This window comes from Saccopteryx bilineata, chromosome 10 (genome assembly GCF_036850765.1).
Source record: "Saccopteryx bilineata isolate mSacBil1 chromosome 10, mSacBil1_pri_phased_curated, whole genome shotgun sequence".
Taxonomy (NCBI): domain Eukaryota; kingdom Metazoa; phylum Chordata; class Mammalia; order Chiroptera; family Emballonuridae; genus Saccopteryx; species Saccopteryx bilineata.
The window spans coordinates 55,729,479-56,017,836 of record NC_089499.1 but is presented as its reverse complement, the minus strand read 5'-3'; positions in this window follow the sequence as shown (position 1 = coordinate 56,017,836).

The window sequence follows — 288,358 nt, the reverse complement described above, 5'->3', positions numbered from 1 at the left end:
ATGTACAAAAGTATGTGAACTGTAACACGTGATTGCATTAGGAAATAAATGTGTGGCAGTCTGAGTTCTGAAGGAGACAGGGCAGAATCTGGACACTGAAGCCTAACAATCTAATATAGTAAGATAATGTTATAGTAATTAAATATATAGAAATATAAAAAACATATATGGAAGATATATAAAAGTAATTAAGATATATTAAAATTAATTAAGGAAATTAAATAAACTTATGCCATCTGTACAGGAATTAATATAGTGGGTGCAGATGTGATAAACAGACTCTGACTTTCAAGCAGGGCCAGTTAGTGTGTATGTGAAGTTTTACATAGATAAGAAGTGGCTTGGTGTCATAACTTTGTAAGTTAAAGTAAATAAGAACATCTTTAAAAAGTGGTTTGATGTAAACATTTCAGTAGATTAACATAAAATGGGTTCTCTGTGAGGAACTTTCAAAAAGGTGGATTGAGGTGATAATTCTGTAGATTGACAGCTGTTAGAAGGTGTTGGTTAGAAAAGGTACTGAAGCTATTGGACCCCCCTGCTGCAGTAGTTGCCCAGACTCCAATGTGAATGTGGACTGTCATCGTGCTGCTCTGAGCTCTGACCAAAGACAGCCGAGAGGAGCAGGCCGATGCGGCCCCTTAAGCTGTACTCATGCAGGCCAAAAGGATTTCTGAGTAATAGATTGCCTGTGTGATTTTTGCAACTAATTTGTATGTCGGTTTTGTTTTTCCTCCAGTGGTAGTTATTGTCAGCACTTAACAGTAGCATCCTCATAGCTGCCTCAAGAGTAGTCTTGAAGTGGCTGCTAGCCTGCTGATAAACAGGAGTGCCCCACTGCAAGGGGAGGTAGAATCAGGGATGCCTGATCGACGTAGAGCTTGTGCTCTACTGGGACACAGTCTAACTCTTAAGCACTCATCATATGGATATGTGTCCATATTGCAAATTAATCTAATAGAATGTTACCAACATCTTGTCAAGTAATCCCAGACTAAAAGCAACCCAGAGCTGGGAAGAGTATAGTCTATAAAGATATAGTCATGGCAGTGTGACAGGGATAAAGTACAGAAATATGATGGTGAGTGAAAGAAGGCAGAAGAAAAACATATATTGTCCTCTTCCATTGCCATAAAATTTAAAAAAAGTATAAGTAATCCATGGTCTTAAAAGTTTCAGAAATCATTATTCTTTTATTAGAGTGCAGAGAATTTTGATGCATGTGGTAGAGTATCAGGAAACAAACAATGGGATATGAGTGCTGATGGGTCTCATGAGGGGTGATTATGAACGAGAACTCTTGGGCTTTGAAAACATGTGGATGTGGTAGGTCTTCACGGGGGCATCTCTGTATTTCAAGGTCACTTCTAGAGGATCCTACCACTTTTGTCCTCTTTTCATTATTTAGTTCTTTTGTACCCTCCACATAATGTAACATGCCCTCGTCTGGCTTATGTTAACATATTCTTCCATGTTATTCCGAGAAAACTCTCATCCCCTTGTCCCTTTTACTAATATTTCCTCACATGCAACACTATTGTCCTGTTTTACTTTGGCCTTCATCAGTCCTACAAGCGTTCTTTTTTTTCTTGGAAAAACATTGCTTCTATTGAAGCTCCCTTTTAAAAACATGCAGAAGCCATTGAAATTTCTTTTAATGTACTGGGCAGCCTTTTACCATAAGGAACAGAAGCACTCCGCTCATCTCTGGGCTCTCTCTAAATCCCAACCTTCCTTTGCTTCCTATTCAGTAATTCCCCATTATAGCACCTGAGAGCTCATCTTCCGAGGAAATGTACATGAATTCATCTGAAGTAGAGGAAAACTCCCAATCATCCTGGGTTTGAGTTTGGGCGACTGCATCGTGTATTCGCTGCAAAGCATTATCTCGTAAATTCTGGTTTGCTGAGAAATTAAATAAAAATAATAGCGATATGGTCCATTATTTTAATTTGTATGTATTTTTCTGTCCAAGAAACAAAAATAAAATAATTTGTTTGCTATGGATTATCGAGTGAGCACATACAGCCTCCATCTTCATGATTAGTGTAGCATGGTTACTGTGGAACCTGTAAATGCACAGTGATATTGTGTCAGTGAATACCATGGGTGACTGAGTTTGCACAAATAAGCTGGTTAATAAATGGAGCAGAATGCTGCCTCCTTTCTACCTGGAGATAGAACTAAAGTATAATTTCAGTTTCCCTTGCAGATAATCTGGCCATGTGAATATATTTCGACAATGGAAATGATTGGAAATGACATGAGCCAGTTCTAGGCATCGTCCTACAAATACCTTTGTGCCCCTCCGGGTTCTTGCCTTTCCTAGCTGCCTGGGATAAAGGTATTTTGGGGATTTCGATACAGGACACATTTTGATGTTATTGATGGTTTTCTAGGAAACAAGTCTGTGAACAGAAGACATGCAGAATATATATGAATTCTGTATTGTAAAGATGGCCATGAACGTGTGAGCATGTGGGTGAAAGTTCATGTCTATGTGATATTTCAGTATTCCCTTTATGGTATGCATAATTCGAGTTGTTTACATGGTATCATATTGTGGGAATGAGAATGTAGCATTGAAATTATGTCCTGGTGGTGGTGTGTGTACCTTCTGGATCATATCTGGTGAGTTGTGTTGATGTTGGTTACTGGGATGGAGAATGAGTATGTGCATGTTTGTTTGTGGTGTGACAGCACATGTGAACAGTGCAGGAATGTGACATGTTATCAGAGTGAGAATGTACATATTAGAGTGTTAGAGGACATGAGTGTAGGTCTCACAGTGAGCATCCGTATGGTGATCTAAGGCTTTGTCACTGAAGTGAAATATGGATTACAAAGGCAACAGAGGAGAGTTCAGTTTCATTAAGGGAATCTGTTTTCTAGAGTTTGAGAAATAGATTTCAAACAGGTTATCTGTGTGAGGGGATGTGAATTAGTTATGAAATTAGTTGTAAATGTGTGAATCTAAATGATTGTGTTAAGCAATGAAATTAAGGGCATATCCATGTAATTCTGCTAGAGAAGGAGAAAGATAGAGGTTAAAGAATGCTTGTGTAGTTGAGGGAAAAAGTGAATAAAGGAGAAATAGGCCCTAACTTGTGTTAAGGGGTAGAGATGTGTGTGTGTGAGGATATGAGTTAGTGCTCATCTGAGGGGACAGTTCATGATGGCCGTCTCTCTTACATACGCACTGTTTACTTCAACACCCACAGCTGTCCCAGTGATCCTGTTTTGGAAAGTGTCATGAAACTCTGTGCCCTGTCATTGAAGGTACACTCCCTGTGTGTCCCTGTGCAAAAGCCTCAGTGCTAGTGCGTCTGCCTCGTAGATCATTTTCGTTTTTGTGGGGACAGTGAAATCGGTAGTTACTGGGCTGAGAATCTCAGACCCTCTCTTGTGCAAGTTCAAATCCCACCTGTTTATATCTCTTACCGTCCTCCATGGGATAGGGATGCTGGTTCCCCATGAAATTTCTTGAAGATGAATGATTTTCTCCTGCTGTTTGTCCAGATGGTGGTAACTCCCAAGCTGATGCAAGGTCTGAAAATTGAATTATTTTTTTTTTTTCACTTTTTATTTTTTTTTGTATTTTTTCTGAAGCTGGAAACGGGGAGAGGCAGTCAGACAGACTCCCGCATGCGCCCGACCGGGATCCACCCGGCACGCCCACCAGGGGCGATGCTCTGCCAACCAGGGGGCGATGCTCTGCCCCTCTGGGGCATCGCTCTGCCGCGACCAGAGCCTCTCTAGTGCCTGGGTCAGAGGCCAAGGAGCCATCCCCAGCGCCTGGGCCATCTTTTGTTCCAATGGAGCCTTGGCTGCGGGAGGGGAAGAAAGAGACAGAGAGGAAGGAGGGGGGGGGGGGTGGAGAAGCAAATGGGCGCTTCTCCTATGTGCCCTGGCCGGGAATCGAACCCGGGTCCCCTGCACGCCAGGCCGAAGCTCTACCGCTGAGCCAACCGGCCAGGGCCTGAAAATTGAATTATTAAAAAAAATTAAGATGTGATATTTTCTGAAGTTGTGTCAATTCAAAAAATATATGCTAAGCGGCCATTATATGTCAGGCATCTGTAGCACATATCACATTTGCTTGCATAGAAATTAAGGTGATTTTTTAATTAAAAAATTTTCTTATAGCCCTGGTCAGTTTGGTCTGTGGTAAAGCATTGGCTGGGTGTGTGGATGTCCCAAGTTCGATTTCCTGTAAGGGTACAGAGGCAAGGGAAGCGTCTACTTCTTTACCCTTTCCACTGTCTTTTTTCTCTGTCTTCCTCTCCAGCAGCCATGGTTTGATTGATTTCAGCAATGGGCCTCGAGTTGGTCGCTGGCACTGGGGGTATCTTTGTGGCTTCCACCTCAGGCAACCCCCCCAAAAAAGGCTCACTTGCTTAGCAACAGAGCAGTGGCTTCAGATGGATAGAGCATTGCCCAGTAGTGGGCTGCCAGGTTGATTCAGGTGCGGAGCATGCTGGAGTCTGTCTCTCTGCCTCCTCTCCCCTCACTTATAAAAAATATATATCTTTGCTCAGAAATATAACTAAGCATTTATTAAAATATTGAGCTTGATGGATATCACTGGGATTAGAAATTTTGTATATGATAATTTTGAAGATTTATACAGAGCATCAAAAACATGACTGAAAGACAGCATTTAGAAAGTAGAAGTTGGATGTCAACTTAATTCCCTCAGGAAAAGTTATACAATTTGGGGATATGTGGTGTATATTTTATAAAGAATTCTGCTCACACCCAGACATACATCTATATATATATATAAATATTTATATTAAAATCTGTGTTAATATAGATATATAGAATAATGTATAGATACAATTTAATTTTTTTAATAAATTTTTATTAATGGTAATGGGATGACATTAATAAATCAGGGTACATATATTCAAAGAAAACATGTCTAGGTTATTTTGTCATTAAATTATGTTGCATACCCCTCGCCCAAAGTCAGATTGTCCTCCGCCACCCTCTATCTAGTTCTCTGTGCCCCTCCCCCTCCCCCTAACTCTCTCCCTCCCTCCCATGTCCTCCCTCCCCCCACCCCTGGTAACCACCACACTCTTGTCCATGTCTCTTAGTCTCGTTTTTATATTCCACAAATGTATGGAATCATGTAGTTCTTGTTTTTTTCTGATTTACTTATTTCACTCCGTATAATGTTATCAAGATCCCACCATTTTGCTGTAAATGATCTGATGCCATCATTTTTTTTTTTTAATTTTTTTTAATAAATTTTTATTAATGGTAATGGGATGACATTAATAAATCAGGGTACATATATTCAAAGAAAACATGTCTAGGTTATTTTGTCATCAAATTATGTTGCAAACCCCTCGCCCAAAGTCAGATTGTCCTCCGTCACCCTCTATCTAGTTCTCTGTGCCCCTCCCCCTCCCCCTAACTCTCTCCCTTCCTCCCTCCCATGTCCTCCCTCCTCCCCCACCCTTGGTAACCACCACACTCTTGTCCATGTCTCTTAGTCTCATTTTTATGTTCCACCAATGTATGGAATCATGTAGTTCTTGTTTTTTTCTGATTTACTTATTTCACTCCTTATAATGTTATCAAGATCCCACCATTTTGCTGTAAATGATCTGATGTCATCATTTCTTATGGCTGAGTAGTATTCCATAGTGTATATGTGCCACATCTTCTTTATCCAGTCTTCTATTGAAGGGCTTTTTGGTTGTTTCCATGTCCTGGCCACTGTGAACAGTGCTGCAATGAACATGGGGCTACATGTGTCTTCACGTATCAATGTTTCTGAGGTTTTGGGGTATATACCCAGTAGAGGGATTGCTGGGTCATAAGGTAGTTCTATTTTCAGTTTTTTGAGGAACCACCATACTTTCCTCCATAATGGTTGTACTACTTTACAGTCCCACCAACAGTGGATGAGAGTTCCCTTTTCTCCGCAGCCTCTCCAACATTTGCTATTACCCGTCTTGTTGATAATAGCTAATCTAACAGGGATGAGGTGGTATCTCATTGTAGTTTTGATTTGCATTTCTCTAATAACTAATGAAGCTGAGCATCTTTTCATATATCTGTTGGCCATTTGTATCTCTTCCTGGGAGAAGTGTCTGTTCACGTCCTCTTCCCATTTTTATTGGATTGTTTGTTGTTGATTTTTATGAGTTCTTTGTATATTTTGGATATTAGGCCCTTATCTGAGCTGTTGTTTGAAAATATCATTTCCCATTTAGTTGGCTTTCTGTTTATTTTGATATCAGTTTCTCTTGCTGAGCAAAAACTTTTTATTCTGATGTAGTCCCATTCATTTATCTTTGCCTTCACTTCTCTTGCCATTGAAGTCAAGTTCATAAAATGTTCTTTAAAACCCAGGTCCATGATTTTAGTACCTATGTCTTCTTCTATGTACTTTATTGTTTCAGGTCTTATATTTAGGTCTTTGATCCATTTTGAATTAATTTTAGTACACGGGGATAGGCTGTAGTCGAGTTTCATTCTTTTGCATGTGGCTTTCCAGTTTTCGCAACACCATTTGTTGAAGAGGCTTTCTTTTCTCCATTGTGTGTTGTTGGCCCCTTTATCAAAGATTATTTGACCATATATATGTGGTTTTATTTCTGGGCTTTCTATTCTGTTCCATTGGTCTGAGTGTCTATTTTTCTGCCAATACCATGCTGTTTTGATTATTGTGGCCCTATAATATAGTTTAAAGTCAGATATTGTAATGCCCCCAGCTTTATTCTTTTTCCTTAGGATTGTTTTGGCTATTCGGGGTTTTTTATAGTTCCATATAAATCTGATGATTTTTTGTTCCATTTCTTTAAAAAATCTCATAGGAATTTTGATGGGAATTGCATTAAATTTATATATTGCTTTGGGTAATATGGCCATTTTAATTATATTTATTCTTCCTATCCAAGAACAAGGAATATTTTTCCATCTCATTGTGTCTTTTTCTATTTCTCTTAATAATGCCTTGTAGTTTTCATTATATAGGTCCTTTACATTCTTTGTTATGTTTATTCCTAGGTATTTTATTTTTTTTGTTGCAATCGTGAAGGGGATTATTTTTTTGAGTTTGTTTTCTAATATTTCATTGTTGGCATATAGAAAGGCTATGGACTTTTGTATGTTAATTTTGTATCCTGCGACCTTACTGTATTGGTTTATTGTTTCTAATAATCTTTTTGTGGAGTCCTTCGGGTTTTCGATGTATAGGATCATATCATCAGCAAAAAGTGATAGCTTTACTTCTTCTTTTCCGATATGGATGCCTTTTATTTCTTTGTCTTGTCTGATTGCTCTGGCCAGAACTTCTAGCACCACGTTGCATAAGAGTGGAGAGAGTGGACAACCCTGTCTTGTTCCTGATTTAAGGTAGAAAGTCCTCAGTTTTATGCTGTTTAATAGGATGTTGGCTGATGGTTTATCATATATGGCCTTTATCATGTTAGATATTTTCCTTCTATACCCATTTTGTTGAGAGTCTTAAACATAAAATTGTGTTGTATTTTATCAAAAGCCTTTTCTGCATCTATTGATAAGATCATGTGGTTTTTGTTCTTTGTTTTGTTGATATGGTGTATTACGTTAACCGTTTTGTGTTTGTTGAACCATCCTTGAGATTCTGGGATGAATCCCACTTGATCATGATGTATTATTTTTTAAATATGTTGTTGTATTCGGTTTGCCAGTATTTTGTTTAGTATTTTAGCATCTGTATTCATTAGAGATATTGGTCTGTAGTTTTCTTTCTTTGTGCCATCCTTGCCAGGTTTTGGTATGAGGGTTATGTTGGCCTCATAAAATGTGTTTGGAAGTATTGCTTCTTCTTCAATTTTTTGGAAGACTTTGAGTAGAATAGGAACCAAGTCTTCTTTGAATGTTTGATAGAATTCACTAGTATAACCGTCTGGGCCTAGACTTTTATTTTTGGGGAGGTTTTTAATAGTTTTTTCTATTTCCTCCCTGCTGATTACAATTTAATTTTTGTTGAAATTATCAATTAGTATTATATCACATTTCTTGTGTCAATGTTAAATATGCACACTTGTTATTATTGAAATCTTTAATGTTATCGTCATCTCTCATGAATATGTCTGGTGTATGTATTATTTATATTTATAGCAAAAGTGTATGATAAATGTAATGTGCTTTTTGTTTAAGTTTATGAAGTGTTGATTAACGCTGGGTCATGGTTTATTGGATGAATATTGGTGTTTGCAAATCTGCACATGTGATGAGTTTTGTGTGATTTAGGATAGATGTGTGCTGGGTGTTTGTGTGTTAGTTCTGCACATATTTATGTGTGTGCATTGCATCTCCTGTAACTGTAGATTGTGTGCTTTACATATTAGGTGATTTAGATATAGAATGTCTTACTGAGCATATTCTTTTGAGACTGGTGGGATCAGAATATTTGTAAAATATGAGATAAAATTAAAGAATGAGAGGATGTGAAAATCCAGGAGTATAAGAAAAAATACCTGGGCATTACAAAAGGCGCTAAGTGAGGAGGCAGATTAAATGAGAGTGTAGAGAAGAGTGTTTAAGGCTATGTATGAAGGTAACGTGATTGCATTAGAAAATAAAAGTATGGAGGTTCCAAGTTCTGAAGGGCATAGGACATAATGTGGATACTGAGCCCAAGCAATCTAACTCTTATGCATTCATCAAGTAGAAATGTGTCCATAGTGCAAATCAATGTAACAGAATGTTAAGAATATCTTGTCTACTAGTTCCAGACTGAAAGCAACCCAAAGCTTAGAAGAGTATAATCTGTAAAGATATATAGTCATGCCACATGCAACAGAGATAAATTATATAACAAAAGTATATATTGTCCTCTTCCATTGCCATAAAATTTATAGCAGGTATAACTAATCTACGGTCTTAAAAGTTAAGAAATTATTTATCTTTGTATGGTTAAGACAAAATTTGTGTGCAAAGAATTTCGATGCATGTGGTAGAGTGTAAGGAAACAAACGATGGAGATATGAGTGCTGATGGGTCTGCTGAGGGGTGAGCATGAATGTGTACATGTGGGCTGGAATGTGGATGTGGAAGGGTCTTCAAGTGGGCATCTGTATTTTAATTTCACTTCTGGAGGATCCTACCACTTTGGTCCTGTTTTTAGTTGTTAGTACTTGTACACCCTCCATGTAATATAACATATCCTAGTCTGTCTTATATTAACATATTCTTTCAAGTTATTCTGAGAAAACTCTCATCCCCTTAGTCCCTTTTACTAGTATTTCCTCAAATATACCAGTAGTGTCCTCTATTTATTTTGGCCTTCGTCAGGGCTATCAAGTGTTGTTCTTTTCTTGGAAAAAATATTGTTTCCACTGGGACCCCTATTAAAAAACATGCAGAAGACTTTTGAATTTTTCTTTATGTACTGGGCAGCCTTTTATCTACAAAGAACAGAATCACTCCACTCATCTCTGGGCTTTATCTGGATCCCAACCTCCCTTTGCTTCCTATTCAGTATTTCCCCTTATAGCACAATGGAAATGATTGGATTGTCATGAGCCATATCTAGGCATCACAATACAGACCTTGTTTGTGCCCCTCCGGTCTATTGCTTTTACCAAATGAATGGGATACAGGCATTTTGGAAGTTCTAATTATATATGAAACATTCTGGTATAATCCTAGGATTCTGAGAAAAAAAAATTTCAAAGAGAAGACAAGTAGATTATGTGTGAAGTGTGCAGTGGTAATGATGGCCATGCCCTGTGTGAGCATGTTGAGTGAAAGTTCATCACTGTGATATTTCAGAATTCTCTGTATGTTATGTATATTTTGAGTGATTTACATGATGTAATTCTGTGGAATGAAGATGAAGTATTGGATGTATTTCTAGTGGGGTTGTGTGTGTGTGTATGTTCTGGGACATTTCTGGTGAGTGTTGTTGATGTTGGTAAAAGGGCATGGTGAATGGATGTGCACGTTTGTTCATGGTGTGACAGCACATGTGCACAGTGCAGGAGAGGGCCCTGTTCTCAGAGTGAGATTGTAAGATGCAGTGTTAGGACATGAGTGTAGCTCTCGGAATGAGCATCTTTATGCAGGTTGGAGTCTTGGTGGTGGAGGGACAACGCATAAGACAGACAATATAAAAAAGGTCATGCACAGTGGGGCATCTGCGTTTTCTAGAGCTTGGCCGAGAATGAGGGATTTCTACAGGTTATCTACATGAGGGAGTGTGAAATCTTTTGTGGAATTAGTTGTATATGTGTGAGTCTGAAATGATTATGTGAAGAAATGAAGGTGAAGGTATAACTATGCAATGCTAGTAAAGAAAAAAAAGGATCAATGGGGAATGTGGCTTGTGTATTTGTGAAAAGATGTGGAAAAAAGAAAAGCAGTGCCATACCTTGTGTGAAGGGTAGAGACGTGTGAGTGTGTGTAAGGATACAAGTCAGTGCTCATCTGAGGGGACAGGTTGTGATGACACTGCCACTCACATATCAGCTCAGTCCACTAAGTGACCCACAGCTGTCCCCGTGTTGCTATGCTGATAGTTTGTGCTGAGGCTCCTTGCACTGTCATTGAAGGCACACTCCTTTTTTTTTTTTTTTTTTTTTTTTTTTTTACCTCTGCCAAAGTTTAGAACTAATCTGTCTGCCCTGTTGCTCTTTCCTGTTTTGGGGTAGAGTGAAATCAGTAGATATCGGGCCAAGCAGTTCAGCTTTGTCTCTTGTCTAAGCTCAGATCCCAACTGTATATTCCTTACCATCCTCAGCAGGACGGGGACGCTTGGATGCAGAGGAGACAGAAGAGAAACATTCTGTTGAGGATGAGTTTTCATCTGCTGTCTGTCCAGGTGATGGGACCTCCACAACTAATTCACCTTCTGGAGAATTGAATAAAAAAAGAGAAAGAAAATTGAGATGAGGTATTTGCTATGGTCCGTGTGAATTCAAAAAATATATGTTGAGTGGACATTATTTTTCAGACATCATTACCACTGTGACATTGGTCTCATAGTAATTAAAGTGATTTTCCCATTTAAATTCCATGTACACCAAAATATAAGTAAACAGTTATTCCAATATTGGGAAAGAGGGATGTCTGTGGGATTAGTTACCTTGTATATGAAATTTCCGTAGATCTATAGAGATTATAAAAACTTAAAAACGTGGCTGAAAGATATTAATAGTATGCAGGAACTAAACATTGGATATCAACTCAATTTCCTCATGAAAAATGGTACAATTTGAAGATATTTGGTGGAATTTTTATGCAGAATTCTGCACATATACCTATTTATATGGTATCTATGTTGTAGATATATATACAGAGATGTAAAGATACATTTTTTTTGCAAAAATTAACTGCATTATTATGATGTCATTGTTTCTGTTTCCGTGTTAACCATGCACACTAGTTATTATTGAAATGTGTCTCATGAATATTTCTGGTGTATATATAATTCACATTAGTAGCCAACTGGAATGTTGAATGTAATGTGCTTTGTGTTTAAGTGCATAGCATGTTTGTTTTACTGGGTCAGTTTTTAATGCGTGATTGGTTTGGTGTATGTGAGTTTGAACATTGATGAATTTTGTGTGACTGAGGATGGGTATGTATGTATGTCTATTTGTTAGGACATATTTATGTATGTAAAATGAATTTCCTATAAATAGGGATTTTTTGTGTTTTGTATAAATATATTTTATGTTTTAGGTATGGAATGCTATTACTGAGCATATGCTTTTTGAGATCAGTGGAATTAGTTTACCTGTAAACGTTAGAGAATAATTAAGGAAGATGAGGATGTGATAATCAAGGAGAGTAAGAGAAAGAATACAAGACCTTGAAACAAAACGACACTGTGTGAGAATCCAAGGTAATGAGAGCGCAGAGATGAGTATGTCAATTCAAGTACGCAGGAACATGTGATTAGAATAAAAATATGGAGGTCTGAGTTCTGACCCGTAATGTATACAGTACAGAAACTACGGTCTCGCAATATAACTCTCAAGCATTCATCAAACAAAATATGTCCACATTGCGAATCAATGTAAGAGAATGTTAACGTCTTTCTTCCTAGTAGTTCCAGACTTAAAGCCACCCCAAAATAAGACAGGTGTAACAATATAGCCATTATATTTATGTATCGTTATGCATATACAAAGTATGAACACACTAATTCTACATGCAACTTGGATAAATTAAACAATGATAACGATGAGTGAAAGGAACCAGACACAAAGTATATATTGTGCCCTTCTATTTCCATAAAATTTAAAAACAGGAATAACTAATCTAGGATTTTAGAAATGAGAGAAATTATTTTTTTGTATGGCGGAGAAAAGTATGGCATAGTAAATTTAGATGCATGTAGAGGATTATAAGGAAACATATGATGAGGATAGTGAGCACTGATGGTTCTGCTGAGGGTGACTATGAATGTGAACACTTGGTCTATGAAAACATACGGATATAGTGGGGTTTTCTTTTTTTTTTGGTGGTATTGCTCTTTTTTTATTTTTTTTATTTTTTTTATTTTTTAATGGGGAGACATCAATAAATCAGGATACATATATTCAAAGATAACACGTCCAGGTTATCTTGTCGTTCAATTATGTTGCATACCCACCACCCAAAGTTAGATTGTCCTCTGTCACCTTCTATCTAGTTTTCTTTGTGCCCCTCCCCCTCCCCCTTTCCCTCTCCCTTTCCCCCCTCCCCCTGTAACCACCACACTCTTATCAATGTCTCTTAGTTTCACTATTATGTCCCACCTACGTATGGAATCATGCAGTTCCTGGTTTTTTCTGATCTACTTATTTCACTTCGTATCATGTTATCAAGATCCCACCATTTTGCTGTAAATGTTCCGATGTCATCATTTCTTATGGCTGAGTAGTATTCCATAGTGTATATGTGCCACATCTTCTTTATCCAGTCTATTGACGGGCTTTTTGGTTGTTTCCATGTCCTGGCCACTGTGAACAATGCTGCAATGAACATGTGTCTTTACGTATCAATGTTTCTGAGTTTTTGGGGTATTTACCCAGTAGAGGGATTGCTGGGTCATAAGGTAGTTCTATTTTCAGTTTTTTGAGGAACCAACATACTTTCTTCCATAATGGTTGTACTACTTTACATTCCCACCAACAGTGTATGAGGGTTCCTTTTTCTCCACAGCCTCTCCAACATTTGCTATTACCTGTCTTGTTAATAATAGCTAATCTAACAGGTGTGAGGTGGTATCTCATTGTAGTTTTGATTTGCATTTCTCTAATAACTAAAGAAGATGAGCATCTTTTCATATATCTGTTGGCCATTTGTACTTCCTCCTGGGAGAAGTGTCTGTTCATGTCCTCTTCCCATTTTTTTATTGGATTGCTTGTTTGTTTGTTGTTGAGTTTTATGAGTTCTTTGTATATTTCTTTTCCCATTTAGTTGTCTGTCTGTTTATTTTGTTGTCAGTTTCTCTTGCTGAGCAAAAACTTCTTGGTCTGATGTAGTCCCATTTATTAATTTTTGCCTTCACTTCTCTTGCCTTTGGAGTCAAATTCATAAAATGCTCTTTAAAACCCAGGTCTATGAGTTGAGTACCTATGTCTTCCTCTATGTACTTTATTGTTTCAGGTCTTATGTTTAGATCTTTGATCCATTTTGAGTTAATTTTAGTACAGGGGGACAAACAGTAGTCCAGTTTCATTCTTTTGCATGTGGCTTTCCAGTTTTCCCAGCACCATTTATTGAAGAGGCTTTCTTTTCTCCATTGTGTGTTGTTGGCCCCTTCATCAAAAATTATTTGACTATATATATGTGGTTTTATTTCTGGGTTTTCTATTCTGTTCCATTGGTCTGAGTGTCTATTTTTCTGCCAATGTGGTGGGGTTTTCAGCTGGGCATTTCTAACTCTATCTTGAGTTCTTTTCTTCAGGATCACACCACTTTAGGCCTGTTTCAATTTATTATTGTTTTGTTACCTTCTCAGTAATATAACATACCCTTGTTTGACTCACAGTTATATAATCTGTTTTTTCTCTCAAATAACTCTCATCCCTTAGTCCTTCTCCCATTATTTCCTCAAATATAACACTGTTGTACACTGAATCTTGAGGGTCCTCTTTTTTTAAAAAAACATTTTATATATTGAGTTTAGATAGAGGAGAGAGAGAGAAAGGGAGAGGAAGAGCAGGAAGCATCAACTAATAGTAGTTGCTTCTTGTATGTGCCTTGACCCGGCAAGCCTGGGATTTCATTCTGGAGACCTCAGCATTCCAGATTGACACTTTATCCACTGTGTCACCACAGGTCAGGCAACCTCCAGTTTTTTTTATGTGTTTTTCCCTTGGAATTTATTGCTTCCACTGGTGATCACATTAAAGAACATGCAGAAGCATTTTGAGGTTTTTTGTTTGTTTGTTTTTGTATCGATTGATAGGCAGATTCACTCAGCTCATCTTTGGCCACTTCAAATCCCAACCTCCCTTTACAACCTGTTCTCTAGTTCCTCTTTACCATCACCAGTTAGTGTGTCTTTAGAAGAGATGCAGATTAAGTCATCTAATGACTAAGAAACAGCCTCCCAGGCTTCCTAACCTTGAGTTAGAGCCACGGCTGTATGTATAGACTGTAAATCATCTTCTTATAAAGATGTTGAGAAATTAAATAGAAATAATAGAGGCCCTGGCCAGTTGGCTTAGTGATAGAATGTCAGACTGGTGTGTAGATATCCTGGGTTTGATTTCTGGTCAAGGCACACAGGAGAAGCTACTATGCTTCTCCACCCCTCCTCTTCCTCTTCCTCTTCCTCTTCCTCTTCCTCCTCCCCCTCTTCTTCCCTCACTCCCTTTCCTCTTTCTCTTCTCTCTCTCTCTCTTCCCCTCCTGCAGTTATGTCTTGATTGGCTTCAGTGAGTTCACCCTGGGCGCTGAGGATTGCTCCATGGCCTCAGTCTCAGGCGCTAAGAACAGCTTGGTTGCTGAGCAATGGAGCAATGCCCCAGATGGGCAGAGCATCTGTCTCTCTGCCTCCCCTCCTCTCATTAATACAAAACAAAAGAATAATAATAATTAGAGGTGTGTTCTATGTTTCTTTTTTTTAATATAGAATTTATTGATTTTTGAGAGAGGAGAGGAGAAAGGGTGTGCGGAATGGGAAGCATCAACCTACAGTAGTTGGTTCTCATGTGTGCCTTGACTGGAGAAGCCTTGAGTTTCAAACTGGAGACCCAAGCATCCCAGGTTGATTCCTTATCCACTGTGGCATCACATGTCAGGCAATGTTTCTAATTTTTGTATCTTATCTGTCCATTAAACAATAAGAGATTACTATGTGACATGTTTAGTGAATATAGTTGGCTTCCATCTTCATGGATAGAGAAATGTTTTCTATGAAACATTTAAATGTGTAATAATATATATATATGTATATATATATGCACACATATACACACACACACATATATATATATATACATACATATATATATATCTATAATGGATGACAGAGATTTTACACAGTTCTTTGTAAATAGAACAGAGACTGCTGTCTCCTTTCTTCCTGGACATACAACTATATTTATTATCACCTTTCCTTGAAGTGAATGACCATGTGATTACATTTCCATGTTGAAAAATGAATGGAAATGCCATGTTCCACTTTCACACATGTCCATACAAACTTTATGTGTCCTCAGCTCCTCTCTTTCCTAGATATCTGGGATACTGATACCCAGGGTCTATTTGAAAGATGCATGTTAGTGATAAAGTTTCCATCTACCCAGGCACATGAATTCATCTCCTGGAGGGGACTTGCCCTAGTCGTCTCTACATATCTGCTGATTTTTAATGTAATTAATAGATGGATTTACTTGTGTATTTGTCACCACAGCCTAATCTATTTTAATGAACTAGGGGTATGATGTGTTTTTGAGATACAAGTAATTGGACCTGGTACATAATTTTTGGCCAATTATATTGAATATTAAATGTCTTTCCCTCGCTTATTTAATGTTCTAAATATGTGTATATGTCAATATGTGTGAATATGTTTTTACATGTCTCAATAACTTCTATAAATATCCACAATTTTTTAAAGTGAAATGAAGATAGCCTTTTACAGAGGTCCACTGGAGGATGCAGAAATCCCAAATATGTTGGAAAGAGCGGTCTCTTTAGTAATGTGAGCCACCACTTGGAACCTTGGGGTTGGCTCCATTCTGTCCCCCCTCCCAGCACTGAGAAACTTCCTCATAGCAGTTACTTGTTTACTTTTAATCTCCAGAGTAAGCAAACTGTTCCAGTTTCTCATTTAAGGGGTGTTTTGTGTTTCTATGTGCGTGTGTGTGTGTATCTCATTTTTTCCTTGCATTTCACACAGAAACCCAACGTTTACATCCTCATGATCAACAACAAAACAATTCATTTTTAATCCTGAGTAAAAAAATTCTTTATATCATTTTACCCTCAACCTCAAACAACCAGATTTATTGTTCAAAGTTCTCCCCCCCCTCAGTTTTCTCATTACCTCTTATTAGCCAGACTTTCTTCTCTCTCTCTCTCTCTCTTTTTTTGTCAAAGAGAGACAGAGAGAGGGAGAGATAAAGACAGACGGACAGGAAGGGAGACAGATAAGCAGTATCATTTTTTGTTGCGGCAGCTTAGTTGTTCATTGACTGCTTTCTCATTTGTGCCTTGAGGGGGGGCGGGGGCGGGAGACTACAGTAGAGCGAGTGACCCCTTGCTCAAGCCAGTGACCTTGGGTTCAAGCTGGTGAGCTGGGCTCAAACCAGATGAGCCTGCACTTAAGCCATTGACTTTGGTGTTTCAAACCTGGGTCCTCTGTGTCCCAGTCCAGTGCTCTATCCACTGTGCAATTTCTGGTCAGGTGAGCCCGATATTCTTTTTAACAGAAGAAAGTCCTATTGGAAACTAGTAACAAAATCAGTTATTTAACAAATTCCCTTAAATAGAAATCAAATAAAGGGAAATACCTTTTCTAAAAAATACCATACTAATCAACCACTATGTCTATAACAGTGATCTAGAGTGACACAGTATAGGTAACACAAGTCCTAAGCCACAGTGACAAGGGCCCAGCCATTTGAGTTTTCTCTGTTCTCAGACTATCTGGGCCCTGAAAAACACACACACGCACACACACACACACATACACACACACACACACACACATATATATACACACACACATACACACATATACACACACACACACATATATATATACACACACACATACACACACCCCAACAACTTCTCTCTCTTCCTTCCTCTCTCCCTTTTCCCTCCCTTCTCCTTTTCTCTCCCTCTCTCTCTTTCTCCTGCCCTCTCTCCCTGTCACCCCCTCTCTCCCTTGATCCCCCTCTCTCTTGCTCTGTCATTACTACTAGGAATTTCTTTCTCTCTTTAGAAAACAGTACCTGGTTACCCCATGCTCAGAGATTGTACTTAACACATACCTCTTGACTCTTCTGCAGGTTTGGTGGAATAGCTGCTGTCCAGATGTCTCCTTTTATGTTTATGCTTCATGGTTCAACTCTTTAAAGAGTCAGAGCAGGTGTACTTCTAACCCTAACTCTACTCTCAGAGTGTCCGTAGATGATGACAATGAGCGAAAGTACTACAAGTCAATCAATAGAAACAAATTCAAATCAATAACAGGTCACTAGGGAGACTTATCTTCTCACCAGATCACTGTTCTGACCAGTGCTTAGCACATGAGCAGGACTGTTATCGCTAAGGCGACTGCAGAATTCCATGACCTCGCTATAACTCCACTAAGGCATCAGCAGTATTCTACAACCTGGGTATTACATCATGCACTCCAGGGACCCAGCTAATATTCAGAGGAGTATACAACCACTGTCACACCCACTGACTAGAGCAGGGGTCTCAAACTCGCGGCCCGCCAAACAATTTTGTGCGGCCCGCAGACTAATCCACGGGCTTACTTAATTTTATCCACAATATTTTGAACTTTGTGGATTAGTCTGCGGGCCGTGGCCCGTGAATTTGAGACCCCTGGACTAGAGTGATTCCTTTTATCCAATAGAAAACTCTACCATGACCATGAATTTTTACTTTTATTTTTTTGGAAAGATGTTATTTCTTGCTTTTATGGTGGGATGACATGGGGGTGAGGAGTATAATTGGTTCATTTTAGTTGTTCATTGTTTGTTTGTTGTGTGTGCCTTTACCGAGCAAGCCTAGGGTTTTGAACACATGACCTTAATGTTCCAGGCTGAGGCTCTATCCACTGCCCCACCATAGACCAGGCCATGAACTTGAATTTTTAAAAATCTTTTCCTTGATATTAAAACTAGAGGATAGATTACTTGGACTCAACCAGGGAAATTATTTTATGGATCTAGTGTAACCACACTGCTAAATCTCAGTGATGATGCTAAACATTAGCTGAGAAAACTAGGCTTAGAACCATCCCTATCTGGTGAAAATTGTAAATTTTATATGTATCTTATTGGGAGTACATTTAACTTATGTACAAACATATCTTATATGTGAGGAATATATTTGTCTATTTGAAAACATCTCATAATTCTGTATAATTCTAACATTTATCAAATATCCTCCCACCCTCCCCCTGCTCTACTATTGGGAGTAGTCTCATATAGTTCTTAGCAGAAGCCATTATCTCTCTTGCTAGTCTTATCATTTCCACAGAAGCATGGGAAAATGGAAGCCCCTAACCCTTGTTGTGAATCCTGTTCTCATCAAGCCGGATGGTCTCAATTTCCAGGTTTCTCAGCCCCAGCCTCCGATCTTCTTGAAATATCGGGGCTCTGTACAGGGTTTGGACTCTGTATAGTCAGCTCTATCCTACAACCCCCCACACCCACTGAATACGCCACCTTCCACAGGGGCTTTATGTGTTTACTTCCAAACCTTAGTGGTTACATGACAACCAGGCCGTGACTAAGCCTCTTCAGTCTTCTTTACCGCCAGCAGGCCCTACTCTGGTTGTGGTACCTCCTTACCCAGGGCTCAGCTGCTTTTAGCCACTATGTGGCAGGCACATTTTTTGAGGAATTTTAGCTTGCTAGCTATCAGGAAAAGATAAACAAAAATTAGACAAGTGTTTTCATATAGCAAATTCATAAAAATTAGATCACACTATACAATGATTGTAATGATATAAATAAAAAAAAACTTCTTGACCTAAGAGGAAATTTTAAATTTTGACCTATGTAACTGAACAATTGTTGATGTTGAACAACTACTAACATCTGCAAATTAATTAAGCATATAATCTATGACCTTATCATCTTATTCCTTAAAGGTATCTGTATAAGGATAATTCTTACAGCATTGTTTACACCAGCAGGGAGTTAGAATTTTAGTTTAGTTAGTTTCCACTCAAGGGGAATGGATAAGCAAAATGTAGTGTGTACATATTACAGAATTAACTTCCAAAGATAGAAGTCAAGCCCATTAAAATATATTCGTATAGGGAGGTGTATCAAGAAGGAACTGGTGATCAGAGGTAAAAGAAAACTGTTTTTAATAAAAACATCACAAGTGATTCTTTAACCAGGCAAGTGACTAGGAAGAGTTATTAACTTAATAATAAATAATTTTTAAATATTAAAAAATAGAATATTCCCTCCTCCCAGAATAGCCCCGATTAGATCTAGATATGAAAGAATGTTCTAAAGATCCCTTACTGTATTAGTGTCCTATTGTAGCTATAACAAATCACCACGAATTTTGTGGCTTAAGATAAAAGTGTACTATTGTTCTGTTATGTTACAAGTTCAATGCAGATTTTAAAGCCCCAAACGAAAGTGTCAGCAGGATTGGTTCCATCTGGAACTCTAGGAGAAAATGTGTTCCCTTGCCCTTGTAAGGTTCAAGAGGCTGCCTGCATTCCTTGGCTTTTGTTCTCTTCCTTCATCTTCAAAACACATTACTGCACCATCTCCCATTGTTACATCGCCATTCTATTAGTCCCCTGTCTTCCTGTTAGACCACCCCTTTTTTTAAGTTACAGGAGGGGAGATAGTGAGATAGACTCCCACATACACCCCTACCAGGATCCACCGAGCAACCCTTGTCTGGGACCAATTTTCAAATCAACCGAGGTATCCTCATGCCTGACGCTGATGCTCAAAACAATTGAGCCACTGACTGCGAGAGGTTAAGAGGGAGAGAAGGAAGAGAGAAAAGGCGAGAGAAGAAGATCGTTGCTTTTTCTGTGTGCCTTGACCAGGGAATGAACCCAGGATGTCCATATGCCGGGCCAATGCTCTATCCACTGAGCCAAGTAGCCAGGGCTCATGTAGACTCTTATGTTTAACCTGGCTTCACATAAATAACACAAAATTTTTGTTGCATCCACAAAAACACTTGTTCTTACCTAATTTGAGTGTGCTGATCGCAAAACTGACATTAGTTTTTCTCTGTAAGCTACAGTTGTTTTTGCAATTCAAGATTTTAGGTTTTCATTTTATTGTAAAATTTTCAACATTTAGTTTAACATAATGAAGTATAATGTCTTGTTGGGCATCATTTTTGTGAAAATATAATAATTTATATAATGCAGTAAATATCCTAATACACTAAAAGATATTGCATCAGAATTTGTCTATAATTTCAAAATAGAACATATTAAAACACTTATTTAAATCATAAAATTTGCACAAAACTTATTTAAATTCTATTCAGCAAAAATTTGCTTTTGTAGCTCTTGTGTTTGTGTACTTTGAGGACAATGTCGTTTGATGCTCCAGCAGTAGTCTGCTCATCACTGAACAGCTCCAAGATTTTTAGGAAACTTATCAAGGTGACTGTTCAGGAAGTGAATCTTAACGCTCATGTTACATACAATGTCGCAGAAAGGCAATAGCATCCTTTGAACCAGAAGTTTATAGTTTTCTGCTTTTTTGTTGCCAAGGAAGTTCTTTGTAACTGCCACTAAAGACTGCCATGCTGCTTTCTCCTCCTTATTCATCTTCCTGACAAATTCTTCGTCACGTATGAGGGTTTGAATTTGAGGTCCATCGAATACACCTGCTTTTATCTTCTTGAAAGACAAGGCAGGAAAAGCAGAAATAATACGTTGAAAGCATTCACTTTCTCTATTCGGAGCCTGAACAAACTGCTTCATTAAGCCAAGTTTGATGTGAAGTGGGGGAAAAATCCTGTCTTGATTACCTACCGCAGAGGCCGGGAAGCTTTTTGTCTGAGAGAGCCATGAACGCCACATATTTTTAAATATAATTCCATGAGAGCCATACAACGACCCGTGTACATTATGCATTATCCAATAAGAATTTGATATTGTCTCGGAGAACAGCTGTGATTTGTTCCAGCCACCCGCAACCATGAACATGACCGGTAGGAAATAAATGGATTGTAATATATGAGAATGTTTTATATTTTTAATGTTACTGTTTTTTTTTTTAATTAAAGATTTGTCTGCGAGCCAGATGCAGCCATCAAAAGAGCCACATCTGACTTGTGAGCCATAAGTTCCCAACCCCTGAACTACAGGTTCATTCTCAATATTTTGCATCCCTACTTCCAAGCTTCAAGTTTTGGCCATTCCTTCTGTGTCCAGTGTTTCTCCCAAGCTTGGCTGTCCCACAAACACAGAAAGCAAGGATACTTTGTTAAGGAGAAAATTTATCATTTTAAGATCCACACAAATGATCCAGTTATGCTTCTCATACTTCAGAAAGTCGAGGACAATTTTTATGTCATTCTTACTAAGTCATTCAGTTCAGGTTGGCTAAACTGTCGAGGGGTTAATGACTGCTTGGCATCAGAAGAAGACCCTTCAGATTCTACAACCATTTCCTCATGCATCTTATCAAAATACACTTGATCACCATGTTCACTTTCTTCATCCTTAGAAGAAATAAAACCATTGAAAACTGGAACCAGGAGTGTCTCTGAGTGTGGCATAGGTCGTATTGCTGAAGGAATATTAGGATATGCGATCATATGCCGTTTATTCTTGCCGATGCCCTTTGTATGCATCAGACAGAAATAACAGTTTCTGCTGTGTCCTTAGGTTCACGCCAAACCATGGGAATACCAAAAGGCATTCCTTTGCGTTTTCCTATTGTCTAATCATGAAGCATTTCCTCACACTTATGACACATAATATGAGGAGCCCAATTCTTGTCTTGATTGCCAAGGTGAACTTGAAAATAGGCAATATATGCACGTGTCACAAATGATGAAAAATTGTGCCTTTGACGTTGAAGTGTGTAACCGTCACATGTATAACAGAAGGTGTCAGGACTATTCTTATGTTTAGAAGCCATGATTCAATTTTTTTTCTTCTTTTTTTTTCTTTTTTTTCTAACCTTAACCCTAACCCTAACCCTAACCATTATTCAATCTTAAAACAAAATAAGGGTGTTTTTTATCAGATAATAATTTTTTACATTTTAAAACAACTACAATTATGTAAAAGTGATGTTTGTAAAACATTAATTGCCTTGTGGTTTTATGTTCAACCCAAGAGTCGTTGCCCTTCAACTCCAATTTAAAAACCAATGCATGCAATTAACTGTAACAAAGTGAAATTAAAATTGCATAAAAACTAGAGCATGCACCAAAAAATGGATTTCAGATTTGGAATCAGCTATGCAGAAGTATATAGAAACAGTTCTAAAACCTCATGCAACAAAATATGAAAAAAAAATTGTTCCCCAGTGTAATCTAGGATAATCTTCTCATTTCAAAATCCTTAATCTCATCTGCCAAGGTTCCTTTGCTACTTAAACTAATATATTCACAGGTTCTGGGTAATAAGGCTTTGATATGATTTTGAAGGAGATTGGGGAGGAAGAAATATCTCAGCTATCACGCTGAGACAGAAACAGAGGATGCCAGAGTTAGTTTACCTGCATTAGAGTACAGTAGGCTGAAAAGAGAAAACCCAAATTAAACATGAGCAATAAGAGAAAAGAACACAGCAATTATTATAAATTATTGACAAAATTAAGGCAGAATGAATTACAGAAATAAATACTGCAGTCTGTGATGAAACATGACCCAAGGAACAGAAGAAAACTTGCATGAGAATTCTTCACACTTTAGGTTTAGGCAACTAGTCGATAAAACAGGAGCCAAGACAAAGATGGCAACTCAATGCACAGATATAAATCTGGAAATTTTAGAGCTGAGAAGAAAAGTTTAAAAATGGTGAAAAATACAAATAAATTATTAAAAAAACCAGAATATAGCTAAAATTGAATAACATATAGAATATCTTAGAGTATAAAGAGAAGAGATAAATACATAATTAAATAGAAGATATAGATAAAAAAGTAAGGCCAAATGATGCAACATAATGATAACAATTTTAACAAAGACACTAATTACTCAGATAAAATACAGTAAAATATCCCTAGGATTAAAGAACTGAAACCACAGATGAAAAGAATATATGTATTTTCCAGAAAAAGAAAATTATAAAGTGCAACTTACAGAAATTCAAAATCTGCAGTTAATTATTTTTTGTCCTAATGTATAAAACAAACAAAACAAAATTGTACAGGTGCCATTAGAGAAGCAAGTCCCTTAGAACTACTAAATACAAAGCTGGTTTTACACATCCATAAAGCAATATTTATTGCTTTGAAAATGCTAGGTAGTGTCTGCAGATGTTGACAGAAAGCTGTGATACTGCTATATCATTTGCAGAAACATTATTTTCAAGTGAAAAAACAATAGGCAGACATTGTTAAGTGCGTGTTCAGTTTTTTTCAGGGAATATATTTATGTTTTAAGAACCATTTCTGAAGACATCACTGAACTCTGCAATAGAGGCAACTGAAAAATGAATGAAAATGCCGTGACAAAGGACAAGCACAACACTGCATGCCAGAAGCCATAACATTGCTAGCGGACATCTTAGGGTAGAGGGGGAAGGGGATGGGAACTGATTGGCCCGATTTCATTATCCCATTTCCTGTGAATGCAGTTGCACCTCAGAACCTATGGGTGCCATGCATTCTGCTACAGACTTTGTCATGCTGTTGTTTACTATGTCTTCAGAACTTTTGAAATTTGAGTAGTACCCCTGCACCATGCTTCTCATCTCTGTACTTTCGTTCGGGTGTTCTTTTTGATTTGAAAACACACAAGATTTGGGGCTTAATTAATATTGTATTTAGTACAGTATATGGTTCTTTTGTCAAGTTAAAAGATCTTGTCAAGAATTTTGATTTACAGAAAAAAAAAGAATTTTGATTTACAACACTCTGTAGACTCCATTCAGCATGAGTAAAAAAAGCCATACATGGATACTCATGACATTTTAAGAGCAAATAGAATTCTCTTTAATATGATATCCATGACCCTTACTTGAAAACACATCCAAAAAATTAACTTGACAATGAAATTCAGCCAACCAAATGATAAAAAGAATTTGTCATATGCTATAAATCTTTCATTATAATTTTGAAAATGTACCATATACAATTCTAAATTACCCAGTCAACAAATACCAAAATATATGGTCAACTCTCAAGGGCACAAAAATAATCAACAGATGGAATCCTTAATCTGATAACACAGATGATGGAATTTTCAGAAAAAGTCTGTAATACAGATATTTAACTGGGATCTATGAAGTTAATATGAACACTTTAAATTAGATAAATAAGAGTTTACAGTTACATACAAACAGTAAGAATAACCAAATGGAATGTTATAATTGGCTAATATAATGTCTTAAACTTTTTTTAAAATTTTAACTGAGAAGAGTGGGGATAGTGAGACATTTCTACATGGGCCAAGACAGGGATCCACTGGGCAACTTCTGTCTAGAACAAATGCTCAAAGCAACCGAGCTATTTTTAGTGCCTGAGGCCAACACTCAGACCAATGGAACTATCGTAATCACTCAGGGGCCCACACTTGAACCCCTGGAGCCAAAGGCTGTGGGAGGGGGAGGCGGAGATGGAAAAGGAGAGGGAGGGGGAGAAAAGCAGATGGTCACTTCTTATGTGTGCCCTGACTGGGAATGGAACCTAGGATGTTCATCTGGGCTGAAGCTCCATCCACTGAGCCAAACAACAAGGGATAATAATGTGTTAAATTTTAAAAATCATGTATTGAGCCAAAGAACAGAATGGGTATAACAAAGAAAAGATAGTGAATCAAAGAAAGGTATATATATATAGAAATTTAAACTGATGGAAATTTAAAAAGGATTTAAAAAATTTTTAAAAGAGCCTCTGTGAACTATGCAACAATATCAATAGTCCTAACAAATGCACTACTAGTGTCCCAGAAAAAGTAGAGGTAAGTGCAGAAAGTAGCTGGCTAAAAACAAAATAGCCAAAGATTGTCTAAATTTAATGAAAGATAAATTTGCAGACACAAGAAGCTCCATGAATAAGGCATAGTTAGGACATGTATAATAAGACGTACAAATGCTGATAAAAGCAATCAAATAATACCTAAATTAAAAAAAAATGTGTGGTTCATTTACACCAGGGGTAGCCAAACTTTTTAAAGTTACCACCCACTTTTGTATTTTTGTTAGTAGTAACGTTTTCTAACCACCCACCGGTTCCACAGTAATGGTGATTTATAAAGTAGGGAAGTAATTTTACTTTATAAAATTTATAAAGCAGAGTTACAGCAAGTTAAAGCATATAATAATAATTACTTACCAAGTACTTCATGTTGGATTTTTGCTAAGTTTGGCAGGATAAATCTTTATAAAACAACTTACTATAGTTCAAGCTATCTTTTTATTTATACTTTGGTTGCTTCACTACTGCCCACCATGAAAGCTTGAGCGCTGACTAGTGGGCAGTGGGGACCAAGTAGATTACCAATGATTACACAATGGAATATTATGCAGGTGAAAAAAGAAGGAAATCTTACCTTTTGCAACATCATGGATGGGCCTGGAGATTGTTATGCTAAGTGGAATAAGCCAGGAAAAAGACAAGTATGTTATGATCTCACTTATATATGGAATCTAATGAGCACAGTAAACTGCGGAGCAAAATAGAAAAATATGCAAGGTCACAGGGAACAGGTGGACAGCTGGAACGGGGCAGAGGGGATGGAATCAAAAATGGTGAAGGGATGAGGCAAAATCATATATGCATAACATATATACAGACAGCGGGGTAGCCATAGCCAGAGGGAATGGGGGGCACAAAGCCATGTGCAGAGGGTCTTCTACTGAGTAGGACACCTGAAACCTACTCAGGTGTCAACACAATAAAATTAAGAAAAGACACACAAAAATAAGTTGTTTCATATTTAGAAATAAATTATGTTATGTTAAAACTATTAAAGACAGTACAAAGATAAAGTGACTGCACGATTGAGGTTTGCCATTAAAAGAAATCTTGAGAATTATGGAGACTAAACTGCTCCTTTTACACATTGAAAATCAAATATATAAGCAAACAAAAACAACCATGGCCCTGGCCGGTTGGCTCAGTGGTAGAGCATCGGCCTGGTGTGCAGAAGTCCCGGGTTCGATTCCCGGCAAGGGCACACAGGAGAAGCGCCCATCTGCTTCTCCACCCCTCTCCCTCTCCTTCCTCTCTGTCTCTCTCTTCCCCTCCCGCAGCTGAGGTTCCATTGGAGCAAAGATGGCCCGGGCGCTGGGGATGGCTCCTTGGCCTCTGCCCCAGGCGCTAGAGTGTCTCTGGTCGCAACAGAGCGACACCCGGAGGGGCAGAGCATCAACCCGTGGTGGGCAGAGTGTAGCCCTGGTGGGCGTGCCGGGTGGATCCCGGTGGGGCGCATGCGGGAGTCTGTCTGACTGTCTCTCCCCGTTTCCAGCTTCAGAAAAAAAAAAAAATAAAACCACAAAAAATCCCTAAGATCCATAAAACATCAAGTCTAGTGGATATTAAGATTGGATTTAGAATTACGGATTATAAAAAGAATTATATAGCGTGACCTAGTGAGATCTATCCCACTTCAAAATTAGAAAATTGGATAATATATCATCACATCAGTTGGCTGAAACAGAAAAATCACATGATCATATAGATATAGAAAAAGAATTTGAAAACATCCAACACCTATTCATGCTTAGTAAACTGGATATAGAGGGAAACTCTCTTATACTTAATGGTGAAAACATCAAAGCCTTCTAAGATCCGGTACAAGTCTAGGATATGCCCTATCACTGCTTCTTCTCAATATTATTTTGAAAGTACTTGCTAAAAAGATAAAACTGCCTTTGTTCACTGATGTCATAATCATCTATGCAGAAAAGTCAAAACCAAATCAACAACAACAACCAAAAAAAACACAACTTATTAACAATTATAGGAAGGTTGCAGGATAAAAAAGTAATTTTAAAAATCCGGTCACTTTTCTATATACCAGTAATAAACAAGTGAAATTTAAAAGTAAAAGCACAGTAACATTGAAAATAGTACTCAAAAGATTGAAATAAAATGTGTGTGAGTTATTATGAGGCTGTTTCCAAATCTTGGCTATTGTAAGGACCGCTGCAATGAACATAGGGGTGCATGTTCTCTTTCTTTTTTTTTTTTTTTTAATTATAATTTTATTTTTTTAATGGGGCGACATCAATAAATCAGGTTACATATATTCAAAGATCAACAAGTCCAGGTTATCTTGTCTTTCAATTATGTTGCATACCCATCACCCAAAGTCAGATTGTCCTCTGTCACCTTCTATCTAGTTTTCTTTGTGCCCCTCCCCCTCCCCCTTTCCCTCTCCCTTTCCCCCCTCCCCCTATAACCACCACACTCTTATCAATGTCTCTTAGTTTCACTATTATGTCCCACCTACGTATGGAATCATGCAGTTCCTGGTTTTTTCTGATTTACTTATTTCACTTCGTATCATGTTATCAAGATCCCACCATTTTGCTGTAAATGATCTGATGCCATCATTTCTTATGGCTGAGTAGTATTCCATAGTGTATATGTGCCACATCTTCTTTATCCAGTCTATTGACGGGCTTTTTGGTTGTTTCCATGTCCTGGCCACTGTGAACAATGCTGCAATGAACATGTGTCTTTACGTATCAATGTTTCTGAGTTTTTGGGGTATATACCCAGTAGAGGGATTGCTGGGTCATAAGGTAGTTCTATTTTCAGTTTTTTGAGGAACCAACATACTTTCTTCCATAATGGTTGTACTACTTTACATTCCCACCAACAGTGTATGAGGGTTCCTTTTTCTCCACAGCCTCTCCAACATTTGCTATTACCTGTCTTGTTAATAATAGCTAATCTAACAGGTATGAGGTGGTATCTCATTGTAGTTTTGATTTGCATTTCTCTAATAACTAAAGAAGATGAGCATCTTTTCATATATCTGTTGGCCATTTGTACTTCCTCCTGGGAGAAGTGTCTGTTCATGTCCTCTTCCCATTTTTTTATTGGATTGCTTGTTTGTTTGTTGTTGAGTTTTATGAGTTCTTTGTATATTTTGGATATTAGGCCCTTATCTGAGCTGTTGTTTGAAAATATCATTTCCCATTTAGTTGGCTTTCTGTTTATTTTGTTATCAGTTTCTCTTGCTGAGCAAAAACTTCTTAGTCTGATGTAGTCCCATTCATTAATTTTTGCCTTCACTTCTCTTGCCTGTAGAGTCAAATTCATAAAATGCTCTTTAAAACCCAGGTCCATGAGTTTAGTACCTATGTCTTCTTCTATGTACTTTATTGTTTCAGGTCTTATGTTTAGATCTTTGATCCATTTTGAGTTAATTTTAGTACAGGGGGACAAACTATAGTCCAGTTTCATTCTTTTGCATGTGGCTTTCCAGTTTTCCCAGCACCATTTGTTGAAGAGGCTTTCTTTTCTCCATTGTGTGTTGTTGGCCCCTTTATCAAAAATTATTTGACTATATATATATGGTTTTATTTCTGGACTTTCTATTCTGTTCCATTGGTCTGAGTGTCTATTTTTCTGCCAATACCATGCTGTTTTGATTGTCGTGGCCCTATAATAGAGTTTGAAGTCAGGTATTGTAATGCCCCCAGCTTCATTCTTTTTCTTTAGGATTGCTTTGGCTATTCGGGGTTTTTTATAGTTCCATATAAATCTGATGATTTTTTGCTCTATTTCTTTAAAAAATGTCATTGGAATTTTGATGGGAATTGCATTAAATTTGTATATTGCTTTGGGTAATATAGCCATCTTGATTATATTTATTCTTCCTAACCAAGAACAAGGAATATTCTTCCATCTCATTATATCTTTCTCGATTTCTCTTAACAATGGTTTATAGTTTTCATTATATAAGTCCTTTACATTCTTTGTTATGTTTATTCCTAAGTATTTTATTTTTTTTGTTGCAATTGTGAAGGGGATTATTCTTTTGAGTTTGTTCTCAGTTGTTTCATTGTTGGCATATAGAAAGGCTATGGACTTTTGTATGTTAATTTTGTATCCTGCGACCTTACTGTATTGGCTTATTGTTTCTAGTAGTCTTTTTGTGGATTCTTTGGGGTTTTCGATGTATAGGATCATATCATCTGCAAAAAGAGATACCTTTACTTATTCTTTTCTGATATGGATGCCTTTTATTTCTTTGTCTTGTCTGATTGCTCTGGCTAGAACCTCTAGTACCACATTAAATAAGAGTGGAGAGAGTGGACAACCCTGTCTTGTTCCTGATTTAAGGGGGAAAGCCTTCAGTTTAGTGCCATTTAATATGATGTTAGCTGATGGTTTATCATATATGGCCTTTATCATGTTGAGGTATTTTCCTTCTATACACATTTTGTTGAGAGTTTTAAACATAAAATTGTGTTTATTTTATCGAAAGCCTTTTCTGCATCTATTGATAAGATCATGTGGTTTTTGTTCTTTGTTTTGTTGATATGGTGTGTTACGTTAACCGTTTTACGTATGTTGAACCATCCTTGAGATTCTGGGATGAATCCCACTTGATCATGATGTATTATTTTTTTAATATGTTGTAATATTCGATTTGCTAGTATTTTGTTTAGTATTTTAGCATCTGTATTCATTAGAGATATTGGTCTGTAGTTTTCTTTTTTTGTGCCATCCTTGCCTGATTTGGTATGAGGGTTACGTTGGCCTCATAAAATGTGTTTGCAAGTATTGCTTCTTCTTCAGTTTTTTGGAAGACTTTGAGTAGAATAGGAACCAAGTCTTCTTTGAATGTTTGATAAAATTCGCTGGTATAACCGTCAGGGTCTGGACTTTTATTTTGGGGGAGGTTTTTAATGGTTTTTTCTATTTCTTCTCTACTAATAGGTCTGTTTAGGCTTTCTGCTTCTTCTTGACTCAGTCTAGGAAGGTTGTATTGTTCTAGGAATTTATCCATTTCTTCTAGATTGTTGAATTTAGTGGCATAAAGTTTTTCATAGTATTCTACAATAATTCCTTGTATATCTACGGTGTCCGTGGTGATTTCTCCTCTTTCATTTTGGATTTTGTTTATATGAGTTCTTTCTCTTTTTTCCTTGGTAAGTCTTGCCAAGGGTTTGTCAATTTTATTGATCTTTTCAAAGAACCAGCTCTTTGATCTATTAATTTTTTTATAGTTTTACTGTTCTCTATTTCATTTATTTCTGCTCTGATTTTTATTATCTCCTTCCTTTGCCTGGTTTTGGGTTGTCTTTGTTCTTCTTTTTCTAGTTCCTTAAGGTGTGAAGTTAAGTGGTTCACTTGGGCTCTCTCTTGTTTGTTCATATATACCTGAAGTGATATGAACTTCCCTCTTATCACTGCTTTTGATGCATCCCATAGATTCTGATATGTTCGTATTATCATTTTCATTAGTCTGTATATATCTTTTTATTTCTGCACTTATTTCTTCTTTGACCCATTCATTTTTTAAAAGTATGTTGTTTAGTTTCCACATATTTGTGGGATTTTTTTTCCTCTTTTTTGCAGTTGAATTCTAGTTTCAAGGCTGTATGATCAGAAAATATGCTTGGTACAACTTCAATTTTTCTGAATTTGCTGATGTTGTTTTTGTGGCCCAACATATGATCAATTCTTGAGAATGATCCATGTACACTGGAGAAAAATGTATACTCAGTCACTTTGGGATGAAATGTCCTGTAGATGTCTATCATATGCAGGTGCTCTAGTGTTTTGTTTAAGGCCACTATATCTTTGTTGATTCTCTGTTTGGATGACCTATCTAGAGCCGTCAGCGGTGTATTGAGGTCTCCAAGTATGATTGTATTTTTGTCAGTTTTTGTTTTAAGGTCAATAAGTAGCTGTCTTATATATTTTGGTGCTCCTTGGTTTGGTGCATATATATTAAGAATTGTTATGTCTTCTTGATTCACTGTCCCCTTAGCCATTATGAAATGGCCATTTTTGTCTCTGAGTACTTTTGTTGTCTTGTAGTCAGCATTATCAGATATGAGTATTGCTAAGCCTGCTTTTTTTTGGATGTTATTTGCTTGGAGTATTGTTTTCCAGCCTTTCACTTTGAATTTGTTTTTATCCTTGTTACTTAGATGAGTTTCCTGTAGGCAGCATACAGTTGGATTTTCTTTTTTAATCCATTCTGCTACTCAGTGTCTTTTTATTGGTGAGTTTAATCCGTTTACATTTAGTGTAATTATTGACACTTGTGAGTTCCCTATTGCCATTTTATAGATTGCTTTCTGTTAGTTTTGTGTCTTTTTTGATTCTTCTCTTTCGTTTTTCTATCTTTTGTTTTTATTTGGTTGTATTCCATACATCTTTCTACTGTTGCTATCTTTTTTATCTCATGTGCTTCTGTGGTGTTTTTTTCAATGGTGGTTACCTTTAGGTGATGAAAAGGGTTCCTACCCTGTTCATTGTAGCGCACTATTTTGTGAGTACTTTTGCACTCCATCGTCCTTTGCTACTGTTAATCTCCATCCTCTCCCCCCTTTCTTTTTGTTGTTGTCACAGTTTAAATTTGGTTTTATTGTGTTCTTCTTGGAGCTTTTACTTGTGGCTTTATTTTTTTTTGTTCTTTGTATCTGATTGGAGAACCCCCTTTAGTAATTCCTGGAGTGGGGGTTTTCTGATGATAAATTCCCTCATCTTTTCTTTATCTGTGAATGTTTTTATTTCTCCTTCATATTTGAAGGATAGCTTTGATGGGTATAGTATTCGTGGCTGAAAGTTCCTCTCTTTCAGGACTTTAAATATTGGGGTCCACTCTCTTCTAGCTTGTAGAGTTTCTGCTGAGAAATCTGATGATCTAATGGGCCTTCCTTTATATGTTGTATTCTTCTTTTCCCTGGCTGCCTTGAGAATTTTTTCTTTACCGTTGGTTTGTGCCATTTTTATTATGATGTGCCTTGGAGTAGGTTTGTTGGGGTTAAGAAAACTCGGAGTTCTGTTTGCTTCATGAATTTGAGGCTTTAGTTCTTTCCACAGACTTGGGAAGTTCTCATCTATTATTTGTTTGAGTATTTTCTCCATTCCATTTTCTCTCTCTTCTCCCTCTGATATACCTATTATTCTTTTGTTATTCTTTCTGATGGAGTCAGATAATTCTTGTAGGGCTATCTCATTTTTTTTAATTTTTGAGTCTCTTTCTTCCTCTCTCTGTTGTGCCTCAAGTTGCTTGTCTTCTATTTCACTAATCCTCTCTTCTATCTGGCCTGTTCTATTAGCCAAGCTTGTTACCTCGTTTTTCAGCTTGTGAATTGAGTTTTTCATCTCTGTTTGATTTGTTTTTATAGTTTCAATTTCTTTGGACATATATTCTTTGTGATCATTGAGTTGTTTTCTGAGCTCCCTAAATTGCCTTTCTGAGTTTTCTTGTATATCTCTGAGTATTTTTAGGATTTCTATCTTGAATTCTCTGCCATTTATCTCCAAGGTTTCCAATATATTAAATTTTTTCTCCATAGACTTTTCCTCATCTATCTGTGTTACCTCTCTTTCTTTTGTATCCATGATATTCTACTTTCTCTTCCTTAATGGCATCTGAGGGTGATTTTGTTGATAGTATTAATGAGATTTAATAAAAAATAAAAAGTTAAAAAAATAAAAAATTGAAAAATGTTTTTTTTTAAAAATTAATAATAAAATAAAATTAAAATTAAAAAAAGGAAATTATTCCCCCCTCCTTTTTTTCTCTCCTCTCCTCTCCCCTCTTTCTTGAGAAAATCTTGTGGTGAACTGTGAATTATATTGTATTTAATAGAACAAACAATGCCTGTAATGGAGGGCCTGAATTGGGGAAAAGTAATAAAGGGGCAAGAAAAAAAATTAAAAAAAAAATAAAATAAAAAATAAAAAAAGGGGGGGTATGGACCCACAAAAAGCAAATATTGAAAAAATTTGGATCAAGAATAAAATGATTTGCGTTTAGGTGTTGGTTGACTAAGAGTTATGATGAGAGGAGTAAGAGGGAAACAGGAAAATGCGGGGACAAATTAAAAAATTACTATTGTATTTAGTGGAACAAAAGCTTGATAAAATGGAGAGCCAGGGATAGGAGCACTGCTAGTGAGTTAAAAAGGTGAAGTAAAAACCCCCTTAAATGCCACAAACATAAGTTTGAGTCCCAGATAAAATAATTTGTTTGTTATTGAGGTTTGAATGAGAGGAGATGTAAAGGAGAAAGGAAGAAACTAATATAGAGGGAGAAAAGAAAGAGAGAGAAAAAAATGAGGGAACCACTAAAAGAAGAAAAAAGAAAAAAGAGGAGAGAGAGAGAGAGTTAAGGGTTTTGGAGTGCAACCCTCATAGAGAGAAAGGAAGAGGAAAGAAAAGATGATGGGAGATGTAACACTTATGGGTAGTGTAGTTCAAGGAGAGGAGAGAGTAAGACCAGTAGAGAGTTAAACGCCCAAATTGGAGGAGGAAAAAAAAAAGAAAAAAGAAAATCAAGGATGAAGATAAGAGAAACAAACGAACAAATATAATAAAATGGGATAGGTTATAAAGTCTGCGGATTATTCTGATTTTGAGAGGTTATCTTCTTGCTTTTTCTTTTCTCTCCTTCTTCTTGGTCGGTGACTCTGTACCCCGGGTTCTGCCCCTTTGGCACGCTCAGGTAGAGGTTTGCAGTTGATATGTCTCTATGGCGATGTCATGTATTGTGCTTCAGTTTCGTTGGCAGTCAAGGCTCATTAGCATTTATAGGCTCCGACAGTGAGAGAGTCCGTGTTCCTGGAGCCTCTCTCCTAGTCTTTCCTTCCTCAATTAGTAGCCTAAGAATCCAGCTATGGGGTTGCTGCTGCCTCTGCCTGGATAGTAAGAGGCTCAAAGAGCTGGCAACTCCCCACTCTATTTCCACTCAGCACAGGGCTCTGGGTAAGGCTCAGTCAGTCAGAGCCGCTAGCATAATCAGCCGGGGCTTCCACCTACACAAAGGCCTCTGGCTCTGCCGCTCTGTCCGGTAACACGGGCGGGCACCCACTCCTGGGGCGCTTGGAGGAAGCTCTTGTTCACTATCTGCGCGCGCAGACCAGGATGTTAGACCGGAAGTCTCGCCTTCTGAGTGAAACCCCCCGCCCGCACTGAAAAGTTCCAGTGTTGGAATTGGCTCTCGCTCCGTCCCCGTGTGCGGCTTTTTCAAGGCGCTGGGGCTGCCTGAGACTCCGCCCTCGGCCCACACAAAGGCCCCCGACTCTGCCCCTCCGTCGGACAACACAGGCTCCCACTCCCGAGGTGCTGGGAGGAGCCTTCTGCCCACTCTCCATGCGCGCAGACCAGGATGTGAGGCCGGAGTCTTGCCCTCTGAGTGAAACCTCCCGCCCGCACTGAAAAGTTCTAGTGTTGGAATTAGCTCTCGCTCCCTCCCCGTGTGCGGCTCTCCCAGGGTGCTGGGGCGGCCTGGAGGTTTTCGGCCCACACAAAGGCCTCTGACTCTGCCTCTCTGTGGAGTAACACGGGCTCACCCTCCCAGGGCTTTGGAAGGAATCTCTCGCCCACTATGCGCCGACCAGGGGATCAGGTAAAATGGCTGCCCCGCTTGTCTTTCTTTGTCTGGGTTTGGCGTGAGTGTTAGCTGTATTGCCCGGGTTGTCACAGGAACAGTTTTTCCTTGGCTTGGATCTCCATGCCACAGCCTGGTTTGGCCGTTTGGCTGCGGCCTGGATCTATTCACCCCCTTTGCCCGCCTTAGTTTCTATATGCTCAGTTTCCAGTGAAAATTGCCTTGTTTAGGTTAGTGAGGAAGGCGGAGCATTTCTTACTCCCTATTTCCTTTGGGGTTTGGTTATATATTTAGCCAATTTTTCGCTCAGTCATACCTTTGGGTGTATTGTGAAACATCTGGAGGCTCCAAGGATAGGTTTTTCTGTTTCTGGTTGAAGATCTTGTTGAGGTTTGGGGGAGATTTATTGGTATCGCTTCGTACCCCGCCATTACTCTGACGTCATCCGCATGTTCTCTTTCGAATTAGTGTTTCAGGTTTCCATGGCTATATCCCCAGAAGTGGAATTGCTGGGTAATAAATAAGGCAGTCCCATTTTTAATATTTTCAGGTAAATCCACACTACTTCCCATAGTGGCTGTGCCAATCAGCATTGCCATCAACAGTGCACATGGATTCTCTTTTATCCACATCCTTGCCAACACTTGCTTGTTGATTTATTGATAATAGGCATTTTATGGGTGTGAGGTAGTATCTCACTGTGGTTTTAATTTGATATTTTTCTGATGATTAGTGATGTTGAGCATATTTTCATATGTCTACTGGCCAGTATATATCCTCTTGAAAGAAATGTCTATTCAGGTCTTTTGCCCATTTTTTAATTGGATAGTTTTTTAAATTTTTATTAATTTTGGATTTGTTGTGTTTACATGGATTCAAGTGTCCCACTGAATATTACTCCCTCACCACCCACCCCTGTGTCCCTTTTTATACCTCCCTTACGCCCCTCCCCCTAACTCCCTCCCTTCTTTCCTCTAGGATTTGCTGTACTGTTACCTATATCTCTGTGTTATGTATATATAGTTCCACTAATCCCTTTACCTTCTCTTATCTCATCCCTTCATCCCCCTTCCCTTTGACTGCTGTCCCTCTGGTCCCTGTGACCCCGCCTCTGCGTCTATTTTGTTCCTCAGTTCACTTTGGTCTTTAGATTCCACATACATGTGAGATCATATGAAAATTTTCTTTCTCTGCCTGGCTTATTTCACTCAGCATAATAATCTCCAGGTCCATCCATGCTGTCACAAAATGTAAGCCTTTCTTCTTTTTCACAGCCATTTAATGCTCCATTGTGTATATATATGTACCACAGCTTTTTAATCCACTTGTCCCCTGACAGACACTTGGGTTGTTTCCAGATCTCGGAAATTGTAAACAATGCTGCAGTAAATGTGGGGATGCATTTCTTCTTTTGAATCAGTGATTTGGTAATCTTAGGATATATTCCTAAAAGTGGTATAGCTGGGTCAAAAGACAGTTCCATTTTCAATTTTTTGAGGAAACACCATACAATTCTCCCACAGTGGTTGCACCAGTCTGCATTTCCACCAGCAGTCCAGGAGGATTCCCTTTTCTCCACATCTTCTCCAGCACTTATTGTGTGCTGTTTGTTAATGAGCGCCATTCTTACTGGTGTAAGGTGCTATCTCATTGTAGTTTTAATTTGAATTTTTCTGATGATTAGTAACTTTGAACATTTTTTATATGCCTTTTGGCCATTTGTATGTGTTCTTTGGAGAAGTCTCTTTTTAGTTCTTCTGACAATTTTTTATTTTCATTTTTTTATCTTATTTTTATTAATTTTAATGCAGTGACATTGATAAATCAGGGTACATATGTTCCGAGAAAATATCTCCAGGTTATTTTGACCTTTGATTATGCTGCATTCCCCTGACCCAAAGTCAAATGGTCTGTCACCTTCTATCTGGTTTTCTTTGTGCCCCTACCCTCCCCCACACCCTCCCCACCTCTCCACCCCACTCCCTGTTACCATCACATTCTTGTTCATGTCTCTGAGTCTCATTTTTATGTCCCATCTATGCATGGGTTCATATAGTTCTTAGTTTTTTCTGGTTTACTTATTTCATTCCGTATAATTTTATCAAGGTCCATCCATGTTATTGTAAATAGTTTGATGTCATCATTTCTTATGGCTGAGTAGTATGCCATAGTATATATGTACCAAAGCTTTTTAATCCACTCATCCTCTGAAGGACACTTCGGCTGTTTCCAGATCTTCGCTATTGTGAACAATCCTGATATAAACATGGGGGTGCATTTCTCCTTCTGAAACCATTCCATGGCGTTCTTGGTGTATATTCCTAAAAATGGGATGGCTGAGTCAAAAGGCAGTTTGATTTTCAATTTTTTGAGGAATCTCCATACTGTTTTCACAGTGGCTGCACCAGTCTGCATTCCCACCAGCAGTGTAGGAGTGTTCCCTTTTCTCCACATCCTCACCAGCACTTATTCTGTGTTGTTTTGTTGAAGAGCGCCATTCTGACTGGTGTGAGGTATTATCTCATTGTGGTTTTAATTTGCATTTTTCTAATGATTAGTGATGTTGAGCAATTTTTCATATGCCTATTGGCCATCTATATGTCCTCTTTGGAGAAGTGTCTATTCATTTCTTCTGCCCATTTTTTAATTGGATATTTTATCTTCCTGGTGTTGAGTTTTACAAGTTCTTTATAAATTTTGGTTATTAACCCCTTATCAGGCGTATTGGCAAATATGATCTCCCATTTTGTGGGTTGTCTTTTTATTTCGTTCATGGTATCTTTTGCTGTTCAAGATCTTTTTCGTTTGGTATAGTCCCATTTGTTCATCCTGTGTCCTGTATTAACTTGCCTGTGGAGATAAATCAGCAAAAATATTTCTGTGAGTGATATTGGAGAGTTTACTGCCTATGTTTCCTTCCAAGATGTTTATGGTTTCACGGCTTACATTTAAGTCTTTTATCCACTTTGAATTTATTTTTGTAAATGGTGCAACTTGGTGGTCTAGTTTCATTTTTTTTGCAGATAGCTGTCCAATTTCCCAAACCACTTATTAAAGAGACTGTCTTTTCTCCATTGTATTTCCTTACCTCTTTTGTCAAATATCAATTGACCATAATGGCATGGGTTTATTTCTGAGTATTTTATTCTGTTCCATTGATTGTATTCCTGTTCTTATGCCACTACCAAGATGTTCTGAATACAATGGCCTTGTAGTATAAGTTGATATCAGGAAGTGTGATACCTCCCACTGTATTCTTCATTTTCAAGATTGCTGAGGCTATTTGTGTTCCTTTTTATTCCATATAAAATTTTGAAATATTTGTTATATATCTTTGAAGTATGCCATTGGTATTTTGAATTTATAGATAGGTTTGGCTAATATAGACATTTTATGATGTTTATTCTTTCTATGTATGAGCACCATTTATGCTTCCACTTGTTTGTATCTTCCTTGATTTCTTTTATCAATGTTTTATAATTTTCTGAGTATAAGTCCTTTACCTCCTTGGTTAAGTTTACTTCTAGGTATTCTTTTTGTTGTTGTTGCAATAATGAAGGGGATTGTTTCCTTAATTTATCTTTTAGACAGCTAATTGTTGGTATATAAAACTGCCACTGATTTCTGAATATCAATTTTATATCTTGCCACCTTGCCAAATTCATTTATTAGCTCTAGTAGTTTTTTGACTGAGACTTTAGGATTGTCTATGTACAGTATCATAGACAATGATAACTATCATTGTCTTTTACTTTTTTTTCCCAATTTTTTATGCGTTTTATTTATTCTTCTTGTCTGATTACTGTGGCTAGGACTTCCAGAACTATGTTGAATAAGAAGGATGAAATAGGGCACCTCTACCTTGTCCTGATCTTTAGGGGATTGCTTTTAATTTTTGCCCATTGAGTATGATGTTGGCTGTGGATTTGTCATAGATGGCCTTTATCATGTTGAGGTATGTTTTCTGTATTCCCACTTTGCTGAGAGTTTTGATTATAAATGGTGCTGGATTTTATCAAGTTCTTTATCTGCATCTAGTGACATAATCATGTGATTTTTATCTTTCCTTTTGTTTATGCGATGAATTACATTGATTGATTTGCAAATATTGTACTAGCTTTGCCTCCCTAGAATAAATCCCACTTGATCATGGTGTATGATTTTTTTATGTATTGCTGGATCTGGTTTACTAATATTGTGTTGAGAATTTTAGCATCTAAATTCAATAGGTATGTTGGTCTATAGTTTTCTTTCTTTGTAGTGTGTTTACCTGGTTTTGGAATAAGGATTATGCTCGCCTCATAAAAAGAGCTTGGAAGTCTTCCCTCCTCCTGAATATTTGAAATAGCTTGAGAAGGATACGTGTTAGTTCTTCTTTAAATATTTGTTAAAATTCGCCTGTGAAGCCATCTGGTCCAGGGCTTTTGTTTGCTGGGAGTTTTTTTGTTTTTTTTTTGGGGGGGGGTTGTATTTTCTGAAGCTGGAAACAGGGAGAGACAGTCAGACAGACTCCCGCATGCGCCCGACCGGGATCCACCCGGCTCGCCCACCAGGGGCAACACTCTGCCCACCGGGGGCGATGCTCTGCCCCCCCCCCCGGGGCGTCGCCCTGCGGCGACCAGAGCCACTCTAGCTCCTGGGGCAGAGGCCAAAGAGCCATCCCCAGCGCCCGTGCCATCCTTGCTCCAATGGAGCCTCGGCTGCGGGAGGGGAAAAGAGAAACAGAGAGGAAGGAGGGGGTGGGGGGTGGAGAAGCAGATGGGCGCTTCCCCTATGTGCCCTGGCCGGGAATTGAACCCGGGTCCCCCGCACGCCAGGCCGACGCTCTACTGCTGAGCCAACCGGCCAGGGCCTGCTGGGAGTTTTTTGATAACTGTTTCAAGTTCATTAGTTGTATTTGGTCTGTTTAGGTTTTCTAATTCTTCCAGTGTGAGTTTTGGAAGAGTATATGTTTCTAGGAATTTATCCATTTTGCCTAGGTCCAACTTTTAAGCACATAGATCATTGTAGTAATTTCTTACAATCCTTTGTATTTGTAATGTCAATTGTTAATTCTTCACTCTCTTTTCTAATTTTATTTATTTGTGTTCTCTCTCTCTCTTTCTCTCTCTTTCTGTTTTTTTTTTTTTTTGATGAGTGCGATTCAAGGTTCATCAAATTGTTTACCTTTTCAAAAAAAAAAAGCTCTTGGTTTCATTGATCTTCTGTATTTTTTTTTATCCTCTGCATCATTTATTTCCACTCTGATCTTTATTATTTCCTTCCTTCTACTTTCCCTGGTCTTTGTTTGTCATTCTTTTTCTAGTTCTTGTAGATGCAGAATTAAGTTGTTTATTTGAGCTTTATCTTGCTTCTTAAAGTATGCCTGTAATGCTTTGAACTTCCCTCTCAGGACTGCTTTTGCTCATAAATTTTGAGTTGTATGTTTATTTTCATTTTTTTCAAGGAATGTTTTGATTTCTTCCTTGATCTAGTTTGTAACCCATTCACAATTTAATAACATGCTATTAATTTCCAAGTTTGAATGTTTTCAACAGGTTATCTAATCCTTATTTGTTCTCTTTTCCTTTAGGAACCCCTATGATGTGGATGTTGTTTCTCTTCATGTTGTCACAGAGCTCTCTTAGAGTTTCCTTAGACTTTTTGAGCCTCTTTTCTTTTTGCTGCTATGCTTCTGTGCTTTCATTTATCTTGTCCACTAAATTGCTAATTTGATTCTCTTCTTCACTCAGCCTGCTATTAATTCCTTCTAGTTCAGTCCTCATTTCTGATATTGTATTTGTCATTTCTGACTGGCACTTTTTTTTTATGATTTCAATGATCTTTTTGATGCTTGATATCTCTTTATTTAGGTGCTTATTATGTCCATCCATTTTTGCTCTAAGATTCTTGAGCATCCTAAAAATCATTGTTTTAAACTCTGAATCTGGTAGTTTCGTTACTTTCATCTCATTCAGTTCTGTGTTGCATTTCTCGGTCTGCCCATTTTATCTGTGTATTAGGTAGCATTGTGTGACCTTGAAATTTTTGTGTGGTCTTTATGAAAAAGATGTGGTCAGTGATACAGTCTTCCAGGCCACTTGTTTTTCTTTGTTCTAGGAATGCTTCCTGAGCATACTATTTTCCTTCTTGTTGTATGTATTAGGTGCAGTTGGTCATTTCATGGGTACATTTATCATTTCAGGCTGGCTGGCTCTAAGTGTCAACCTTGATTATGTATTTCACAGTGTGCAATGTGTGTCCTGTTGGGCATAATTATTCTCCACAGTGTCTGGTGCCTGTTAGAGTCTAGCTTTGGGTGTGCTGCTTGTGTAGTTGGTGGATTCTAAGATTGGTGCTGTCTGCCACCCACTACTAGTAGTGTTGGCTCTAATTCTTCTTGGGTTGGTGTCAGCTGTTGTTTGTAACCCACTATGGGCTACCAGTCTGTAGCTATTGCACTTTTCACTATTTGTGTCTGCATTTTCTGTGTCTGGGTACTCTGGGAGGGGACAACCTTTGTATAATGATCAGCTTCCTCCTGCTTAGAGATGACGAGAGCTCTGTAAAAGCCCCAAGCTCTGTAAGATTTGTCTTCTTTTTAGGAGCTCCTCGTCCTCTTGCAGCTGCCTGGTCTTCCCACGATGTCTTCTGTAGTAAGACTGTAGTGTGGGCTCAGATTGGTCTCACTCAACCAACTCTTCTACAGGTTGCATGCTTGGTGAGTGAGGGCAGCTTGGATTCTGAAAACAACGTTTGTGGGACCCCCTACTTCAGATGTCTCTTGGTCAGGAGCTCAGTACAGGGAATGTGGTCCTTACTCCAGAGCTTGATGCCTCAGCCACTCCTGGATACTCAAATTTTATTTCTCCCCAACAACATGAGCAGTAGGTTCAGACTAAGTGTGGCTGAAATCCTCACCAGAGAAGTTCCTTCAGCTGTTGAGACCCTTGTCTCAGGGAGGAAGACTGAGAGAGTCCTGCCTTGAGGTTGACTGTGCCCCTACTGAAGGTGGCTAAGCCCCTCAACCAGATTCAACAATAGACTCACAGGGACCCACACTTTAATTGTCCATGCTCCAAGCCTCTTTCCCTGTCCCCTATGAAATCTAGCCTAGCAGGACAGAATATCCATAGCCCGGGCCATCTGACTGTGAAGCTCCACCCTATCCAATGCACATGAGCGGCTCTGCCAGTGCTGATCAGAGAGAGTGGAACTCGCCTCAGCTGGGCCTGGTGTAAAGTGCTTTCCTTAGGATAGCACTTTAGTAGGGTTGTTAGGTCCTGAACCTATGCTTTTCACAGCTGGGCCCTGGATGTGCCAGCCCTGGGCCTCCCAAACAGGAATCCAGCACAGACAAGTGGGAGACTCCGCCTGTGACTGGCCCTCAGCAACCTTCTTGGAGCTACAAGCAATTCAGAGTTTGTGGCTGCCTCTGCTGGGTCCAGGTGTATATTGAAATAACAAGTTGCACTCCTAGGCTGCCTTTTTTAACCACTCTCGTCCTGGGGGAAAGTCTGCTCAAACACCCAATTTTGCAGGAGTCTCCCCTCTTGCAACCTGTCTGCTGGCTGCTTGTTGGGTTATGCTGCTGAAAAAACCTTGGCTGGAATCTAGAGCAGGGGTCCCCAAACTTTTTACACAGGGGGCCAGTTCACTGTCCCTCAGACTGTTGGAGGGCCGGACTGTAAAAAAGAAACTATGAACAAATCCCTATGCACACTGCACATATCTTATTTTAAAGTAAAAAAAACAAAACGGGAACAAATACAATATTTAAAATAAAAGAACAAGTAAATTTCAATCAACAAACTGACCAGTATTTCAATGGGAACTATGCTCCTCTCACTGACCACCAATGAAACAGGTGCCCCTTCCAGAAGTGCGGCGGGGGCCGGATAAATGGCCTCAGGGGGCCACATGTGGCCCGCGGGTTGTAGTTTGGGGACCCCTGGTCTAGAGCCTGTGGTTATTCAGCGATTAGGAAGGGTGCTGGGTGTGGCTCTACCCCTTAACCCCAGGTGTCAGTCTATCCAGACTTTTCCCACAGACCTCAGTAGGATGTGGCCCCATGAGTCCAGTGGGTGTAGCCTCTGAGACCCAGAGGTGTGGTCTTCCCCTCTTTGGGCAGTTTCAACTGAGTCTCTTGTGAGGTAGATGCACCAATCATAGACTCCGGAGAGTGTTATGGGGGGAGCTCTGGTCTCAACACCTCAAAGCTGAGTCACTGACATGCCCCGTGATTCCTGGCCTCTCAGAATGACCCATCACCATCCCGGGGTAGGAGAGACTCCCGAAGGCAGAGCAGCTGCTTTTCCCTAGGCTGATGCTGCACAAAGGGGATACTCCACTCAAGAAAGATGGCAACTGCGGTACCGGAGAATGATTCAGCACAGGGTTTCTGGTTGCCATTCCCCACAGTGTCTCTTCCTGGGCCTCCAAATTTACACTTTCCTCCTGCAACTCCAGTCCTCTGAGCTCTCTCCTGCCAGAGCGTTGGGTAAGTGGCTGTGAGCAAGGTATTCTGCGTGGGCTATTTAAAATAGAGTCTGTGTCCAAGAGGTTTGTCCCTTTCTCGCAGACAGAAACCCGGCTCTTTTCACAGCTATCGATAAATGCTGTCTGAGTGCCTCTTCTAGGCTCTGGGGCTCTAGGCTGGGACTTGGGCCTGGGTCTAAGGACCCACACCTCTCAGGACAACCCACCCACTGTGAGAGTCCCCCCAGGCTGCAGGCTGCCACTCGAGTGCTCCTGGTAGCGAGGCGGCACTTTCTGCGTCTCTGCCCTTCCTACCAGTCTAGGTGTGCTTCTTCAGTGATCCTTGGTTATAGATTCCTCTTAGTTTAGTCCAAAATTGGATTTTCAAGATTATTATTTTTTTTTATTTTTATTTATTTATTTATTTATTTATTTTTAATGGGGTGACATCAGTAAATCAAGATACATATATTCAAAGGTAATATGTCCAGGTTATCTTAAAGTTCAATTATGTTGCATACCCATCAACCAAAGTCAGATTGTCCTGTCACCCTCTATCTAGTTCTCTTTGTGCCCCTCCCCCTCCCCCTTCCCTCTCCCTCTCCCCCCTCCCCCCGTAACCACCACACTCTTGTCAATGTCTCTTGGTCTCAGTTTTATGTCCCATCTACGTATGGAAAAATGCAGTTCCTGGTTTTTTCTGATTTACTTATTTCACTCCGTATAATGTTGTCAAGATCCCACCATTTTGCTATAAATGATCCGATGTCATCATTTCTTATGGCTGAGTAGTATTCCATAGTGTATATGTGCCACATCTTCTTTATCCAGTCATCTATTGATGGGCTTTTTGGTTGTTTCCATGTCCTGGCCACTGTGAACAATGCTGCAATGAACATGGGGCTGCATGTGTCTTTAGAAGTCAATGTTTCTGAGTTTTTGGGGTATATACCCAGTAGAGGGATTGCTGGGTCATAAGGTAGTTCTATTTTCAGTTTTTTGAGGAACCACCATACTTTCTTCCATAATGGTTGTACTACTTTACATTCCCACCAACAGTGTATGAGGGTTCCTTTTTCTCCACAACCTCTCCAACATTTGCTATTATCTGTCTTGTTAATAATAGCTAGTCTAACAGGTGTGAGGTGATATCTCATTGCAGTTTTGATTTTCATTTCTCTAATAACTAAAGAAGATGAGCATCTTTTCATATATCTGTTGGCCATTTGTATTTCTTCCTGGGAGAAGTGTCTGTTCATATCCTCTTCCCATTTTTTTATTGGATTGTTTGTTTGTTTGTCGTTGAGTTTTATGAGTTCTTTGTATATTTTGGATATTAGGCCCTTATCTGAGCAGGTGTTTAAAAATATCATTTCCCAATTAGTTGGCTGTCTGTTTATCTTGTTATCAATTTCTCTTGCTGAACAAAAACTTCTTAGTCTGATGTAGTCCCATTCATTAATTTTTGCTTTCACTTCTCTTGCCTGTAGTGTCAAATTCATAAAATGCTCTTTAAAGCCCAGGTCCATGAGTTTGGTGCCTATGTCTTCTTCTATGTACTTTATTGTTTCAGGTCTTATGTTTAGATCTTTGATCCCTTTTGAGTTAATTTTAGTACAGGGGGACAAACTGTAGTCCAGCTTCATTCTTTTGCATGTGGCTTTCCAGTTTTCCCAGCACCATTTGTTGAAGAGGCTTTCTTTTCTCCATTGAGTGTTGTTGGCCCCTTTATCAAAAATTATTTGACTATATATATGTGGTTTTATTTCTGGACTTTCTATTCTGTTCCATTGGTCTGAGTGTCTATTTTTCTGCCAATACCATGTTGTTTTGATTGTCGTGGCCCTATAATAGAGTTTGAAGTCAGGTATTGTAATGCCCCCAGCTTCATTCCTTTTCTTTAGGATTGCTTTGGCTATTCGGGGCTTTTTATAGTTCCATATAAATCTGATTATTTTTTGCTCCATTTCTTTAAAAAATGTCATTGGAATTTTGATGGGAATTGCATTAAATTTGTATATAGCTTTGGGTAATATGGCCATCTTGATTATATTTATTCTACCTAACCAAGAACAAGGAATATTCTTCCATCTCATAATGTCTTTTTCGATTTCCCTTAACAATGGTTTATAGTGTTCATTGTATAAGTCCTTTACATTCTTTGTTATGTTTATTCCTAAGTATTTTATTTTTTTTGTTGCAATCGTGAAGGGGATTATTTTTTTGAGTTTGTTTTCTAATATTTCATTGTTGGCATATAGAAAGGCTATTGACTTCTGTATGTTAATTTTGTATCCTGCGACCTTACTGTATTGGCTTATTTTTTCTAGAAGTCTTTTTGTGGATTCTTTGGGGTTTTCGATGTATAGGATCATATCATCTGCAAAAAGTGATACCTTTACTTCTTCTTTTCCGATATGGATGCCTTTTATTTCTTTGTCTTGTCTGATTGCTGTGGCAAGAACCTCTAGTACCACATTAAATAAGAGTGGAGAGAGTGGACAACCCTGTCTTGTTCCTGATTTAAGGGGGAAAGCCTTCAGTTTTGTGCCATTTAGTATGATGTTAGCTGATGGTTTATCATATATGGCCTTTATCATGTTGAGGTATTTTCCTTCTATACCCATTTTGTTGAGAGTCTTAAACATAAAATTGTGTTGTATTTTATCAAAAGCCTTTTCTGCATCTATTGATAATATCATATGGTTCTTGTTCTTTGTTTTGTTGATATGGTGTGTTACGTTAACCGTTTTATGTATGTTGAACCATCCTTGAGATTCTGGGATGAATCCCACTTGATCATGATGTATTATTTTTTTAATATGTTGTTGTATTCGATTTGCTAGTATTTTGTTTAGTATTTTAGCATCTGTATTCATTAGAGATATTGGTCTGTAGTATTCTTTTTTTGTGCCATCCTTGCCTGGTTTTGGTATAAGGGTTATGTTTGCCTCATAAAATGTGTTTGGAAGTATTGCTTCTTCTTCAATTTTTTGGAAGACTCTCTGTAGAATAGGAACCAAGTCTTCTTTGAAGGTTTGATAAAATTCGCTGGTATAGCCATCTGGGCCTGGACTTTTATTTTGGGGGAGGTTTTTAATGGTTTTTTCTATTTCTTCTCTACTAATGGGTCTGTTTAGGCTTTCTGCTTCTTCTTGACTCAGTCTAGGAAGGTTGTATTGTTCTAGGAATTTATCCATTTCTTCTAGGTTGTTGAATTTAGTGGCATAAAGTTTTTCATAGTATTCTACAATAATTCTTTGTATATCTACGATGTCCGTGGTGATTTCTCCTCTTTCATTTTGGATTTTGTTTATATGAGTTCTTTCTCTTTTTTCCTTGGTAAGTCTTGCCAAGGGTTTGTCAATTTTGTTGATTTATTCAAAGAACCAGCTCCTTGTTTTATTAATTTTTTCTATAGTTTTCTGTTCTCTATTTCATTTATTTCTGCTCTGATTTTTATTATCTCCTTTCTTCGCCTGGTTTTGGGTTGTCTTTGTTCTTCATTCTCTAGTTCCTAAGGTGTGAAGTTAAGTGGTTCACTTGGGCTCTCTCTTGTTTGTTCATATATGCCTGAAGTGATATGAACTTCGCTCTTATCACTGCTTTTGCTGCATCCCATAGATTCTGATATGTCGTATTATCATTTTCATTTGTCTGTATATATCTTTTGATCTCTGCACTTATTTCTTCTTTGACCCATTCATTCTTTAAAAGTATGTTGTTTAGTTTCCACATTTTTGTGGGATTTTTTTTCCTCTTTTTTGCAGTTGAATTCTAGTTTCAAGGCTTTATGATCAGAAAATATGCTTGGTACAACTTCAATTTTTCTGAATTTGCTGATGTTGTTTTTGTGGCCCAGCATATGGTCATTTCTTGAGAATGATCCATGTACACTGGAGAAAAATGTATACTCAGTCACTTTGGGATGAAATGTCCTGTAGATGTCTATCATATCCAGGTGCTCTAGTGTTTTGTTTAAGGCCACTATGTCTTTGTTGATTCTCTGTTTGGATGACCGATCTAGAGCCATCAGCGGTGTATTGAGGTCTCCAAGTATGATTGTATTTTTGTCAGTTTTTGTTTTAAGGTCAATAAGTAGCTGTCTTATATATTTTGGTGCTCCTTGGTTTGGTGCATATATATTAAGAATTGTTATGTCTTCTTGATTCATTGTCCCCTTGGCCATTATGAAATGGCCATTTTTGTCTCTGAGTACTTTTCCTGTCTTGTAGTCAGCATTATCCGATATGAGTATTGCTACACCTGCTTTTTTTTGGATGTTATTTGCTTGGAGTATTGTTTTCCAGCCTTTCACTTTGAATTTGTTTTTATCCTTGTTACTTAGATGAGTTTCTTGTAGGCAGCATACAGTTGGATTTTCTTTTTGATCCATTCGGCTACTCTGTGCCTTTTTATTGGTGAGTTTTATCCGTTTACATTTAGTGTAATTATTGACACTTGTGAGTTCCTCATTGCCATTTTATAGATTGCTTTCTGTTAGTTTTGTGCCTTGTTTGATTCTTCTCTTTCGTTTTTCTATCTTTTGTTTTTATTTGGTTGTGTTCCATACATCTTTCCTCTATTGCTATCTTTTTTAAATCATGTGCTTCTGTGGTGGTTTTTTCAATGGTGGTTACCATTAAGTAATGAAAAGGGTTCCTACCCTGTTCATTGTAGTGCACTATTTTGTGAGTACTTTTGCCGTCCATCGCCCTTTGCTACTGTTAATCTTCATCCTCTCCCCCCCTTTCTTATTGTTGTCACAGTTTAAAGTTGGTTTTGTTATGTTCTTCTTGGAGCTTTTACTTGTGGCTTTGTTGTTGTTGTTTTTTTATTCTTTGTATCTGATTGGAGAACCCCCTTTAGTATTTCCTGGAGTGGGGGTTTTCTGGTGATAAATTCTCTCATCTTTTCTGTATCTGTGAATGTTTTTATTTCTCCTTCATATTTGAAGGTTAGCTTTGATGGGTATAGTATTCGTGGCTGAAAGTTCCTCTCTTTCAAGACTTTAAATATTGGGCTCCACTCTCTTCTAGCTTGTAGAGTTTCTGTTGAGAAATCTGATGATAATCTAATGGGCCTTCCTTTATATGTTGTATTCTTCTTTTCCCTGGCTGCCTTGAGAATTTTTTCTTTGCAGTTGGTTTGTGCCAATTTTATTATGATGTGCCTTGAAGTAAGTTTGTTGGGGTTAAGAAAACTCGGAGTTCTGTTTGCTTCTAGAATTTGACGTTTTAGTTCTTTCCAGAGGCTTGGGAAGTTCTCATCTATTATTTGTTTGAGTATGTTCTCCATTCCATTTTCTCTCTCTTCTCCCTCTGATATACCTATTATTCTTATGTTATTCTTTTTGATGGAGTCAGATAATTCCTGTAGGGCTATTTCATTTTTTTTAATTTTTGAATCTCTTTCTTCTTCTCTTTGTTGAGCCTCAAGTTGCTTGTCTTCTATTTCGCTGATCCTCTCTTCTATTTGGCCTGTTCTATTAGCTAAGCTTGTTACCTCATTTTTCAGCTCATGAATTGATTTTTTCATCTCTGTTTGATTTGTTTTTATAGTTTCAATTTCCTTGGAGATATACTCTTTGTGTTCGAGTTGTTTTCTGAGCTCCCTAAATTGCCTTTCTGTGTTTTCTTGTATATCTCTGAGTATTTTTAGAATTTCTATTTTAAATTCTCTGTCGTTTAACTCCAAGGTTTCCAATATCTTAAATTTTTTCTCCATAGATTTTTCCTCATCTCTCTGTGTTACCTCTCTATCTTTTGTATCCATGATATTCAATTTTCTCTTCTTTAATGGCATCTGAGGGTGATTTTCTTGATAGTATTAATGAGATTTTATAAGGAATAAAAGGATAAAAAAATAAAAATAAAAATAAAAAATTGCACGTTTTTCTTAAAAATTAATCATTAAATAAAGAAAAATAAAATAAGATAAAAATTTGAGGGGAAAAAAAGGGAATAATTCCTTCCCCTCCTTTTTTCCTCTCCTCTCCTCTCCCCTCTTTTTTGAGAAAATCTTGTGATGAACTGTGAATTATATTGTACTAAATAGAACAAACAATACCTGTAGTGGAGGGCCTGAATTGGGGAGAAGTAATATAGGGGTAAAGGAAAAAAAAAATACAAGGAAAAAATATTTATATATAAAAAAAGGGGGGAGCAGTATAGACCCACAAAAAGCAAATTAGGAAAAAATTTGGGTCAAGAATAAAATGTTTTGCTTTTAGGTGTTGGCTGACTCAGAGATATGATGAGAGGAATAAGAGGGAAACAGGAAAAAAGGGTAGAAAATTAAAAAATTACTATTGTATTTAGTGGAACAAGAACTAGATAAAATGGAGAGCCAGGGATGGGAGCACTGCTAATGTGTTAAAAAGGTGAAGTAAAAACCCTCCAAAATGCCACAAACTTAAGTTTGAGTCCCAGATAAGATAATTTGTTCGTTATTGAAGTTTGAATGAGAGAAGACATAAAGGAGAGAGGAAGAGACTAATATAGAGGGAGAAAAGAGAGAGAGAGAGAGAAAAGATGGAACCACTTAAAGAAGAAAAAAGAAAAAGGAGGAGAGAGAAAGAGAGAGTTAGGGGTTTTGGATTGCAACCCTCAAAGAGAGAAAGGAGGAGGAAAGAAAAGATAATGTGAGATGTAACACTTATTGGTAGTGTAGTTCATAGAGAGGTGAGAGTAAGACTGAGAGAGAATTAAATGACCAAATTGGAGTAGAAAAAAAAAATCAAGAATGAAGAAAAGAGACACAGACGAACAAATATAATAAGATGGGATAGGTTATAAAATCTGCAGATTATTCTTGATTTTGAGAGGTTGTCGTCTTGCTTTTTCTTTTCTGTCTTTCTGGTCGGTGACTTTGTACCCCGGGTTCTGCCCCTGTGGCACGCTCTGGAAGAGGTTTGCAGTTGATAATTCTCTATGGCAATGTCATGTATTGGGCTTCAGTCTCGTTGGCAGCCAAGGTTCATTAGTGTTTATAGGCTCCAACAGAGAGGATCTCTCACTGTGAGAGTGTTCCTGGAGCCTCTCTCCTAGTCTTTCCTTCCACAATTAGAAGCCTGATAATCCAGTTATGGGGTTGCTGCTGCCTCTGCCTGGATAGTAAGAGTCTCAAAGAGCTGGCAACTCCCCACTCTGTTCCCACTCAGCACAGGGCTCTGAGTAAGGCTCAGTCAGTCAGACCTGCCAGCATAATCAGGCGTGGCTTCCTCTCACTCAAAGACCTCTGGCTCTGCCCCTCTGTGGGATAACTCGAGTGCCCACTCCTGAGGCATTCGGAGGAATCTCTAGCCAGACAGGTCACACTTCGAGTGAAATCCCTACCCACACGGAGAAGATCGAGCTTTGGAATTGGCTTTCGCTCTATCCTAGTTCGGCTTTCCCAAGGGGCTAGGGCTGCCTGAGATTCTGCTCCTGGCCCGCTCACAGACCTGCTCCTCTGTGGGAAAAACACGGGCGCCCACCTCTGAGGAGTTCGGAGGAATCTCCTGTTCACTCTTCCTGCGTGCGCACTGACCAGATTTTGAGGCTCAGGCGTCCGGGACGCCTCTCACTCCAAGAAAGCCCTCTGCCCACACGGAAAAGTTACTGGGTTGGAATTGGCTTTCGCTCTGTCCCCGTGCGGCTTTCCCAGGGCGCTGGGGCTTCCGCTCCTGGCCCGCTCACGGGCCTCTGATTCTGCTCCTCTGAGGGAAAACACGAGCACCCACCCCTGAGGAGTTTGGAGGAATCTCCTGCCCACTTTGCGTGCGTGCGCACTGACCAGATTATGAGGTTCACACGGGACGCCTCTCGCTCCGCGAAAGCCCTCCTCCCGCACAGAAAAGTTCCGCTGTTGGAGTTGGCTCCAGCTCCCTCCCCGTGCCCGGTCCCCTCAGGGCGCTGGGGCTCCTAGGAGATGCTGCTTTTTGCCCACACAGAGGCCTCTGACTTTGCTTCTCTGTGGGTTAGCACGGGCGGCGCCCACCCCTGAAGTGTTCGTAGGAATCTTTTGCCCACTAACCACGCCAACCAGGAGATGCGGAAAATGGCTGCCCCACTTGTCTTTCTTTGTCTGGGTTTGGCGCACGCGTGTTAGCTTGAATTGCCCAGGTTTTTCCACGGCTTGGATCTCCGTGCCACAGCCTGATTTGGCTGTACCGCAGCCTGGAACTATTCACTCCCTACGCCCGCCTTAGTTTCTATATTCTCAGTTCTCAGTGAAAGCCATCCTGTTTGGATTAGAGAGGAAGGCGGAGCATTTCTTACTCCTTATTTCCCCCGAAGTTTGACCATATATTTAGCCAATCTTTCGCTTGATCCTACCTTCGGGTGTGTTGTGAAGCATCTGAAGACTCCAAGGATAGGTTTTTCTGTTTCTGGTTGAAGTACTTGTTGAGTTTATGGGGAGATTTTCGGTATCGCTTCCTACCACGCCATCACTGTGACGTCATTCCTCAAGATTATTATTTTTAAATTAAGTTATAATCCAATTTGGTCCTGGAAGGTGGCAATTGAAATGTCCACCTATTCCGTCACCATCTTTCTTCTAGTATTGATTTTTTAAGTTCTTTGTAAATTTTGAATATTGAGCCCTTATCAGATACGTTGGCAAATATGTTCTTCCATTTAATATGTTATCTTTTCATTTAGTTGATGGTTTGCTTTGCTGTGCAAAACCTTTTTGTTTTGGAAGATGACGTCAGAGTAATGGCGGAGTAGGAAGCGATACCGATAAATCTCCCCCAAAACTCAACAAGATCTTCAACCAGAAACGGAAAAACCTATACTTGGAGCTTCCAGATTCTTCGCAATACACCCAAAGGTATGATTGAGTGAAAAATTGGCTAAATATATAACCAAACCCCGAAGGAAATAGGGAGTAAGAAATGCTCCGCCTTCCTCACTAACCTAAACAGGGCGGCTTTTTCTGGTAACTGTGAATATAGAAACTGAGGCGGGCAAAGGGGGTGAATAGATCCAGGCCGCCGCAGCAAAAACGGCCGAACCAGGCTGTGGCTCAGAGATCCAAGCCGAGGAAAATCTGATCCTGTGGCAACCCGGGCAATACAAGCTAACACTCGCGCCAAACCCAAACAAAGAAAGACAAGCGGAGCGGCCATTTTACCCGGTCTCCTGGTCGGTGCGCAGTTAGTGGAAGAGAGATTTCTTCCTAAGCCGCGGAAGTGGGTGCCCGTGTTGCCCCACGGAGAGGCAGAGTGAGAGGCCTTTCTGTGGGCTGAGGGCAGAGTCTCTGGGCAGCCCCAGCGCCCTGGGAAAGCCATGCACGGGAGGGAGTGAGAACTAATCCCAACGGTGGAGATTTTCCGTGCTGGAGGCTGTTTCACTCAGAGGGAACTGCAGCCGGCCTCATATCCTGGTTTGCGCGCGCAGATAAGGAGTGGGCGATTCCTCCGAGTGCCTCGGCAGTGCGCGCCTGTGTTGTCGCGCAGAGGGGCAGAGTCAGGGGCCTTTGTGTGGGCCAGGGCGGAGTCTCGGGCCGCCCCAGCGCCTTGCAAAAGCCGCACACGGGGACGGAGCGAGACTCAATTCCAACGCTGCAACTTTTCCCTGCGGTTGGGGGTTTCACTCAGAGCGTGAGACTGCTGGCCGGATATCCTGGTTGCAGACAGTGAGTGAGAGTTTCCTCCAAGCGCCCCGGAAGTGGGCGCCCGCTTGTGTTACCGGATAGAGTGGCAGAGCCAGAGGTCTTCGAGTGGGCGGAAAGCCCGCCTGATTATGCTAGCAGCTCTGACTGACTGAGCCTTACCCAGAGCCCTGTGCTGAGTGGAAATAGAGTGGGGAGTTGCCAGCAATTTGAGCCTCTTACTATCCAGGCAGAGGCAGCAGCAACCCCATACCTGGACTATCAGGCTACTAATTGAGGAAGGAAAGACTAGGAGAAAGGCTCCAGGAACACGGACTCTCTCACTGTCGGAGCCTATAAATGCTAATGAGCCTCGACTCCCAACGAGAATAAAGCACAATACATGACATTGCCATAGAGACTTATCAACTGCACACCTCTACCTGAGCATGCCAAAGGGGCAGAACCCGGGGTACAGAGTCACCGACCAGGAAGAGGGAGAGAAAAGAAAAAGCAAGAAGATAACCTCTCAAAATCAAGAATAATCTGCAGACTTTATAACCTATCCCATTTTATTATATTTGTTCGTTTGTTTCTCTTATCTTCATTCTTGAGACTTTTTTTTCCTCCTCCAATTTGGCCGATTAACTCTCTACCGGTCTTACTCTCTCCTCTCCCTGAACTACACTACCCATAAGTGTTACATCTCCCATTATCATTTCTCTTCTCTTCCTTTCTCTCTATGAGGGTTGCACTCCAAAACCCTTAACTCTCTCTCTCTCTCTCCTTTCTTTTTTCTTCTTTTAGTGGTTCCCTCTTTTTTTCTCTCTCTCTCTTTCTTTTCTCCCTCTATATTAGTTTCTTCCTTTCTCCTTTACATCTCCTCTCATTCAAACCTCAATAACAAACAAATTATCTTATCTGGGACTCAAACCTATGTTTGTGGCATTTTGGGGGGTTTTTACTTCACCTTTTTAACGCACTAGCAGTGCTCCCATCCCTGGCTCTCCATATTATCTAGTTCTTGTTCCACTAAATACAATAGTAAGTTTTTAATTTGTCCCCCCATTTTTCCATTTTCCTCTTATTCCTCTCATCATAACTCTTAGAAAACCAACACCTAAAAGCAAATCATTTTATTCTTGACCCAAATTTTTTCCTTATTTGCTTTTTGTGGGTCCATACGCTCTTTTTTTTCTTTTTTCTTTTTTTTTTTTTTTTCCTTTTTTTTTTTTTTTTTTTTTTGCCCCTTTATTACTTTTCCCCAATTCAGGCCCTCCATCACAGGCATTGTTTGTTATAACTCACAGTCCACCACAAGATTTTCTCAAGAAAGAGGGGAGAGGAGAGGAGAGGAAAAAAAGAGGGGGGGAATAATTTCCTTTTTTTTAAAAAAATTTTATTTTATTTTATTTTTCTTTATTTCATTATTAATTTTTTTTAAAAAAACTCTTTTTGATTTGTTATTTTTTTATTTTTATTTTTACTTTTTATTCTTTATTAAATCTCATTAATACTATCAACAAAACCACCCTCAGATGCCATTAAGGAAGAGAAAATCGAATATCATGGATACAAAAGAAAGAGAGGTAACACAGCTAGATGAGGAAAAATCTATGGAGAAAAAATTTAATATATTGGAAACCTTGGAGCTAAATGACAGAGAATTCAAGATAGAAATCCTAAAAATCCTCCGAGATATACAAGCAAACACAGAAAGGCAATATCGGGAGCTCAGAAAACAACTCCATGAACACAAAGAATATATGTCCAAGGAAATTGAAACTATAAAAACAAATCAAACAGAGATGAAAAACTCAATTCACGAGCTGAAAAACGAAGTAACAAGCTTAGCTAATAGAACAGGTCAGATAGAAGAGAGGATTAGTGAAATAGAAGACAAGCAACTTGAGGCACAACAGAGAGAAGAAGAAAGAGACTCAAAAATTAAAAAAAATGAGATAGCCCTACAAGAATTATCTGACTCCATCAAAAAGAATAACATAAGAATAATAGGTATATCAGAGGGAGAAGAGAGAGAAAATGGAATGGAGAACATACTTAAACAAATAATTGATGAGAACTTCCCAAGCCTGTGGAAAGAACTAAAGCCTCAAGTTCAAGAAGCAAACAGAACTCCAAGTTTTCTTAACCCCAACAAACCTACTCCAAGGCATATCATAATGAAATTGACACAAACCAACAGCAAAGAAAAAATTCTCAAGGCAGCCAGGGAAAAGAAGAATACAACATATAAAGGAAGGCCCATTAGATTATCATCAGATTTCTCAGCAGAAACTCTACAAGCTAGAAGAGAGTGGACCCCAATATTTAAAGTCCTGAAAGAGAGGAACTTTCAGCCACGAATACTATACCCATCAAAGCTATCCTTCAAATACGAAGGAGAAATAAAAACATTCACAGATACAGAAAAGATGAGGGAATTTATCATCAGAAAACCCCCACTCCAGGAATCACTAAAGGGGGTTCTCCAATCAGATACAAAGAACAAAAAAAAACAGAGCCACAAGTAAAAGCTCCAAGAAAAACACAATAAAACCAAATTTAAACTGTGACAACAACAAAAAGAAAGAGGGGGAGAAGACGGAGATTAACAGTAGCAAAGGACGATGGAGTGCAAAAGTACTCACAAAATAGTTCGCTACAATGAACAGGGTAGGGACCCTTTTTATTACTCAAAGGTAACCACCATTGAAAAAACCACCACAGAAGCACATGAGATAAAAAAGATAGCAACAGAGGAAAGATGTATGGAATACAACCAAATAAAAACAAAAGATAGAAAAACGAAAGAGAAGGATCAAAAAAGACACAAAACTAACAGAAAGCAAGATATAAAATGGCAATAGGGAACTCACAAGTATCAATAATTACACTAAATGTAAACGGATTAAACTCACCAATAAAAAGGCACAGAGTAGCAGAATGGATTAAAAAAGAAAATCCAACTGTATGCTGCCTACAGGAAACTCATCTAAGTAACAAGGATAAAAAAAAATTCAAAGTGAAAGGCTGGAAAACAATACTCCAAGCAAATAACATCCAAAAAAAAGCAGGTGTAGCAATACTCATATCGGATAATGCTGACTACAAGAAAGGAAAAGTACTTAGAGACAAAAATGGCCATTTCATAATGGCTAAGGGGACACTGAATCAAGAAGACATAACAATTCTTAATATATATGCACCAAACCAAGGAGCACCAAAATATATAAGACAGCTACTTATTGATCTTAAAACAAAAACTGACAAAAATACAATCATACTTGGAGACCTCAATACACCGCTGACAGCTGTAGATAGGTCATCCAAACAGAGAATCAACAAAGACATAATGGCCTTAAACAAGACACTAGAGCACCTGGATATGATAGACATCTACAGGACATTTCATCCCAAAGTGACTGAGTATACATTTTTCTCCAGTGTACATGGATCATTCTCAAGAATTGACCATATGTTGGGCCACAAAAACAATATCAGCAAATTCAGAAAAATTGAAGTTGTACCAAGCATATTTTCTGATCATAAAGCCTTGAAACTAGAATTCAACTGCAAAAAAGAGGAAAAAAATCCCACAAAAATGTGGAAACTAAACAACATACTTTTAAAAAATGAATGGGTCAAAGAAGAAATAAGTGCAGAGATCAAAAGATTTATACAGACTAATGAAAATGACAATACGACATATCAGAATCTATGGGATGCAGCAAAAGCAGTGATAAGAGGGAAGTTCATATCACTTCAGGCATACATGAACAAACAAGAGAGAGCCCAAGTGAACCACTTAACTTCCCACCTTAAGGAACTAGAAAAAGAAGAACAAAGACAACCCAAAACCAGCCGAAGAAAGGAGATAATAAAAATCAGAGCAGAAATAAATTAAATAGAGAACAGAAAAACTATAGAAAAAATTAATAGAACAAGGAGCTGGTTCTTTGAAAAGATCAACAAAATTGACAAACCCTTGGCAAGACTTACCAAGGAAAAAAGAGAAAGAACTCATATAAACAAAATCCAAAATGAAAGAGGAGATATCACCACGGACACCGTAGATATACAAAGAATTATTGTAGAATACTATGAAAAACTTTATGCCACTAAATTCAACAACCTAGAAGAAATGGATAAATTCCTAGAACAATACAACCTTCCTAGACTGAGTCAAGAAGAAGCAGAAAGCCTAAACAGACCTATCAGTAGAGAAGAAATAGAAAAAACCATTAAAAACCTCCCCAAAAATAAAAGTCCAGGCCCTGACGGCTATACCAGCGAATTTTATCAAACATTCAAAGAAGACTTGGTTCCTATTCTACTCAAAGTCTTGCAAAAAATTGAAGAAGAAGCAATACTTCCAAACACATTTTATGAGGCCAACATAACCCTCATACCAAAACCAGGCAAGGATGGCACAAAAAAAGAAAACTACAGACCAATATCTCTAATGAATACAGATGCTAAAATACTAAACAAAATACTAGCAAATCGAATACAACAACATATTAAAAAAATAATACATCATGATCAAGTAGGATTCATCCCAGAATCTCAAGGATGGTTCAACATACGTAAAACGGTTAATGTAATACACCATATCAACAAAACAAAGAACAAAAACCACATGATCTTATCAATAGACGCAGAAAAGGCTTTCGATAAAATACAACACAATTTTATGTTTAAGACTCTCAACAAAATGGGTATAGAAGGAAAATATCTCAACATGATAAAGGCCATATATGATAAACCATCGGCTAACATCATATTAAATGGCACTAAACTGAAGGCTTTCCCCCTTAAATCAGGAACAAGACAGGGTTGTCCACTCTCTCCACTCTTATTTAATGTGGTACTAGAGGTTCTAGCCAGAGCAATCAGACAAGACAAAGAAATAAAAGGCATCCATATCGGAAAAGAAGAAGTAAAGGTATCACTTTTTGCAGATGATATGATCCTATACATCGAAAACCCCAAAGAATCCACAAAAAGACTACTAGAAACAATAAGCCAATACAGTAAGGTCGCAGGATACAAAATTAACATACAGAAGTCAATAGCCTTTCTATATGCCAACAATGAAACAACTGAGAAGGAACTCAAAAGAATAATCCCCTTCACGATTGCAACAAAAAAAATAAAATACTTAGGAATAAACATAACAAAGAATGTAAAGGACTTATATAATGAAAACTATAAACCATTGTTAAGGGAAATCGAAAAAGATATAATGAGATGGAAGAATATACCTTGTTCTTGGCTAGGAAGAATAAATATAATCAAGATGGCTATATTACCCAAAGCAATATACAAATTTAATGCAATTCCCATCAAAATTCCAATGACATTTTTTAAAGAAATAGAGCAAAAAATCATCAGATTTATATGGAACTATAAAAAACCCCGAATAGCCAAAGCAATCCTAAAGAAAAAGAATGAAGCTGGGGGCATAACAATACCTGACTTCAAACTCTATTATAGGGCCACGACAATCAAAACAGCATGGTATTGGCAGAAAAATAGACACTCAGACCAATGGATCAGAATAGAAAGTCCAGAAATAAAACCACATATATATAGTCAAATAATTTTTGATAAAGGGGCCAACAACACACAATGGAGAAAAGAAAGCCTCTTCAATAAATGGTGCTGGGAAAACTGGAAAGCCACATGCAAAAGAATGAAACTGGACTACAGTCTCTCCCCCTGTACAAAAATTAACTCAAAATGGATCAAAGATCTAAACATAAGACCTGAAACAATTAAGTACATAGAAGAAGACATAGGTACTCAACTCATGGACCTGGGTTTTAAAGAGCATTTTATGAATTTGACTCCAATGGTAAGAGAAGTGAAGGCAAAAATTAATGAATGGGACTACATCAGACTAAGAAGTTTTTGCTCAGCAAGGGAAACTGATAACAAAATAAACAGAAAGCCAACTAAATGGGAAATGATATTTTCAAACAACAGCTCAGATAAGGGCCTAATATCCAAAATATACAAAGAACTCATAAAACTCAACAACAAACAAACAAACAATCCAATAAAAAAATGGGAAGAGGATATGAATAGACACTTCTCCCAGGAAGAAATACAAATGGCCAACAGATATATGAAAAGATGCTCATCTTCTTTAGCTATTACAGAAATGCAAATCAAAACGGCAATGAGATACCACCTCACACCTGTTCGATTAGCTGTTATTAGCAAGTCAGGTAATAGCAAATGTTGGAGAGGCTGTGGAGAAAAAGGAACCCTCATCCACTGTTGGTGGGAATGTAAAGTAGTACAACCATTATGGAAGAAAGTATGGTGGTTCCTCAAAAAACTGAAAATAGAACTACCTTATAACCCAGCAATCCCTCTACTGGGTATATATCCCCAAAACTCAGAAACATTGATACGTAAAGACACATGCAGCCCCATGTTTATTGCAGCATTGTTCACAGTGGCCAGGACATGGAAACAACCAAAAAGCCCATCAATAGATGACTGGATAAAGAAGATGTGGCACATATACACTATGGAATACTACTCAGCCATAAGAAATGATGACATCGGATCATTTACAGCAAAATGGTGGGATCTTGATAACATGATACGAAGCGAATAAGTAAATCAGGAAAAAAACAGGAACTGTATTATTTCATACGTAGGTGGTACATAATAGTGAAACTAAGAGACATTGATAAGAGTGTGGTGGTTACGGGGGGGAGGGGGGAATGGGAGAGGGATAGGGGGTGGGGAGGGGCACAAAGAAAACAAGATGGAAGGTGACAGAGGACAATCTGACTTTGGGTGGTGGGTATGCAACATAATTGAACGACAAGATAACCTGGACTTGTTATCTTTGAATATATGTATCCTTATTTATTGATGTCACCCCATTAAAAAAATAAAATTATAAAAAAAAAAACAAAAAACAAAACAAAACAAAAAAAAAACCTTTTTGTTTTGATGTAGTCTTTATTTTTTCTTTTGTTTTCCCTCCCTGAGGTAATATATCTGAAAATACATTGCTATGAGAAATTTCCAAGGTTTTCCTGCCAATGTTTACTTCTAGGATTCTTACGGTTTCAAGTCTAATATTTAAGCATTTAATCCATTTTGAGTTTATTCTTGTGTATGTTGTAATAAGGTAGACTAGTTCCTTTTTTATATACATATCTGTCTAATTTACCCAACATCATTTCTTGAATAGACTGTCTTCACCCATTGTATGTTTTGCCTCCTTTGTCAAATACTAATTGACTCTACTGACATGGAAGCAGTCCAGGTGCCCCTAAGTAGATGAGTGGATAAAAAAGCCTGGCACATATACACAATGGACTACTACTCAGCAGTTAGAAAGAATGTAATCTTTCATTTTGCAACAGCATGACTGGGCCTGGAGAATATTATGCTAAGGGAATAAGCCAGTAAGAGAAAGAGAAGTATCCTAAGATTTCACTCATATGTGGAATCTAATCATCAAAACAAAGTAGAAACACTTTCATGGATACAGAGAACAGACTGACAGCTGGATAGTCAGTCATATTGGATGTAGATTCTTGTTTTGCATCACCTTGAATATTTATTACCAGTCCCTTATGGCCCGAAGTGTGTCTGTTAAGAAGTCATACATCAGCCTCATGGGGGCAGCTTTGTAGGTAGTTAATTGCTTTTCTCTTGCAGCTTTTTGGATTCTTTCTTTGTCTCTTATCTTTGGCATTTTAATTCTGATGTGTTTTGGTGTGGGCCTCTTTGGGTTCATATTTAATGGGACTTTCTGTGCTTCTTAAACTTGTATGACTTTTTTTTGTCATTATGTGGATTGTTTGTCTTCCTGGTGTTGAGTTTTATAAGTTCTTTATAAATTTTGGTTATTAACCCCTTCTCAGACATATTGGTAAATATGTTCTCCCATAAAGTGGATTGTCTTCTTATTTTGTTAATGGTATCTTTCTCTGTGAAAAAGGTTTCTAATTTAATATAGTCCCATTTGTTTATTTTTTTTAATTTTACTTGCCTGAGGAGATATATCAGCAAAAATATTGCTATGAGAGGTTTCTGAGTGTCTACTGCCTATGTTTTCTTCCAGGATTTTTATGGTTTTGTGACTTACATTAGGTATTTTATCCATTTCAAGTTTATTGTTGTGAATGGGGAAAGGGTTAATTTGGCGTTAGGAAAGGTGGTGGATGTGGTTCCCACCCCAGCTCCTCAGGTGTCAATCTGTTCTGAATATTTTTAGAGACTTCAGTAGGGTGTGGCCACTAGGAGTTTGGAAAATGATTTTCCAATAAAGTAAAAAAGAATGGATAAAGAGCAGGATATTTAGAATTAGTGGACTCCATGAATATTTCAAAGCAATTATCTGTCCTTCCAGCACTTACATGATGAGACTACTCTAACTGGGACTGGTATGGAATAAAGACTTTTCATTGGACCTCAGTCCTGAGGAACTGTTCTCTTTTCTGAGGGAGCAAATTAATGACCAAAGCCCAAGAAAGACATGTTTCTTTCTGGCAAACTCTGCTTTCCATAAATTCTTGCCCAAGGAGTGGGCCATGGTAATTCAGACCTCAGTAACCATAGGTGCATGTCTGAAAGGTTGACGAGTTCATAATTAATTTAAAGCTTACTATTTGAAGAGCTATCATTGAAAATATAATTTAATTGAATTTGTGAAAAGTTACTGGCTTCCTTACAGTATTCCCGGCACAAAATATGTTTATCAGTAAGATTAGCCCAGAATGTATATACACAGCCCAAATTTAAAGTTTTAGCTTTTGCTTATGAAAACAATTCTTTTGGTTAATGAAAAAGTTATTACTACTGTTCAGTAAATACTTCTGTCTCTTTGTTTCGTAGAGACATTATTTCTGGCCCTTTCATGAGGAGAATGGACATGTGAGTAGTTCTGGCTAATGAGTAATGAGCAGAGTATTGTGTGTTCCTTCCTAAATATTTGATGGCTGGTCCAGAGTTTTCTTTTTATGTAGATCACGCTTTTCCTTCTAATGTCTTACTCTTCATCTGCTTACCTCTATGATAGGAATGATACACAATAGAATTATGACCATCGTAGATGTACATGTAACAAAAATTGAAAGTAATCTTCATCATTTTGAACCACTGATACTTTAGAGTTGTTTGGTCAATCACAATCTAGCCTATACTGTAATGGGTAAAAGAATGGTTTTTATTTTTAAAAATATATATTTACAAATGAAGACACTGTGGTCCCAAAATTGTCATCTATTTGAGGATTTAAATTTTAGGAAGAACCTCAGTGTTAAACAGCCCATCTAGTTGCTTAGAGTGTAATTTTAGTTATCTTGGATCTTTTAGAATGACTTAGTTTTTCTTGAGAGAGTTAAACCAGAATTTTCTTTAATTCATATTCTGAAGTATCTCTGTCAGTGCTTTAGATTTAAGGTACATATATATCAAGTTAAATTGACAGAGCTTGGTAATAGAGTGGACATAGGGCATGAAGTGACGTGTCAAGCTTGACCCCCAGGATTCTTACTGTACGCCTGGAGTGATTGGCGATACGTTTCACTAAGAGAAGGAACATTGGCAGCAAAGCAGTGCTTTGAATGAAGATACTAAGTTCACTGTGGACATGCTGACTTTGAGTCACGTCTGAGACATCAAAGGGCAGATGTTAAGATGCTAATTAGATAAGAAACTGTGGCCAGCAGAGGAGAAGTCTGAATTTAGTTATACATTTGTGAATTATCTGTATAAGGAATAAATAAGTCATGTGCATGAATAAGATGGTGGAAGGAGGTATATGGATGAGAAAGGGAAAGTTTTTAGGAAAAAATGTGAAGAATATGAATGTTTTATTACCTAGATCAAATGTTTACAAAGTAGATATTGAAGGAGTGATGAAAAAGAGAAATAGAAGTAAAAATCACGGAAGTATTGCAGAGTAAAAGTGAAGGAAAGAAAGTGTTTTAAGAATTGGTCCTACCCGACCAGATGGTGGCACAGTGGAGAGAATGTCGGACTGGGACATGAAGGACCCAGGATTGAAACCCTGAGGCCTCTGGCTTGAGAAGGGATCATCTGGCTTGAATGAAGACTCACCAGCTTGTGCATGGGGTCGCTGGCTTGATCGTGGGATCATAGATATGACCCCAATGGTCACTGGCATGAGCCCAAGTTCATTGGCAAGAGCCCAGGGTTGCTGTCTTGAGCAAAGGGTCACTCGTTCTGCCTCATTCTCTCAGTCAAGGCACAAATAAGAAAGCAATCAATGAAGAACTAAGGAGCCACAATGAAGAAATGATGCTTCTCTTCTCTCTCTCTTCCTGCCTGTCTGTCCCTATCTGTCCCTCTGTCTGCCTCTCTCTCTGTCTTTGTCACACACACACACACACACACACACACACACACACATAAATAATTGGTCCATATTTTGATGATGCTGAATATTTGAGTGAAATGAATACTTGAAGACTTAATAAGATTGTTACCAGTGTTGACTTCACTAAGATTTGTTTCAGTGAAGCATGGAATGTGAATATTATTGTTAAAAAATATAATACTATTTTAAGTAGATTTGTTTTTATTCTCCATTTATGGGTACTTTATTAGTTTGTATCTTTATTGGTTTTCTAGAAAAAAATGTTGAAAATTCATTTGATAAAATATGAACAGTAAATTAAAGTATTACAACCATTGGGTAATAGTAGTATAGTATATAGTAAATGAAACTTTTTTATGCACATTAATTCATAAGAACTCTGGGATCCTACTTTTGTGAACACTGTTTTATAATCTGTAATGAACATCTATTTTATTTCCTTTAAAGTAATCATTTCAGAACAACATGGTCTCTATTGTGCTAACAAATGAAATAATTCTGAAAATATAAGTTTTTATTTACATATTAATTTTCATTCAGTAAGTTATCTAATGATTAAAGATTATAATGCACATAGTTTTTACTTATGAGAAACTACTTTGGCATTAAATTCATACCTATACAGTGTATATAGATATTAAAGGTTAAATCAGATGTGTAAAGGGGTCTAGGGAGGCTTCATGGAAGTTCCTTTAGTAGAGATGTACCTCGTTTACCTCCATTGATGAAGAGAACAGGCAGATCTACCTTAGCTTCATGTGTCTGAACAAAAATTTCCTTAGGAACTCAGGCAGGTGGTTATGTATTTCTAGCCCTCAAAGTAAGACAGCTACAATTAATCCCCACACGTGTGCTATTTCTTCAAACCACTATTAAATATAGCTTTTAAAATACAAGATTAAAGGAGAAATATGCTTTGAAGGTACTTTCTCTTTTTTTTGAATTAACACGAATGCCATGCATGAAGTCACTTCATAAAATAGCTTTAATCAGTGTCTATGATACTATATTTATTTGCCTTTATGAATAATAACAAATCAGATTATTGACTAGCATATGATTTAATGTGATTGAAGTTTTATTTTACTAAATTTAAACCTCAAATGCAAGAGTAGAACATGCTTGACTGAAAAACACTCAAGGTTCATCTTCTGTTCATTTATTAAAAGTCTATTTAAAAGTTTTTTTTTGTCAAATGCTTGCAACAATAAAGTGATCTAATTCATAGTCCCATTTGTTAAATATTTTGATTTGTGCAAGTATGTCTTTCGGTTTTCATTTTGTTATTATTATTAAAAAAATATTGAAATCCTGCCCCTCAAATCTAAATCTAATTTTACTAAAACAAAATCTGTTTTCATTGATGCAGGGGCATACCCTTATTTTAATTTTTAGAGAGAAATTCTATCTGAATGGCAACTGGACATTACAACTTCACAACTTGGAATAAATATTCTCGTAAACAATTCAGTCAGCTTATATTATCATCACATCAATACAACGGTCAGAGATGTTTAATGTTAGCAATCCAACAAAAGGACAGAAAACTAATGAATATTTAGGCTAGAATCAGTTGCTAATTAAAATCACATAAACAGAAAATCAGATATCCAAACCTCCACATTTAATGTGGGCTTTCTTAAACTTGAAATGCAATGAGCAAGCCTTTAAAGAATAAATAAAAATGGATCGATAGATAGATCCAAGGTTTGTATGAAATTTTTACATAAATGTGAATATAGTATATATAAGATAATTTTCCCTTAAACTATTTGGAGCTTTTTCTCTATTTCTTATTTATTTTTTTGTTTAATTATAAGTGAGAGGAGGGGAGATAGACAGACTCCCACAGGCACACGGACCAGGATCCACCTGGCAACCACTATCTATGGCCGATGCTGGAATCAACTGAGCTATTCTTAGCACCGGGAGTCAACATTTTAATCAAGCCACTGGCTATGAGAGAGGAGGATAGAGAAAAGGGGAAGAGAGGGGAAGAGAAGCAGGTTGCTTCTTATTTGTGCCCTGACCTAGGATTGAACCTGAGACGTTCATACGCCAGGCTGATGCTCTAACGACTGATCAAACTGACCAGGGCCTCTTTCATTTTTAAAGTAGCTTTTTAGTATTCCACTGTAAAAATATATATATTTACCCGGTAATGTGATGATAAATAGCTTATTTGTGATGATTTGCTTAAAATATTTTTATAAAATACCAGAATGAATATATTTTGTGTGTATATGTGTATATCTATATGTATTTAAATATAAAATATACTTATAAAAGTAAATCTAAGAGGGAATATGTACTTTAAAATTGTAAAAATTTCCACCAATAATAGGGAATGTTTTTATTTTTCTACATAATTTTCAACACAATCTAATAGATAAAAAGATAATTGTAACTTTAAAGAGTAGCATTATGTAACTTTTACTTAGAGATTATTTGTATTTTTAAAGTGAAACTATTCAGGATTTTTTATTTTTGAGTTATTATTTTTATGGACCTTTTTGTACATTAAGGAAATTAGAAATTAGCATTCATTTCTGATACGAGTAAATATATTTTTCTGTTTGTTGTTTTTGTAGACCGTTCAGCAAAGCAGACATGGCAGGCGTTAGAAAGGGAGGACGGATGTGACAATAAAGGGAACATGAGAAAACTGCTGTGGTGACAGAACTCTGCTGTCTGATTGCAGTGATGACTATACACATCTATACAAGTGATAAAATGCCTTAAGTATCCATAAAAACATACAGAAATGCATGCCGGAGAGGTAGTAAAACTGAGTTGGGTCTGCAGTCAGGTTGAGTGTAGTGCTCTAGTTCATGTCCTGGTTTTGATAATTCTGTGCTTCTGTTGGGAGAAGCTGGGTGATGGGTACATGAGACCTCTCTGGATTATTTCTTCCACGTCTTGTGAATTTATGATTATTTCAAAAATTAAATGTCTTTTTTTTTTTTTTTTTTTAGGTGAGAGGGGAGATTGTGAGGCAGACTCCGCATGTGCTCTCACCCGAATCCACCTGGCATGCCCATCTTGGTCCGATTCTCAAGTACTGAGCTATTTTTAGCATGTGAGGTTCATGCACTGGTACCAACCGAGTTGTCCTCAGTGTCCTGGGCAACACTTGAACCAATCGAGCCACTGGTTGTGGGAGGGGAGGAGAGAGAAACGGGGGAGAGGAAAAAGGGGAGAAGCAGATGGTTGCTTCTCTTGTGTGCCCTGCCTGGGAATGGAACCCAACATTCACATGCTGGGCTGACCCCTCTACCACTGAGTACTGACCAGGGACTCAAAAATTAAAAATTTTTAAAGCTCAATGGTTTGCTAACTATGTAAACTAAAAATAAATTCTACTTAGATACATGATAATCAAACTACTAATAATAAAAGGTAAAAAAAAATCTCAAAAATGAATGAAAATCAACCCGCTTCCTTTGAACTATGACAGACCCTCAATTAGGTGCTTTTATCTGTGTCTCTTCCCCTCACAATCACTCTTATTTTAGGTTTTATGATCTTCATTTTCAGGATGAGAGTGATGACTCAGAGTATATAGAGCTACTGAGCAGTAGTAAGGAATTTAAACCCAGGTCTACTTTATGGAAGTTGATTTTGTTCATTGAGGTCATTTTGTTTATACACCAAAACATTTTTAATGGACCTTCCTAATTAATCAAGAACATAGCATAAATCTAAGAACAAGATTATCCCTTTAGTTTCAATATGAAGTCAGAGGTATATGTATTACTCCTTTCTAGATTAGATCATTTCAACTAGTAAAATGGGAGAAATTCTCATGTTGGAGCTAATCTGCTTCAATGAAGGTACATTGTGTTACCAATGGCAGTAAATGAACACAGGTAAATTGAGGATAAAAATAAAAAATTTATTGAAATATTAGTGTAGAGGGTTGATGAATTACAGTAGCAGTTAAAACAGCCATGTCTTTCAAAAAAGTAGACTTGAAGGAAGTTCAGCAATGTGTAAACCTTAATATGAGTTGCAGACAAAGGATAACTCAGCACTATTCCCACAATCTCTGTCTCTTCTGTTTTAATTCCCCAAGCTATTAGAGCATATTGGTCCAGCATGGATAGATGTTTAGTGCAGGTCGATCATGAAAGCCAACTTGTGAAGTAATGGCTTTAATTGGCTAGTCTTTCCACTTGCCCACATATTTGGCCAGAATCTAGAATCTAGATCCTCTTTTCAATGGAAGGTGTAAAACATACTAGTCAGATAAAACTGACAGTAACTATAGTGCAGCTCTTCAGTTCTCTGACCTTGTGGACACAGCGGTGCATATCCACTTCTGTATGTACATATCCATAGTGAAGGATGACACACAGAATGAATTGATTCATAATTATCTAATATATATATTATATTAGATTATATTTAAAAAGTATTTACACTTTGCCAAGCTATACAGGAGAAGGGAAATAAAAATTTTAATGATCATTTAAATGTGATTTTTAAATGATCATTATCTCCCTTTTCCTATTTTTATCTCCCTTTTCCTGTATACTTTTGTGAAGGGTAAATAATACTTTTTAAATTTTAATTTTTGTTTCATAGCCCCTAAAGATGGCAGAGTGACAAAAATTAAAATTTATCTTTGAAATGTGCAAAGTTAAACAAGTATAAAAAACAGGTAAGTAATCAAACACACAGATTATGTTTTTTAAAATTTGGTAACTTTTACCCTTCTAACATTATTAAGATTAAAAGTTCATTATGGTATTGTGGATAACTATGTATATTATCTATACATATATATATTAGATAATTATGAATCAATTCATTCTGTGTGTCTTCCTTCCCTATGGATATGTACATACAGAAGTGGATATGCACTGCTGTGTCCACAAGGTCAGAGAACTGAAGAGCTGCAGTGTAGTTGCTTTTGTTATCATCCCTGCTTCTCTCTCAATAATAAGAATGTCTGTCTTCCAGCCAAATAACTGTGTGGGGAAATATATAGAGGGACGTGGAAAAAAGGGGTAATTTTTTTTAAAGAAAAGGATATAGAAAAATATTCGAAGTTGTTAACAAAGACCACATTTCAGAGAAATGTGGGTGTGAGTACAGGGAGGGGATTAATATCTGTAGCATTAAAAGCTCTAGACTGTGCACTCTCGCTGCAGCATGTATCCATGGATGTTGTATGGACGGGAGTTACACTTGGACAGAGAGTATGCAATCTCTGGGGTGGGGTGGTCTCCCTTCTCCCTCAGAGAGTGGTGGGTGTATTTAAAAAGGGGTCGTCTGCTCAAACTGACAATACAGTAGTGGAGATGATGGTGGTAGATATGCATAAAAAGTGAGTTCTATGACTGCTAAAAATAACGAAGCTCCTTTAGTAGAGTCTAAGGAGACTCACTTCCTCTCTTTTAGGGGCTGTGATGTGCCTTCTCCCTCAGGAAAGTGATGGATTTTACTAGCAGGGATTGTCTACTTGCATTTGTGCTATGGTGGTAGAGGTGGCGGGGGCAAATATACATAAAAAGGAGGGTTCTATGGCTGCTAAAAATAGTGAAGCCTCTTCAGTAGAGTCTAACCAGCTTCACATCCCGGTTTAGGGGATGTTTACTTATACTGAGTTGTCTTCATGCCAGAATGTTTTTCCTTCCCCCATCTAAATGTTGCCATTTGATGTTCTTGTTCTCTTCTCTGTCTTGTATGGTTCATACGGGCCAGAGTAGGATGGAAAACATGGCAGCTGAAGCCCTCAGTGACCCCGTGCTCCACGTGCTCCTGCAGGGCCTCTAAGCTGGAGAAGACCCGGCAGCAGGCCAAGCACTTGTAGCCACTTTCTGGGGTCACCAGCCTCTCGGGCGTCTTGGCCCAGGGATACTCCTCCCCAGCTGGAGGTTCAGCTAGACTGTCAGCCTTCCTCCTTTTCCTTTGGGCTGTGCTGTCTAAGCTGGGATCACTGTCAGTTAGGTGTCTCTTTTGAGACATGTGAGAGAGGGGGACATTTTTATGGACCTTCTCAATAGAGGTCATTTTCTCCATATTCATCTTTTTTGAAGGAGGCACCAGTCCTTCCTCTGTATCCCCTGACATAGTAAACACCCTCCGCAATCGGACAGGCGTGTAGTAAATTGTCATGACTCTTTCTTCTGGGCCATGTGCTGAAGATGTAAAGGGCTTATTCTCATTAACTGCATAGAATGGAGAGGAGGCAGGTGAATGGGGTGAGGGAACCTCTGATTGCTCCAAGTCCTGGGGTACAGGCATCTGAAGGATACCTAGGAAAGAAAATTTCCAACATGAGAAAAGTAGGATATGGGCATGAAGTCTGTAGGAGTAAAATGGCCATGGCCTGTGTGAGCATGTGTAGTGAAAGTGCATGTCCATCTGAGAGTTCAGAATTCTCAGTGGAAGGAATGCGACCTGTTCACACTGTGAGATGGTAAGACAGTGTTAGAGAATGTGATTGTAGCCTGAGATTGAGCATCCGTGTTTAGAGCTGAGGCTTTGTGGCTATAGTGGGGTAGGGATTTGAAAGACAACAGATGGAAGTTCATTTCCATCAGGGCATGTGCGTTTTGTAGAATTTGGCTGAGAAAGAGGGAATGTGAATGATTTATGGAATTATTTGTAAGTGGGTGAGTCTCAAATGATTGTGTGAAAGAATGAAGGTGACTGTGTAACTGTGTGAATCCAGTAAAGGAACGAGAAGGGTGGGTGGGGGATTAGGGCTTGTGTATTTGAGAGAAGACGTGAAAAGGAGGAGAAATGGGTCCATACCTTGTTTGAAAGAGTAGAGGTGTGTGTATACAAGTTAGTGCTTATCTGAGGGGGCAGGTTGTGATGACACTCCTGCTCACATCAGCTTAGTCTACTACGTAACCCACAGTTGTCCCAGTGTTGCTATGTTGGAAATGTGTGCTGAGGCACCTTGCCATCCTCCTGTGTCCCCCTGCGGGAGCTTTAATACCAGTCCTTCTTCCCTGTAGTCCTTTCTTGTTTTTGAGGGGACAGTGACATCAGTAGACACTGGGCTGAGCAGCTCACTGGTACCTCCTGTCCAAGCTCACATCCCATCTGTGTATGTTCCTTACCATCCTCATCAGGTCGGAGACGCTCAAATATAGAGGCGTCCCATCTTAAATCTTCTGAAGGCGAAGAGTTTTTCTCTTCTGTCTGTCCAGATGTGGAAATTTCCACAGCTGATTCTGGCTGAGGGACTTCCTCTTGACTACTGCAGAATGAAACCACTGGACACCGGGCTGAGCAGCTCTGTGGCGTCTCTTGTCCAGGCTCAGTTGGCGCTAATGAATGTTCCTCACTCTCCCAATCAGGATTGGAGAAATAAGATGCAGAGAGGTGCCCCGTTAAATCTCCCGCTGTCTGACCAGATATTGGGGTCTTCACAGCTGATTCAAGCTCTGAGGGATGGAATTAAAAAAGATTGTGAGAAAAAAAAAAGATTGTGAGATTGTGACATCTTAGGACAAGCGGTACAGGCCACCAGCCATGAAAATTGAGTGCATCCAGTACATGGCTGGAGGCAAAAGATGAACAACCATTAGAAATGTAGCAATATTTTCCACTGAACTCTATGTACCCAGATCAAGGAAGCTGCTACCCTAGAGACTTAGCCAAGAATGAGGTCAGCTAACTGCACCCCTCCCGCCCTTGTAAACGCTGCTTGCTTGCTCAGCCTAGATAGCCACCCTATAAGAAGGAGCCATTTTAGAAGCTCAGGGCTGCAGTGTTCCCTTGTGGGGTTGCCTGCAGTCCCTGTGCAGGTTTGCAATAAAACTTATAAAATTCACTTTGGGTTTGCTGTGATCTGTCTCCTGGGATGTAACACATGGAATCCCCAGTGAGATACGCCGTGTAAGACCCCTCCTCACGGAGTGAGCTGCAGCAGATGTTGGTAGCTGGCCAGCCTGTGGTAGTTGCAGTTTGGTAATTGAATTTGGCTGATTTGAAACATTTGGAGTCTCAAGACAGTCTGGTAAGGAAGCTTCCTCTTTGAATATTTGGAAACAGAGCTCTGGTTAGAAAAGGGTGTAGTGGAGCAGGCACAGGATGCCACCTGATTTCTCCCCATCCGGTCTGTCGGGGATCACAGGACGCTGCTTTCCCTTCTTTTGGTTTCAGTTTAGAAGTTTTATTTGTTTCGTGTCCATATTTGGTAGTTTGTCTGCTTTGCCCATTGCTTCCTCACAGGATTCCTTCGAGAGTCAAGGGCCATGGGTCAATCTGCTGCCCTAACGCCTCTTCAGTGCTTGCTTGATAACTTTTCTGATTTCTCTCACAGGGCATGAGACTATGGGACTCCTGTTCATTCCGCCACATTGCGGACTCTTTGTGAACTAGAATGGCCAACCTTTGGTGTAGGGTGGCCCTGAGAGGGCACCTTCAATTTACTCACACTCTTTGCTGTCAGGGCAAATGTCTGTTGGGTCCTGCACCCTGACCAGATGCTATATGTAGATGTGTGGACTGACATAGCCATGGGAACACCAGGTTATGTTAAGAAATTTTTAAGAAGTATATTAAGAGAAATTCATAAACAAGCCCACAAATTATAGGAACTAACTAAAGACCTAAGAGAGTGCTGGAGGAAGTACAGAGTAAAAACTAGTTTCAGATATTCACCTACTGACCCAAACCAATTTTTCCCATTTAGAAAATAAGGGTAAGAATTAATATTAAGAAGATACATTGAGAACTCTCTGTAAATTAAAATGGCCAAATTAAGAGCAGAATGGCCAAACCAAGGATTGCTAGACCCATAGAAAACAGAGAGAGTCTAGCGTACTATCACCAGCACCCACCCGCAGGCAGCTGGCACGGTCAGTATGCAGCCCAGTACGGCAGCAGAGGTAGAGAAAGAAAAGGCAGCCAGACTTCAGCTGGCTGCAGGAGAAGTGGCAGGCTCCCCTCACAGTTTCGGGCACCTGCCCCTCCCCCTTGGGCACTGGGAATTCCAGGCAACCTGACTGATTCCCTTATAGTGTATATAACAAAGAAACCTCTTTCTTAGCTCAAGGGCTGAGCCACTGCTTGGTCAGGCAAAAGATAACAGTGCAGTAAGCTAGAGGCCATCATCACCTTACTATAGCCCACTGCCCTCCTCTGCTTTGGCTCCGGGGAATCCCTGCCTCCTACCTGGAGCCAGACCCAAGGAGAAGATATAGGGAATACGGCCCCTTCTAAACCCACTGCTTTAGCCATAATAGTCAAGAATTATAAGGAAAAGGTTCTCAGGGAATTATAGGGTTACTATGTCCCTGAGGAAATTAAGGACCTAAGTAAACTAGAATACCTCACTGTCAAAAAAATAAGTTTATAAAATTATATGTTTTTTTAGTTTACTACCCCGACCCTTACAATGACTTAATGTTATAAAGCTCTACAGGTCAAAAAGATGGTTAGCATCTACAGGTCAAAAAGATGGTTAGCATCTCTTTGCCACCTGGGAAGCCACAAAATAGTAACTACATTTTGACCATTCCTTATTTTTCTCTGAAAATCAGTAGTTCATTAGGAATAGTAGTTTATAATCTCTTATTGTGAATCGTACTAAATTTGTACTAATAATAAAGCATATGGAATTGTATAGTCTGTCAAATACAAAGACTTCCTCTTTGTACCAAGGATCTGTTGTTGTAAAAAACATTTTCTATGTTGGAAATGTATATGTTATTTCAACAATCTTTTGTTAATTCTCTTCATTTGCTATTTTATAGGCTGTGATGTTAAAATTTTAGTTTAAATATTAGGGAATATGTAATAATTCAGTAATTGTTAATTGTTCAGTGTTAGGTCACAAAACCCAGAGTGACAAATATTACTATTGATTGGCTTAATAGAAGAATTCTTAACATAATAGGTGGAAAAGAGAACTCTAGAGACATAATCCTGAGCCTCCACCTGATTTACCACCCTATCAAACTGCAATTGTTAATCAGCTAAGTAAATAAGAACATTAGGAAAAGTACAGAGGTGAAACTGCTCGGATTTTACTTAATATTTCCTATGGAGATGTCATAGATGAGAGCCCTCATAGTTCCCACTGAGTTAAAGGGCAGGGTGCTGATTTAAGGTAGCATAAGAAGAATAATTCAATTACAGCAAGGAAGGAGAAAATAAGAAATAGTTTAAATTCTTTTTTCCAAGTGACCTACAGAATTAGGAAGCTCAGAACCTCTCTTCTCAGAGGAACCTCAAGCCTGAACAGGACTGTTAGAAATCTGTACTGTACATAGGCTGCCCACTACAACTGAGACCACCTTAAGAAAATGTTCTTATTGCCTAGCCTAAGAGGGACCCCACCACCCAAGCAAGTAAAGAAATTTTTAGACACTTTCCACCAGTTTCTGTTAGCCTGGATCAGAGAAGATACTCAGAAAAACAAACTTAAATTTATCAAAGATCTCAGAAGTAATTCAGGATCCTCAGAGGACCCCCACAGCTTTCTTAGACTATAGAAAGCTTACAGAGTCTATACACCCTTAGACTTAGAGGAGCCAGAAGATACTAAAGCAATCAACTTAGCCTTTACATAGCATTCAGCTCTAGGAATTAGAAAAAATATATAAGTTTTTCATTAGGTAGAAACATCGACTGCTAAAACTAAGCATTTTGGAAGGGACATTGCACCTCCCTCACTCTCATGGCCATAAATAACTCTGGCCCCTAAGATGGCTGGTTAGCCAAAGACGGGTAAGATTCCTAAAGGCAGGAACAACCTAAGACAGGCACAGTTGAAGAGGGGCCACCAGAGAAGGCTTAAGAACCAGCAAAGGTGAGGCTCAAACCCTTACCCCAGAGAATGCAGGAGACTGCTCTCCTGAAGTAGTGGTCATCATCCACTGTCCAGGCCAACTAGAGAGGAGGACTCCATGGAAACTCTCAAGAAAAACCAAGAAGCAGCTGATAATGCTACCAATAGGTAGCCCTAAAACCAATGGGGTTTTAGGAAATTTTAGTACCTTTTCTAGAACTCAGGTTGCCAAAGGTTTTATTACAACCAATTAGAAAAGTCAGGCTTAGAATCTAATAGAGAAAGCATAATTTCTAAGTGTTTAGTCTGTACCCAAATAAATATTAAGCAAAGTAAAGAAATTATAAAGAGAAACAGAGAGAACTTTCCCAGGTGAACGTTTAGAAATAGATATTACTAAAGTAATTGGCAGGTAGAAAACACAAATCGGATCTTAAAGGAAACTTTAAACTTGTTTTAAACCGGTAGAAAGTAGCCCACCTTACTCCCCTTAGCCCTTCTTAGGACCAGGTACACCCCCTACAGGGAAGAATTCACTCCTTTTGAGATAATATTTAGGAGACTCCCTCCCGTCCTACGAAACTGAGAGAGGAAATAAAACAACTAAATTAAATAACCACTCCTTCCTTAAGTACTTATAGCAGGTGTCCCCAAACTATGTCCCCCCTGAGGCCATTTATCTGGCCCCTGCCACACTTCCGGAGGGGGCACCTCTTTCATTAGTAGTCAGTGTACTAGACTAGAGTACTGTATGTAGCGGCCCTCCAACGGTCTGAGGGACAGTGAACTAGCCCTCTGTGTAAAAAGTTTAGGGACCCTGAGTCTTACAGGGTCTACAGATTACTCAGCAGGCTGTCCAAAAGACTGTCCGAGAGGTGATTCCAGCACTGCCAGAAGACCTAATACATCCCTTCCCGCCTGTAGACTCAGTCTAGGTAAAGAAGTACACAGCCAAGGACTGACTCCCACGTGGACGGGTCCACACACCATGATCCTGACCACTCCCACTACTGCCAAGATAGAAGGCATACCCGCCTGGGTCCACCACAGCCGGCTGAAGCTTGCTGTCCCAGCAGAGACACCTTTGTATACAGCGGAGACTGACCCTGCCAACCCTTGTAAGCTGACCCTGAGAAGGACAGCATGCCCTGCTTCAGCCACACACCAGAAGTTGACTGGTCCAGGCATAGCTAATGCCTAGAGAAACTCACTAAGGACCTCCTTTTAATTAGACTTTGGGGAAGGAGGGGAACTAAGGTCAAATGAAAGCCAGAACAAGTTGTCTTAAGAGTTAATACATATACTACTATAAGCCCCTTAGTTAGAAGGGAGGCTACAATGTAATAAAAAATATATGTGTACTTATACTTAACCTATAAATACTAGCTACTTAGAGGGAGGACACTTTAAAGTATACTTCCTCTTGGAAGTATACTTTAAAGAAAATTACTTATTACCAGCTTAGTTGTCACTAAAAGTAAAGGTGAAGATTTTTAAAACTAAGAGTTCTATGACTAAAAGGAAATTATAGTTTCGGTAATAAAAGGTATAAGGTATAGAAATACTTTAGAATGAAAAAGGAGAAAGTAAGTTATTATAAAGCCAGTTATTTCTGAATAGATAAGAAATTTCATAAAAATCAAAGGTTTTTGTAGGTTACAGAAGGTTTGTGCAAGTTGTAAGAAGTTAGTAAAGAAAAGAAAAATACAAGGCAGAAAGAAATTAGTATGAGAATTTATTCTCTTCATCCCCTTGGCTCACTACGTTACTTACTACTCTTACCGGACCCCTCGTTTTACTTATAGTAGGGGTGTCACCATTGGTCCGTGTATTATCAACTGCCTCACGCAGTATGTACAAAAGAGATTTTTTGTACTACATACCGTAAAGGTTGTAGTACTAAGGGAACACTATCAGTGTGCCAGCACATGCTAGGGAGGACCCCTGACCCAATTAGCTTATAGCTACAGCTAAAGTAGAAAATTCTCATGAGCCTCAGCAAATCTAATCTTGCTAGCAAAGGCAGGATGCGTTCCTTGTGCGTCAGCCCTGCAGATATTGCAGGAAGGTAGTTTATTATCTTAGAACAGTGTGTACTTGTATGCTTTTGCAATGATATTGTACAAGCATGCTGAAAACATTGTAACCTTGTAGGTTTCGCCTATAAATACCCCTCTCTCCCTGAGCTCATCCCTGTCCATTGTGAGAGGCGTAGTAGGCTGATCACTAGCCAGTGTATAAAACCCAAATTAATTACATCAGTTTAGGGTCCAGTTCCACTTTGTTGCGGTTGCACCACAGCATTTGTTTGAGAAAGAATAGATACTGTAAGACAGGGGTCCCCAAACTACAGCCCGCGGGCCACATGCAGCCCCCTGAGGCCATTTATCCGGCCCCCACCGCACTTCCGGAAGGGGCACCTCTTTCATTGGTGGTCAGTGAGAGCATAGTTCTCATTGAAATACTGGTCAGTTTGTTGATTTAAATTTACTTGTTCTTTATTTTAAATGTTATATTTGTTCCTGTTTTGTTTTTTTACTTTAAAATAAGGTATGTGCAGTGTGCATAGGGATTTGTTCATAGTTTTTTTTTATAGTCCGGCCCTCCAATGGTCTTAGGGACAGTGAACTGGCCCCCTGTGTAAAAAGTTTGGGGACCCCTGCTGTAAGACTTATAGTCTTAGCTCAGCCCTACCAGATTATACCCAGTTCGGATAAGCAATACCAAAGTTCAATGATTTGAACTAGTAAGAAGAAAACGGGGGAATGTGACATCTTAGGACAAGCAGTGCCATCAGCCATGAAAACTGAGTACACCCAGTACATGGCTAGAGGCAAAAGATAAACAACCATTAGTAATGTAGCAATATTTTCCACTGAATTCTATGTACCCATATCAAGGAAGCCCCTACCCTAGAGACTTAGCCAAGAATGAGGTCAGCTAACCGCACCCCTCTCGCCCTTGTAAACCTTGCTTGCTTGCTCAGTCTAGATAGCCACCCTATAAAAAGGAGCTGTTTTAGAAGCTTGGGGCTGCAGTGTTCCCTTTTGTGGGTTGCCTGCAGTCCCTGCGCAGGTTTGCAATAAAACTTATAAAATTCACTTTGGGTTTGCTGTGGTCTGTCTCCTGGCATGTAACAGAGATGAGACATTATCTAAGGTCTGTGTCATTTCAAAAATACATGTTGAGTGGCATTATATGTCAGGCATTTATACCACACATGACACTTGCTCTCACAGATTTTAAGAGAGTCTCACATTTAAAATTCAATTTACTCCAAAATATCAGCACCTATTAAAATTCCTTGTTTCATGGATGTCAGTGGGATTAAGAACTTTGTATGTGATATTTCTGGAGATCTATACAGATTAACAAAAACTAGAACTATGCCTGAAAGAGAGTATGCAGGAACGAAATGTTGGATATCAGCTCAATGTCCTCATGAAAAATTGTACGACATGGGGATATATGGTGCCAATTTTATGAAGATTTCTGCACGTGTAGCTATTTATCTATATAGAAATCTATGTTGATGTAGATATATTTACAGATATATATAGAAAATGGTGAAGATATATTTGTATAGTTGCAGAAACTAACCTCATTATTATGATGTCATTGTCTCCGTTTCAATGTTAACCAGCCTCAATGTTCATTCTTAATATGTTTAAGAATTAAGATGTTATAATCATCTCTCATGAGTGTGTCTGCTGTATAAATTATTTATATTTGTAGCAAAATGGTATGTTGAATGCAATGTGCTTGGTGTTTAAGTTCCTAATATGTTGGTTTTACTGGGTCAGTTTTTAATGTGTGATTGCTTTGGTGTTTGTGAAACTGAATATTGATGAATTTTTTGTGACTGAATATGGTATGTTTGTTTTGTGTCTGTGTGTTACTTCAGCACATATTTGTGTGTGTGTATTGCATTTCCTGTAACTATGGATTGTGTGTTTTATATATTATGTGGTTTAGATGTGGAATGTCTTACTGAGCATAGTTTTTTGAGACCATTGGAATTAATGTATTTTTTAAATGCAAGAGAAAATTAAGAAATGTGAGGATGTGAAAATCAAGTATTACAAGAGAAAATATACCTGAGCATCGAAAAAGTCACTGTGTGAGGAGGCAGAGCAAATGAGAGTGCAGAGAAGAGTGGGTAAGATTATGTGTGCAATAACACGTGATTTATTAGGAAATAAAAGTATGGAGGTCTGAGTTTTGAATGGGATAGGACCTAATCTGGACACTGAGCCTAGCATTCTGTTAAGCATTCATCAAATAGAAAGGTGTCTGTATTGCAATCATTGTAATAGAACATTAAGAACATCTTGTAAGTAGTTCCAGACTGAAAATAACCCAAATGCTTAAAAACTCTAATCAAGAAAGAAATTATAATCATGCACTGTACACATAGACCAAGAATGAACAAACTAAAGCCACATGCAACATAAATACACCAAAATAATGAGTGAAAAGAACCTGACACAAAGTATATAGTGTGTTCTTCTATTACCATAACACATAAAGTGATGAATTAATATTCTAGAGACTTAGGGGTCTGAGAAATTATAAGTCTTTGGTATAGATAAAAACAGAGTGTAGAAAATAAAGATGCACGTGGTAGAGTGTAAGGAAACCAACCATGAGGATACGAGTGCCGATGGGTCTGATGAGGACTGAGTATGAATGTGAACAAGTGAGTGGGCTGTGAAAACATATGGATGTGGCAGGGTCTTCAAGTGGGCATCTGTGCACTTTATCTCAAACTCACTTCTGGAAGATCCTACCAGTTTGGGCTTGTTTAAAGTTCTTAGTGCTTTTATACCCTCCACATAATGTAACATGTTCTTGTCTGGCTTATAGTAACATTCTTCCATGTTATTCTGAGAAAAGTCTCCTCTCCTTAGTCCAGCGGTTCTCAAACTGTGGGTCGCAACCCCTCGAATGACCAAAACGCAGGGGTCGCCTAAAGCCATCGGAAATGCGTTAGATGCTGATCTGTGGTGGCGCAGTGGATAAAGCATCGACCTGGAAATGCTGAGGTCGCCGGTTCAAAACCCTGGGCTTGCCTGGTCAAAGCACATATGGGAATTGAAATGCGTTAGATGACCCCTGTGTTTTGGTTGTTCGACCCCCGCCGGGGTCGCGACCCACAGGTTGAGAACCGCTGCCTTAGTCCATCCCCCATTGTTTATTTCCAGAAATATAACACTGTTCTCTGATCCCGTTGGCCTCCTACAGTTCTTTAAAGTGTTCTTTTATCCCTGAAATTTATTGTTTCCACTAGTTATCACATTAAAGAACATTCAGAAACCTTCTGATGTACTTTTTGTACTGGGCAGTATCAACTAATGGACAGAATCACTCTGCTCATCACTGGGTTCTGTCTAGATCCCAACCTCCCTTTACTTCCTATTCAGTAATTCCCTGTTATAGCACCTGAGAGCTCATCTTCCGAAGAAATGTAGATGAATTCATCTGAAGTAGGAGAAACCTCCCAGTCATTCTGGGTTTCAGTTCGGGTGACTGTATTGTGTCTTTGCTGCAATTCATCTTCTCGGAAATTCAGGTCTGCTGAGAAATTAAATAAAAATAATAGGGATTTGGTCCACAGTTTTATTTGTGTATTTATCTGTTCCTGGAACCACCAACCACAATGTGCCATGTGATTGTTGCATGAACACACATGGCCTCCATCGTCATGGATACCGTAATATATTTTCTATGAAACTTTTAAATGCAGTGTTAGTTGTGTCTATGATGTACGTGGATGACTGGATTTCCACAAAGAAACTTCTTAGTAAATGGAGCAGAATGTTTTTTCCTATCTCTGGAATGTAAAAGTAGATGATCAGCTTCTCTTGCAGGTAGTTCTGGCCAGGTGATTGTGTCTCTAAAATGAAAAGTGGATGGAAATGACATGAGCCACTTCTAGGTGTCACCATATGAAACTTCTATGTGCCCCTTTGGCCAATTGCCTTTCCCAAGGACTGGTACACAGGCCTCCTGGAGATTCCAAGACAGGGTATTTTTTTTTATTTTAATTGATTGTTCTAGGAAAGAACTTTTGAAACAGAAGACAAGTAGAATATGTGTGTGAAGTATATAGTGGCAAAGACGGTCATGCCCTGTGTGAGGATATGGAGTGAAGGTGCATCTATATAAGATATTTCAGAATTCCCTGTATTTATGCATAATTTGAGTTGTTTACATGGTACAATTTTGTGGGAATGAGGATGTAGTGTTGAATATACATTCTAGTGGAGTTGTGTATACATCCTGGGATGTATGTGGTGAGAATGTCGATGTCAGTAAAAGGGATGGTGACTGAGTGTGCAAGTATCTTAGTGGTGTGACAGCACATATGTACAGTGGAGTGAACCCTGTTCTCAGTGAGATGGCAAGACTCAGAGTGTTAGAGGAAGTGAGTTGTCTGAGAATGACCATATCTATGAAGGTGTGATCATGGTGGCTGAAGGGACATACGAATTAGAGGGACAACAGCTGAAAGTTCTGTTTTATTAAGGGCATGTGTGTTTTCTAAATTTTAGCAGAGAATGAGAGATTTAAAACAGGTTATTTGTGTGAAGGTGTGTGAATTATTTTTCAAAGTGTCATACTTATGATTGTGTGAAGAATTACATAAATTAAGATAAGGGTGTAACACGTGATACTGATAGAAAATGGAAGGATCAATGGGGAATGGGGGCTTGTGTATTTGTGAGAAGATGTGAAAATAAGAGAAGCAGTGCCATACCTTGTGTGAAGGGTAGAGACGTGTAAGTGTGTTTGAGGATACGAGTCAGTGCTCATCTGAGGGGGCAAGTTGTGATGACACTCCCATTCACATATCAGCTCAGTCTACTACGTCACCCACAGTTGTCCCTGTGTTGCTATGCTGATAGTTTCTGCTGAGGCTCCTTGCCTTGTCTTTGAAGGTACACTCCCTATGTGTCCCTGTGCAGAAGCCTCACTACTAGTCCCTCTTCCCTGTAGCCCTTTCCTGTTTTTGAGGGGACAGTGAATTTGGTAGCTACTTGGTTGAGCAGCTTAGAACCTCTCTTGTTCAAGCTCAGGTCCCACCTGTGTATATTCCTTACCATCTTCCATGGGATGGGGATGCTGGGATGTAGATGTGTTCCCCATTAAATCTTCTGAGGATGAATTATTTTCTCTTGCTGTTGGTCGTGATGGTGGGCCCTCCACAGCTGATTCAAGGTCTAGGGCATTGAATTATAAAAACAATGTTGATATGAGGCATTTTCTAGATTTTGTGTCAATTCAAAAATATGTGTTGATTGGACCTTATATGTCACACATCTTTACCACCCATGACAATTGCTCACATAGAAATTAAGATGACTTTCTTATTTAAAACTGCCTTTACTCAGAAATATAACTAAACACTTACTAAAATATTGTGTTTGATGAATGTCAACGGAATTATAAATTTTGTGTGTGATATTTCTGGAGATCTTTACAGAACATCAAACAATTATCATGATGCCCAAAAGACAGTATTCAGAAACTAAAGTTGGATGTGAACTCATTTCCCTCATTAAAAGTTATACAATCTGGGAATATGTGGTAAAAATTCTATAAAAAATTCACACACACACATATACATATACATATATATACACACACACACACAAATCTGTTACTATAAATATATAGAGAACAATGTATAGGTACAACTTCATTTTTGCCAAAATGAACTATTATTATTATGTCTCTTTCCTTGTTTCATTGTTAAACTTGTTCACCTGTCATTATGATATTTTTAAGATTATCATCATCTCGCCTACATGTGTCTAGTGTATGTATTATTCACATTTGAAGCAAAAGCATATGGTGAACGTAATGTGTTTTGAGTGTGTCCATAAAGTGTTGGTTAACACTGGGTCTAGCCTTAATGGGTGTTTGCAAATCTGAAAATGGGATGAGTTCTGTGTGCCCGAGAATAAAATGTGCACTTGGTGTTGTGTGTTAGTTCCACACATTTTCAATTGTGTGGACTGCATTACGTGTAACTATGGATTGTGTGTTTTATATAGTATGTGGTTTAGATCTGGAATATCTTACTTAGCATATCCTTTTGAAAACGGTGAAATTAGTGTGTTTGTTAAATTCGAGGAAAATTAAAGAACGTGAGGATGTGAACATTGAGGACTATAAGAAAAAGAATACCTGGGCATTTAAAAGGACACTGTGTGAGGAGGCTGAGTAAATGAGAGCATGGAGAACTATGTGTAAGCTTATGTGTGCGGTAACATGTGATTGCAATAGGAAATAAATGTATGCAGATCCGAGTTCTGAAGGGGATAGGACAGAATCTGGACACTGAGATTGTATGATTTAGGCAATCTAACTATTAGCCATTCATGAGATAATAATGTGTCTATATTGCAAATCATTGTAATAGAATGTTAAGAACATCTTGTCAAGTCGTCGCAGACTGAAAGCTACTGAAATACTGAGAAAGTACAGTCAGTAAAGGAATTACAGCCATCCCTTGTCATATCACAGTTCATATTCTGCAGTCTCACTGTATTGCAGATTTTTAAATTATAGTTATCTAATTTTGTACTGTGGATTTGTTGCTATATTGTGGGATTTTGCCATATATAGGTATTTTTTATAAATTCATTATTTTACTTATTTTTGCTGTAAAATGAATGTTTTGTAGCCTGAAAAGTTAAAAACAATATTAAAATATTAATTAAAACATGCTAGTATTCACTGGTGAGTACCTATATAGAATTTTATATTTTGTTAAATGATGTAGATTTAAGAGTGTAGAAATTGTTTAAGAGCATAGGAAGTGTTTATAAGGGTGTGGGAAAGGGTAATAACAGTGTGGGAAAGGTTTGTAAGAGCGTGAGGAGGGTTTATAAAGCCTTAAAGTATATATAAAGAAGAAAATAAATATAAGGTCGCTGGTTGGCAGATTTTCGCCTATTGCTGGGGGTTCTGGAACCTAACCCCCGCGACAAACGAGGGACCACTGTATGGTCATGCTACCTGCAGGATTGGATAAAGTTCAGAAATATAATTATGAATGAAAGGGACCAGAGAAAAAGTATATATTGTGCCCTTCCATTGCCATAAAATTTAAAGCAGGTATAACTAATCTATGGTATTGAAAGTTTGAGAAATTATACGTCTTTGTATGTTCATGGCAAAAATAGAGTGCCCAGAATTTCGATGTATGTGGTAGTGTCAGTGGTAGTAAGCAGGTGATAAGGATATGAGTGCCAATGGGTCTGATGAGGGCTGAGTATGAATGTGAACACTTGGGGTGTGAAAACATATAAATGTGGAAGTGTCTTCCTGTGGGCCTCTCTGTAGGTCAAGGTCACTTCTACAGGATCCTATGACTTTGGTCCTGTTTTAAGTTATTGGTGCTTTTACACCCTCCATGTGATGTAACATTCCCTTGTCTGGTTATACTAACATATTGTTCCCTTTTATTCTGAGAAAACTCATCTGTTTAGTTCCTTTTTTTAGTATTTCCTCAAAAATAACTGTTCTTGATCACCTTGGCTTCCTCCAGTCATTTAAGGTATACTTTTTTTTCCTTGGAATTTATTGCTTCCAATGGTTATCACCTTAAAGAACATGCAGAACAATTTTGAAGTTATTTTGTACTGGGCAGCCCTATATCAACAAGGAACAGACTCACTCAGCTCATCTCTGGGCTCTGTCTAGATCCCAACCTCCCTTTGCTTCCCATTCAGTAGTTCCCCCTTATAGCACCTGAGAGCTCATCTTCCGAAGAAATGTAGATGAATTCATCTGAAGAAGGGGAAATTTCCCAATCATTCTGGGTTTGAGTTCGGGTCACTGCATTGTGTCTTTCCTGCAAAGTGTCTTCCTGTAATATCAGGGCTGCTGAGAAATTAAAGATAATAGTGATGTGCACCATGAATGTCATTTGTGTATTTATCTGTTCAAGTAACAAATAAGAGAGCTCCTATGTGATTATTGAGTGAACACAATAGGCTTCCATCTTCATGGATAGTCTAGCATGGTTACTATGGAACCTGTAAGTGCACAGTGATATTAATTGTGTCAGTGAATATCATGGGTGACTGAGTTTGCACAAATAAGCTTGTTAGTACATGGAACAGAGTGGTGTCTCCTTTCTACCTAAAGATAGAACTAAAGTACCATTTCAGTTTCCCTTGCAGATAGTCTGGCCATGTGAATGTGTTTCTACAATGGAAATGATTGGAAATGACATGAGCCAGTTCTAGGCATCGCCATACAAACACCCTGTGTGTAGCTTTGGGCTCTTGTCTTTCCTATTTGATTGGGATAAGGACATCTCAGGGATTCCAAGACAGAAAACATTTTGACATAATTGATGGTGTTCTAGGAAAGAAATTTAGAAACAGAAGACAAGTAGAATATGTGTGTGGTTTGTAGTTGTAAAGATGACCATGTTCTGTGTGAATCTGTTGGTGAAAGTTCATGTGTATGCGATATTTCCGAATTCTCTCTATGTTATGTATAATGTGAGTTGTTTACATGGTATAATTTTGTAGGAATGAGAATGTAGCATTGAGTTTATGTCTTGATGGTAGGGCATGTACCTTTGGGGACAAACCTGGTGAGCGTTGTTGATGTTGGTTATAAGGGATGGAGAATGAGCGTGTGCACGTTTGTTAGTGCTGTGGCAGCACATGTGCACAGTGTAGGAGTGGGCTCTGTTCTCAGTGAGATTGTAAGACTTTGAGTGTTCGAAGGTGAGTGTAGCTCTCAGAATGAGCATCTGCATGAAGGTCTGAGGCGTTGTGGCTGAATTAACACATGCCTTAGAAAGACAACAGATTAAAGTTCATTGTCATTAAAGGCATGTGCGTTTTTTAGATTTTGTCTGAGAATGAGGATTGAAAAAATGTTACCCGTGTGAAGGGATGTGAACTGTTTATGAAATTAGTTGTAAATTAATGAGTCTGAAATGATTGTGTGAAGGAATGAAGGTAAGAGCATACCGATTTAATGTTACTAGAGAAAGGGAAGTATAAATGGGGAAGGAAGGCTTGTGTATTTGAAGGGAAAAGTGAATAACGAGAGTCATGGAGGCATACCTTGTGTGAAGGGGTAGAAATGTGTGAGAGTATGAGGACATGAGTCTGTGCTCATCTGAGAGGTCAGCGGTGATTACACTCCAGCTCACATGTCAGCACAGTCCACTACCTTACCCACAGCTGTCCCAGTGTGCTGTGTTGATATAAATACTGAGGCATGTTACCCTGTCATTGAAGGTACACTACCTATGTGTCCCTGTGCAGAAGCCTCACTACAAGTCCCTCTGATTTGTAACCCTTTCCTGTTTTGGGGGGACAGTGAAATTGGTAGATACTGGACTGAGAAGCTCGGAGACATCTCTCATTCAAGCTCAGACCCCACTTGTGTATATTCCTTACCCTCCTCCATGGGACAGGGATCCTGGGATAGAGAGCAGTTCCCTGTTAAATCTCTTGAGGATGAATGATTTTCTCTTCTTGTCGGTCCTGATTGTTGGGCCTCCACAGCTGATTCAAGGTCTGAGAAATTGAATTTAAAAAAAATTGAGATAAGGTATTTTCTGTAGTTTGTGTCAATTCAAAAAATGTCGATTTGATACTGTATATCAGACATCATTAACACACATAACACTAGCTCAACTAGAAATGAAGATGCCTTTCTATTTATGATTCCATTTATTTAGAAATATAACTAAACACTAAATATTGGGTTTGATGGATGTCAATGGAATTATACATTTTGTATGTGATATTTCTGGAGATTTATACAGAACATCAAAACTTATAATGATGCCTGAAAGACAGTATTCCGAAACTTAAAGTTGGATGTGAACTCAACTCTCCTTAAACATTATACAAATTTTAGGATATATGGTGAAAATTTAATAAAGAACTCTGCCTATAACACATACATATATAAATATATATAAACCTATGTTATAAATATTTAAAGAAGAATGTATAGATACAATTTTATTTTTGCCACAATGAACTACTATTATGTCACTTTCCTTGTTTCAGTGTTACTATTATTATTATGTCACTTTTCTATCTCAGTGTTAATCATGCTCACCGGTCATTATGAAATGTTTAAGATTATCATCATCTCTCATGAATGTGTCTAGTGTATTATTCTCATTTGTAGTAAAAGCATATGGTGAATCTAATGTGTTTTGTTTTTATGTTCATAAAGTATTGGTTAACACTGGGTCAAGGTTTAATGTGTGATTTATTGGAGTTGGCAAATCCAAAACAGGAATGAGTTCTGTGTGCCTGAAGATAGAATGTACGCTTGGTGTTCCTGTGTTAGTTCCTCATGGTTTGTTTTTTGTTGTTGTTTTTGTGGCAGAGACAGAGAGAGTCAGAGAGAGGGACATATAGGGAAAGACAGGAAGGGAGAGAGATAAGAAATATCAATTCTTCATTGCAGCTCTTTAGTTGTTTATTGATTGATTTCTCATATGTGCCTTGACTGGGGGGACACAGCAGACCGAGGAACCCTTTGCTCAAGTCAGCGACCTTGGGCTCAAGCTGTTGCGCCTTGCTCAACCTAGATGAGCTCGCGCTCAAGCTGGCGACCTCGGGGTCTCTAACCTAGGCCCTCCACATCCCAGTCTGATGCTCTATCCACTGTGCCACCACCTGGTCAGGCAGTTCCTCACATTTTTAACTGTGTGCATTGCATTCCCTGTAATTATGGATTATGTGTTTTATATATTTTGTGTATTTAGATATGAAATGTTTTACTGAGCATATTCTTTTGAGACTGGTGGAATTAATAGTGTATTTGTAAAATATGAAGGAAAATTAAGGAATGTGAGAATGTGAAAATGAAGGGTTGCAAGAGAAATTATACCTGGGCATTGGAAGAGGCACTGTGTGAGGAGGCAGAGTACATGAGAGTATGGAGAAGTATGTGCAAAGTTTTGTGTGCAGTAGCACATGATTGCATTAGAAAATAAAGGTATGGCAGTCTGAGTTTTGAAGGAGACAGGGCAGAATCTGGACACGGAAGCCTAGCAATCTAACTCTTAAGGAATCATCAAGTGTCCATATTGCAAATGAATGCAAGAGAATTTTTTTTTCAATGTAATATAATTTTAAGAACATCTCAAGTGGTTCCAGAATGAACAACACAAAGCTTAGAAGAGTATAATCAGTAAAGAAATGATAGTCATGCCAATGCACAGGGATAGATTACGGAAATATGATGAGTGAAAGGAACCAGCACAAAAGAATATATTATGCCCTTCAATTGCCATAAAATTTAAAGCAGGTATAACTAATCTAAGGTCTTAAAGATTTGAGAAATTATTAGTTTTTGTATGGTGAGAACAAAATTAGAATGTAGAGAATTTCAATGCATGTGGTAGAGTGTAAGAAAAGAAACGATGGAGATATGAGTGCTGATGGTCTGATGAGTGGTAAGTATGAACGTGAACACTTGAGCTGTGAAAACATATGGATGTGGAAGGGTATTCAAGTGGGCATCTCTGTATTTCAAGTTCACTTCTAGAGTATACTACCACCTTGGTCCTGTTTTAAGTTTTTAGTGCTTTTTTAGTGTAACATGCCCTTGTCTGGCTTATACTAACATTCTTCCGTGTTATTCTGAGAAAACTCACATCATTAGTCCCTTTTACTAGTATTTCTTCAAATATAACACTGTTGTCCTCAGTTCACATTGTCCTTCTACGGTCCTATAAAGTGTTCTTTTTTGTTCTTGGGAATAAATTGCTTTCGCTGGAGCTCCTTTTAATGAACATGCAGAAGCCTTTTGAGGTTTTTAAGTTACAGGGCAGCATTTATAAATGAGAAACAGAATCACTGTGCTCATCTCTGGTCTCTGTCCAGATCCCAACTTCCCATTGCTTCCTATTCAGTAATTCCCTGTTATAGCACCTGAGAGCTCATCCTCTGAAGAAATGTAGATGAATTCATCTGAAGTCGGAGAAACGTCCCAAGTATTCTGGGTTTGATTTCGGGTGACTCCGTTGTCTCTTTGCTGCATAGCATCTACTTGTAAATTTAGGTCGGCTAAAAAATTAAACAAAAATATTTTTAATTTTTGTGTTTTTTCTGTCCAAACAACAAAAATGAGAGTCTTCTGTGGATTGTCGAGCGAGCACACACAGCCTCCATCTTGTAAATAGTGTAGCATGGTTAGTATGGAATTTGTTAATGCACAGTGATATTGATTCTGTCAGTGAATATCATGGGTGACTGATTTTGCACAAATAAGCTTGTTAGTAAATGAAACAGAATGATGTCTCCTTTCTACCTAGAGATAGAACTAAAGTATAATTTCAGTTTTCTTTGCAGATAGTCTGACCATGTGAATGCGTTTCTACAATGGAAATGATTGGAAATGACATGAGCCAGTTCTAGGCATCGTCCTACAAACACCTTGTGTGCTCCTCCGGGCTCTTCTTTTTCCTAGGTACCTGGGATAAAGGATTTTTGAAGGTTCCAAGAAAGGAAACATTCTGATTTTATTTTATTTTTTTGTATTTTTCTGAAGCTGGAAATGGGGAGACAGAGTCAGACAGACTCCCGCATGCGCCGAACTGGGATCCACCTGGCACGCCCACCAGGAGGCGATGCTCTGCCCCTCTGGGGCGTCGCTCTGTTGCGACCAGAGCCACTCTAGCGCCTGGGGCAGTGGCCAAGGAGCCATCCCCAGTGCCCGGGCCATCCTTGCTCCAATGGAACCTCGGCTGCGGGAGGGTAAGAGAGAGACAGAGAGGAAGGAGAGAGGGAGGGGTGCAGAAGCAGATGGGTGCCTCTTCTGTGTGCCCTGTCCAGGAATAGAACCTGGGACTTCTGTACGCCAGGCCGACGCTCCACCACTGAGCCAACTGGCCAGGGCCGGACACATTCTGATTTAATTGACTTTTTTTTAAATTTTATCTCTTTCTGAAGTGAGAAGCAGGGAGGCAGAGAGTCAGACTCCTGCATGCACCTGACTGGGACCTACCCGGCATGCCCACTAGGGGGCGGTGCTCTGCCCATCTGGGGTGTTGGTTCTTTGAAACCAGAGCCATTCTAGTGCCCGTGGCGAGGCCATGGAGGCATCCTCATTGCCAGGGCCAACTTTGCTCCAATGGAGCCTTATCTGCGGGAGGGGAAGAGAGCTATATAGTAGAGGGGGAAGGGTGGAGAAGCAGATGGGCACTTCTGTGTGCCTTGGTCAGGTATTGACTCGGGACTTCAACATGCCAGGCCAAAGTTGTACTGCTGAGCCAACCAGCCAGTGCCTAATTGATGGTTTTCTAGGAATGAAATCTGTGAACAAAAGACAAGCAGTATATGTGTAAAGTCTATAGTTGTAAAGATGACCATGTACGTGTGAGCATATGGGGGACAGTTCACGTGTATGCAATATTTCAAAATTCCCTTAAGGTATGCATAATTTGAGTTGTTTACATGGTATAATGTTATAGTAATGAGAATGTAGCGTTAAATTTATTTCCTGGTGGTGTTGTGTGTACCATCTGGAACATATCTGGTGAGTTTTGTTGATGTAGGTAAAAGGGGATGGCGAATGAGCATGTGCATGTTTGTTAGCACATGTAAACAGTGCAGGAATGTGACCTGCTTTCAGAGTGAGACTGTAAGTATTAGAGTGTTAGAGGACATGAGTGTAGGTCTCACAATGAGCATCCGTATGAAGATCTGAGCCATTGTAGATAAAGCAACATATGGATTAGAAAGGCAACAGGAGAGTTCAATTTCATTAAGGAAATCTATTTTCTAGAGTTTGGCAGAGAATGAGAGATTTCAAACATGTTACCTGTGTGAGAGCATGTGAAGTATTTATGGAGTTATTTGTATATGTGTGAGTCTAAAATGATTGTGTGAAGGAATGAAATTAAGTGTGTATCTCCATAAAGGTACTAGGAACGGGAAGGGTAGATGGGGGAAAAGGGTTGTGTATTTGAGGGGAAATGTGAATAAATGAGAAATCGGCCATACCTTGTGTAAAGGGGTTTAGGTGTGTGTGTGTGTATGTGTGTGTTTGAGTTAGTTCTCATCTGAGGGGACAGGTTGTGATGATCCTCTATACCTGCACTCTCTACTATGTCATCCACAGCTGTCTCAGTGATCCTGTGTTGGAAATGTGTGGTGAGGCTCTGTGCCCTGTCAGTGAAAGTACACTCCCTATGTGTCTCTGTGCAGAAGCTTCAGTACTAGTTGTTCGGCCCTGCAGCTCTTTCCTGTTGTTGAGGGGACAGTGAATCGGCAGATACTGGCCTGAGAAGCTCAGAGCCATCTCATATCTACTCTCAGATCCACCTGTGTATATTCCTTACCCTCCTCGATGGGATGGGGATGCTGGGGTGTAGAGGAATTTCCTGTTAAATCACCTGTAAATGAATGATCTGCTGCTGCTGCCTGTCCTGATGGTGAGCTCTCCACAGCTGATTCAAGGTCTGGGCATTGAATTATATGAAAAAAGAAATAAAAAATTGAGATATTTTCTGAGTTTGTGTTAATTCAAAAAATATATGTTAAGTGGACATTATAGGTGAGGCATCATTACCACACATGACACTTGCTTACATTGAAATTAAGGTGACTTTCTTTTTTATTATTTCATTTTTACTCTGACCAGGCAGTGGCACAGAGGATAGAGCATCCCACTAGGGCACAGAGGATCCAGGTTCGATATCCTGAGGTCGCCGACTTGAGCGTGAGCTCATCTGGTTTAAGCACAGCTCACCAGCTTGAGCCCAAGGTCACTGGCTTGAGCAACGGGTCACTCGGTCTGCTGTAGCCCCCCGTTCAAGGTACATATGAGAATGCAGTCAATGAGCAACTAAGATGCTACAACAAAGAATTGATGCTTTTCATCTCTCTTGCTTCCTGCCTGTCTGTCCTTATCTGTCCCTCTCTCTGTCTCTCTCACACACAGAAAAGTAAATAAATAAAAAATAATAATAAATTTTAATTTACAGTCCAGGCCATTTTAGTAAATGGTAGGGTGTTGGTGGGTGTGTGGATGTCCTGGGATACATAGATTTCCAGTCAGGGAACGCAAGAGAGGTGATCATCAGCTTTGCCACCACAGTGCCTCCCTCTTCTCTCTCTCTCTCTCTCTCTCTCTCTCTCTCTCTCTCTCTCTCTTTCCCTCTCTCTCTCTCCCTCTCTTCCTCCCCACTTTTCCACAGGCCTGGTTTGATTGGTTGATTGATTTCAGCATGTTGGCCTCAGGATCTGAGGATGGCTATGTGACCTCCACCTAAAACACTAAAAAAATAAAAGGCTGTGTTGCTTCGTAAAGGAGCAAAAGCCAGCATATGGGTGAGTATCGCCGCCCTGTGGGGCTCCTTGGTGGATCTCGCCCAGGTCTTGCAAGAGTCTGATTCCCTGCTTCCCCTTCTCTAATTAAAAAAAAAAGTTTCATTTACTTGAAATATAACTAAGTACTTATTAAAATATTTGGTTTGGGCCCTGGCTGGTTGGCTCAGTGGTAGAGCGTTGGCCTGGCGTGCAGGAGTCCCGGGTTCGATTCCTGGCCAGGGCACACAAGAGAAGCGCCCGTCTGCTTCTCCACCTTTCCCCCTCTCCTTCCTCTCTGTCTCTCTTCTCCCCTCCCGCAGCCAAGGCTCCACTGGAGCAAGGTTTTCCCGGCCGCTGAGGATGGTTCTGTGGCATCTGCCTCAGGCGCTATAATGGCTTTGATTGCGGCAGAGCTACGCCCCAAGATGGGCAGAGCATCGCACCCTGGTGGGCATGCCGGGTGGATCCCGGTCGGGTGCATGCAGGAGTCTGACTCCCTCCCTATTTCCAGCTTCGGAAAAATACTATATATATATACATTGTAGAAGAGAGAGAGAAGAGGGAGGCACTGTGGTGGCAAAGCTGATGATCACCTCTCCTGCATTCCCTGACTGGAAATCTATGTATCCCAGGACATCCACACACCCAACAACACTCTACCATTTATATATATATATATATATATATTGGGTTTGATTGATGTCAGTGGAATTAGGAATTTTGTATGTGATAATTCTGGAGATTTGTACAGAGCATCAAAAATGTACAATCTTGTCTGAAAGACAGTTTTCAGAAACTAAAAGTTGTATGTCAACTCTATTATCTCATGAAAAATTATACCGTTTGGTAATATGTGGTGGAAATTTTATAATGAATCACACACACACACACACACATACAAACACACATAGAAATAAACATATTAAAGTCTATATTAATATAGAGAACAATGTATAGACACATTTTTTCATTTTTGTGCTGAAATGAACTGTTAGGTCACTTTCCTTGTTTCAATGTTAAACATTCTAACTGGTCATTATTGAAACGTTTCAGATTATCATCATCTCTCATGAATGTGTCTGGTGTGTATATTATTCACTTTTGTGGCAAAAGCTCAGGATGATGTATTGTGTTTTGTGTTTAAGTTCACAAAGTGTTGGTTAACACTGGGTGAAGGTTTAATGTGTGATTTATTGAGTTTGCAAATTTGTAAATAAGATGTTTTATGTGACTGAGAATAGACTGTGTGCTTGGTGTTTGTGTGTTAGCTCTGCACATTTTTTGTGTGTGGATTGCTTTTCCTATAACTATGCATGATATGCATTATATATTGTGTGGTTTGGATATAAAATGTCTTATGAACATATTCTTTTGAGACAGGTGCAATTAGTGAATTTGTAAAATATGAGGGAATATTAAGGAATGTGACAATGTGAAAATCCAGGATAAAAGAGAAAATATACCTGGGCATTGGAAGAGGCACTGTGTGAGGAGGCAGACTGCATGAGAGTGTGGAGATGTATGTGCAGAGTTATGTGGACAGGGACACGTGATTGCATTAGGAAATAAAGGTATGGAGGTCTAGGTTTTGAAGAGATTGGACAGAATCTGGAAATTGAAGCCTAGCAATCTTAACACTTAAGGATTCATCAAGTAGCAATGTGCCCATATTGCAAATCAATGTAATAAAATGTTAAAAAAAACATCTTGTCAAGTGGTCCCAGAATGAAAACAACACAAAGCTTAGAAGAGTATCATCAGTAAAGAAAGGATAGTCATGCCAATGTAACAAATATATAGCAGAAATATGATAATGAATGAAGTAAACCAGAACAAAAGTATATATTGTGGCCTTCTATTGCTATAAAATTTAAAGCGGGTATAACTAATCTATGGTCTTAAAAGCTTGAGAAATCATTATTCTTTGTATGGTAAGGAGAAAATTAGAGTGCAGAGAATTTCGATGCACGTGGTCGAGTGTAAGGAAACAGACTATGGGGATTGAGTGCCAATGGGTCTGCTGAGGGCTGAGTATGAATGTGAACACTGAGCTATGAAAACATGTGGATGTGGTAGGTCTTCATGTGGGCATCTCTGTATTTCAAGTTCATTTCTAAAAGATTCTACCACTTTGGTCCTGTTTTAAGTTTTTTTGTGCTTTTATACCCTCCATGTAGGTACCATGCCCTCATCTGGCTTATATTAACATAGTCTTCCATGTTATTCTGAGAAAACTCTCATCCCCTTAGTCCCTTTTACTAGTATTTTGTCAAATATAACAGTGTTGTCCTCTGATCACCTTGGCCTTCTACAGTCAGATAAAGTATTCTTTTTTGTTCTTGGAAAAACATTGCTTCCACTGGAGCTCCTATTAACGATCATGCAGAAGCCTTTTCTGGTTTTTTTTTTTTTTTTGTATATACTGGGCAGCCTTTTATCTAAAAGGAACAGAATCACTCCACTCATCTCTGGGCTCTCTCTAGATCCCAACCTCCCTTTGCTTCCTATTCAGTAATTCCCCCTATAGCACCTGAGAGCTCATCTTCCGAAGAAATGTAGATGAATTCATCAGAAGTAGGGGCAACCTCCCAATTATTCTGGGTTTGATTTTGGGCCACTGTGTTGTGTCTTCGTGGCAAAGCATCTTCTCTTAAATTCATGTCTGCTGAGAAATTAAATAAAAATAATAAAAATAAGGTCCATGATTTTAATCTGTGTGTTCTTTCTGTCCAAGGAACAAAGATAAGAGTTGTATGGATTGTCAAGTGAGCACACACAGCCTCCATCTTGTAAATAGTGTAGCATGGCTAGAATGGAACCTGTAAATGCACAGTGATATTGATTGTGTCAATGAATACCATGGGTGACTGAGTTTGCACAAATAAGCTTGTTAGTAAATGGAACAGAATGCTGCCTCCTTTCTACGTAGAGATAGAACTAAAGTACAATTTCAATTTCCCTTGCAGATAGTCTGGCCATGTGAATGTGATTCTACAATGGAAATGATTGGAAATGACATGGGCCAGTTCTAGGCATCGTCCTACAAACACCTTGTGTGCCCCTCCGGGCTCTTGCTTTCCTAGCTGCCTGGGATAAAGGTATTTTCGGGATTCCAATACAGGACACATTTTGATGTAATTGATGGTTTTCTAGGAATGAAATTTGTGAGCAGAAGACAAGCTGAATATGTATGAAGTCTGTAGTTGTAAGGATGGCCATGCACATGTGAGCATGTGGGTAAAAGTTCATATTTATATGTTATTTCAGTATTCCCTTTATGGTATGCATAACTTGAGGTGTTTATATGGTATCATATTGTGGGAATGAGAATGTAGCATTGAATTTTATGTCCTGGTGGTGTTGTGTGTACCTTCTGGATCATATCTGGTGAATTTTCTTGATGTCGGTAGAAGGAGATGGAGAATGAGCATGAGCATGTTTGTTAGTGGTGTGACAGCACATGTGAACAGTGCAGGAATGTGACCTGCTTTCAGAGTGAGACTGTAAGTATTAGAGTATTAGAGGACATGAGTGTAGGTCTCACAGTGAGCATCCGCATGAAGATCTGAGGCTTTGTAGCTACAGGGACATATGGATTAGAAAGGCAACAGAAGAGAGTTCAATTTTATCAAGGGAATCTGTTTTCTAGAGTTTGGCTGAGAATGAGAGATTTTAAACAGATTATCTATGTAAGGGCTTGTGAAGTATTTGTGGAATTATTTGTATATGTATGAGTCTGAAATGCTTGTGTGAAGGAGTGAAATTAACTGCATATCTTCGTAATGGTACTAGAGAAGGGGAAGGGTAGATGGGGAAAAAAGGGTTGTATGCAGGGGTTTAGATGTGTGTGTGTGTGAGAGAGAGAGAGAGAAAGAGAGAGCGAGAGGGAGAGAGAGAGAGAGAGAATTGGTGCTCATCTGAGGGGACAGGTAGTGATGACACTCTAGCTCACAGATCTGCACTCTCCACTATGTCATCCACAGCTGTCCCAGTGATCCTGTGTTGTAAATGTGTGGTGAGGCTCTGTGCCCTGTCATTGAAAGTACACTCCCTATGTGTCCCTGTGCTGAAGCCTCAGTACTATTCCTTCTGCCTTTATTCTCTCCTGTTTTTGAGGGGACAGTGAAATTGGCAGATACTGGGCTGAGAAGCTCAGGGCCATCTCTTGTCCAAGCCCAGATCTCACCTGTGTATATTCCTTACCATCCTCGATGGGACGGGGATGCTGGGATGTAGAGGAGTTTTCTGTTAAATCTCCTGCAAATGAATGATCTGCTGCTGCTGCCTGTCCTGATGGTGAGCCCTCCACAGCTGATTCAAGGTCTAGGGAAAAGAATTATATTATTTTTAATTATTTATGCATTTTACAGAAGAGAGAGAGAGAGAGAGAGAGAGAGAGAGAGAGAGAGAGATATGGGAAGGAACAGGAAGCATCAACTACCATATGTGCCTTGACCAGGCAAGCCTAGGGTTTTGAACCAGTGACCTCAGTTTTCCAGGTTGAAGCTTGATCCACTGTGCCACCAGAAGTCAGGTGGAAATTGAATTATATTAAAAAAGAAATAAAAAATTAAGATGAGATATTTTCTGAGTTTGTGTCAATTCAAAAAATATACGTTTAGTGGACATTATAGGTGAGGCATCATTACCACACATAACACTTGCTTGCATTGAAATTAAGGTGACTTTCTTTTTTAAAATTTCATTTATACTTTGACCAGGCAGTGGCGCAGGGGATAGAGCATCAGACTGGGGCACTGTGGAACCAGGTTCAAAATCCTGAGGTTGCCATCTTGAATGTGGGCTCATCTGGTTTGAGCACAGCTCACCAGCTTGAACCCAAGGTCCGTGGATTGAGCAAGGGGTCACTCGATCTGCTTTAACCCCCCATTCAAGGCACATATGAGAAAGCAATCAATGAACCACTAAGGTACCTCAATGAAGAATTGATGTCTTTCCTCTCTCTCCCTTGCTGCCTGTCTGTCCTTATCTGTCCCTCTATCTATCTCTCTTTCTCCGTCTCTGTCACAAAAGAAAAGTGCCTGCTCACAGCACTTGTACGAGTGTGTCTCCCCTGCATCCCCTTCTCTTCCTAAAAGAAATTTTCATTTACTCAGTAATATAACTAAGCAATTATTAAAATATTGTGCTTAATAGATGCCAGTGGTATTAGAAATTTTGTATGTGATAATTCTTGAAATTTATAGAGGGCATAAAAAATTTATTACTTTGCCTGACAGTATTCAGAAACTAAAAGGTGGATGTCAACTCTATTCCCTCATGAAAAATTATATAAATTGGTGATATGTGGTGGAAATTTTATGAAGAATTCTGCACACACACACATATAAAAAGATGTATACTAATAGTAGAGTCTTTGTATGTATAGATATAGAAAACAATGTATAAATAAAGTTTTATTTTTTTATTTATTTTCATTTTATTTTTTTTCATTTTTCTGAAGCTAGAAACAGGGAGAGACAGCCAGACAGACTCCCGCATGCGCCCGACCAGGATCCACCCGGCACGCCCACCAGGGGCGACGCTCTGCCCACCAGGGAGCGATGCTCTGCCCATCCTGGGCGTCGCCATGTTGCGACCAGAGCCACTCTAGCGCCTGGGGCAGAGGCCACAGAGCCATCCCCAGCGCCCGGGCCATCTTTGCTCCAATGGAGCCTTGGCTGCGGGAGGGGAAGAGAGAGACAGAGAGGGAAAGCGCGGCGGAGGGGTGGAGAAGCAAATGGGCGCTTCTCCTGTGTGCCCTGGCCGGGAATCGAACCCGGGTCCTCCGCACGCTAGGCCGACGCTCTACCGCTGAGCCAACCGGCCAGGGCAATAAAGTTTTATTTTTACTGAAATTAACAGTTCTGTCACTTTCCTTGTTTCAATGTTAAACATGTCCAGTGGTCATTATTGAATGTTTAAGATTATCACCATCTCTCATGAATATGTCTGGTGTGTATATTATTCACTTTTCTGGCAAAAGTCATGGTGAATGTATTGTGTTTTGTTCATAAAGTATTGGTTAACACTGGGTCAAGGTTTAATGTGTGACTTGTTGTTTGTAAATCTCAAAATGTGATGAGTTTTGTGTGACTGAGATTAGAATGTTTGCTTGGTGTTTGTGTATTAGCTATGCATATTTTTAAGTGTGTACATTACATTTTCTGTAATTATGGGTTGTGTGCTTTCTATATTGTGTGGTTTAGATATAGAATGTCTTACTGAGCATATTCTCTTGAGACATATGCAATTAGTGGATTTCTAAAATATGAGGGAATATTAAGGAACATGATAATGTGCAAATCAAGGATTATAAGAGAAAATACACCTGGGCATTAGAAGAGGCACTGTGTGAGGAGGCAGAGGAAATGAGAGTGAGGACAAGTATGTGCAAAGTTATGTGTGCAGTAGCACATGATTGCATTAGAAAATAAAAGTATGGAGGTTCTGAGTTCTGAAGGGCATAGGACAGAATCTGGACACTGAAGCCTAGCAATCTAACTCTTAAGCATTCATCAAGTAGCAATGTGCCCATATTGCAAATCAATGTAATAGAATGTTAAAAACATCTTGTCAAGTGGTCCCAGACTGAAAGCAACCCATGTCAGAGAAGAGTATAATATGTAAAGATATTATTAGTCATGCCAATGCAACAGAAATAAATTGCAGAAATATGATGATGAGTGAAATAAACCAGAATATAAGTCTATATTGTTCCCTACCAGTGCCCTAAAATTTAAAGCAGGTATAACTAATTTACAACCTTAACAGTTTGAGAAATCATTAATCTTTGTATGATAAGGAAAAAATTAGAGTGCAGAGAATTTTGATGCACGTGGTCAAGTGTAAGGAAACAGACTATGGGGATTGAGTGCCGATGGGTCTGATGAGGGCTGAGTATGAATGTGAACACTTGGGCTGTGAAAACATGTGGATATGGAAGGGTCTTCAAGTGTACACCTCTGTATTTCAAGTTTACTTCTGGAGGATCCTACCACTTTAGTCCTGTTTTCAGTTTTTAGTACTTGCACACCCTCCATGTTATATAACATGTCCTAGTCTGGTTTATGTTAACATACATAGTCTTTCAAGTTACTCTGAGAAAACTTTCATCCCTTAGCCCTTTTTACTAGTATGTTGTCAAATACAACATTAGTGTCCTCTGTTCATTTTTGGTCTTCTACAGTCCTGTAAAGTGTTCTTTTTTTCTTGGAAAAATATTGTTCCTACTGGAGCACCCATTAAAAAACATGCAGAAGTCTGTTGATTTTTTTTTTTTTTTTATGTACTGGGCAGCCTTTTATCTTCAAGAAACATAATCATGGCCCTGGCCGGTTGGCTCAGTGGCAGAGCGTCGGCCTGGCGTGCCGAAGTCCCTGGTTCGATTCCCGGCCAGGGCACACAGGGGAAGCGCCCATCTGCTTCACCACCCCTCCCCCTTTCCTTCCTCTCTGTCTCTCTCTTCCCCTCCCGCAGCCAAGGCTCCATTGGAGCAAAAGATGGCCGGGGTGCTGGGGATGGCTCCTTGGCCTCTGCCCCAGGCGCTAGAGTGGCTCTGATCGCGACAGCGCGACGCCCCCGGATTGGCAGAGCATAGCTCCCTGGTGGGCGTGCCAGGTGGATCCCTGTTGGGCGAATGCAGGAGTCTGTCTTACTGCCTCCCCGTTTCCAACTTCAAAAAAAAAAAAAAAAAAAGAAACATAATCATTTCACTTATCTCTGGTCTCCTTCTAGATCCCAACCTCCCTTTGCTTCCTATTCAGTAATTCCCCTTTATAGCACCTGAGAGCTCATCTTCTGAAGAAATGTCCGTGAATTCATCTGATGTAGAGAAAACCTCCCTATCATTCTGGGTTTGAGATTGGGCGACTGTGTCATGTCTTCGCTGCAAAGCATCATCTCGTAAATTCAGGTCTGCTGAGAAATTAAATAAAAATAATAAAAATAAGGTCCATGATTTTAATCTGTGTGTTCTTTCTGTCCAAGGAACAAAAATACGAGTTTCTTATGGATTGTCGAGTGAGCACACACAGCCTCCATCTTCATGAATAGTGTAGCATGGTTAGTATGGAACCTGTAAATGCACAGTGAATATCATGGGTGACTGAGTTTGCTCAAATAAGCTTGTTAGTACGTTGAACAGAATGCTGTCTCCTTTCTATGTAGAGATAGAGCTAAAGTACAATTTCTGTTTCCCTTACAGATAGTTTGGCCATGTGAATGCGTTTCTACAATGGAAATGATTGGAAATGACATGAGCCTGTTCTAGGCATCGCCATACAAACACCTTGTGTTCTAGCCTTTCCTAGCTGCCTGGGATAAAGGTATTGATATTTCGGGGATTCCGAGACAGGACACATTTTGATGTAATTGATGGTTTTCTAGGAATGAAATTTGTGAGCAGAAGACAAGCTGAATATGTATTAAGTCTGTAGTTGTAAGGATGGCCATGCACATGTGAGCATGTGGGTGAAAGTTCACATTTATGCGATATTTCAGAATTTGAGTTGTTTACATGGTATCATATTGTGGGAATGAGAATGTAGGATTGAATTTATGTTCTGATGGTGTTGTGTGTACCTTCTGGAACATATCTGTTGAGTTTTGTTGATGTTGGTAGAAGGAGATGGCAATTGAGTGTGAATGTTTGTTAGTGTTAGTGGTGTGATAGCACATGTGCACAGTGCTGGAGTGGGTCCTGTTCTCAGTGAGATTGCAAGACTCAGAATATAGAGAAAGTGAGTGTAGCTCTCAGAATGAGCATCTTTATGAAGGCCTGAGGCTTTGTAGCTGCAGTGACATGGATTATGCAGTGGAGGAGAGTTCAATTTCATTAATGGAATTTGTTTTCTAGAGTTTCACTGAGGTTGAGAGATTGTAAACAGGTTATCTGTGTGAGGGGATGTGAATTATTTATGGAATTAGGTGTAAATATGTGAGTCTGAAATGATTGTGTAAAAGAATGAAATTAAGCACATATCTACATAATTCTACTAGAGAAGGGTAAGAGTAGATGGGAAAGGAAGGCATGTGAATTTGAGAAGAAAAGTGAATAAAGGAGAAATGGAGGTATAACTTGTATGAAGGTTAAGAGGTGTGTGTGTGTGTGTGTGTGTGTGTGTGTGTGGATATGAGTTAGTGCTTATCTGAGGGGAAGGTTCATGATGGCCATCTCTCTTACATATGCACTGTTTACTTCATTACCCACAGCTGTCCCAGTGATCCTGTGTTGACAATTTGTGGTGAGGCACCTTGCACTGTCATTGAAAGTACACTCATATATGTCCCTGTGCAGAAGCCACAGTACTAGTTCCTCTGCCTTACAGCTCTTTCCTGTTTTAAAGAGAACTGTGAAATCGGTAGATACTGGGCTGAGAAGCTCAGGGCCATCTCATATCTACTCTCAGATCCCACCTGTGTATATTCCTTACCCTCCTCCATGGGACGGGGATGCTGGGATGTAGAGGCATTCCCCATTAAATCTCCTGAGGATGAGTGATTTTCTCCTGCTGTCTGTTCAGATGGTGGGACCTCCCCAACTGATGCAAGGTCTGAGAAATTGAATTATATAAGAAATATTAAGATGTAAAATTTTCTGAAGTTTGTGTCAATTCAAAAGATATACGCTAAGTGGACATAATATGCCAGGTATCTGTAGCACATATCACACACTTGCTTGCATAGAAATTAAGGTGACTTTCTAATATAAAATTTTTTTACATCCTTAGTCAGTTTAGTCAGTGATACAGCATTGGCCAGGCGTGTAGATGTCCCAGGTTCAATTTCCTGTCAGGACACAGAGGAGAGGTGAGCATCTGCTTCTCCACCCTTCCCCCCTCTCTTTTCTCTCTCTGTCTTTCTCTTCCCCTCCAGCAGCCATGGTTTGAATGGTTTGAGCGAGTTGCCTTCAAGTTGGCCTCAGGCACTGAGGTTGACTTTGTGGCCTTTGTGGCTTCTACCTAAGGCAATAAAAATTTTAAAAAAAGTCTCGGTTGCTTAGCAACAGAGCAATGACTCCAGATGGACAGAGCATCATCGCCCAGTAGTGGGCTGATTCAGGTAGGGTACTTAGTGGAGTCTCTCTCTAAAAAGGAACACTTTCCCTCACTAAAAAAGAACAATTATTTACTCAGAAATATAACTAAGCACAAATTAAAATATTGAGCTTGATGGTTGTCATTGGGATTAGAAATTTGTATGTGATAATTCTGAAGATTTATACAGAGCATCAAAAACTTATAATTATGCCTGATAGTTTTGAGAAAGTAGAAGTTGGATGTCAACTCAATTCCCTCACTAAAAATTATACAATTTGGGGATATGCGGTGTATATTTTATAAAGAATTCTGCACACACTCAGACACACACACACACACACACATATATATATTTTAAAATTTGTGTTAATACAGATATAGAGAACAATGTATAGATATAATTTAACTTGTTGAAATTAAAAATTAGTATAATATCACTTTTCTTGTTTCAGTGTTAAATATGCTCACTGGTCATTATTGAATTATTTAAGATTATCATCATCTCTCATGAATGTGTCTAGTGTATGTTTTATTCACGTTTGTAGCAAAAGGGTATGATGAGTGTAATATGCTTTGTGTTTAAGTTCATGAGGTGTTGATTAGCACTGGGTCATGGTTAGGGTGAATATTGGTGTTTGCAAATATGCAAATGGGATGAGTTTTGTGTGACAGGATAGAATGTGCATTTGGTTTGTGTGTTAGTTATGTGTGGATTGCATTTTCTGTAACTGTGAATTGTGTTATATATATATTATGATTTAGATATAGAACGTCTTACTGACCATATTCTTTTGAGACTGGAGGAATTACTATATTTGTAAAATATGAGATAAAATTAAAGGATGAGAGGATGTGAAAATCCAGGAGTATAAGAGAAAAAAATACCTGGGCATTGCAAAAGGCGCTGAGTGAGGAGGCAGATTAAATGAGAGTGTAGAGAAGAGTGTATAAGGTTATGTATGCAGTAACCTGTGATTGCATTAGAAAATAAAAGTATGGAGGTTCCTAGTTCTGAAGGGCATAGGACATAATCTGGACACTGAGGCCAAGCAATCTAACTCTTATGCATTCAACAAACAGAAACGTGTCCATAGTGCAAATCAATGTAATAGAATGTTAAGAACATCTTGTCAAGTAGTCCCATAGTGAAAGCAACTAAAAGCTTAGAAGAGTATAAACAGTAAAGAAATTATAGTCATGCCACATGCAACAGAGATAAATTATATAACAAAAGTTTATATTGTGCTCTTCCATTGCTATAAAATTTAAAACAGGTTTAACTAATCTATGGTCTTAAAAGTTTGAGAAATTATTAATCTTTGTATGTTAAGGAGAAAATTAGAGTGCAGAGAATTTTGATGCATGTGGTAGAGTGTAAGGAAACAAACGATGGGATATGAGTGCCGATGGGTCTGATGAGGCTGAGTATGAATGTGAGTACTTGGGCTGTGAAAACATGTGGATGTGGTAGGTCTTCCAATGGGCATCTGTATACTCTACCTTAAGTTCACTTCTAAGGGATCCTACAACTTTGGTCTTATTTTAAGATATTAGTGCTTTCACATCCTCCATGAAATGTAACATTCCTTCATCAGGCTTATACTAACATATTCTTTCATGTTATTCTGAGAAAACTCCCATTTCCTTAGTTTCTTCTCCAAGTATTTCCTCAAGTATCACACTGTTCTCCTCTGATCTTATTGGCTTCCTCCAGTCATTTAAAGTGTTGTTTAAAGTTTTTTGGGTTTTTTTTAATTTCTTGGTTTCACTGGTGCTCACATTAAAGAAGATGCAGAAGCATTTTGAGGTTCTTTTTGTGTGGGGCAGCATACACTCCCCAAGTGTCCCTGTGCATAATTACTAGTCCTCATCTGTCTGCTCTGTAGCTCTTCCCTGTTTTTGAGGGTAAAGTGAAGTAAGTAAAGACTGGGTAATAGGCTCGGCTGCGTCTCTTGTCCAAGCTCAGATCCCACCTGTGTATATTCCTTACCGTCGTCAACAGGATGGGGACTCTTAGATGTAGATGGGTCCCCTCTTAAGGATGAAGGTTTTTTTCCTGCTTTCCGACCAGCCGCTTTGGCCTTCCACTTTGACTGACACCAAGCGGCAAATCCTTCAGGGTCCCAGAGTTCTGGAAAATGGAATAAATATTGAATATTGAGATGAGACTTTTTCTGCTATCTGTGTCTGTGTAAAAATAAAACATTTGGACATTACATGTCAGGCATTATTTTCACACACGACACTTGCTCTCATCAAAATTCAGTTGGCTTTTCCATATAAAATTGTATTATTCCCAAATATGAGTAAACACTGATTAAAATTTTGTGTTCGATGAATCTCAGTTGGATTAGGTATCTTGTATGGGATATTTTTGGAGCTAAAAACCATGCCTGGAAGATAATATGCTAAAATAAAAACTGGGTTTTCAACTGTCTATTTTTTTATTCTACCTCAGTTTCTGTGTTTCAGGATCTACCACTTTTGGCCTTTTCAAAGTTATGAGTGTGTTCACACTTTCCTGGTAATATAATGGGTCCCTGTTTGACTCACAGCCAAATATTCTTCAATATTTCTCTCATAACCTCTCATACTGTATCTCCCATTATTTCCACTAATATAACACTGTTCTCCTATGATCTCCTTGGCTTTCCATGGCCTTGTAGGTGTTTTCCCCTTGGACTTTATTGCTTCCACTGGTGCTCACATTAAAGAAGAGGCAGAAGCATTTTTTTTTTTTTGAATTTTTCCAAAGTTAGAAGCGGGGAGGTAGTCTGTAGACAGACTGCTGCATGTGCCTGACTGTAATCCACCCAGCATGCCCACCGGGGGTGATGATCTGCCCATCTGTGGCCTTGCTCAGTTGCAGCAGGAGCCATTCTAGCACCTGAGGCGAAGGCTATAGAGCCATCCTCAGTGCCCAGGCCAACTTTGCAGCAATGGGGCCTTGGTTGCAGGAGAGAAAGAGAGAGATAGAATTGGGAGTGGCAAGGGTGGAGAAGCAGATGGGTGCTTTTCCTGTGTGCCCTGGCCGGGAATCAAACCCGGGACTTCCACAAGCTGGGCAGATGCTCTACCGCTGAGCCAAATGGCCAGGGATGCAGAGCATTTTGAGGTTCTTTATATACTGGGCAGCCTTGTATCTACTAATGGGCAGAATCACTCAGCTCGCCTCTGGGTTCTTTTTAGGTCTCAACCTCCCTTTGCATCCTATTCAGTAGTTACTCTAATCAGCACCTGTTAGCTCATCATCAGTAGAAAGGTAGATGAAGTCATCTGAGGAGGAAGAAATCTCTGAATCATTCCTGGTTTGAGTTGGGGCCACTGTGTTTTGTTTTTGCTGCAGTGCATCTTCTTGTACATTCAGCTCTGCTGAGAAATTAAATAAAAATAAAAGGATATAGTCCATGATAGTTATTTGTGCATTTATTTGTCTAAGTAACAAATAATAGGAGTCTGCTATGAAATCGTTTGAGTGATCTCACAAGCCTCCATCTTTCGGATCGTGTAGCATGGTTAGTATGGAACCTGTAAATGCACAGTGATATTGATTATGTCGGTTAATACCATGCCTGACTGGGTTTGCACAAAGAAGCTTCTTAGTAAATCAAACAGAATGCTGTCTCTTTTGTGCTGGGATGTAGAACCATATTATGATTAACAGGTTTTGTTACCGTTAGTTTATACCATGTGAAGGCATTCTGCAAAAGAAATGATTGGAATGATATGAGCCACATCTAGGCATTGCCATACATACTTCCTTTTTACCCCTCTGGGCTATTGCCTTTCCTAGCATCCTGGGACACAGGCATTTCGAGGATTCAAATACATGAAACAGTTTGATATGATGCTGGGATTCCTAGGAATAAAAATTTCAAACAGAAGACAAGTAGATTATGTGTGAAGTGTGCAGTGGTAATGATGACCATGCCCTGTGTGAGCATGTTGAGTGAAAGTTCATCACTGTGATATTTCAGAATTCTCTGTATGTTATGTATATTTTGAGTAATTTACATGATGTAATTCTGTGGAATGAGGATGAAGTATTGGATGTATTTCTAGTGGGGTTGTGTGTGTGTGTGTATGTTCTGGGACATTTCTGGTGAGCGTTGTTGATGTTGGTAAAGGGCATGGTGAATGGATGTGCACGTTTGTTCATGGTGTGACAGCACATGTGCACAGTGCAGGAGAGGGCCTTGTTCTCAGAGTGAAATTGTAAGATGCAGTGTTAGGACATGAGTGTAGCTCTCAGAATGAGCATCTTTATGCAGGTTGGAGTCTTGGTGGTGGAGGGATAACGCATAAGAAAGACAATAGAAAAAAACGTCATGCACAGTGGGGCATCTGCGTTTTGTAGAGTTTGGCCGAGAATGAGGTATTTCTATAGGTTATCTATGTGAGGGAGTGTGAATCTTTTGTGGAATTAATTGTATATACGTGAGTCTGAAATGATTGTGTGAAGGATTGAAGGTGAGGGTGTAACTATGTGATGCTAATAAAAAAAGGGGGAGGATCAATGGGGAATGGGAGCTTGTGTATCTGTGAGAAGATGTGCAAGATAGAGAAGCAGTGCCATACCTGTGTGAAGGGTAGAGACGTGTGAGTGTGTGTGAGGACACGAGTCAGTGCTCATCTGAGGGGCAGGTTGTGATGACACTGCCACTCCCATATCAGCTCAGTCCACTATGTCACCCACAGCTGTCCCTGTGTTGCTCTGCTGATAGTTTGTGTTGAGGCTCCTTGCCTTGTCATTGAAGGCACACTCCCTATGTGTCCCTGTGCAGAATTGCTGACCCGCATCTGTCTGCTCTGTAGCTCTTCCCTGTTTTTGAGGGTAAAGTGAAGTAAGTAAAGACTAGGTAATAGGCTCGGCTGCGTCTCTTGTCCAAGCTCAGATCGCACCTGTGTATATTCCTTACCATCGTCAATAGGGATGGGGACTCTTGGATGTAGATGGGTTCCCTCTTAAGGATGAAGGTTTTTTTCCTGCTTTCCGACCAGCCGCTTTGGCCTTCCACTTTGACTGACACCAAGCGGCAAATCCTTCAGGGTCCCAGAGTTCTGGAAAATGGAATAAATATTGAATATTGAGATGAGACTTTTTCTGCTATCTGTGTCTGTGTAAAAATATAACATTTGGACATTACATGTCAGGCATTATATTCACACACGACACTTGCTCCCATCAAAATTCAGTTGGCTTTTCCATATAAAATTGTATTATTCCCAAATATGAGTAAACACTGATTAAAATTTTGTGTTCGATGAATCTCAGTTGGATTAGGTATCTTGTATGGGATACTTTTGGAGCTAAAAACCATGCCTGAGCCCTGGCCGGTTGGCTCAGTGGTAAAGCGTCGGCCTAGCATGCGGAGGACCAGGGTTTGATTCCTGGCCAGGGCACATAGGAGAAGTGCCCATTTGCTTCTCCACCCCTCCGCTGCGCCTTCCTCTCTGTCTCTCTCTTCTCCTCCCGCAGCCAGGGCTCCATTGGAGCAAAGATGGCCCGGGCGCTGGGGATGGCTCTGTGGCCTCTGCCCCAGGCACTAGAGTGGCTCTGGTCGCAACATGGCGATGCCCAGGATGGGCAGAGCATCGCCCCCTGGTGGGCAGAGCATTGCCCCATGGTGAGCGTGCCGGGTGCATCCCGGTCGGGCGCATGCGGGAGTCTGTCTGACTGTCTCTCCCTGTTTCCAGCTTCAGAAAAATGCAAAAACAAAACAAAACAAAAAAACAAACAATAAAAACCATGCCTGAAAGATAATATGCTAGAACAAAAACTGGTTTTCAACTGTCTATTTCTTTATTCTACCTCAATTTCTGTGTTTCAGGATCTACCACTTTTGGCCTTTTCAAAATTATGAGTGTGTTCACAATTTCCTGGTAATATAATGGGTCCCTGTTTGACTCACAGTCAAATATTCTTCAATATTTCTTTCATAACCTCTCATACTGTATCTCCCATTATTTCCACTAATATAACACTGTTCTCCTATGATCTCCTTGGCTTTCCATGGCCTTGTAGGTGTTTTCCCCTTGGACTTTATTGCTTCCACTGGTGCTCACATTAAAGAAGAGGCAGAAGCATTTTTTTTTGTATTTTTCCAAAGTTAGAAGCGGAGAGTAGTCTGTAGACAGACTGCTACATGCGCTTAACTGGAATCCACGCAGCATGCCCACCGGGGGCGATGCTCTGCCCGTCTGTGGCCTTGCTCAGTTGCAGCAGGAGCCATTCTAGCACCTGAGGCGAAGGCCATAGAGCCATCCTCAGTGTCCAGGCCAACTTTGCTGTAATGGAGCCTTGGCTGCGGGAGGGGAAGAGAGAGATAGAAAGGAGAGGGGCAAGGGTGGAGAAGCAGATGGGCGCTTTCTTTGTATGCCCTGGCCGGGAAACAAACCCGGGACTTTCACAAGCTGGGAAGACGCTCTACCGCTGAGCCAAATGGCCAGGGATGCAGAGCATTTTGAGGTTCTTTATATACTGGGCAGCCTTGTATCAACTAATGGGCGGAATCACTCAGCTCACCTCTGAGTTCTTTTTAGGTCCCAACCTCCCTTTGCATCCTATTCAGTAGTTACTCTAATCAGCACCTGTTAGCTCATCATCAGTAGAAAGGTAGATGAAGTCATCTGAGGAGGAAGAAATGTCTGAATCATTCTTGGCTTGAGTTGGAGCCATTGTGTTTTGATTTTGCTGTGGTGCATCTTGTAAATTCAGCTCTGAAGAGAAATTAAATAAAAATAATAGGGTTAGTCCATTATAGTTATTTGTGTGTTTATTTGTCCAGTTAAGAAACACAGGAGTCTGCTATGTGATTGTTGAGTTAGCACAAATGTCCTCCATCTTCATGGATAGTGTAATATATACATATATATTTAGACAGACAAGAAGGGAGAGAGATGAGAAGCATTGGTTCTTTATTGCAGCACCTTAGTTGTTCATTGATTGCTTTCTCATATGTGGCTTGACGGGGTGCTACAGCAGAGCAAGTGACCCCTTGCTCAAGCCAGCAACCTTGGACTCAAGCCATCGAACCTGGGCTTTAAGCCAGTGACCATGGAGTCATGTGTATGATCCCACGCTCAAGCCAGTGACCCTGCGCTCAAGCTGTTGAGCTCATGCTCAAACTAGATGAGCCTGCACTCAAGCTCATGACCTCAGGGTTTCGATCCTGGGTCCTCTGAGTCTCATTCCAATGCTCTATCTATTGTGCCACTGCCTGACCAGGTCCTAATGTAATGTATTTACTACCATACATTTAAATGCACAGTGATATTGATTGTATCAATGACAATCATAGGTGACTGGATTGTGCACTAATAAGTTTTTTAGTAAATGGAAGAAACTGGTGTCTTCTTTCTACTGAGACTGAAAACCATATTACATGTATCAACTTCCCTTGCAGGTAGTTTTGACTATGTGATTGTCTACAATGGAAGTGACTGGAAGTTACTGGAAATGACATGAGCCACTTCTAGACATTGCTGTACAAATCTCCTGTGTGCTCCTCTGGACTCTGGCTTTTTCTAGGTGACTGGGATACAGGCATTTGGGGTTTTTTTAATGCATGAATAATTTTGATGTATTTCTGGGATTCCTAGGAGTGAATATTTTAAACAGGAGATAAGTAGACTGTGTATGTGGAGTCTGTAGTGGTAAAGATGGCCATGCCATGTGGGTGAATGTTCATCTCTGTGTGATATTTCAGAATTCTCACTATGTTATGCATATATTGAGTGATTTACATGATGTAACTCTGTGGAATGAGGATGTAGCATTAAATGAATGTTCTAGTGGAGCTGTGTGTGTGTCTGAGACATATCTGGTGAGCATTATTGATGTTGGTAATGGGATGGCGAATGAGTGTGCATGTTTGTTAGAGGTGTGACAGCACATGTGCACAGTGCAGCAGTGGGCACTGTTCTCAGAGTGAGATTGTAAGATGCAGTGTTAGGACATGAGTGTAGCTCTCAGAATGAGCATCTTTATGCAGGTTGGAGTTTTGGTGGTGGAGGGATAACGCATAAGAAAGACAATAGAAAAAAACGTCATGCACAGTGGGGCATCTGCGTTTTGTAGAGTTTGGCCGAGAATGAGGTATTTCTATAGGTTATCTATGTGAGGCAGTGTGAATCTTTTGTGGAATTAATTGTATATACGTGAGTCTGAAATGATTGTGTGAAGGAATGAAGGTGAGGGTGTAACTATGTGATGCTAATAAAAAAAGGGGGAGGATCAATGGGGAATGGGAGCTTGTGTATCTGTGAGAAGATGTGCAAGATAGAGAAGCAGTGCCATACCTGTGTGAAGGGTAGAGACGTGTGAGTGTGTGTGAGGACACGAGTCAGTGCTCATCTGAGGGGCAGGTTGTGATGACACTGCCACTCACATATCAGCTCAGTCCACTATGTCACCCACAGCTGTCCCTGTGTTGCTCTGCTGATAGTTTGTGTTGAGGCTCCTTGCCTTGTCATTGAAGGCACACTCCCTATGTGTCCCTGTGCAGAATTGCTGACCCGCATCTGTCTGCTCTGTAGCTCTTCCCTGTTTTTGAGGGTAAAGTGAAGTAAGTAAAGACTAGGTAATAGGCTCGGCTGCGTCTCTTGTCCAAGCTCAGATCGCACCTGTGTATATTCCTTACCATCGTCAATAGGGTGGGGACTCTTGGATGTAGATGGGTTCCCTCTTAAGGATGAAGGTTTTTTTCCTGCTTTCCGACCAGCCGCTTTGGCCTTCCACTTTGACTGACACCAAGCGGCAAATCCTTCAGGGTCCCAGAGTTCTGGAAAATGGAATAAATATTGAATATTGAGATGAGACTTTTTCTGCTATCTGTGTCTGTGTAAAAATATAACATTTGGACATTACATGTCAGGCATTATATTCACACACGACACTTGCTCCCATCAAAATTCAGTTGGCTTTTCCATATAAAATTGTATTATTCCCAAATATGAGTAAACACTGATTAAAATTTTGTGTTCGATGAATCTCAGTTGGATTAGGTATCTTGTATGGGATATTTTTGGAGCTAAAAACCATGCCTGAGCCCTGGCCGGTTGGCTCAGTGGTAAAGCGTCGGCCTAGCGTGCGGAGGACCAGTGTTCGATTCCCGGCCAGGGCACATAGGAGAAGTGCCCATTTGCTTCTCCACCCCTCCGCTGCGCCTTCCTCTCTGTCTCTCTCTTCTCCTTCTGCAGCCAGGGCTCCATTGGAGCAAAGATGGCCCGGGTGCTGGGGATGGCTCTGTGGCCTCTGCCCAGGTGCTAGAGTGGCTCTGGTCGCAACATGGTGATGCCCAGGATGGGCAGAGCATCGCCCCCTGGTGGGCAGAGCGTCGCCCCATTGTGGGCGTGCCGGGTGGATCCCGGTCGGGCGCATGCGGGAGTCTGTCTGACTGTCTCTCCCTGTTTCCAGCTTCAGAAAAATGCAAAACAAACAAACAAACAAACAAACAATAAAAACCATGCCTGAAAGATAACATGCTAGAATAAAAACTGGTTTTCAACTGTCTATTTCTTTATTCTACCTCAATTTCTGTGTTTCAGGATCTACCACTTTTGGCCTTTTCAAAATTATGAGTGTGTTCACACTTTCCTGGTAATATAATGGGTCCCTGTTTGACTCACAGTCAAATATTCTTCAATATTTCTTTCATAACCTCTCATACTGTATCTCCCATTATTTCCACTAATATAACACTGTTCTCCTATGATCTCCTTGGCTTTCCATGGCCTTGTAGGTGTTTTCCCCTTGGACTTTATTGCTTCCACTGGTGCTCACATTAAAGAAGAGGCAGAAGCATTTTTTTTTGTATTTTTCCAAAGTTAGAAGCGGAGAGTAGTCTGTAGACAGACTGCTACATGCGCTCAACTGGAATCCATGCAGTATGCCCACCGGGGGCGATGCTCTGCCTGTCTGTGGCCTTGCTCAATTGCAGCAGGAGCCATTCTAGCACCTGAGGCGAAGGCCATAGAGCCATCCTCAGTGTCCAGGCCAACTTTGCTGTAATGGAGCCTTGGCTGCGGGAGGGGAAGAGAGAGATAGAAAGGAGAGGGGCAAGGGTGGAGAAGCAGATGGGCGCTTTCTTTGTATGCCCTGGCCGGGAAACAAACCCGGAACTTCCACAAGCTGGGCAGACACTCTACCGCTGAGCCAAATGGCCAGGGATGCAGAGCATTTTGAGGTTCTTTATATACTGGGCAGCCTTGTATCAACTAATGGGCGGAATCACTCAGCTCACCTCTGAGTTCTTTTTAGGTCCCAACCTCCCTTTGCATCCTATTCAGTAGTTACTCTAATCAGCACCTGTTAGCTCATCATCAGTAGAAAGGTAGATGAAGTCATCTGAGGAGGAAGAAATGTCTGAATCATTCTTGGCTTGAGTTGGAGCCATTGTGTTTTGATTTTGCTGTGGTGCATCTTGTAAATTCAGCTCTGAAGAGAAATTAAATAAAAATAATAGGGTTAGTCCATTATAGTTATTTGTGTGTTTATTTGTCCAGGTAAGAAACAACAGGAGTCTGCTATGTGAATGTTGAGTGAGCACAAATGTCCTCCATCTTCATGGATAGTGTAATATATACATATATATTTAGACAGAGACAGAGAGGAAAGACAGAGAGAGGGCTAGACAGACAAGAAGGGAGAGAGATGAGAAGCATTGGTTCTTTATTGCAGCACCTTAGTTGTTCATTGATTGCTTTCTCATATGTGGCTTGACGGGGTGCTACAGCAGAGCAAGTGACCCCTTGCTCAAGCCAGCAACCTTGGACTCAAGCTATCGACCCTGGGCTTTAAGCCAGTGACCATGGAGTCATGTGTATGATCCCACGCTCAAGCCAGTGACCCTGCGCTCAAGCTGTTGAGCTCATGCTCAAACTAGATGAGCCTGCACTCAAGCTCATGACCTCAGGGTTTCGATCCTGGGTCCTCTGAGTCTCATTTCAATGCTCTATCTATTGTGCCACTGCCTGACCAGGTCCTAATGTAATATATTTACTACCATACATTTAAATGCACAGTATCAGTTACTGTGCATGCACAGTATCAATACAAATGTCATTGTATCAATGACAATCATAGGTGACTTGATTGTGCACTAATAAGTTTTTTAGTAAATGGAAGAAACTGGTGTCTTCTTTCTACTGAGACTGAAAACCATATTACATGTATCAACTTTCCTTGCAGGAAGTTTTGACTATGTGAGTGTCTACAATGGAAATGACTGGAAGTAACTGTAAATGACATGAGCCACTTCTAGACATTGCTGTACAAATCTCCTGTGTGCTCCTCTGGACTCTGGCTTTTTCTAGGTGACTGGGATACAGGCATTTGGGGTTTTTTAATGCATGAATAATTTTGATGTATTTCTGGGATTCCTAGGAGTGAATATTTTAAACAGGAGATAATTAGACTGTGTATGTGGAGTCTGTAGTGGTAAAGATGGCCATGCCATGTGGGTGAATGTTCATCTCTGTGTGATATTTCAGAATTCTCACTATGTTATGCATATATTGAGTGATTTACATGATGTAACTCCGTGGAATGAGGATGTAGCATTAAATGAATGTTCTAGTGGAGCTGTGTGTGTGTCTGAGACATATCTGGTGAGCATTGTTGATGTTGGTAATGGGATGGCGAATGAGTGTGCATGTTTGTTAGAGGTGTGACGGCACATGTGCACAGTGCAGGAGAGGGCCCTGTTCTCAGAGTGAGATGATACGATTTAAGAGTGTTAGGTTGTGATTGTAGCTCTCAGAATGAGCATTTGTATGAAAGTCTGAGGCTTTGTAAAGGGACATGTGCATTACAAAGGCAAGAGAGTAAAGATAATGTCCAGCAGGACATGCGCATTTTCTAGAGGTTGGCCAAGGATGAGAGATTTAAAACAGGTTATCTGTGTGAGGGGATGCAAATTATTTATGGAATTAATTGTAATTGTGTGAGTCAGAAATGATTGTGTGAAGGAATGAAGATGAGGGTGTAACTGTGTGATGCTAGTAAAGAAAGGGGAGGGGTAGATGGAGAATGAAGGCTTCTTTTTGTGAGAAGATGTGAAAATAAGAGAAGCAGTGCCATACCTTGTGTGAAGGGTAGAGACGTGTGAGTGTGTGTGAGGATACGAGTCAGTGCTTATCTGAGGGGGCCCGTTGTGATGACACTGCCACTCACATATCAGCTCAGTCCATTACGTCACCCACAGCTGTTCCAGTGTTGCTATGTTGAAAGTGTGTGCTGAGGGCACCTCGCCTTTTCTTTGAAGGTATACTCCCTATGTGTCCCTGTGTAGAAGCCTCACTACTAGTCTCTCTGCCCTGTAGCCCTTTACTGTTTTTGAGGGGAGAGTGAAATCAGTAGATATTGGGCCAAGCTGCTCAGCTTTGTCTGTTGTCTAAGCTCAGATCCCAACTGTATATTCCTTACCATCCTCAGCAGGACGGGGACGCTTGGATGCAGAGGAGACAGAAGAGAAACATTCTGTTGAGGATAAGTTTTCATCTGCTGTCTGTCCAGGTGGTGGGACCTCCACAACTAATTCACCTTCTGGAGAATTGAATAAAAAAAGAAAAAAGAAAATTGAGATGAGGTATTTATTTACTATGGTCTGTGTGAATTCAAAAAATACATGTTGAGTGGACATCATTTTTCAGACATCATTACCACTGTGACATTGGTCTCATAGTAATTAAGGTGACTTTCCCATTTAAAATTCCATGTACACCAAAATATAAGTAAACAGTTATTCCAATATTGGGAAAGAGGGATGTCTGTGGAATTAGTTACCTTGTATATGAAATTTCAGTTGATCTATAGAGATTATAAAAACTTGGGACCCTGCCTGAAAGGTAGTTTGCATAAACTAAACATTGGATATCAACTTAATTTCCTCATGAAAAATGGTACAATTCAAAAATATTTGGTGGAATTTTTATGTAGAATTCTGTACATATATCTATTTATATTGATATCTATGTTGTAGATATATGTACAGAAATGTAAAGATACATTTTCTTTGCAAAAATTAACTGCATTATAATGTCATTGTTTTTGTTTCAGTGTTAACCATGCACACTAGAAATTATTGAAATATGTCTCATGAATATTTCTGTGTCTCACAAATATTTCTGGTGTATATATAATTCACATTTGTAGCCAAATGGAATGTTGAATATAATGTACTTCGTGTTTAAGTGCATAACATGTTGGTTTTACTGGGTCAGTTTTTAACGTGTGATTGGTTTGGTGTGTGTTATTTTGAATATATGTAGATGAATTTTGTGTGACTGAGGATGATATGCAATGTATGTCTGTTAGTCAGGGCATATTTATGTGTGTACAATGAATTTCCTATAAATATGGATTTTTTTGTGTTTATATCTTCTATGTTTTAGGAATGGAATGCTATTACTGAGCATATGCTTTGTTTTTTTGTTTTTTTGTTTTTTTTTGTATTTTTCTGAAGTTGGAAATGAGGAGGCAGTCAGACAGACTCCCACATGTGCCTGACGAGGATCCACCCGGCACGCTCACCAGGGGGCGATGCTCTGCCCATCGGGGGTGTTGTTCTGCTGCAACCAGAGCCATTCTAGCACCTGAGGCAGAGGCCATAGAGCCATCCTCAGCTGCTGGGCCAACTTTGCTCCAATGGAACCTTGGCTGCGGGAGGGGAAGAGAGAGGCAGAGAGGAAGGAGAGAGGGAGGGGTGGAGAAGCTGATGGGTGCTTCTCCTGTGTGCCCTGGCCGGGAATCGAACCCAGGACTCCTGCACGCCAGGCCGACACTCTATCACTGAGCCAACTGGCTAGGGCCGAGCATATGCTTTTTGAGATCAGTGGAATTAGTTTACTTGTAAACGTTAGGGAATAATTCAGGAAGGTGAAGATGTGATAATCAAGGAGAATAAGAGAAAGAATACAAGGACTTGAAACAAAATGACACTGTGTGAGAAGCCAAGGTAATGAGAGTGCAGAGATGAGTATGTCAGTTCAAGTACGCAGGAACATGTGATTAGAATAAAAATATGGAGGTCTGAGTTCTGACCAGTAATATATACAGTACAGAAACTACGGTCTCGCAATATAACTCTCAAGCATTCATCAAACAAAATATGTCCACATTGCAAATCAATGTAATAGAATGTTAACGTCTCCTTTCCTAGTAGTTCCAGACTTAAAGCCACCCCAAATCAGAAAAGTGTAATCAATATAGCCATTATATTTATGTACCATTATGCATATACAAAGTATGAACACACTAATTCTACATACAACTTGGGTAAATTAAACAATGATAATGATGAGTGAAAGGAACCAGACACAAAGTATATATTGTGCCCTTCTATTTCCATAAAATTTAAAAACAGGAATAACTAATCTAAGATTTTAGGAATGAGAGAAATTATAATTTTTTGTATGGCCAGAGAAAAATATGGCATAGAAAATTTAGATGCATGTAGAGGATTATAAAAAAATGAATGATGAGTATAGTGAGCACTGATGATTCTGATGAGGGTGACTATGAATGTGAACACCTGGGCTATGAAAACATATGGATGTGGTGGGGTTTTCAACTGGGCATTTCTAACTCTACCTCAAGTTCTTTTCTTCAGGATCACACAACTTTTGGCCTGTTTCAATTTATTATTGTTTTCATACCTTCTCAATAATATAACATACCCTTGTTTGACTCATAGTATACATAATATAATCTGTCTTGTATCTCTCAAAAAACTCTCATCCCTTAGTCCATCTTCCATTATTTCCTCAAATATAACACTGTTGTAAACTGATCCTTGAGGGTCCTCCATTTTTTTTTAAAAGATTTTATATATTGATTTTAGAGAGAGGAGAGAGAGAGAGAGAAAGAGGGAGAGAAAGGGAGAGGAAGAGCAGGAAGCATCAACTTATAGTAGTTGCTTCTTTGTATGTGCCTTGACCCGGCAAGCCCGGGATTTCATTCTGGAGACCTCAGCATTCCAGGTTGACAGTTTACCCACTGTGTCACCACTGGTCAGGCAACCTCCATATTTTTTTTTCTTGGAATTTGTTGGTTCCACTGGTGATCACATTAAAGAACATGCAGAAGCATTTTGAGGTTTTTTTGTTTGTTTTTGGGTTTTTTTTGTATCAATTGATGGGCAGACTCACTCAGCTCATCTTTGGCCACTTCAAATCCCAACCTCCCTTTACAACCTGTTCTATAGTTCCTCTTTACCATCACCAGTTAGTGTGTCTTTAGAAGAGATGCAGATTAAGTCATTTGATGATGAAGAAGCAGCCTCCCAGGCTTCCTAACCTTGAGTTAGAGCCATGGCTCTATGTATAGACTGCAAATCATCTTCTTATAAAGATGTTGAGAAATTAAATAGAAATAATAGAGGCCCTGGCCAGTTGGCTTAGTGATAGAGTGTCAGTCTGGTGTGTGGAGATCCTGGGTTTGATTCCTGGTCAAGGCACACAGGAGAAGCTACTATGCTTCTCCACTCCTCTTCTTCCTCTTTCTCTTGTCCCTCTTCTTTTTCCCTCAACCCTCTCCTCTTTCTCCTCTCTCTCTCTCTCTTTTCCTCTCCTGCAGTCATGGCTTGATTTGCTCCAGTGAGTTGGCCCTGGGCACTGAGGATTGCTCCATGGCCTCTGCCTCAGGTGCTAAGAAGAGCTCCATTGCTGAGCAAAAAGCAATGCCCCAGATGGGCAGAGCATCATCCCCTAGTGAGTTTGCCGGGTGGATCCTGTTCGGGTGCATGCAGGAGTCTGTCTCTCTGCCTCCCTTCCGTTCAGTAAAACAAAACAAAACAAAACAAAATAATAATAATAATAATTAGAGGTGTGTTCTTTGTTTCTTATTCTTTTTTTAATATAGATTTTATTGATTTTTAAGAGAAGAGAGGAGAAAGGGAGTGAGGAATGGGAAGCATCAACCTATAGTAGTTGGTTCTCATGTGTGCCTTGACTGGACAAGCCTCAGGTTTCAACTAGAGACCCAGCATCCCAGGTTGATGCCTTATCCACTGTGCCACCACATGTCAGGCAATGTTTCTTATTTTTGTATTTTATCTGTTTATTAAACAATGAGAGATTACTATTTACCATGTTTAGTGAATATAGTTGGCCTCCATCTTCATGGATAGTGACATATGTTTTCTATAAAACATTTAAATGTGTAGTAATATACATATATATATATATGGACACACACACTCATATATATACACACACACATATATATACAGATGTATATATATGTGTGTGTATGTAATATAGTGGATGTATATATATGTATATATAATATAATTGTGTGTGTGTGTGTGTGTGTGTGTGTGTGTATATATATATATATATTTGTAATGGATGACAGGGTATGCGCAAAGTAAGTTCTTTGTAAAAAGAACAGAGACTGCTGTCTTCTTTCCTCCTGGACATACAACTATATTTATTATCACCTTTCCTTGCAGATAATTATAACCATGTGATTACATTTCCATGTTGAAAAATGAATGGAAATGCCATGTTCCACTTTCACACATGTCCATACAAACTTTATGTGTCCTCAGCTCCTCTCTTTCCTAGATGACTGGGATACTGATACCCAAGGTCTCTTTGAAAGGTGCATGTTAATGGGATACTGATACCCTGGGTCTATTTGAAAGGTGCATGTTAATGATAAAGTTTCCATCAACCCAGGCCCATGAATTATCTTATGGAAGGGACTTGCCCTAATGGTCTCTACATATCTGCTGACTGGCAATGTAATTAATAGATGGATTCACTTGTGTATTTGTCACTACAGCCTAATACAGTTTAATGAACTAGTGATATAATGTGTTTTTGAGATACAAGTAATTGGACCTGGTACATAATTATTGGACAGTTATATTAAATATTAACATGTCTTTCCCTTGCTTATTTAATATTCTAAATATGTGTATATGTCAATACGTGTGAATGTATTTTTACATGTCTCATAGTTTATAGTCAATAACTTCTATAAATATCCACAATTTTTTAAAGTGAAATGAAGATAGCCTTTTACAGAGGTCCACTGGAGGATGCAGAAATCCCAAACATGTTGGAAAGAGTGGTCTCCTTAGTCATGTGAGCCACCACTTGGAACCTTGGGGTTGGCTCCATTCTGTCCCCCCTCCCAGCACTGAGAAACTTCCTCATAGCAGTTACTCGTTTACTTTTAATCTCCAGAGTAAACAAACTGTTCCAGTTTCTATTTAAGGGGTGTTTTGTGTTGGTTGTGCGTGTGTGTATATATATCCCACTTTTTTCTTGCATTTCACACAGGAACCCCATATTTACATCATTATGATCTACAACAAAACAATTCATTTTTAATCCTGAGTAAAAATTCTGTGTCATTATACTCTCATCCTCATACAGCCAGATTTAAGTGTTCGAAGTTCCTTCCTCTACACAAATTTTATCATTACCTCTATGAGCCAGACTTCCTTCTCTCTCTCTCTCTCTCTTTCTCTCTCTCTCTTTTTTGTGACAGAGAGAGAGAGACAGACAGGAAGGGAGACAGAAGTATCAATTCTTTGTTGAGGCACCTTAGTTGTTCATTGACTGCTTTCTCATTTGTGCCTTTACTGGGGTGGGAGACTACAGTAGAGCGAGTGATCCCTTGCTCGGCCAGTGAACTTGGGTTCAAGCTGGTAAGCTGTTCTCAAACCAGATGAGCCCACACTCAAGCCATTGACTTCGGTGTTTCAAACCTGGGTCCTCTGTGTCCCAGTCCAGTACTCTATCCACTGTGCAACCCCTGGTTAGGCGACCCAAATTTTCTTTTTAACAGGAGAAAGTCCTATTGGAAACTAGTAACAAAGACAGTTATTTAACCATTACCCTTAAATAGAAATTAAATAAAGGGAAATACCTTTTCTAAGAAATATCATACTAATCAACCACTATTTCTATAACAGTAATCCAGAGTGACACAGTATAGGTAACACAAGTCCTAAGCCACAGTGACAAGGACCCAGCCATCTGATTTTTCCCTCTTCTCAGACTCTCTGGGCCCTCATAAACACATATGTATATATACCAACAACTTCTCTCTCTCCCCTCCTCTCTCCCTTTTCCCTCCCTCTCTCCCTTTTTCTCCCTCTCTTCCTTTCTCCCGCCCTCTCTTCCTGTCACCCCCTCTCTCCCTTGATCCCCCTCTCTCTTGCTCTGTCATTACTACTAGGAATTCTCTCTCTCTTTAGAAAACAGTACCTGGTTACCCCATGCTCAGAGATTGTACTTAACACATACCTCTTGACTCTTCTGCAGGTATGATGGAATAGCTGCTGTCCAGATGTCTCCTTTTATGTTTATGCTTAATGGTACAACTCTTTAAAGAGTCAGAGCAGGTGTACTTCTAACCCTAACTCTACTCTCAGAGTGTCCGTTGATGATGACAATGAGTGACAATACTACAAGTCAATCAATAGAAACAAATTCAAATCAATAACAAGTCACTAGAGATACTTATCTCCTCACCAGATCACTGTTCTGACCAGTGCTTAGCACTTGAGCAGGACTGTTATCGCTAAGGCAACCGCAGGATTCCATGACCTCGCTATAACTCCACTAAGGCATCAGCAGTATTCTACAACCTGGGTATTCATCATGCACTCCAGGGACCCAGCTAATATTCAGAGGAGTATACAACCACTGTCACACCCACTGACTAGAGAGATTGCTTTTATCCAATAGAAAACTCTACCATGACCATGAATTTTTACTTTTATTTATTTTTATTATTTATTTTTATTTTTTTGGAAAGATGTTATTTCTTTTATGGCGTGATGGGGGAGATTGAGGATTATAGTTGCTTCACTTTAGTTGTTCATTGCTTGCTTGTTGTATATGCCTTCGCCTAGCAAGCCTAGGGTTTTGAACCAATGGCCTCAATGTTCCAGGTTGAGGCTCCATCCACTGCCCCACCATAGGCCAGGCCATGAACTTGAATTTTTAAAAATCTATTTTTTGATAATAAAACTAGAGGATAGAAGACTTGGATTCAACCAGGGAAATTATTTTATGCATTTAGGGTAACCACACTACTAAATCTCAGTGGTGAGGCTAAGCATTACCTGAGAAAAGTAGTTTTAGAACCATGCCTATCTGGTGGAAAATAGTAAATGTTATTTGTATCTTATTGGGAGTACTATTTAACTTATGTACAAACATAACTTATATGTGAGGAATATATTATATTTGTCTATTTGAAAACAGCTCATAATTCCTTACAACTCTAACATTTATCAAATATCTCTCCACCTCCACTATTGGGAATAGTCTTGTATATTTTTTTAGCAGAAGCCATTGTGTCTCTTGCTACTTTTATCACTTGGGATAAAAGAAAATACCTAGCCCTTGTGGTGAATCCTGTTCTTGTCAATCTGGAAGGTCTCAACTTCAAGGCTTCTGTTCTTAGCCCCAGCCTCCATCTTCTGGAAATATCGGGGCTCTGTACAGGATTTGGACTCTGTTCAGTCAGCTCTATCGTACAACCCCCCGCACCCACTGAATATGCCTCCTTCCTCAGGGGCTAGATGTGTTTACTTCCAAACCTTAGTGGTTACATGATAACCAGGCCATGACTAAGCCTCTTCAGTCTTCTTTACCACCAGCAAGCCCTGCCTCTGGGTGTTACCCCCTTACTCTGGGTTCAACTGCTTCTAGCCACTAAGTAGTAGGCACATTTCTCCAGGAATTTTAGCTTGCTAGCTATCAGGAAAAGATAAAAACAAAAATTAGACAAGAGTTTTCATATAACAAATTGAAAAAATTAAATCAAACTATACAAATGATTGTAAGGATATGAGTAAAAAAAAAAAATCTTCCTGACCTATGTAACTGAACAATTGTTGGTGTTGAATGACTACTAACATGTTGTAAATTAATTAAGCATATAATCTATGACCTTATCATTTTATTCCTTAAAGGTATCTATCTGTATAACGATAATTCTTACAGCATTGTTTACACCAGCAGGGAGTTAGAATTTTAGTTTAGTTAGTTTCCACTCAATGGGAATGGATAAGCAAAATGTAGTGTGTACATATTACAGAATTAACTTCCAAAGATAGAAGTCAAACCCATTAAAAATATATTTGTATAGGGAGGAGTATCAAGAAGGAACTGGTGATCAGAGGCAAAAAGAAAACTGTTTAATAATAAAAACACAAGTAGTTCTTTAACCAGGCAAATGACTAAGAAGAATTATTAACTTAATAGTGAATAATTTTTAAATATTAAAAAATAGAATAATCCCCCCTCCCAAGAATGGCCGAGATTAGGTCTAGAATGCTCTAAAGATCTCTTACTGTATTAGTGTCCTGTTGCTGCTATAACAATCCACCACAAATTTTGTGACTTAAGATAAAAGTGTACTATAGTCTGTATGTTACAAGTTCAATGCAGGTTTTAAAGCCCCAAACCAAGGTATCAGCAGGATAGGTTCCATCTGGAACTCTAGGAGAAAATCTGTTCCCTTGCCCTTGTAAGGTTCAAGAGGCTGCCTGCATTCCTTGGCTTCTGTTCTCTTCCTTCTTCTTCAAAACACATTACTGCAACATCTACTCCCACTGTTACATTGTCACTCTACTAGTCCCCTATATTACTCTTATATAGACTCTTTTTTTAAGTTAGAGCAGGGGAGAAAATGAGAGAGTGAGACTCCCGCATACACCACAACCAGGATTCACCCAGCAACCTTGTCTGGAGCTGATGAAGAACCAACCTTGGTATTCCCAGTACCTGACGCTGATCTCAAAGCAGTTGAGCCACTGACTGCGGGAGGGTAAGAGTGAGAGAAGGAAGAAAGAAAAGGGGAGAGAAGATGGTTGTTTTTTCTATATGCCCTGACCAGGGAATGAACCCCGGGAAGTCCATATGCCAGGCCAATGCTCTATCTACTGAAACAACCAGCCAGGGCTCATGTAGACTCTTATGTTTACCCTGGCTCCACATAAATAATCTAGGATAATCTTCCCATTTCAAAATCCTTAATCTCATCTGCCAAGGTTCCTTTGCTACTTAAACTAATATATTCACAGGTTCTGGGTAATAAGGCTTTGATATGATTTTGAAGGAGATTGGGGAGGAAGAAATATCTCAGCTATCACGCTGAGACAGAAACAGAGGATGCCAGAGTTAGTTTACCTGCATTAGAGTACAGTAGGCTGAAAAGAGAAAACCCAAATTAAACATGAGCAATAAGAGAAAAGAACACAGCAATTAAGTTAATTATTGACAAAATTAAGGCAGAATGAATTACAGAAATAAATACTGCAGTCTGTGATGAAACATGACCCAAGGAACAGAAGAACAATTGCATGAGAATTATTCACACTATAGGTTTAGGCAACTAGTCAATAAAACAGGAGCCAAGGCCCTGGCCGGTTGGCTTAGCGGTAGAGCATCGGCCTGGCGTGCGGGAGACCCGGGTTCGATTCCCGGCCAGGGCACATAGGAGAAGCACCCATTTGCTTCTCCAACCCCACCCCCTCCTTCCTCTCCATCTCTCTCTTCCCCTTCTGCAGCCAAGGCTCCATTGGAGTAAAAGATGGCCCGGGCGCTGAGGATGGCTTCTTGGCCTCTGCCCCAGGTGCTAGAGTGGCTCTGGTCATGGCAGAGCGACTCCCCAGAGGGGCAGAGCATCGCCCCCTGGTGGGCAGAGCATCGCCCCTGGTGGGCGTGCCAGGTGGATCCCGGTCGGGCACATGTGGGAGTCTGTCTGTCTCTCCCCTTTTCCAGCTTCAGAAAAATACAAAAAAAAAACAACAAACAAACAAAGAAAAAAAAAACAGGAGCTAAGACAAAGATGGCAACTCAATGCACAGATATAAATCTGGAAACTTTAGAGCTGAGAAGAAAACAGTCTAAAAACGATCAAAACAACAAATAAATTACAAAAAAAAGAATAAAGCTTAAAACTGAAGAACATATATAGAATATCTTACAGAGCCTATAAAGAGAAGAGAGAAATATAATATACATAATTAAATAAAAGATGGAGATAAAAAAGTAAGACCAAATGATGCAACATAACAATAAAGATTTTAACAAAGACACCAGTAACTCAGATAAAATACAGTAAAATATACCTAGGATTAAAGAACTGAAACCACGGATGAAAAGAATATATGAAATAATAAAATATATATATATATATATATATATTGTATTTTTCTGAAGCTGGAAACAGGAAGGCCGTCAGACAGACTCCTGCATGCGCCCGACCAGGATCCACCCAGCATGCCCACCAGGGGGCGATGCTCTGCCCATCCGGGGCATCGCTGTGTCGCAACCAGAGCCATTCTAGCGCCTGAGGCAGAGGCCACAGAGCCATCCTCAGCGCCCAGGTCAACCTCGCTCCAATGGAGCCTTGGCTGCAGGAGGGGAAGAGAGAGACAGAGAGGAAGGAGACAGGGAGGGGTAGAGAAGCAGATGGGCGCTTTTCCTGTGTGCCCTGGCTGGGAATCGAACCCGGGACCTCTGCACGCCAGGCCGACGCTCTATCACTGAGCCAAGCGGCCAGGGCCATAAAGAATATATATATTTGCCAGGAAAAAGAAAATGATACAGAACAATTTATAGAAATTCAAAACCAGTTAATTATTTTTTGCCTTAAAGTATAAAACAACCAAAACAAATTTCTACATGTGCCATTAGTGAAACAAGTCCCTTAGAACTACTAAATACAAAGCTGGCTTTACACATCCAGAAAACAATATTTATTGCTTGAAAATGCTAGGTAGTATCTGCAGATGTTGACAGAAAGCTATGATACTGCTATATCATTTGCAGACACATTGTTTTCAAGTGTAAAAACAATAGGCAGACATTGTTAAGTGCGTATTCAGTTTTTTTCAGGGAATATATTTAAGAACGATTTCTGAAGACATCACTGAACTCTGTAATAGAGGCAACTGAAAAATGAATGAAAATGCCGTGACAAAGGACAAGCACAACACTCCATGCCAGAAGCCATAACATTGCTAGCGGACATCTTAGGGTAGAGGGGGAAGGGGATGGGAACTGATTGGCCCGATTTCATTATCCCATTCCCTGTGAATGCAGTTGCACCTCAGAACCTATGGGTGCCGTGCATTCTGCTACAGACTTTGTCATGCTGTTGTTTACTATGTCTTCAGCACTTTTGAAACTTGAGTAGTACCCCTGCACCATGCTTCTCATCTCTGTGCTTTGTTCGGGTGTTCTTTTTGATTTGAAAACTCACACAAAATTTGAGGCTTAATTAATATTGTATTTAGTACAGTGTATGGTTCTTTTGTCAAGTTAAAAGTTCTCCTTGTCAAGAATTTTGATTTACAACACTCGGTAGACCCTATTTAGCATGAGTAAAAAAAAGCCATACATGGATACTCATGACATTTTAAGAGCAAATAGAATTCTCTTTAATATGATATCCATGACCCTTACTTGAAAATACATCCAAAAAATTAACTTGACAATGAAATTCAGCCAACTAAATGATAAAAAGAATTTGCCATATGCTATAAATCTTTGATTGCAATTTAAAAAAAGTACCATACACAATTCTAAATTACCCAATCAACAAAGACCAAAATATATGGTCAACTCTCAAGGGCACAAAAATAATCAACAGATGGAATTCTTAATCTGATAACACAGATGATGGAATTATCAGAAAAAGGCTTTAATGCAGCTATTGTAACTGGGATCTATGAAGTGAATATAAACACTTTAAATTAGATAAATAAGATTTTACAGTGACATACAAACAGTAAGAACAAGAAGTGGAAATGTTATAATTTGATAATATAATGTCTTAAACTTTCTTTTTTAAAAAAAAAATTAAGTGAGAGGAGGGGAGATAGTGAGACACATTCCCACATGGGCCCAGACCAGGATCTACCTGGCAACCCCTGTCTGGGGCCAATGCTCAAATCAACCAAGCTGTTTAGTGCCTGAGGCCAATGCTCGGACCGACCGAGCTATCCTCATCACCCAGGGGCCCACACTTGAACCACTGGAGCCACAGGCTGTGACAGTGGGAGAGGGAGAGGGATAAGGAGAGGGAGTTTGGGAAAAGCAGATGGTCACTTCTCATGTGTGCCCAGACTGGGAATTGAACAAAGGATGTTCATATTCTGGGCTGACGCTCCATCCACTGAGCCAAACAGCCAGGGCTAATAATGTGTTGTTTTAAAAATCATGATTGAGCCAAAGAACAGAATAGATATAACAACAACAACAACAAAAAGATTCAGTGAATCAAAAAGTGGCAGATATATAAAAATTTAATCTAAGAGAGATAGAGAAAATAATTTTTAAAAAGGATTAAAGCATTTTTAAAAGAGCCTCTGTGAACTATGCAATCAATAGTCCTAACACACGCATTACTAGTGTCCCAGAAAGAGTAGAGGTAAGTGCAGAAAGTAGCTGACTAAAAAAAACAATAGCCAACGATTGTCTAAATTTGATGCAAGATAAATTTGCAGATTCAAGAAGCTCCATAAATAAGGCATATTTAGGACATGTATAATAAGAAGTACAAATGCTGATAAAAGCAATCAAATAAAACCTTAATTAAGAAAAGGTGTGGTTCATTTACACAATGGAATATTATGCAGGTGTAAAAAAGAAAAAAATCTTACCTTTTGCAACATCATGAATGGGCCTGGAGATTGTTATGCTAAGTGGAATAAGCTAGGAAAAGACAAGTATGATATGATCTCACTTTTATATGGAATCTAATGAGCACAATAAACTGCGGAAAAATATGCAAGGTCACAGGGAAGAGGTGGACAGCTGGAAGGGAGCAGAGGGGATGGGATCAAAAATGGTGAAGGGATGAGGCAAAATCATATATACATAACATATATACAGACAGTGGGGTAGCCACAGCCAGAGGGAATGGGGGGCACAAAGCCATGTGCAGAGGGGTCTTCTACTGAGTAGGATACCTGAAACCATGTCAACACAATAAATTAAAATTAAGAAAAGAAACACAAAAATAAGTTGTTTCATATATTTTAAAAATAAATTATGTTATGTTAAAACTATTAAAGGCAGTACAAAGATAAAGTGACTGCATGATTGAGCTTTGCCATTAAAAGAAATCTTGAGAATTATGGAGACTAAACTGCTCCTTTTACACATTGAAAATCAAATATATAGGCAAACAAAAAAACAACAAAAAATCCCTAAGATTCATAAAGCATCAGGTCTAGTGGACATTAAGATTGGATTTAGAATTATGGATTATAAAAAGAATTATACAGCCTGATCCAGTGAGATCTATCCCACTTCAAAATTAGAAAATTGGATAATATATCGCATCAGTTGGCTGAAACAAAAAAATCACATAATATAGATACAGAAAAAGAATTTGAAAACATCCAACACCCATTCATGCTTAGTAAACTGGATACAGAGGGAAACTCTCTTATACTTAATGGTGAGAACATCAAAGCCTTCTAAGATCCGGTACAAGTCTAGGATATGCCCTATCACTGCTTCTTCTCAATATTATTTTGAAAGTACTTGCTAAAAAGATAAAACTGCCTTTGTTCACTGATGTCATAATCATCTATGCAGAAAAGTCAAAACCGAATCAACAACAACAAAAACACAGAACTTAACAATTATAGGAAGGTTGCAGGATAAAACAGTAATATTTAAAATCCGGTCACTTTTCTATATACCAGTAATAAACAAGTGAAATTTAAAAGTAAAAGCACAGTAACATTGAAAATAGTACTCAAAAGAATGAAATAAAATGTGTGTGAGATATTATGAGGCTGTTTCCAAATCTTGGCTATTGTAAGGACCGCTGCAATGAACATAGGGGTTCATGTTCTCTTTCGAATTGGTGTTTCAGGTTTCCATGGCTATATCCCCAGAAGTGGAATTGCTGAGTAATAAATAAGGCAGTCCCATTTTTAATATTTTCAGGTAAATCCACACTACTTCCCATAGTGGCTGTGCCAATCAGCATTGCCATCAACAGTGCATGTGGATTCTCTTTTATCCACAGCCTTGCCAACACTTGCTTGTTGATTTATTGATAATAGGCATTTTATGGGTGTGAGGTAGTATCTCACTGTGGTTTTAATTTGATATTTTTCTGATGATTAGTGATGTTGAGCATATTTTCATATGTCTACTGGCCAGTATATATCCTCTTGAAAGAAATGTCTATTCAGGTCTTTTGCCCATTTTTTAATTGGATAGTTTTTTAAATTTTTATTAATTTTGGATTTGTTGTGTTTACATGGATTCAAGTGTCCCACTGAATATTACTCCCTCACCACCCACCCCTGTGTCCTTTTTTATAACCCCCTTACGCCCCTCCCCCTAACTCCCTCCCTTCTTTCCTCTAGGATTTGCTGTACTGTTACCTGTATCTCTGTGTTATGTATATATAGTTTCACTAATCCCTTTACCTTCTCTTATCTCATCCCTTCATCCCCCTTCCCTTTGACTGCTGTCCCTCTGGTCCCTGTGACCCCGCCTCTGCGTCTATTTTGTTCCTCAGTTCACTTTGGTCTTTAGATTCCACATACATGTGAGATCATATGAAATTTTTCTTTCCTTGCCTGGCTTATTTCACTCAGCATAATAATCTCCAGGTCCATCCATGCTGTCACAAAATGTAAGCCTTCCTTCTTTTTCACAGCCATTTAATGCTCCATTGTGTATGTATATGTACCACAGCTTTTTAATCCACTTGTCCCCTGACAGACACTTGGGTTGTTTCCAGATCTCTGCAATTGTAAACAATGCTGCAGTAAACGTGGGGATGCATTTCTTCTTTTGAATCAGTGATTTGGTAATCTTAGGATATATTCCTAAAAGTGGAATAGCTGGGTCAAAAGACAGTTCCATTTTCAATTTTTTGAAGAAACGACATACAATTCTCCCACAGTGGCTGCACCAGTCTGCATTTCCACCAGCAGTGCAGGAGGATTCCCTTTTCTCCAAATCTTCTCCAGCACTTATTGTGTGCTGTTTGTTAATGAGTGCCATTCTTACTGGTGTAAGGTGCTATCTCATTGTAGTTTTAATTTGAATTTTTCTGATGATTAGTAACTTTGAACATTTTTTATATGCCTTTTGGCCATTTGTATGTGTTCTTTGGAGAAGTCTCTTTTCAGTTCTTCTGCCAGTTTTTTATTTTTATTTTTTTATCTTATTTTTATTAATTTTAATGCAGTGGCATTGATAAATCAGGGTACATATGTTCCGAGAAAATATCTCGAGATTATTTTGACCTTTGATTATGCTGCATACCCCTCACCCAAAGTCAAATGGTCTTCTGTCACCTTCTATCTGGTTTTCTTTGTGCCCCTCCCCTCCCCCATGCCCTCCCCACCTCTCCACCCCACCCCCTGTTACCATCACATTCTTGTCCATGTCTCTGAGTCTCATTTTTATGTCCCATCTATGCATGGGTTCATATAGTTCTTAGTTTTTTCTGATTTACTTATTTCACTCCGTATAATGTTATCAAGGTCCATCCATGTTATTGTAAATGATCCGATGTCATCATTTCTTATGACTGAGTAGTATTCCATAGTATATATGTACCAAAGCTTTTTAATCCACTCATCCTCTGACGGACACTTGGGCTGTTTCCAGATGTTCGCTATTGTGAACAATGCTGATATAAACATGGGGGGTGCATTTCTCCTTCTGGCACCGTTCTATGGTGTTCTTGGGGTATATTCCTAAAATTGGGATGGCTGGGTCAAATGGCAGTTCGATTTTCAATTTTTTGAGGAATCTCCATACTGTTTTCCACAGACGCTGCACCAGTCTACATTCCCACCAGCAGTGTAGGAGGGTTCCGTTTTCTCCACATCCTCGCCAGCACTTATTCTGTGTTGTTTTGTTGAAGAGCGCCATTCTGACTGGTGTGAGGTGATATCTCATTGTGGTTTTAATTTGCATTTCTCTAATTATTAGCGATGTTAAGCAATTTTTCATATGCCTATTGGCCTCTTTGGAGAAGTATCTATTCATTTCTTCTGCCCATTTTTTAATTGGATATTTTATCTTCCTGGTGTTGAGTTTTACAAGTTCTTTATAAATTTTGGTTATTAACCCCTTATCAGACATATTGGCAAGTATGATCTCCGATTTTGTGGGTTGTCTTTTTATTTCGTTCATGGTATCTTTTGCTGTTCAAGATCTTTTTCATTGCCCTGGCCGGTTGGCTCAGTAGTAGAGCATCGGCCTGGCGTGTGGAAGTCCTGGGTTTGATTTCTGGCCAGGGCTCACAGTTGAAGCGGCCATCTGATTCTCCACCCCTCCCCCTCTCCTTCCTCTCTGTCTCTCTCTTCCCCTCCTGCAGCCAAGGCTCCATTGGAACAAAAGATGGCTTGGGTGCTGGAGATGGCTCCTTGGCCTCTGCCCCAGGCGCTAGAGTGGCTCTGGTCGGGACAGAGCGACGCCCAGGATGGGCAGAGCATCGCCCCCTGGTGGGTGTACCGGGTGGATCCTGGTAGGGCGCATGCAGGAGTCTGTCTGACTGCCTCCGTTTCCAGCTTCAGAAAAATACAAAAAAAAAAAAAAAAAAAAAAAAAGATCTTTTTCGTTTGATATAGTCCCATTTGTTCATCCTGTGTCCTGTATTAACTTGCCTGTGGAGATAAATCAGCAAAAATATTTCTGTGAGTGGTATCGGAGAGTTTACTGCCTATGTTTCCTTCCAAGATGTTTATGATGTCACGACTTACATTTAAGTCTTTTATCCACTTTCAATTTATTTTTGTAAATGGTGCAACTTGGTGGTCTATTTTCATTTTTTTTTTGCAGGTAGCTGTCCAATTTTCCCAAACCACTTATTAAAGAGACTGTCTTTTCTCCATTGTATTTCCTTACCTCCTTTGTCAAATATCAATTGACCATAATGGCGTGGGTTTATTTCTGGGTTCTTTATTCTGTTCCATTGATTGTATTCCTGTTCTTATGCCACTACCAAGCTGTTTTGAATACAATGGCCTTGTAGTATAAGTTGATATCAGGAAGTGTGATACCTCCCACTGTATTCTTCATTTTCAAGATTGCTGAGGCTATTTGTGTTCCTTTTTATTCCATATAAAAATTTGAAATATTTGTTCTATATCTTTGAAGTATGCCATTGGTATTTTAAAGGAATTGCATTGAATTTATAGATAGGTTTGGCTAATATAGACATTTAATGATGTTTATTCTTTCTATGTATCAGCATCATTTATGCTTCCACTTGTTTGTATCTTCCTTGATTTCTTTTATCAATGTTTTATAATTTTCTGAGTACAAGTCCTTTACCTCCTTGGTTAAGTTTACTTCTAGGTACTTTATTTTTTTTGTTGCAATAGTGAAGGGGATTGTTTCCTTAATTTATCTTTTAGACAGCTAATTGTTGGTGTATAAAACTGCCACTGATTTTTGAATATCAATTTTATATCTTGCCACCTTGCCAAATTCATATATTAGCTCTAGTAGTTTTTTGACTGAGACTTTAGGATTGTCTATGTACAGTATCATCTCATCAGCAAATAATGATAGTTTTACTTTTTTTTTTCCAATTTGGATGCTTTTTATTTGTTCTTCTTGTCTGATTACTGTGGCTAGGACTTCCAGAACTATGTTGAATAAGAAGGGTGAAATAGGCCACCCCTGCCTTGTCGTGATCTTTAGGGGATTGCTTTTAATTTTTGCCCATTGAGTATGATGTTGGCTGTGGGTTTGTCATAGATGGCCTTTATCATGTTGAGGTATGTTTTCTGTATTCCCACTTTGCTGAGAGTTTTGATTATAAATGGTGCTGGATTTTATCAAGTTCTTTATCTGCATCTAATGACATAATCATGTGATTTTTATCTTTCCTTTTGTTTATGTGATGAATCACATTGATTGATTTGCGAATATTATATCAGCTTTGCCTCCCTAGAATAAATCCCACTTGATCATGGTGTATGATTTTTTTATGTATTGCTGGATCTGGTTTACTAATATTGTGTTGAGAATTTTAACATCTAAATTCAACAGATATGTTGGTCTATAGTTTTCTTTCTTTGTAGTGTGTTTACCTGGTTTTGGAATAAAGATTATGCTTGCCTCATAAAAAGAGCTTGGAAGTCTTCCCTCCTCTTGAATTTTTGAAATAGCTTGAGAAGGATACGTGTTAGTTCTTCTTTAAATATTTGTTAAAATTCACCTGTGAAGCCATCTGGTCCAGAGCTTTTGTTTGCTGGGAGTTTTTTGATAACTGTTTCAAGTTCATTAGTTGTATTTGGTCTGTTTAGGTTTTCTAATTCTTCCAGTGTGAGTTTTGGAAGAGTATATGTTTCTAGGAATTTATCCATTTTGCCTAGGTCCAACTTTTAAGCATACAGATCATTATAGTAATTTCTTGCAATCCTTTGTATTTGTAATGTCAATTGTTAATTCTCCACTCTCTTTCCTAATTTTATTTGAGTTCCTTCTCTCTTTCTCTCTCTCTCTCTCTGTTATTATTTTTGATGAGTGCGATTCAAGGTTCATCAAATTGTTTACCTTTTCAAAAAACCAGCTCTTGGTTTCATTGATCTTCTGTATTTTTTTTATCCTCTGCATCATTTATTTCCACTCTGATCTTTATAATTTCCTTCTTTCTACTTTCTCTGGTCTTTGTTTGTCATTCTTTTTCTAGTTCTTTTAGATGCAGAATTACGTTGTTTATTTGAGCTTTATCTTGCTTCTTAAACTATGCCTGTAATGCTTTGAACTTCCCTCTCAGGAGTGCTTTTGCTGTGTCTCATAAATTTTGAGTTGTATGTTTGTTTTCATTTTTTTCAAGGAAGGTTTTGATTTCTTCCTTGATCTAGTTTGTAACCCATTCATAATTTAATAATGTGCTGTTAACTACCAAGTTTGAATGTTTTTCAGTTTTTCTATTGTAGTTGATTTCTAGTTTCATGCCATTGTGATCAGAGTAGATGGTTGATAAGATTTCAATCTGTTTAAATTTATTGAGACTTGTTTTGTGTGCTAACATGTGGTCTCTCCTAGAGAATGTACCATGAGCACTTGAAAAGAATGTATTTTCTGCTGCTTTGGGTTGAAATGTTCTGAAGATGTCTATTAAATCCAGTTGATGTAGTGTGTCATTTAAGTCCCATTTTTTTCTTTGTTAATCTTCTGTGTGGAGGATCTATCATTGATGTTAGTAGAGTATTAGAATCTACTACTATTATAGTATTGCTGTTGATCTTGCCCTTTATGTTCATCAAAATCTGGTTTATATAGTTTGGTGCTTCTGTACTAGGCACATAGATATTTACAAAGGTTATTCTTCCTGTTGGATTGCTCCTTTATCATTATGTAGTGATCCTCTTTATGCCTTACCATAATTGTTTTAAAATCTATTTTTTCAGATATATCCAAGCTTTTTTTTTTCATTTTCATTTACGTGAAATATTTTTTTCCAACCCTTCACTTTTAATCTATGTGTATCTGTTGTTCTAAGGTGGGTCTCTTGTAGACAGCATATGTATGGGTCCTGTTTTCTTATCCATGCGGCTACCTTATATCTTATGATTGGAGCATATAATCCAATTACATTTAAGGTTATTATTGATATGTAGTTGTTTATTGCCATTTTATTCTTTAAATCTACAATACTCTTTTTGTCAATTTTTTTCTTTGCTCTTTTTACAGCAGACCCCTTAACATTTCTTGCAATACTGTTTTGCGTGTAATAAATTCCTTAAGTTTTTTTTAAAATATTTTCTGAGAAACTTTTTCTTTCTTCTTAAATTTTAAAGGATAGCCTTTAAATTGCTGGATAAAGAAGTCTTAGTTGTAGGTTTTTGCTTTGCATCACTTTGAATATTTCTTGCCAATCCCTTCTAGTCTCAAGTGTTTCTGTTGAGAAGTCAGATGTTATCCTTATGGGGCTCCTCTGTAGGTAATTAACAGCTTTTCTTTTGCAGCTTTTAGTATTCTTTCTTTGTCTCTTAATTTTGACACTTTAATGATGATGTTTCTTGCTGTAGGCCTCTTTGGGTTTGTCTTTAATGAAACTCTCTGAGCTTCTTGAATTTGTGTGACTTTTTCCTTCATCAATTTAGGGAAATTTTCAGCTATGATTTCTTCAAACAGGTTCTCTAATCCTTATTTGTTCTCTTTTCCTTTAGGAACCCCTATGATTTGGATGTTGTTTCTCTTCATGTTGTCACAGAGCTCTCTTAGAGTTTCCTTAGACTTTTTGAGCCTCTTTTCTTTTTGCTGCTATGCTTCTGTGCTTTCATTTATCTTGTCCACTAAATTGCTAATTTGATTCTCTTCTTCACTCAGCCTGCTATTAATTCCTTCTAGTTCAGTCCTCATTTCTGATATTGTATTTGTCATTTCTGACTGGCACTTTTTTTATGATTTCAATGATCTTTTTGATGCTTGATATCTCTTTATTTAGGTGCTTATTATGTCCATCCATTTTTGCTCTAAGATTCTTGAGCATCCTAAAAATCATTGTTTTAAACTCTGAATCTGGTAGTTTCGTTACTTTCATCTCATTCAGTTCTGTGTTGCATTTCTCGGTCTGCCCATTTTATCTGTGTATTAGGTAGCATTGTGTGACCTTGAAATTTTTGTGTGGTCTTTATGAAAAAGATGTGGTCGGTGATACAGTCTTCCAGGCCACTTGTTTTTCTTTGTTCTAGGAATGCTTCCTGAGCATACTATTTTCCTTCTTGTTGTATGTGAGTATTAGGTGCAGTTGGTCATTTTATGGGTACATTTATCATTTCAGGCTGGCTGGCCCTAAGGGTCAACCTTGATTATGTATTTCACAGTGTGCAATGTGTGTCCTGTTGGGCATAATTATTCTCCACAGTGTCTGGTGCCTGTTAGAGTCTAGCTTTGGGTGTGCTGCTTGTGTAGTTGGTGGATTCTAAGATTGGTGCTGTCTGCCACCCACTACTAGTAGTGTTGGCTCTAATTCTTCTTGGGTTGGTGTCAGCTGTTGTTTGTAACCCACTATGGGCTACCAGTCTGTAGCTATTGCACTTTTCACTATTTGTGTCTGCATTTTCTGTGTCTGGGTACTCTGGGAGGGGACAACCTTTGTATAATGATCAGCTTCCTCCTGCTTAGAGATGACGAGAGCTCTGTAAAAGCCCCAAGCTCTGTAAGATTTGTCTTCTTTTTAGGAGCTCCTCGTCCTCTTGCAGCTGCCTGGTCTTCCCACGATGTCTTCTGTAGTAAGACTGTAGTGTGGGCTCAGATTGGTCTCACTCAACCAACTCTTCTACAGGTTGCATGCTTGGTGAGTGAGGGCAGCTTGGATTCTGAAAACAACGTTTGTGGGACCCCCTACTTCAGATGCCTCTTGGTCAGGAGCTCAGTACAGGGAATGTGGTCCTTACTCCAGAGCTTGATGCCTCAGCCACTCCTGGATACTCAAATTTTATTTCTCCCCAACAACATGAGCAGTAGGTTCAGACTGAGTGTGGCTGAAATCCTCACCAGAGAAGTTCCTTCAGCTGTTGAGACCCTTGTCTCAGGGAGGAAGACTGAGAGAGTCCTGCCTTGAGGTTGACTGTGCCCCTACTGAAGGTGGCTAAGCCCCTCAACCAGATTCAACAATAGACTCACAGGGACCCACACTTTAATTGTCCATGCTCCAAGCCTCTTTCCCTGTCCCCTATGAAATCTAGCCTAGCAGGACAGAATATCCATAGCCCAGGCCATCTGACTGTGAAGCTCCACCCTATCCAATGCACATGAGCGGCTCTGCCAGTGCTGATCAGAGAGAGTGGAACTCGCCTCAGCTGGGCCTGGTGTAAAGTGCTTTCCTTAGGATAGCACTTTAGTAGGGTTGTTAGGTCCTGAACCTATGCTTTTCACAGCTGGGCCCTGGATGTGCCAGCCCTGGGCCTCCCAAACAGGAATCCAGCACAGACAAGTGGGAGACTCCGCCTGTGACTGGCCCTCAGCAACCTTCTTGGAGCTACAAGCAATTCAGAGTTTGTGGCTGCCTCTGCTGGGTCCAGGTGTATATTGAAATAACAAGTTGCACTCCTAGGCTGCCTTTTTTAACCACTCTCGTCCTGGGGGAAAGTCTGCTCAAACACCCAATTTTGCAGGAGTCTCCCCTCTTGCAACCTGTCTGCTGGCTGCTTGTTGGGCTATGCTGCTGAAAAAACCTTGGCTGGAATCTAGAGCAGGGGTCCCCAAACTTTTTACACAGGGGGCCAGTTCACTGTCCCTCAGACTGTTGGAGGGCCGGACTGTAAAAAAGAAACTATGAACAAATCCCTATGCACACTGCACATATCTTATTTTAAAGTAAAAAAAACAAAACGGGAACAAATACAATATTTAAAATAAAAGAACAAGTAAATTTCAATCAACAAACTGACCAGTATTTCAATGGGAACTATGCTCCTCTCACTGACCACCAATGAAACAGGTGCCCCTTCCAGAAGTGCGGCGGGGGCCGGATAAATGGCCTCAGGGGGCCACATGTGGCCCGCGGGTCGTAGTTTGGGGACCCCTGGTCTAGAGCCTGTGGTTATTCAGCGATTAGGAAGGGTGCTGGGTGTGGCTCTACCCCTTGGCCCCAGGTGTCAGTCTATCCAGACTTTTCCCACAGACCTCAGTAGGATGTGGCCCCATGAGTCCAGTGGGTGTAGCCTCTGAGACCCAGAGGTGTGGTCTTCCCCTCTTTGGGCAGTTTCAACTGAGTCTCTTGTGAGGTAGATGCACCAATCATAGACTCCGGAGAGTGTTATGGGGGGAGCTCTGGTCTCAACACCTCAAAGCTGAGTCACTGACATGCCCCGTGATTCCTGGCCTCTCAGAATGACCCATCACCATCCCGGGGTAGGAGAGACTCCCGAAGGCAGAGCAGCTGCTTTTCCCTAGGCTGATGCTGCACAAAGGGGATACTCCACTCAAGAAAGATGGCAACTGCGGTACCGGAGAATGATTCAGCACAGGGTTTCTGGTTGCCATTCCCCACAGTGTCTCTTCCTGGGCCTCCAAATTTACACTTTCCTCCTGCAACTCCAGTCCTCTGAGCTCTCTCCTGCCAGAGCGTTGGGTAAGTGGCTGTGAGCAAGGTATTCTGCGTGGGCTATTTAAAATAGAGTCTGTGTCCAAGAGGTTTGTCTCTTTCTCGCAGACAGAAACCCGGCTCTTTTCACAGCTATCGATAAATGCTGTCTGGGTGCCTCTTCAAGGCTCTGGGGCTCTAGGCTGGGACTTGGGCCTGGGTCTAAGGACCCACACCTCTCAGGACAACCCACCCACTGTGAGAGTCCCCCCAGGCTGCAGGCTGCCACTCGAGTGCTCCTGGTAGCGAGGCGGCACTTTCTGCGTCTCTGCCCTTCCTACCAGTCTAGGTGTGCTTCTTCAGTGATCCTTGGTTATAGATTCCTCTTAGTTTAGTCCAAAATTGGATTTTCAAGATTATTATTTTTAAATTAAGTTATAATCCAATTTGGTCCTGGAAGGTGGCAATTGAAATGTCCACCTATTCTGTCACCATCTTTCTTCTAGTATTGATTTTTTAAGTTCTTTGTAAATTTTGAATATTGAGCCCTTATCAGATACGTTGGCAAATATGTTCTTCCATTTAATATGTTATCTTTTCATTTAGTTGATGGTTTGCTTTGCTGTGCAAAACCTTTTTGTTTTGATGTAGTCTTTATTTTTTCTTTTGTTTTCCCTCCCTGAGGTAATATATCTGAAAATACATTGCTATGAGAAATTTCCAAGGTTTTCCTGCCAATGTTTACTTCTAGGATTCTTACGGTTTCAAGTCTAATATTTAAGCATTTAATCCATTTTGAGTTTATTCTTGTGTATGTTGTAATAAGGTAGACTAGTTCCTTTTTTTTATACATATCTGTCTAATTTACCCAACATCATCATCTTGGATGTAGATTCTTGTTTTGCATCACCTTGAATATTTATTACCAGTCCCTTCTGGCCTGAAGTGTGTCTGTTAAGAAGTCATACATCAGCCTCATGGGGGCAGCTTTGTAGGTAGTTAATTGCTTTTCTCTTGCAGCTTTTTGGATTCTTTCTTTGTCTCTTATCTTTGGCATTTTAATTCTGATGTGTTTTGGTGTGGGCCTCTTTGGGTTCATATTTAATGGGACTTTCTGTGCTTCTTAAACTTGTATGACTTTTTTTGTCATTATGTGGATTGTTTGTCTTCCTGGTGTTGAGTTTTATAAGTTCTTTATAAATTTTGGTTATTAACCCCTTCTCAGACATATTGGTAAATATGTTCTCCCATAAAGTGGATTGTCTTATTTTGTTAATGGTATCTTTCTCTATGAAAAAGGTTTCTAATTTAATATAGTCCCATTTGTTTATTTTTTTTAATTTTACTTGCCTGAGGAGATATATCAGCAAAAATATTGCTATGAGAGGTTTCTGAGTGTCTACTGCCTATGTTTTCTTCTAGGATTTTTATGGTTTTGTGACTTACATTAGGTATTTTATCCATTTCAAGTTTATTGTTGTGAATGGGGAAAGGGTTAATCTGGAATTAGGAAAGGTGGTGGATGTGGTTCCCACCCCAGCTCCCCAGGTGTCAATCTGTTCTGAATATTTTTAGAGACCTCAGTAGGGTATGGCCACTAGGAGTCTGGAAAATGATTTTCCAATAAAGTAAAAAAAGGATGGATAAAGAGCAGGATATTTAGAATTAGTGGACTCCATGAATATTTCAAAGCAATTATCTGTCCTTCCAACACTTACATGGTGAGACTACTCTAACTGGCACTGGTATGGAATAAAGACTTTTCATTGGACCTCAGTCCTGAAGAACTAACTGTTCTCCTTTCTGAAGGAGAAAATTAATGATCAAAGCCCAAGGAAGATATGTTTCTTTCTGGACAAACTCTGCTTTCCATAAAGTCTTACCCAAGGAGTGGGCCATGGTAATTCAGACCTCAGTAACCATAGGTATATGTCTGAAAGGTTGACGAGTTCATAATTAATTTAAAGCTTACTATTTGAAGAGCTAAGAAAACAGAAATATCATTGAAAATATAATTTAATTGAATTTGTGAAAAGTTAGTTGCTTCTTTACAGTGTTCCCGGAACAAAAAAATGTTTGTCAGTAAGATTAGCCCAGAATGTATATACACAGCCCAAATTTAAAGTTTTAGCTTTTGCTTATGAAAACAATTCTTTTGGTTAATGAAAAAGTTATTACTACTGTTCAGTAAATACTTCTGTCTCTTTGTTTCGTAGAGACATCATTTCTGGCCCTTTCATGAGGAGAATGGACATGTGAGTAGTTCTGGCTAATGAGTTATGAGCAGAGTATTGTGTGTTCCTTCCTAAATATTTGATGGCTGGTCCAGAGTTTTCTTTTTATGTAGATCACGCTTTTCCTTCTAATGTCTTACTCTTCATCTGCTTACCTCTATGATAGGAATGATACACAATAGAATTATGACCATCGTAGATGTATATGTAACAAAAATTGAAAGTAATCTTCATCATTTTGAACCACTGATACTTGAGAGTTGTTTGGTCAGTCACAATCTAGCCTATACTGTAATGGGTAAAAGAATGGTTTTTATTTTTAAAAATATATATTTACAAATGAAGACACTGTGGTCCCAAAATTGTCATCTATTTGAGAATTTAAATTTTTTTTAATTTTTTTTATTATTATTCATTTTAGAGAGGAGAGGGAGAGACAGAGAGAGAAAGAAGGGGGGAGGAGCTGGAAGCATCAACTCCCATATGTGCCTTGACCAGGCAAGCCCAGGGTTTCAAACTGGCAACCTCAGCATTTCCAGGTCGACGCTTTATCCACTGCGCCACCACAGGTCAGGCTGAGAATTTAAATTTTAGGAAGAACCTCAGTGTTAAACAGCCCATCTAGTAGCCTGGAGTGTAATTTTAGTTATTGTGGATCTTTTAGAATGACTTAGTTTTTCTTGAGAGAGTTAAACCAAATTTTTCTTTAATTCATATTCTAAATTTATCTCTACCAGTGCTTTTCGATTTAAGGTATATATATATCAAGTTAAATTGACAGAGCTTGGTAATAGAGTGGATGTAGGGCATGAAGTGAGGTAACTGTCCAGCTTGACCCCCAGGATTCTTACTGTACGCCTGGAGTGATTGGCGATGCATTTCACTAAGAGAAGGAACATTGGCAGCAAGGCAGTGTTTTGAATGAAGATACTAAGTTCACTGTGGACATGCTGACTTTGAGTCATGTCTGAGACATCAAAGGGCAGATGTTAAGATGCTAATTAGATAAGAAAGTGTGGCCAGCAAAGGAGAAGTCTGAATTTATACATTTATACATTTGTGAATTATCTGTATATGGAATAAATAAGCCATGTGCATGAATAAGATGGTGGAAGGAGACATATGGATGAGAAAAGGAAAGATTTTAGGAAAAAATGTGAAGAATATGAATGTTTTATTACCTAGACCAAATACTTACAAAGTAGATATCGAAGGAGTGATGAAAAAGAGAAATAGAAGTAAAAATCACGGAAGTATTGCAGAGTAAAAGTGAAGGAAGAAAGTGTTTTAAGAATTGGTCCTACCCGACCAGGTGGTGGCACAGTGGAGAGAGTGTCGGACTGGGACATGAAGGACCCAGGATTGAAACCCTGAGGCCTCTGGCTTGAGAAGGGATCATTTGGCTTGAATGAAGACTCACCAGCTTGTGCATGGGGTCGCTGGCTTGATCGTGGGATCATAGACATGACCTCATGGTCATTGGCATGAGTCCAAGGTCGCTGGCAAGAGCCCAGATTTGCTGGCTTGAGCAAAGGGTCACTCGTTCTGCCTCATTCTCTCAGTCAAGGCACAAATAAGAAAGCAATCAATGAAGAACTAAGGAACCACAATGAAGAAATGATGCTTCTCTTTTCTCTCCCTTCCTGCCTGTCTGTCCCTATCTGTCCCTCTGTCTGCCTCTCTCTCTGTCTTTGTCACACACACACACACACACACACACACAGAAATAATTGGTCCATCTTTTGTTGATGCTGAATATTTGAGTGAAATGAATACTTGATGACTTAATAACATTGTTACCAGTGTTGACTTCTCTAAGATCTGTTTCAGTGAAGCATGGAATGTGAATATTATTTTTAAAAAATATTATGCTATTTTAAGTATATTTGTTTTTATTATCCATTTATGGGTAATTTATTAGTTTTTAGCTTTATTGGTTTTCTAGAAAAAATGTAGAAAATCTATTTGATAAAATATGGACAGTAAATTAAACTATTACAACCATTGGGTAATAGTAGTATAGTATATAGTAAATGAAACTTTTTTATGCACATTAATTCATAAGAATACTGGGATCCTACTTTTGTGAACACTGTTTTATAATCTGTAATGAACATCTATTTTATTTCCTTTAAAGTAATCATTTCAGAACAGCATGGCCTCTATTGTGCTCACAAATGAAATAATTCTGAAAATAGAAGTTTTTATTTACATATTTTCATTCAGTAAGTTTATCTACTGATGAAAGTTTATAATGCGTGTAGTTTTTACTTATGAGAAACTACTTTGGCATTAAATTCATACCTATACAGTGTATATAGATATTAAAGGTTAAATCAGATGTGTAAAGGGGTCTAGGGAGGCTTCATGGAAGTTCCTTTAGTAGAGATGTACCTCGTTTACCTCCATTGATGAAGAGAACAGGCAGATCTACCTTAGCTTCATGTGTCTGAACAAGAATTTCCCTAGGAACTCATGCAGGCGGTTATGTATTTCTAGCCCTCCAAGTAAGAGAGATACGATTAATCACCACACACGTGCTATTTCTTCAAACCACTATTAAATATAGCTTTTAAAATACAAGATTAAAGGAGAAATATGCTTTGAAGGTACTTTCTCTTTTTTTTGAATTAACACGAATGCCATGCATGAAGTCACTTCATAAAATAGCTTTAATCAGTGTCTATGATACTGCATTTATTTGCCTTTACAAATAATAACAAATCAGATTATTGACTAGCATATGATTTAATGTGATTGAAGTTCCATTTTACTAAATTTAAACCACAAATGCAAGAGTAGAACATGCTTGACTGAAAAACACTCAAGGTTCATCTTCTGTTCATTTATTAAAAGTCTATTTAAAAGTTTTTTTTTTGTCAAATGCTTGCAACAATAAAGGGATCTAATTCATAGTCCCATTTGTTAAATATTTTGATTTGTACAAGTATGTCTTTCAGTATTCATTTTGTTATTATTATTAAAAAAATATTGAAATCCTGCCCCTCAAATCTAAATCTAATTTTATTAAAACAAAATCTATTTTCATTGATACAGGGGCATACACTTATTTTAATTTTAGAGAGAAATTCTATCTGAATGGCAACTGGACATTACAACTTCACAACTTGGAATAAATGTTCTCGTAAACAATTCAGTCAGCTTATATTATCATCACATCAATACAACGGTCAGAGATGTTTAATGTTAGCAATCCAACAAAAGGACAGAAAACTAATGAATATTTAGGCTAGAATCAGTTGCTAATTAAAATCACATAAACAGAAAATCAGATATCCAAACCTCCACATTTAATGTGGGCTTTTTTAAACTTGAAATTCAACGAGCAGAGCATTTAAAGAATAAATAAAAATGGATCGATAGATAGATCCAAGGTTTATATGAAATTTTTACATAAATGTGAATATAGTATATATAAGATAATTTTCCCTTAAACTATTTGGAGCTTTTTCTCTATTTCTTATTTATTTTTTTGTTTAATTATAAGTGAGAGGAGGGGAGATAGACAGACTCCCACAGGCACACGGACCAGGATCCACCTGGCAACCACTATCTATGGCCGATGCTGTAATCAACTAAGCTATTCTTAGCACCTGGAGTCAACATTTTAATCAAGCCACTGGCTATGAGAGAGGAGGATAGAGAAAAGGGGAAGAGAGGGGAAGAGAAGCAGGTTGCTTCTTATTTGTGCCCTGACCTGGGATTGAACCTGAGACGTTCATACGCCAGGCTGATGCTCTAACGACTGATCAAACTGACCAGGGCCTCTTTCATTTTTAAAGTAGCTATTTAGTATTCCACTGTAAAAAATATATATTTACCCAGTAATGTGATGATAAATAGCTTATTTGTGATGATTTGCTTAAAATATTTTTATAAAATGCCAGAATGAAGTTATTTTGTGTGTATATGTGTATATCTATATGTATTTAAATATAAAATATACTTATAAAAGTAAATCTAAGAGGGAATATGTACTTTAAAATTGTAAAAATTTCCACCAATAATAGGGAATGTTTTTATTTTTCTACATAATTTTCAACACAATCTAATAGATTAAAAGATAATTATAACTTTAAAGAGTAGCATTATGTAACTTTTACTTAAAGATTATTTGTATTTTTAAAGTGAAACTATTCAAGGTTTTTTATTTTTGAGTTATTATTTTTATGGACCTTTATGTACATCAAGGAAATTAGAAATTAGCATTCATTTCTGATACGAGTAAATATATTTTTCTGTTTGTTGTTTTTGTAGACCGTTCAGCAAAGCAGACATGGCAGGCGTTAGAAAGGGAGGACGGATGTGACAATAAAGGGAACATGAGAAAACTGCTGTGGTGACAGAACTCTGCTGATTGCAGTGATGACTATACACATCTATACAAGTGATAAAATGCCCTACGAATCCATAAAAACATATAAAAATGCGGCCCTGGCCAGTTGGCTCAGCGGTAGAGCGTCGGCCTGGCGAGCAGGGGACCTGGGTTCGATTCCCGGCCAGGGCACATAGGAGAAGCGCCCATTTGCTTCTCCACCCCCCCTCCTTTCTGTCTGTCTCTCTCCTCCCCTCCCGCAGCCAATGCTCCATTGGAGCAAAGATGGCCCGGGCACTGGGGATGGCTCCTTGGCCTCTGCCCCAGGCGCTAGAGTGGCTCTGGTCGCGATAGAGCGATGCCCCGGAGGGGCAGAGCATCGCCCTTGGTGGGCGTGCCGGGTGGATCCCGGTCGGGCGCATGCGGGAGTCTGTCTGACTGTCTCTCCCCGTTTCCAGCTTCAGAAAAATACAAAAAAAAAACCCAAAAAACCCAAAACATACAGAAATGCATGCCTGAACAATAGTAAAACTGATTCGGGTCTTCAGTCAGGTTGAGTAGTGCTCTAGTTCATGTCCTGGTTTTGATAATGCTGTGCTTCTGTTGGGAGAAGCTTGGTGATGGGTACATGAGACCTCTCTGGACTATTTCTTCCACGTCTTCTGAATTTATGATTATTTCAAAAATTAATTTTTTTTTTTTTTTTTTAGGTGAGAGGGGAGATTGTGAGGCAGACTCTGCATGTGCTCTCGCCCGAATCCACCTGGCATGCCCATCTTGGTCTGATTCTCAATTACTGAGCTATTTTTAGCATGTGAGGTTGATGCACTGGTACCAACCGAGTTGTCCTCAGTGTCCTGGGCAACACTTGAACCAATCGAGCCATTGGTTGCGGGAGGGGAAGAGAGAGAAACGGGGGAGAGGAAAAGGGGAAGAAGCAGATGGTCGCTTCTCTTGTGTGCCTTGCCTGGGAGTGGAACCCAACATTCACATGAGTACTGACCAGGAACTCAAAAATTAAAAAATTTTAAAGCTCAATGGTTTGCTAACTATGTAAACTAAAAATAAATTCTACTTAGATACATGATAATCAAACTACTAATAATAAAAGGTAAAAAAAAATCTCAAAAATGAATGAAAATCAACCCGCTTCCTTTGAACTATGACAGACCCTCAATTAGGTGCTTTTATCTGTGTCTCTTCCCCTCACAATGACTCTTATTTTAGGTATTATGATCTTCATTTTCAGGATGAGAGTGATGACTCAGAGTATATAGAGCTACTGAGCAGTAGTAAGGAATTTAAACCCAGGTCTACTTTATGGAAGTTGATTTTGTTCATTGAGGTCATTTTGTTTATACACCAAAACATTTTTAATGGACCTTCCTAATTAATCAAGAACATAGCATAAATCTAAGAACAAGATTATCCCTTTAGTTTCAATATGAAGTCAGAGGTATATGTGTTACTCCTTTCTAGATTAGATCATTTCAACTAGTAAAATGGGAGAAATTATCGTGTTGGAGCTAATCTGCTTCAATGAAGGTACATTGTGTTACCAATGGCAGTAAATGAACACAGGTAAATTGAGGATAAAAATAAAAATTTATTGAAATATTAGTTTAGAGGGTTGATGAATTACAGTAGCAGTTAAAACAGCCATGTCTTTCAAAAAAGTAGACTTGAAGGAAGTTCAGCAATGTATAAACCTTAATATGCGTTACAGACAAAGGATAACTCAGCACTATTCCCACAATCTCTGTCTCTTCCGTTTTAATTCCCCAAGCTATTAGAGCATATTGGTCCAGCATGGATAGATGTTTAGCACAGGTCGATCATGAAAGCCAATTTGTGAAGTAATGGCTTTAATTGGCTAGTCTTTCCACTTGCCCACATATTTGGCCAGAATCTAGAATCTAGATCCTCTTTTCAATGGAAGGTGTAAAACATACTAGTCAGATAAAACTGACAGTAACTATAGTGCAGCTCTTCAGTTCTCTGACCTTGTGGACACAGCGGTGCATATCCACTTCTGTATGTACATATCCATAGTGAAGGATGACACACAGAATGAATTGATTCATAATTATCTAATTAATATATATATATACACACACGCACACACACACACACACAGAGCTATCCATACTACCATAATGAAGTTTTAATCTTAATAACTTTAGAAGGGTAAAAGGTACCAAATTTTGAAATTTGTAATTTGTGTGTTTTATTACTTGCTTATTTTTTACACTTTTTAACTTTGCACATTTCAAAGATAAATTTTAATTTTTGTCACTCTGCCATCTTTAGGGGCTCAGAAACAAAAAGGGAAAATTTCAAAAGTATTATTTACACTTCACAAAAGTATATAGGAAAAAGGAGATAAAAATAGCCCCACTTTTAAATGATCATTAAAATTTTTATTTACCTTCTCCTGTATAGCTTGGCAAAGTTAAACAAGTATAAAAAACAGGTAAGTAATCAAACACACAGATTATGCTTTTTAAAATATGGTAACTTTTACCCTTCTAACATTATTAAGATTAAAACTTCATTATGGTATTGTGGATAACTGTGTGTATATATATACATATATATATTAGATAATTATGAATCAATTCATTCTGTGTGTCACCGTTCCCTATGGATATATACGTACAGAAGTGGATATGCACTGCTGTGTCCACAAGGTCAGAGAACTGAAGAGCTGCAGTGTAGTTGCTTTTGTTATCATCCCTGCTTCTCTCTCAATAATAAGAATGTCTGTCTTCCAGCCAAATAACTGTGGGGAAATATATAGAGGGACATGGAAAAAAGGGGTAATTTTTTTTAAAGAAAAGGATATAGAAAAATATTCGAAGTTGTTAACAAAGACCACATTTCAGAGAAATGTGGGTGTGAGTACAGGGGGGGGATTAATATCTGTAGCATTAAAAGCTCTGTAGACTGTGCACTCTCGCTGCAGCATGTATCCATGGATGTTGTATGGACGGGAGTTACACTTGGACAGAGAGTATGCAATATCTGGGGTGGGGTGGTCTCCCTTCTCCCTCAGAGAGTGGTGGGTGTATTTAAAAAGGGGTCGTCTGCTCAAACTGACAATACAGTAGTGGAGATGATGGTGGTAGATATGCATAAAAAGTGAGTTCTATGGCTGCTAAAAATAATGAAGCACCTTTAGTAGAGTCTAAGGAGACTCACTTCCTCTCTTTTAGGGGCTGTGATGTGCCTTCTCCCTCAGGAAAGTGATGGATTTTACTAGCAGGGGTTGTCTACTTGTATTTATGCTATGGTGGTAGAGGTGGCGGGGACAAATATACATAAAAAGGAGGGTCCTATGGCTGCTAAAAATAGTGAAGCCTCTTCAGCAGAGTCTAACCAGCTTCACATCGCCATTTAGGGGCAGTTTACTTATACTGAGTTGTCTTCATGCCACAATGTTTTTTTTTCTGGCATCTAAATGTTGCCATTTGATGTTCTTGTTCTCTTCTCTGTCTTGTGTGGTTCATACGGGCCAGAGTACAATGGAAAACATGGCAGCTGAAGCCCTCAGTGACCCCGTGCTCCACGTGCTCCTGCAGGGCCTCTAAGCTGGGGAAGACCCGGCAGCAGGCCAAGCACTTGTAGCCACTTTCCGGGGTCACCAACCTCTCGGGCGTCTTGGCCCTGGGATACTCCTCCCCAGCTGGAGGCTCGGCTAGACTGTCAGCCTTCCTCCTTTTCCCTTGGGCTGTGCTGTCTAAGCCGGGGTCGCTGTCAGTTAGGTGTCTCTTTTGAGACATGTGAGAGAGGGGGACATTTTTATGGACCTTCTCAATAGAGGTCATTTCCTCCATTTTCATCTTTTTTGAAGGAGGCACCAGTCCTTCCTCTGTATCCCCTGACATAGTAAACACCCTCCGCAATCGGACAGGCGTGTAGTAAATTCTCATGACCCTTTCTTCTGGGCCATGTGCTGAAGATGTAAAGGGCATATTCTCATTAACTGCATAGAATGGAGAGGAGGCTGGTGAATGGGGTGGGGGAACCTCTGATTGCTCCAAGTCCTGAGGTACAGGCATCTGAAGGATACCTAGGAAAGAAAATTTCCAACATGAGAAAAGTAGGATATGGGCATGAAGTCTGTAGGAGTAAAATGGCCATGGCCTGTGTGAGCATGTGTAGTGAAAGTACATGTCTATGTGAGAGATCAGAATTCTCAGTGGAAGGAATGCGACCTGTTCACACTGTGAGATGGTAAGACAGTGTTAGAGGATGTGAGTGTAGCCTGAGAATGAGCATCCGTGTTTAGAGCTGAGGCTTTGTGGCTATAGTGGGGTAAGGATTTGAAAGACAACAGATGGAAGTTCATTTCCATCAGGGCATGTGCGTTTTGTAGAATTTGGCTGAGAAAGAGGGAATGTGAATGATTTATGGAATTAGTTTGTAAGTGGGTGAGTCTCAAATGATTGTGTGAAAGAATGAAGGTGACTGTGTAACTGTGTGAATCCAGTAAAGGAACAGAAGGGTGGGTGGGGGATGAGGGCTTGTGTGTTTGAGAGAAGAAGTGAAAAGGAGGAGAAATGGGTCCATACCTTGTGTGAAAGGAGTAGAGGTGTGTGTATACAAGTTAGTGCTTATCTGAGGGGGCAGGTTGTGATGACACTCCTGCTCCCATCAGCTTAGTCCACTACATAACCCACAGTTGTCCCAGTGTTGCTATGTTGGAAATGTGTGCTGAGGCACCTTGCCATCCTCCTGTGTCCCCCTGCGGGAGCTTTAGTACCAGTCCTTCTGCCCTGTAGTCCTTTCTTGTTTTTGAGGGGACAGTGACATCAGTAGAAACCAGGCTGAGCAGCTCACTGGTACTTCCTGTCCAAGATCATATCCCAACTGTGTATGTTCCTTACCATCCTCATCAGGTCGGAGACGCTCGAATATAGAGGCGTCCCATCTTAAATCTTCTGAAGGCGAAGAGTTTTTCCCTTCTGTCTGTCCAGATGTGGAAACTTCCACAGCCGATTCTGGCTGAGGGACTTCCTCTTGACTACTGCAGAATGAAACAACTGGACACCGGGCTGAGCAGCTCTGTGGCGTCTCTTGTCCAGGCTCAGATGCCGCTAATGAATGTTCCTCACTCTCCCAATCAGGATGGGAGAAATAAGATGCAGCTAGGTGCCCCATTAAATCTCCTGCTGTCTGACCAGATATTGGGGTCTTCACAGCTGATTCAAGCTCTGAGGGATGGAATTAAAAAAGTTTGTGAGATTGTGACATCTTAGGACAAGCGGTGCAGGCCACCAGCCATGAAAACTGAGTACATCCAGTGCATGGCTGGAGGCAAAAGATAAACAACCATTAGTAATGTAGCATTATTTTCCACTGAACTCTTATGTATCCAGATCAAGGAATCTGCTACCCTAGAGACTTAGCCAAGAATGAGGACAGTTAGGTGTCTCTTTTGAGACATGTGAGAGAGGGGGACATTTTTATGGACCTTTTCAATAGAGGTCATTTCCTCCATTTTCATCTTTTTTGAAGGAGGCACCAGTCCTTCCTCCGTATCCCCTGACATAGTAAACACCCTCCGCAATCGGACAGGCGTGTAGTAAATTCTCATGACCCTTTCTTCTGGGCCATGTGCTGAAGATGTAAAGGGCTTATTTTCATTAACTACGTAGAATGGAGAGGAGGCAGGTGAATGGGGTGGGGGAACCTCTGATTGCTCCAAGTCCTGAGGTACAGGCATCTGAAGGATACCTAGGAAAGAAAATTTCCAACATGAGAAAAGTAGGATATGGGCATGAAGTCTGTAGGAGTAAAATGGCCATGGCCTGTGTGAGCATGTGTAGTGAAAGTGCATGTCTATGTGAGAGTTCAGAATTCTCAGTGGAAGGAATGCGACCTGTTCACACTGTGAGATGGTAAGACAGTGTTAGAGGATGTGAGTGTAGCCTGAGAATGAGCATCCGTGTTTAGAGCTGAGGCTTTGTGGCTATAGTGGGGTAGGGATTTGAAAGACAACAGATGGAAGTTCATTTCCATCAGGGCATGTGCGTTTTGTAGAATTTGGCTGAGAAAGAGGGGATGTGAATGATTTATGGAATTAGTTTGTAAGTGGGTGAGTCTCAAATGATTGTGTGAAAGAATGAAGGTGACTGTGTAACTGTGTGAATCCAGTAAAGGAACAGAAGGGTGGGTGGGGGATGAGGGCTTGTGTGTTTGAGAGAAGAAGTGAAAAGGAGGAGAAATGGGTCCATACCTTGTGTGAAAGGAGTAGAGGTGTGTGTATACAAGTTAGTGCTTATCTGAGGGGGCAGGTTGTGATGACACTCCTGCTCCCATCAGCTTAGTCCACTACGTATCCCACAGTTGTCCCAGTGTTGCTATGTTGGAAATGTGTGCTGAGGCACCTTGCCCACCTCGTGTGTCCCCCTGCGGGAGCTTTAGTACCAGTCCTTCTGCCCTGTAGTCCTTTCTTGTTTTTGAGGGGACAGTGACATCAATAGACACTGGGCTGAGCAGCTCACTGGTACCTCCTGTCCAAGTTCACATCCCATCTGTGTATGTTCCTTACCATCCTCATCAGGTCGGAGACGCTCAAATATAGAGGCGTCCCATCTTAAATCTTCTGAAGGCGAAGAGTTTTTCCCTTCTGTCTGTCCAGATGTGGAAACTTCCACAGCCGATTCTGGCTGAGGGACTTCCTCTTGACTACTGCAGAATGAAACCACTGGACACCGGGCTGAGCAGCTCTGTGGCATCTCTTGTCCAGGCTCAGATGCCGCTAATGAATGTTCCTCACTCTCCCAATCAAGATGGGAGAAATAAGATGGAGAGATGTACCCCATTAAATCTCCTGCTGTCTGACCAGATATTGGGGTCTTCACAGCTGATTCAAGCTCTGAATGATGGAATTAAAAAAGTTTGTGAGATTGTGACATCTTAGGACAAGCGGTACAGGCCACCAGCCATGAAAACTGAGTACATCCAGTGCATGGCTGGAGGCAAAAGATAAACAACCATTAGAAATGTAGCAATATTTTCCACTGAACTCTATGTACCCAGATCAAGGAAGCTGCTACCCTAGAGACTTAGCCAAGAATGAGGTCAGCTAACTGCACCCCTCCCGCCCTTGTAAACGCTGCTTGCTTGCTAAGCCTAGATAGCCACCCTATAAAAAGGAGCCATTTTAGAAGCTCAGGGCTGCAGTGTTCCCTTGTGGGGTTGCCTGCAGTCCCTGCGCAGGTTTGCAATAAAACTTATAAAATTCACTTTGGGTTTGCTGTGGTCTGTCTCCTGGCATGTAACACATGGAGTCCCCAGTGAGATACGCTGTGTAAGACCCCTCCTCACGGAGTGAGCTGCAGCAGATGTTGGTAGCTGGCCAGCCTGTGGTAGTTGCCGTTTGGAAATTGAATTTGGCTGATTTGAAACATTTGGAGTCTCAAGACAGTCTGGTAAGGAAGCTTCCTCTTTGAATATTTGGAAACAGAGCTCTGGTTAGAAAAGGGTGTAGTGGAGCAGGCACAGGATGCCACCTGATTTCTCCCCATCCGGTCTGTCGGGGATCACAGGACGCTGCTTTACCTTCTTTTGGTTTCAGTTTAGAAGTTTTATTTGTTTCGTGTCCATATTTGGTAGTTTGTCTGCTTTGCCCATTGCTTCCTCACAGGATTCCTTCGAGAGTCAAGGGCCATGGGTCAATCTGCTGCCCTAACGCCTCTTCAGTGCTTGCTTGATAACTTTTCTGATTTCTCTCACAGGGCATGAGACTATGGGACTCCTGTTCATTCCGCCACATTGCGGACTCGTTGTGAACTAGAATGGCCAACCTTTGGTGTAGGGTGGCCCTGAGAGGGCACCTTCAATTTACTCACACTCTTTGCTGTCAGGGCAAATGTCTGTTGGGTCCCGCACCCTTACCAGATGCTATATGTAGATGTGTGGACTGACATAGCCATGGGAACACCAGGTTATGTTAAGAAATTTTTAAGAAGTATATTAAGAGAAATTCATAAACAAGCCCACAAATTATAGGAACTAACTAAAGACCTAAGAGAGTGCTGGAGGAAGTACAGAGTAAAAACTAGTTTCAGATATTCACCTACTGACCCAAACCAATTTTACCCATTTAGAAAATAAAGGGTAAGAATTAATATTAAGAAGATACATTGAGAACTCTCTGTAAATTAAAATGGCCAACTTAAGAGCAGAATGGCCAAACCAAGGATTGCTAGACCCATAGAAAACATAGAGAGTCTAGCGTACTATCACCAGCACCCACCCGCAGGCAGCTGGCACGGTCAGTATGCAGCCCAGTATGGCAGCAGAGGTAGAGAAAGAAAAGGCAGCCAGACTGCAGCTGGCTGCAGGAGAAGTGGCAGGCTCCCCTCACAGTTTCGGGCACCTGCCCCTCCCCCTTGGGCACCGGGAATCCCAGGCACCCTGACTGATTCCCTTATAGTGTATATAACAAAGAAACCTCTTTCTTAGCTCAAGGGCTGAGCCACTGCTTGGTCAGGCAAAAGATAACAGTGCAGTAAGCTAGAGGCCATCATCACCTCACTACATCCCCCTGCCCTCCTCTGCTTTGGCTCCGGGGAATCCCCGCCTCCTACACGGAGCCATACCCGAGGAGAAGATATAGGGAATACGGCCCCTTCTAAACCCACTGCTTTAGCCATAATAGTCAAGAATTATAAGGAAAAGGTTCTCAGGGAATTATAGGGTTACTATGTCCCTGAGGAAATTAAGGACCTAAGTAAACTAGAATACCTCACTATCAAAAAAATAAGTTTATAAAATTGTATGTTTTTTTAGTTTACTACCCCGACCCTTACAATGACTTAATGTTGTAAAGCTCTACAGGTCAAAAAGATGGTTAGCATCTCTTTGCCACCTGGGAAGCCACAAAATAGTAACTACATTTTGACCATTCCTTATTCTTCTCTGAAAATCAGTAGTTCATTAGGAATAGTAGTTTATAATCTCTTATTGTGAATCGTACTAAAATTGTACTAATAATAAAGCATATGGAATTGTATAGTCTGTCAAATACAAAGACTTCCTCTTTGTACCAAGGATCTGTTGTTGTAAAAAACATTTTCTATGTTAGAAATGTATATGTTATTTCAACAGTCTTTTGTTAATTCTCTTTTTCATTTGCTATTTCATAGGCTCTGATGTTAAAATTTTAGTTTAAATATTAGGGAATATGTAATAATTCAGTAATTGTTAATTGTTCAGTGTTAGGTCACAAAACCCAGAGTGACAAATATTACTATTGATTGGCTTAATAGAAGAATTCTTAACATAATAGGTGGAAAAGAGAACTCTAGAGACATAATCCTGAGCCTCCACCTGATTTACCACCCTATCAAACTGCAATTGTTAATCAGCTAAGTAAATAAGAACATTAGGAAAAGTACAGAGGTGAAACTGCTCGGGTTTTACTTAATATTTCCTATGGAGATGTCATAGATTAGAGCCCTCATAATTCCCACTGAGTTAAAGGGCAGGGTGCTGATTTAAAGTAGCATAAGAACAATAGTTCAATTACAGCTATTAGTCAAGGAAGGAGAAAATAAGATATAGTTTAAATTCTTTTTTCCAAGTGACCTACAGAATTAGAAAGCTCAGAACCTCTTTTCGCAGAGGAGCCTCAAGCCTGAACAGGACTGTTAGAAATCTGTACTGTACATAGGCTGCCCAGTACAACTGAGACCACCTTACGAAAATGTTTCTAATTGCCTAGCCTTAGCGGGACCCCACCACCCAAGCAAGTAAAGAAATTTTTAGACACTTTCCACCAATTTCTGTTAGCCTGGATCAGAGAAGATATTCAGAAAAACAACCATAAGTTTATCTAAGATATCAGAAGTTATTCAGGATCCTCAGAGGACCCCCACAGCTTTCTTAGACAATAGAAAGCTTACAGAGTCTATACACCCCTAGACTTAGAGGAGCCAGAAGATACTAAGGCAGTCAACTTAGCCTTTACATAGCATTCAGCTCTAGGAATTAGAAAAAAATATATGTTTTTCATTAGTTAGAAACATCGGCTGCTAAAACTAAGCAATTTGGAAGGACATTGCACCTCCCTCACTCTCATGGCCATAAATAACTCTGGCCCCTAAGATGGCTGGTTAGCCAAAGACGGGTAAGATTCCTAAAGGCAGGAACAACCTAAGATAGGCACAGTCAAAGAGAGGCCATCAGGAGAAGGCTTAAGAACTAGCAAAGGTGAGGCTCAAACCCTCACCCTGGAGAATGCAAGAGACTGCTCTCCTGAAGTAGTGGTCATCATCCACTGTCCAGGCCAACTAGAGAGGAGGACTCCATGGAAACTCTCAAGAAAAACCAAGAAGCAGCTGATAATGCTACCAATAAGGTAGCCCTAAAGCCAATGGGGTTTTAGGAAATTTTAGTAACTTTTCCAGAACCCAGGTTGCCAAAGGTTTTATTACAACCAATTAGAAAAGTCAGGCTTAGAATCTAATAGAGAAAGCATAATTTCTAAGTGTTTAGTCTGTACCCAAATAAATATTAAGCAAAGTAAAGAAATTATAAAGAGAAACAGAGAGAACTTTCCCAGGTGAATGTTTAGAAATAGATTTTACTAAAGTAATTGGCAGGTAGAAAACACAAATCGGATCTTAAAGGAAACTTTAAACTTGTTTTAAACCGGTAGAAAGTAGCCCACCTTACTCCCCTTAGCCCTTCTTAGGACCAGGTACACCCCCTACAGGGAAGAATTCACTCCTTTTGAGATAATATTTAGGAGACTCCCTCCCGTCCTACGAAACTGAGAGAGGAAATAAAACAACTAAATTAAATAACCACTCCTTCCTTAAGTACTTATAGCAGGTGTCCCCAAACTATGTCCCCCCTGAGGCCATTTATCTGGCCCCTGCCACACTTCCGGAAGGGGCACCTCTTTCAATAGTAGTCAGTGTACTAGACTAGAGTACTGTATGTAGCGGCCCTCCAACGGTCTGAGGGACAGTGAACTAGCCCTCTGTGTAAAAAGTTTAGGGACCCTGAGTCTTACAGGGTCTACAGATTACTCAGCAGGCTGTCCAAAAGACTGTCCGAGAGGTGATTCCAGCACTGCCAGAAGACCTAATACATCCCTTCCAGCCTGTAGACTCAGTCTAGGTAAAGAAGTACACAGCCAAGGACTGACTCCCACGTGGACGGGTCCACACACCATGATCCTGACCACTCCCACTACTGCCAAGGTAGAAGGCATACCCGCCTGGGTCCACCGCAGCCGGCTGAAGCTTGCTGTCCCAGCAGAGACACCTTTGTGTACAGCGGAGACTGACCCTACCAACCCTTGTAAGCTGACCCTGAGAAGGACAGCATGCCCTGCTTCAGCCACACACCAGAAGTTAACTGGTCCACGCATAGCTAATGCCTAGAGAAACTCACTAAGGACCTCCTTTTAATTAGACTTTGGGGAGGGAGGGGAACTAAGGTCAAATGAAAGCCAGAACAAGTTGTCTTAAGAGATAATACATATACTATACTATAAGTCCTTTAGTTAGAAGGGAAGCTACAAGGTAATAAAAAATATATGTGTACTTATACTTAACCTATAAATACTAGCTACTTAGAGGGAGGACACTTTAAAGTATACTTCCTCTTGGAAGTATACTTTAAAGAAAATTAACTTATTACCAGCTTAGTTGTCACTAAAAGTAAAGGTTAAGATTTTTAAAACTAAGAGTTCTATGACTAAAAGGAAATTATAGTTTCGGTAATAAAAGGTATAAGGTATAGAAATACTTTAGAACGAAAAAGGAGAAAGTAAGTTATTATAAAGCCAGTTATTTCTGAATAGATAAGAAATTTCATAAAAATTAAAGGTTTATGTAAGTTACAGAAGGTTTGTGCAAGTTGTAAGAAGTTGGTAAAGAAAAGAAAAATACAAGGCAGAAAGAAATTAGTATGAGAATTTATTCTCTTCATCCCCTTGGCTCACTACATTACTTACTACTCTTACCGGACCCCTCGTTTTACTTATAGTAGGGGGGTCACCATTGGTCCGTATATTATCAACTGCCTCACGCAGTATGTACAAAAGAGATTTCAAGCCGTAAAGCTTATAGTACTAAGGGAACACTATCAGTGTGCCAGCACATACTAGGGAGGACCCCTGACCCAATTAGCTTATAGCTACAGCTAAAGTAGAAAATTCTCATGAGCCTCAGCAAATCTAATCTTGCTAGCAAAGGCAGGATGTGTTCCTTGAGCGTCAGCCCTGCAGATATTGCAGGAAGGTAGTTTATTATCTTAGAACAGTGTGTACTTTAATGCTTTTGCAAAGATATTGTACAAGCATGCTGAAAACATTGTAACCTTGTAGGTTTCGCCTATAAATACCCCTCTCCCCTTGAGTTCATCACTGTCCATTGTGAGAGGCATAGCAGGCTGATCACTAGCCAGTGTATAAAACCCTAATTAATTACCTCAGTTTAGGGTCCAGTTCCACTTTGTTGCTGTTGCACCACAGTATTTGTTCGAAAAGAATAGATACTGTACGATTTATAGTCTTACCTAAGCCATACCAGATTATACCCAGTTCAGATAAGCAATACCAAAGTTCAATGATTTGAACTAGTAAGAAGAGAACGGGGGAATGTGACATCTTAGGACAAGCGGTGCCACCAGCCATGAAAACTGAGTACATCCAGGGCATGGCTGGAGGCAAAAGATAAACAACCATTAGAAATGTAGCAGTATTTTCCACTGAACTATATGTACCCAGATCAAGGAAGCCCCTACCCTAGAGATTTAGCCAAGCATGAGGTCAGCTAACTGCATCCCTCCCGCCCTTTTAAATGCTGCTTGCTTGCTCAGCCTAGATAGCCACCCTATAAAAAGGAGCCATTTTAGAAGCTCAGGGCTGCAGTGTTCCCTTGTGTGGATTGCCTGCAGTCCCTGCTCAGGTTTGCAATAAAACTTATAAAATTCACTTTGGGTTTGCTGTGGTCTGTCTTCTGGGATGTAACAGAGATGAGACATTATCTAAGGTCTGTGTCATTTCAAAAATACATGTTGAGTGGCATTATATATCAGGCATTATTACTACACATGACACTCTCACAGATTTTAAGAGAGTCTCACATTTAAAATTCAATTTACTCCAAAATATCAGCACCTATTAAAATTCCTTGTTTCATGGATGTCAGTGGGATTAAGAACTTTGTATGTGATATTTCTGGAGATCTATACAGATTAACAAAAACTAGAACTATGCCTGAAAGAGAGTATGCAGGAACGAAATGTTGGATATCAGCTCAATGTCTCATGAAAAATTTTACGACATGGGTATATATGGTGCCAATTTTATGAAGATTTCTGCACGTGTAGCTATTTATCTATATAGAAATCTATGTTGATGTAGATATATTTACAGATATATATAGAAAATGGTGAAGATATATTTGTATAGTTGCAGAAACTAACATCATTATTATGTCATTGTCTCCATTTCAATGTTAACCAGCCTCAATGTTTATTCTTAATATGTTTAAGAATTAAGATGTTATAATCATCTCTCATGAGTGTTTCTGCTGTATAAATTATTTATATTTGTAGCAAAATGGTATGTTGAATGCAATGTGCTTGGTGTTTAAGTTCCTAATATGTTGGTTTTACTGGGTCAGTTTTTAATGTGTGATTGCTTTGGTGTTTGTGAAACTAAATATTGATGAATTTTTTGTGACTGAAATGGTATGTTTGTTTTGTGTCTGTGTGTTACTTCAGCACATATTTGTGTGTGTGTGTTGCATTTCCTGTAACTATGGATTGTGTGTTTTATATATTATGTGGTTTAGATGTGGAATGTCTTACTGAGCATAGTTTTTTGAGACCATTGGAATTAATGTATTTTTTAAATGCAAGAGAAAATTAAGAAATGTGAGGATGTGAAATTCAAGTATTACAAGATAAAATATACCTGAGCATTGAAAAAGTCACTGTGTGAGGAGACAGAAAAATGAGAGTGCAGAGAAGAGTGGGTAAGATTATGTGTGCAATAACACGTGATTTATTAGGAAATAAAAGTATGGAGGTCTGAGTTCTGAATGGGATAGGACAGAATCTAGACACTGAACCTAGCAATCTAATTGTTAAGCATTCATCAAATAGAAAGGTGTCTGTATTGCAATCATTGTAATAGAACATTAAGAACATCTTGTAAGTAGTCCCAGACTGAAAATAACCCAGATGCTTAGAAAACTCTAATCGAGAAAGAAATTATAATCATGCACTGTACACGTAGACCAAGAATGAACAAACTAAAGCCACATGCAACAAAAATACACCAAAATAATGAGTGAAAAGAACCTGACAGAAAGTATATATTGTGCTCTTCTATTTCCATAACAATTAAAGTGACGAATAACTATTCTAGAGACTTAGGGGTCTGAGAAATTTTAAGTGTTTGGTATAGATAAAAACAGAGTGTAGAAAATAAAGATGCACGTGGTAGAGTGTAAGGAAACCAACCATGAGGATACGAGTGCCAATGGGTCTGATGAGGGCTGAGTATGAACGTGAACAAGTGAGTAGGCTGTGAAAACATATGGATGTGGCAGGGTCTTCAAGTGGGCATCTGTGCACTTTATCTCAAACTCACTTCTGGAAGATCCTACCAGTTTGAGCTTGTTTAAAGTTCTTAGTGCTTTTATACCCTCCACATAATGTAACATGTTCTTGTCTGGCTTATAGTAACATTCTTCCATGTTAATCTCAGAAAAGTCTCCTCTCCTTAGTCCAGCGGTTCTCAACCTGTGGGTCGCAACCCTGGCGGGGGTCGAATGACCAAAACACAGGGGTCCCCTAAAGCCATCGGAAATGCATTAGACGACCCCTCTGTTTTGGTTGTTCGACCCCCGCCGGGGTTGCGACCCACAGGTTGAGAACCGCTGCCTTAGTCCATCCCCCATTGTTTATTTCCAGAAATATAACACTGTTCTCTGATCCTGTTGGCCTCCTACAGTTCTTTAAAGTGTTCTTTTATCCCTGAAATTTATTGTTTCCACTGGTTATCACATTAAAGAACATTCAGAAACCTTCTGATGTACTTTTTGTACTGGGCAGTATCGACTAATGGACAGAATCACCCTGCTCATCTCTGGTGTCTGTCTAGATCCCAACCTCCCTTTGCTTCCTATTCAGTAATTCCCTCTTATAGCACCTGAGAGCTCATCTTCCGAAGAAATGTAGATGAATTCATCTGAAGTAGGAGAAACCTCCCAGTCATTCTGGGTTTCAGTTCGGGCGACTGTATTGTGTCTTTGCTGCAATTCATCTTCTCGGAAATTCAGGTCTGCTGAGAAATTAAATAAAAATAATAGGTATTTGGTCCACAGTTTTATTTGTGTATTTATCTGTTCCTGGAACCACCAACCACAATGTGCCATGTGATTGTTGCATGAACACACATGGCCTCCATCGTCATGGATAGCGTAATATATTTCCTATGAAACTTTTAAATGCAGTGTTAGTTGTGTCTATGATGTCCGTGGATGACTGGATTTGCACAAGGAAACTTCTTAGTAAATGGAGAAGAATGTTTTTTCCTATCTCTGGAATGTAAAAGTAGATTATCAGCTTCTCTTGCAGGTAGTTCTGGCCAGGTGATTGTGTCTCTAGAATGAAAAGTGGATGGAAATGACATGAGCCACTTCTAGGTGTCACCATATGAAACTTCTATGTGCTCCTTTGGCCAATTGCCTTTCCCAGCTGACTGATACACAGGCATCCTGGAGATTCCAAGACAGGGTATTTTTTTAAATGTAATTGATTGTTCTTCTAGGAAAGAAATCTTGAAACAGAAGACAAGTAGAATATGTGTGTGAAGTCTATAGTGGCAAAGACGGTCATGCCCTGTGTGAGGATGTGGAGTGAAGGTGCATCTAGATAAGATATTTCAGAATTCCCTGTATTTATGCATAATTTGTGTTGTGTACATGGTACAATTTTGTGGGAATGAAGATGTAGTATTGAATATATGTTTTAGCGGAGTTGTGTATACATCCTGGGATGTATGTGGTGAGAACTGTCGATGTCGGTAAAAGTGATGGCGAATGAGAGTGCAAGTATCTTAGTGGTGTGACAGCACATTTGCGTAGTGGAGTGAGCCCTGTTCTCAGTGAGATGGCAAGACTCAGAGTGTTAGAGGAAGTGTGTGTCTGAGAATGAACGTCTCTATGAAGGTGTGATCATGGTGGCTGAAGGGACATACGAATTAGAGGGATAACAGCTGAAAGTTCTATTTTATTAAGGGCATGTGTGTTTTCTAATGTTTGGTGGAGAATGAGAGATTTAAAACAGGTTATTTGTGTGAGGGCATGTGAATTATTTGTCAAAGTGTCATACTTATGATTGTGTGAAGAATTACATAAATTAAGATAAGGGTGTAACATGTGATACTGATAGAAAAGGGAAGGATCAATGGGGAATGGGGGCTTGTGTATTTGTGAGAAGATGTGAAAATAAGAGAAGCAGTGCCATACCTTGTGTGAAGGGTAGAGACGTGTAAGTGTGTTTGAGGATATGAGTCAGTGCTCATCTGAGGGGGCAAGTTGTGATGACACTCCCATTCACATATCAGCTCAGTCTACTACGTCACCCACAGTTGTCCCTGTGTTGCTATGCTGATAGTTTCTGCTAAGGCTCCTTGCCTTGTCTTTGAAGGTACACTCCCTATGTGTCCCTGTGCAGAAGCCTCACTACTAGTCCCTCTTCCCTGTAGCCCTTTCCTGTTTTTGAGGGGATAGTGAATTCGGTAGCTACTTGGTTGAGCAGCTTAGAACCTCTCTTGTTCAAGCTCAGGTCCCACCTGTGTATATTCCTTACCATCTTCCATGGGACGGAGATGCTGGGATGTAGATGTGTTCCCCATTAAATCTCCTGAGGATGAATTATTTTCTCTTGCTGTTGGTCGTGATGGTGGGCCCTCCACAGCTGATTCAAGGTCTAGGGCATTGAATTATAAAAACAATATTGATATGAGGCATTTTCTAGATTTTGTGTCAATTCAAAAATATGTGTTGATTGGACCTTATATGTCACACATCTTTACCACCCATGACAATTGCTCACATAGAAATTAAGATGACTTTCTTATTTAAAACTCCCTTTACTCAGAAATATAACTAAACACTTACGAAAATATTGGGTTTGATGGATGTCAACGGAATTATAAATTTTGTGTGTGATATTTCTGGAGATCTTTACAGAACATCAAACAATTATCATGATGCCCAAAAGACAGTATTCAGAAACTAAAGTTGGATGTGAACTCATTTCCCTCATTAAAAGTTATACAATCTGGGAATATGTGGTAAAAATTCTATAAAAAATTCACACACACACACACATATACATATATATATATATATATACACACACACACACAAATTTGTTACTATAAATATATAGAGAACAATGTATAGGTACAATTTCATTTTTGCCAAAATGAACTATTATTATTATGTCTCTTTCCTTGTTTCATTGTTAAACTTGCTCACCTGTCATTATGATATTTTTAAGATTATCATCATCTCGCCTACATGTGTCTAGTGTATGTATTATTCACATTTGAAGCAAAAGCATATGGTGAACGTAATGTGTTTTGAGTGTATGTCCATAAAGTGTTGGTTAACACTGGGTCTAGCCATAATGGGTGTTTGCAAATCTGAAAACGGGATGAGTTCTGTGTGCCCGAGAATAAAATGTGCGCTTGGTGTTGTGTGTTAGTTCCACACATTTTCAATTGTGTGGACTGCATTACGTGTAACTATGGATTGTGTGTTTTATATAGTATGTGGTTTAGATCTGGAATATCTTACTTAGCATATCCTTTTGAAAACGGTGAAATTAGTGTGTTTGTAAAATACGAGGAAAATTAAAGAACGTGAGGATGTGAACATTGAGGACTATAAGAGAAAGAATACCTGGGCATTTAAAAGGACACTGTGTGAGGAGGCTGAGTAAATGAGAGCGCGGAGAACTATGTGTAAGCTTATGTGTGCAGTAACATGTGATTGCAATAGGAAATAAATGTATGCAGGTCCGAGTTCTGAAGGGGATAGGACAGAATCTGGACACTGAGGTTGTATGATTTAGACAATGTAACTATTAGCCATTCATGAGATAATAATGTGTCTACATTACAAATCATTGTAATAGAGTGTTAAGAACATCTTGTCAAGTCGTCGCAGACTGAAAGCTACTGAAATACTGAGAAAGTACAGTCAGTAAAGGAATTACAGCCATCCCTTGTAATTACAGCCATCCCTTGTAATTACAGCCATCCCATATCACAGTTCATATTCTGCAGTCTCACTGTATTGCAGATTTTTAAATTATAGTTATCTAATTTTGTACTGTGGATTTGTTGCTATATTGTGGGATTTTGCCATATATAGGTATTTTTTATAAATTCGTTATTTTACTTATTTTTGCTGTAAAATGAACGTTTTGTAGCCTGAAAAGTTGAAAACAGTATTAAAATATTAATTAAAACATGCTAGTATTCACTGGTGAGTACCTATATAGAATTTTATATTTTGTTAAATGATGTAGATTTAAGAGTGTAGAAATTGTTTAAGAGCATAGGAAGTGTTTAGAAGGGTGTGGGAAAGGGTAATAACAGTGTGGGAAAGGTTTGTAAAAGCATGGGGAGGCTTTATAAAGCCTTAAAGTATATATAAAGAAGAAAATAAATATAAGGTCGCTGGTTGGCGGATTTTCGCCTATTGTTGGGGGTTCTGGAACCTAGCCCCCGCGACAAACGAGGGACCACTGTATGGTCATGCTACCTGCAGGATTGGATAAAGTTCAGAAATATAATTATGAATGAAAGGGACTAGAGAAAAAGTATATATTGTGCCCTTCCATTGCCATAAAATTTAAAGCAGGTATAACTAATCTATGGTATTGAAAGTTTGAGAAATTATACGTCTTTGTATGTTCATGGCAAAAATAGAGTGCCCAGAATTTCGATGTATGTGGTAGTGTCAGTGGTAGTAAACAGGTGATAAGGATATGAGTGCTGGTGGGTCTGATGAGGGCTGAGTATGAATGTGAACACTTGGGCTATGAAAACATATAAATGTGGAAGGGTCTTCCTGTGGGCCCCTCTGCAGGTCAAGGTCACTTCTACAGGATCCTACGACTTTGGTCCTGTTTTAAGTTATTGGTGCTTTTACACCCTCCATGTGATGTAACATTCCCTTGTCTGGTTATACTAACATATTCTTCCCTGTTATTCTGAGAAAATTCATCTATTTAGTTCCTTGTTTTAGTATTTCCTCAAATATAACTGTTCTGTGATCACCTTGGCTTCCTCCAGTCATTTAAGGTGTACTTTTTTTCCCCTTGGAATTTATTGCTTCCAATGGTTATCACCTTAAAGAACATGCAGAACAATTTTGAAGTTATTTTGTACCGGGCAGCCCTATATCAACAAGGAACAGACTCACTCAGCTCATCTCTGGGCTCTGTCTAGATCCCAACCTCCCTTTGCTTCCCATTCAGTAGTTCCCCCTTATAGCACCTGAGAGCTCATCTTCCGAAGAAATGTAGATGAATTCATCTGAAGAAGGGGAAATTTCCCAATCATTCTGGGTTTGAGTTCGGGTCAGTGCATTGTGTCTTTCCTGCAATGTGTCTTCCTGTAAAATCAGGGCTGCTGAGAAATTAAAGATAATAGGGATGTGAACCATGACTGTAATTTTCGTATTTATATGTTCAAGTAACAAATAAGAGAGCTCCTATGTGATTATTGAGTGAACACAATAGGCTTCCATCTTCATGGATAGTCTAGCATGGTTAGTATGCAACCTGTAAGTGCACAGTGATATTGATTGTGTCAGTGAATATCATGGTGTTGAAGTTGCACAAATAAGCTTGTTAGTACATGGAACAGAATGCTGTCTTCTTTCTATCTAGAGATAGAACTAAAGTACAATTTCAGTTTCCCTTGCAGATAGTCTGGCCATGTGAATGTGTTTCTACAATGGAAATGATTGGAAATGACATGAGCCAGTTCTAGGCATTGCCATACAAACACCCTGTGTGTAGCTTTGGGCTCTTGTCTTTCCTATTTGATTAGGATAAGGACATCTCAGGGATTCCAAGACAGAAAACATTTTGACATAATTGATGGTGTTCTAGGAAAGAAATTTAGAAACTGAAGACAAGTAGAATATGTGTATGGTTTGTAGTTGTAAAGATGACCATGTTCTGTGTGAGTCTGTTGGTGAAAGTTCATGTGTATGCGATATTTTCGAATTCCCTCTATGTTATGTATAATGTGAGTTGTTTACATGGTATTATTTTGTAGAAATGAGAGTGTAGCATTGAGTTTATGTCTTGATGGTAGGGCATGTACCTTTGGGGACAAACCTGGTGAGCGTTGTTGATGTTGGTTGTAAGGGATGGAGAATGAGCGTGTGCACGTTTGTTAGTGCTGTGGCAGCACATGTGCACAGTGTAGGAGTGGGCTCTGTTCTCAGTGAGATTGTAAGACTTTGAGTGTTCGAAGGTGAGTGTAGCTCTCAGAATGAGCATCTGCATGAAGGTCTGAGGCTTTGTGGCTGAATTAACACATGCCTTAGAAAGACAACAGATGAAAGTTCATTGTCATTAAAGGCATGTGTGGTTTTTAGATTTTGGCTGAGAATAAGGATTGAAAAAATGTTACCCGTGTGAAGGGATGTGAACTGTTTATGAAATTACTTGTAAATTAATGAGTCTGAAATGATTGTGTGAAGGAGTGAAGGTAAGAGCATACCGATTTAATGTTACTAGAGAAAGGGAAGGATAAATGGGGAAGGAAGGCTTGTGTATTTGAAGGAAAAGTGAATAACGGGAGTCATGGAGGCATACCTTGTGTGAAGGGGTAGAAATGTGTGAGAGTATGAGGACATGAGTCTGTGCTCATCTGAGAGGTCAGCGGTGATTACACTCCAGCTCACATGTCAGCACAGTCCACTACCTTACCCACAGCTGTCCCAGTGTGCTGTGTTGATATTTATGCTGAGGCTTGTTGCTCTGTCATTGAAGGTACACTACCTATGTGTCCCTGTGCTGAAGCCTCACTACAAGTCCCTCTGATCTGTAACTCTTTCCTGTTTTGGGGGACAGTGAAATTGGTAGATACTGGACTGAGAAGCTCGGAGACATCTCTCATTCAAGCTCAGACCCCACTTGTGTATATTCCTTACCCTCCTCCATGGGACAGGGATCCTGGGATAGAGAGCAGTTCCCTGTTAAATCTCCTGAGGATGAATGATTTTCTCTTGTTGTCGGTCCTGATTGTTGGGCCTCCACAGCTGATTCAAGGTCTGAGAAATTGAATTTAAAAAAAATTGAGATAAGTTATTTTCTGTAGTTTGTGTCAATTCAAAAAATGTCGATTTGATACTGTATATCAGACATCATTAACACACATAACACTAGCTCAACTAGAAATGAAGATGCCTTTCTATTTATGATTCCATTTATTTAGAAATATAACTAAACACTAAATATTGGGTTTGATGGATGTCAATGGAATTATAAATTTTGTATGTGATATTTCTGGAGATTTATACAGAACATCAAAACTTATAATGATGCCTGAAAGACAGTATTCCGAAACTTAAAGTTGGATGTGAACTCAACTCTCCTTAAACATTATACAAATTTTAGGATATATGGTGAAAATTTAATAAAGAACTCTGCCTATAACACATACATATATAAATATATATAAACCTATGTTATAAATATTTAAAGAAGAATGTATAGATACAATTTTATTTTTGCCACAATGAACTACTATTATGTCACTTTCCTTGTTTCAGTGTTACTATTATTATTATGTCACTTTTCTATCTCAGTGTTAATCATGCTCACCGGTCATTATGAAATGTTTAAGATTATCATCATCTCTCATGAATGTGTCTAGTGTATTATTCTCATTTGTAGTAAAAGCATATGGTGAATCTAATGTGTTTTGTTTTTGTTCATAAAGTGTTGATTAACACTGGGTCAGGGTTTAATGTGTGATTTATTGGAGTTGGCAAATCCAAAACAGGAATGAGTTCTGTGTGCCTGAAGATAGAATGTACACTTAGTGTTCCTGTGTTAGTTCCTCATGGTTTTTTTTTGTTGTTGTTGTTGTTTTTGTGGCAGAGACAGAGAGAGTCAGAGAGAGGGACATATAGGGAAAGACAGGAAGGGAGAGAGATAAGAAATATCAATTCTTTATTGCAGCTCTTTAGTTGTTTATTGATTGATTTCTCATATGTGCCTTGACTGGGGGGACACAGCAGACCGAGGAACCCCTTGCTCAAGTCAGCGACCTTGGGCTCAAGCTGTTGCACCTTGCTCAACCTAGATGAGCTCGCGCTCAAGCTGGCGACCTCGGGGTCTCCAACCTAGGCCCTCACATCCCAGTCTGATGCTCTATCCACTGTGCCACCACCTGGTCAGGCAGTTCCTCACATTTTTAACTGTGTGCATTGCATTGCCTGTAATTATGGATTATGTGTTTTATATATTATGTGGTTTAGATATGGAATGTTTTACTGAGCATATTCTTTTGGGACTGGTGGAATTAGTAGTGTATTTGTAAAATATGAAGGAAAATTAAGGAATGTGAGAATATGAAAATCAAGGGTTACAAGAGAAAATATACCTGGGCATTGGAAGAGACACTGTGTGAGGAGGCAGAGTATATGAGAGTGTAGAGAAGTATGTGCAAAGTTTTGTGTGCAGTAGCACATGATTGCATTAGAAAATAAAGGTATGGCAGTCTGAGTTTTGAAGGAGACAGGGCAGAATCTGGACACTGAAGCCTAGCAATCTAACTCTTAAGGAATCATCAAGTGTCCATATTGCAAATGAATGTAAGAGAATTTTTTTTTCAATGTAATAGAATTTTAAGAACATCTCAAGTGGTTCCAGAATGAACAACACAAAGCTTAGAAGAGTATAATCAGTAAAGAAATGATAGTCATGCCAATGCAACAGGGATAGATTACGGAAATATGATGAGTGAAAGGAACCAGCACAAAAGAATATATTATGCCCTTCAATTGCCATAAAATTTAAAGCAGGTATAACTAATCTAAGGTCTTAAAGGTTTGAGAAATTATTAGTTTTTGTATGGTGAGAACAAAATTAGAATGTAGAGAATTTCAATGCATGTGGTAGAGTATAAAGAAAGAAACGATGGAGATATGAGTGCTGATGGTCTGATGAGGGTGAGTATGAACGTGAACACTTGAGCTGTGAAAACATATGGATGTGGAAGGGTATTCAAGAGGGTATCTCTGTATTTCAAGTTCACTTCTAGAGTATACTACCACCTTGGTCCTGTTTTAAGTTTTTAGTGCTTTTTTAGTGTAACATGCCCTAGTCTGGCTTATACTAACATTCTTCCGTGTTATTCTGAGAAAACTCACATCATTAGTCCCTTTTACTACTATTTCTTCAAATATAACACTGTTGTCCTCAGTTCACCTTGTCCTTCTACACTTGAACCAATCGAGCCAGTGGTTGCGGGAGGGGAAGAGAGAGAAAAGGGGGAGAGGAAAAGGGGAAGAAGCAGATGGTCGCTTCTCTTGTGTGCCCTGTCTGGGAGTGGAACCCAACATTCACATGCTGGGCTGACCCTCTACCACTGAGTACTGACCAGGGACTCAAAAATTAAAAATTTTTAAAGCTCAATGGTTTTCTAACTATGTAAACTAAAAATAAATTCTACTTAGATACATGATAATCAAACTATTAATAATAAAAGGTAAAAAAAAAAATCTCAAAAATGCATGAAAACCAACCCGCTTCTTTTGAACTATGACAGACCCTCATTTAGGTGCTTTTTTCTGTGTCTCTTCCCCTCACAATCACAAATCAACCCGCTTCCTTTGAACTATGACAGACCCTCAATTAGGTGCTTTTATCTGTGTCTCTTCCCCTCACAATGACTCTTATTTTAGGTATTATGATCTTCATTTTCAGGATGAGAGTGATGACTCAGAGTATATAGAGCTACTGAGCAGTAGTAAGGAATTTAAACCCAGGTCTACTTTATGGAAGTTGATTTTGTTCATTGAGGTCATTTTGTTTATACACCAAAACATTTTTAATGGACCTTCCTAATTAATCAAGAACATAGCATAAATCTAAGAACAAGATTATCCCTTTAGTTTCAATATGAAGTCAGAGGTATATGTGTTACTCCTTTCTAGATTAGATCATTTCAACTAGTAAAATGGGAGAAATTATCGTGTTGGAGCTAATCTGCTTCAATGAAGGTACATTGTGTTACCAATGGCAGTAAATGAACACAGGTAAATTGAGGATAAAAATAAAAATTTATTGAAATATTAGTGTAGAGGGTTGATGAATTACAGTAGCAGTTAAAACAGCCATGTCTTTCAAAAAAGTAGACTTGAAGGAAGTTCAGCAATGTATAAACCTTAATATGAGTTACAGACAAAGAATAACTCAGCACTATTCCCACAATCTCTGTCTCTTCTGTTTTTTTTTTTTTTTTTCCATCTTTTCTGAAGCTGGAAACAGGGAGAGACAGTCAGACAGACTCCCGCATTCGCCCGACCGGGATCCACCCAGCACGCCCACCAGGGGGCGACGCTCTGCCCACCAGGGGGCGATGCTCTGCCCATCCTGGGGGTCGCCATGTTGCGACCAGAGCCACTCTAGCGCCTGAGGCAGAGGCCACAGAGCCATCCCCAGCGCCCGGGCCATCTTTTGCTCCAATGGAACCTTGGCTCCGGGAGGGGAAGAGAGAGACAGAGAGGAAGACGCGGCGGAGGGGTGGAGAAGCAAATGGGCGCTTCTCCTATGTGCCCTGGCCGGGAATCGAACCCGGGTCCTCTGCACGCTAGGCCGACGCTCTACCGCTGAGCCAACCGGCCAGGGCTGTCTTTTCTGTTTTAATTCCCCAAGTTATTAGAGCATATTGGTCCAGCATGGATAGATGTTTAGCGCAGGTCGATCATGAAAGCCAATTTGTGAAGTAATGGCTTTAATTGGCTAGTCTTTCCACTTGCCCACATATTTGGCCAGAATCTAGAATCTAGATCCTCTTTTCAATGGAAGGTGTAAAACATACTAGTCAGATAAAACTGACAGCAACTATAGTGCAGCTCTTCAGTTCTCTGACCTTGTGGACACAGCGGTGCATATCCACTTCTGTATGTACATATCCATAGTGAAGGATGACACACAGAATGAATTGATTCATAATTATCTAATATATATATACACACACACACACACACACACACACATACACACACACACAGCTATCCATAATACCATAATGAAGTTTTAATTTTAATAACTTTAGAAGGGTAAAAGGTACCAAATTTTGAAATTTGTAATTTGTGTGTTTTATTACTTGCTTATTTTTTACACTTTTTAACTTTGCACATTTCAAAGATAAATTTTAATTTTTGTCACTGTGCCATCTTCAGGGGCTCAGAAACAAAAAGGGAAAATTTAAAAAGTATTATTTACACTTTGCCAAGGTATACAGGAGAAGGGAAATAAAAATTTTAATGATCATTTAAAAGTGGGGCTATTTTTATCTCCCTTTTCCTGTATACTTGTGTGAAGTGTAAATAATACTTTTTAAATTTTCCCTTTTTGTTTCATAGCCCCTAAAGATGGCAGAGTGACAAAAATTAAAAATTATCTTTGAAATGTGCAAAGTTAAACAAGTATAAAAAACAGGTAAGTAATCAAACACACAGATTATGCTTTTTAAAATTTGGTAACTTTTACCCTTCTAACATTATTAAGATTAAAACTTCATTATGGTATTGTGGATAACTATGTATATATATACATATATATATTAGATAATTATGAATCAATTCATTCTGTGTGTCTTCCTTCCCTATGGATATATACGTACAGAAGTGGATATGCACTGCTGTGTCCACAAGGTCAGAGAACTGAAGAGCTGCAGTGTAGTTGCTTTTGTTATCATCCCTGCTTCTCTCTCAATAATAAGAATGTCTGTCTTCCAGCCAAATAACTGTGTGGGGAAATATATAGAGGGACGTGGAAAAAAGGGGTAATTTTTTTTAAAGAAAAGGATATAGAAAAATATTCGAAGTTGTTAACAAAGACCACATTTCAGAGAAATGTGGGTGTGATTACAGGGGGGGGATTAATATCTGTAGCATTAAAAGCTCTAGACTGTGCACTCTCGCTGCAGCATGTATCCATGGATGTTGGACAGAGAATATGCAATATCTGGGATGGTGTGGTCTCCCTTCTCCCTCAGAGAGTGGTGGGTGTATTTAAAAAGGGGTCGTCTGCTCAAACTGACAATACAGTAGTGGAGATGATGGTGGTAGATATGCATAAAAAGTGAGTTCTGTGGCTGCTAAATATAACAAAGCGCCTTTAGTAGAGTCTAAGGAGACTCACTTCCTCTTTTTTTGGGGCTGTGATCTGCCTTCTCTGTCAGAAAAGTGATGGATTTTACTAGCAGGGGTTGTCTACCTGTATTTGTGCTATGGTGGTAGAGGTGGCGGGGGCAAATATACATAAAAAGGAGGGTCCTATGGCTGCTAAAAATAGTGAAGCCTCTTCAGTAGAGTCTAACCAGCTTCACATCGCCGTTTAGGGGCAGTTTACTTATACTGAGTTGTCTTCATGCCACAATGTTTTTTTTTCTGGCATCTAAATGTTGCCATTTGATGTTCTTGTTCTCTTCTCTGTCTTGTGTGGTTCATACGGGCCAGAGTACAATGGAAAACATGGCAGCGGAAGCCCTCAGTGACCCCGTGCTCCATGTGCTCCTGCAGGGCCTCTAAGCTGGGGAAGACCCGGCAGCAGGCCAAGCACTTGTAGCCACTTTCCGGGGTCACCAACCTCTCGGGCGTCTTGACCCTGGGATACTCCTCCCCAGCTGGAGGCTCGGCTAGAATGTCAGCCTTCCTCCTTTTCCCTTGGGCTGTGCTGTCTAAGATGGGGTCGCTGTCAGTTAGGTGTCTCTTTTGAGACATGTGAGAGAGGGGGACATTTTTATGGACCTTCTCAATAGAGGTCATTTCCTCCATTTTCATCTTTTTTGAAGGAGGCACCAGTCCTTCCTCTGTATCTCCTGACATAGTAAACACCCTCCGCAATCGGACAGGCGTGTAGTAAATTGTCATGACCCTTCCTTCTGGGCCATGCGCTGAAGATGTAAAGGGCTTATTCTCATTAACTGCATAGAATGGAGAGGAGGCAGGTGAATGGGGTGGGGGAACCTCTGATTGCTCCAAGTTCTGGGGTACAGGCATCTGAAGGATACCTAGGAAAGAAAATTTCCAACATGAGAAAAGTAGGATATGGGCATGAAGTCTGTAGGAGTAAAATGGCCATGGCCTGTGTGAGCATGTGTAGTGAAAGTGCATGTCCATGAGATAGTTCAGAATTCTCAGTGGAAGGAATGCGACCTGTTCACACTGTGAGATGGTAAGACAGTGTTAGAGGATGTGAGTGTAGCCTGAGAATGAGCATTCGTGTTTAGAGCTGAGGCTTTGTGGCTGTAGTGGGGTAGGGATTTGAAAGACAACAGATGGAAGTTCATTTCCATCAGGGCATGTGCGTTTTGTAGAATTGGCTGAGAAAGAGGGAATGTGAATGATTTATGGAAATAGTTTGTAAGTGGGTGAGTCTCAAATGATTGTGTGAAAGAATGAAGGTGACTGTGTAACTGTGTGAATCCAGTAAAGGAACAGAAGGGTGGGTGGGGGATGAGGGCTTGTGTGTATGAGAGAAGAAGTGAAAAGGAGGAGAAATGTGTCCATACCTTGTTTGAAAGAGTAGAGGTGTGTGTATACAAGTTAGTGCTTATCTGAGGGGGCAGGTTGTGATGACACTCCTGCTCCCATCAGCTTAGTCCACTACGTAACCCACAGTTGTCCCAGTGTTGCTATGTTGGAAATGTGTGCTGAGGCACCTTGCCATCCTCCTGTGTACCCCTGCGCGAGCTTTATTACCAGTCCTTCTGCCCTGTAGTCCTTTCTTGTTTTTGAGGGGACAGTGACATCAGTAGACACCGGGCTAAGCAGCTCACTGGTACCTCCTGTCCAAGCTCATATCCCATCTGTGTATGTTCCTTACCATCCTCATCAGGTTGGAGACGCTCGAATATAGAGGCTTCCCATCTTAAATCTTCTGAAGGCGAAAAGTTTTTCCCTTCTGTCTGTCCAGATGTGGAAACTTCCACAGCTGATTCTGGCTGAGGGACTTCCTCTTGACTACTGCAGAATGAAACAACTGGACACCGGGCTGAGCAGCTCTGTGGCGTCTCTTGTCCAGGCCCAGATGCCGCTAATGAATGTTCCTCACTCTCCCAATCAGGATGGGAGAAATAAGATGGAGAGAGGTGCCCCGTTAAATCTCCTGCTGTCTGACCAGATATTGGGGTCTTCACAGCTGATTCAAGCTCTGAGGGATGGAATTAAAAAAGTTTGTGAGATTGTGACATCTTAGGACAAGTGGTGCAGGCCACCAGCCATGAAAACTGAGTACATCCAGTACATGGCTGGAGGCAAAAGATAACCATTAGTAATGTAGCAATATTTTCCACTGAACTCTATGTACCCAGATCAAGGAAGCTGCTACACTAGAGACTTAGCCAAGAGTGAGGTCAGTTAGGTTTCTCTTTTGAGACATGTGAGAGAGGGGGACATTTTTATGGACCTTCTCAATATAGGTCATTTCCTCCATTTTCATCTTTTTTGAAGGAGGCACCAGTCCTTCCTCTGTATCCCCTGACATAGTAAACACCCTCCGCAGTCGGACAGGCATGTAGTAAATTGTCATGACCCTTTCTTCTGGGCCATGTGCTGAAGATGTAAAGGGTTTATTCTCATTAACTGCATAGAATGGAGAGGAGGCAGGTGAATGGGGTGAGGGAACCTCTGATTGCTCCAAGTCCTGGGGTACAGGCATCTGAAGGATACCTAGGTAAGAAAATTTCCAACATGAGAAAAGTAGGATATGGGCATGAAGTCTGTAGGAGTAAAATGGCCATGGCCTGTGTGAGCATGTGTAGTGAAAGTGCATGTCCATGTGAGAGTTCAGAATTCTCAGTGGAAGGAATGCGACCTGTTCACACTGTGAGATGGTAAGACAGTGTTAGAGAATGTGAGTGTAGCCTGAGAATGAGCATCCGTGTTTAGAGCTGAGGTTTTGTGGCTGTAGTGGGGTAGGGATTTGAAAGACAACAGATGGAAGTTCATTTCCATCAGGGCATGTGCGTTTTGTAGAATTTGGCTGAGAAAGAGGGGATGTGAATGATTTATGGAATTATTTTGTAAGTGGGTGAGTCTCAAATGATTGTGTGAAAGAATGAAGGTGACTGTGTAACTGTGTGAATCCAGTAAAGGAACAGAAGGGTGGGTGGGGGATGAGGGCTTGTGTGTTTGAGAGAAGACGTGAAAAGGAGGAGAAATGGGTCCATACCTTGTGTGAAAAGAGTAGAGGTGTGTGTATACAAGTTAGTGCTTATCTGAGTGGGCAGGTTGTGATGACACTCCTGCTCCCATCAGCTTAGTCCTCTACGTATCCCACAGTTGTCCCAGTGTTGCTATGTTGGAAATGTGTGCTGAGGCACCTTGCCCACCTCGTGTGTCCCCCTGCGGGAGCTTTAGTACCAGTCCTTCTGCCCTGTAGTCCTTTCTTGTTTTTGAGGGGACAGTGACATCAGTAGACACCGGGCTGAGCAGCTCACTGGTATCTCCTGTCCAAGCTCATATCCCATCTGTGTATGTTCCTTACCATCCTCATCAGGTCGGAGACGCTCAAATATAGAGGCGTCCCATCTTAAATCTTCTGAAGGCGAAGAGTTTTTCCCTTCTGTCTGTCCAGATGTGGAAACTTCCACAGCCGATTCTGGCTGAGGGACTTCCTCTTGACTACTGCAGAATGAAACCACTGGACACCGGGCTGAGCAGCTCTGTGGAGTCTCTTGTCCAGGCTCAGATGCCGCTAATGAATGTTCCTCACTCTCCCAATCAAGATGGGAGAAATAAGATGCAGAGAGGTGCCTCATTAAATCTCGTGCTGTCTGACCAGATATTGGGGTCTTCACAGCTGATTCAAGCTCTGAGGGATGGAATTTAAAAAGTTTGTGAGATTGTGACATCTTAGGACAAGCGGTGCAGGCCACCAGCCATGAAAACTGAGTACATCCAGTGCATGGCTGGAGGCAAAAGATAAACAACCATTAGTAATGTAGCATTATTTTCCACTGAACTCTTATGTATGCAGATCAAGGAATCTGCTACCCTAGAGACTTAGCCAAGAATGAGGACAGTTAGGTGTCTCTTTTGAGACATGTGAGAGAGGGGGACATTTTTATGGACCTTCTCAATAGAGGTCATTTCCTCCATTTTCATCTTTTTTGAAGGAGGCACCAGTCCTTCCTCTGTATCCTCTGACATAGTAAACACCCTCCGCAATCGGACAGGCGTGTAGTAAATTCTCATGACCCTTTCTTCTGGGCCATGTGCTGAAGATGTAAAGGGCTTATTCTCATTAACTGCATAGAATGGAGAGGAGGCAGGTGAATGGGGAGGGGGAACCTCTGATTGCTCCAAGTCCTGGGGTACAGGCATCCGAAGGATACCTAGGTAAGAAAATTTCCAACATGAGAAAAGTAGGATATGGGCATGAAGTCTGTAGGAGTAAAATGGCCATGGCCTGTGTGAGCATGTGTAGTGAAAGTGCATGTCCATGTGAGAGTTCAGAATTCTCAGTGGAAGGAATGCGACCTGTTCACACTGTGAGATGGTAAGACAGTGTTAGAGAATGTGAGTGTAGCCTGAGAATGAGCATCCGTGTTTAGAGCTGAGGCTTTGTGGCTGTAGTGGGGTAGGGATTTGAAAGACAACAGATGGAAGTTCATTTCCATCAGGGCATGTGCGTTTTGTAGAATTTGGCTGAGAAAGAGGGGATGTGAATGATTTATGGAATTAGTTTGTAAGTGGGTGAGTCTCAAATGATTGTGTGAAAGAATGAAGGTGACTGTGTAACTGTGTGAATCCAGTAAAGGAACAGAAGGGTGGGTGGGGGATGAGGGCTTGTGTGTTTGAGAGAAGAAGTGAAAAGGAGGAGAAATGGGTCCATACCTTGTGTGAAAGGAGTAGAGGTGTGTGTATACAAGTTAGTGCTTATCTGAGGGGGCAGGTTGTGATGACACTCCTGCTCCCATCAGCTTAGTCCTCTACGTATCCCACAGTTCTCCCAGTGTTGCTATGTTGGAAATGTGTGCTGAGGCACCTTGCCCACCTCGTGTGTCCCCCTGCGGGAGCTTTAGTACCAGTCCTTCTGCCCTGTAGTCCTTTCTTGTTTTTGAGCGGACAATGACATCAGTAGACACCGGGCTGAGCAGCTCACTGGTATCTCCTGTCCAAGCTCATATCCCATCTGTGTATGTTCCTTACCATCCTCATCAGGTCGGAGACGCTCAAATATAGAGGCGTCCCATCTTAAATCTTCTGAAGGCGAAGAGTTTTTCCCTTCTGTCTGTCCAGATGTGGAAACTTCCACAGCCGATTCTGGCTGAGGGACTTCCTCTTGACTACTGCAGAATGAAACAACTGGACACCGGGCTGAGCAGCTCTGTGGCGTCTCTTGTCCAGGCTCAGATGCCGCTAATGAATGTTCCTCACTCTCCCAATCAAGATGGGAGAAATAAGATGCAGAGAGGTGCCCCATTAAATCTCCTGCTGTCTGACCAGATATTGGGGTCTTCACAGCTGATTCAAGCTCTGAGGGATGGAATTTAAAAAGTTTGTGAGATTGTGACATCTTAGGACAAGCGGTGCAGGCCACCAGCCATGAAAACTGAGTACATCCAGTGCATGGCTGGAGGCAAAAGATAAACAACCATTAGTAATGTAGCATTATTTTCCACTGAACTCTTATGTATCCAGATCAAGGAATCTGCTACCCTAGAGACTTAGCCAAGAATGAGGACAGTTAGGTGTCTCTTTTGAGACATGTGAGAGAGGGGGACATTTTTATGGACCTTCTCAATAGAGGTCATTTCCTCCATTTTCATCTTTTTTGAAGGAGGCACCAGTCCTTCCTCTGTATCCCCTGACATAGTAAACACCCTCCGCAATCGGACAGGCGTGTAGTAAATTCTCATGACCCTTTCTTCTGGGCCATGTGCTGAAGATGTAAAGGGCTTATTCTCATTAACTGCATAGAATGGAGAGGAGGCAGGTGAATGGGGTGGGGGAACCTCTGATTGCTCCAAGTCCTGGGGTACAGGCATCCGAAGGATACCTAGGAAAGAAAATTTCCAACATGAGAAAAGTAGGATATGGGCATGAAGTCTGTAGGAGTAAAATGGCCATGGCCTGTGTGAGCATGTGTAGTGAAAGTGCATGTCCATGTGAGAGTTCAGAATTCTCAGTGGAAGGAATGCGACCTGTTCACACTGTGAGATGGTAAGACAGTGTTAGAGGATGTGAGTGTAGCCTGAGAATGAGCATCCGTGTTTAGAGCTGAGGCTTTGTGGCTATAGTGGGGTAGGGATTTGAAAGACAACAGATGGAAGTTCATTTCCATCAGGGCATGTGTGTTTTGTAGAATTTGGCTGAGAAAGAGGGAATGTGAATGATTTATGGAATTAGTTTGTAAGTGGGTGAGTCTCAAATGATTGTGTGAAAGAATGAAGGTGACTGTGTAACTGTGTGAATCCAGTAAAGGAACAGAAGGGTGGGTGGGGGATGAGGGCTTGTGTGTTTGAGAGAAGAAGTGAAAAGGAGGAGAAATGGGTCCATACCTTGTGTGAAAAGAGTAGAGGTGTGTGTATACAAGTTAGTGCTTATCTGAGGGGGCAGGTTGTGATGACACTCCTGCTCCCATCAGCTTAGTCCACTACGTATCCCACAGTTGTCCCAGTGTTGCTATGTTGGAAATGTGTGCTGAGGCACCTTGCCTACCTCGTGTGTCCCCCTGCGGGAGCTTTAGTACCAGTCCTTCTGCCCTGTAGTCTTTTCTTGTTTTTGAGGGGACAGTGACATCAGTAGACACTGGGCTGAGCAGCTCACTGGTACCTCCTGTCCAAGCTCATATCCCATCTTTGTATGTTCCTTACCATCCCCATCAGGTCGGAGACGCTCGAATATAGAGGCGTCCCATCTTAAATCTTCTGAAGGCGAAGAGTTTTTCCCTTCTGTCTGTCCAGATGTGGAAACTTCCACAGCCGCTTCTGGCTGAGGGACTTCCTCTTGACTACTGCAGAATGAAACCACTGGACACCGGGCTGAGCAGCTCTGTGGCGTCTCTTGTCCAGGCTCAGATGCCGCTAATGAATGTTCCTCACTCTCCCAATTAGGATGGGAGAAATAAGATGGAGAGAGGTGCCCCGTTAAATCTCCTGCTGTCTGACCAGATATTGGGGTCTTCACAGCTGATTCAAGCTCTGAGGGATGGAATTAAAAAAGTTTGTGAGATTGTGACATCTTAGGACAAGCGGTGCAGGCCACCAGCCATGAAAACTGAGTACATCCAGTGCATGGCTGGAGGCAAAAGATAAACAACCATTAGAAATGTAGCAATATTTTCCACTGAACTCTATGTACCCAGATCAAGGAAGCTGCTACCCTAGAGACTTAGCCAAGAATGCGGTCAGCTAACTGCACCCCTCCCGCCCTTGTAAACGCTGCTTGCTTGCTCAGCCTAGATAGCCACCCTATAAAAAGGAGCCATTTTAGAAGCTCAGGGCTGCATTGTTCCCTTGTGGGGTTGCCTGCAGTCCCTGCGCAGGTTTGCAATAAAACTTATAAAATTCACTTTGGGTTTGCTGTGGTCTGTCTCCTGGCATGTAACACATGGAGTCCCCAGTGAGATACGCTGTGTAAGACCCCTCCTCACGGAGTGAGCTGCAGCAGATGTTGGTAGCTGGCCAGCCTGTAGTAGTTGCCATTTGGAAATTGAATTTGGCTGATTTGAAACATTTGGAGTCTCAAGACAGTCTGGTAAGGAAGCTTCCTTTTTGAATATTTGGAAACAGAGCTCTGGTTAGAAAAGGGTGTAGTGGAGCAGGCACAGGATTTCACCTGATTTCTCCCCATCCGGTCTGTCGGGGAACACAGGACGCTGCTTTCCCTTCTTTTGGTTTTGGTTTAGAAGTTTTATTTGTTTCGTGTCCATATTTGGTAGTTTGTCTGCTTTGCCCATTGCTTCCTCACAGGATTCCTTCGAGAGTCAAGGGCCATGGGTCAGAGGCAATCTGCTGCCCTAACGCCTCTTCAGTGCTTGCTTGATAACTTTTCTGATTTCTCTCACAGGGCATGAGACTATGGGACTCCTGTTCATTCCGCCACATTGCGGACTCTTTGTGAACTAGAATGGCCAACCTTTGGTGTAGGGTGGCCCTGAGAGGGCACCTTCAATTTACTCACACTCTTTGCTGTCAGGGCAAATGTCTGTTGGGTCCCGCACCCTGACCAGATGCTATATGTAGATGTGTGGACTGACATAGCCATGGGAACACCAGGTTATGTTAAGAAATTTTTAAGAAGTATATTAAGAGAAATTCATAAACAAGCCCACAAATTATAGGAACTAACTAAAGACATAAGAGAGTGCTGGAGGAAGTACAGAGTAAAAACTAGTTTCAGATATTCACCTACTGACCCAAAGCAATTTTACCCATTTAGAAAATAAAGGGTAAGAATTAATATTAAGAAGATACATTGAGAACTCTCTGTAAATTAAAATGGCCAACTTAAGAGCAGACTGGCCAAACCACGGATTGCTAGACCCATAGAAAACAGAGAGAGTCTAGCGTACTATCACCAGCACCCACCCGCAGGCAGCTGGCACGGTCAGTATGCAGCCCAGTATGGCAGCAGAGGTAGAGAAAGAAAAGGCAGCCAGGCTGCAGCTGGCTGCAGGAGAAGTTGCAGGCTCCCCTCACAGTTTCGGGCACCTGCCCCTCCCCCTTGGGCACCGGGAATCCCAGGCACCCTGACTGATTCCCTTATAGTGTATATAACAAAGAAACCTCTTTCTTAGCTCAAGGGCTGAGCCACTGCTTGGTCAGGCAAAAGATAACAGTGCAGTAAGCTAGAGGCCATCATCACCTCACTACATCCCCCTGCCCTCCTCTGCTTTGGCTCCGGGGAATCCCCGCCTCCTACACGGAGCCATACCCGAGGAGAAGATATAGGGAATACGGCCCCTTCTAAACCCACTGCTTTAGCCATAATAGTCAATTATAAGGAAAAGGTTCTCAGGGAATTATAGGGTTACTATGTACCTGAGGAAATTAAGGACCTAAGTAAACATGGATACCTCACTGTTAAAAAAATAAGTTTATAAAATTGTATGTTTTTTTAGTTTACTACCCCGACCCTTACAATGACTTAATGTTGTAAAGCTCTACAGGTCAAAAAGATGGTTAGCATCTCTTTGCCACCTGGGAAGCCACAAAATAGTAACTACATTTTGACCATTCCTTATTCTTCTCTGAAAATCAGTAGTTCATTAGGAATAGTAGTTTATAATCTCTTATTGTGAATCGTACTAAATTTGTACTAATAATAAAGCATATGGAATTGTATAGTCTGTCAAATACAAAGACTTCCCCTTTGTACCAAGGATCTGTTGTTGTAAAAAACATTTTCTATGTTAGAAATGTATATGTTATTTCAACAGTCTTTTGTTAATTATCTCTTTTATTTGCTATTTCATAGGCTCTGATGTTAAAATTTTAGTTTAAATATTAGGGAATATGTAATAATTCAGTAATTGTTAATTGTTCAGTGTTAGGTCACAAAACCCAGAGTGACAAATATTACTATTGATTGGCTTAATAGAAGAATTCTTAACATAATAGGTAGAAAAGAGAACTCTAGAGACATAATCCTGAACCTCCACCTGATTTACCACCCTATCAAACTGCAATTGTTAATCAGCTAGGTAAATAAGTACATTAGGAAAAGTACAGAGGTGAAACTGCTCGGGTTTTACTTAATATTTCCTATGGAGATGTCATAGATGAGAGCCCTCATAGTTCCCACTGAGTTAAAGGGCAGGGTGCTGATTTAAGGTAGCATAAGAAGAATAATTCAATTACAGCAAGGAAGGAGAAAATAAGAAATAGTTTAAATTCTTTTTTCCAAGTGACCTACAGAATTAGGAAGCTCAGAACCTCTTTTCGCAGAGGAGCCTCAAGCCTGAACAGGACTGTTAGAAATCTGTACTGTACATAGGCTGCCCCACTTACAACTGAGACCACCTTAAGAAAATGTTCTAATTGCCTAGCCTAAGAGGGACCCCACCACCCAAGCAAGTAAAGAAATTTTTAGACCAGTTTCTGTTAGCCTGGATCAGAGAAGATACTCAGAAAAACAAACTTAAGTTTATCTAAGATATCAGAAGTTATTCAGGATCCTCAGAGGACCCCCACAGCTTTCTTAGACTATAGAAAGCTTACAGAGTCTATACACCCCTAGACTTAGAGGAGCCAGAAGATACTAAGGCAGTCAACTTAGCCTTTACATAGCATTCAGCTCTAGGAATTAGAAAAAATATATAAGTTTTTCATTAGGTAGAAATATCGGCTCCTAAAACTAAGCAATTTGGAAGGGACATTGCTCCTTCTTCACTCTCATGGCCATAAATAACTCTGGCCCCTAAGATGGCTGGTTAGCCAAAGACAGGTAAGATTCCTAAAGGCAGGAACAACCTAACACAGGCACAGTCAAAGAGGGGCCATCAGGAGAAGGCTTAAGAACCAGCAAAGGTGAGGCTCAAACCCTCACCCCGGAGAATGCAGGAGACTGCTCTCCTGAAGTAGTGGTCATCATCCACTGTCCAGGCCACCTAGAGAGGAGGACTCCATGGAAACTCTCAAGAAAAACCAAGCAAGCGGCTGATAATGCTACTAATAAGGTAGCCCTAAAACCAATGGGGTTTTAGGAAATTTTAGTAACTTTTCTAGAACCCAGGTTGCCAAAGGTTTTATTACAACCAATTAGAAAAGTCAGGCTTAGAATCTAATAGAGAAAGCATAATTTCTAAGTGTTTAGTCTGTACCCAAATAAATATTAAGCAAAGTAAAGAAATTATAAAGAGAAACAGAGAGAACTTTCTTAGATGAACGTTTAGAAATAGATATTACTAAAGTAATTGACAGGTAGAAAACACAAATCGGATCTTAAAGGAAACTTTAAACTTGTTTTAAACCGGTAGAAAGTAGCCCACCTTACTCCCCTTAGTCCTCCTTAGGACCAGGTACACCCCCTACAGGGAAGAATTCACTCCTTTTGAGATAATATTTAGGAGACTCCCTCCCGTCCTACGAAACTGAGAGAGGAAATAAAACAACTAAATTAAATAACCACTCCTTCCTTAAGTACTTATAGCAGGTGTCCCCAAACTACGTCCCCCCTGAGGCCATTTATCTGGCCCCTGCCACACTTCCGGAAGGGGCACCTCTTTCAATAGTAGTCAGTGTACTAGACTAGAGTACTGTATGTAGCGGCCCTCCAACGGTCTGAGGGACAGTGAACTAGCCCTCTGTGTAAAAAGTTTAGGGACCCTGAGTCTTACAGGGTCTACAGATTACTCAGCAGGCTGTCCAAAAGACTGTCCGAGAGGTGATTCCAGCACTGCCAGAAGACCTAATACATCCCTTCCAGCCTGTAGACTCAGTCTAGGTAAAGAAGTACACAGCCAAGGACTGACTCCCACGTGGACGGGTCCACACACCATGATCCTGACCACTCCCACTACTGCCAAGGTAGAAGGCATACCCGCCTGGGTCCACCACAGCCGGCTGAAGCTTGCTGTCCCAGCAGAGACACCTTTGTGTACAGCGGAGACTGACCCTACCAACCCTTGTAAGCTGACCCTGAGAAGGACAGCATGCCCTGCTTCAGCCACACACCAGAAGTTGACTGGTCCACGCATAGCTAATGCCTAGAGAAACTCACTAAGGACCTCCTTTTAATTAGACTTTGGGGAGGGAGGGGAACTAAGGTCAAATGAAAGCCAGAACAAGTTGTCTTAAGAGTTAATACATATACTACTATAAGCCCCTTAGTTAGAAGGGAGGCTACAATGTAATAAAAAATATATGTGTACTTATACTTAACCTATAAATACTAGCTACTTAGAGGGAGGACACTTTAAAGTAAATTACTTATTACCAGCTTAGTTGTCACTAAAAGTAAAGGTTAATATTTTTAAAATTAAGAGTTCTATGACTAAAAGGAAATTATAGTTTCGGTAATAAAAGGTATAAGGTATAGAAATACTTTAGAACGAAAAAGGAGAAAGTAAGTTATTATAAAGCCAGTTATTTCTGAATAGATAAAGTTCATAAAAATTAAAGGTTTTTGTAAGTTACAGAAGGTTTGTGTAAGTTGTAAGAAGTTAGTACAGAAAAGAAAAATACAAGGCAGAAAGAAATTAGTATGAGAATTTATTCTCTTCATCCCCTTGGCTCACTACGTTACTTACTACTCTTACCGGACCCCTCATTTTACTTATAGTAAGGGTGTCACCATAGGTCCGTGTATTATCAACTGCCTCACGCAGTATGTACAATAGAGATTTCAAGCCGTAAAGCTTGTAGTACTAAGGGAACAAAATCAGTGTGCCAGCACATACTAGGGAGGACCCCTGACCCAATTAGCTTATAGCTACAGCTAAAGTAGAAAATTCTCATGAGCCTCAGCAAATCTAATCTTGCTAGCAAAGGCAGGATGCGTTCCTTGTGCATCAGTCCTGCAGATATTGCAGGAAGGTAGTTTATTATCTTAGAACAGTGTGTACTTTAATGCTTTTGCAAAGATATTGTACAAGCATGCCGAAAACATTGTAACCTTGTAGGTTTCGCCTATAAATACCCCTCTCTCTCTGAGTTCATCTCTGTCCATTGTGAGAGGCGTAGTAGACTGATCACTAGCCAGTGTATAAAACCCAAATTAATTACATCAGTTTAGGTTCCAGTTCCACTTTGTTGCGGTTGCACCACAGCATTTTTTTGAGAAAGAATAGATACTGTAAGACAGGGGTCCCCAAACTTCAGCCCGCGGGCCACATGCAGCCCCCTGAGGCCATTTATCCGGCCCCCACCGCACTTCCAGAAGGGGCACCTCTTTCATTGGTGGTCAGTGAGAGCATAGTTCTCATTGAAATACTGGTCAGTTTGTTGATTTAAATTTACTTGTTCTTTATTTTAAATGTTATATTTGTTCCCGTTTTGTTTTTTTACTTTAAAATAAGATATGTGCAGTGTGCATAGGGATTTGTTATAGTTTTTTTTTTTATAGTCCAGCCCTCCAATGGTCTTAGGGACAGTGAACTGGCCCCCTGTGTAAAAAGTTTGGGGACCCCTGCTGTAAGACTTATAGTCTTAGCTCAGCCCTACCAGATTATACCCAGTTCGGATAAGCAATACCAAAGTTCAATGATTTGAACTAGTAAGAAGAAAACGGGGGAATGTGACATCTTAGGAAAAGCGGTGCCATCAGCCATGAAAACTGAGTACACCCAGTACATGGCTAGAGGCAAAAGATAAACAGCTATTAGTAATGTAGCAATATTTTCCACTGAATTCTATGTACCCATATCAAGGAAGCCCCTACCCTAGAGACTTAGCCAAGAATGAGGTCAGCTCACGGCACCCCTCTCGCTCTTGTAAACCTTGCTTGCTTGCTCAGTCTAGATAGCCACCCTATAAAAAGGAGCTGTTTTAGAAGCTCGGGGCTGCAGTGTTCCCTTTTGTGGGTTGCCTGCAGTCCTTGCGCAGGTTTGCAATAAAACTTATAAAATTCACTTTGGGTTTGCTGTGGTCTGTCTCCTGGCATGTAACAGAGATGAGACATTATCTAAGGTCTGTGTCATTTCAAAAATACATGTTGAGTGGCATTATATGTCAGGCATTTATACCACACATGACACTTGCTCTCACAGATTTTAAGTGACTCTCACATTTAAAATTCAATTTACTCCAAAATATCAGCACCTATTAAAATTCCTTGTTTCATGGATGTCAGTGGGATTAAGAACTTTGTATGTGATATTTCTGGAGATCTATACAGATTAACAAAAACTAGAACTATGCCTGAAAGAGAGTATTCAGGAACGAAATGTTGGATATCAGCTCAATGTCCTCATGAAAAATTGTACGACATGGGGATATATGGTGCCAATTTTATGAAGATTTCTGCACGTGTAGCTATTTATCTATATAGAAATCTATGTTGATGTAGATATATTTACAGATATATATAGAAAACGGTGAAGATATATTTGTATAGTTGCAGAAACTAACCTCATTATTATGATGTCATTTTCTCTGTTTCAATGTTAACCAGCCTCAATGTTCATTCTTAATATGTTTAAGAATTAAGATGTTATAATCATCTCTCATGAGTGTGTCTGCTGTATAAATTATTTATATTTGTAGCAAAATGGTATGTTGAATGCAATGTACTTGGTGTTTAAGTTCCTAATATGTTGGTTTTACTGGGTCAGTTTTTAATGTGTGATTGCTTTGGTGTTTGTGAAACTGAATATTGATGAATTTTTTGTGACTGAATATGGTATGTTTGTTTTGTGTCTGTGTGTTACTTCAGCACATATTTGTGTGTGTGGGTTACATTTCCTGTAACTATGGATTGTGTGTTTTATATATTATGTGGTTTAGATGTGGAATGTCTTACTGAGCATAGTTTTTTGAGACCATTGGAATTAATGTATTTTTTTAAATGCAAGAGAAAATTAAGAAATGTGAGGATGTGAAAATCAAGTATTACAAGATAAAATATACCTGAGCATTGAAAAAGTCACTGTATGAGGAGGCAGAGCAAATGAGAGTGCAGAGAAGAGTGGGTAAGATTATATGTGCAATAACACGTGATTTATTAGGAAATAAAAGTATGGAGGTCTGAGTTCTGAATGGGATAGGACAGAATCTGGACACTGAGCCTAGCAATCTAACTGTTAAGCATTCATCAAATAGAAAGGTGTCTGTATTGCAATCATTGTAATAGAACATTAAGAACATCATGTAAGTAGTCCCAGACTGAAAATAACCCAAATGCTTAAAAACTCTAATCAAGAAAGAAATTATAATCATGCACTGTACACATAGACCAAGAATGAACAAACTAAAGTCACATGCAACAAAAATACACCAAAATAATGAGTGAAAAGAACCTGACACAAAGTATATATTGTGCTCTTCTATTTCCATAACACATAAAGTGATGAATAAATATTCTAGAGACTTAGGGGTCTGAGAAATTATAAGTCTTTGGTATAGATAAAAACAGAGTGTAGCCCTGGCCGGTTGGCTCAGCGGTAGAGCGTCGGCCTGGCGTGCGGGGGACCCGGGTTCGATTCCCGGCCAGGGCACACAGGAGAAGCGCCCATTTGCTTCTCCACCCCCCACCCCCTCCTTCCTCTCTGTCTCTCTCTTCCCCTCCCACAGCCAAGGCTCCATTGGAGCAAAGATGGCCCGGGCGCTGGGGTGGCTCCTTGGCCTCTGCCCCAGGCGCTAGAGTGGCTCTGGTCGCCGCAGAGCGACGCCCCGGAGGGGCAGAGCATCGCCCCCTGGTGGGCAGAGCGTCGCCCCTGGTGGGCGTGCCGGGTGGATCCCGGTCGGGCGCATGCGGGAGTCTGTCTTACTGTCTCTCCCTGTTTCCAGCTTCAGAAGAAAAAAAAAAAAATTAAAAAAAAAAAAAAAAAAGAAAATAAAGATGCACGTGGTAGAGTATAAGGAAACCAATGATGAGGATATGAGTGCCAATGGGTCTGATGAGGGCTGAGTATGAACGTGAACAAGTGAGTGGGCTGTGAAAACATATGGATGTGGCAGGGTCTTCAAGTGGGCATCTGTGCACTTTATCTCAAACTCACTTCTGGAAGATCCTACCAGTTTGGGCTTGTTTAAAGTTCTTAGTGCTTTTATACCCTCCACATAATGTAACATGTTCTTGTCTGGCTTATAGTAACATTCTTCCATGTTATTCTGAGAAAAGTCTCCTCTCCTTAGTCCAGCGGTTCTCAACCTGTGGGTCGCAACCCCGGCGGGGGTCGAATGACCAAAACACAGGGGTCGCCTAAAGCCATCGGAAATGCATTAGACAACCCCTCTGTTTTGGTTGTTCGACCCCCGCCGGGGTCGCGACCCACAGGTTGAGAACCGCTGCCTTAGTCCATCCCCCATTGTTTATTTCCAGAAATATAACACTGTTCTCTGATCCTGTTGGCCTCCTACAGTTCTTTAAAGTGTTCTTCTATCCCTGAAATTTATTGTTTCCACTAGTTATTACATTAAAGAACATTCAGAAACCTTCTGATGTACTTTTTGTACTGGGCAGTATCGACTAATGGACAGAATCACCCTGCTCATCTCTGGTGTCTGTCTAGATCCCAACCTCCCTTTGCTTCCTATTCAGTAATTCCCTCTTATAGTACCTGAGAGCTCATCTTCTGAAGAAATGTAGATGAATTCATCTGAAGTAGGAGAAACCTCCCAGTCATTCTGGGTTTCAGTTCGGGCGACTGTATTGTGTCTTTGCTGCAATTCATCTTCTCGGAAATTCAGGTCTGCTGAGAAATTAAATAAAAATAATAGGTATTTGGTCCACAGTTTTATTTGTGTATTTATCTGTTCCTGGAACCACCAACCACAATGTGCCATGGGATTGTTGCATGAACACACATGGCGTCCATCGTCATGGATAGCGTAATATATTTCCTATGAAACTTTTAAATGCAGTGTTAGTTGTGTCTATGATGTCCGTGGATGACTGGATTTTCACAAGGAAACTTCCTAGTAAATGGAGCAGAATGTTTTTTCCTATCTCTGGAATGTAAAAGTAGATTATCAGCTTCTCTTGCAGGTAGTTCTGGCCAGGTGATTGTGTCTCTAGAACGAAAAGTGGATGGAAATGACATGAGCCACTTCTAGGTGTCACCATATGAAACTTCTATGTGCTCCTTTGGCCAATTGCCTTTCCCAGCTGACTGATACACAGGCATCCTGGAGATTCCAAGACAGGGTATTTTTTTAATTTAATTGATTGTTCTAGGAAATAAAACTTGAAACAGAAGACAAGTAGAATATGTGTGTGAAGTCTATAGTGGCAAAGACGGTCATGCCCTGTGTGAGGATGTGGAGTGAAGGTGCATCTAGATAAGATATTTCAGAATTCCCTGTATTTATGCATAATTTGACTTGCTTACATGGTACAATTTTGTGGGAATGAGGATGTAGTGTTGAGTATACATTCTAGTGGAGTTGTGTTTACATCCTGGGATGTATGTGGTGAGAATATCGATGTCGGTAAAAGTGATGGTGACTGAGTGTGCAAGTATCTTAGTGGTGTGACTGCACATGTGCATAGTGGAGTGAGCCCTGTTCTCAGTGAGATGGCAAGACTCAGAGTGTTAGAGGAAGTGAGTTGTCTGAGAATGACCATATCTATGAAGGTGTGATCATGGTGGCTGAAGGGACATACGAATTAGAGGGACAACAGCTGAAAGTTCTGTTTTATTAAGGGCTTGTGTGTTTTCTAAATTTTAGCAGAGAATGAGAGATTTAAAACAGGTTATTTGTGTGAAGGTGTGTGAATTATTTGTCAAAGTGTCATACTTATGATTGTGTGAAGGAACTAAGGTAACGGTGTAACACGTGATACTGATAGAAAAAGGAAGGATCAATGGGGAATGGGGACTTGTGTATTTGTGAGAAGATGTGAAAATAAGAGAAGCAGTGCCATACCTTGTGTGAAGGGTAGAGACGTGTGAGTGTGTTTGAGGATATGAGTCAGTGCTCATCTGAGGGGACAGGTTGTGATGACACTCCCATTCACATATCAGCTCAGTCTACTACGTCACCCACAGTTGTCCCTGTGTTGCTATGCTGATAGTTTCTGCTGAGGCTCCTTGCCTTGTCTTTGAAGGTACGCTCCCTATGTGTCCCTGTGCAGAAGCCTCACTACTAGTCCCTCTGCCCTGTAGCCCTTTCCTGTTTTTGAAGGGATAGTGAATTCGGTAGCTACTTGGTTGAGCAGCTTAGAACCTCTCTTGTTCAAGCTCAGGTCCCACCTGTGTATATTCCTTACCATCTTCCATGGGATGGGGATGCTGGGATATAGAGGAGTTCCCCATTAAATGTCCTGAGGATGAATGATTTTCTCTTGCTGTCGATCCTGATGGTGGGCCCTCCATAGCTGATTCAAGGTCTAGGGCATTGAATTATAAAAACAATATTGATATGAGGCATTTTCTAGATTTTGTGTCAATTCAAAAATATGTGTTGATTGGACCTTATATGTCACACATCTTTACCACCCATGACAATTGCTCACGTAGAAATTAAGATGACTTTCTTATTTAAAACTCCCTTTACTCAGAAATATAACTAAACATGAAAATATTGGGTTTGATGGATGTCAACGGAATTATAAATTTTGTGTGTGATATTTCTGGAGATCTTTACAGAACATCAAACACTTATAATGATGCCCAAAAGACAGTATTCAGAAACTAAAGTTGGATGTGAACTCATTTCCCTCATTAAAAGTTATACAATCTGGGAATATGTGGTAAAAATTCTATAAAAAATTCACACACACACACATATACACATAAATATATATATAAATCTGTTACTATAAATATATAGAGAACAATGTATAGATACAATTTCATTTTTGCCAAAATGAACTATTATTATTATGTCTCTTTCCTTGTTTCATTGTTAAACTTGCTCACTTGTCATTATGATATGTTTAAGATTATCATCATCTCGCCTACATGTGTCTAGTGTATGTATTATTCACATTTGAAGCAAAAGCATATGGTGAACGTAATGTGTTTTGAGTGTATGTCCATAAAGTGTTGGTTAACACTGGGTCTAGCAATAATGGGTGTTTGCAAATCTGAAAACGGGATGAGTTCTGTGTGCCCGAGAATAAAATGTGCACTTGGTGTTGTGTGTTAGTTCCACACATTTTCAATTGTGTGGACTGCATTACCTGTAACTATGGATTGTGTGTTTTATATAGTATGTGGTTTAGATCTGGAATATCTTACTTAGCATATCCTTTTGAAAACGGTGAAATTAGTGTGTTTGTAAAATACGAGGAAAATTAAAGAACGTGAGGATGTGAACATTGAGGACTATAAGAGAAAGAATACCTGGGCATTTAAAAGGACACTGTGTGAGGAGGCTGAGTAAATGAGAGCGCGGAGAACTATGTGTAAGCTTATGTGTGCAGTAACATGTGATTGCAATAGGAAATAAATGTATGCAGGTCCGAGTTCTGAAGGGGATAGGACAGAATCTGGACACTGAGGCTATATGACTTAGACAATGTAACTATTAAGCATTCATCAGATAATAATGTGTCTACATTGCAAATCATTGTAATAGAATGTTAAGAACATCTTGTCAAGTCGTAGCAGAGTGAAAGCTACCGAAATGCTGAGAAAGTGCAGTCAGTAAAGGAATTACAGTCATCCCTTGTCATATCACAGTTCATATTCTGCAGTCTCACTGTATTGCAGATTTTTAAATTATACTTATCTAATTTTGTACCGTGGATTTTTTGCTATATTGTGGGATTTTGCCATATATAGGTATTTTTTATAAATTCATTATTTTACTTATTTTTGCTGTAAAATGAATATTTTGTAGCCTGAAAAATTGAAAACAATATTAAAATATTAATTAAAACATACTAGTATTCAATGGTGAGTACCCATATAGAATTTTATATTTTGTTAAATGATGTAGATTTAAGAATGTAGAAATTGTAGAGCATAGGAAGTGTTTATAAGGGTGTGGGAAAGGGTAATAACAGTGTGGGAAAGGTTTGTAAAAGCATGGGGAGGCTTTATAAAGCCTTAAAGTATATATAAAGAAGAAAATAAATAAGGTCGCTAGTTGGTGGATTTTCGCCTATTGCTGGGGGTTCTGGAACCTAACCCCCGTGACAAACGAGGGACCACTGTATGGTCATGCCACTTGCAGGATTGGATAAAGTTCAGAAATATAATTATGAATGAAAAGGACCAGAGAAAAAGTATATATTGTGCCCTTCCATTGCCATAAAATTTAAAGCAGGTATAACTAATCTATGGTATTGAAAGTTTGAGAAATTATACGTCTTTGTATGTTCATGGCAAAAATAGAGTGCCCAGAATTTCGATGTATGTGGTAGTGTCAGTGGTAGTAAACAGGTGATAAGGATATGAGTGCTGGTGGGTCTGATGAGGGCTGAGTATGAATGTGAACACTTAGGCTATGAAAACATATAAATGTGGAAGGGTCTTCCTGTGGGCATCTCTGCAGGTCAAGGTCACTTCTAGAGGATCCTACGACTTTGGTCCTGTTTTAAGTTATTGGTGCTTTTACACCCTCCATGTGATGTAACATTCCCTTGTCTGGTTATACTAACATATTCTTCCCTGTTATTCTGAGAAAACTTATCTGTTTAGTTCCTTTTCCTAATATTTCCTCAAATATAACACTGTTCTCTGATCACCTTGGCTTCCTCCAGTCTTTTAAAGTGTTCTTTTTTTCCCCCTTGAAATTTATTGCTTCCAGTGGTTATCACATTAAAAAACATGCAGAACAATTTTGAAGTTATTTTGTACTGGGCAGCCCTATATCAACAAGGAACAGACTCACTCAGCTCATCTCTGGGCTCTGTCTAGATCCCAACCTCCCTTTGCTTCCCATTCAGCAGTTCCCCCTTATATAACCTGAGAGCTCATCTTCCGAAGAAATGTAGATGAATTCATCTGAAGAAGGGGAAATTTCCCAATCATTCTGGGTTTGAGTTCGGGTCAGTGCATTGTGTCTTTCCTGCAATGTGTCTTCCTGTAAAATCAGGGCTGCTGAGAAATTAAAGATAATAGTGATGTGCACCATGAATGTCATTTGTGTATTTATCTGTTCAAGTAACAAATAAGAGAGCTCCTATGTGATTATTGAGTGAACACAATAGGCTTCCATCTTCATGGATAGTCTAACATGGTTACTATGGAACCTGTAAGTGCACAGTGATATTGATTGTGTCAGTGAATATCATGGTGTTGAGGTTGCACAAATAAGCTTGTTAGTACATGGAACAGAATGCTGTCTCCTTTCTATCTAGAGATAGAACTAAAGTACAATTTCAGTTTCCCTTGCAGATAGTCTGGCCATGTGAATGCATTTCTACAATGGAAATGATTGGAAATGATATGAGCCGCTTCTAGGCATCCCCATACAAACATCCTGTGTGTAGCTTTGGGCTCTTGTCTTTCCTATTTGATTGGGATAAGGACATCTCAAGGATTCCAAGACAGAAAACATTTTGACATAATTGATGGTGTTCTAGGAAAGAAATTTAGAAACAGAAGACAAGTAGAATATGTGTGTGGTTTGTAGTTGTAAAGATGACCATGTTCTGTGTGAGTCTGTTGGTGAAAGTTCATGCGTATGCGATATTTCCGAATTCTCTCTATGTTATGCATAATGTGAGTTGTTTACATGGTATAATTTTGTAGGAATGAGAGTGTAGCATTGAGTTTATGTCTTGATGGTGGGGCATGTACCTTTGGGGACAAACCTGGTGAGCGTTGTTGATGTTGGTTGTAAGGGATGGAGAATGAGCGTGTGCACGTTTGTTAGTGCTGTGGCAGCACATGTGCACAGTGTAGGAGTGGGCTCTGTTCTCAGTGAGATTGTAAGACTTTGAGTGTTCGAAGGTGAGTGTAGCTCTCAGAATGAGCATCTGCATGAAGGTCTGAGGCTTTGTGGCTGAATTAACACATGCCTTAGAAAGACAACAGATGAAAGTTCATTGTCATTAAAGGCTTGTGCATTTTTTAGATTTTGGCTGAGAATAAGGATTGAAAACATGTTATCAGTGTGAAGGGATGTGAACTGTTTATGGAATTAGTTGTAAATGAATGAGTCTGAAATGATTGTGTGAAGGAATGAAGGTAAGAGCATACCGATTTAATGTTACTAGAGAAAGGGAAGGATAAATGGGGAAGGAAGGCTTGTGTATTTGAAGGAAAAGTGAATAACGGGAGTCATGGAGGCATACCTTGTGTGAAGGGGTAGAAATGTGTGAGAGTATGAGGACATGAGTCTGTGCTCATCTGAGAGGTCAGCGGTGATTACACTCCAGCTCACATGTCAGCACAGTCCACTACCTTACCCACAGCTGTCCCAGTGTGCTGTGTTGATATTTATGCTGAGGCTTGTTGCTCTGTCATTGAAGGTACACTACCTATGTGTCCCTGTGCAGAAGCCTCACTACAAGTCCCTCTGATCTGTAACTCTTTCCTGTTTTGAGGGGACAGTGAAATTGGTAGATACTGGACTGAGAAGCTCGGAGACATCTCTCATTCAAGCTCAGACCCCACTTGTGTATATTCCTTACCCTCCTCCATGGGACAGGGATCCTGGGATAGAGAGCAGTTCCCTGTTAAATCTCCTGAGGAAGAATGATTTTCTCTTGTTGTCGGTCCTGAGTGTTGGGCCTCCACAGCTGATTCAAGGTCTGAGAAATTGAATTTAAAAAAAATTGAGATAAGGTATTTTCTGTAGTTTGTGTCAATTCAAAAAATGTCGATTTCATACTGTATATCAGACATCATTAACACACATAACACTAGCTCAACTAGAAATGAAGATGTCTTTCTATTTATGATTCCATTTATTTAGAAATATAACTAAACACTAAATATTGGGTTTGATGTATGTCAATGGAATTATACATTTTGTATGTGATATTTCTGGAGATTTATACAGAACATCAAAACTTATAATGATGCCTGAAAGACAGTATTCCGAAACTTAAAGTTGGATGTGACCTTAACTCTCCTTAAAAATTATACAAATTTTAGGATATATAGTGAAAATTTAATAAAGAACTCTGCCTATAACACATACATATATAAATATATATAAACCTATGTTATAAATATTTAAAGAATGTATAGATACAATTTTATTTTTGCCACAATGAACTACTATTATGTCACTTTCCTTGTTTCAATTTTACTATTATTATTATCTCACTTTTCTATCTCAGTGTTAATCATGCTCACCGGTCATTATGAAATGTTTAAGATTATCATCATCTCTCATGAATGTGTCTAGTGTATTATTCTCATTTGTAGTAAAAGCATATGGTGAATCTAATGTGTTTTTTTTTTATGTTCATAAAGTATTGGTTAACACTGGGTCAAGGTTTAATGTGTGATTTATTGGAGTTGGCAAATCCAAAACAGGAGTTCTGTGTGCCTGAGGATAGAATGTACGCTTGGTGTTCCTGTATTAGTTCCTCGTGTTTTTTGTTGTTGTTGTTGTTGTTGTTTTTGTGGCAGAGACAGAGAGAGTCAGAGAGAGGGACAGATAGGGAAAGACAGGAAGGGAGAGAGATAAGAAATATCAATTCTTCATTGCATCTCCTTAGTTGTTTATTGATTGATTTCTCATATGTGCCTTGACTGGGGGATACAGTAGACCGAGTAACCCCTTGCTCGAGCCAGCAAGCTTGGGTCCCAGCTGGTGAGCTTTGCTCAAACCAGATGAGCCCACGCTCAAGCTGGTGACCTCGGAATCTCGAACCTGGGCCCTCCACATCCCAGTCTGACGCTCTATCCACTGTGCCACCACGTGGTCAGGCAGTTCCTCACATTTTTAAGTGTGTGCATTGCATTCCTTGTAATTATGGATTATGTGTTTTATATATTGTGTGGTTTAGATATGGAATGTCTTACTGAGCATATTCTTTTGAGACTGGTGGAATTAGTAGTGTATTTGTAAAATATGAAGGAAAATTAAGGAATGTGAGAATGTGAAAATGAAGGATTGCAAGAGAAAATATACCTGGGCATTGGAAGAGGCACTGTGTGAGGAGGCAGAGTACATGAGAGTGTGGAGAAGTATGTGCAAAGTTTTGTGTGCAGTAGCACATGATTGCATTAGAAAATAAAGGTATGGCAGTCTGAGTTTTGAAGGAGACAGGGTAGAATCTGGACACTGAAGCCTAGCAATCTAACTCTTAAGGATTCATCAAGTGTCCATATTGCAAATGAATGTAAGAGAATTTTTTTTTCAATGTAATAGAATTTTAAGAACATCTTCTCAAGTGGTTCCAGAATGAACAACACAAAGCTTAGAAGAATATAATCAGTAAAGAAATGATAGTCATGCCAATGCAACAGGGATAGATTACGGAAATATGATGAGTGAAAGGAACCAGCACAAAAGAATATATTATGCCCTTCAATTGCCATAAAATTTAAAGCAGGTATAACTAATCTAAGGTCTTAAAGATTTGAGAAATTATTAGTCTTTGTATGGTGAGAACAAAATTAGAATGTAGAGAATTTCAATGCATGTGGTAGAGTGTAAGGAAAGAAATGATGGAGATATGAGTGCTGATGGTCTGATGAGGGTGAGTATGAACGTGAACACTTGAGCTGTGAAAACATATGAATGTGGAAGGGTATTCAAGTGGGCATCTCTGTATTTCAAGTTCACTTCTAGAGTATACTACCACCTTGGTCCTGTTTTAAGTTTTTAGTGCTTTTTTAGTGTAACATGCCCTTGTCTGGCTTATACTAACATTCTTCCGTGTTATTCTGAGAAAACTCGCATCATCTTAGTCCCTTTTATTAGTATTTCTTCAAATATAACACTGTTGTCCTCAGTTCACATTGTCCTTCTACGGTCCTATAAAGTGTTCTTTTTTGTTCTTGGGAAAAAATTGCTTTCGCTGGAGCTCCTTTTGAGGTTTTTAAGTTACAGGGCAGCATTTATAAATGAGAAACAGAATCACTGTGCTCATCTCTGGTCTCTGTCCAGATCCCAACTTCCCATTGCTTCCTATTCAGTAATTCCCTGTTATAGCACCTGAGAGCTCATCCTCTGAAGAAATGTAGATGAATTCATCTGAAGTCGGAGAAACGTCCCAATTATTCTGGGTTTGATTTCGGGTGACTGCGTTGTCTCTTTGCTGCATAGCATCTACTTGTAAATTTAGGTCGGCTAAAAAATTAAACAAAATATTTTTAATTTTTGTGTTTTTTCTGTCCAAGCAACAAAAATGAGAGTCTTCTGTGGATTGTCGAGCGAGCACACACAGCCTCCATCTTGTAAATAGTGTAGCATGGTTAGTATGGAACTTGTTAATGCACAGTTATATTGATTCTGTCAGTGTATATCATGGGTGACTGATTTTGCACAAATAAGCTTGTTAGTAAATGAAACAGAATGAAGTCTCCTTTCTACCTAGAGATAGAACTAAAATATAATTTCAGTTTCCTTTGCAGATAGTCTGACCATGTGAATGCGTTTCTATAATGAAAATGATTGGAAATGACATGAGGCAATTCTAGGCATCGCCATACAAACACCTTGTGTGCCCCTCCGGGCTCTTCTTTTTCCTAGGTACCTGGGATAAAGGATTTTTGAAGGCTCCAAGAAAGGAAACATTCTGATTTAATTGACTTTTTTTTTTTGTTTTTCTCTTTCTGAAGTGAGAAGCAGGGAGGCAGAGAGTCAGACTCCTGCATGCACCTGACTGGGACCTACCCGGCATGCCCACTAGGGGGCGGTGCTCTGCCCATTTGGGGCGTTGGTTCTTTGAAACTAGAGCCATTCTAGTGCCCATGGCGAGGCCATGGAGCATCCTCAGTGCCAGGGTCAACTTTGCTCCAATGGAGCCTTATCTGCGGGAGGGGAAGAGAGAGATATAGTACAGGGGGAAGGGTGGAGAAGCAGATGGCCACTTCTCCTGTGTGCCCTGGTCAGGTATTGACTCGGGACTTCAACATGCCAGGCCAAAGCAGTACTGCTGAGCCAACCAGCCAGTGCTTAATTGATGGTTTTCTAGGAATGAAATCTATGAACAAAAGACAAGCAGTATATGTGTAAAGTCTATAGTTGTAAAGATGACCATGCACGTGTGAGCATGTGGGTGACAGTTCACGTGTATGCGATATTTTAAAATTCCTTTTAAGGTATGCATAATTTGAGTTGTTTACATGGTATCATGTTATAGTAATGAGAATGTAGCATTAAATTTATTTCCTGGTGGTGTTGTGTGTACCATCTGGAACATATCTGGTGAGTTTTGTTGATGTAGGTAAAAGGAGATGGCGAATGAGCATGTGCATGTTTGTTAGCGTTGAGAGCACATGTAAACAGTGCAGGAATGTGACCTGCTTTCAGAGTGAGACTGTAAGTATTAGAGTGTTAGAGGACATGAGTGTAGGTCTCACAATGAGCATTGGTATGAAGATCTGAGCCATTGTAGATAAAGCGACATATGGATTAGAAAGGCAACAGGAGAGTTCAGTTTCATTAAGGAAATCTGTTTTCTAGAGTTTGGCAGAGAATGAGAGATTTCAAACATGTTATCTGTGTGAGGGCATGTGAAGTATTTATGGAGTTATTTGTATATGTATGAGTCTGAAATGCTTGTGTGAAGGAATGAAATTAAGTGCATATCTTCCTAAAAGTACTAGAGAAGGGGAAGGGTAGATGGAGGAAAAAGGGTTGTATATTTGAGGGAATATGTGAATAAATGAGAAATGGGCCATACCTTGTGTGCAGGGGTTTAGATGTGTGTGTGTGTGTGTGTGTGTGTGTGTGTGTGTGAGAGAGAGAGAGAGAGAGAGAGAGAGAGAGAGAGTCGGTGCTCATCTGAGGGGACAGGTAGTGATGATACTCTAGCTCACATATCTGCATTCTCTACTATATCATCACAGCTGTCCCAGTGATCCTGTGTTGTAAATGTGTGGTGAGGTTCTGTGCCCTGTTATTGAAAGTACAGTCCCTACGTGTCCCTGTGCTGAAGCCTCAGTACTATTCCTTCTGCCTTTTTTCTCTCTCCTGTTTTTGAGGGGACAGTGAAATTGTCAGATACTGGGCTGAGAAGCTCAGGGCCATCTCTTGTCCAAGCTCAGAGCCCACCTGTGTATATTCCTTACCATCCTCGATGGGACGGGGATGCTGGGATGTAGAGGAGTTTCCTGTTAAATCTCCTGCAAATGAATGATCTGCTGCTGCTGCTGCCTGTCCTGATGGTGAGCTCTCCACAGCTAATTCAAGGTCTAGGGAAAAGAATTATATTATTTTTAATTATTTATGCATTTTTCAGAGGAGAGAGAGAGAGAGAGAAATGGGAAAGACCAGGAATTATCTACTACCATATGTGCCTTGACCGGGCAAGCTTAGGGTTTTGAACCAGTGACCTCAGTGTTTCAGGTCAAAGTTTGATCCACTGCGCCACCAGAGGTCAGGTGGAAATTGAATTATATTAAAAAAGAAATAAAAAATTAAGATGAGATATTTTCTGAGTTTGTGTCAATTCAAAAAATATATGTTAAGTGGACATTATAGGTGAGGCATCATTACCACACATGTATTTGCTTGCATTGAAATTAAGGTGACTTTCTTTTTTAAAATTTTATTTATACTTTGACCAGGCAGTGGTGCAGGGGATAGAGCATCGTACTGGGGCACTGTGGACTCAGGTTCAAAATCCTGAGGTTGCCATCTTGAATGTGGGCTCATCTGGTTTGAGCACAGCTCACCAGCTTGAACCCAAGGTCCATGGATTGAGCAAGGGGTCACTCGATCTGCCTTAGCCCCCATTCAAGGCACATATGAAAAAGCAATCAATGAACCACTAATGTACCTCAATGAAGAATTGATGTCTTTCATCTCTCTCCCTTCCTGCCTGTCTGTCCTTATCTGTCCCTCTATCTATCTCTCTTTCTCTGTCTCTGTCACAAAAGAAAAGTGATAGATCTTGCTCAGAGCACTTGTAGGAGTGTGTCTCCCCTGCCTCCCCTTCTCTTACTAAAAGAAATTTTCATTTACTCAGTAATATAACTAAGCACTTTTTAAAATATTGTGCTTAATAGATGCCAATGGTATTAGAAATTTTGTATGTGATAATTCTGGAAATTTATAGAGAGCATAAAAAATTTATAATTTTGCCTGAAAGACAGTATTCAGAAACTAAAAGATGGATGTCAACTCTATTCCCTCATGAAAAATTATATAAATTGGTGCTATGTGGTGGAAATTTTATAAAGAATTCTGCACACACACACATATAAAAAGATGTATATATTAATAATAGAGTCTTTGTATGTATAGATATAGAAAACAATATATATATTGTTTTATTTATAAATAAAGTTTATAAATAAAGTATAAATAAAGTTTTATTTTTACTGAAATGAACAGTTCTGTCACTTTCCTTATTTCAATGTTAAACATGTCCAGTGGTCATTATTGAAATGTTTAAGATTATCACTATCTCTCATGAATGTGTCTGGTGTGTATATTATTCACTTTTGTAGCAAAAACTCATGGTGAATGTATTGTGTTTTGTGTTTAAGTTCATAAAGTATTGGTTAACACTGGGTCAAGATTTAATGTGTGACTTAATGTTGTTTGTAAATCTCAAAATATGATGAGTTTTGTGTGACTGAGATTAGAATGTTTGCTTGGTTTTTGTGTATTAGCTCCACACATTTTTTAGTGTGAACATTGCATTTCCTGTAACTATGGGTTGTGTGCTTTATATATTGTGTGGTTTAGATATAGAATGTCTTACCGAGCATATTCTCTTAAGACATATGCAATTAGTGGATTTCTAAAATATGAGGGAATATTAAGGAATGTGACAATGTGAAAATCAAGGATTATAGGAGAAAATACACTGGGCATTGGAAGAGGCACTGTGTGAGGAGGCAGAGGAAATGAGAGTGAGGACAAGTATGTGCAAAGTTATGTGTGCAGTAGCACATGAGTGCATTAGGAAATAAAAGTATGCTTGTTCTTAGTTAGGAAGAATAAATATAATCATGATGGCCATATTACCCAAAGCAATATACAAATTTAATGCAATTCCCATCAAAATTCCAATGACATTTTTTAAAGAAATAGAGCAAACAATCATCAGATTTATATGGAACTATAAAAAACCCCGAATAGCCAAAGCAATCCTAAAGAAAAAGAATGAAGCTGGGGGCATTACAATACCTGACTTCAAACTATATTATATATTATAGGGCCACGACAATCAAAACAGCATGGTAATGGCAGAAAAATAGACACTCAGACCAATGGAACAGAATAGAAAGTCCAGAAATAAAACCACATATATATACTCAAATAATTTCTGATAAAGGGGCCAAGAACACACAATGGAGAAAAGAAAGCCTCTTCGATAAATGGTGCTAGGAAAACTGGAAAGCCACAAGCAAAAGAATGAAACTGGACTACAGTTTGTCCCCCTGTACTAAAATTAACTCAAAATGGATCAAAGATCTAAACATAAGACCTGAAACAATTAAGTACATAGAAGAAGACATAGGTACTCAACTCATGGACCTGGGTTTTAAAGAGCATTTTATGAATTTGACTCCACAGGCAAGAGAAGTGAAGGCAAAAATTAATGAATGGGACTACATCAGACTAAGAAGTTTTTGCTCAGCAAGAGAAACTGATAACAAAATAAACAGAAAGCCAACTAAATGGGAAATGATATTTTCAAACAACAGCTCAGATAAGGGCCTAATATCCAAAATATACAAAGAACTCATAAAACTCAACAACAAACAAACAAACAATCCAATAAAAAAATGGGAAGGGACATGAACAGACACTTCTCCCAGGAAGAAATACAAATGGCCAACAGATATATGAAAAGATGCTCATCTTCTTTAGCTATTAGAGAAATGCAAATCAAAACTGCAATGAGATACCACCTCACACCTGTTTGATTAGCTATTATTAGCAAGACAGGTAATAGCAAATGTTGGAGAGGCTGTGGAGAAAAAGGAACCCTCATACACTGTTGGTGGGAATGCAAAGTAGTACAACCATTATGGAAGAAAGTATGGTGGTTCCTCAAAAAACTGAAAATAGAACTACCTTATGACCCAGTAATCCCTCTACTGGGTATATACCCCCAAAACTCGGAAACATTGATACGTAAAGACACATGAAGCCCCATGTTCATTGCAGCATTGTTCACAGTGGCCAGGACATGGAAACAACCAAAAAGCCCATCAATAGATGACTGGATAAAGAAGATGTGGCACATATACACTATGGAATACTACTCAGCCATAAGAAATGATGACATCGGATCATTTACAGCAAAATGGTGGGATCTTGATAACATGATACGAAGTGAAATAAGTAAATCAGAAAAAACCAGGAACTGCATTATTCCATATGTAGGTGGGACATAAAAGTGAAACTAAGAGACATTGATAAGAGTGTGGTGGTTACAGGGGGAGGGGGGAAAGGGAGAGGGAAAGGGGGAGGGGGAGGGGCACAAAGAAAACTAGATAGAAGGTGACAGAGGACAATCTGACTTTGGGTGATGGGTATGCAACATAATTGAATGACAAGATAACCTGGTCTTGTTATCTTTGAATATATGTATCCTGATTTATTGATGTCGCCCCATTAAAAAAATAAAATTAATTTAAAAAAAAAGAAAATAAAGGTATGGAGGTTCTGATTTTTGAAGGGCATAGGACAGAATCTGGACACTGAAGCCTAGCAATCTAACTCTTAAGCATTCATCAAGTAGCAATGTGTCCATATTGCAAATCAATGTAATAGAATGTTAAGAAAATCTTGTCCACTAGTTCCAGACTGAAAGCAACCCATGTCAGAGAAGAGTATAATATGTAAAGATATTATTAGTCATGCCAATGCAACAGGAATAAATTGCAGAAATATGATGATGAGTGAAATAAACCAGAATATAAGTCTATATTGTTCCCTTCCATTGCCCTAAAATTTAAAGCAGGTATAACTAATCTACAATCTTAAAAGTTTGAGAAATCATTAGTCTTCGTATGGTAAAGAAAAAATTAGAGTGCAGAGAATTTCGATGCATGTGGTCGAGTGTAAGGAAACAAACGATGGGGATATGAGTGCCGATGGGTCTGATGAGGGCTGAGTATGAATGTGAACACTTGGGCTGTGAAAACATGTGGATGTGGAAGGGTCTTCAAGTGTACACCTCTGTATTTCAAGTTTACTTCTGGAGGATCCTACCACTTTAGTCCTGTTTTCAGTTTTTAGTACTTGCACACCCTCCATGTTATATAACATGTCCTAGTCTGGTTTATGTTAACATACATAGTCTTTCAAGTTACTCTGAGAAAACTTTCATCCCCTTAGCCCTTTTTACTAGTATGTTGTCAAATACAACATTAGTGTCCTCTGTTCATTTTTGGTCTTCTACAGTCCTGTAAAGTGTTCTTTTTTTCTTGGAAAAATATTGTTCCTACTGGAGCACCCATTAAAAAACATGCAGAGGCCCTGGCCGGTTGGCTCAGCGGTAGAGCGTCGGCCTGGCGTGCGGGGCACCCGGGTTCGATTCCTGGCCAGGGCACATGGGAGGGGCGCCCATTTGCTTCTCCACCCCCCCCCCCTTCTTCTCTGTCTCTCTCTTCCCCTCCCGCAGCCAAGGCTCCATTGGAGCAGGGATGGCCCCGGCGCTAGGGATGGCTCCTTGGCCGCTGCCCCAGGCGCTGGAGTGGCTCTGGTCGCGGCAGAGCGACGCCGCGGAGGGGCAGAGCATCGCCCCCTGGTGGGCAGAGCGTTGCCCCTGGTGGGCGTGCCGGATGGATCCCGGTCGGGCGCATGCGGGAGTCTGTCTGACTGTCTCTCCCCGTTTCCAGCTTCAGAAAAAAATACAAAAAAAAAAAAACATGCAGAAGTTTGTTGAATTTTTTTTTTATGTACTGGGCAGCCTTTTATCTTCAAGAAACATAATCATTTCACTTATCTCTGGTCTCTGTCTAGATCCCAACCTCCCTTTGCTTCCTATTCAGTAATTCCCCGTTATAGCACCTGAGAGCTCGTCTTCCGAAGAAATGTCCATGAATTCATGTGATATAGAGGAAACCTCCCTATCATTCTGAGTTTGAGTTTGGGCGACTGTGTCATGTCTTCGCTGCAAAGCATCATCTCGTAAATTCAGGTCTGCTGAATAATTAAATAGAAATAATAAAAATAAGGTCCATGATTTTAATCTGTGTGTTCTTTTTGTCCAAGGAACAAAAATAAGAGTTTCCTATGGATTGTCGAGTGAACACACACAGCCTCCATCTTCATGAATAGTGTAGCATGGTTAGTATGGAACCTGTAAATGCACAGTGAATATCATGGGTGACTGAGTTTGCTCAAATAAGCTTGTTAGTAAATGGAACAGAATCGTGCCTCCTTTTTACGTAGAGATAGAACTAAAGTACAATTTCAGTTTCCCTTGCAGATAGGCGATGTGAATGCACTTCTACAATGGAAATGATTGGAAATGACATGAGCCTGTTCTAGGCATCGCCATACAAACACCTTGTGTTCTAGCCTTTCCTAGCTGCCTGGGATAAAGGTATTGATATTTTGGGGATTCCGAGACAGGACACATTTTGATGTAATTGATGGTTTTCTAGGAATGAAATTTGTGAGCAGAAGACAAGCTGAATATGTATGAAGTCTGTAGTTGTAAGGATGGCCATGCACATGTGAGCATGTGGGTGAAAGTTCACATTTATGCGATATTTCAGAATTTGAGTTGTTTACATGGTATCATATTGTGGGAATGAGAATGTAGGATTGAATTTATGTTCTGATGGTGTTGTGTGTACCTTCTGGAACATATCTGTTGAGTTTTGTTGATGTTGGTAGAAGGAGATGGCAATTGAGTGTGAATGTTTGTTAGTGTTAGTGGTGTGATAGCACATGTGCACAGTGCTGGAGTGGGTCCTGTTCTCAGTGAGATTGCAAGACTCAGAATATAGAGAAAGTGAGTGTAGCTCTCAGAATGAGCATCTTTATGAAGGCCTGAGGCTTTGTAGCTGCAGTGACATGGATTATGCAGTGGAGGAGAGTTCAATTTCATTAATGGAATTTGTTTTCTAGAGTTTCACTGAGGTTGAGAGATTGTAAACAGGTTATCTGTGTGAGGGGATGTGAATTATTTATGGAATTAGGTGTAAGTATGTGAGTCTGAAATGATTGTGTAAAAGAATGAAATTAAGCACATATCTACATAATTCTACTAGAGAAGGGGAAGAGTAGATGGGAAAGGAAGGCATGTGAATTTGAGAAGAAAAGTGAATAAAGGAGAAATGGAGGTATAACTTGTATGAAGGTTAAGAGGTGTGTGTGTGTGTGTGTGTGTGTGTGTGTGTGTGTGTATGAGTTAGTGCTCATCTGAGGGGAAGGTTCATGATGGCCATCTCTCTTACATATGCACTGTTTACTTCATTACCCACAGCTGTCCCAGTGATCCTGTGTTGACAATTTGTGGTGAGGCACCTTGCACTGTCATTGAAAGTACACTCATATATGTCCCTGTGCAGAAGCCACAGTACTAGTTCCTCTGCCTTACAGCTCTTTCCTGTTTTAAAGAGGACTGTGAAATCGGTAGATACTGGGCTGAGAAGCTCAGGGCCATCTCATATCTACTCTCAGATCCCACCTGTGTATATTCCTTACCCTCCTCCATGGGACGGGGATGCTGGGATGTAGAAGCGTTCCCCATTAAATCTCCTGAAGATGAGTGATTTTCTCCTGCTGTCTGTTCAGATGGTGGGACCTCCCCAGCTGATGCAAGGTCTGAGAAATTGAATTATATAAGAAATATTAAGATGTAAAATTTTCTGAAGTTTGTGTCAATTCAAAAAATATACGCTAAGTGGACATTATATGCCAGGTATCTGTAGCACATATCACACGCTTGCATAGAAATTAAGGTGACTTTCTAATATAAAGTTTTTTTACATCCTTAGTCAGTTTAGTCAGTGATACAGCATTGGCCAGGCGTGTAAATGTCCCAGGTTCAATTTCCTGTCAGGACACAGAGGAGAGGTGAGCATCTGCTTCTCCACCCTTCCCCCCTCTCTTTTCTCTCTCTGTCTTTCTCTTCCCCTCCAGCAGCCATGGTTTGAGCGAGTTGCCTTCAAGTTGGCCTCAGGCACTGAGGTTGACTTTGTGGCCTTTGTGGCTTCCACCTAAGTCAATAAAAAAAATAAAAAAGTCTCGGTTGCTTAGCAACAGAGCAATGACTCCAGATGGACAGAGCATCTTCGCCCAATAGTGGGCTGATTCAGGTAGGGTACTTGGTGGAGTCTCTCTCTAAAAAGGAACACTTTCCCTCACTAAAAAAGTACAATTATTTACTCAGAAATATAACTAAGCACAAATTAAAATATTGAGCTTGATGGTTGTCATTGGGATTAGAAATTTTGTATGTGATAATTCTGAAGATTTATACAGAGCATCAAAAACTTATAATTATGCCTGATAGTTTTGAGAAAGTAGAAGTTGGATGTCAACTCAATTCTCTCATGAAAAATTATTCAATTTGGGAATATGCGGTGTATAAAGAATTCTGCACACACCCAGACACACACACACACACACACACATATTTTAAAATCTGTGTTAATACAGATATAGAGAACAATGTATAGATATAATTTAACTTTTGTTGAAATTAAAAATTAGTATATATTATATGACTTTTCTTGTTTCAATGTTAAATATGCTCACTGGTTATTATTGAAATATTTAAGATTATCATCTCTCATGAATGTGTCTAGTGTATGTATTATTTACATTTGTAGCAAAAGGGTATGATGAATGTAATATGCTTTGTGTGTAAGTTCATGAGGTGTTGATTAACACTGGGTCATGGTTACGGTGAATATTGGTGTTTGAAAATATGCAAATGGATGAGTTTTTTGTGACAGGATAGAATGTGCGCTTGGTTTGTGTGTTAGTTATGTGTGGATTGCATTTCCTGTAACTGTGAATTGTGTGTTATATATATTGTGATTTAGATATAGAACGTCTTACTGACCATATTCTTTTGAGACTGGAGGAATTAGTATATTTGTAAAATATGAGATAAAATTAAAGGATGAGAGGATGTGAAAATCCAGGAGTATAAGAGAAAAAAATACCTGGGCATTGCAAAAGGCGCTGAGTGAGGAGGAGATTAAATGAGAGTGTAGAGAAGAGTGTGTAAGGTTATGTATGCAGTAACCTGTGATTGCATTAGAAAATAAAAGTATGGAGGTTCCTAGTTCTGAAGGGCATAGGACATAATCTGGACACTGAGGCCAAGCAATCTAACTCTTATGCATTCAACAAACAGAAACGTGTCCATAGTGCAAATCAATGTAATAAAATGTTAAGAACATCTTGTCAAGTAGTCCCATAGTGAAAGCAACTAAAAGCTTAGAAGAGTATAAACAGTAAAGAAATTATAGTCTGGCCCTGGCCGGTTGGCTCAGTGGTAGAGCATCAGCCTGGCGTGCAGAAGTCCCGGGTTCGATTCCCAGCCAGGGCACATAGGAGAAGCGCCCATCTGCTTCTCCACCCCTCCCCCTCTCCTTCCTCTCTGTCTCTCTCTTCCCCTCTTGCAGCCGAGGCTCCATTGGAGCAAAGATGGCCCGGGCGCTGGGGATGGCTCCTTGGCCTCTGCCCCTGGCGCTAGAGTGTCTCTGGTCGCAACAGAGCGACTCCCTGGAGGGGCAGAGCATCGTCCCCTGGTGGGCAGAGCATCACCCCTGGTGGGCGTGCCAGGTGGATCCCGGTTGGGCGCATGTGGGAGTCTGTCTGACTGTCTCTCCCGTTTCCAGCTTCAGAAAAAATACAAAAAAAAAAAAGAAGAAATTATAATCATGCCACATGCAACAGAGATAAATTATATAACAAAAGTTTATATTGTGCTCTTCCATTGCTAACTAATCTATGGACTTAAAAGTTTGAGAAATTATTAATCTTTGTATGGTTAGGAGAAAATTAGAGTGCAGAGAATTTTGATGCATGTGGTAGAGTGTAAGGAAACAAACAATGGGATATGAGTGCCAATGGGTCTGATGAGGGCTGAGTATGAATGTGAGTACTTGGGCTGTGAAAACATGTGGATGTGGTAGGTCTTCCAATGGGCAGCTGTATACTCTACCTTAAGTTCACTTCTAAGGGATCCTACAACTTTGGTCTTATTTTAAGATATTAGTGCTTTCACATTCTCCATGAAATGTATCATTTCTTCATCAAGCTTATACTAACATATTCTTTCATGTTATTCTGAGAAAACTCCCATTTCCTTAGTTTCTTCTCCAAGTATTTCCTCAAGTATCACACTGTTCTCCTCTGATCTTATTGGCTTCCTTCAGTCATTTAAAGTGTTGTTTAAAGTTTTTTGTTTTTTTTTTAATTTCTTGGTTTCACTGGTGCTCACATTAAAGAAGATGCAGAAGCATTTTGAGGTTCTTTTTGTGTGGGGCAGCATACACTCCCCAAGTGTCCCTGTGCATAATTACTACTAGTCCTCATCTGTCTGCTCTGTAGCTCTTCCCTATTTTTGAGGGTAAAGTGAAGTAATTAAAGACTAGGTAATAGGCTCGGCTGCGTCTCTTGTCCAAGCTCAGATCCCACCTGTGTATATTCCTTACCGTCGTCAACAGGATGGGGACTCTTGGATGTAGATGGGTTCCCTCTTAAGGATGAAGGTTTTTTTCTTGCTTTCCGAGCAGACGCTTTGGCCTTCCGCTTTGACTGACACCAAGCGGCAAATCCTTCAGGGTCCCAGAGTTCTGGAAAATGGAATAAATATTGAATATTGAGATAAGACTTTTTCTGCTATCTGTGTCTGTGTAAAAATATAATGTTTGGACATTACATGTCAGGCATTATTTTCACACACGACACTTGCTCTCATCAAAATTCAGTTGGCTTTTCCATATAAAATTGTATTATTCCCAAATATGAGTAAACACTGATTAAAATTTTGTGTTCGATGAATCTCAGTTGGATTAGGTATCTTGTATGGGATATATTTGGAGCTAAAAACCATGCCTGAAAGATAACATGCTAGAACAAAAACTGGTTTTCAACTGTCTATTTCTTTATTCTACCTCAATTTCTGTGTTTCAGGATCCTACCACTTTTGGCCTTTTCAAAGTTATGAGTGTGTTCACACTTTCCTGGTAATATAATGGGTCCCTGTTTGACTCACAGTCAAATATTCTTCAATATTTCTCTCATAACCTCTCATACTGTATCTCCCATTATTTCCACTAATATAACACTGTTCTCCTATGATCTTCTTGGCTTTCTATGGCCTTGTCGGTGTTTTCCCCTTGGACTTTATTGCTTCCACTGGTGCTCACATTAAAGAAGAGGCAGAAGCATTTTTTTTTTGTATTTTTCCAAAGTTAGAAACAGGTAGGTAGTCTGTAGACAGACTGCTACATGCGCTCAACTGGAATTCACGCAGCATGCCCACCGGGGGCGATGCTCTGCCCGTCTGTGGCCTTGCTCAGTTGCAGTGGGAGCCATTCTAGCACCTGAGGCGAAGGCCATAGAGCCATCCTCAGTGTCCAGGCCAACTTTGCTGCAATGGAGCCTTGGCTGCGGGAGGGGAAGAGAGAGATAGAAAGGAGCGGGGAAAGGGTGGAGAAGCAGATGGGTGCTTTTTTTGTATGCCCTGGCCGGGAATCAAACCTGGGACTTCCACAAGCTGGGAAGACGCTCTACCGCTGAGCCAAATGGCCAGGGATGCAGAGCATTTTGAGGTTCTTTATATACTGGGCAGCCTTTAATCGACTAATGGGCAGAATTACTCAGCTCACCTCTGGGTTCTTTTTAGGTCCCAACCTCCCTTTGCATCCTATTCAGTAGTTACTCTAATCAGCACCTGTTAGCTCATCATCAGTAGAAAGGTAGATGAAGTCATCTGAGGAGGAAGAAATCTCTGAATCATTCTTGGTTTGAGTTGGAGCCACTGTGTTTTGATTTTGCTGCGGTGCATCTTGTAAATTCAGCTCTGAAGAGAAATTAAATAAATTAATAGGGTTAGTCCATTATAGTTATTTGTGTGTTTATTTGTCCAGGTAAGAAACAACAGGAGTCTGCTATGTGATTGTTGAGTGAGCACAAATGTCCTCCATCTTCATGGATAGTGTAATATATACATATATATTTAGACAGAGACAGAGAGGAAAGACAGAGAGAGGGCTAGACAGACAAGAAGGGAGAGAGATGAGAAGCATTGGTTCTTCATTGCAGCACCTTAGTTGTTCATTGATTGCTTTCTCATATGTGGCTTGACGGGGTGCTACAGCAGAGCAAGTGACCCCTTGCTCAAGCCAGCAACCTTGGACTCAAGCCATCGACTCTGGGCTTTAAGCCAATGACCATGGAGTCATGTGTATGATTTCACGCTCAAGCCAGTGACCCTGCGCTCAAGCTGTTGAGCTCGTGTTCAAACTAGATGAGCCTGCACTCAAGCTCATGACCTCAGGGTTTCGATCCTGGGTCCTCTGAGTCTCATTCCAATGCTCTATCTATTGTGCCACTGCCTGACCAGGTCCTAATGTAATATATTTACTACCATACATTTAAATGCACAGTGATATTGATTGTATCAATGACAATCATAGGTGACTGGATTGTGCACTAATAAGTTTTTTAGTAAATGGAAGAAACTGGTGTCTTCTTTCTACTGAGACTGAAAATCATATTACATGTATCAACTTCCCTTGCAGGTAGTTTTGACTATGTGATTGAGTGTCTACAATGGAAGTGACTGGAAGTAACTGGAAATGACATGAGCCACTTCTAGACATTGCTGTACAAATCTCCTGTGTGCTCCTCTGGACTCTGGCCTTTTCTAGGTGACTGGGATACAGGCATTTGGAGTTTTTTAATGCATGAATAATTTTGATGTATTTCTGGGATTCCTAGGAGTGAATATTTTAAACAGGAGATAAGTAGACTGTGTATGTGGAGTCTGTAGTGGTAAAGATGGCCATGCCATGTGGGTGAATGTTCATCTCTGTGTGATATTTCAGAATTCTCACTATGTTATGCATATATTGAGTGATTTACATGATGTAACTCTGTGGAATGAGGATGTAGCATTAAATGAATGTTCTAGTGGAGCTGTGTGTGTGTCTGAGACATATCTGGTGAGCATTGTTGATGTTGGTAATGGGATGGCGAATGAGTGTGCATGTTTGTTAGAGGTGTGACGGCACATGTGCACAGTGCAGGAGAGGGCCCTGTTCTCAGAGTGAGATGATACGGTTTAAGAGTGTTAGGTTGTGATTGTATCTCTCAGAATGAGCATTTGTATGAAAGTCTGAGGCTTTGTAAAGGGACATGTGCATTACAAAGGCAAGAGAGTAAAGATAATGTCCAGCAGGACATGCGCATTTTCTAGAGGTTGGCCAAGGATGAGAGATTTAAAACAGGTTATCTGTGTGAGGGGATGCAAATTATTTATGGAATTGTAATTGTGTGAGTCAGAAATGATTGTGTGAAGGAATGAAGGTGAGGGTGTAACTGTGTGATGCTAGTAAAGAAAGGGGAGGGGTAGATGGAGAATGAAGGCTTCTTTTTGTGAGAAGATGTGAAACTAAGAGAAGCAGTGCCATACCTGTGTGAAGAGTAGAGACGTGTGAGTGTGTGTGAGGATACGAGTCAGTGCTCATCTGAGCAGACAGGTTGTGATGACACTCCCACTCACATATCAGCTCAGTCCATTACATCACCCACAGCTGTTCCAGTGTTGCTATGTTGAAAATGTGTGCTGAGGGCACCTCGCCTTGTATTTGAAGGTATACTCTCTATGTGTCCCTGTGCAGAAGCCTCACTACTAGTCTCTCTGCCCTGTAGCCCTTTACTGTTTTTGAGGGGAGAGTGAAATCAGTAGATACTGGGCCAAGCAGCTCAGCTTTGTCTGTTGTCTAAGCTCAGATCCCAACTGTATATTCCTTACCATCCTCAGCAGGACGGGGACGCTTGGATGCAGAGGAGACAGAAGAGAAACATTCTGTTGAGGATAAGTTTTCATCTGCTGTCTGTCCAGGTGGTGGGACCTCCACAACTAATTCACCTTCTGGAGAATTGAATAAAAAAAGAAAAAAGAAAATTGAGATGAGGTATTTATTTACTATGGTCTGTGTGAATTCAAAAAATACATGTTGAGTGGACATCATTTTTCAGACATCATTACCACTGTGACATTGGTCTCATAGTAATTAAGGTGACTTTCCCATTTAAAATTCCATGTACACCAAAATATAAGTAAACAGTTATTCCAATATTGGGAAAGAGGGATGTCTGTGGGATTAGTTACCTTGTATATGAAATTTCAGTTGATCTATAGAGATTATAAAAACTTGGGACCCTGCCTGAAAGGTAGTATGCATAAACTAAACATTGGATATCAACTTAATTTCCTCATGAAAAATGGTACATTTCAAAAATATTTGGTGGAATTTTTATGTAGAATTCTGTACATATATCTATTTATATTGATATCTATGTTGTAGATATATGAACAGAAATGTAAAGATACATTTTCTTTGCAAAAATTAACTGCATTATAATGTCATTGTTTTTGTTTTACTGTTAACCATGCACACTAGAAATTATTGAAATATGTCTCATGAATATTTCTGTGTCTCACAAATATTTCTGGTGTATATATAATTCACATTTGTAGACAAATGGAATGTTGAATGTAATGTACTTCGTGTTTAAGTGCATAACCTGTTGGTTTTACTGGGTCAGTTTTTTTGTTTGTTTGTTTGTTGTTGTTTTTTTTGTATTTTTCTGAAGCTGGAAATAGGGAGAGACAGTCAGACAGACTCCCGCATGCGCCTGACCAGGATGCACCTGGCACGCCCACCAGGGGCGATGCTCTGCCCACCAGGGGGCGATGCTCTGCCCCTCCCGGGCGTCGCTCTGTCGTGACCAGAGCCACTGTAGCGCCTGGGGCAGAGGTCAAGGAGCCATCCCCAGCGCCCGGGCCATCTTTGCTCCAATGGAACCTCGGCTGCGGGAGGGGAAGAGAGAGACAGAGAGGAAGGAGAGGGGGAGGGGTGGAGAAGCAGATGGGCGCTTCTCCTGTGTGCCCTGGCCGGGAATTGAACCTGGGACTTCTGCACGACAGCCGACGCTCTACACTGAGGCAACCGGCCAGGGCCTACTGGGTCAGTTTTTAACTTGTGATTGGTTTGGTGTGTGTGATTTTGAATATATGTAGATGAATTTTGTGTGACTGAGGGTGATATGTAATGTATGTCTGTTAGTCAGGGCATATTTATGTGTGTACAATGAGTTTCCTATAAATATGGATTTTTTTGTGTTCATATATTCTATGTTTTAGGAATGGAATGCTATTACTGAGCATATGGATTTTTTAAAATTTTTTTATTTTTCTGAAGTTGGAAACGAGGAGACAGTCAGACTCCCGCATGTGCCCGACCAGGATCCACCTGGCACGCTCACCAGGGGGCAATGCTCTGCCCATCTGGGGTGTCGTTCTGCTGCAATCAGAGTCATTCTAGTGCCTGAGGCAGAGGCCACAGAGCCATCCTCAGCGCCTGGGCCAACTTTGCTCCAGTGGAGCCTTGGCTGCAGGAGTGGAAGAGAGAGACAGAGAGGAAGGAGAGGGGGAGGGGTGGAGAAGCAGATGGGCGCTTCTCCTGTGTGCCCTGGCCAGGAATCGAACCCGGGACTCCTGTACGCCAGGCTGACGCTCTACCACTGAGCCAACTGGCCAGGGCCGAGCATATGCTTTTTGAGATCAGTGGAATTAGTTTACTTGTAAACGTTAGGGAATAATTCAGGAAGGTGAAGATGTGATAATCAAGGAGAATAAGAGAAAGAATACAAGGACTTGAAACAAAATGACACTGTGTGAGAAGCCAAGGTAATGAGAGTGCAGAGATGAGTATGTCAGTTCAAGTACGCAGGAACATGTGATTAGAATAAAAATATGGAGGTCTGAGTTCTGACCAGTAATATATACAGTACAGAAACTACGGTCTAGCAATATAACTCTCAAGCATTCATCAAACAAAATATGTCCACATTGCAAATCAATGTAATAGAATGTTAACGTCTCCTTTCCTAGTAGTTCCAGACTTAAAGCCACCCCAAATCAGAAAAGTGTAATCAATATAGCCATTATATTTATGTACCGTTATGCATATACAAAGTATGAACACACTAATTCTACATACAACTTGGATAAATTAAACAATGATAATGATGAGTGAAAGGAACCAGACACAAAGTATATATTGTGCCCTTCTATTTCCATAAAATTTAAAAACAGGAATAACTAATCTAAGATTTTAGGAATGAGAGAAATTATAATTTTTTGTATGGCCAGAGAAAAATATGGCATAGAAAATTTAGATGCATGTAGAGGATTATAAAAAAAATGAATGATAAGTATAGTGAGCACTGATGATTCTGATGAGGGTGACTATGAATGTGAACACCTGGGCTATGAAAACATATGGATGTGGTGGGGTTTTCAACTGGGCATTTCTAACTCTACCTCAAGTTCTTTTCTTCAGGATCACACAAATTTGGCCTGTTTCAATTTATTATTGTTTTCATACCTTCTCAATAATATAACATACCCTTGTTTGACTCATAGTATACATAATATAATCTGTCTTGTATCTCTCAAATAACTCTCATCCCTTAGTCCATCTTCCATTATTTCCTCAAACACTGTTCCTTCCATTATTCCTTATAACACTGTTGTAAACTGATCCTTGAGGGTCCTCCATTTTTTAAAAAAGATTTTATATATTGATTTTAGAGAGAGGAAAGAGAGAGAGAAAGAAAGAGAGAGAAAGGGAGAGGAAGAGCAGGAAGCATCAACTTATAGTAGTTGCTTCTTTGTATGTGCCTTGACCCGGCAAGCCCGGGATTTCATTCTGGAGACCTCAGCATTCCAGGTTGATAGTTTACCCACTGTGTCACCACAGGTCAGGCAACCTCCAGATTTTTTTTACGTGTTTTTCCCTTGGAATTTGTTGGTTCCACTGGTGATCACATTAAAGAACATGCAGAAACATTTTGAGGTTTTTTTGTTTGTTTTTGGTGTTTTTTTGTATCAATTGATGGGCAGACTCACTCAGCTCATCTTTGGCCACTTCAAATCCCAACCTCCCTTTACAACCTGTTCTATAGTTCCTCTTTACCATCACCAGTTAGTGTGTCTTTAGAAGAGATGCAGATTAAGTCATTTGATGATGAAGAAGCAGCCTCCCAGGCTTCCTAACCTTGAGTGAGAGCCACGGTTCTCTGTATAGACTGCAAATCATCTTCTTATAAAGATGTTGAGAAATTAAATAGAAATAATAGAGGCCCTGGCCAGTTGGCTCAGTGATAAGAGTGTCAGTCTGGTGTGTGGAGATTCTGGGTTTGATTCCTGGTCAAGGCACACAGGAGAAGCTACTATGCTTCTCCACTCCTCTTCTTCCTCTTTCTCTTGTCCCTCTTCTTTTTCCCTCAACCCTCTCCTCTTTCTCCTCTCTCTCTCTCTCTCTTTTCCTCTCCTGCAGTCATGGCTTGATTTGCTCCAGTGAGTTGGCCCTGGGCACTGAGGATTGCTCCATAGCCTCTGCCTCAGGTGCTAAGAAGAGCTCTGTTGCTGAGCAAAAAGCAATGCCCCAGATGGGCAGAGCATCATCCCCTAGTGAGCTTGCCGGGTGGATCCTGTTCGGGTGCATGCGGGAGTCTGTCTCTCTGCCTCCCTTCCTTTCAGTAAAACAAAACAAAGCAAACAAAACAAAACAAAACAAAACAATAATAATAATTAGAGGTGTGTTCTTTATTTCTTTTTCTTTTTTTAATATAGATTTTATTGATTTTTGAGAGAAGAGAGGAGAAAGGGAGTGAGGAATGGGAAGCATCAACCTATAGTAGTTGGTTCTCATGTGTGCCTTGACTGGACAAGCCTCAGGTTTCAACTAGAGACCCAGCATCCCAGGTTGATGCCTTATCCACTGTGCCACCACATGTCAGGCAATGTTTCTTATTTTTGTATTTTATCTGTTCATTAAACAATGAGAGATTACTATGTAACATGTTCAGTGAATATAGTTGGCCTCCATCTTCATGGATAGTGACATATGTTTTCTATAAAACATTTAAATGTGTAGTAATATACATATATATATATATGGACACACACACACATATATACAGATGTATATATATGTGTGTGTATATAATATAGTGAATGTATATATATGTATATATAATATAATGTGTGTGTATAAATATATATATATATATATTTGTAATGGATGCCAGGGTTTGTGCGAAGTAAGTTCTTTGTAAATAGAACAGAGACTGCTGTCTCCTTTCTTCCTGGACGTACAACTATATTTATTATCATCTTTCCTTGCAGATAATTATAACCATGTGATTACATTTCCATGTTGAAAAATGAATTGAAATGCCATGTTCCACTTTCACACATGTTCATACAAACCTTTATGTGTCCTCAGCTCCTCTCTTTCCTAGATGACTGGGATACTGATACCCAAGGTCTCTTTGAAAGGTGCATGTTAATGGGATAATGATACCCAGGGTCTATTTGAAAGGTGCATGTTAATGATAAAGTTTCCATCAACCCAGGCCCATGAATTATCTTATGGAGGGGACTTGCCCTAATGGTCTCTACATATCTGCTGACTGGCAATGTAATTAATAGATGGGTTCACTTGTGTATTTGTCACTACAGCCTAATAGACTTTAATGAACTAGTGATATAATGTGTTTTTGAGATACAAGTAATTGGACCTGGTACATAATTATTGGACAGTTATATTAAATATTAACATGTCTTTCCCTTGCTTATTTAATGTTCTAAATATGTGTATATATAAATACATGTGAATGTATTTTTACATGTCTCATAGTTTATAGTCAATAACTTCTATAAATATCCACAATTTTTTAAAGTGAAATGAAGATAGCCTTTTACAGAGGTCCACTGGAGGATGCAGAAATCCCAAACATGTTGGAAAGAGTGGTCTCCTTAGTCATGTGAGCCACCACTTGGAGCCTTGGGGTTGGCTCCATTCTGTCCCCCCTCCCAGCACTGAGAAACTTCCTCATAGCAGTTACTCGTTTACTTTTAATCTCCAGAGTAAACAAACTGTTCTAGTTTCTCATTTAAGGGGTGTTTTGTGTTGGTTGTGCATGTGTGTATATATATCCCATTTTTTTCTTGCATTTCACACAGGAACCCCATATTTACATCATTATGATCTACAACAAAACAATTCATTTTTATTCCTGAGTAAAAAATTCTGTGTCATTATACTCTCATCCTCATACAGCCAGATTTAAGTGTTCAAAGTTCCTTCCTCTATACAAATTTTATCATTACCTCTATGAGCCAGACTTCCTTCCTTTCTCTCTCTCTCTCTCTCTCTCTCTCTCTCTCTCTCTCTCTCTCGTGACAGAGAGAGAGAGACAGACAGGAAGGGAGACAGATAGAAGTATCAATTCTTTGTTGAGGCACCTTAGTTGTTCATTGACTGCTTTCTCATTTGTGTCTTGACTGGGGGCAGGAGACTACATTAGAGCGAGTGACCCCTTGCTCAAGCCAGTGACCTTGGGTTCAAGCTGGTGAGCTGTCCTCAAACCAGATGAGCCCGCACTCAAGCCATTGACCTCGGTGTTTCAAACCTATTCCTCTGTGTCCCAGTCCAGTACTCTATCCACTGTGCAACCCCTGGTCAGGCGACCCAAATTTTCTTTTTAACAGGAGAAAGTCCTATTGGAAACTAGTAACAAAGTCAGTTATTTAACCATTACCATTAAATAGAAATCAAATAAAGGGAAATATCTTTTCTAAGAAATATAATACTAATCAACCACTATGTCTATAACAGTGATCCAGAGTGACACGGTATAGGTAACACAAATCCTAAGCCACAATGAAAAGGACCCAGCCATCTGAGTTTTCTCTCTTCTCAGACTCTCTGGGCCCTGAAAAAAACATATGTATATATACCAGCAACTTCCCTCTCTCCCTTCCTCTCTCCCCTTTCCCTCCCTCTCTCCCTTTCTCTCTCTCTCTCTCTCTCTCTCCCTTTCTCTCCCTCTCTCTCTTTCTCTCGCCCTCTCCCTGCCACCCCCTCTCTCCCTTGATCCCCCTCTCTCTTGCTCTGTCATTACTACTAGGAATTCTCTCTCTCTCTTTAGAAAACAGTACCTGGTTACCCCATGCTCAGAGATTGTACTTAACACATACCTCTTGACTCTTCTACAGGTATGATGGAATAGCTGCTGTCCAGATGTCTCCTTTTATGTTTACGCTTCATGGTTCAACTCTTTAAAGAGTCAGAGCAGGTGTACTTCTAACCCCTAACTCTACTCTCAGAGTGTACGTTGATGATGACAATGAGTGAAAGTACTACAAGTCAATCAATAGAAACAAATTCAAATCAATAACAAGTCACTAGAGATACTTATCTCCTCACCAGATCACTGTTCTGACCAGTGCTTAGCACTTGAGCAGGACTGTTATCGCTAAGGCGACTGCAGAATTCCATGACCTCGCTATAACTCCACTAAGGCATCAGCAGTATTCTACAACCTGGGTATTACATCATGCACTCCAGGGACCCAGCTAATATTCAGAGGAGTATACAACCACTGTCACAGCCACTGACTAGAGTGATTCCTTTTATCCAATACAAAACTACCATGACCATGAATTTTTACTTTTATTTATTTTTATTATTTATTTTTATTTTTTTGGAAAGGTGTTATTTCTTTTATGGCGGGGTGGGGGAGATGGAGGATTATAGTTGCTTCACTTTAGTTGTTCATTGCTTGCTTGTTGTATATGCCTTCGCCTAGCAAGCCTAGGGTTTTGAACCAATGGCCTCAATGTTCCAGGTTGAGGCTCCATCCACTGCCCCACCATAGGCCAGGCCATGAACTTGAATTTTTAAAAATCTATTTTTTGATAATAAAACTAGAGGATAGAAGACTTGGATTCAACCAGGGAAATTATTTTATGCATTTAGGGTAACCACACTACTAAATCTCAGTGGTGAGGCTAAGCATTACCTGAGAAAAGTAGTTTTAGAACCATGCCTATCTGGTGGAAAATAGTAAATGTTATTTGTATCTTATTGGGAGTACTATTTAACTTATGTACAAATATAACTTATATGTGAGGAATATATTATATTTGTCTATTTGAAAACAGCTCATAATTCCTTACAACTCTAACATTTATCAAATATCTCTCCACCTCCACTATTGGGAATAGTCTTGTATATTTTTTTAGCAGAAGCCATTGTGTCTCTTGCTACTGTTATCACTTGTGGTGAATCCTGGTTTTGTCAGTCTGGAAGGTCTCAACTTCAAGGCTTCTGTTCTCAGCCCCAGCCTCCATCTTCTGGAAATATCGGGGCTCTGTACAGGATTTGGACTCTGTTCAGTCAGCTCTATCGTACAACCCCCCGCACCCACTGAATATGCCTCCTTCCTCAGGGGCTAGATGTGTTTACTTCCAAACCTTAGTGGTTACATGATAACCAGGCCATGACTAAGCCTCTTCAGTCTTCTTTACCACCAGCAAGCCCTGCCTCTGGGTGTTACCCCCTTACTCTGGATTCAACTGCTTCTAGCCACTAAGTAGTAGGCACATTTCTCCAGGAATTTTAGCTTCATAGCTATCAGGAAAAAATAAAAACAAAAATTAGACAAGAGTTTGCATATAACAAATTGAAAAAATTATTATAGATCAAACTATACAAATGATTGTAAGGATATGGGTAAAAAAAAAAAATCTTCCTGACCTATGTAACTGAACAATTGTTGGTGTTGAATGACTACTAACATGTTGTAAATTAATTAAGCATATAATCTATGACCTTATCATTTTATTCCTGGCTTAAAGGTATCTATCTGTATAAGGATAATTCTTTTTTTTTAATTTTTTTGGGTTTTATTTTATTTATTCATTTTTAGAGAGGAGAGAGAGAGGGAGAGAGACAGAGAGAGAGAAGGGGGGAGGAGCTGGAAGCATCAACTCCCATATGTGCCTTGACCAGGCAAGCCCAGGGTTTCGAACCAGCGACCTCAGCATTTCCAGGTTGATGCTTTATCCACTGCGCCACCACAGGTCAGTCCTGTATAAGGATAATTCTTTCAGCATTGTATACACCAGCAGGGAGTTAGAATTTTAGTTTAGTTAGTTTCCACTCAAGGGGAATGGATAAGCAAAATGTAGTGTGTACATATTACAGAATTAACTTCCAAAGATAGAAGTCAAACCTATTAAAAATATATGTATAGGGAGGAGTATCAAGAAGGAACTGGTGATCAGAGGCAAAAAGAAAACTATTTAATAATAAAAACACAAGTAGTTCTTTAACCAGGCAAATGACTAAGAAGAATTATTAACTTAATAGTGAATAATTTTTAAATATTAAAAAATAGAGTCCATGTCTAGGCCCTGGCTGATTGGCTCAGCGGTAGAGCGTCGGCCTAGCGTGCGGAGGACCCGGGTTCGATTCCCGGCCAGGGCACACAGGAGAAGCGCCCATTTGCTTCTCCACCCCTCCGCCGCGCTTTCCTCTCTGTCTCTCTCCTCCCCTCCCGCAGCCGAGGCTCCATTGGAGCAGAGATGGCCCGGGCGCTGGGGATGGCTCTGTGGCCTCTGCCCCAGGTGCTAGAGTGGCTCTGGTCGCAACATGGCAACGCCCAGGATGGGCAGAGCATCGCCCCCTGTTGGGCAGAGCGTCGCCCCTGGTGGGCGTGCCAGGTGGATCCCGGTCGGGCGCATGCGGGAGTCTGTCTGACTGTCTCTCCCTGTTTCCAGCTTCAGAAAAATGAAAAAAAAAAAAAAAAGAAAAAAAAAATAGAATAATCCCCCCTCCCAAGAATGGCCGAGATTAGGTCTAGAATGTGCTAAAGATCCCTTACTGTATTAGTGTCCTGTTGCTGCTATAACAATCCACCACAAATTTTGTGACTTAAGATAAAAGTGTACTATAGTCCTGTATGTTACAAGTTCAATGCAGGTTTTAAAGCCTCAAACCAAGGTATCAGCAGGATTGATTCCTTCTGGAACTCTAGGAGAAAATCTGTTCCCTTGCCCTTGTAAGGTTCAAGAGGCTGCCTGCATTCCTTGGCTTCTGTTCTCTTCCTTCTTCTTCAAAACACATTACTGCAACATCTACTCCCACTGTTACATTGTCACTCTACTAGTCCTCTATATTAATCTTATATAGACTCTTTTTTCTAAGTTAGAGCAGAGGAGAAAGGGAGAGAGACTCCCACATACACCACAACCAGGATTCACCCAGCAACTTTGTCTGGAGCTGATGAAGAACCAACCGAGGTATCCCCAGCACCTGATGCTGATCTCAAAGCAATTGAGCCACTGACTGCAGGAGGGTAAGAGTGAGAGAGGGAAGAAAGAAAAGGGGAGAGAAGAAGATGGTTGTTTTTTCTATGTGCCCTGACCAGGGAATGAGCCCGGGACGTCCATATGCCAGGCCAATGCTCTATCTACCGTCTCTCTCTTCCCCTCCCGCAGCCGAGGCTCCATTGGAGCAAAGATGGCCCGAAGCTGGGGATGGCTCCTTGGCCTCTGCCCCAGGCGCTAGAGTGGCTCTGGTCGCAACAGAGCGACACCCCGGAGGGGCAGAGCGTCGCCCCTGGTGGGCATGCCAGGTGGATCCTGGTCGGGCACATGCAGGAGTCTGTCTGACTGTCTCTCCCCGTTTCCAGCTTCAGAAAAATACAAAAATACACACACACACACACACACACACACACACACACACATTTGCCAGGAAAAAGAAAATGATACAGAACAATTTATAGAAATTCAAAACCAGTTAATTACTTTTTGCCTTAAAGTATAAAACAACCAAAACAAATTTCTACATGTGCCATTAGTGAAACAAGTCCCTTAGAACTACGAAACACGAAGCTGGCTTTACACATCCACAGAACAATATTTATTGCTTGAAAATGCTAGGTAGTATCTGCAGATGTTGACAGAAAGCTGTGATACTGCTATATCATTTGCAGACACATTGCTTTCAAGTGTAAAAACAATAGGCAGACATTGTTAAGTGCGTGTTCAGTTTTTTTCAGGGAATATATTTAAGAACGATTTCTGAAGACATCACTGAACTCTGTAATAGAGGCAACTGAAAAATGAATGAAAATGCCGTGACAAAGGACAAGCACAACACTCCATGCCAGAAGCCATAACATTGCTAGCGGACATCTTAGGGTAGAGGGGGAAGGGGATGGGAACTGATTGGCCCGATTTCATTATCCCATTCCCTGTGAATGCAGTTGCACCTCAGAACCTATGGGTGCCGTGCATTCTGCTACAGACTTTGTCATGCTGTTGTTTACTATGTCTTCAGCACTTTTGAAACTTGAGTAGTACCCCTGCACCATGCTTCTCATCTCTGTGCTTTCGTTCGGGTGTTCTTTTTGATTTGAAAACTCACACAAAATTTGAGGCTTAATTAATATTGTATTTAGTACAGTGTATGGTTCTTTTGTCAAGTTAAAAGTTCTCCTTGTCAAGAATTTTGATTTACAACACTCGGTAGACCCTATTTAGCATGAGTAAAAAAAAAGCCATACATGGATACTCATGACATTTTAAGAGCAAATAGAATTCTCTTTAATATGATATCCATGACCCTTACTTGAAAATACATCCAAAAAATTAACTTGACAATGAAATTCAGCCAACTAAATGATAAAAAGAATTTGCCATATGCTATAAATCTTTAATTGCAATTTAAAAAAAGTACCATACACAATTCTAAATTACCCAATCAACAAAGACCAAAATATATGGTCAACTCTCAAGGGCACAAAAATAATCAACAGATGGAATTCTTAATCTGATAACACAGATGATGGAATTATCAGAAAAAGGCTTTAATGCAGCTATTGTAACTGGGATCTATGAAGTGAATATAAACACTTTAAATTAGATAAATAAGATTTTACAGTGACATACAAACAGTAAGAACAAGAAATGGAAATGTTATAATTTGATAATATAATGTCTTAAACTTTCTTTTTTAAAAAAAAAATTAAGTGAGAGGAGGGGAGATAGTGAGACACATTCCCACATGGGCCCAGACCAGGATCTACCTGGCAACCCCTGTCTGGGGCCAATGCTCAAATCAGCCAAGCTGTTTAGTGCCTGAGGCCAATGCTCGGACCGACCGAGCTATCCTCATCACCCAGGGGCCCACACTTGAACCACTGAAGCCACAGGCTGTGACCGTGGGAGGGGGAGAGGGATAAGGAGAGGGAGTTTGGGAAAAGCAGATGGTCACTTCTCATGTGTGCCCAGACTGGGAATTGAACAAAGGATGTTCATATTCTGGGCTGACGCTCCATCCACTGAGCCAAACAGCCAGGGCTAATAATGTGTTGTTTTAAAAATCATGATTGAGCCAAAGAACAGAATAGATATAACAACAACAACAAAAAAAAGATTCAGTGAATCAAAAAGTGGCAGATATATAAAAATTTAATCTAAGAGAGATAGAGAAAATAATTTTTAAAAAGGATTAAAGCATTTTTAAAAGAGCCTCTGTGAACTATGCAATCAATAGTCCTAACACACGCATTACTAGTGTCCCAGAAAGAGTAGAGGTAAGTGCAGAAAGTAGCTGATTAAAAAAAATAATAGCCAACGATTGTCTAAATTTGATGAAAGATAAATTTGCAGATTCAAGAAGCTCCATAAATAAGGCATAGTTAGGACATGTATAATAAGAAGTACAAGTGCTGATAAAAGCAATCAAATAAAATCTTAATTAAGAAAAGGTGTGGTTCATTTACACAACGGAATATTATGCAGCTGTAAAAAAGAAGGAAATTTTACCTTTTACAACAGCATGGATGGGCCTGGAGATTGTTATGCTAAGTGGAATAAGCTAGGAAAAGACAAGTATGATATGATCTCACTTTTATATGGAATCTAATGAGCACAATAAACTGCGGAAAAATATGCAAGGTCACAGGGAAGAGGTGGACAGCTGGAAGGGAGCAGAGGGGATGGGATCAAAAATGGTGAAGGGATGAGGCAAAATCATATATGCATAACATATATACAGACAGTGGGGTAGCCACAGCCAGAGGGAAAGGGGGTGGAGGTAAGAGGAGGGGGACATAGCATAGAAATGAGGGTGGAAAGAGAGTATGAATGGGGCATGGAGGGCACAAAGCCATGTGCAGAGGGTCTTCTACTGAGTAGGACACCTGAAACCATGTCAACACAATAAATTAAAATTAAGAAAAGAAACACAAAAATAAGTTGTTTCATATATTTTAAAAATAAATTATGTTATGTTAAAACTATTAAAGACAGTACAAAGATAAAGTGACTGCATGATTGAGCTTTGCCATTAAAAGAAATCTTGAGAATTATGGAGACTAAACTCCTTTTACACATTGAAAATCAAATATATAAGCAAACAAAAAAACAACAAAAAATCCCTAAGATTCATAAAGCATCAGGTCTAGTGGACATTAAGATTGGATTTAGAATTATGGATTATAAAAAGAATTATACAGCCTGACCCAGTGAGATCTATCCCACTTCAAAATTAGAAAATTGGATAATATATCACATCAGTTGGCTGAAACAAAAAAATCACATGATCATATAGATACAGAAAAAAATTTGAAAACATCCAACACCCATTCATGCTTAGTAAACTGGATACAGAGGGAAACTCTCTTATACTTAATGGTGAGAACATCAAAGCCTTCTAAGATCCGGTACAAGTCTAGGATATGCCCTATCACTGCTTCTTCTCAATATTATTTTGAAAGTACTTGCTAAAAAGATAAAACTGCCTTTGTTCACTGATGTCATAATCATCTATGCAGAAAAGTCAAAACCAAATCAATAATAACAACCAAAAAAACACAACTTATTAACAATTATAGGAAGGTTGCAGGATAAAAGAGTAATATTAAAAATCTAGTCACTTTCCTATATACCAGTAATAAACAAGTGAAATTTAAAAGTAAAAGCACAGTAACATTGAAAATAGTACTCAAAAGAATGAAATAAAATGTGTGTGAGATATTATGAGGCTGTTTCCAAATCTTGGCTATTTTAAGGATCACTGCAATGAACATAGGGGTGCATGTTCTCTTTCGAATTAGTGTTTCAGGTTTCCATGGCTATATCCCCAGAAGTGAAATTGCTGGGTAATAAATAAGGCAGTCCCATTTTTAATATTTTCAGGTAAATCCACACTACTTCCCATAGTGGCTGTGCCAATCAGCATTGCCATCAACAGTGCACGTGGATTCTCTTTTATCCACATCCTTGCCAACACTTGCTTGTTGATTTATCGATAATAGGCATTTTATGGGTGTGAGGTAATATCTCACTGTGGTTTTAATTTGATATTTTTCTGATGATTAGTGATGTTGAGCATATTTTCATATGTCTATTGGCCATTTTATATTCTCTTTAAAAAAATGTCCACTCAGGTCTTTTGCCCTTTTTTAATTGGATAATTTGTTTTTCTGATATTGAGTTTTATAAGTTCTTTATAAATTTTGAATATTGAGCCCTTATCAGATACGTTGGCAAATATGTTCTTCCATTTAATATGTTATCTTTTCATTTAGTTGATGGTTTGCTTTGCTGTGCAAAACCTTTTTGTTTTGATGTAGTCTTTATTTTTTCTTTTGTTTTCCCTCCCTGAGGTAATATATCTGAAAATACATTGCTATGAGAAATTTCCAAGATTTTCCTGCCAATCTTTTCTTCTAGGATTCTTATGGTTTCAGGTCTAATATTTAAACAATCCATTTTGAGTTTATTCTTGTGTATGTTATAATAAGGTAGACTAGTTTCATTTTTTTTGTACATATCTGTCCAATTTACCCAACATCATTTCTTGAATAGACTGTCTTCACCCATTGTATGTTTTGCCTCCTTTGTCAAATACTAATTGACTCTACTGGCGTGAAAGCAGTCCAGGTGCCTCTAAGTAGATGAGTGGATAAAAAAGCTATGGCACATGTACACAATGGACTACTACTCAGCAGTAAAAAAGAAGGTAATCTTACATTTTGTAACAGCATGACTGGGCCTGGAGAATATTATGCTAAGGAAATAAGCCAGTAAGAGAAAGAGAAGTATCCTAAGATTTCACTCATATGTGGAATCTAATCATCAAAACAAAGTAACAAAGTAGAAACACTTTCATGGATACAGAGAACAGAGTGACAGCTGGATAGTCATCTTGGTTGTAGATTCTTTTTTTGCATCACCTTGAATATTTATTACCAGGCCCTTCTGGCCTGAAGTGTGTCTGTTAAGAAGTCATACATCAGCCTCATGGGGGCAGCTTTGTAGGTAGTTAATTGCTTTTCTCTTGCAGCTTTTTGGATTCTTTCTTTGTCTCTTATCTTTGGCATTTTAATTCTGATGTGTTTTGGTGTGGGCCTCTTTGGGTTCATTTTTAATGGGACTCTGTGCTTCTTAAACTTGTATGACTTTTTTTCTCATTATGCATACTGTTTGTCTTCTTGGTGTTATGTTTTACAAGTTCTTTATACATTTTAGTTATTAACCCCTTATCAGACATATTGGCAAATATGTTCTCCCATTGTGTGGGTTGTTTTTTTATTTTGTTAATGGTGTCTTTTTCTGTGAAAAAGTTTTTTAATATATTATAGTCCCATTTGTTTATTTTGTTTTTTATTTTACTTGACTGAGGAGATAAATCAGCAAAAATATTGCTATGAGAGATTTCTGAGCGTCTATTGCCTATGTTTTCTTCCAGGATTTTTATGGGTTTTTTACTTACATTTAAGTACATATTTTATCCATTTCAAGTATATTTTTGTGAATGTTGTAAGGTATATTTTTTTGCATGTACCTGTTTGATTTTTCCGAATGCCATTTATTAAAGAGACTTTCTTGACTCCATTTTATACTCTCTCCTCCTTTGTCAAATATTAATTGAACATAAAGGTGTGAGTTTATTTCTGGGTTTTCTGTTCTGTTCCATTGATCTGTATGCCTGTTCTTATGCCAGTAAGATTGCTATGAATGATCCATAGTTTATGTCTGCCTCTACCAGGCTTAGGTATACATGGAAGGACCAAGCTGCAAACTTAGGCTGGCTTTTACCCACACTGGGCCTGTGGGCAAGTCACCAAAAGACCCAAGTCCCTGATATCCCTGTCTCTTGCTGCCTCTATCTGCTGGCTGCTTGTTACGCTGTGCCTTGAAAAATAGAGGCTGGCGCTAATCTGGCATTAGGAAAGGTGGTGGGTGTGGTTCCCATCCCAGCTCCCCAGTTGTCAGTCTGTTCTGAATATTTTCAGAGATCTTAGTAGGGTGTGGCCTCTGAAACCCAGACCTTTGATCTGTCCACAGTCCAGATAATTTCTACTGAATCTCCCATGAGGCAGAAGTACAAGTCATATTCTCAGGAAAGTGGGAGGAAAATCTCCAGTCTCAATTCCAGACAATGAGTCCTTGTCACCCCTTTTTGGACCCCTGCTTCCTGTCCAGAGCTGCTTATTTCTCAGCAGGGCCCGTCTCCATAGGGTGGGGCAAGAGGGATGCCTGAGTGCAAGGCTGCTGCTTTTGCCCAGACTGATGCTGCACAGAATGGGCTGCTGCACCCAAGAAATATAGTAACTGTGGTATTGAAGAATGATTCAGCACAGTGATTCAGGTGGCTGTTCCTTACTATGTCTCTCCCCGGGTTGCCAATTTAACATTCTCCTCACTTAACTCTAGTCATCTCAGCCCTCCTTCTGCCAGAGCACTGAATAAGTAGGTGTGAACTAGAGTTTCTGTGTGGTCCCTTTAAGACAAAGCCTGCATCTCTGAGAGCTTGTGTCTCTTTCTCACCAAGAGAAACCTTGTCCCTTTTCACTGCTAAATGCTGTGTGGGCACCTCTTCTAGGCTCTGGGGCTCAAGGCTGGGGCATTGGGCTTGGGGTTTAGGACCTGCACCTCTCAGGGCGACCCTCCCCACAGTGAGAGTTCCTTTGGTCCCTCCACTGCCACTTGCTCCTTTCCCCATCTCCGCCCTTCCTACCAATCTCAGTGTGGCTTCTTCTGTGATCCTTGGTTATAGAGTCTTCTCCCTTTAATCCAAAGTTGGTTTTTCAGGATGATTGTTCTTAAATTTAGTTACAACTCCAGTTTGGTCCTGGAAAGTGGCAGTTGGAACATCTGCCTACTCTGTCACCATCTTGGATCTGTCAATCTCTTACATCTTTAATATAGTGGTAAGGATGCCTCTTTTTCAGATCAGAAAATCCGAGACTCAAATAGGTTAGGTGACCACCAAAGTCAGACTTTCTGTAAGGGGCAGAGTTGGGCTCAAAGAGAATTCTGTTTGTATTTGGATCAGAGAGTGCTGGAAACAGAGCTAAAGTAGTGATCATGCATCCTGGATTCAAACATCAGTCCTGGCCCTGGCCGGTTGGTTCAGCGGTAGCACGTCGGCCTGGCGTGCAGGAGTCCCGGGTTCGATTCCCGGCCAGGGCACACAGGAGAAGCTCCCATTTGCTCCTCCACCCCTCCCCCTCTCCTTCCTCTCTGTCTCTCTCTTCCCCTCCCATAGCCGAGGCTCCCTTGGAGCAAAGATTGCCCGGGTGCTGAGGATGGCTCTGTGGCCTCTGCCTCAGGTGCTAGAATGGCTCTGGATGCAACAGAGTGATGCCCCAGATGGGCAGAGCATCGCCCCCTGGTGGGCATGCCAGGTGGATCCCGGTCGGGCGCATGCGGGAGTCTGTCTGACTGCCTTCCCGTTTCCAGCTTCGGAAAAATGAAAAAACAAACAAACAAACAAAAAAAAATCAGTCCTTTCAGCATGAGGTGGCTTGATGTTGACCCATCAGTCCTCATTTGTAAAATGATAGGGACAGGGGCCTTCTGGTGTGAGATTCTACATACTTAGGTTTTCAGTTGGCTGGTATTTCTCTTTTACTCAAAGAATAAGGTTGTTCCCTGAGATTGGGATTGATAGTTTTTAACTGTAATTTCTCATTTCAGACACTGCTGTGTCAACCGTCAACTGGAAAGTGCATATTTCACAGAGAGGGAAGTACCATAGTATTTTCAGGAGATATTGTGGTTGGTATGTAAATTGGAGGGGAAATGACTCAGTGAAGTTCAGATCTCTTTGCTTTTGTTTGTCTAATCAAGGAAAAAGAGTGTGTGAGGGATGACATGATTGATATGAAGCTTCAGAGCTCTGGCTGTTGCTTGAGTATGGCTCATCAGTTCTAGAAAGATTTCTCATTTAGCTGAGTGAATAGCCTCATGGCAGACAGCTGCCTGCACAGCTGAGGCGCCAACACTCACTCATCATGTGGGGTAGAGTAGGAATGGCTTCTCGCTGGTAATATTCATGCCTATCTGTTTAGATAACATGGTGCCCTTGAGAACACTGGTCAACTCCATCCTTCTGTACCTCCCTTCAAGCTCTTCCCCTGACCACTCATCTGTCTCCAGCCGGGGGATGTTTCCGTATACTTTGCAGAAGTCCTTTCTATTTGGATATACCATGCTAGTCTCTACACAGTCTAAGGAAATTTCCATGTGTGCATCTCAGTTACAATCTCAAAATCCTGAAGCCAGAAAAGAGCTGAAGACAACATATAGCCCAGTCTGCTCATTACACAGACTAGAAGGCTAAGCTTCAGAGAGGTCCCATCACTTTCCAGTATTCAAACAGCTAGTCTCCAGTCAAGAAAATGGTTGTTTTTTTCCTAATATATTTCTGGAATTTCCTACCAGTGACCTTGGTGTTTCTCCTAATGTATTTCTAGAATTTTCTGCCAGGCATCCTACAGCTAGTGTTAGTGATCAGACATTGACAGTTATTCTCCCAGACATTTTCTAAAGTGTGGTGTGGGTTTTTTTGTTTTTTGGGGGTTTGTTTTTTTTTTTTTTTGTATTTTTCTGAAGCTGGAAACGGGGAGAGACAATCAGACAGAATCCTGCATGCGCCCCACCGGGATCCACCCAGCACGCCCACCAGGGGGCGACGCTCTGCCCACCAGGGGGCTCTGTCGTGACCAGAGCCACTCTAGCGCCTGGGGCAGAGGCCAAGGAGCCATTCCCAGCGCCTGGGCCATCTTTGCTCCAATGGAGCCTTGGCTGCGGGAGGGGAAGAGAGAGACAGAGAGGAAGGAGGGGAGGTGGAGAAGAAAATGGGCGCTTCTCCTATGTGCCCTGGCCGGGAATCGAACCCGGGTCCCCCCCACGCCAGGCCGATGCTCTACCGCTGAGCCAACCGGCCAGGGCCGTGGTGTATTTTTTTTTTTTTAATAGAAAAATATAGTCGGCCTAGCATGCGGAGGACCCGGGTTTGATTCTCGGCCAGGGCACACAGGAGAAGCGTCCATTTGCTTCTCCACCCCTCCGCCGCGCCTTCCTCTCTGTCTCTCTCTTCCCCTCCCGCAGCCAAGGCTCCATTGGAGCAAAAATGGCCCGGGCGCTGGGGATGGCTCTGTGGCCTCTGCCTCAGGCGCTAGAGTGGCTCTGGTCGCAACATGGCGACGGCCAGGATGGGCAGAGCATCGCCCCCTGGTGGGCAGAGCGTCACCCCCTGGTGGGCGTGCCGGGTGGATCCCGGTCGGGCACATGCGGGAGTCCGTCTGACTGTCTCTCCCTGTTTCCAGCTTCAGAAAAATGCAAAAAAAAAAAAAAAGAGAAAAATACAGAAGATATCCTTGAATGAAACTGATAAGGACAATATCCCTGCTGTAAATCTGTGTGGTTAGGACAATCATTTGCAAGAGAGAAATGCTGTCAAGAGAGTGATAAGAGTTACTAGATGCTCCAAATACTTAGAGAAAAGCAGTTCACTCAGAGTCTTTTAAAAGGTACTTCTGGAAGAAGTGAATGAGGACAATCCTGGGAACCAGAGAGCTAGAATTTATTGGTTCCTTCATTCCTCAGCATCTTTCTCAATACCTCTTCTCCCCATCTTTCCTTTTAGATCCTCTCTTCCTTTATTCTCCTTACTTTGTTCTTCCATTTCTCATTTATCTTCCTTTTCATTTTAGACTCTCTCTCAAGAAGTGTCACTTCTTGCTTGGAAGTTGAACTGAAAATAGATCCCACATTGCAAAAAGTCTTGACACTTCCACTTACCCCATTAAACATCCCCTGAAAGCTGCAGAGGCCCAGTATCATCATCCTGTTTAATCACTTCATGCCCTTTATCATGTAAGCTCCCCTTTCATTTTTGATGTCTCATTAATTTCTACAACAATTCTGAGATAGAGATAATCACCTTGACAGGTAAGGAGAATGAATCCCACAGAGGTGAAGTTGTGGTCTATGATTATGAGATTTATAAATGCCTGAGATGGGTTTTAGACTCCAGGCTTGGAGATCTGTATACAGCTTGAATGCACATGCACATCATGTGGGGAATCTTGTTAAACTGTAGCTCATGACTTACTAAATCTAGACTCTATAGTTCTGATAAGCTCTGGGGTGATGCTGGGATTCAGACTCCCCTTTGGTTAGTTGCCTTTATACCACACCATGCAGTTTTCTATCTGGGAACCATAAATCCTGGGAAGTAATTGGATTTCCCATATAGTTCTGAATGTTGAATCTTGCCTTTCTTTTGAGTAACATGGTCAAGATCTGTACTTCAACTAAAGGGTATGTTTGAAAATCACAGGGCATAACCAGAACATGACTGTGCTGCTATTTCATGATTATTGAAGGAAGCAGCTGATTCTTAGTTCCTGAGGACTCCCCTCAAGGGTGTAGTTAGGAAGGGTTAGAATGAGTAAGAATGGGGCTGCCATTTCTCACCTAGGAAGACACCTGATCTCAAATAAAAAGCACCCCTAACTCATTATGTTACTCAGTCCCACCAAAGAGGACAGCTGGAAATAGGCTGTATGACAACAATGAGGCTCACCAACTCCCTGGCATTCCCGCCTGTAAGATAAAGTGTAGAATGGAAACTGCAAGAAATGGCAGTGACTCCGCATGTGCTGCTCATGTTTATAAAGGAGAAGGAAGAGAAGATCACATCCTACCAAACTTCCTGAGAAGTAGCCCTGTCCTGCCTGAGTCAATACATTCTAATGAAAGCTCACTGAGAGAAAGGAATGAGGATAGAAACGGACATTTATCAGCATGAACCCAGCCTGCCAAACAGCTTGGGGACTAATACTTCACTCGCCTCCATAAAACATTTTGATTTTCCAAAGCTTTAGCATATATATATATATTTCAGTGGCCAAGGAGCCCTGAGAAAAGCTTTTATAAGAAGAAAAAGGATTTTGAATTTTCTTTTATTTTTAAACCATATTCACAGAGGGAAGGCAATTTTATTTTTTTACATTTTAATGTGGTAACATTGATAAATCAGGGTACATATGTTCAGGGAAAACATCTCCAGATTATTTTGACATTTGATTATGTTGCATACCCCTCACCCAAAGTCAAATTGTCTTCCATCACCTTCTACCATGTTTTCTTTGTGCCCCTCCCCTCCCCCCCACCCCTCTCTCTCCTTCCTCGCCCCCTTCCTCCCCCTCACCTGATCCTACCACCCCCCTTACCATCACATTCTTGTCCATGTCTCTGAGTCTCATTTTTATGTCCCACCTATGTATGTATTCATATAGTTCTTAGTTTTCTCTAATTTACTTATTTCACTCTGTATAATGTTATCAAGGTCCATCCATGTTATTGTAGATGATCCAATGTCATCATTTCGTATGGCTGAGTAGTATTCCATAGTATGTATGTACCAAAGCTTTTTAATCCACTCGTCCACTGACGGACATAGGCTGTTTCCAAATCTTCGCTATTGTCAACAATGCTGCCATAAACATGGGGGTGCGTTTCTCCTTTTGGAACAGTTCTACGGTATTCTTAGGGTATATTACTAAAAGTGGGATAGCTGGGTCAAAAGGCAGTTTGATTTTCAATTTTTTGAGGAATCTCCATACTGTTTTCCACAGTGGCTGCACCAGTCTGCATTCCCACCAGCAGTGCAGTAGGGTTCCCTTTTCTCCACATCCTTGCCAGCACTTATTCTGTGTTTTGTTGATGAGCACCATTCTGACTGGTATGAGGTGATATCTCCTTGTGGTTTTAATTTGCATTTCTCTAATGATTAGTGATGTTGAGCATTTTTTCATATGCCTATTGGCCATCTGTATGTCCTCTTTGGGGAAGTGTCTATTCATTTATTTTGCCCATTTTTTGATTGGATTGTTTGTCTTCCTAGCGTTGATATTTACAAGTTCTTTATAAATTTTAGTTATTAACATCTTATCAGATATATTATCAAATACATTCTCCCATTGTGTAGTTTGTCTTTTTATTCTGTTCTTATTGTCTTTAACTACGCAAAAGCTTTTTAGTTTGATATAGTCTCATTTGTTTATCCTGTCTTTTATTTCACTTGCCCGTGGAGATAAATCAGCAAATATATTGCTGTGAGAGATGTCTGAAAGCTTACTGCCTATGTTTTCTTCTAAGATGCTTATGGTTCCACAGCTCACATTTAAGTCTTTTATCCATTTTGAGTTTATTTTTGTGAATGGTATAAGTTGGTGGGCTAGTTTCATTTTTTTTGCAGGTGGCTGTCCAATTTTACCAACACTATTTATTAAAGAGGCTGTCTTTACTCCATTGTATGCCCTTAACTCCTTTGTCAAATATCAGTTGTCCATAGAGCTGTGGATTTATTTCTGGGTTCTCTGTTCTGTTCCATTGATCTATATGCCTGTTCTTATGCCAGTACCAGGCTGTTTTGAGTACAACGGCCTTGTAGTATAACTTGATATCAGGAAGTGTGATACCTCCCACTTTATTCTTCTTTTTCAAGATTGCTTAGGCTATTCATGTTCTTTTTTGGTTCCATATAAATTTTTGGAATATGTGATCTATATCTTTAAAGTATGTCATTGGTATTTTAATTGAATTTATAATTGGTATTGCATTGAATTTATAAATTACTTTGGGTAATATAGACATTTTAATGATGTTTATTCTTCCTAACCATGAGCACAGTATATGCTTCCAGTTCTTTGTATCTTCCTTGATTTCTTTTATCAATGTTTTATAATTTTCTGAATACAAGTCTTTAGTCTCCTTGGTTAAATTTACTCCTAGGTACTTTATTTTTTTTTTGGTTGTAATAGTGAAGGGGTATTTTTCCTTAATTTCTTTTTCTGACTGTTCATTGTTGGTGTATAAAAATGCCTTTGATTTCTGAGTATTAATTTTATATCCTGCCACCTTGTGGAATTCATTTATCAGGTCCAGGAGTTTTTTAACTGAGACTTTAGGTTTTTCTATATACAATATCATCATCTGCAAATAATGATAGTTTTACTTCTTCTTTTCCAACTTGAATGCCTTTTATTTCTTCTTCTTGTCTGATTGCTGTGGCCAGGACTTCTTATGTTGAATAAGAGTGGTGAAAGGGGGTATCCCTGCCTTGTTCCTGATATTAAGGGAATTGCTTTTAATTTTTGCCCATTGAGTATGATGTTGGCTGTGGGTTTGTCATAGATGGCCTTTATCATGTTGAGGTGTGTTCCCTGTATTCCCACTTTTCTGAGAGTTTTAATCATAAATGGGTGCTGGATTTTATTGAATGCTTTTTCTGCATCTATTGAAATTATCATGTGGTTTTTCTCCTTCCTTTTGTTTATGTTATGAATCACACTAATTGACTTGCGAATATTGTACCAGCCTTGCCTTCCAAGAATAAATCCCACTTGATCATGGTGTATGATTTTTTCCATATACTGTTGGATCAGGTTTGCTAATATTTTGTTGAGGATTTTAGCGTCTATATTCTTCAGGGATATTGGCCTATAATTTTCTTTCTTTGTGTTGTCTTTGCCTGGTTTTGGAATCAGAATTATGCTCACCTCATAAAAGGAGCTTGGAATTCTTCCTCTTGAATTTTTTGAAATAGTTTGAGAAGGATAGGAGTTAGTTCTTCTTTGACTATTTGGTAGAATTCACTTGTGAAGTCATCAGGCCCAGGACTTTTCTTTGTTGGGAGTTTTTTGATAACTGTTTCAATCTCATTTGGTGTAATCAGTCTGTTTAGGTTTTCTGATTCTTCCAGATTGATTTTTGGAAGATTGTATGTTTCAAGGAATTTGTCCATTTCATCTAGGTTGTCTAGTTTTTTGGCATACAGTTCTTCATAGTATTTTCTTACAATATTTTGTATTTCTGTTGTGTCAGTTGTTATTTCTCCATTCTCATTTCTAATTTTATTTGAGTCTTCTCTCTTTTTTTCTTGGTGAGTCTAGTTAAAGGTTCATCGATCTTGTTTACCTTTTCAAAGAACCAGCTCCTAGTTTCATTGATCCTCTGTATTGTTTCTTTAGCCTCTATGTCATTTATTTCTTCTCTAATCTTTATTATTTCCTTCCTTCTACCAGCTCTGGGCTTTACTTGCTGTTCTTTTTCTAGTTCTTTTAGATGCAGGGTTGAGTTGTTTATTTGAGCTTTTTCTGGCTTCTTAAAGTATGACTGTAGTGCTATGAACTTCCCTCTCAGGACTACTTTTGCTCTGTTCCATAAATTTTGAGTTGTTGTATGCTTATTATCATTCGTTTCTAGAAATTTTTTTTATTTCTTCTTTGAACTGATTCTTAATCCATTCATTATTTAACAACCTGCTATTTAGTTTCCATGTGTTTGAGAATTTTGGGCTTTTCTGTTGTGTCTGATTTCTAGTTTCATGCCATTGTGATCAGAGAAAGTGCTTGATGTGATTCAATTTTCTTAAATTTGTTTAGACTATTTTTGTGCCCTAACATGTGGTCTATCCTAGAGAATGTACCATGAGCACTTGAAAAGAATGTATATTCTGCTGCTTTAGGGTGAAAGGTTCTGAAGATATCTATTAAATCGAGTTAAAATAGTGTGTCCTTTAAGTCTGCTGTTTCTGTGTTAATTTTCTTTCTTGTGGATCTATCTTGTGATCTTAGTGGGGTATTGAAATCCCCTACTATTATAGTATTGCTGTTGATCTCACCCTTTAAATCCATCAATGTCTGCTTTCATATATTTAGGTGCTCCTATATTAGGTGTGTAGTTATTTATAACAGTTATATCTTTCTGTAGGATTGCTCCCTTTATCATTATGTAGTGACCTTCTTTATCTCTTACTGTAGTCTTTGTTTTATAGTCCATTTTGTCTGATATAAATATTGCTACTCCAGCCTTTTTTTAATTTCCATTTGCGTGAAATATTTTTTTTCCATCCTTTTATCTTCAGTCTATGTGCATCTTTTATTTTAAGGTGTGTCTCTTGTAGACAGCATATGTATGGTTCCTGTTTTCTTATCCACGCAGCTACCCTATGTCTTTTAATTGGATCATTTAATCCATTTACATTTAAGGTTATTATTGATATGTAGTTTTTTATTGCCATTTTATTCTTTAAAACTGTATTCCTCTTTTGATATATTCTTTTCCCACTTTGATCTGTTTACAACAGGCCCCTTAACATTTCTTGCAGCATTGGTTTGGTTGTAGTGAATTCCTTGAGTTTTTTTTTTTTTTTTTTTTTTTTTTTGGTCTGGGAAGCTTTTTATTTGTCCTTCGATTTTAAACGATAGCCTTGCTGGATAAAGTAGTCTTGGTTGTAGGTTCTTGTTCTACATTACTTTGAATATTTCTTGCCATTCCCTTCTGGCCTCAATTGTGCTGTTGAGAAGTCAGAAGTCATCCTTATGGGGGTTCCTTTGTAGGTGATAGCCTTTTTTTCTCTAGCAGCTTTTAATATTTTATCTTTATCACTTAGCTTTGGTATTTTAATTATGATGTGTCTTGGTGTTGATTTCTTTGGGTTTCTCTTTAATGGAGTTCTCCGTGCTTCTTGAACTTGTGAGACATTTTTCTGCCTTAATTTAGGGAAGTTGTCTGCTATGATATGTTTCAACAAAGTCTCTATCCCTTGTTTTTCTTTTCTTCTTCAGGAACTTCTATGATGCAGATGTTATTTCTCTTCATGTTGTCACAGAGCTCTCTTACAGTATCCTCAGACTTTTTGAGTCTCTTTTCTTTTTTCTGCTCTGCTTCCTTGCCTTCATTTATCTTGTCTTCTAACTCATTGATTTGATTCTCAGCTTCTTCCATCCTGCTTTTAATTCCTTCCATTGTGTTCTTCATTTCTGATATTGTATTTGTCATTTCTGACTGATCCTTTTTTATTATTTCAATGTCCTTTTTTATATTTGCTATCTCTTTATTTAGGTGTTTGTAATGACTGTTTATTGTTGTTCTAATATCTTTGAGCATCCTAACTATCATTATTTTAAACTCTGCATCTGGTAATTTGGTTATATCTGACTCATTCAGGTCCTTTTCTGGGGATTTCTCTTGATTCATTTGTGTTGCATTTCTCTGCCTTCCCATTTTGACTATGTAAAAGAAGGTTTTTGCCACTGGAATCCACTGGTTTTGGCCTCTGTGTTCCCTAGGTGTGGTCTTTCTGCAGGCCTGCCACCCCCTCTGCTGTTGCTGCCTAGGGCGTTTGGGTATGGGCATTGCCAGTGCCTGCCCACGGGGGCTGTTGCTGTGGTTTTCACCTCTCCTTCACAAGAGTTGCTGTGATCCCCTGCTCGGGTGTACAAGCCTTGGGCTTTGCCCCATCCTCGAGGTGGCGTTATGCTTGGCCCTGCGGGCATTCGTGAGCACCTTTGCTCAAATGCGGGTCTCCGCCTGATTCCAGGCTTTCGCCCGCCCCTGCAGGAGGAGCCTGCTCCTGGGACGGCTGAAAGCCTTGGCTCCACGGGCCAGGTGGGACTGCGTGCCCAAGTCAGTAGCGTACTCCACCTGTTCTGGGCTTTTTGCCCCACCCCTGCAGGAGGAGCCGGCTCCTGCGTCAGGCCACAAGCCTTGGTTCTCCCGGCGGAGCAAGGTTGTGCTTCTGCACCTTTGCTCAATGGTGTATCTCTGCCCCTTCTGGGACTCCTGCACTTCCCCCACAGACAGGATTGCAGGCGGACCGCAGCTGGGCTTGACCACTTTTGCATGTCCCCTCCTCCCCAGCCAGGCAAGACCAAGCTCACACCTGGGCCTCAGTTGTGGCCAGCTGGCTTCCGCCCTTGCAGACAGAATTGTGCTTCTGTGTTCCCCCGCTGCCCGCCCTTGGGCAAGCCCTCAGCCATGTGGGTGGGGACACTGCAGCTCAGACCCTTAGACTCACTACTGTAGTCCCAAAGGCTCCCTCCTCCTAAGTGACTCTGTTCTGAGTGCCATGGGAGAGCTTGTTTAGCTGGTATTCTGCTTCCCTTTGCTGGTATTGCTGTTTCCAGGGGAGATACTCACTTCAGATTTGGGAAGTGACTCAGCCCAAGGGTTAGGATGGCTGTCTCTCAAAGTGTTTCTCCCTGTGCCTCCTAGATTACACTCTCTTCCTGCTGCTCTGGTCTTCTCCTCTCTCCCCGTCCCCTGGAGCCCTGGGTCAGTGGTTGTGAGAGAGGTTTTATGCGCGGTCCCTTTAAGAAGAATCCTGGGTCTGAGAAATAAGTCTCTTTCTCACAAACAGTATCCTGACTTGTTCCCAGCTAAATACTGTCCATAAACCTCTTCTAGGCTCTGGGGCTGCAGGCTGGGGCTTTGTTCCTGGGACTCAGGACCCTCCCCTCTCTGCTAAACTCACTTCCCGCAACGCGAGTCTCTCCTGGCTGCTGTTCGCTCCAGGGAGCTGGGCAGCCCTCTCCACGTTTCCACTTTCCCTACCAGTTCAGTGTGGCTTCTTCAGTGTTCCTTGGTTGAAGAGTCCTCTTAGTTTAGTCCAAAGTTGGTTTTTCCAGATGATGGTTCTTAAAATTAGTTTTTAATCCATTTTGGTACTGGGAGGTGGAAGTTGGTACTTCTGCCTACTCCATCGCCATCTTTTCTCTGGTTGTTAAATTATTTAAATCCCACCACTGGGTAGACCCCCTTTCTCCACTCTTGGAGAATTTGTGTTTTCCCATTTCACTCAGATGATGGAAAAAAATTGCAAGATGAACATAAGCTGATAATATTTGTATTCCACAAAGCCAAGCACTCTAAACTTCCACACAAGCTCATAGAGTTGATATCAATTCAGAGATGTCCACAGTGTGCTTTTCTTGCATTATCTTCAGCTACTCTTTTTTTAATTGAATTTATTGGGGTGACATTGATTAATAAAATTATATAGGTTTCAGGTGTACAATTCTATAATATACCATTTGTATATTGTAATGTGTGTTCACCACCCCATCTCCTTTCATTACCATTTATCTCCCCTTTACCCTCTTCTACCTCTCTGTACCACTTTTCCTCTTGCAATTACCACTTTTTTACTGCCCCTAAACTTTTATCCTTACTGAAATATTTCTTGTTCCTTGAATCCTTCATGTTCATTCATATTTCATTGTCTTTGTTCATCTTTTTTTTAAGATTTTATCTATTCATTTTAGAAGAGAGAGAGGGAGAGAGAAGGGAGGAGGAGCAGGAAGCATCAACTCCCATATGTGCTGTGAACAGGCAAGCCCAGGGCTTCAAACTGGAGACCTCAGCATTCCAGGTCGATGCTCCACCCACTGCACCACCACAAGTTAGGCCCATTTTTGTTCATCTTTGTGAACTCCTTGTCATTAAAAAATTTTAGGTTGCCCGGGCCGGTTGGCTCAGCGGTAGAGTGTCGGCCTGGCATGCGGGGGACCCGGGTTCGATTCCCGGCCAGAGCACATAGGAGAAGCGCCCATTTGCTTCTCCACCCCCCCTCCTTCCTCTCTGTCTCTCTCTTCCCCTCCCACAGCCAAGGCTCCATTGGAGCAAAGATGGATCGGGTGCTGGGGATGGCTCCTTGGCCTCTGCCCCAGGCGCTAGAGTGGCTCTGGTTGCGGCAGAGCGACGCCCCAGAGGGGCAGAGCGTCGCCCCTGGTGGGCGTGCCGGGTAGATCCCGGTCGGGCGCATGCGGGAGTCTGTCCGACTGTCTCTCCCCGTTTCCAGCTTCAGAAAAATACAAAAAAAAAATTTTTTTAGGTCATCAACTGCAAATCTCATATAGTCAGTTTGGAAAAGGCTTTGCCAATTACTTATAAAGTTAAACCTATTCTTACTAATGGCTCAACAATTCTATCCTTGGGTATTTACTTAAGATAAAGGAAAACCCAGGTCTGCACAAAGACTTGTACTTAAATGTTCATAGCAGTTTTATTCATAATAGCTTCAGACCAGAAACATTCCAAATGTTCATCATCTGTTGAATGGTTAAAGAAACTGAGTACATCCATGCAATTGAATTCTACCGAGCAATAGGAAGAAACAAATTACTGATACATGCAACAAAATGTATGAGTCTCAAAGCACTGTGCCAAGTAACAGAAGCTAGTCACCAAAGTGTGTATACTAAACAGTCCCATTTATATGGCACTCAGAAAAAGGCAAAACTATAGGGACAGAAAGCAGATCAATGATTGCCTGGGACTGGGGTAAGAGTAGGATATAGATAGCATTTTGGGGTGATAACTGTTTTAGATTTTGATTGTGCTCGTGGTTACATAACTATTTGTTAAAATCACCAACCTGTACATTTTAAAAGAATGAATTATACTGTATAAAATTGTTGCTCAGTAAACCCAATTTAAAAAAAATGCTGGCTCACAGACCACCTGGGCTGTTACTTCTTCCTTAATCCATTTTAGACGCAGTCAGTTGCAACCATGATGTTCCAGTATAGTCCTCCAGTATACCCCTCCAGTACAGCATTCATCACCTTAATCTTGAATATACAAACACATCACCTGAGAACTGTGTTATAATGTGGGTTGCAATTCACTAGAGTTGGAACAGTGTTGGAGATTCTGCATTTCTAACAAGCTCCACGGGGATGCTTGTACTGCTGGGCTGCAGACCACCCTTTGAGTAGATGGCTTCATCCCACACCATACAGTTTTCTATCTTGGAAACTTAAATATGTGTTAGATTATTGAGTTGCCCATGTGGTCCTGGATGCTGAATATTGCCTTTCTCTTCAACACCTTGGTCATGTCTTATACTTTTACTTGAGAGCTGCTAGGAAAATCACAGGGTATGATATTTTTATGTACCCCTTTCCTCCGATCTGCTGTGAGACTTTCAGAAGCAAAGTCTGCATGCTGTTCATCGTTTACTTTTATACACCTGACCATTGGCTCCTAATAAGCACTCTGAAAAGCTCTGTGGAATGAATGGATGAGTACAGTAAACCACAAATTTAAAACAGTGAGGTCCTAGAAAAATACCAAGCTTTTGAACAGAATAAGTCCATTTAATGCAGAACCAAGTCAGGGCCTGTGTGTTCCCCACTGCCCTCCTCTCTTTTCTTTGGCAGAAGCTGCACCATAGTCTCCTCTTCCACGCACTGGCCCATTGCCTGGTATTCTGTCACTATTCTCATTGGCCTGTCAATTATTGAGATCAAGGTGCCTCATTGTTGTACTAATGACTCATATTCAAGCTGGAACTCCAAAGTTGTAGAAATAATTGACCTTTTCATGCCTGGAGCTCTAGGCTCGACAGCTCTAAAGGTAAGCTGAGGTGTGAACAGTTAATGCCAGTCCATGGTCAACAAACCTAAATTCTAGACCCGGTTTCACCACTTAACTATTTCTGTGATTTGGCAAATCCATTTTCTCATCTGAAGACTAGGGACTAGGGTGAACCAGGTGATGGCAAAGTTGTTTTTTATCCTTAGAAGTCTGAGATTTGTGAGCCATAAAACCTTTCCTGTTCCTGCTGTGAGTAGGATGAAGGTTTAAAGGTAGCTTAAATTCTCCTTATTTTACTGGATAAAGTCCAAGTCCAGATGGTTGGTGTCCCCAGAATGACAGACTCTTTACACACAAGAACTTGATTTGCCAAGTTACTCCACTATTTTCATCTCACATTCATGCCTAGCAGATTTATTCAAGAGGGAGAGGCTTGTATGATAATAATCTCAAAATCAGAATCCTTGTGGGAACTTTGCTGGCCACGCTAATTAATTAATTGACTTCAAGGTTTCAGATGGACAGCTGTATATGAATATTAATTTTTCTTTAAGGGCTTTTAAAAAAGATTTTCTTCAGTAGTTTTGTTTTCACAACACAATCAAGAGAATTAGTATTATTGCAAAACAGCAATTAAATGTGTCACATCTCAAAGTGTAAGGTGACATGAAGTTTCTGGAAACAGGTCATCATTTTAATTAGTTAATTAATTTTTTAATTGATTACTTTTAGAGGTTCACAGAAGTGGGTAGAGAGAAGTATTCATTCATTGTTCCACTTAGTTGTGCATTCATTGATTGCTTTCCATATGTACCCTAACTGGGAATCAAACCTGCAAGCTTGTTGTTTAGAGATGATGCTCTAACCAACTGAGCTAACCAGACAGGGCCCAGGACATAATTTTATTGATTATTTTATTTTATTTTATTTTTTGCTTTACTGGTAATAATTTTTTTAATTTAGAAATTAAATTTAGCCCTGGCCAGTTGGCTCAGTGGTAGAGCATCGGCCTGGCGTGCAGAGGTCCTAGGTTCGATTCCCGGCCGGGGCACACAGGAGAAGTGCCCATCTGCTTCTCCACCCCTCCCCCTCTCCTTCCTCTCTGTCTCTCTCTTCCCCTCCCGCAGCCGCAGCCGAGGCTCCACTGGAGCAAAGATGGCCCAGGCGCTGGGGATGGCTCCTTGGCCTCTGCCCCAGGTGCTAGAGTGGCTCTGGCTGCAACAGAGTGACGCCCCGGAGGGGCAGAGCATCGCCCCCTGGTGGGCAGAGTGTCGCCCCTGGTGGGCATGCCGGGTGGATCCCGGTCGGGCGCATGCAGGAGTCTGTCTGACTGTCTCTCCCCGTTTCCAGCTTCAGAAAAAAAAAAAAAAGTAAGGGGTTACTTGTTCTGCTGAAGGCCCATGGTCAAGGCACATATGAGAGAGCAATTAATGAACAACTAAGGTGTCGCAACGAAAAACTGATGATTGATGCTTCTCATCTCTCTTCGTTCCTGTCTGTCCGTCTCTCTCTGTCACTGTAAAAAAAAAAAAATTAAATTAAATTTAATGGGGTGACATTGATCAATAAGAGTATATAGGTTTCAGATAAACATTTCTCTGGCATTTGAACTGTTGATTGTGTTATGTGCCCATCACTCAAAGTCAGAACATTTTCTGTCACTTTATATTTGTCCCTCTTTACTTCCTTCCCCTTTTCCCCCTGATAACCACTTCACTTTTATCTATGTCCATGAATCTCAGTTTTATATCCCACTTATGTGTGAAATCTATAGTTCTCAGCTCCTTCTGATTTACTTATTTCAATTAATATAATGTTCAAGGTCCATCCATGTTGATGTAAATGGTAATATGTCATCGTTTCTTATGGCTGAGTAGTATTTCATTGGATATACATATGTACCACATCTGTATCCAATCTTCCAATTGAGGGACACTTTGGCTGTTTCTATGTCTTGGCCACTGTGAATAATGCTGCAGTGAACATGGATGAGGGTGTACCAATATTTTTTAGTTTTCTGAGTTCATACCCAGTAATGGGATTGCTGAGTCATATGATAATTATATTCTTAATATTTTGAGAATCACCATACTTTCTTCCATAATGACTATACCAGCTTACATTTTCACTGGTAGTGAATGAGGGTTCCTTTTTCTCAATAGTCTCTCCAACACTTGTTATTACCTGTCTTCTTGATAATAGCCAATCTAACAGGTATGAGGTGGTATTTCATTATAGTTTTGATTTACATTTCTCTAATAGCTAGTGAAGATGAATATCTTTTCATATATCTGTTGGTCATTTGTATGTCTTCTTAGGAGGAGAGTCTATTGAGGTCCTCTCCCTATTTTCTTTTTATTAAGTGAAAGGAGAGGAAATGGTGAGATAAACTCCTACATGGACCCTGACTGGGATCCACCCTAGTAAACCATGTCTGAGACCGATGTTCGAATCAACTGAGCTATCCTCAATGCCTGAAGCTGATGCTCAGACCACCTGAGCCATTGGGTATGAGAGGGGGAGAGAGAGAAAAAGAAGAGGGAAAGGGAGGGGAAGAGAAGAATATGGTTACTTCTCATGTATGCCTTAACTGGAGATTGAACCCAGGACATCTGGACACTGGGTGATGCTCTAGCCACTGAACCAACTGGCCAGGGCCCTCTCTCAATTTTTGACTAGATTATTTGCTTGTTTTTTGCTGAGCTTTGTGGGTTATTTATATATTTTGGATATTAACCCCTAATCAGAGCTGTTGTTTGTGAATATCATCTCTCATTTGGTTGGCTGCTTTTTTTTTTTTATTGTCGATTTCTTTTGCTGTGTAGGAACTATTTAGTTTACTATAGTCCCACTCATATATTTTTTGTCTTTAACTTCCCTTGCCTTTGGGGTCAAATTCATAAAATGTTCTCTACATAGGCCATCATTTTAATTGGAATTTTTTTTGTCTTTTTTTTTTTTTCTGAAGTGAGTAGCAGGGAGGCAGAGAGATAGACTCTCGCATGTGCCTGATTGGAATCTACCTGGCATGCCCACCAGGGGGCAATGCTCTGCCAATCTGGGGCATTGCTCCATTGCAACTGGAGTCATTCTAGCGCCTAAGGCAGAAGCCATGGAGCCATCGTCAGGGCCAGGGCCAACTTTTTGCTCCAATGAAGCCTTGGCTGCAGGAGGGGAAGAGAGAGACAGAGAGAAAGGAGGGGGGGAACAGTGGAGAAGCAGGTGGGTGCTTCTCCTGTGTGCCCTGGCCAGGAATCAAACTCAGGACTTCCACATGCTGGGCTGATGCTATACTACTGAGCCAACCGGCCAGGCCTGTCATATTATTGAAACATTTATGATCTTATTTCTTCGATCTTGTCAATTTCACTTTAGAATCTTTCTTATCTTCTTTTGACCATTGCTCTGATTTATCTCACATGACTTAACAGATCCTAATTTTTCCAGTCTTTATTCTCATTTCTGCTCTTCACTCCTCTCTCACATGTTGGGTTGGTTATAGATTTTTTCACTGTAATCTTCCATATCATCTTGTTAGGATGTGTGGTCAACATGTCATCTGATCTGCCAAGATTCATGTTTCCCTTCAGCTGGTAAGTGGTTTCCTAGCCAGAACTACATTTTCCGGCACCCTTTGCATTAGGCACGACTGTAGGACTAGTTGTGGCCAATGGAGTATGAATGGCAGTGGTGTGTCACTTCCTGAAGAGATTAAGAAGCCAGCTGACCCTCTCCATGGTCTTTCTTCATTTGTCATCTTAACAGGGAAGTGTTGAAGGACTAGAGGAGGGTGAGGCCACAAATAAAAATGAGATGGTCTTATGGCATAGAGGACCCTGTTGAAGGCAGTCATACACACTGACATTGGGCTATCCATTAGAAGGCAGTAGATTTCTGTTATGTTTCATCATTGAGATTTTAGGGTTTATCTGTTATGGCACCTAATATACTGCTCACAAAAATTAGGGGATATTTCAAAATGAATATGAAGCAATAAAAAAAGAGAAGCATTTGATTTTTTAAATTAAACAAGAACATCAGAAAAGCAAACGATAAGTCAAAGAAAGATTTGCAAATGAGATGCAAAACCAACATTTATTTCATTGGTGAAAATGCACTATACTCAAGGCTGAAAGTACTGGAGTATCTGCATGTTCCCTGATCCCCCAATTTTTGTGAGCAGTGTAAGAAGAATGTAGCTTAAAGAGGTTAGAACCCATGGCAAGAAAGTAGTAGAGTCTGGATTCTAGCCAACTCCAAGGCTATATTCAAACAGACTGTCCCACCACACACTAGCACTGAGGCATTACACATCATAATGAATGGATTCTGAGCTCAAAACCAGGCTCAGCCCTAACTTGACATCGAGCAGTTATCGCCTTACACATGAGTTTCCTTGTTCACCAAAAGAATCTATTCATAATGCACAAATGAGTTCATATATGTAATATACTTAGAACAGAACCTAAGTTAATTTCAAAATTAATGGTCAAAAGATCAAGGTCAGACCTTACTAACACAGAAAGTTGTCAGATATGCAGACTTAATCTGCAGTTTTGTCTCCTGTTTTCAGCATGATGTCTTTGTTTTATTGATTTTAATTTATTGTGTTTACATAGATTCTAGTGTCCCACCGAATACATCCCTCACCCACCCTCGTGTTCCCCTCAACATCCCCCTTGCCCCCTCCCCCCAATGCCCTCCCCCCTTACCTACAGGATTTGCTTTTCTGCTCTCTATAAAGCTGTGTTATATGTATATAATTTCACCACTCTCTTTCCCTTCTCTGATCCCATCCTCTCATCCCCTTTCCCTCTGTCCCCTTTTCCTCTGGTCCCTAGATCCAACCTCTGGCTCGATTCTGCTCCTCAGTTCACATTGTTCATTGGATTCCTCAAATAAGTGAGGTCATATGATATTTTTCTTTCTCTGCCTGGCTTATTTCACTTACCATAATACGTTCCAGGTCCATCCATGTTGCGCAAGAGGTAATTTCCTTCTTTTTCATGGCCTCATAGTATTCCATTGTGTATATATACCAACACTTTTTCTTTTTTAATAATTTTATTTTTTTAATGGGGTGACATCAATAAATCAGGATACATATATTCAAAGATAACAAGTCCAGGTTATCTTGTCGTTCAATTATGTTGCATACCCATCACCCAAAGTCAGATTGTTCTCTGTCACCTTCTATCTAGTTTTCTTTGTGCCCCTCCCACTCCCTCTTTCCCTCTCCCATTCCCCTCTTCCCCCGTAACCACCACACTCTTATCAATGTTTCTTAGTTTCACTTTTATGTCCCACCTACGTATGGAATAATGCAGTTCTTGTTTTTTTCTGATTTACTTATTTAACTTCGTATAATGTTATCAAGATCCCACCATTTTGCTGTAAATGATCCGATGTCATCATTTCTTATGGCTGAGTAGTATTCCATAGTGTATATGTGCCACATCTTCTTTATCCAGTCATCTATTGATGGGCTTTTTGGTTGTTTCCATGTCCTGGCCACTGTGAACAATGCTGCAATGAACATGGGGCTGCATGTGTCTTTACGTATCAATGTTTCTGAGTTTTGGGGGTATATACCCAGTAGAGGGATTGCTGGGACATAAGGTAGTTCTATTTGCAGTTTTTTGAGGAACCACCATACTTTCTTCCATAATGGTTGTACTACTTTACATTCCCACCAACAGTGAATGAGGGTTCCTTTTTCTCCACAGCCTCTCTAACATTAACCTGTCTTGTTAATAATAGCTAATCTAACAGGTGTGAGGTGGTATCTCATTGCAGTTTTGATTTGCATTTCTCTAATAACTAAAGAAGATGAGCATCTTTTCATATATCTGTTGGCCATTTGTACTTCCTCCTGGGAGAAGTGTCTGTTCATGTCCTCTTCCCATTTTTTTATTGGATTGTTTGTTTGTTTGTTGTTGAGTTTTATGAGTTCTTTGTATATTTTGGATATTAGGCCCTTATCTGAGCTGTTGTTTGAAAATATCATTTCCCATTTAGTTGGCTTTCTGTTTATTTTGTTATCAGTTTCTCTTGCTGAGCAAAAACTTCTTAGTCTGATGTAGTCCCATTCATTAATTTTTGCCTTCACTTCTCTTGCCTGTGGAGTCAAATTCATAAAATGCTCTTTAAAACCCAGGTCCATGAGTTGAGTACCTATGTTTTCTTCTATGTACTTAATTGTTTCAGGTCTTATGTTTAGATCTTTGATCCATTTTGAGTTAATTTTAGTACAGGGGGACAAACTGTGGTCCAGTTTCATTCTTTTGCATGTGGCTTTCCAGTTTTCCCAGCACCATTTATTGAAGAAGCATTCTTTTCTCCATTGTGTGTTGTTGGCCCCTTTATCAAAAATTATTTGATTATATATATGTGGTTTTATTTCTGGACTTTCTATTCTGTTCCATTGGTCTGAGTGTCTATTTTTCTGCCATTACCATGCTGTTTTGATTGTCGTGGCCCTATAATACAGTTTGAAGTCAGGTATTGTAATGCCCCCAGCTTCATTCTTTTTCTTTAGGATTGCTTTGGCTATTCGGGGTTTTTTATAGTTCCATACAAATCTGATGATTTTTTGCTCTATTTCTTTAAAAAATGTCATTGGAATTTTGATGGGAATTGCATTAAATTTGTATATTGCTTTGGGTAATATGGCCATCTTGATTATTTTTATTCTTCCTAACCAAGAACAAGGTATATTCTTCCATTTCATTATATCTTTTTCGATTTCTCTTAACAATGGTTTATAGTTTTCATTATATAAGTCCTTTACATTCTTTGTTATGTTTATTCCTAAGTATTTTATTTTATTTTTTGTTGCAATCGTGAAGGGGATTATTCTTTTGAGTTTGTTCTCAATTGTTTCATTGTTGGCATATAGAAAGGCTATTGACTTCTGTATGTTAATTTTGTATCCTGCGACCTTACTGTATTGGCTTATTGTTTCTAGTAGTCTTTTTGTGGATTCTTTGGGGTTTTCGATGTATAGGATCATATCATCTGCAAAAAGTGATACCTTTACTTCTTTTCCGATACGGATGCCTTTTATTTCTTTGTCTTGTCTGATTGCTCTGGCTAGAACCTCTAGTACCACAATAAATAAGAGTGGAGAGAGTGGACAACCCTGTCTTGTTCCTGATTTAAGGGGGAAAGCCTTCAGTTTAGTGCCATTTAATGTGATGTTAGCTGATGGATTATCATATATGGCCTTTATCATGTTGAGATATTTTCCTTCTATACCCATTTTGTTGAGAGTCTTAAACACAAAATTGTGTTGTATTTTATCAAAGCCTTTTCTGCGTCTATTGATAAGATCATGTGGTTTTTGTTCTTCGTTTTGTTGATATGGTGTATTACGTTAACTGTTTTACGTCTGTTGAACCATCCTTGAGATTCTGGGATGAATCCTACTTGATCATGATGTATTATTTTTTTAATATGTTGTTGTATTTGATTTGCTAGTATTTTGTTTAGTATTTTAGCATCTGTATTCATTAGAGATATTGGTCTGTAGTTTTCTTTATTTGAGCCATCCTTGCCTGGTTTTAGTATGAGGGTTATGTTGGCCTCATAAAATGTGTTTGGAAGTATTGCTTCTTCTTCAATTTTTTGGGAGACTTTCAGTAGAATAGGAACCAAGTCTTTGAATGTTTGATAAAATTCGCTGGTATAGCCGTCAGGGCCTGGACTTTTATTTTTGGGGAGGTTTTTAATGTTTTTTTTTATTATTTCTTCTCTACTAATAGGTCTGTTTAGGCTTTCTGCTTCTTCTTGACTCAGTCTAGGAAGGTTGTATTTTTCTAGGAATTTATCCATTTCTTCTAGGTTGTTGAATTTAGTGGCATAAAGTTTTTCATAGTATTCTACAATAATTCTTTGTATAACTACGGTGTCCGTGGTGATTTCTCCTTTCATTTTGGATTTTGTTTATATGAGTTCTTTCTCTTTTTTCCTTGGTAAGTCTTGCCAAGAGTTTGTCAATTTTGTTGATCTTTTCAAAGAACCAGATCCTTGTTCTTTTAATTTTTTCTATAGTTTTTCTGTTCTCTATTTCATTTATTTCTGCTCTGATTTTTATTATCTCCTTTGTTCACCTGGTTTTGGGTTGTCTTTGTTCTTCTTTTTCTGGTTCCTTAAGGTGTGAAGTTAAGTGGTTCACTTGGGCTCTCTCTTGTTTGTTCATATATGCCTGAAGTGATATGAACTTCCCTCTTATCACTGCTTTTGCTGCATCCCATAGATTCTGATATGTCGTATTGTCATTTTCATTTGTCTGTATATATCTTTTGATCTCTGCACTTATTTCTTCTTTGACCTCTTCAGTTTTTAAAAGTATGTTGTTTAGTTTCCACATTTTTGTGGGATTTTTTTCCTCTTTTTTGCAGTTGAATTTTAGTTTCAAGGCTTTATGATCAGAAAATATGCTTGGTACAACTTCGATTTTTCTGAATTTGTTGATGTTGTTTTTGTGGCCCAACATATGGTCAATTCTTGAGAATGATCCATGTACACTGGAGAAAAATGTATACTCAGTCAATTGGGATGAAGTGGCCTGTAGATGTTTATCATATCCAGGTGCTTTAATGTTTTGTTTCAGGCCACTATATCTTTGTTGATTCTCTGTTTGGATGACTGATCTAGAGCCGTCAGCGGTGTATTGAGGTCCCCAAATATGACTGTATTTTTGTCAGTTTTTGTTTTAAGGTCAATAAGTAGCTGTCTTATATATTTTGATGGTCCTTGGTTTGGTGCATATATATTAAGAATTGTTGGCCCTGGCTGGTTGGCTCAGCGGTAGAGCATCGGCCTAGCGTGCGGAGGACCCGGGTTCGATTCCCGGCCAGGGCACACAGGAGAAGCGCCCATTTGCTTCTCTACCCCTCCGCCGCGCTTTCCTCTCTGTCTCTCTCTTCCCCTCCCGCAGCCAAGGCTCCATTGGAGCAGAGATGGCCCGGGCGCTGGGGATGGCTCTGTGGCCTCTGCCTCAGGCGCTATAGTGGCTCTGGTCGCAATATGGCGACGCCCAGGATGGGCAGAGCATCGCCCCCTGGTGGGCAGAGCGTCGCCCCTGGTGGGCGTGCCGGGTGGATCCCGGTCGGGCGCATGCGGGAGTCTGTCTGACTGTCTCTCCCCGTTTCCAGCTTTAGAAAAATGAAAAAATGAAAAAAAAAAAAAAAAAAGAATTGTTATGTCTTCTTGATTCAGTGTCCCCTTAGCCATTATGAAATGGCCATTTTTGTCTCTGAGTAGTTTTGCTGTCTTGTAGTCAGCATTATCAGATATGAGTATTGCTATGCCTGCTTTTTTTTGGATGTTATTTGCTTGGAGTATTGTTTTCCAGCCTTTCACTTTGAATTTGTTTTTATCCTTGTTACTTAGATGAGTTTTCTGTAGGCAGCATATAGTTGGATTTTCTTTTTTAATCCATTCTGCTACTCTGCCTTTTTATTGGTGAGTTTAATCCGTTTACATTTAGTGTAATTATTGATACTTGTGAGTTCCCTATTGCCATTTTACATATTGCTTTCTGTTAGTTTTGTGTCTTGTTTTATCCTTCTCTTTTATTTTTCTATCTTTTGTTTTTATTTGGTTGTATTCCATACATCTTTCCTCTGTTGCTATCTTTTTTTATCTCATGTGCTTCTGTGGTGGTTTTTTCAATGGTGGTTACCTTTAAGTAATGAAAAGGGTTCCTACCCTGTTAATTGTAGTGCACTATTTTGTAAGTACTTTTGCAATCCATCGTCCTTTGCTACAGTTAATCTCCATCCTCTCCCCCTCTTTTTTTTTGTTGTTGTCACAGTTTAAATTTGGTTTTATTGTGTTCTTCTTGGAGCTTTTACTTGTGGCTTTTTTTTTGTTGTTGTTCTTTGTATCTGATTGGAGAACCCCCTTTAGTAATTCCCAGAGTGGGGGTTTTCTGATGATAAATTCCCTCATCTTTTCTGTGTCTGTGAATGTTTTTATTTCTCCATATTTGAAGGATAGCTTTGATGGGTATAGTATTCGTGGCTGATAGTTCCTCTCTTTCAGGACTTTAAATATTGGGTTCCACTCTCTTCTAGCTTGTAGAGTTTCTGCTGAGAAATCTGATGATAATCTAATGGGCCTTCCGTAATATGTTGTATTCTTCTTTTCCCTGGCTGCCTTGAGAATTTTTTCTTTGCCGTTGGTTTGTGCCAATTTCATTATGATGTGCCTTGGAGTAGGTTTGTTGGGGTTAAGAAAACTCGGAGTTCTGTTTGCTTCTTGAATTTGAGGTTTTAGTTCTTTCCACAGGCTTGGGAAGTTCTCATCTATTATTTGTTTGAGTATGTTCTCCATTCCATTTTCTCTCTCTTCTCCCTCTGATATACCTATTATTCTTATGTTATTCTTTTTGATGGAGTCAGATAATTCCTTTAGGGCTATCTCATTTTTTTAAATTTTTGAGTCTCTTTCGTCTTCTCTCTGTTGTGCCTCAAATTGCTTGTCTTCTATTTCACTAATCCTCTCTTCTATCTGGCCTGTTCTATTAGCTAAGCTTGTTACCTCATTTTTCAGCTCGTGAATTGAATTTCTCATCTCGGTTTGATTTGTTTTTATAGTTTCAATTTTCTTGGAAATATATTCTTTGTGTTCATTAAGTTGTTTTCTGAGCTCCCTAAATTGCCTTTCTGTGTTTTCTTGTATATTTTGGAGGATTTTTAGGATTTCTATCTTGAATTCACTGTCATTCAGCTCCAAGGTTTCCAATATATTAAATTTTTTCTCCATAGACTTTTCCTCATCTACCTGTGTTACCTCTCTTTTGTATCCATGATATTTGATTTTCTCTTCCTTAATGGCATCTGAGGGTGGTTTTGTTGATAGTATTGAGATTTAATAAAGAATAAAAAGTTAAAAAATAAAGAATCAAAAAAGTTTTTTTAAATTAATAATGAAATAAAGAAAAATAAAATAAAATAAAAATTAAGAAAAAGGAAATTATTCCCATCCTTCTTTTTTCCTCTACTCTCCTCTCCCCTCTTTCTTGAGAAAATCTTATGGTGAACTGTGAATTATGTTGTAATAAATAGAACAAACAATGCCTATAATGGAGGGCCTGAATTGGGGAAAAGTAATAAAGGGGCAAAAAAAGAAAAAAAAAGGGGGGGTATTGACTCACAAAAATCAAATAAGGAAACAATTTGGGTCAAGAATAAAATGATTTGCGTTTAGGTGTTGGTTGACTAAGAGTTATGAGAAGAATAAGAGGGAAACAGGAAAATGGGGGGACAAATTAAAAAATTACTATTGTATTTAGTGGAACAAGAACTAGATAAAATGGAGAGCCAGGGATGGGAGCACTGCTAGTGAGTTAAAAAGGTGAAGTAAAAACCCTCCAAAATGCCACAAACATAAGTTTGAGTCCCAGATAAGATAATTTGTTCATTATTGAGGTTTGAATGAGAGGAGATGTAAAGGAGAAAGGAAGAAACTAATATAGAGGGAGAAAAAAAGAGAGAGAGAGAGCGAAAAGAAAGAATCACTAAAAGAAGAAAAAAGAAAAAAGAGGAGAGAAAGAGAGAGAGAGAGTTAAGGGTTTTGGAGTGCAACCCTCATAGAGAGAAAGGAAGAGGAAAGAAAAGATAATGGGAGATGTAACACTTATGGTTAGTGTAGTTCAAGGAGAGGAGAGAGTAAGACCGGCAGAGAGTTAAACGACCAAATTGGAGGAGGAAAAAAAAATATCAAGAATGAAGATAAGAGAAACAAACGAACAAATATAATAAAATGGGATAGGTTATAAAGTCTGCGGATTATTCTTGATTTTGAGAGGTTATCTTCTTGCTTTTTCTTTTCTCTCCCTCTTCCTGGTCGGTGACTCTGTACCCCGGGTTCTGCCCCTTTGGCATGCTCATGTAGAGGTTTGCAGTTGATAAGTCTCTATGGCGATGTCATGTATTGTGCTTCAGTCTTGTTGGCAGTCGAGGCTCATTAGCATTTATAGGCTCCGACAGTGAGAGAGTCCTTGTTCCTGGAGCCTCTCTCCTAGTCTTTCTTTCCTCAATTAGTAGCCTGAGAATCCAGCTATGGGGTTGCTGCTGCCTCTGCCTGGATAGTAAGAGGCTCAAAGAGCTGGCAACTCCCCACTCTATTCCCACTCAGCACAGGGCTCTGGGTAAGGCTCAGTCCGTCAGAGCTGCTAGCATAATCAGACGGGGCTTCTGCCCACTCAAAGACCTCTGGCTCTGCCACTCTGTCTGGTACCACGAGTGGGCGCCCACTCCCGGGGCGCTTGGAGGAAACTCTCGCTCACTATCTGCGGGCACAGACCAGGATATCAGGCCGGAAGTCTCACCCTCTGAGTGAAACCCCCACCCGCACAGAAAATTCCAACATTGGAATTGGCTCTCGCTCCGTTCCCGTGCGTGGCTTTTTCAAGGCGCTGGGGCAGCCTGAGATTCCGCTTTTGGCCCACACAAAGGCCCCTGACTCTGCTCCTCTGTGGGATAACATGGGTGCACACTGACAAGGCACTCGGAGGAATCTCTTGCTCACTATCTGCGCGTGCAGACCAGGATATCAGGTCAGCCGCCTCACCCTCTGAGTGAAACCCCCACCCGCACAGGAAAGTTCCAGCGTTGGAATTAGTTCTCGCTCCCTCCCCATGCGTGGCTTTCCCAGGGCACTGGGGCGGTCCGGAGAGTCTGCCTTCGGCCCACACAAAGGCCTCTGACTCTGCCTCTCTGTGGGATAACATGGGCACCCACTCCCGGGGCTTTGGAAGGAATCTCTCGCCCACTATCTGCGTGCGCCGACCAGGGGATCGGGGAAAATGGCTGCTCTACTTATCTTTCTTTGTCTGGGCTTGGCATGAGTGTTAGCTTGTATTGCCCAGTTTGCCACAGGCACAGTTTTTCCTTGGCTTGGATCTCCGTGCCACAGCCTGGTTCGGCCGTTTGTGCCACGGCCTGGATCTATTCACCCCCTTTGCCCGCCTTAGTTTCTATATTCTCAGTTACCAGTGAAAGCCGCCCTGTTGAGGTTAGTGAGGAAGGTGGAGCATTTCTTACTCCCTATTTCCTTTGGGGTTTGGTTATATATTTAGCCAATTTTACGCTCGACCATACCTTCGGGTGTATTGCGAAACATCTGGAGGCTCCAAGGATAGGTTTTTCTGTTTCTGGTTGAAGATCTTGTTGAGTTTTGGGGGATATTTATTGGTATCGCTTCCTACCCCGCCATTACTCTGACAGGACCAACACTTTTTAATCTACTTGTCAACTGATGGACACTTGGGCTGTTTCCAGATCTTGGCTATTGTAAACAATGCTGCAATAAACATGGGGGTGCATTTCTTCTTTTAAATCAGTGATTTGATGTTCTTGGGATATATTCCTAAAAGTGCGATGGCTGGGTGAAAAGTCAGTTCCACTTTTAATTTTTTTGAGGAATCTCAAAAAATTTTGAGGAATTTCCATAGTGGCTGCACCAGTCTACATTCCCACAGCAGTGTAAAAGAGTTTTCTTTTCTCCACAATCCTCACCAGCACTTATTCTGTGTTTTTTTGTTGATGAGTGCCATTTTGACTGGTGTGAAGTGATATCTCACTGTGGTTTTAATTTGCATTTCTCTAATGATTAGTGATGTTGAACATTTTTTCATATGCCTATTGGCCATCTGTATGTCCTCTTTGGAGAAGTGTCTATTGATTTCTTTTACCCATCTTTTGATTGGATTATCTTCCTGGTGTTGAGTTTTACAAGTTGTTAATAAATTTTGGTTATTAACCTCTTTCCAGATGTATTGTCAAATATGTTAGCCCATTATGTGGTTTGTCTTTTTATTTTGTTCAAATTGTCTTTAGTTGTGCAAAAGCTTTTTAGTTTGATATAGTCCCATTTGTTTATCCTGTCCTTTATTTCCCTTGCCCATGGAGAAAAATCAGCAAATATATTGCTGTAAGAGATGTCAGAGAGCTTACTGCCTATGTTTTCTTCTAAGATGCTTATGGTTTCACGACTTACATTTAGGAACTTTATCAATTTTGAGTTTATTTTAGTGAGTGGTGTACGTTGGTGATCTAGTTTCATTTTTTTGCAAGTAGCTGTTCAATTTTCCCAGCATCATTTGTGGAGACTGTCTTTACTCCATTGTATGCTCTTATTTCCTTTGTCAAATATCAATTGTCCATAAAGGTGTGGGTTTATTTCTGGGTTCTCTATTCTGTTCCATTGATCTATATGCCTGTTCTTATGCTGGTACCAAGCTATTTTTTTTTTTTTTTGTATTTTTCTGAAGCTGGAAACGGGGAGAGACAGTCAGACAGACTTCCACATGTGCCTGACCGGGATCCACCCAGCACGCCCACCAGGGGTGACGCTCTGCCCACCAGGGGGCGATGCTCTGCCCCTCCGGGGTGTCGCACTGTTGCGACCAGAGCCACTCTAGTGCCTGGGGCAGAGGCCAAGGAGCCATCCCCAGCGCCCGGGCCATCTTTGCTCCAATGGAGCCTTGGCTGCAGGAGGGGAAGAGAGAGACAGAGAGGAAGGAGGGGGTGGGGGTGGAGAAGCAAATGGGCGCTTCTCCTGTGTGCCCTGGATGGGAATCGAACCCGGGTCCCCCGCACACCAGGCCGATGCTCTACCGCTGAGCCAACCGGCCAGGGCGGTACCAAGCTATTTTGAGTACAATGGCCTTGTAGTAGAACTTGATATCAGGAACTGTGATACTACCCACTTAATTTTTCTTTTTCAAGATTGCTGAGGCTATTTGTGCTCTTTATTGGTTCCATATAAATTTTTGGAATATTTGTTCTATATCTTTGAAGTATGTCATTGGTATTTTAATAGGAATTACATTGAATTTATAAATTGCTTTGGGTAATATAGACATTTTAATAATGTTTATTCTTTCTAACCATGAACACAATATATGCTTCCACTTGTTTGTATATTCCTTGATTTCTCTTATCGATGTTTTATAATTTTTCGAGTAGAAGTCTTTAATCTCCTTGGTTAAATTTACTCCTAGGTATGTTATTTTGTTGCAATAGTGAAGAAGATTGTTTTCTTAATTTCTCTTTCAGAGAGTTCATTGTTGGTGTATAAAAATGCCTCTGATTTCTGAGTATTATTTTTATATCCTGCCACCTTGCAGAATTCCTTTATCAGGTCCAGTAGTTTTTTTACTGTGACTTTAGGGTTTTCTATGTACAGATTCATATCATCAGCAAATAATAATAGTTTTGCTTCTACTTTTCCAATTTGGATGGATTTATTTCTTCTTCTTGTCTGATTGCTGTGGCTAGGACTTCCAACTATGTTAAATAAGAGTGATGAAAGGGGGCACCCCTGCCTTGTTCCTGATCTTAAAGGGATTGCTTTTAATTTTTGCCCATTGAGTATAATCTTGGCTGTGGGTCTGTCATAGATGGCCTTTATCATGTTGAGGTATGTTCCCTGTATTCTCACTTTGATGAGAGTTTTGATCATAAATGGTGCTGAATTTTATCAAATGCTTTTTCTGCATCTATTGATATTATCATGTGTTTTTCCTCCTTCCTTTTGTTTATGTGATGAATCACATAATTGATTGATTTGCAAAATTGTACTAGCCTTGCCTCCCCAGAATAAATCCCATTTGATTATGATGTATGATTTTTTACATGTATTGCTGGATTCGGTTTGCTAATATTTTGTTGAGAATTTTAGCCTCTAAATTTATCAAGGATATTGGCCTATAGTTTTCTTTCTTTGTGTTGTTTTTGCCTGGTTTAGGAATCAGAATTAAGCTCATCTCATAAAAGGAGCTTGGAAGTCTTCCTTCCTCTTGAATTTTTTGAAATAGCTTTAGAAGGATAGGAGTTAGTTCTTCTTTGAATGTTTGGTAGAATTCGCCTGTGAAGCCATCTGGCCCAGGGCTTTTGTTTGTTGGGAGTTTTTTGAAAACTGTTTTGATCTCATTTGTTGTAATTGTTCTATTTAGGTTTTTATGATTCTTCCATATTGATTTTTGAGAGATTATATTTTTCAAGGAATTTGTTTATTTCATCTAGGTTGTCTAATTTTTTGGCATACATTTCTTCACAGTATTTTTTTTTTACATTTCTTTGTATTTCTGCTGTGTCAAATGTTACTTCTCCACTCTCATTTCTAATTTTATTTCAGTCCTCTCGCTCTCTCTCTCTTTTTTGTTGTTGTTGAGTCTGGTTAAAGGTTCATTTATCTTGTTTACCTTTTCAAAGAACCAGCTCTTGGTTTCATTGATCCTCTGTATTGTTAATTTGGCCTCTGCATCATTTATTTCTGCTCTCTTCTTTATTATTTCCTTCCTTCTACTAGCTCTGGGCTTTACTTGCTGTTCTTTTTCTAGTTCTTTTAGATGCAGGGTTAAGGTGTTTACTTGAGCTTTTTCTAGCTTCTTAAGGTATGCCTGTAATGCTATAAACTTCCATCTCAGGACTGCTTTTGCTGTGTCCCATAAATTTTGAGTTGTTGTATGCTCATTTTCATTTTATTCAAGGAAATTTTTTATTTTTTCCTTGATCTCATTGTTAACCCATTTGTTATTTAATAACATGCTATTTAGTTTCCAAGTGTTTAAGTATTTTTAGTTTTTTTTATTGTAGTTGATTTCTAGTTTCATGCCATTGTGCTCAGAGAAGATGTTTGATATGATTTCAATCTTCTTTAATTTGTTGAGGCTCATTTTATTCCCTAACATGCAGTCTATTTTAGACAGTGTACCATGAGCACTTGAAAAGAATGTATATTCTGCTGCTTTAGGGTGAAATATTTTGAAGATATCTATTAAATCCAGTTGATCTAGTGTGTCTCTTAATTCTACTGTTTTTTAGTTAATTATTTTTTGAGGATTTATCCAGTGATGCTAGTGGGGTATTGATATTCCTAACTATTAAAGTATCACTGTTGATCTTGTCCTTTATGTCTATCAATGTCTGTTTTATATATTTATGTGCTCTTATATTAGGTGCATAGATATTTATAATAGTTATATCTTCCTATTGGATTGCTCCCTTTATCATTATGTAGTGACCTTCTTTATTCCTTACTATAGCCTTTGTTTTAAAGTCTATTTTGTGAGATATAAGTATTGTTACCCCAGCTTTTTTTTTTCATTTTCATTTGCATGCAATATTTTTTTCCATCCTTTTAATTTCATTCTGTGTGTATCTTTTGTTTTGGAGTGTGTGTCTTATAGACAGCATATGTACGGGTCCTGTTTTCTTATCCATGTAGCTACCCTCTGTCTTTTTTTTTTTTTTTTTTTAACAGAGGCAGAGATAGACAGGGACAGACAGATAGGAACGGAGAGAGATGAGAAGCATCAATAATCAGTTTCTCGTTGCGTGTTGCGACTTCTTAGTTGTTCATTGATTGCTTTCTCACATGTGCCTTGACCATGGGCCTTCAGCAGACCGAGTAACCCCCTGCTGGAGCCAGCGACCTTGGGTCCAAGCTGGTAAGCTCTTTGTTCAAGCCAGATGAGCCCGCGCTCAAGCTGGCGACCTCAAGGTCTCGAACCTGGGTCCTTCCGCATCCCAGTCCGACGCTCTATCCACTGCGCCACCACCTGGTCAGGCCCCTCTTTCTTTTGATAGGAGCATTTAATTCATTTACATTTAAGGTTATTATTGATATGTGGTTGTTTATTGCCATTTTATTCTTTAAGTCTACATTCCTCTTCTACTAGATATTTTTCCCCTTTGTTTTGTTTACAACAGGCCCTTTAACATTTCTTGTAGCATTGGTTTGGTTGTGAGTTCCTTGAGTTTGTTGTTGTTGTTTTTTTTTTTTTTTTTTTTTTTTTTTTTTTTTTTTTTTTTTTGTCTGGGAAGCTTTTTATTTCTCCCTTAATTGTATATGGTAGCCTTGCTTGATAGAGAAGTTTTGGTTATAGGCTCTTGTTCTGCATTACTTTGAATATTTCTTGCCATTCCCTTCTGGCCTAAAGTTTTTCTGTTGAAAAGTCGTATGTCATCCTTATGGGGGCTCTTTTGTAGGTGATTGACTGCTTTTCTCTTGGAGCTTTCACTATTCTTTCTTTATCTCTTAGCTTTGGTATTTTGATTACGTTGTGTCTTGGTGTAGGTCTTTTTGGGTTCTTTTTTAATGGTTTTTTTTCTGCTTCTTGAACCTGTATGACTCTTTTCTGAGTCAATTTAGGGAAATTTTCAGCTATAATTTTTTCAAACAGGTTCTCTATCCATTGTTCTTTCTCTTCTCCTTCAGGAACTCGTTATGCAGATATTGTTTCTCTTCATGTTGACACAGAGCTCTCTTACAGTTTCCTCAGACTTTTTGATCCTCTTTCTTTTTTGCTGTTCTGTTTCCAAGCTTTCTCTTATCTTGTCCTCTAAGTTGCTGATTCGATTTTCTGCTTTATCCAGCCTGCTTTTAATTCCTTCTAGTGTAGTCTTTATTTCTGATATTGTTTGTCATTTCTGTCTGATTCTTTTTTATGATTTCAGTGTCCTTTTTGCTGCTTACAATTTCTTTATTTTGGTGCTCATTAAGTGTATTTATTGTATCTTTGAGATCCTTAAGCTTCCAAACAATCATTATTTTAAAATCTGCATTTGGTAATTTGATTACTGCGATCTCATTCTGTTCTTTTTCTTGAGATTTTTCTTGTTGATTCATATTTTTTACTTTCCTCTGTCTTCCCATTTTTTCTGTGTGTGGTTTGCAAGCTTGTTAGAGTTGTGGATCTGAGTTTGGTTATGGAAAGCAGCTTCTCCTCCAGGTCTTTATTTCTCAGCCTCAATGGTTGTTTGGATTTTAATTCTCCTTAACTAGAAGCACCACTTAAAAGTCTTTATTTCCCTGTTGTTTTTTGCTGAACCCAGCAGGGAACTTCTATGTTTGCTGATCTCAGCAGGGGGTTCTATGTTTAGGAGAGAGGAGGTAGGTGTACCTTTTTTTTTTTATTGGCCCTAGTTGAAACTGTATCCAGGAGTGGGGTATATGTGACCTCTGATAATCTGAAGATGTGTTCTGCCCAGTTACTCTTCAGGGGCAGGGTGCATTTTCAGTATTAAGTGGGAGGTGTAGCTCAGGTCTCCCTGGAAACCTGGGTTACTGCCCCTCCCCTTCCTCCTCTTCAAAAGGCCTTTTGCGATGATTGGAACTAGGGAGCATTTTGTAGGTGGTTCAACTGGTTCCATTTCAGCCTTGTGCTGGGCGGAGGGAGCGACCCCTCCCCCCAGCTATGGCTGCCTTGGCACTGGGGAATGAGTCAGCTCAGGTCAGCTCAGGTTTTCTTTTCCCCTTCACTGTTTGTTGTGGACCGTTAATGGCAAAAAGCCATTATAGATTCGAGGCTTGGCAGGGGGCTAAGTTCTACCCCCTCCATCTCCATATTTGGCTTTGATGCTTAGTGTTTGCACCCACTCCACTTCCTTCCTTGGGTTGCAGGAAGCAATATACATACCCTTCCTCTGACTCTGTTTGTTTCAGATGTTTGTAAATTTCACTAATGTATCCTGTTTTTGCCTTGGGAGAGTTCCTGTCTTAGCCTTTGATGTGCAACTTTGTATCAGGGTCCTTGATTTGCATAGGTCCATATAATAAAGCGAACTGGGGCTGTGAGGCACTCAGATGCTGCCAGGCAGTTTGAGGAGTCCTCCCGGTCCCATTGGTTTTGTTATGACAAAGTGTGTTTTCTTAATTCCGCACCGTTATTTGGAAGCTGTGCTGGTCCGCGGCAAGTGGCGCCTGAACAGACGACTTGAGTACGAGGAAACTAAAACTGAAGGAAGGTGACGGAACTCCCCAAACTGAAGTGCGCACAGTGAGTAAAGAAAGTTTTTGGGGAAAGTGTAGTTGGGAGTAAAAGAATATGGGACAGATAGGGTCAAAAATAAGGGACCTTTTTGTAAAAATGTTTCCATATGAAGACAAATCATTGTCTGAAGAGTATCAGGGTAAGCCGGAAACAGAGGGATGTGAATATGAGGATAACTTGAAGTCTGAGGATGACAGGGGGGATGAAAAATCCGTGGCTATGGCTGCCTTAGCCACGGGGCCTCCACTGCCCTCAGCTCCTTCCTACATTCAACCCTCTGCTCCTCCGTTCCCTTATCGGGCTGATTCCATAGTCTTTAGCTCAAAATCTGGGAAATCTCCTCTCCAACAATCTATAGACCAGGCTCGAAATATAGGGGAAACAATAGATGGCTTTGCCTGTTTTCCTATTGTGGAAAGACAGGATGATACAGGGAGACTAGTGCGAGAACATGAACCTGTACCTTTTAAAACTCTGAAAGAGCTTAAACTTGCTTGTGCTCAGTATGGGCCTACTGCTCCTTTTACACTTGGTTTATTAGATACCATTAGTGCAAAGGCTCTTCCCCCAAATGACTGGAAGGCGATTGCTCGTGTTTGTCTCTCTGGGGGTGATTATTTGTTGTGGAAGTCAAACTTTCATGAAAAGGCTATAGAGCTGGATGAGAAAAATCAGCAAGAGGAGGTTGCTGTTACTGTAGATATGTTAACTGGAGAAGGACAGTATGCCCATACGGCAACTCAATTAGAGTATCGACCAGCTATTTATGATATAATTAATCAGCTAGCCACACAGGCATGGAAATGCCTGCCTATTCCAGGGACCAAACCAGAAGAATTTGGTAAAATTAGGCAGGGTGCAGACAAGCGATTTCAAGACTTTGTCTCACGGCTAATTCAAGCAGTTGAAAGAATAGTAGGGGATAAAAATGTGGGAAAGGTTTTAATAAAACAACTAGCCTATGAAAATGCTAATTCTTCTTGTCAGGCTGCACTTCGGCCTCACCGCAAGAAGGGAGATATAGAGGATTATATTAGAATATGCGCCGATGTTGGGCCTTCATACATGCAAGGTCTTGCCTTTACCACAGGTAATAAGGCAAGATTTCCAGGACAAAATTTTTATAAAGGACAGAACAAGCGAAGGAAGGAAGGTCAGGGAAGTACTTTTGCCCGTGGAAACTGTTTTCAATGCGGGGATTCGGGGCATTTTGCTAAAAATTGCCCTGCTTTCCCCGGATATTGGTCTCGGCCTCTCCCTCAAGGACAGCCAGCCCTTAAGGCTCCGGACCTCTGCCCACTTTGTAGACATGGGAAACATTGGAAGAATAAGGGGAGGCCTAAATGTACTACCGGAGGGCAGGGAAACGAACAATGGGGCCCTCCCCGGCCCCATCAAACAATAGGGGCAATGTCAGTGTTTCCTCAGCAAATTCAGATTCCAGCAGGCCAAACATTGCCCAACTATCCCAGGCAACAACAGGCAGTACAGGACTGGACCTCAGTCCCACCTCCCAATTCGTATTGACTCCAGAGATGGGACCTCAAGCCATACCCACTGGAATTTTTGGGCCACTTCCCAGTAACACAGTAGGAATCTTGTTAGGCAAAAGTAGTTTAACTATGAGGGAATTCTTTGTTCTTCCTGGAGTGATAGACTCTGATTATACAGGGGAAATTAAAGTAATGGCTCACATTTTTTGGAATATAGTCACTATCTCCCCTGATATGAAAATTGCTCAATTAATCCTTTTACCTCTTTTAAGACAAGGCCAAATCCTGCTAAAGGGACCCTGAGAGAATCAAAGATTTGGCTCCACTGATACTGCCTATTGGATTAAAAAAATAGGCCAGGAACGCCCTGAAATGGAACTAACAATACAAGGGTGCAAATTTAAAGGGCTTTTAGATACTGAGGCTGATGTATCTGTTATTGCTAAGCTACATTGGCCTCCTTCCTGGCCCACTCATGCAGCAGCCACAGAATTACAAGGTATAGGGCAGAGTAAATCCCCTCAACAAAGTTCTAGTTTTTTACAATGGGAAGATAAAGAAGGTCATTCTGGACTTTTTCAGCCTTATGTGCTCCCTGGATTGCCAGTTAATTTGTGGGGTAGAGATGTTTTGAAAAATATGGGGGCATTGCTAGTCAGTCCTAATAGTTTAGTTAGCACTCAAATGCTTGATCAGGGATTTTTGCCCACTAAGGGTCTAGGGAAAGAACAGGGAGGAATTCTCACCCCCATAGAAGTGGCACCCAATACCAGAAGGCATGGATTAGGATATCAAAATTTTGCATAGGGGCCTTGGTAGCTCCTGCTACCCCAATAATGCACTGTGCAGACCCAATTACTTGGAAATCAGATAATCCTATATGGGTAGACCAATGGCCCCTTTCTCAGGAGAAACTTAGGGCAGCTGCTCAATTGGTACAGGAACAGCTACAGCTTGGGCACATTGAACCATCTAATAGTCCATGGAATACGCCTATATTTGTTATTAAAAAGAAATCAGGAGACTGGAGGCTATTACAAGATTTGAGAGCAATAAATAAGACTATGGAAATTATGGGTCCTCTCCAGCTAGGACTTCCTTCTCCTACTGCCATTCCATGGAACTATCACCTTATAGTTGTTGATTTGAAGGATTGCTTTTTTACTATTCCTTTAAGCCCTCATGATTGCAAGCATTTTGCATTCAGTGTTCCTTCACTTAATTTTCAGGCTCCCATGGAGCGATACCAGTGGAGAGTTTTGCCTCAAGGTATGGCTAATAGTCCTACCTTGTGCCAAAAATATGTTGCTCAAGCCATCTCTCCAGTACGAAGGCAACACCCTAAGGCATACATAATTCATTATATGGATGATATTCTTATTGCTCATCCAGATAAAGACACTGTGTTGACCATTTTGCAACAACTAGAATATTCTCTGAAAAAATCAGGACTTTATATAGCTCCTGAAAAGGTACAGCAATCTTTACCTTTTTCTTATTTAGGACAAATTATTGAGGGACAACAAATTCGCCCACAGAAAATAGAAATCAGGACAGATCATTTGCAAACTTTAAATGATTTCCAGAAACTGTTAGGAGACATTAATTGGCTTAGACCTTCCTTGAAATTAACTACTGGAGAACTGAAGCCACTTTTTGATATTCTTAGAGGCTCAGCTGAACCAGCTTCTCCTCAGCTACTTACACCTGCGGGACAACAAGCTTTAAAGCTTGTAGAAAAGGCCTTGCAGCAAGCACAACTAAAACGCATAAATCCTGAGGAATCAATTGCCCTACTAATATGTCCCTCAAGTTACACTCCAACAGGACTATTGTGGCAAGCTTCAGGTCCTATTGAATGGATTCATTTAGCTGTTACTCCTAAGAAAGTTTTATCTCCATATTTTGATCTTGTTGCCTCCTTGATTATCAAGGGGCGTAGGCGACTCTTGCAGCTTTTAGGTTTTGAGCCACAGACTATTGTTGTTCCTTTTTCAAAGGATCAACAACAATGGCTCTGGGAAACTTCCACAAAATGGCAAATTGCTTTTGCAAATTTTACAGGCCAAATTGATTCTCACTACCCAGCTGATAAAATAGTTCAATTTTCATTAATTACTACCTTTATATTTCCTAAGACAATTGTTAATGAGCCCATTCCTGAAGCACCTACAATCTTTACTGACGGATCCAGCTCAGGAATAGCAGGCTTAATAATCAATGGACAGCTTTATACTGAAACAGTCACCTTAAAATCAGCCCAAAGAGTAGAATTACATGCCATTATCATGGCTTTTCAGCATTTGCCATACTCCTCCTTTAATTTATATACAGATAGCAGATATTTACTTATGGTTGTTTCCACTATAAAGACTGCTGTCTTAGGGACAACTGCTGATGAGGAACTATTTCAGCAGTTCCTCCTTCTTCAAAGACTTGTACGTCAACATACAGCTCCGTGTTTTATAGGGCATATTCGAGCTCACTCCATGCTCCCTGGAGCTTTAGCGCAAGGGAATGCCCTTGTTGATCAAGCTACCCAAAAGAAAATTATTGGAGCAACCATGACAGATCAAGCAATTCAGTCTCATACTATCCATCACCAGAACGCTGCAGCCCTGCATAAACAGTTTCAACTTTCTCGGGAAGCAGCACGGCAGATTGTTAAATCTTGTCCAAGGTGCCCTATATTACAATCTGTCCCTTCGTTTGGAATTAACCCTCGAGGACTCCTACCGGGACAACTTTGGCAAATGGATGTTACTCATATACCTTCATTTGGCAAACAATCCTTTGTCCACGTTACAGTAGATACTTATTCTGGATTTATAGTAGCCTCTGCCAGAACAGGAGAGGCTGCTAAACATGTTATAGCTCATTGCTTGTATGCATTTTCTATTATTGGACTTCCTAAACTGATTAAAACTGACAACGCTCTTGCATATGTAGGAAAAGCATTTACTACATTTTGTCAGACTTTTGGACTTGACCTAAGGACGGGAATTCCTTACAATCCCCAGGGTCAAGGCATTGTAGAGCGTGCACATCAAACACTTAAAAACCAATTGGAAAAAATTAAAAAAGGGGAATTATACCCTCAAACTCCTGCAAATCTTCTTTGTCATGCTCTTTTCACTTTAAATTTTTTGAATACTGATGTACAGGGTCATTCAGCAGCAGAGAGACTCTGGAACCCTGCAAGGAAAGCCTTCCCTGAAGTGCGATGGAGGGACCCACTCACAGGAATCTGGCAAGGGCCAGACCCTGTTCTCTTATCGGGCCGAGGATATGTGTGTGTTTTTCCTAGGTCTGCTGAAGCTCCTCGGTGGGTCCCTGAAGGACTGGTGAGACACCATGATTCTAGATGAGAGACTCACTTCACAAGAGCAATTGCATAAGACTTACTATGCTCTCTTCCCTTTCTCAATTATTATCTAATTTTTTAAATATTTTAGATCATTTTATTTTCCTGATCCATTGCTTGAAAAGAGGGCGAAAGGGGGGCCTGATTTGGATATTGCTGAATAGAAATCTCATACGGCCGTCTTGAGATTTTTCGAGAGAGATCTCTGTTTAGTAGATATCCTTATTACGTTCCTATTAAGGTAGCCCTACTTAAGATCAAGCAGGCCATAGTTCAATCTCTAAAACCCCGGGTTTCACTCTTGATTTGTGTGATTGTATGTGAAGTCTTTGTTTAATGTCTAAGTGTTTTTGTTTATAAGGCCTGAATAAGTCCTTACATGAAAAGTAATGATAATAATAGTTTTGGAAGTGCCGGCTGTAGTATTGAAAACAAAACGGGAATAATTTCATTTCCCTATATAAATATAATTTTGTTTGGAATAAGTAGAGCACGCTCATTTTGGATCCAAAAGACTTGCTGTTTTGGCCAGGCTGCTCCAGGCCGCAAGTGAAAGGCTTGAAGCAGCATAGATTTACATAATAAAGGTGTAAAGATTTTTTTTTTGCTGTAGAAGAATAATGAAGATCACAATGGGATTTTTCAGTTTTGATATGTACTCTCTAAAGTGCCTGTTAATTAATGTTAAGGGGGTGTTTTGATAAGTGTGGGAATATTGTTTGGAGGTGCTTTTACTCTATTTTTGTTAAAAGTTAACAAAGTCAAGAATTTCTTGCAATATTTGAAGTCAAAATATTGTAAAGTGTGATTCAATTGTAAATAATATAAAAAGAAAGGGGTGGGGGGAGTCATGTCCTGGAGCTCCTGCAGGTCTACCCTGTTACGCTTTTTACTTCAAACAGTTTATCTTGAATGCTGATGTACAAGAGATGCCCAAATTTTTGTCCTGCAAACTACTACCTTTTTTTTACTTTTATTTGATTCCAGCTAATGACACTGTTTTGTTCTTTTCTGAATAGCTCCAGATATATAGGCAGATAGGGACTCTCAAGCCCCTCAGCGAGATCTTCTGAGCATGGCTTTTAAGGTACCAAGAGGCCGAAAAAGCCCAAAGGAGATCAGGTAAAATACTAGCTCTTGGCATACGCCCTCAGAGGCTCCAACGCTCCAACTGGAACTTCATCAGGGCCCTGCTTCAATAGTGGAAAGGATGGTCATTTAAGCCAAAGCCTGCCAGGCTCACATGCCTTTGCTGTGAGGAAGAAGGGACACACTGGAAGGTAGGCTTCCCCCTCACTCCTCCAAGGGAGGGTTCAGTCTCTTCCAGCCCTGCTCCAGCCACCTGTGACCTAACCTTGTCCAGAATACTGGGATTTGCCACTGAAGGCTAAAAGGTGCCCAGGGCCGTCGGCCCCATCTTCGACACTGTGGACGAGCCTGGGGTATTTCTTCCAAGTAGCTGGTAGACTGGTCTCATTTACACAAGGGTCATTTAACTAGGTCTTGCCTGAATATTCAGGTTTTTTATTCTTCCCTCAAAGATCTCTGTTGTGGGTATTGATAGTCCTGTTTTCTGCTGCTTTGATTAATATATAGTCTTTCTTTTATTCCTCCTGCCTCAATGCCCCACTCATAGTTTAGGCTAGGACCTACTCCTAATTCAAAGCTCCTTTTTTCCTTTTTTGCCAATTTACAAATTTACCTCTGCCACCCAGCTTAGTGTATCCCAAGGTTCTCCTCACCACTCCATGGCTGTAAAGCTCCAGTATAGGACCCCTGGGTTCATCTTTCCAGTTTAAAGAAAACGGAAGCTCCGTCTTCATGTGTGGTGCAGATGGCTTTTCCAGTCTACCTGAGTCATTGCCAGCTGGGAAGCAGCGGTCATTGGGACTTTGACGCTAACTGCAGAGTGTGGAAGTGTGACGGCAATTTCAGTGCCATGAGGACTTCTCCTGAAAGTGGACTTTTCCTGGACTCCTGCTCCTGTGACAATTTTTGATGGACTGAACTGGGGTTGGGTTGCATTTGCAGAGATTTGGAATGGTGTTGGTGCCAACTTGGACTTGGTGAACACTTTAAGGACATTACTCTTTTATAGATTCTTGTTGTATTAGCTTAAAGAGTTTGCTTAAAGGCTTTGATCACTGTGATGTATTGGTATACTTGTTTTGGGTATCTGTTAGCATTGGCTATACTAATTTTGTGTTTGTTTTGTATTTTTTCCATCTGCCTCCAAATTAGAAAATCAGATGAGTGCAAATCTCAGCACAAATTAAAAAGAAAAGGGGGATATGTTGTGGACCGTTAATGGCAAAAAGCCATTATAGATTCGAGGCTTGGCAGGGGGCTAAGTTCTACCCCCTCCATCTCCATATTTGGCTTTGATGCTGAGTGTTTGCACCCACTCCACTTCCTTCCTTGGGTTGCAGGAAGCAATATACATACCCTTCCTCTGACTCTGTTTGTTTCAGATGTTTGTAAATTTCACTAATGTATCCTGTTTTTGCCTTGGGAGAGTTCCTGTCTTAGCCTTTGATGTGCAACTTTGTATCAGGGTCCTTGATTTGCATAGGTCCATATAATAAAGTGAACTGGGGCTGTGAGGCACTCAGATGCTGCCAGGCAGTTTGAGGAGTCCTCCCGGTCCCATTGGTTTTGTTCTGACAAAGTGTGTTTCCTTAATTCCGCACCGTTATTTGGAAGCTGCGCTGGTCCGCGGCAACTGTTTGTGTCCCTGTGTCTTGCTCTCCCCACTCTGCTCATGAAAGATCAGTCTTCTCAGCCCACCTCACCCCTGGAACCCCAGGCAAGTGGCTGTGAGCAATATTTTTTGTGCTTGCCCTTTAAAGCTGCACTTTCTTTTACCAGCTGCTTCCCACAGACAGAACTCTCACTCTTCTCCCCACTCAATGCTGTCTGGCTGTCTCCTCCAGTCCTTGGGTTTCTGGGCTAGGGCTCTGGTCCTGAGACTGAGGACCCCCACCTTCAGGGTCTCTCTCCTTGCAATGGAAGTTCTTCTGGACCCTCAGCCTCAGCTTCCCCTTGCTCCTGGGAGTGAGGGAGCTCCCACCATGCCCACACACTCCCTACCAGGATTGATGTGGATTCTTCTGTGCTCCTTAGTTTTCAAGTCCTGTTTTTTTAGTCCAAAGTTGGTTTTTCACAATAATTGTTCTTAAATTAATTTGTAATTCAGTTTAATCATGGCAGGTGGCGGTCTGTGCATCTGCCTACTCCACTGCCATCTTGGAATTTCAGCATGATGGCTTTTAGGCCTTACTGATTTAGTGAAAGTGGAAAAAAATCTGATCTTTACTAGTAACTTATAATACCAGTGAGGGACACCAAGTGAGTCTTAGATCACTGGGGCTTTGGGGCCTTCGTATGAGGAAAATGCTGTGTAAAAGAGAAGCATAGCAAGATAACTTTGAGTAGGTGCCAGAGTTTACTGAGATTTGTCAGTTTTATTTATTAAGGAAAGGTCTAGAGGATTCAACACTGATGTACATTTTAATAGACAGGTTTCAATCTTGCTATGTTCAGATGTGTCCCATTTTGCTCAGGTGTAAAAAGCTGCTGAATTATTTGAATTTGTGAGGAGTGGGAACAGGAGAGTCCAGTTGATTGAGGGGAACAGTATATCATGTTGATACAACAGAGAGAAATATAGAGTAAGGTAAGAGTGAAAAGACTTGGATTTCAGGTAAGGCCCTACCCCTCTGCCTCTATTATATTGGTCTGGTTATTTAATCAATCTGTGCCTCAATTTATTGTCTATAAAATTGGTATAATTGCACTTTCCTTGTAGTCTTGTAACAGATCAAATGATGAATTACTGAACCTGGAATATTTTGCCAAATGTCAGTTCTTTATCAATCTCTTTGTTTCTAAGGAAAATTGATAAATTACTATAAACTTGTTCACTGTTGAATCTTCAGCATGTAGGACAGTGCCTAGCACATAGGGATTCAATAAATAATGGTTGTGTGAAAGAACAGATATATACAGTTTTATTTTGCTTTTTTTTCATGTCCTATTGTAAGCATTTTTCTGTAAGTTATTTGCAGACCTGATTTTAGAATAGTTGTTCTGATCAATATTTAATAAACACATTTAGAGCTCATATATCCAGTAGTGAGATTCTCTTCAGTGTTGTCAGCAGGTAATCACTTTACCGAAAGATGTTGATGTTGAACAATATATTTTTTTCAGTTTTTCTTAGGGTAATAAATCTGGAGCCTGCAGCATATTTTTTGAACACTGGCAAGGGTGGAAAATCATAAACCATTGCAGGTAAATTAGATCATTGAAAATAGTCACAAGTCGCTTCTGACCAAGTTGTTGAATATGAGGAATAATTTGGCTTGAAGGAAGAGTAGAGAGCTTAATGCACAGATTAAAAAATGGCTCTGATTTCATAGAGAAAAGCTTCAAAATTGTATGTACCAAGCAGAAGAATTTATGTTTGAATAAGTGGATAGCCATACTAGGTGGCTGCTTTGAAAAAAAATGACTTATTTGAATTTATATCTTCCACAATTTTAAACCATACATCAGGTCAGCAAAAAAAACAAAAAAAAAAAAAACAAACAAAAAAAAACAAAAACAAAAAACCCCCACAAAAAACAAAAAAAAACACAACATTTAATTTTAAAGAGGTATTTCTTGGCCTAATTTTCACAAAATTTGTCTCTTAAAATAGAAACTCTTGGTTTACTTTTTGGTTAAAGAGCCTAAAGGGAACTCTGTTGAGAGTTGAATATAGAAAGCCTTCTGGTTTCCAGAAGACTATGATTGAGAAAATTAGAATATTGACAATTGAAGACTGTCAAGAATATATATGTGGGTTCCTACTATTAATATTTAATCCTACAGTGATGTAAAAGAGATGCTTAAGACCTTTACTTTATGGGAAATAAAAACTTACAGAAAGAACGGCAATATTATTTTTAGTATATAATATATTTTAAGAGTTTGAGTTCTCTCATTGCCTGATACTCATTGATACTTTTATAGAGTAGTAACATTATTTATAGTCTTATAACACTTTACAATTTACAAAGAACTTTCATATAATATATTCCATTTGATCTCCCAACATACAAAGTAGATGTGATTATCTTCAGTCACATGATTATTTCAGATGGAATAAATAACCAGAGGCTGTAAGAACCTGTGATTTGCCTCAGGTCACACAATTAAATAGTGATTGATCTCAGACACTAAAAGAAGTTCACAGTGTACTTTTCTTCAATCTCTATAAAACTGGCTTCAAAATGTACAAAATGATATAAAATGCCAACTGAACTATGTTTAGAAAAATAAGTAAAAACAATTGGTGTTACTGCTTTGATTCAGTGCTAATGTTGATTTGGTAACTTAGTTTTTTTTTTAATTTTTATTTTTATTTTTATTTTCATTTTTCCGAAGCTGGAAACGGGGAGGCAGTCAGACAGACTCCCACATGCGCCCGACCGGGATCCACCCGGCATGCCCACCAGGGGGCGATGTTCTGCCCCTCTGGGGCGTCGCTCTGTTGCATCCAGAGCCATTCTAGTGCCTGAGGCAGAGGCCACAGAGCCATCCCCAGCGCCCGGGCCATCTTTGCTCCAATGGAGCCTCGGCTGCGGGAGGGGAAAGAGAGAGACAGGGAGGAAGGAGAGGGGGAGGGGTGGAGAAGCAGATGGGCACTTCTCCTGTGTGCCCTGGCCGGGAATCGAACCCGGGACTCCTGCACGCCAGGCCGACACTCTACCGCTGAGCCAACCGGCCAGGGCCAATTTGGTAACTTAGAAAGTGGACTTGCTTAACATTTTTTGTTTTGTGATTAAGAGTTAACAGTCTTGTTGAGTCGATTTTAAAATTCATCTCTTTTAAGTTACTTATATTTTATTCTATCACCTGATGAGACAAATTTTTTCACTTAAATTTTTGATAAACAAATTTAAAGAACGGGATACTTCAAAATACATTTATTTGCCACACAGTTTACCCAACTGCAAATAAAATTCCCCTCATACCCCAGACATGAACCTTATTTCAGCTTATTTATGCCCTTTTCCCCTCTTTTGTCTCTCTTGCCTTCCTTTTCCTCTGGCAATCACCATACTGTTGTCTGTGGGGGTTTTTTATTAACCCTTTACCTCTTTCTTTCACCCAGCCCCAACCCCCCTCCACTCTGACAGCCGTCAGTTTGTTCTTCCTTTTCAAGGGTCTGTTTCTATTTTGTTTGTTAGTTTATTTTATTAGATTCCACATGTGAATAAGTGGGTCATATGATACTTGTCTTTCTCTGACTGGCTTATTTCACTTTGCATAATAATCTCCATGCTGTCACAAAAAGGCAAGATTCCTTCTTTTTTAGGGCCAAGTTGTATTCTGTTGTGTAAGTGTACCACAGCTTTTTTTTATCCACTCATCTACTGATGAGCACCATGACTGTTTCCAAATCTTGGCTATTGCAAATAATACTGCGGTAAACATGGAAGTGTATACAATCTTTTGAATCACTATTTTGGGATTCTTCATATATATTCCCAGAAGTTGAATTGCTGGGTCATAATGCAGTTCCATTTTTAATTTTCTGAGAAAACTCCATATGGTTTACACAATGGCTTCAACAGTCTGCATTCCTACCAACAGTGCACAAGGGTTTCCTTTCTCCGCATTCTCACCAACACTTGTTTGTTGATTTGTTGATGATAGCTGTTCTGACAGGTGTCAGATAATATCTCATTGTGGTTATTTCTTTTTATTTTTAAATTATTGTGTTTACATAGATTCTAGTGATACCCTGAATGCATTCCCCGTGTTCCACACAACATCCCCCTTTTTCCCCTGCCCTCCCTCTTTTCCTCCAGGATTTGCTTTTCTGCTCTCTATAACGTTGTGTTATGTGTAAAATTTCACCAATCTCTTTCCCTTTTCTGATCCCTTCTTATCATCCCCTTTCCTTCTGTCTGCTTTCCCTCTGGACCCTTTGGTCCCCCCTCTGTCTCTATTTCGTTCCTCAGTTCATATTGTTCATTGGATTCCTCAAAAGAGTGAGGTCATATATTATTCTTTCTCTGCCTGGTTTATTTCACTTAACACAATAGTTTCCAGGCCCATCCTTGTTGTCACAAAAAGTAAGGTTTCCTTCTTTTTCATGGCTTCATAGTATTCCCTTGTGTATATGTACCATTACTTTTTTTTTTTTTTTTCATTTTTCTGAAGCTGGAAACAGGGAGAGACAGTCAGACAGACTCCCGCATGCGCCCGACCGGGATCCACCCGGCATGCCCACCAGGGGTGACGCTCTGCCCACCAGGGGGCGATGCTCTGCCCATCCTGGGCATTGCCATGTTGCAACCAGAGCCACTCTAGCGCCTGGGGCAGAGGCCACAGAGCCATCCCCAGCGCCCGGGCCATCTTTTGCTCCAATGGAGCCTTGGCTGCGGGAGGGGAAGAGAGAGACAGAGAGGAAAGCGCGGCAGAGGGGTGGAGAAGCAAATGGGCGCTTCTCCTATGTGCCCTGGCCGGGAATCGAACCCGGGTCCTTCGCACGCTAGGCCGACGCTCTACCGCTGAGCCAACCGGCCAGGGCTGTACCATTGCTTTTTAATCCACTCATCCACTGATGGACACTTGGGCTGTTTTCAGATCTTTGCTATTGTAAAAAATGCTGCCATAAACATGGGGGTGCATTTCTTCTTTTGAATCAGTGATATGGTAGTTTTGGGATATATTCCTAAAAGTGGGATGGCTGGGTCAAAAGGTAGTTCCATTTTTAATTTTTTGAAGAATTTCCATACTGTTTCCACAGTGGCTGCACCAGTCTGCATTCCCACCAGCAGTGCAGGAGGGTACCCTTTCCTCCACATCCTCGCCAGCACTTATTCTGTGTTGTTTTCTTAATGAGCGCCATTCTGACTAGTGTTAGGTGGTATCTCACTGTGGTTTAATTTGCATTTCTCTAATGATTAGTGATGAACATTTTTTCATCTGCCTGTTGGCCATCTGTATGTTCTTTTGCCTATTTTTGATTGGATTATCTTCCTGGTGTTGAGTTTTACAAGTTCTTTTTAAATTGTGGTTATTAACCACTTATCAGATGTATTGTGGAATATGTTCTCTCATTGTGTGGTTTGTCTTTTTATTTTCTTCATATTGTCTTTAGCTATGAAAAGCTTTTTAGTTTGATATAGTCCCATTTGTTTATCCTGTCCTTTATTTCCCTTGCCCATGGAGATAAATTAGCAAATATATTGCTGTGAGATGTTGGAGAGCTTATTGCCCATGTTTTCTTCCAAAATGTTTATGGTTTTATGACTTACATTTAAGTCTTTTATCCATTTTGAGTTTATTTTTGTGACTGGTGTAAGTTGGTGGTCTAGTTTCATTTTTTTGCAGGTAGCTGTCCAATTTTCCTAACACCATTTGTTAAAGAGACTGTCTTTACTCCACTGTATGCTCTTACCTCCTTTGTCAAATATCAATTGTCCAAAAAGGTGTGGGTTTATTTCTTGGTTCTCTGTTCTGTTCCATTGATCTATATGCCTGTTCTTATGCCAGTACCAAGCTGTTTTGAGCCTTGTAGTATAACTTGATATCAATTAGTGTGATATTGCCCACTTTATTCTTCTTTTTCAAGATTGCTGAGGCTATTTGTATTCTTTTTTGGTTCCATATAAATTTTTGGAATATTTGTGCTATATCTCTGAAGTATGCCATTGGTATTTTAATAGTAATTGCATTGAATTTATAAATTGTTTTGGGTAATATAGACATTTTAGTGATGTTTATTTTTTCTAACCATGGACATGGTATATGCTTCCACTTGTTTGTATCTTTTTTCATTTTCTTTATCAATGTTTTATAATTTTCTGAGTACAGGTTTTTAACCTCCTTGGTTAAATTTACTCCTAGGTACTTTATTTTTTGTGTTGTTGTAGTTGCAATAGTGAAGGGGATTGTTATCTTAATTTCTCTTTCAGACAGATCATTGTTGGTGTATAAAAAGGCCTCTGATTTCTGAGTATTAATTTTATATTCTATCACTTTGATGAATTCATTTATCAGGTCCAGTAGTTTTTTGACTGTGACTTTAGGGTTTTCTATGTACAGATTCATATCATTAGCAAATAATGATAGTTTTACTTCTACTTTTTCAATTTGGATAGCTTTTATTTCTTCTTTTGTATGATTGCTGTGGCTAGAACTTCCAGAACTATGTTGAATAAGAGTGGTGAAAGGAGACATCCTTGCCTTGTTCCTGATCTTAAGGGGATTGCTTTTAACTTTTGTCCATTGAGTATGATGTTGGCTCTGGGTCTGTCATAGATGTCCTTTATCATGTTGAGATATGTTCCCACTTTGCTGAGAGTTTTGATCACAAATGGGTGCTGAATTTTATCAAATGCTTTTTCTGCATCTATTGATATTATCATGTGTTTTTCCTCCTTGCTTTTGTTTATGTGATGAATCACATTGATTGATTTGCGAAATTGTACCAGCCTTGCCTCCCCAGAATAAATCCCATTTGATTATGATGTATGATTTTTTTTTTATGTATTGCTGGATTTGGTTTGCGAATATTTTGTTGAGAATTTTAGCATCTAAATTTATCAAGGATATTGGCCTATAGTTTCTTCTTCTTTTTAAAAAAATTTTTTTTACAGGGACAGAGAGAGAGTCAGAGAGAGGGATAGATAGGGACAGACAGACAGGAACAGAGAGAGATGAGAGGCATCAATCATCAGTTTTTCATTGCGACACCGTAGTTGTTCATTGATTGCTTTCTTATATGTGCCATGACTGCGGGCCTTTAGCAGACTGAGTAACCCCCTGCTTGAACCAGTGACTTTGGGTTCAAGCTGGTGAGCTTTTTTGCTCAAGCCAGATGAGCCCATGCTCAAGCTGGCTATCCTGGGGTCTCGAACCTGGGTCCTTCCGCATCACAGTCCGACGCTCTATCCACTACGCCACTGCCTGGTCAGGCTAGTTTTCTTTCTTTGTCTTGTTTTTGCCTGGTTTAGGAATCAGAATTATGCTCGTCACATAAAAGGAGCTTGGAAGTCTTCCCTCCTCTTGAATTTTTTGAAATAGCTTGAGAAGAATCATAGTTAGTTCTTCTTTCAATATTTGGTAGAATTCACCTGTGAAGCCATCTGGCCCAGGGCTTTTGTTTGTTGGGAGTTTTCTGATAACTGTTTTGATCTCATTTGTTGTAATTGGTCTATTTAGGTTTTTCTGATTCTTCCAGATTGATTTTTGGAAGATTGTATGTTTCAAGGAACTTGTCCATTTCATCTAGGTTGTCTAGTTTTTTGGCATACAGTTCTTCATAGTATTTTCTTACAATATTTTGTATTTCTGTTGTGTCAGTTGTTACCTCTCCACTCTCATTTCTAATTTTATTTATTTGAGTCCTCTCTCTCTCTCTCTCTCTCTTTACTTTTTTGGTGAATCTCGTTAAAGGCTCATTAATCTTGTTTACCTTTTCAAAGAACCAGCTGTTGGTTTCATTGATCCTCTGTATTGGTTTATTAGCTTCTATTTTTTTTTTATATTTGCTCTGATCTTTATTATTTCCTTTCTTCTACTTCCTCTGGGCTTTACTTGCTGTTCTTTTTCTAGTTATTTTAGATGCAGGGTTAAGTTGTTTACCTGAGCTTTTTCTAGCTTCTTAAGGTATGCCTGTAATGCTATGAACTTCCGTCTCAGGACTGCTTTTGCTGTGTCCCATAAATTTTGAGTTGTTGTATGCTCATTTTCATTTTATTCAAGGAAATTTTTTATTTTTTCCTTGATCTCATTGTTAACCCATTTGTTATTTAATAACATGCTGTTCAGTTTCCAAATGTTTGTTTTTCAGGTCTTCTATTGCTGTTAATTTCTAGTTTCATGTCATTGTGATTAGAGAAGAAGCTTGGTATAATTTTAATCTTCTTTAATTTGTTGAGGCTCATTTTATTCCCTAACATGTGGTCTATTCTAGACAGTGTACCATGAGCACTTGAAAAGAATGTATATTGTAGCATCCACTGGGTACGAGAACAAATGTCGGAGACTTTCAGGAGTTAAGATGTTACTTTATTGGCCAGTTTAACCTGCGCAGGGGCGAACTCCCGAGATGTCCGGAGACACCTTGCCCACAAGGAGCTGCAAATGGGAGCCGCGCCTGGAGCTTACAGCTAAACCCTTATATATCCTAAGTGAGCAAGCATAGACAGAAGCAGATGTGGCAGTTTAGCTATTGGCTAGGGAGGTCACACGCAGCATAGCAACAGGGGCCGGCATAGCAACAGGGGCCGGTTTTAGCTTAGTGGCGAATTTCAAACCTAAACTTCTGATAAGGGTCTTTGACCTTCTTTGTTCCCAGCCTCACAGGAGCCATATCAGCACTTACTGTTCCTGCAATAGTTACACTCTTTGGCAGCTCCAGTACTCCCTGAATCTAACATTCCCCCATTTCTTTTGGGCATAAATCAAACCCTTGATTCTTCATCAGTGGGGAGAATGGTATAAGGCTGGGGCTCATGAGAATTTTCTACTTTAGCTGTAGCTATAAGCTAATTGGGTCTTATACACTGGCTAGTGATTAGCCTACTATGCCTCTCACAATGGTCAGCGATGAGCTCAGGGGGAGAGGGGTATTTATAGGCAAAACCTACAAGGTTACAATGTTTTCAGCACATTTGTACAATATCTTTGCAAAAGTACACAAGCACACACTGTTTTAAGATAATAAACTGTTGATACTTTCCTGTAATATGGGCAGGGCTGATACACAAGGAACGTGTCCTGCCTTGTATTTTTCTTCTCTGCACTAACTTCTTACAACTTGCACAAACCTTCTGTAACTTACATAAACCTTCAACTGTTATGCACTTTCTTATCTAGAAATAACTGGCCTTTATAATAACTTGCTTTTCTCTTTTCTTTTTAAAAGTACCTCTATACTTTATACTTTCTATTATTAAAACTATACAATTCCTTTCTAGTCAAAACTCTTGATTTAAAAATCTTTAACCTTTAGTAACAATTAAGTTGACTTTCTTTTTATCCTAGTTTCCCTTTTCCTAAAGCCTGATTAAAAGAGTCCTTAGTTAGTTCCTCTAGGTATTAGCCATGCGTGGACCAGTTAACTTCTGGTTTGTGGCTGAAGCAGGGCATGCTGTCCTTCTCAGGGTCAGCTTACAAGGGTTGGCGGGGTCAGTCTTTGCTGTCCACAAAGGTGTCTCTGCTGGGACTGCAAGCTTCAGCTGGCTGCGGTGGACCCAGGCGGGTATGCCTTCTACCTTGGCAGTAGTGGGGGTGCTCAGGATCATGGTGTGTGGACCCATCTACGTGGGAGTCAGTCCTTGGGTGGTGTACTTCTAGAAGTGCCTCTTGGACAGTCTTTGAACAGTTTGCTGAGTAACCTGTAAAACCTTCTTATGTCCTACTTTCTACAGCACAGACGTATCTCTTGATGGGGCCGGGAAGCCTGGCAGGCTTTCAGTTCGATGACCTTTCTTTCTACTCTGAAGCAGGGCCTGCAAGGACTTGAGGAAATTATGATTAGAAATCTCTAGTTCCCCTCTGGTCAATCGAGGTACAAGGGGCACAGGTTGCCCAAATAAGATTTCATAAGGGGTCTATTTATTGAGATAGGGGGTATATCTGGTTCTAAAAAGGGCAAAAGGGAGGAGCTCAACCTAGTTTTCGCCGGTCTCCCCTCTCAGCTTAATTATAGTTTCCTTCAGAATCCTGTTCATTCTTTCTACCTGTGCTGAACTTTGGGGCCTATAAATGCAATGTAATTTCTAATTAATACCTAACTTCGTGGCTAATTCTTGAGATATCCTGGATATGAATGCAGGTCCATTGTCTGATCCTAGGGCTAGGGGAATGCCATGTCTAGGTATGATTTCCCTTAATAAGACTTTGCAGACTGTGGAAGCAGCCTCTCCTCACGTGGGGAATGCTTCCACCTATCCTGAGGTGTCTAATAATACTAGTAGATACTTATAACCTGACTTCCCAGGGGTCATATCTGTGAAATCTATTTCCTACAGTTCTCCCGGAGCTTTCCCCCAATACCTTATAAAGGGGGGTAGCTTCTTATTCTGTGCATTTACTCTGGCACAGATGCTGCACCTCGAGACAATGGAGTGGACAATATCTCTGATGTTGGGCCCTACATAATACTTCCTAATAAGTTGTTCTAGCTTGTTTTGTCCTAGATGGGTACTAGTATGAATACTTCCTACTATTTCTCTTACTATTCCCTGGGGTAAATAGAGCCGGGAGTCTGGAAGCTCTATCTCTCCCTGCTGATTTTTCTTCCCTTTCAACTGCATCCCTTCCTGCTCTTCTTCTGGGGAATAACTAGGATCCGGAGGTAGCGTTGGCTTAGGCAGCAATGGCAGAAGGCTTTCTTGTGGCCTAGTGGCTGCCCCTCTCTGGTGTCCTTTGCAGTGGATGATTGCAACTTTGGTAGGTAGCCAAATGGCGTTTAGGAGGGCAAGAATTTCATTGCGATTTTTAATGTCTTTCCCCCTGCTGTCTGTAAGGCTCAGGTTAGTCCTATTAGCTCTGCCCTTTGTGCAGATGTTCCTGCGGGCAGTGCTTTCTGCCACAGGACCTTATTTTCTATGGCCACTGCTGCCCCTGCATGTCGCTGTCCATCCTTAATAAAACTGCTCCCGTCTGTAAAGAGGGTCAGGTCTGCCTTCCTATATACTTGATCTTTAATTCCGGGCGGGAGCCAGTCACTGTGTCAAGGATTTGTTTGCAACTGTGGACCAAAGTGGAGTCGCTGGGTTTAGGGCAGCAGTTTTGAGGAACTGAACAGATGGAGGGTTCAGCAGCTGAGCCTGATACTGTATTAGCCGCACATTAGATAGCCACCTGTCAGGAGGTGCTCGCAGCACTTGTTCTCTATGTAGTGTTCCTCAATGACTTTGATGTCCTGCCCTAAAGTTAATTTACTAGCCTCCTTGACTAGTATGGAGGTGGCAGCAAGTGCCCTCAGACATGTTGGCCATCCCGAGGCTCCAGGATCAAGTCTCTTGGACAGATAGGCAACAGGCCTCTTCTACAGCCCAAGTTCCTGGCTCAGTACTCCTAAGGCTACCCCTCCCTTTTTTTGCTATAAATAGCTGAAAGGGTTTGGCCAGATCTGGCAGGGCCAGAGCTGGGGCAGCCGCCAGGGCCTCTTTCAGCGCTTGGAACGCTTGCTTCTTCTTATCTGTCTATGTGAACTGTTCTTCCTTACCCCTGGTCAGTTCGTGCAGGGGTTTAGCTAGTTCTGCAAAGCCTAATATCTACAATTGGCAGTATCCTACTGCACCTTGGAATTCTCGTACCTGTCTCTTGTTAGTAGGCTCAGGGATCTGCAAGACCATCTGAATTCACTGGCTGGATAATGTCCTTTGTCCTCCCTGTAAGTTATAACCTAAATAACTTACAGTTTGCGTCACAATCTCGGCCTTCTTGGCGGAGACTCGATACTCTATTCGCCCGAGATCTTGTAGCAGGTCCAAGGTAGCTTCCTCACACTCTCCTTTATCCTTGGCAGCTATGAGGATGTCATCCACATACTGGAGCAGTACAATTGACGGATGGGAGAAGCGGAAAGCCTGCAGATCTTTGCTGAGGGCTTCATTAAAAATGGTGGGGGAATTCTTAAACCCTTGTGGTAGTCTGGTCCAAGTGAACTGCCCCACCAGTCTATTATCTGGGTTATTCTATTCAAAGGCAAAGATCCTTTGGCTCTGAGGTGCCAGGGGAATACAAAAGAAGGCATCCTTTAAATCCAGGGCAGAATAATAGGTATGAGTTGGAGGCAATGAGCTCAGTAAGGTATACGGGTTGGGCACCGTGGGATGAATAGTCTCTACCTGTGCATTCACCTCCCGCAAGTCCTGGACCGGACGATAGTCTTGGCTCCCCGGTTTCTGGACAGGAAGCAGCGGGGTGTTCCAGGCTGATTGGCACCTTCGAAGGATGCCTGCCTCCAGCAGGCGTTGCAAGTGCCAGGTGATTCCCTGTTTAGCTCGGGCTGGGACCGGGTACTGCTTGATCTTAACCGGTCTAGCAGTGCTAAGCAGTTGCACCAGGACAGGCGGTTGGTGAGCAGCCAAACCTGGGGGGTTGGTTTCCGCCCAAACCTCAGGTACCCGGGCACGCAGGGCATTTGGAACCCTTTCCTCAGCCTCCTTACCTTCTAGGACGGTGGCAAGTAAGTGTTCTTCAGACAGTAGGACAATTACTTCTATGCTGACCTCTGCCTCTTTGTTCCCCATAGGGCTTTCCTCCTGTCGGAAGGTTATGGTGGCCTGAAGTTTCTGCAATAAGTCCCTTCCAAGCAGTGGGTAAGGGCAGTCTGGAATGACTAGGAAAGAATGGGTGATGATGCCTCGACCTAAGTCAGTAATTCTTGTGGTGGCCCATGGGTAGGCTTCTGCTTTGTCCGTTGCCCCTCTTATCTTAGTAGTTGTCTTCTGCATCTGGCCCTGTGGTTTCTTTAGAACTGAGTAGGTGGCTCCCATGTCGACTAGGAAGTCTATTAGTTTTCCTTCGACTGTTAAGGTGACCATGGGCTCCTGGGAGCTGGCGGAAATGGAGCCCTGGCCCTTTTGCTGTCCCCTTTTCCCTTTGGGAGGAGGTTTCTGGGCAGTGGCAGCAATCAGAATTTTGGCAACTTCCTTCACCCTGCCAACCTCCGGATCATCCCTATTGACATACATCTTCTGGGCTATCTCTAATAGCTTGCTTCTATTCTCTCCCTTGAACCCCTCAATCTTCTGAAGCTTTTTCCTAATATCTGAAGCGGCCTGAGTCACAAAGGCTATATTTACTAGTCTCCTGTTCTCTTCTGCCTCAGGATCTAGAGGGGTATATACTCTATAAGCCCCTATGAGTCTCTCTAGAAAGGCTGCTGGGAATTCCTCTCTTCCCTGGATGACTTCACTTACTTTACTAAAGTTGGTTGACTTTCTAGCTGCTGCCTTGAGCCCTCTCAACAGAGCCCGGCGATACTGGAGGAGCACGTCCCTTCCCCCAGCGGTATTAGGGTCCCAGGTAGGAGGTTGAGACGGGAGAACGTCTTCTATTTCCCTTCTTCCCTCTTAAGTTTCCCTTTCTTTTCCTAATACTGCCTTAGCTGCTTCTCTCATTATTCTGTCCCTTTCTTCAGAAGTGAAGAGGGTTTGTAAAATCTGCTGACAATCATCCCATGTGGGCTGATGGGTCCTAAAAATGGTCTCAAGGAGAGATATTAGTCCCTGAGGTTTCTCGGAAAATGGGGGATTCTGATGTTTCCAATTGTATAAATCACTAGTGGAAAAAGGCACATAGATGAGGCGAGGAGGTGCCCGTGGGCCAGCATCTGGTGCCAGCGGCACCTCCCGGAGGAGGAGACAAAATGGCTGCCCTCCCGGAGGAGGAGACAAAATGGCTGCCCTCATCTACCCACACATCCATATACAGGTATTGGTCTGGGTGGGGAGCCCTATAGACCATGGCTCTGACAGCAAACAAAATTGGAAGGTCAAAAGTGCCCTCTGTGGGCCGTCCTACATTAAATGCAGGCTATTCTAGCTGGCTCAAGGTCGGGAGGAAACCTGGACTTGGCTGCGGACCTCCGTACCCCTGAGCCCTCTTCTGGAAATCAGAAAAATTCTTCAACAGGCACTCGAGTGGGGATCCCGGCATAGACTCCTGTTGTCCCATCCTAGATGACTCAGGAATAATGAGAAAGGGTAGGATACAGGCAACACACACTATTAACACAAGGAACACACTTGTCTCTCTCACACTCAACTCAGTCATTTGAGCTCAGACAAAACGCAGCACAGCGCAAAACGGATTCCTAATGTGACCGGTCACTCCTAAAGTTAACAAATCCAAATATCCAAATTTCAGAGAGCGGCGTCCCGCTTCTGAAAGCCCTGGGTAGGTTACCAGCGGCGTCCCACCTACTACCTCAGGTTTATATGCTCCGGAGCCCAAAACCAAACCAAATGAGGATCCTCCGTGAATACTTACTCAGCTCGAGCTGTCCTTCCGGTCTCCAACCCAAAACTCCGCCAAGGGAGAATCCCGGACGAGCCCCCAAAATGTAGCATCCACCGGGTATGAGAACAAATGTCAGAGACTTTCAGGAGTTAAGATGTTACTTTATTGGCCAGTTTAACCTGCGCAGGGGCGAACTCCCGAGATGTCCGGAGACACTGTGCCCACAAGGAGCTGCAAATGGGAGCCGCGCCTGGAGCTTACAGCTAAACCCTTATATATCCTAAGTGAGCAAGCATAGACAGAAGCAGATGTGGCAGTTTAGCTATTGGCTAGGGAGGTCACACGCAGCATAGCAACAGGGGCCGGCATAGCAACAGGGGCCGGTTTTAGCTTAGTGGCGAATTTCAAACCTAAACTTCTGATAAGGGTCTTTGACCTTCTTTGTTCCCAGCCTCACAGGAGCCATATCAGCACTTACTGTTCCTGCAATAGTTACACTCTTTGGCAGCTCCAGTACTCCCTGAATCTAACATATATTCTGCTGCTTTAGTATGAAATGTTCTGAAGATATCTATTAAATCTAGTTGATCTAGTGTGTCTCTTAATTCTGCTATATTTTTGTTAATTTTCTCTTTTTGAGGATTTATCCAGTGATGTTATTGGAGTGTTGAAATCCCAAACTATTACAGTATCACTGTTGATCTTGTCCTTTATGTCTGTCAATGTCTGTTTTATATATTTATGTGCTCTTATATTAGGTGCATAGATATTTATAATAGTTATATCTTCCTATTGGATTGCTCCCTTTATCATTATGTAGTGACCTTCTTTATTCCTTACTATAGCCTTTGTTTTAAAGTCTATTTTGTGAGATATAAGTATTGTTACCCCAGCTTTTTTTTTTCATTTGCATGCAATATTTTTTTCCATCCTTTTACTTTCATTCTATGTGTATCTTTTGTTTTGAGGTGTGTCTCTTATAGACAGCATATGTATGGGTCCTGTTTTCTTATCATACATATGTATGTAGCTACCCTCTGTCTTTTGATTGGAGCATTTAATTCATTTACATTTAAGGTTATTATTGATATGTGGTTGTCTATTGCCATTTTATTCTTTAAATCTACATTCCTCTTCTACTAGATTTTCCCTCCTTTGTTTTGTTTACAACAGGCCCTTTAACATTTCTTGTAGCATTGGTTTGGTTGTAATGAATTCCTTGAGTTTTTTTTTTTTTTTTTTTTTGGTCTGGTTAGCTTTTTATCTCTCTCTTAATTTTAGATGGTAGCCTTGCTTGATAGAGAAGTTTTGGTTATAGGCTCTTGTTCTGCATTACTTTGAATATTTCTTGCCATTCCCTTCTGGCCTAAATTTTTCTGTTGAAAAGTCGTATGTCATCCTTATGGGGGCTCTTTTGTAGGTGATTGACTGCTTTTCTCTTGGAGCTTTCACTATTCTTTCTTTATCTCTTAGCTTTGGTATTTTGATTACGCTGTTGGTGTAGGTCTTTTTGGGTTCTTTTTTAATGGTTTTTTTTCTGCTTCTTGAATCTGTATGACTCTTTTCTGAGTCAATTTAGGGAAATTTTCAGCTATAATTTTTTCAAACAGGTTCTCTATCCATTGTTCTTTCTCTTCTCCTTCAGGAACCCGTTATGCAGATATGGTTTCTCTTCATGTTGACACAGAGCTCTCTTAGAGTTTCCTCAGACTTTTTGATGTTCTTTCCTTTTTGCTGTTCTGTTTCCAAGCTTTCTCTTATCTTGTCCTCTAAGTTGCTGATTCGATTTTCTGCTTCATCCAGCCTGCTTTTAATTCCTTCTAGTGTAATCTTCATTTCTGGTATTGTGTTTGTCATTTCTGTCTGTTTTTTTGTTTGTTTGTTTTTGGCAGAGACAGAGAGAGTCAGAAAGAGGGACTGATAGGAACAGATAGACAGGAAGGGAGAGAGATGAGAAATATTAATGATTCACTGCAGCTCCTTAGTTGTTCACTGATTAATTTCTCATATGTGCCTTGACTGGAGGGCTATAGCAGACCCAGTGACCCCTTTCTTGAGCCAGCCACCTTGGGCTCAAGGTGGTGAGCATTGCTCAAACCAGATGAACCCATGCTCATGTGGGCGACCTCAGGGTCTCGAACCTGGTTCCTCCACATCCCAATCTGATGCTCTATCCACTGTATCACCATCTGATCAGGCCTGTTTTTTTTTTTTTTATGATTTCGGTGTTATTTTGATGCTTACAATTTTTTTTAGGTGCTCATTAATTTTATCCGTCATAGCTTTAAGATCTTTAAGCATCCTAACAATCATTATTTTAAACTCTGCATTTGGTTATTTGTGTTGTGGACCATAAATGGCAAAAAGCCATTGTAGATTGGAGGCTTAGCAAAAGGCTAAGTTCTCCCCACTCCATCTCCATATTTGGCTATGATGCTGAGTATTTGCACCCACTCTACTTGCTTCCTTGAGTTGCTGGAAGCAATATATTATACATGCCCTTCCTCTGAGTTTTTGTTTGTTTCAGATGTTGGTAGATTTCACTAATGTATCCTGTTTTTACCTTGGGAGAGTTCCTGTCTTAGCCTTGGATGTGCAACTTTGTATCAAGGTCCTTGATTTGCATATGGATATATAATAAAGCAAACTGAGGCTATGGGCACTGGGATACTGCCAGGCATTTTGAAGAGTCTTCCCGGTCCTGTTTTTGTTTTGGTAAGTGTGTTTCCTTAATTCCGCACTATTAGGAGCTGCGCTGGTCCGCGGCATATTTGATTACTTCCATTTCATCCAGATTTTTTCTGGGGATATTTTTTGTTGATTTATACTGCTTATGTTCCTCTGTCTCCCATTGTTACTGTTTATAGTTTTGCAGGCTTGTTTGAGTTGTGGTCTCCTTAACTAGTAGAGCCGCTTTTCTGTTTTCTGTATCTAACTAGTTCAGGTGTGTGAGTAGCCCTTCCTTAAAATGTCACTGTAACTAGGGTTGTTAGGTCCTGAACTGATGCTATCCATTTATGGCCTCTGGATGTGCCCTTCACAAACCTTCTTGGCTGGAGCCTGGCCTAGACCAGTGAGGGTTGCTGCCCATGACTGACCCTTATCTATCTTTTTGGAGCAACAGGCGATCCAGATCCTATGGCTGCCTCTGCTGAGCCCAGGTGCCATTGTTAATATCTACTTAGGTTGGCTTTTATCTGCTTTGGACCTGGAGGATGTTCATTTAAATGTTCAGGTTCCCCTGAGATTTGTTTTCTGCCACCTCTTATTGGTGGCTACTTGTTGGGCTCAGTATTGTAAATCAGGTTTTCATTAAGGTATTGGATGTGGCTTTCCCCTTAGCCTCAGATGTCATTCTATCCAACCTTCTATTTTATTTTGTTATTTTATTTGATATTTTTCTTTCTTTTCAGCCCTCAGAAGGATGTGGCCGCAGGAGTCCAATGGGTGTGGCCTTTGTGTTCCCGAGGTGTGGTCTGTCTGCAGGCCCGCCCTCACCGCTGCTTCGCCCTGGAGCATTCAGGCACTGGCATTGCCAGCGCTGGCCCAGGGCTGCAGTCACTGTGGCTTTGCCTTGCCTCTGCGGCTGGACTTCACGTGCATGCCTGGTCTGCGAGCCTTGGCCGCCCTCAGCCTCTGTCCCACCCCTGTGGGCAGGACTGCGTTCAGGATCTAGCTGACAAGCCTTGGCTGCCCCAGCCTCAGCCCTGCGCTCACGTGCTGCTTTAGTGCGCTGGGGCTGCAAGCCTGGGAAGGTTCCCGGGGCTGAAGCCCCCGCAGGCGGGACTGCTTTTACACGCTTGGGCAGCAGCTGCGGCCCCAGCAGAGGGAACAGCGCTCCAGCGTTTCACCACCGCCTGCATTCTGGTGAGCACTCAGCAGTGTGGGGGTGGTGTTGTAGCTCAGATCTCAGCACCCAATACTACTGTATTCCTAACGGGCTTCCTGCTTCTAAGCAACTCTGCTCTGAGTGTAGCAGGAGAGCTTCCATTTGGCTGGTGACCCTTTACCCTTTGCTGGTATTGCTGGTTCCAGGAAAAATATTAACTTTAGATTTGGGCAGTGACTCACCCCAGGGGTTAGGGTGGCTGTCCCTCAAAGTGTTTCTTCCTGTGCCTCCTAGATTACATTCTCTTCCTGCTACTCCCGTCCTCTCAGCTCTCTCTGTTCCCCAGAACCCTGGGTGGGGTTGTGAAAGAGGTTTTCTGTGTGGTCTCTTTAATTCGAATCCTGGATCTGAGAAATCTGTCTCTTTCTTGCAAACAGTATCCTGATTTGTTTCATAGCGAAATATTGTCCATATGCCTTTCTATCAATAGATTCCTGGGCTGTAGGCTGGGGCTTTCCTCCTGGGGCCCAGGACCCTCCCCTTTCTGGTAAAAACCCCACCACCACACAAGTCTCTCTGGGCTGCAACTCACTTCCGGGAGCTGGGCAGCCCTCTCTGCATTTCTGCTTTTCCTACCAGTCTCAGTGTGGCTTCTTCAGTGAACTTTGGTTATAGATTCTTCTTGGTTTAGCCCAAAGTTGTTTTTTCTAGATGATTGTAAAATTAAGTTGTAATCCACCTTGGTTCTGGGAAGTGGAAGTTGGAACATCTGCCTACTCCATCACCATCTTGTTGCCCCCTCATTGTGGTTTTAATTTGCACTTCTCTGATGAATAACATTGAGCATCTTTTCTTATGTTTATTAGCTATATGTATGTCCTCTTTGGAGAAATATCTGTTCAGGCCCTTTACCTATTTTTTAAAATTTATTTTCTCAGTGTTGTGTTGTATAAGTTTAATATAAATTTAGGATATTATCCTCTGGTCAGATATATCAATGATGAATAGGTTCTCTTATTGAGTAGGTTATCTTTTTGGTTTTTTTTATTTTCTTTGCTGTGCAGAAACTTTTTAGTTTGATGTAGCCCCATTTGTTTATTTTTTCTTTTGTTTTTCTTGCCTGAGGCAATAGATATATCAGAAAAAATATTGCTTGGAGAAATGTTCTAGCCTATGCCCCCCCCCCCAGGATTTTTATGGTTTTGAGCCTTAGATTTGGGTCTTTAACTCATTTTTTTTATTTTTGGGTCTTTAACTCATTTTGAGTTTATTCTTATATATGGTGTAAGAAGGTTGGTCCAGGTCCATGATGGTGAACCTTTTTATAAACCACTTTTGCAATTCTGGTCAACCTGGTCCCTCCCGCCCACTAGTGGGTGTTTCAGCTTTCATGGTGGGTGTAGCAGAGCAACCAAACAGCACTGTGATTGGCCCACCATGAAAGCTGGAACGCCCACTAGTGGGCGGGTGGGACCAGGTTGACCAGCACTGTAAAAGTGGGTGGTTTTTATAAAAAGGTTTGCCATCAGGGGTCTAGGTACATTTTTTTATATGTATCTGTTCAGTTTCCCAGCACCACTTATAAATAAACTGTCTTTATCGTACTGTATGTTCTTGCTTCTTTTGTCAAATATTAATCAACCACAAAGGCATGGATTTATTTCAGGGTTCTTTATTTCATTGATCTGTATGTCTGTTTTTATGCTAGTACCATGCTGTTTTGATCACTATGGCCTTTTAGTATAGTTTGATGTCCAACTTTGTTCTTCTTTCTCAAGATTGCTGAAGCTATTTGGGATCTTTAATGGTTCCATAGAAAGTTTTGGAATATTTGTTCTAATTCTGTGAAATATACCATTGATACCATAATAAGAATTGCATTGAATTTATAGATAGATTTGAATAGTGTGGACATTTTATTTTATTTTATTTTATTTATTTATTTATTTATTTATCTATTTATTTATTTATTTATTTTGTACCTTTCTGAAGCTGGAAATGGGGAGAGACAGCCAGACAGACTCCCGCATGCATCCGACCTGGATCCACCCGGCACGCCCACCAGGGGTGACGCTCTGCCCACCAGGGGGCGATGCTCTGCCCCTCCGGGGCGTTGCTCTGCCATGACCAGAGCCACTCTAGCGCCTGGGGAAGAGGCCAGGGAGCCATCCCCAGCACCCGGGCCATCTTTGCTCCAATGGAGCCTCGGCTGCGGGAGGGGAAGAGAGAGACAGAGAGGAAGGAGGGGGGGAGTGGAGAAGCAAATGGGTGCTTCTCCTATGTGCCCTGGCCAAGAATCGAACCTGGGTCCCTCTCACGCCAGGCCGACGTTCTACCGCTGAGCCAACCGGCCAGGGCCTTGTGGACATTTTAATGATGTTAATTCTTTCTATTCATGAGCATGGTATGTGCTTTCACTTATTTGATGAATAGATGAAGGAATCTACAGTGACTAGTGGTGGCTGGGAGTGGGAGAGAGGCATCACCACTTTAGCCCTTATGTATGATGCGTTTTCACTTAAAATACCTCAGTCATCTTTTGTTGAGCCAATCCCTTCAAAGCTGCTTGAGTTTATGTTCAGAGAAATTGTCCTACAAACATTGTACTTACATAAGTCCAGATCAAGGGTTTTCTGATGGTTATTTGAGGTTTGGCTCATTGTCATTTTGAATGGAATGTCAAAAACCATGACTCAGAAAACATGCCAGTGCTGAAGCAGTTCTTTTCAGGGACTGTTCTTCGGACACCTGTGTTGAATCAAGATACCCCTTCAGGTAGATGCACCAAGATTTAAAGACTTGATAGAGAGGGGAGAGATTGGAGGATTCTCAAGGAGCCCAGCGCTGAGTGATCACACTATTGAAGTGTATTCTGTTTATTTCCACTTAACAGCTAATTCAGTGTTATTAAGTACGGGATTTGGCAGGAATAGTCCAAACAAGCTATGTCCAAGGAAAAAGGGAAAAATTTCACCATTTAACCAGGTATATGAAATTGCTGTGACTCTGTCTGTGGATCAGAAATAACTGTTAATGATGACTACAGAAGACTTTGATTAAGTTGGTCATTCTCAACTGTCAGAAGTAGCTGCATGCAGAGTCAAAACTGGTACTCTACACTAATTCTGAACCATGATTGCAGTGTGAGAAAGGGGCTTCTCTTGCTGACCCAGCAAAATACTATGCCTGCCTGCTCAGTGGTTCAGAAATTTATTTTAAGAATAGACAGATTTATGATAGAACTATACAATGAAATTCTATAGATTAAGAATGATCTAGATTTATATTTAATGGCATGAAAGTATGCCCAAGATATATGATCAACTGAAGATCAAAACTACAAGTTTATATGGTTTTACAAAAATTACATATAAACATCTGTTTTTCACAGCTTCATGAAATGTACATATAACATTGTGTAAATTTAAGGTGTGATTATTTAATATGCATGTATATTGCAGAATGTTTACCACAATAAGGTTAGTTAACACATCTTTCACCTCACCTCACCTCACACAATTACCATTTTGTTGTTATGATGAGAACATTAAAGCTCTAGTCTCAAGCAACTTTCAAGAATTAAATACAGTATTGATAGCTATAGTCATCATGCTGTATCTTAGATCCCAGAACTTATTTATCTTATAACTGAAGTTTGTACCCTTTGGTCAGTAGCTCCTCATTTCCCCCACTCCTCGGCCACTGGCAAGCACTCATATAAGTTTTAGTTTTTAAAAAATTTTGTTTAAAAATTTTTATTTATTGATTATAGAGAGGAAGGGGAGGGGGGGAGAGAGATAGATATTGATTTGTTGTTCCACTCATTTATGTATTCATTGATTGATTCTTATATGTGCCCTGACCGGGGATCGAACCCACAACATTGGCATATTGGGATGATGCTCTAACCAACTGAACTCTCCAGCCATGGCAAATTTGATGTTTTAGATTCCATATATAAATGGATTCATATAGTACTTGTCTTTCTCTGTCTGACTTATTTCACTTAGCATTATACCTTCAATGTCTATTTATATATTTTTGAAAGTATACAAAGGAGATAAGCTTGACTGTTCTACTACACCTGAATGTTAGCAGGCCTAGTTTATGGGAGGTAGGATTACCTGTGCTTCCCTGAAAGGGCAAGTCCTGGTGGGCAGTAATGCGTAGAGATAGACATCTCTTAAAGTAGTCATTTTCAAATCCAAGTCTTATCAGTCTGAACTGCTAACAGATAAGAGTGGAATTGCTCTTACTGAAATGGGAGAGAGGAAGCATATATACCTGCTCCACTGTCCCCTGTTACCCTGCCTTTTTTCCTAGGCATCTCCTGGGAGCAATAAATCTAGAGAACACGGTTTGGATACCACTGCCCTGAGGTGAGGGGGGCAAGGAGTTGGGTCTTATAACAATTAGCTTTAAGCCAGCCATCTGTGTAATGAAAAATCCAACTAGCCTGGACTG